At 46.5% G+C, this 247307-nt stretch overlaps 1 protein-coding gene, 4 long non-coding RNA genes and 1 other non-coding gene across 20 annotated transcripts; 3 read left to right on the forward strand and 3 right to left on the reverse strand.

The window, feature by feature from the left end:
- Positions 1 to 594: 594 nt before the first annotated feature.
- Positions 595 to 3049, reverse strand: LOC134943337 (uncharacterized). The gene is made up of 4 exons (XR_010181476.1): positions 2963 to 3049; positions 2507 to 2879; positions 2180 to 2201; positions 595 to 1179 (listed from the first exon to the last, which is right to left on the reverse strand). It is a non-coding gene; the product is annotated as an uncharacterized LOC134943337 (long non-coding RNA).
- A 29687-nt stretch (positions 3050 to 32736) lies between these two features.
- Positions 32737 to 117471, forward strand: LOC134943339 (uncharacterized). Of its 2 annotated transcripts, none has more exons than XR_010181477.1 (4): positions 32737 to 32785; positions 52385 to 52450; positions 114123 to 114283; positions 116435 to 117471. It is a non-coding gene; the product is annotated as an uncharacterized LOC134943339 (long non-coding RNA). The 2 variants fall into 2 exon arrangements; XR_010181478.1 differs by having other exon boundaries at positions 114128 to 114283.
- Positions 117472 to 117782: 311 nt separating this feature from the next.
- Positions 117783 to 117901, reverse strand: LOC134947108 (5S ribosomal RNA). Its single transcript, XR_010182536.1, has one exon. It is a non-coding gene; the product is annotated as a 5S ribosomal RNA (ribosomal RNA).
- Positions 117902 to 125409: 7508 nt separating this feature from the next.
- LOC134944503 (uncharacterized) lies at positions 125410 to 127438 on the reverse strand. Its single transcript, XM_063933133.1, has 3 exons — positions 127376 to 127438; positions 127084 to 127296; positions 125410 to 126185 (listed from the first exon to the last, which is right to left on the reverse strand). The coding sequence occupies exon 3, from the start codon at positions 126172 to 126174 to the stop codon at positions 125494 to 125496; it is 681 nt and encodes a 226-aa protein (XP_063789203.1). The 5' UTR covers positions 126175 to 126185; positions 127084 to 127296; positions 127376 to 127438; the 3' UTR covers positions 125410 to 125493.
- A 30761-nt stretch (positions 127439 to 158199) lies between these two features.
- LOC134944504 (uncharacterized) lies at positions 158200 to 195905 on the forward strand. Of its 14 annotated transcripts, none has more exons than XR_010181868.1 (4): positions 181373 to 181463; positions 193068 to 193242; positions 194270 to 194445; positions 195338 to 195905. It is a non-coding gene; the product is annotated as an uncharacterized LOC134944504 (long non-coding RNA). The 14 variants fall into 14 exon arrangements; XR_010181870.1 differs by lacking the exon at positions 181373 to 181463 and adding an exon at positions 182616 to 182742; XR_010181869.1 differs by lacking the exons at positions 181373 to 181463; positions 193068 to 193242 and adding an exon at positions 158200 to 158303.
- Positions 195906 to 208778: 12873 nt separating this feature from the next.
- LOC134943341 (uncharacterized) lies at positions 208779 to 225661 on the forward strand. Its single transcript, XR_010181479.1, has 3 exons — positions 208779 to 208861; positions 223114 to 223242; positions 224142 to 225661. It is a non-coding gene; the product is annotated as an uncharacterized LOC134943341 (long non-coding RNA).
- The last annotated feature ends 21646 nt before the right edge of the window (positions 225662 to 247307 follow it).

Genomic DNA, 247307 nt, shown 5'->3' on the forward strand with positions numbered 1-247307 from the left:
TTACATCTGGAGTGTATTTTTGTTTTTTTTTATGGGTTTGGTCCTGCATCATCACACTGCATATCAACATCTTCAGAAGGACAACAGATCCTAGCATGCCCACACTCCCTGAAAGCTGACCTTACTAAATAAGGTCAAACAGGTTTGACTTTAGCCAATAATCATTTTGTGAGTGTAACTTTCACACCACAAATCAGTGTGTCATTAGGCTGCATAACAAAGTGAAGCATGTGATTTGTAAGTGCAAATATTAAGACTACACAGGCACAAGTGTAAAAGACCAACAACATACTAAACTCCACTCAGGTCTAACTGTTTCCCTGAAAACCTAACACATATAAACCCTGTTGTCCTGGCAACCCTGTCGACCTAATGAGTGTCGACCTAGAGTGGACACACAAAACATTGCACACATAAACACTGTACATATAATGACACTCACAAAAATGTAAATACAACATGTAGACCATGAAGAATAACACAAATATTTGTCTTTGGTACAAGAATTCCAACAGTACAACACTGCATGTTTTGGCATTGTAAGTGTAAGTAGGTAATCATTTTTGGAGAACATGTTAAAACACTTACTTTCCTCTGCAACATGATGGTTGACAGTTAATTCAGCAGGGGCTTCTTCTGCCCACTCACTGGGTGGGGAATGCGGCTGGATGGGGGAAGGCGGCTGGATGGGGGAAGGAGGAGGGATTGGGGAAGGAGGAGGGATTGGGGAAGGAGGAGGGATGGGGGAAGGAGGCTGGATGGGGGAAGGAGGCTGGATTGGGGATGTAATTTCAGAGGGTGGGTCTGATTGAGAGGGCGAGGGGGGCGGAGAGAAAGTTAAGCCAATAGAGGGTGAGGGGGGCTGAGAAGGTGAGTTTGAAGTTGAAGGAGAAGGGGTATGGGAAGGAGGAGAAGGGGTCACAGAAAGAGATAGAGAGGTGGTGTGAGAAGGGGAGTGGAAAGTGGAGTGGGCCTGGGAAGCTGAGGGGGACTGGGAAGCTGAGGGGGACTGGGAAGCTGAGGGGGACTGGGTAGCTGAGGGGGACTGGGAAGCTGAGGGGGACTGGGTAGCTGAGGGGGACTGGGAAGCTGAGGAGGACTGCGAAGGGGAGGGGGAGTGAGAAGGGGAGGGGGACTGGGAAGGGGAAGGGGGCTGAGAGGTCTGCCGTTGTTCTCGTCCTATAATGATATTTTTGGAAAATTTTATTTTGCATGTTAAATTACATACTAAACAATTTGAAAAATCACTGTTCTGTTCCATGTAAAAGACTGTGGTTTGTTTTTCTTAAAAATACACATTTTAAAAACATCATCATGTTGCCCACAGCAAACAAAATGAGTCAAAACTTTTACTTTGAAGCTCATTCCTTAATCTATTCCATTGAGTCATATTGATTGGTCTAGGCAACATCACCAGATAACTATTCAAGGCACCTTATTATATAGACAGCACTGATCAAGTATTTGGGTACAGTTTCCTGCCTGGTTATTAATTCTGGAAAACATGCACTTGTTTGGTGACACTTTGCTACAGTCAGTACTGTTTGCCCTAACCACACACACTGTCCTATGTTATAAAAATGGACAATCAGCGTTGCAATTAGCCTACCACTTAGTGTAAATTTCTTACATTTTTGCTAAGAATCTTATGTAATGTAACTTACTGCGTGCATGCATAGCCCGTATTTGCTGGCGGATCTCCGCCAACAGCTCTGGCGTCCTCCTGCGGAGATCACTCCATCTCCTCTCTAGTTGGATGATTGTCCGCCTGCTGCGGACGCGAGTCCGCAGCAGGCGGCGGACCTCCGCGTAGGCCTCGCGCTTAACCCGATTTGCGATGAAGCGCCCAACGCGGCCTACGCGGCGGTCCATCACCGCAACCAGGACGCGGAGCTCCCGCCTGGTGAAAGGTGCAGCACGCATCATGGCAATGGCGTTTTCCTTATTTGGGCATATATTTATAGTGTCTGTTAGCATGTGATTGGTCAAAAATCTATGTTGTCATTTCTAATAACTTTATTGATCTTTGCAATGCTGTGAAGAGCAGAGTGTTATTTCGCACGAGCGGAAATACGCATTCGCATTAGCAAAATTTATAGGAAAAAACAAAACAAAACACAAACACAGACACAGAGACACACAGTTTTGAAAAAATTCCAACAAATATCTGTGTACTCACCACAGTTTGTGTGATCATTCAGCTGGACAGTCACAAAGTGGGCAACATTCAATTTCATTTGTTTGTGTGTTTAAATAATCAGGATTTTAGGATATAAAACAAATAAGGACACTATTTAGCATCATCACATTTTTTACATTTCAAATCTAAAATGGAAAGCTTAACGTGTTAACGGATTTTTAGTCTAAAAAATATTACACATTCCAACACACCAAAAGCATTACACAATGACCTTACAATATCAAACAAAATGTCAACATTACAAATAATACATAAGCATACTGTGATTTTAATTTGGAGAAAAAAGATAATATAAAAACACTATACCTGAAATATTCAGCAACAATGCTTGCCCTGACTTGGCTCCCCCTCCGTGTAACACTCCCCCCACCGAAGTGTCGAACAACCCCTGGCTCCTCATCAGGCAATTCCTCTGTCTGAGGAAGCTCTACGCTACTCCTTACCGCGATATTGTGTAGTATTGCGCACAGAACCACTAGTTTACTTGCCATCTCCGGCGAATACATGATGTCGCCACCAGTGCGGTGGAGCACACGAAACCGCCCTTTAAGGACCCCAATTGTGCGCTCCACCAGCTGCCTAGTGGCAGTAAGCGCGGAGTTAAATGCCGTCTGTGGTCCTGGCCTGGGATTACGGTAAGGAGTCATGAGCCAGGGGGTGCAAGGATATCCACGGTCTCCTGTTTGAGGAAAAACCAAAATTAGAAATAGTAAATTTGGAAAAATAGAAAAAATTTTGAAATAAATATGTGCAACAACTCACCCAATAACCACATGTCTGCTCGTTGACTTGATCTTAATCTGTGCCATATCCCTGATTGTCTAATGACATACGCATCATGGGAACTTCCAGTAAACTTTGCGTTCAGGGAAAGGATCTGGAGGGATGGCCCACAAACAACCATTACATTCAGAGAATGAAACAGTTTCCTGTTTCTATAAATTTCTTCATTATGTTTTGGTGTCTGAATAGCTACATGTGTGCCATCCACAACCCCAATAACATGTGGGAAGCGACTACCACCTTCCGCAAATTGCCGCTTCACCACATCTAGGGCACCAACATCCAAAGGCATAGCAATAAATTGCTTCACACGCTTGAGGAAAGCCTGGCAGACACGCCGCAGGACCTTACTGAACTGGCCCTGCGACATGCCAACCAGGTCTCCAACCACATGCTGGTAAGACCCTGTTGCCAAAAAATGTAACACAGCAAGGAATTGTGTCAATGGTGGTATTGCTGTAGGATACCGAATTTCAGACTCCAGATCACTCTCTATTATGGAGAGAGTGTCTAGGATTAGATGTGGTGGCAGCCTGTATCTACGTACAACCACATCATCTGGCATCCCAAAAAGTAGGACACGGGGTCGGAAAATTGGTGGCCTAGCACGCCTCCGTTGCCTTGGTTGATGAGGAGCCGGTTGTGGTTGTGGGGCTGGCGGTTGGGGTGGGAGTGCTGGCGTGGGTTGGGGAGGTAGGGCTTCTGCTGCGATAAATATAGACATCACACACTTTTATAAAAAAAAAAAAACAATGTTGAATAAGACAAAAACAAAGTCCAAAAAATATGCAAACAAAACATTTGTAAAAAAAGGGGGTGTCAACTTACTGCAGGAGCGTAAGACATTTTTTCTGGGTTCAATTCAGGACCAAAAAGAATATTATCACAAAAAAGAAAAACAACATTATTTTTATAATGAAAGCTACATATGTTAAATTGTAATTGTTAAAAATACTATTATTTAAAAAAACAGAACATCAAACACATCACAAACACCTACTACAAAATTATGAATAATTGGTTAAAAACATTTAAATAAAACAAACAAAAAGTTAGCCCTTTAGTAGCTAGTCCAGCCAAGAACAACACTACTTTGCTGATCAATCCAGGTAAAAAACATAACATTTATTATCAAGATGGAAAACAAACATAATCAAAACACTTTGAACAAACACAAACAGGCACCAACACAGGCCCAGGGAACTTACCTGATCCAAAATAAAGAAAGGAACTATTTGTGTTATATAGCACACAAAATAAACAAAATAGACTAGGGTTACGTCACCCAAAACAATTCTCCTACAAGAGAGCAAATATGACAGTCAAAAACAACATACAGACCAATAAACCAAACAGGCACCAACACAGGCCAAGGGAACTTACCTGATCCAAAATAAAGAAAGGAACTATTTGTGTTATATAGCACACAAAATAAACAAAATAGACTAGGGTTACGTCACCCAAAACAATTCTCCTACAAGAGAGCAAATATGACAGTCAAAAACAACATACAGACCAATAAACCAAACAGGCACCAACACAGGCCAAGGGAACTTACCTGATCCAAAATAAAGAAAGGAACTATTTGTGTTATATAGCACACAAAATAAACAAAATAGACTAGGGTTATGTCACCCAAAACAATTCTCCTACAAGAGAACAAAAATGTCAGTAAAAGCAATGAAGCACAGGTTTATTTGCAAAAATGGACTAGCAAAATATATATGTGTAAAAAAGAATAACAAACAATCAACATAAAATAAACACTTTTAAATCAAAAAATGAACAACAAGACGAATTCCAGAATACTCACAAACGAAAATACGCAGACAAAATGCTACACTGACTATATTCTAAACCAGGGGTGGCCAACCAGTCAGAAACAAAGAGCCAAAAATTTTGTTAGGCACGTCAAAGAGCCAACATCGAGCCGCAGGCGTACATGAAAAATGGGATGTGGCCTTGTGCCTGCTAGGCCACGCCTCTGGTATAAAATACAATTCAAAAACCAGATCCACATATAATACATTTTTAAAGGCAGATCCAACATAACATACATTTAAAAAGCCACTTCCACATAAAACAATTGAGAGAGATCCACATAAAATATATTGAAAAAGCCAGATTCACATAATACACTTCAGCTCCCCTATGTGTCACTCCAGCCAGTACCCTGCTGTGTCACTTGAACCAGCTACCTCATGTGTCACTCTAGCCAGTACCCTGCTGTGTCACTTCAGCCAGCTACCTCATGTGTCACTCCTGCTAGCACACTCCTATAGTATGACACTCCAGCCAGCTCCCCCATGAGTCACTCCTGCCAGCACTCTCCTGTGTCACTCCTGCCAGTACCCTTATATTTCACTACGGCTTCCCCCCCAGAAAAAAAAATCAGGATTTTGGTACTTACCGATAAATCCCTTTCTCCGATTCCACAGGGGCCACTGGAGTGCAGATACAATGGGGATATAGTAGGCAGTAACTGGGAGCTGGCACTTTAAATTAATAACCATGTGACTAGCTCCTCCCCTACTATATCCCCCCTCCAAGCCAGTCTAGTTAAAACTGTGCCAGAGGAGAGATGGAAAAGACCAACGTCAAAGTAGAGGAGGTTCGCTAAGCCAAGTAAAACAAGATAATACCCAGGAAACCTGAAAACATAGTGATAGGGTAATAGGAACAAAACACGCAGTCACACAGTGACCTGCAACCCGATAAGTGTAGAAGGAGGAAACGGCGCTGGGTGGGCGTCCAGTGGCCCCTGTGGAATCGGAGAAAGGGATTTATCGGTAAGTACCAAAATCCTGATTTCTCCTTCATCCACTAGGGGCCACTGGAGTGCAGATACAATGGGGACGTCCCAGAGCTCCCAAGACGGGAGGGAGAGCGCTGAGAGTCCTGCAAAACCGCTCGGCTAACCTGTGACACAGAGGCCGCAAAAATGTCAAATCCGTAAAATGTGATAAACGTATGATGTCCCGACTAAGCGGCATTGCAACATAAAGCATTCACAGAAACCCCGTGGGCAGCCGCCCCCGAAGGTCCCTCAGAGCGCGTGGAGTGCGCCGAAATGGAAAACGGAGGCTCTCGAGCAACCGCCAAATAAGACTGTCTGATGGTCAGATGTATACAACGACCCAACGGCTGCTGGGACCCCGGCCATTTAGGACGGGAGCATCGTACAGAACAAAGAAGAAATCAATTTGTCGAAAACCTTTGTACAGAGAGTCGGTGAGCCCTGACAACATCCAAAGGTCACGAATCCGGTGAAACCGCCGAGAGGGCCGAAAACACAAGTGTCAGATTTATATGAAAAGCGGACATCACCCCTGGAAGCAATGACAGCTGAGAATGAAGCTCAGCCGTAACCTTATGCGCAAGGTGGGATTGCCAGTAGAGTACTCCCTGCAAGAGAACCCGAACTTCCGGCAGTCAGGCTAATATCCCTTGGAAGAGAACCGAAAGAGTAGAGACCTGAACTTCAGGTTAACCTAGTCGAAGCGCAGCCGAGCAAAACACCCGGAGAAACCAAAAGCGGCGGCTGAAGGAAAAACCAAAGGGAAAAGCCCTCGTCATCCACACCAGGCCACATAAAATATCCAAAAGTGGCAAAAGCGAGAAGAGGTAACCGACTTCCGAAAACGGAGCCCAGTAGATATAACCGAACTAGGGAACTCCTTACTTCTGAGGTCTCGCGAACAGCCTCGCCGTTAAACGAAACCTGTTGAAACAGACAGTCCCGCAGAGGTAGGAGTCAAGGCTCCCCTACTGACAACAGGTGCAGGGTGGATTTTCAAGTCTTGAGCGGCCAAACTGAAGTCACCGGGAGGACTAGCACGCATTCTCCCTTTATGTGTTGCAGAAAGTGAGGTAAAAACAGAAAAGGAGGAAAGATAGACTAACCAGAAACTCCATGGAGCCGTGAGGGCATCCCCGGCTACTGCCGCCAGAGCTCACGTCCGAGTAGTAAGGGGTTGAAGAGTCAGTCGGAACGCCCTGAGGACAATTCGAATTCTTCGCCAACAGCGGACCCGCTGACAAAACTCCGGGGAATGTCCACTCCCCCGGGTGCCTGACCTGGAATGAAGACTGTCGTCCTTTGGTCAAAGTAGAATGTAGGCGACCTCTCAGCGCGGTAACTTGACTGAAGAGAGAGAGAGAGAGAAAGAGAGAGAGAGAGAGAGAGGGGAACTGGTCCAGAGGAAGGAAAAATCTTCTGACGGGCCGAGTTGAGAACCAGCCCTAAACACAGAAAAAAACAATACGAGGAGCATAAATGGGACCCGTGTCGAATCAGAAGATCCTGGATTCTCCAGATATCCAGAAGCAACCTAATCTGCAGAGTGGGTTTCCCGCAGTAGATTGTCCAGGTAGGGAAACAACCGTCACTCCCTGCCTTTGAAGTAGGGCCAGTCGGTGACCCTCATGAACACGGTGGGAGCGGAAGAGAGACCGTATGGAAAGGTCTAACAGTGGACCGATGAGGAAGCCCAATGGAAACCAGTAAACAGGCATCCCCGATGCCTGTAAAACCCCTTTTTTTCTTCTAACTAGCAATCTCAGACTGAAAGGATTCTAAGTTCAGAATAGGCCTGGCCGAGCCATCTGGTTCCAGAACAGGGAAAATAAACAAAGGCTTGAGAAAATGCCCCGATTCCAATGATGTGCAGAACCAGGAACCGCACCCCTGCGGTTAGAAGCCTCTGGAACGCCGCCTGCAGCACGACTCTCCTGTCGTCTTAAACCGGCAGACCCATGGTGAGGGACCCCTGAGGCGGTTGGACACCAAAATCGAGTATGTAACCGCCCCGTGATGCGAATCCTACACCCAAGCATCCTGCGGTGGGTGCATTGGAGGACCTACAATCAGACTGGTTCGAGGACGCCGAACCTCTGTCTTACTTTGAGATCCCTTGGTGACAGAAATACCACCCCTGTCATGGACTCGAAACCTGGAAAGGGCACAGAAAGATCTAAAGGAAAGACCGGTATAGGTCCCTCTTGGAGCTGGAGCAGCAGTAGGGGAAAGAAAAAATGGACTTACCCCCAATGGCCTGAGAGACCCAGGCAGGAAGATCCTTCCCGACCAGGCCCGTAATGAACCTGCTGCTCTTAGGATTCAATATCCGCCTGTCACTGTCGCAGCCCCAAAGGTCGTCGGGTTAAGACAGCCCAAGCGGAAATGCAGGCTCAGAGTATACAGACGACCCTGGAGATCTCAAAGGAAAATAAAGCAGAATCGAGACTCTGATCTGCCCAAAGAATCAGGTGATACTGATGCAAACCATCCGGTATCCTAGAGGACAATTGTTCCACAACCTACCTGCTCCGTACAAGGTAGAACCCCTGCTGCCGTATATTTCTATCAGATGGCTCCCTCAGCAAGGTTGCCCCAGGAAACGGCAGCTTCTTGGACCGGCGATACATCGAGGGGTATACCCTTGGAGAGGTCTGATATCGTTTCCTGCTATCTGCGGGGAAAGGATAGAAAAACAAACCTTGTTTGATACCTGAAATTGTGCATTCGGATGTCTCCAGGCCTCCGACCGGAGCATATCCAGCTCATTCGACACTGGACAAGTCGTTATTATTTCTTCATTGGAGCCGAACTGCGAGGTACGTGAATTGTCCGACTCCTTTACCTGCAGTACCAGACGAACTGCTGTAAAATGCTCCTCAATATCCTGAGATACTGGTTCAGACTCCACCGAAAACAGACATCCTCAGAATCCTGGACATCTCTTGCCTCCTATAAGAAAGGCCACTGTAACATGGAGGTTAGCAAGCTCCCTTTAGAAACCTGGAGAGGAGAAATGACGCACAAGGTCTCTGGGTAACAGTGAAATTACCTGCATAAGCTGGGCTGTTCAAACCGGAGCGTCCTGCAGCTGCGTGGAGGGCTGAGCAGATGGCTCCATCGCACCATGCCCACCTAAAAGGGATTCCTCCGACTGTCCCAGGTGATACGAACGAAAGGAGAAAAGGTGGGTTAAATAAGCGCAGCCCTATGTAATGTCTGCACTATAACGTGCAGTGACAGACACGTTTCAAGTAAACATTCTGAAGCAGCGGAGACTTGAGCCGGTAACGTTGCGCTGTGGGACAGGAGTCTTCGCCACTAGGCTATAGGAACTTAAAAGTAGGTGTTTGTCGGGATTCAAACCCTGGTCTCCCTGTTCAGATACCCGCTACTAGCGTACTGAGCCACAGCGACTGTTTGTCTGATGCCACACACATTCCCCAAATTACAACCAGTATTATTATTATTAAGTGAAACAAAGCAATAAGAAAGGGAAGGTAACACCCGCCCTGTATGTAGAATGTATGTAGTACTGCTAAATTAGGAAGACGCAATACATGTTTCTCGGAGGCTCCGCTGGTTTCCCAAAATGGCGTCCAGTCTGCGAGAAAAGCCGGGGGGGAAAGTTATGTGGCAAGGCGGAGCTAATGTGAAACCAGGTCTGTCTTATAATAAAACATTGCCACTATATATGGTATTGTAACAGTATACATATATACCTAATTATATATATATATATATATATATATATATTATATATTATATATATATATACACACACACACACCTATACACACCCATACCTAACCATATACATATATATATACCCACATATATATATACATAATGAACCTAATTGGGTAGAGGGTGAGATGTGAACCTGGGTTCCTAATGCATAATATGCTCCGCTATTATGCACACCAAGCTATAAAAGCTCTTTATAATGATGATGCATTAATGAGCCCCTAATATAGAGCAGGCTCTAATCCATAGCTACTATGTGTGTGGCTGGGGAGCGGGGAGCCCGCTGAGCAAAGCGGGATTAAGCTCCTCCCCCTCCCAATTCAAACATTAAATGAAGCGGTGAGCTCCCTGACTCTCCCTCCAGCAATGCGTGAAGTGGCCGTGGAGCAGGGAGCCCGCTGTGCAGAGCGGAATTAGGTCGGCCCCCAAATCTTAACTAACCCGCTTCAGTTGCACGAAGCGGTGAGCGCCCCGTATCCCCCTCCGGCAATGCGTGCGGGGAGCAGGGAGCCCGCTGTACAGAGCGGGAATGCAGTGGCTGGGGAGCGGGGCGCTGAGCCCGCTGTACAGCGCGGGAGCCTGCAGATTACACGGAGCAGTGAGCGCCCTGTATCCCCTGCCAGCAAAGCGTGCAGCGGCCGGGGCGTGGGGAGCGCTCGCTGTACAGAGCAGGAGTTAGCTCCACCCCCCGCTCTGGCGCCAAATTTAAACTAACCCGCTTCAGTTCCACAAAGCGGTGAGCGCCCTGCATCCCCCGCCGGCAATGTGTGCCGCTGCCGGGAAGCGCTGAGCCGCAGTACAGAGCGGGCGCTGTGCATAGCGCACTGAAGCTCCGCCTCCCCCTTAATGGCGCCGATTTTAAACCAGAAAAGGCGCCTCTGGTTATAACCCTGACCCACTCCAGACACATGAGATCATACAGTGGGCACACTGAAGGAATAAACATATTACTTAGAGCATATTGCACCAGTAAATGTGCTTGGCAATGTAATAGATAAATCATACATCAATGTGAAGGGGGGGTGTTTACTCACCACTGCTTGCAGATTATGGAGTGGCCCCGACACGCGCCTCACGCAGCGGTGTCCGGTGGCAGAGCTGCCAGTCTGTGAGTGTAAGAAAGAATAATAAAAAATAAAAAAATCTTCAGAGAAGAGCCAAGTGACCAGCTCACTAGGGCACTAAAATTAGACTGGCTTGGAGGGGGGACATAGTAGGGGAGGAGCTAGTCACATGGTTATTAATTTAAAGTGCCAGCTCCCAGTTACTGCCTACTATATCCCCATTGTATCTGCACTCCAGTGGCCCCTAGTGGATGAAGGAGAAACACCTTTTGTCATTGCAGCAGCCCCTTATGTGTCCTCTGTTTGACAGTGGGTGTATCTGGCTCTCTCAGTTCTCAGTCCCCGTAGTATCTGTCTCTCTCCATTCTCGGTCCCCGTAGTGCTGCTGTTGACTGTCTGGCTGGAGTGCAGCAGTTTCCGGATCTGTTGTGGTCACGTGACTTTGAGTGTCGGGAGCCACATTTGAATAAAGAAAGAGCCGCATGAGGCTCAAGAGCCACAGGTTGGCCACCGCTGTTCTAAACGCAAACGAAAGGACAAATGTATGCTTGACAATTACTCACTCTGAAAATTCCTATAGCACCTTCACGCACAAGCCAACAAACTCGAGTGAAAGAAACTCCAAACTACCTACACTCACAGCGTGCAAAGTAGGCCCTTAAATAAGCAGTGCAATCATTAACCAGATTAACAGTGTACACCTGTGTGAATTAACGCTACGCACGTAGGTATATAAGCACACACCTCGGCGTACACACGTCATCACAAACATGGCTTCTCGTGAGCAAATCGCAGCAGAGATGGACCGCATTGCAGAGCAGCAGATGGCATTGCAGAAAAAAACGCCTAGATTGCCAAAGGCGCATGTTGGAATACGCCTCTGCGGATGTTGAAGAGGCAGGACCTAGTACTCTGCAAATGTCTGCTTCTGAACCACAACAATTGAGTGGGGATACCCTGCCACACACACATAGTGACCAAACTGAGGGAGAATTGGCTTTAGCCACACAAACACAACAGACAGAAGCTGCTAGTGAGGAGGAAGATGGTGATGACCAACAAGAAGAAACCTCACAGGCTACCTCCAGACGGAAGAAAAGACAGCCTGCATTCACTAAGAGGGAGTTGCGTGTCTTGGTCACGCAGGCCATGTCCAAAATCCATAGAGGGCCAAAAAACATGGGGGCTGCTTCAAAAGATCGCATCTGGAGAGACATCACAAAATCTGTGAATGAAGTTGGCTCTGTCGTCAGAACATCACAGGAAGTGAGACGACGGTAAGTGCATCTTGACAGTCATTTTTCTGTGATAAGTTGACTAAAAAATGTAGTTACATGTGATGTTATGTCTAGCAAACACAAGCAGAACACGTGTCCTATATATTAGCTTAGACAAATAATAAGACTCTACTTTGTCCCTCTTTCACAATACATATGTAGGTGGGCCGACTTCAAATCCCGCCTGAAGGCAAAGAGGGCTGCGGAGTGGAATGCCTCAAGGGCTACAGGTGGAGGAGCACCTGTCGCTGTGGAGTATACTGACTTGGAGGAGATGGCGATGCCCTGTGTCAGTTATGAGGAGGGCCAAGGGGTGTCTCATATGGACACGGACCTGCCTGAGATCCTGACGGGACATGACTTGGAAGGTAAGTTTACACATTTAGTTGTCTGTAATTTTGACAGTATTTATAATAATAAACTAATTTTGTATCCATCTTTTTCCCCACACATTCTTCTATTTGCTTGCCACAAAACACAGCACAGGGGGGTGATCCGTTTGAGTCACAGGACGGTTATGTGGTTGAGGCTGAGGTGGAGGGACCTAGTGAGTCTGGCAGTGTGGGCCAACAAATCCCACCTCTGCAGGTTCCTACTGGCCCCCCCACCCAACCCTCTGCTATCCCGGAGATCCTGCTTGAAATCGCTAGGTATGGTGAGAGCCTAAATCGGTTTCAAGACGGGGTCATCCGGGAGGTAAGCCAGATAGCTGTCCGGCTCACTGAGCACCGAACCTGTGTTGAGCAAGGTGTTGCTCAACTCTGCCAACGTCTGGCAGAGATCAGGCAGGGCCAAGAACAACTTGCCTCCTCATTCCAAAGCCTTGCAAATAACATCTTGCAAGGGCTCCAGGCCACCATCGCTGTCTCCCTTGCCCACAGTGGCAGAGAGCCACCCACATCGGCTCCCTCCCCTGCCCCTGCCCAGGAAGAACAGCCCACTGGGCAGGCCCAACGAAGGTCGCTCCGCAGACCTTCCAAAGAAGAACAGCCTCAGGCGGGGAGAAAAAGAAGAAAATGATGTCTCTCCAGATGGGCAGCACCCATGTTTTTGATGTTGCCTCTATGTATTTTTGGAGTTGGCTTGTGTGGCCAGAATGGATAACTCCCTCTTAGTGAAATGTATTCTTTCTGTTTGGATGTATTGTAGCCTGTGAGTTTATGTGTATAAACACCAGAGCCATCTTCCTCTTACTAGTGTGCTATGTATTGTTGTGTTTGTGTGGTGGATCCTAATTCTTTCTCATTTGGTTTAAAATTTGTGTGTGGCATGGTGTGTCATGTTTTATTTATGCTTAAAAAATATACTTTTGTCAGAAGCAGAATTTTGCAGAGTACTGAGTTCTGCTATCTAATGATTGTCAGTGCCATCTGCTTGCTGCTTGGTCCATCTCTGCCTGTGCGACTCACGTGGAGCCATGTTGTTTAAATGTTGTGAAATATTACTATAGTAATAAAAAAGATATTTAAAAAATTTGAGCAGTTTCTTCAAGGTAATGCAGTTCCAGAAAGATTAGGTCAGCATATAGACACTTGTAGACCAATCTGCAAATTCTCCTTAAAAATTGCAAAAAAAACAAAAAAAAGGTATGCTTTGCACCACACTTTAATGTCCATATTAAGTAAACAGACACGACGCTTTTTATAAATATCTATGGTCAACAGGACATCATTTCAAACATTGTCAGATATTATAATCAAATATTATTGTGACTTTTAAGACTAAATTAAAGTGTATGCTGCATTATGTGGGTGTTGGTTTATTTGTCAAAAAAGTTGCAGATTTCAAACACTTTCACAAATATTTTCACTTGTTTGTATTTGGGAGTCTTACACACATTAAAACAAGTTTAAAAAATGCTTACACAACAACTTCAACAAAAATCACACCCTTATTTGGCAGTGTGTGAGATTTATATGTGAGTAGAATAAACATGTAATGTGTGTTCAGACAATTGCTGGTTGGTAACTTTCATCTGCTCATTAATTAACAAGTAATTGGACATCAGATGAATGTGCTATCCAATTAACTGCTAATTACTGCATACACACTTGTACCAGTACTTCGCAAATGTAGAGTAACTGCAGACCTACTCGGCTGCTGCGTGAATGTTGCTACGGTTTCCTATGTTAGTTTTAACAGCGACAATGTTTATTTGCGAAAAACACGCCCATTGCGAGTTGCATACTCCCACACTGTACGCCCACTTTCACGCCCATGTCGGAGCATTGCGAAGTCTCGCCTCCGCCACGCCCACGCCACTCCTCGTTTTCGTTTGCCAGTTACGGCTTTTTTTTTTCTGAGTAATTTTGCACAGTTGTCGTACGTATGTACTCGCGCATGCGTAATCACGCATTTGCGCATGCGCAGATACTTACATTTCGTACATTTGCGTTGCGAAGACTCTTAGCGACCAACTCGGAATGAGGGCCACTGTTTTTAAAGCCCTTATGAATATGAAGCAATGGTTTATTGAAGGGAGAGGTTCCTTACCGAGGTCAGCTAGGAACGGATCAGTCTGTGTGGTAGTCACATTCAGCGGGATCAGTCTATGTGGTAGTCACATTCAGCGGGATCAGTCTGTGTGGTAGTCACATTCAGCGTAGGCGGCCTCAAGACTTGTTGTGACCATTAGCTCTGGTTCACCTGCAGCTGGCTGAGAGAGGTCAGTGTGTGTAGCTCTACCCGGAGGGTCCACGAATCGCGGCAAAATGCAGCGAGTGGGCGGAGCCTAATGTTGCGGGTGGGCGGAGCTACACTCGTAAGCCACAATTAGCCATAAAATTGATTTGGTCCATCAGGGGGGGTTTATGGGTAATCAGAAACCCCCCTGGGTGCGCCACTGCCAGTGGTGTTCTCATTTCTTCCGTCTACCCTGCAGCCCCCTACTTATGATTTTCCTTTGAAATGGTGCTCCCAATTAATTGAATTTAACTCCCCAAATTGTGCGACTGTGAGAAAAATTGCGCGTTTGGCAAAAAAATCCCATTATCTGTTACGGGTCGGGTGAACCTTGTCAAAATGATTATTCAGCCAAAGGTCTTCTATATATTGCATAATGCCCCACTTTACATCCCCCTTTCCCAATTTCATCTGATTACTCGTCACACTACCTCTTTTATTTGGGACGGGAAGCAGGCCCATATTGCAGGCGCAGTGGGTTTGGCTTGCAGTGAAGAGACTACTGAGGGATGGCACTATTGACCCTTGCTCTCCTTTGTGGGATAATTTGGCTTTTCCAGAGATATTGGGGTTAGACAGCGACCCGGGATGGTCCTCTTTTGGCATTTCAGATATAGGTCACCTGTATCAGGGCAGTGTCCTTCATACGTTTGCCTCTCAGCCACATATGCTGTTCCTAGCCACTACCTTTATCATTACTTGCAGCTCAGACATGCCTTATCTGCACAGTGGTGGTAATGCTCCTCTGCAATTCTTAGACTCTCCTGTTCATGCGCTAGTTCGTACTATGCCTGGATGTAAGGTTGTATCGGCTCTCTACTCCTCTCTCCTCTCCTCCTCTGGGCATGATGACTTAAGATCATTAAGAGATAAATGGGTGTCTGACCTGGGTGCTCTCGGGATGAAGACTGGGATTGTATGCTTGGTTCCCCTAGAACTGCTACTGCCTATGCTAGGTTCCAACAAATCCAGCTCTATATTCTCCATAGAATTTATTGGACCCAAGTAAGCTATACCGTATAGGTGGCTTACAGTCCGATGCCTGTCCAAAATGCAGGGCTACGAATGCTGGTTTCTGTCATCTCCTCTGGCTCTGTCCACATGTTTCTACTTACTGGGAGGAGGTGACAAACTGTATCCGTGATACGGGTATTCAGTTTCCTATTCTGACTCCTCGTATATGTATATTTGGGCTGGATTTGGGGGACTCTCTCAGTGGCCCTCTTAAAATGTACCTTACTAACCTACTTACCTTGGCATGAGACTGTATTGCCCATACCTCGATGGCACGGTACCCTCCCACCTTTCCTGCTTGGAAGGCGCTTGTTAACACTACGCTATCTCATGAGCGTTTTATGTATACTAAACGTAAATATCCGGATAAATATGAAAAAATCTGGGTCCTGTGGTTGAAGTCTAGATACTCTATTGATTCCCCAACCCCATTGTAAGGAATTAGTCACTTGTGTTCTCCCTGCCTTTGACATCTGCCGAATTACCCCTCCCCATACATCAGCTTAATGTTGCTCTGCCATGGGCAGTACATGGTACTATGATCGTATTCCTTCCAGGCCAACGTTGCTGCCTTTATGTACTCCTGACTGCTGTGCTCCATTTGTGATTCGCTATGTGAGGGACATTCTGCACTATAACTTGTGATCCCGTCCCTGCACACATAGGTATAGGAGCAGTGTGGAGTAGTGTAATGTTTCTGTCCATTTTGGGTGCTGTGGTGTAGTATTGCCTGGCTCCCACACATACACATCCACACACACACTTCCAATGTTCACAATTTGGGCGGTGGTACCTGGGCGGTGACTGGTAAGTGGCCTCGATTGTGTCAGTGAAAGCAGCTACGTTCCCAGATGCAGAGCCGCTTCTACCGAGGCCTTGTTAAGATGGAAATACTACACCTGCCTTAGGACTGGTGAAAGTGATGGTGGATTGTCTAGAACCATTGGCAGTGTTACTGCATGCCCGGGCGCTGGCAGTGGCTGTATTAATGCACCCGCGTAGAAGTTAGTTTTACTTACATTGGCTTTTGTGATTCCTGTACTAAAGGTGCACAATCAGCACCCCCTCAGTGAGTGTACAACAATCAGACTGTTTTACAGTTCCAAAACGGGTCTAAAATAGAAACTCCCCCTAAAATGTGATATCGCCACAGATTGGAGGAAATCATTTAAATATCTTATTTCAATAAACTAAACATTTGAATGTGACTTAAAACAATAGATTATCGTCAATCACTATGGAACACATACAGTTTGTATCTCATGATGCTTTGTTGTTGTATGGTTTAACCACAAAATGCACCATTTTTTAAATCTTCTTTATCACTATAGTAGACGAGGCCGGCATCAGTGTATCTCTATCGGACACATTGACACTGAATAACGGGGGTACAGCTAGACCCGTCCTTTCTTTGTTGATGAACAGAGGTCCTATAAAATATAAACTTTGTCCAAACGGAGTGTTCACCTGCCAATAGGAGCAGACAGAATCCCAAGCTACGGAGTATTTTTCATTGTTAGATAGGAAGACCCAGGTTTGGAGGTCGTAGTCCCCTTTTTGAAGTCCCCAGTCCTTAGGAGGAGTATCTGAACTGTATGCATGGTTAATGCGCTCCCATATGATCTTCAGAGGCCAACATGCTTCCTGGTACTCCGGCATCATTATTATATCCATGTTCTATAGACAGTTACACATTGGTTCTTCTTTCCACGGGGTCTCTGGAAGTGTTGGCTCAAATGCTGTACTGTCCTCAGCCAGATAAGTCTGCAACAGAAGATAATTAGGGATAAATAATAGGACATTGAACACATTGGATCGGTTGAACAAATTTGTAAGTGATCACACATTTTTCTCATAAGGAGAGACCCATATGTCTTTTTGTCCCACTCATGTTTACTATAGTCTGTTGAATGGGTTAGCTGAATGTATCCTTACCTATATAATTGGTCAATGACTAATGCGGGCCATACATCTACAAGCCTATTCCCCATTTCCCAGATGACAATCAGATGAACGTTGATTTGCCAGGTAATCTGCAAAATCGAGGATAAAAATCCCCAATTCTCAGCTTCGGATCATCCAACATGTTGGATTTTGCCCATGACCCGACCTAAGCATCGACATATTAGGGAATTGCCATGATAGATGCATGGGCCCCATAAGATTAGAGAAGTAATATAACAGATCTTCCAACAGTTGGCATGTGATATCTAACCCTCAGTCAGGCACAGCTGGCCTGACTGGTGCCGCAAAGCTGTTCTCGCTCCCCTCTCGGCCGAAAGGGGGCGCAGGGGCCTGTCCCTCCTAGTACTGTACCTTCCTATCTCTAGGTGTGGTTCAAAACCACCCTAGTCAGTTTTCCTGCCACCTGCGTGGAGTGCAGTAGAGACCCTCCTGGCCTCTCAGACACACTGCGCCCAAACTCCTCCGACTTTTGAAGGTTCGTTTTTCCTTTTAATTTTATTCATTAATTGTTTATTTTGCTCATTTTATGAATGAAAATTACAAAGGTTGTGGATATTTTGCGGAAATATGTAGGTTTGTCCTGGGTGGCTTCTCAGGCACACTGAGCCCAAACTTATACTCGTGATCGTGTTTTTCTCTTTTTTGCTTCAGATTTTCTGCTGAAATGGCCCGTAAAACCTACAATTTCTCTCTTTGTACATCCTAATTTAATAGCGTTATAATTTAGTTAATTAGGTGCTAATGACGATTTTCTAACGCGCCTGAACCCGGGAGTCCCAGAGGTGCGCCTGACGGAGGGTTAATGGATAGTCTCATGTCAACCTACACCATACTTGCCTACATGATCCTCTCCATGAGGGAGAAAATGCTCTGTTCCTGGACTTTCCTGGTAATGTATGATTGCCATCACCTGTGGTGAGCTAGTTAATTGATAAGAAAGGTGTTTCCCCACAGGTGATGGCAATCATACATTACCAGGAAAGTCCAGGAACAGAGAATTTTCTCCCTCATGGACAGAGGGTCAGGTAAGCAAGTATGACCTACACCAAGTCAACATCTTTCACTGATAATATCTACTTAATATACTTGCCTACTATTCCAGAATGTCCAAGAGAAACCTGTATGTTTTCCTATAAACTATACTTTGTTATTATACACACAGGGGTATCTCTAGAGAGGAGGGAACCCGTGTTCAGACTCCCCTCCTCTCTCACAGCCATCATGCCGCTGCTAGCACTCTCAGTGCTCTAGACTCTGGCACAGTGCCAGAGTCTACAGCGCATGCGCAGGACTACGAAAAATGGTCGCGGCGCAGTTTTTCCGGAGTCCTGCACATGCACTGTGCCAGAGTCTCTAGTGGTCAGTGCGCTAGCAGCAAAATGTATTTAGGGAGCAATCCTTACTGGCGCTAAGCAGCTTAGATGTAACAGATTTCAGATAAATGTCACCACATTTAGATATACAAACAGAAACCAGAATTTTGAAAACTGCAATACATCACAAGCGCTCAAAATCGTTAATGCAATATCACCAAAACGTTCCTTTTGGGTTGAATGAGACGTTTTCTTTATCTGATTTTCTCCTTTAGTTCAGACCATTTGGATGTGGAGTCTCCAACAAAGACAATATGGAAAAAAACAGACGTAATAAAAAAACTAATGGCCCTCATTCTGAGTTGTTCGCTCGCAAGCTGATTTTAGCAGAATTACTCACGCTAAGCCACTGCCTACTGGGAGTGAATCTTAGCTTCTTAAATTTGCGAACGACGTATTCGCAATATTGCGATTACACACTTCTTAGCAGTTTCAGAGTAGCTTCAGACTTACTCGGCATCTGCGATCAGTTCAGGGCTTGTCGTTCCTGGTTTGACGTCACAAACACACCCAGCGTTCGCCCAGACACTCCCCCATTTCTCCAGCCACTCCTGCGTTTTTCCCAGAAACGGTAGCGTTTTTCCGCACACACCCACAAAACGGCCTGTTTCCGCCCAGAAACACCCACTTCCTGTCAATCACATTACGATCACCAGAACGATGAAAAAGCCGTGAGTAAAAATCCTAACTGCATAGCAAATTTACTTGGCGCAGTCGCACTGCGGACATTGCGCATGCGCACTAAGCGGAAAATCGCTGCGATGCGAAGAAAATTACCGAGCGAACGACTCGGAATGACCACCCATGTGTAGTAAATCTGTGTTAACACTTGTAATAATAAAGTAAATATTAGTGCCTTTTTAAAGACTTTTTTAAAGACTAAGCAGAATCCAAAGCGTACCCCACTCACACTTTAAGCGGGGATATTTAAGCACATCAAGGTTTCTTTTATAGGAATGGTGACTTCTACCGTTTTATACACCCAGTGTGGATCTCAAAGGGTTCAACCGAGCAGAGCTGTGACTTTTATAGTTCTTAGATGAGGGAAATTGATGCGTACCCCAACACTCACACTAGGAGGGCGGATATAAAACCTATCAAGGTATCTTTTTCTCCTTAGGGTGGAAGTGGTGGTCCTGGTGTAGTATATTCCAACTCACAAATCGAACCACGAAAACTCCAAACAAGATGACATGAAAGAAACAATAGCAAGAGACAACCAATGTGTAGTACGTTCTATTAACACTATTAGTAGTTAGTGAGTAATGTTAATAGAACGTACTACACATTGGTTGTCTCTTGCTATTGTTTCTTTCATGTCATCTTGTTTGGAGTTTTCGTGGTTCGATTTGTGAGTTGGAATATACTACACCAGGACCACCACTTCCACCCTAAGGTGAAAAAGATACCTTGATAGGTTTTACATCCGCCCTCCTAGTGTGAGTGTTGGGGTACGCATCAATTTCCCTCATCTAAGAACTATAAAAGTCACAGCTCTGCTCGGTTGAACCCTTTGAGATCCACACTGGGTGTATAAAACGGTAGAAGTCACCATTCCTATAAAAGAAACCTTGATGTGCTTAAATATCCCCGCTTAAAGTGTGAGTGGGGTACGCTTTGGATTCTGCTTAGTCTTTAAAAAAGTCTTTAAAAAGTCACTAATATTTACTTTATTATTACAAGTGTTAACACAGATTTACTACACATTGGTTTTTTTATTACGTCTGTTTTTTTCCATATTATCTTTGTTGGAGACTCCACATCCAAATGGTCTGAACTAAACGAGAAAATCAGATAAAGAAAACGTCTCATTCAACCCAAAAGGAACGTTTTGGTGATATTGCATTAACGATTTTGAGCTCTTGTGATGTATTGCAGTTTTCAAAATTCTGGTTTCTGTTCAGTGCGCTAGCAGCGGCGCAACGGCTACGGGAGAGGAGAGGGCCCACACATGTTCAGCGATGGACTCCGGAAAGGTAAGTATAGGAGAAATGGGTGCAGTGTGTGCGGTGTGAGAGCCCCCCCACCCCCCCCCACCCCCCCCCACCCCGGGACGGTGTATTTTTTATTTCTTTATTTTTACACTATGGCTATCAGCCTCCCACGGATGGGGGGGGGGGGGGGGTGCGGACAGCCTCGGGCTTCACCCCTGGCCCTTGGGTGGCTGGAGGGGGGGACGACCCCTTGATTTAAGTGGTCCCCACTCCTCCAGGGTACCCCAGCCAGGGGTGACTATTTGGGGGGTAATGCCACGGCCGCAAGGACCTATAAAAGAAAGTGTCCCCCGGCTGTGGCATTATCTCTCTGACTAATGGAGCCCGGTGCTGGTGTTAAAAATACGGGGGACCCCTAAATTTTTTGTCCTCCGTATTTTTTGCACAGGACCAGGCGCAGAGCCCGGTGCTGGTTGTTTAAATATGGGGGGACCCTACACAATTTTCCCCCTGTCTTTTTACAACCAGGACTGGCTCAAAGAGCCTGAGGCTGGTTATGCTTAAGAGGGGGGACCCCACGCAATTTTTTTTTTTAACCCTTTAAACACTTCTAATCATGCACAATGAAGCCCTGCACGGATCACACTGATCCGGCCGGGATTCATTATGTTAAGTCCGGCAGTGTTTTACTAATCACTCCCGTAAAACACTGCCCGACAATACGAATCACATCGACATCGGAAAATACGAAAATACAAAATACGACAGCATAGTAAATGACACGTGAAAAACCCCAAAAGTTGCAAATTCACACAACCGATGTCATTCATGTTTAATCTCCCACCAAAACAAAACAAATACAAATTCCAGTAAATATACCCCTATGTTGTTCTGTCATTTTGATGGGCTGGCTATTGGTATTTAATAAAATACAGTATTTAATTTGCCGTATGTCACCTGAAACCCCTTATATATGTCTACTTTATTTTTGCAACCCACTCCCCTTCTATAATATTTAGGTTGTGCCCCCCCTCCCCCTTTCACTTACCCTGTTCCTCAGCTGTTCTGCCCCCTTTGTTTATCCCCTTCTATTATCAGCAGCTTTCTCATGTCAGCAGGACTCTTGTCAGTGGAATCTCCAGGCTGTATGTGATGCAGGTCTTCCTTCTCTTCTTTCTCTTCTTCTGGGTTAGGAGATAATGGGGCAGATGTATTAACCTGGAGAAGGCATAAGGAAGTGATAAACCAGTGATATGTGCAAGGTGATAAACACACCAGCCAATCAGCTCCAATATGTAAATTAACAGTTAGGATCTGATTCATAGTTGCCTACTCTCCCTCATTCTGCAGGAGACTCCCTGAAATAGCAGCAATCTCCCTCACTCCCTGAAAAGTCCATCAATCTCCCTCATTCTTGGGGGAAAAATAAATCAGAGATACATACATTCAAATGGGATCTTTAGTGCCATTTCCCTGCATTGGTTATAAGGCACAATGGATCCCTATGGCCACTTACATTATATGGAACCTCTTGTAAGACACAATACACAAACAAATCCTGCAAAATATCAGTGTCTTTTCTGCAACATATAGAGCTTACTAACTGTGGGGCTCATTTACATTTGGATGTAAGTCATTTTCATAACACAACTCTCCGATGTAGCGGTACGCGCCCGCGCTGATAGGTGTTACTTTCACAATCTCCCTGAAATGCTTTTTCAAAAGTAGGCAAGTATGATCTGATTGGCTGCTGCCTTTATCACCTTGCACATATCACTGGTTTATCACTTCCTTATGCCTTCTCCAGGTCAATACATCTGGCCTAGTGTCCCTCATTCCGAGCTATTTGCTCGCTGGCTGCTTTTAGCAGCATTGCACACGCTAGGCCGCCGCCCTCTGGGAGTGTATCTTAGCATAGCAGAATTGCGAACGAAAGATTAGCAGAATTGCGATTAAATAATCCTTAGCAGTTTCTGAGTAGCTCGAGACTTACTCCTACACTGCGATCAGCTCAGCCCGTTTAGTTCCTGGTTTGACGTCACAAACACGCCCTGCGTTCAGGTCAGCCACTCCCCCTTTTCTACAGACCCTCCCGCGTTTTCCCCTGACACGCCTGCGTTTCTTAGCCAACGCCAGGAAAACGCTGAGTTGCCGCCCAGAAACGCCCCTTTCCTGTCAATCATTTACTGAACACCAGTGCGACTGAAAAGCGCCGCAGGCACTACAGCAAAACAGCTAAGTTTTTAGTAAAATAACTAAGCGCATGCGCAGTAAGCGACTAATCGCAGTATAGCGAAAATCAGCAACGAGCGAACAACTCGGAATGACCCCCAAGGTGCAATGATGTGTCATGTAAGCTAGCATGGCACACTGACGCAGTGGCTGAGGACAGGTGGTGAGATCCACACTGGCACTGCCCAGTTCAACCAAACAGCTGTAATGCAGGGTGTCAGGCTCCTATAAAGTAATATACTAAAGAAATATATACGGCTTCAGCGCTATTGGAACGAACCATTACTTAAATGATATAATTATTAATACAAAAATATGTACACTGAAATGAATATAAGTAACGGTGCAGCTGGTGAAAGCAAAAGTCAACCTTTATTTTAATATATACTATGCAGCAATAAAAAAGTTACACATAAAAACAGCAGTATTTTAAAAGCAAATTTTGCTCGTATTTAGGAAAGTCACAGTGTTGTGCCGATGAAAAGCAGTTAATTAAATTATGGTTTAAACCAGGGATGGGGAACCTTTCGGCTCTCCAGCTGTTGTTGAACTACACATACCAACATGCCTTGCTACAGTTTTGCTATTTGGCCATGCTAAAACTGTTGCAGGGCATACTGCGATGTGTAGTTCGACAACAGCTGGAGGGGCGAAGGTTCCCCATCCCTGGTTTAAACCCACATGAGGCTATGTAGGTAGGTGTTCTGCATTTTGGCACCTACCTACATCTATACAGAACAGAATATATCCATGAGCATAAAACAAAAAATTTGGGATGCCACTTTTTTCAGACGGCAATCAGCTAGGCTTGCCAATCCTTGTTATATTAACATTTCTGTTTGGTATATGAAAAAATAAGAATTTACTCACCGGTAATTCTATTTCTCGTAGTCCATAGTGGATGCTGGGGACTCCGTCAGGACCATGGGGAATAGCGGCTCCGCAGGAGACAGGGCACAAAATTAAAAGTTTGACCACTAGGTGGTGTGTACTGGCTCCTCCCCCTATGACCCTCCTCCAAGCCTCAGTTAGGATACTGTGCCCGGACGAGCGTACACAATAAGGAAGGATTTTGAATCCCGGGTAAGACTCATACCAGCCACACCAATCACACCGTACAACTTGTGATCTGAACCCAGTTAACAGTATGATAACCGAAAAGAGCCTCTGAAACGATGGCTCCCAACAATAATAACCCGATTTTTGTAACAATAACTATGTACAATTATTGCAGACAATCCGCACTTGGGATGGGCGCCCAGCATCCACTACGGACTACGAGAAATAGAATTACCGGTGAGTAAATTCTTATTTTCTCTGACGTCCTAAGTGGATGCTGGGGACTCCGTCAGGACCATGGGGATTATACCAAAGCTCCCAAACGGGCGGGAGAGTGCGGATGACTCTGCAGCACCGAATGAGAGAACTCCAGGTCCTCCTTAGCCAGGGTATCAAATTTGTAGAATTTTACAAACGTGTTCTCCCCTGACCACGTAGCTGCTCGGCAGAGTTGTAATGCCGAGACCCCTCGGGCAGCCGCCCAAGAAGAGCCCACCTTCCTTGTAGAGTGGGCATTGACAGATTTAGGCTGTGGCAGGCCTGCCACAGAATGCGCAAGTTGAATTGTGCTACAAATCCAACGAGCAATCGTCTGCTTAGACGCAGGAGCACCCAGCTTGTTGGGTGCATACAGTATAAACGGGTTCACTACGGCTGGCCGGCGGTCGGGCTCCCGGCGACCAGCATCCCGGCGCCGGGAGCCCGACCGCCGGCTTACCGACAGCTTGGCGAGCGCAAATGAGCCCCTTGCGGGCTCGCTGCGCTCGCCACGCTACGGGCACGGTGGCGCGCTACGCGCGCCACACTATTTTATTCTCCCTCTATGGGGGTCGTGGACCCCCACGAGGGAAAATAATTGTCGGTATGCCGGCTGTCGGGCTCCCGGCGCCGGTATACTGAGCGCCGGGAGCCCGACCGCCGGCAAACAGAAGACCACCCGTATAAACAGCGAGTCAGACTTCCTGACTCCAGCCGTCCTTGAAATATATATTTTTAATGCTCTGACAACATCCAGCAACTTGGAGTCCTCCAAATCGCTAGTAGCCGCAGGCACCACAATAGGCTGGTTCAGGTGAAACGCTGATACCACCTTAGGGAGAAACTGAGGACGCGTCCGCAGTTCTGCCCTGTCCGAATGGAAAATCAGATATGGGCTTTTGTACGATAAAGCCGCCAATTCTGACACTCTCCTGGCCGAAGCCAGGGCCAGTAGCATGGTTACTTTCCATGTAAGATATTTCAAATCCACCGATTTGAGTGGCTCAAACCAATGGGATTTGAGAAAATCCAAAACTACATTGAGATCCCACGGTGCCACTGGAGGCACAACCGGGGGCTGTATATGTAGTACTCCTTTGACAAAAGTTTGGACTTCAGGAACTGAAGCCAATTCTTTCTGGAAGAAAATCGACAGGGCCGAAATTTGAACCTTAATGGACCCCAATTTGAGGCCCATAGACAATCCTGTTTGCAGGAAATGTAGGAATCGACCCAGTTGAAATTCCTCCGTGGGGGCCTTCCTGGCCTCACACCACGCAACATATTTTCTCCAAATGCGGTGATAATGTTGTGCAGTCACTTCCTTCCTGGCTTTAATCAGGGTAGGGATGACTTCCTCTGGAATGCCTTTTTCCTTTAGTATCCGGCGTTCAACCGCCATGCCGTCAAACGCAGCCGCGGTAAGTCTTGGAATAGACAAGGTCCCTGCTGAAGCAGGTCCCTTCTTAGAGGTAGAGGCCACGGATCTTCCGTGAGCATCTCCTGAAGTTCCGGGTACCAAGTCCTTCTTGGCCAATCCGGAGCCACGAGTATCGTTCTTACTCCCCTTTGCCGTATAATTCTCAGTACCTTGGGTATGAGAGGCAGAGGAGGGAACACATACACTGACTGGTACACCCATGGTGTTACCAGAGCGTCCACAGCTATTGCCTGAGGGTCTCTTGACCTGGCGCAATACCTGTCCAGTTTTTTGATCATGTGGAAGACTTCTGGATGAAGTCCCCACTCTCCCGGGTGAAGATCGTGTCTGCTGAGGAAATCTGCTTCCCAGTTGTCCACTCCCGGGATGAACACTGCTGACAGTGCTATCACATGATTTTCCGCCCAGCGAAGAATCCTTGCAGCTTCTGCCATTGCCCTCCTGCTTCTTGTGCCGCCCTGTCTGTTTACGTGGGCGACTGCCGTGATGTTGTCCGACTGGATCAACACCGGCTGACCCTGAAGCAGAGGTTTTGCCAGGCTTAGAGCATTGTAGATTGCTCTTAGTTCCAGTATATTTATGTGAAGAGACGTCTCCAGGCTTGACCACACGCCCTGGAAGTTTCTTCCCTGTGTGACCGCTCCCCAGCCTCTCAGGCTGGCATCCGTGGTCACTAGGACCCAGTTCTGTATGCCGAATCTGCGGCCCTCTAACAGATGAGCACTCTGCAACCACCATAGCAGAGACACCCTTGTCCTTGGCGACAGGTTTATCCGCTGATGCATCTGCAGATGCGATCCGGACCACTTGTCCAGCAGATCCCACTGAAAAATTCGTGCATGGAATCTGCTGAATGGAATCGCTTCGTAAGAAGCCACCATTTTTCCCAGGACTCTTGTGCATTGATGCACAGACACTTTTCCTGGTTTTAGGAGGTTCCTGACGAGTTCGGATAACTCCCTGGCTTTCTCCTCCGGAAGAAACACCTTTTTCTGAACAGTGTCCAGAATCATCCCTAGGAACAGCAAACGTGTCGTCGGGATCAGTTGGGATTTTGGAAAATTCAGAATCCACCCGTGCTGTTGGAGCACTACTTGAGTTAGTGCTACTCCGACCTCCAGCTGTTCTCTGGACCTTGCCCTTATCAGGAGATCGTCCAAGTAAGGGATAATTAATACGCCTTTTCTTCGAAGAAGGATCATCATTTCGGCCATTACCTTGGTAAAGACCCGGGGTGCCGTGGACAATCCAAACGGCAGCGTCTGAAACTGATAATGACAGTTTTGTACCACGAACCTGAGGTACCCTTGGTGTGAAGGGCAAATTGGGACATGGAGGTAAGCATCCTTGATGTCCAAGGACACCATAAAGTCCCCTTCTTCCAGATTCGCTATCACTGCTCTGAGTGACTCCATCTTGAACTTGAATTTTTGTATGTACAGGTTCAGAGATTTCAGATTTAGAATAGGTCTTACCGAGCCGTCCGGCTTCGGTACCACAAATAGCGTGGAGTAATACCCCTTTCCCTGTTGTAAAAGGGGTACCTTGACTATCACCTGCTGAGAATACAGCTTGTGAATGGCTTCCAATACCGTCGCCCTGTCGGAGGGAGACGTTGGCAAAGCAGACTTTAGGAACCGGCGAGGGGGAGACGTCTCGAATTCCAACCTGTAACCCTGAGATACTACCTGCAGGATCCAGGGGTCCACCTGCGAGTGAGCCCACTGTGCGCTGAAATTCTTGAGGCGACCCCCCCACCGCCCCTGAGTCCGCTTGTAAGGTCCCAGCGTCATGCTGAGGCCTTTGCAGAAGCCGGGGAGGGCTTCTGCTCCTGGGAGGGAGCTGCTTGCTGCAGTCTCTTACCCTTTCCTTTGCCTCGGGGCAGATATGAATGTCCTTTTGCCCGCTTGTTCTTATAGGAACGAAAGGACTGCGGCTGAAAAGACTGCGTCTTTTTCTGCTGGGAGGTGACCTGAGGTAAAAAGGTGGATTTCCCGGCTGTTGCCGTGGCCACCAAATCCGATAAACCGACCCCAAATAATTCCTCCCCTTTATACGGCAATACTTCCATATGCCGTTTGGAATCCGCATCACCTGACCACTGTCGCGTCCATAAACTTCTTCTGGCAGATATGGACATCGCACTTACTCTTGATGCCAGAGTGCAAATATCCCTCTGTGCATCACGCATATAAAGAAATGCATCCTTTAAATGCTCTATAGTCAATAAAATATTGTCCCTATCCAGGGTATCAATATTTTCAGTCAGTGATTCCGACCAAGCCACCCCAGCACTGCACATCCAGGCTGAGGCGATTGCTGGTCGCAGTATAACACCAGTATGTGTGTATATACTTTTTAGTGTATTCTCCAGCCTCCTATCAGCTGGGTCCTTGAGGGCGGCCGTTTCTGGAGACGGTAACGCCACTTGTTTTGATAAGCGTGTGAGCGCCTTATCTACCCTAGGGGGTGTTTCCCAGCACGCCCTAACCTCTGGCGGGAAAGGGTATAACGCCAATAACTTCTTTGAAATTAGCAGTTTTCTATCGGGGGTAACCCACGCTTCATCACACACTTCATTCAATTCCTCTGATTCAGGAAAAACTACAGGTAGTTTTTTCACACCCCACATAATACCCCTTTTTGTGGTACTTGCAGTATCAGAGATATGCAAAGCCTCCTTCATTGCCGTGATCATATAACGTGTGGCCCTACTGGAAAATACGTTTGTTTCTTCACCGTCGACACTAGATTCGGTGTCCGTGTCGGTGTCTGTGTCGACCGACTGAGGTAAAGGGCGTTTTACAGCCCCTGACGGTGTTTGAGACGCCTGGACAGGTACTAACTGGTTTGCCGGCCGTCTCATGTCGTCAACCGACTTTTGCAGCGTGCTGACACTATCACGTAATTCCATAAACAAAGCCATCCATTCCGGTGTCGACTCCCTAGGGGGTGACATCACCATTACAGGCAATTGCTCCGCCTCCACGCCAACATCGTCCTCATACATGTCGACACACACGTACCGACACACAGCAGACACACAGGGAATGCTCTGATAGAAGACAGGACCCCACTAGCCCTTTGGGGAGACAGAGGGAGAGTTTGCCAGCACACACCCAAGCGCTATAAATATATAGGGACAACCTTAAATAAGTGTGTTCCCCTTATAGCAGCTTAAATATTATTAATATCGCCAAATAAGTGCCCCCCCTCTCTGTTTTTACCCTGTTTCTGTAGTGCAGTGCAGGGGAGAGCCTGGGAGCCTTCCTAGCAGCGGAGCTGTGTAGGAAAATGGCGCTGTGTGCTGAGGAGAATAGGCCCCGCCCCCTTTTCGGCGGGCTTCTTCTCCCGTTTTTCTGACAACCTGGCAGGGGTTAAATACATCCATATAGCCCCAGGGGCTATATGTGATGTATTTTTAGCCAGAATAGGTACTTTCATTGCTGCCCAGGGCGCCCCCCCCAGCGCCCTGCACCCTCAGTGACCGTTGGTGTGAAGTGTGCCGAGAGCAATGGCGCACAGCTGCAGTGCTGTGCGCTACCTCATGAAGACTGAGAAGTCTTCAGCCGCCGGTTTCTGGACCTCTTCTCTCTTCGGCATCTGCAAGGGGGTCGGCGGCGCGGCTCCGGTGACCCATCCAGGCTGTACCTGTGATCGTCCCTCTGGAGCTAGTGTCCAGTAGCCTAAGAAGCCAATCCATCCTGCACGCAGGTGAGTTCACTTCTTCTCCCCTAAGTCCCTCGTTGCAGTGAGCCTGTTGCCAGCAGGACTCACTGAAAATAAAAACCTAACAATCTTTTTCTAAGCAGCTCTTTAGGAGAGCCACCTAGATTGCACCCTGCTCGGACGGGCACAAAAACCTAACTGAGGCTTGGAGGAGGGTCATAGGGGGAGGAGCCAGTACACACCACCTAGTGGTCAAACTTTTAATTTTGTGCCCTGTCTCCTGCGGAGCCGCTATTCCCCATGGTCCTGACGGAGTCCCCAGCATCCACTTAGGACGTCAGAGAAACATGATTTTGTGCTCTCAATTGTGCCACCTTCTGGGAACCACATTCTAGTCCTGTGATATACAATATATTTAAGCATACTTGTGTATTCTCCCTAGTAAACATTGGGCCTAATTCAGAAACGCACACCTACAACCCTTTACTCTAACATGCGAGGGGGGCAGCCAGCACAGGGCGGGTCCCCGGCTGAAAACAAGCGACCTGCAAATATATGCTTGAATGATTAAGGTAGCCCCCTACCTACTCAGCCTAGCTGCATGGAAAGTCAGAGGGCTGCCATCTTTTGGGTCACAGCCACCCCGGCCCACCACAGCAACGGTCCAGACACCCCTGCATGTCTTGAATGGAGTTTTGACGCCCCGTTTCCACCCCCCTCCAAGTCTCAAATTGCATTTTGTCGAGAACGCAGTTTAAGACCTTGTGCTGATGTGCAGAAAACGCTTCATCGCGATTTATGCACATTAGCATCTGAAGTTGAACCGGGCGCACTGTTGGGAGACTCCCAAATTTCATCTTGAGGATGCAATTCATGGTGATTCATGTAAGCAAGCTCTTCCTCCACCGGACAAAGCTGCATATCACGGCATAGCACAGCGAGGAGGAGTAACTGTTTACGTCACCACGGCCTAACTCCTCCCACCAGGCACCAGGTCCCCCCTTCTTGGCATCTCACAAGCGGCCAAGGTAAAATGTTGGCAAGTATGTGAAATGTCGGAGAATGTGAATGTCGACAATCATCATGTCAACATATCATTTTTTGTCCATTTAAGCCCTAACCGCAGCCAAACCCTAACTGTATGCTAACCCATCCTGTAGAACAACCCTAATTGTAGGCTAACCCTAAATGTAGATCAACCCTAACTATAGGATATCCATAACCCTAACTCTAGAACAACCCTACCTGTAGGCGGGGCCGGTGCTAGGGTGTTCGGCGCCCCCCTGCAAATTATAAATTTGCACCCTCCCATATTTTACAAAGGGACAGCGTGAGGTAAAAAGGGGTGTAGTCTCACAAGGAAGGGGCGTGGCCACACAATAGTACCCCCATTTCAAATTGCGCCACACAGTAGCACAATCTTATTCACATTACCCTGTGCATAGTAATGCTGTTTATACACATACTGTCCCCAGTAGTGGTGCCGGTTATACACATAATAGCCCCTGTTGTAGCACCAGTTATATGTAATGCCCTCAGAAGTGTGATTTATACAAATGATGCCCCCCCCCCCCCCACCAGTGGTGCAAGTAGAACAAATGTCTCAATGGTACAGTACTATGTGCGCGTGCCAAAAAATTAGTGTGGACATATGCCACATTGGGAGTGGCCAATAAAGCACGTATGACCCCAATAGTGCTATATATGCTCCCATAGTGCCAGATACACATATGCCTCCACCGTGCCAGATATGCTTCTACAGTGCCTGATATGCCCCCACAGTGCCAGATACATGAATGCCCCACAGTGCCAGATACACAAATTCCCCCAGTAGTGCCATATATGCCCCCAGCAGTGCCATATATGCCCCCACTGTGCCAGATACACATATGCCCCCAGTGCCAGATATGCTCCACAGTGCCAGATACACATTACCCCATAGTGTCAGATACACATTGCCCCAGTGCCATATACACTGACACACACACACACACACACACACACACACACACACACACACACACACACACACACACACACTGTAGATACAGATATATATACACACACACACACACACACACACACACACACACACACACACACACTTTCTCACTCTACTTCAACATACCATCTGGTTGGCTGGATTTGTAGAAGTTTCTGTCCTCTTCAGCCTGGTTCCGTGTAGCCCCGACCAGTTTTCATCCAGAGCCCAGGTCATGGAGAGACACTGCAGGGGAGTAGGGGGAAGCTTTAAGCTGCCAGCGCCACTGCCTGTCAAACGGTGTGACAGGCACAGCAGCCGGCATCAGCAGGGGGCCCAGGAGCAGCACAGGGATACAGAGCAGGGAGAGCACCTCTCCAGCCTGGCACCTACCTGCTTTGCAACCCTTTGATGAGCGGGTAGCGCCGGGCCTGCCTGTAGGCTCTCCCTAACCCTAACTATAGAACAACCGTAACTATAGGCTATCCTTAACCCTAACTGTAGAACCACCCTAACCGTAACTGTAGGCTATCCCTATAACCCTAAGACCATACTTACCTACTTTTTGATGCGCATCTCCAGGAGATGACCATAGAGAAGATGCAGCTGTGGGGGAGTGGGGGCGGGCTCACAAGTGATTAGGCCCTGCCCCATTGCATAACAATGCTGCAAGTTGCAAATCCATGAAGAAGGGACAATTTGCATAATTTTAGACCCCTCCCCCCTCCATACGGACCCGTGATTCTGGGTATTGATGTCAATGTCAGTATTTTAACTGTCGACATTATGTCCTTATCGACATTCTTGTGTCAACATTTTACGCATTACATGCAAGTTAGCGCTATATAAATCAAGTTGCCTTTTCAAGGGCTGGTACAATTAGGAAAATCTTTTGGCATAATCATGGCTTTGCGGCAATATTAACGGTTAATGTTCTTGCAATATTAATACCAAATAAAATTCAGTTATGTCAGATCTTGTAAAAAGAAAAAAAGAAATAGAAAATGGTATTTTGGTAAATACAGAGTTCTCTTAAAAAAATACCCAAGGCATGGTGTGAGGGTCCTGCACATCAAACAACGACTAACACTGACGTTGGAACGTGTTTTGCCCCCAAAAAAGCCAAAATAGTCTGTGCACAAACGTGTAAGTAAAATAAAACAACACCATCAGCAGTGAAAGGGTTAAGCGCAGCTGTTAAGTTTCACATCCTTCTCTCAACCCCCTCCTACTGTAATGTGCCTGTATCTATACCCTGCAGGCACCACAGGAGACAGACCAGCATTGGTGAGAGGCCAAGAAAATAACTGTAAGCAATTAATGTTTTATAATATAACCTCCAGTGTAATCAGCATTGCTTCTGCCTAATGGGTGTATAAGCGTCTGTAGTAACCAAAAGCAGGTTTGTAACCTGTTGCAGATAAAACTAAAATGTGTGACTGCAGGCTTGTGTCTCTAATAGGGCAGACAAGTGCTATTGTACTGTAGTGACAGCTTGGGGTGAGGGTCCGTTATATTGGACAAAGGACTGAAGAGGTAGAGGATGGTTACATGTATTAGTAAAGCAAGGGAAATCCAGGCTGGGCAGATATAATGCACTCACATGTTCTTAATCTTTCAGAGCTAGGCTCACCATCCTACCCCTTTAGGGCTGTTAACACACGTGCCGGCTCCCGCCGCCCGGCAAAATCCCGGACGGCTTTTTCACGCTGCCGAGACACATTCAGAGCAATGTGTCCTTTCACACGGCACGGCCCCGGCATGGCTGCCGGGTTGCATCCGGAAATATCCACTGGAAGGTCCGGCTGCCATGCCGGGGCCGTGCCGTCTTTGTAGGCAGAGAACCGTGTGTGTGAAGGGGAGCTTTCACACACAACGGGTTTTTTTAGCCGCCGCTGCTGCTGCGCATGCGCACATCATTACACACGGCTCAAAGCCGTTGTGCATGAAAGACCCTGCTGGATTGCAAAAAGACGGACAAAGTTTGTCCGGCTTTTTGCCACTCGGTGTAAACCGGGTTATGTGAAACAGCCTGTGGCCGGAGAGACCAACCAGCCACACGTGTAATGGCGGCTGCAGCACTGAAGGTGTTAACCCTCGTGCCCGGCGCCATATTAAGGGACAATGGGCGCTGGGCGTCACTGTTAAACGTACTTACGGCGCTGGGCACGGACTGTTTAAAAGTTTGTTTAATGATGTGATTTAACATGTCATATGTAGTGCTCTATGCACAATTGCAGGAATGCATGTTTAACTGTATTTATTTTATATTCAAGATGTGGTCATCTGTATATTTAAAGAGGAAAATGCACTTACTCTTATAGATGTCTGAATCTTATCCTCTGGGAATAGGACAGGGCCCTTAGCATGCCACTTCCTATCAGAGAGGTGTGAAGGACAATACCTTTTGATGTGTAAGTTCCTTAGAGAGAGATGCTAATCACTGGGTCTATGGGCTTGGAACTTGTTTCATGTACCTAATTTAATTGACATACGAACGACCTATGCAGGAAGGAAGACTGTTTGTTTGTATTGTAGCCATTCCTGTTGTAATCTCACACACTGGGTTTGCCTGGAGATGTGACTGAGATAGAAACATTGTATTTTGAAGCTATGTGATAAATTTATCAATAGTGAATGTTAATCTGATACCAAACGTTGTCTGGGTGACAGGAAGGAGGATATTGTTTTATTGCACTTATATCCTTGTAAAATGTGATTTACTGGTATTTTGTAAGATAACCTGATTGGTTGGAGAAGACAGGGAGGGCTTACCCCCCTGTGATACTGTGTGGAAAATTGACATAAAAAGGAGACCTGCGTGCCTCCACAGTAGGTATTGTAACATCTTCTTCTGCTGAAAACATCTGATTGTATGCTGTTGCCCCTAGCAATAGGGAGGAGCCTTTTTAAAGGTTATTTGAGCAATAAACATCTTTGCCTCAAGAAGACTGCTTCATCTTGTGACCTACAGGGTTAGGCCAAACCTAGCCCCGTTCTCCGGCTGTCCAGGGAAGCACCTGACGTCTCCAAGCTCCGCCTTCCGCCAGCTACCGGTAGAGGCCTAGCAAGTGGCTAGTGGGGATTCGTCAGCACCACACAGCTGTGGTAAAGCAGTGCGTCGGCACATACAGAGCAGAACCGTGGTTCCAAACGCCACGGCAGGTTAGGAGTTTGGTGGTGGCAGCGAGAACCCGCCCACAGCGCATTGGGTGGAGTCAGTAACAGGCGGTTACTGACGGTAAGCGGGAATCCCCTATGTGGTCAGGCCTCGTGCGGCTTGACCTTCCATTCTGTGCGCAGTCGACGGGACGCAGCAAGCGGCGAGTGCTTCCATACGTTACCGTCCTGTCACAGAGCCCTTACACCGGGACACTCATGAATTACACAGGGTCTGTGTCTGATTAAAACCAGCTGCAGGCTTGAAGTCAGTCAGCCACAGAACCTGTGTAATTCATGCGTGTCCCGGCTTACATGAAAAGTATAGGAAGCCTAGTCAGAGCTGTATTCCTGCACAGAGACCATAAGATGTTGCTCCATACTGCACTCTACGATGTGACAGTGAAATCTCTGCAATCTGTGTTTACTAAAAGTGGGTTACAGTATATCCAGTGCTGAAAGTAGGATGGTACGGGGTGGTACGGAGTACCATTAAGAAATATGATGGTGGTACTTGGTACCACCAGCCCACCGCTAGGTCATAATTTATAAGGGGCATTTTTGTGTGTGGGACATATAATTGTGTGTGGCATAATATGTAGTAGGCATTATGGTGTGTGGTATAATATGTGAGGCATTACGGTGTGTGGCATAATGTGTAATGGGCATTACAGTGTGTGGCATAATGTGTAATGGGTGTTACGGTGTCTGTCATAATGTGTAATGGGCATTATGTTGTGTGGCATAATGTGTAATAAGCATTACCGGGTGTGGCATAATGTGTAATGGGCATTACGGTGTGTGGCATAATGTGGCCATGCCCCTATTGTCATGTAGCCACTCCCCTAGTTTTGTGGGACCCCCCCCCCACCCTCATGACACATGACCACACTTATTTTTACTTTCAGTACCATTAAGAAAAAATTTCTACTTGCACCACCGGATATATCATCCCTTTTCTGCAATTGTTATTACCAGTGTACGGCGAAGCATAGTGTATGTTATCACATACCTCCCATCATTCTAGATAGGAAAGAGGGACACCTTTGTGCACTTGAAAATGGGGCGTGGTATCAGTTTCATTAGGTCACACCCCTATAATGATGCTGTGTTGGGGGCATGACCACATGTCACACTCCTATTTTGAATCACGCTGGGGGCAAGTCCAGTACTCCAGCAGCTGCTGGGCTGCCCCCAGTTTCCTTTAAAATCAGGACGGTCGGGAGGTATGATATTATATTGGCCTGTTTTTTTACTTAGTTTTAAGTTGGTCATACATCAGAACGGTAATCGGGCAGTGTGTGGGAGTAAATAATAATCAGTTATTTGCTACCACACACTGAAAAACACCAAAAGACGTTGTTGGAACCCTGCTTGATTTTACCCAAGTAGTTACCTGATAATCAGGAGGAATGCTGGACACTTTTCCCCAAATAGAATGGTTTTACAGAAGTAGGTGGACACTCCTTCCTGCTCACCCCTAGGGGTAAATTTACTAAAGCTTCTAAAAATGAAAAGAGGTGATGTTGCCCATAGCAACCAATCAGAGTCTATAATTTATCCTTTGCATCCTAGAAAATTACAGGCATAATCGTATTGGTTGCTATGGGCAACATCGCCTCTTTTCATATTTAGAAGCTTTAGTAAATTTACCCGTTAATCTCTGCAATCCTCCCCCTCCCCCACACACACTTTGGAAGGGGCATAGGCTGTACAAGGGGATCTCTACTGCACTCTTCAGTCCTCAGGCAGATTGGTGAGAGCTCAGGAGTGTCTAGCGGTCCCTGCGCACCGAGGGTAAGTCCTACAGCCAGGTGAACATTTTCCCAACCTGTCCTGAAGCCTTGCTGAACCCTGATGGCTCACTTCTCCCAGCAGAAACCCTGGTGCTGAAGCAGCCATGACTGTCCCTGGCTAAAATGACTTCAGATATCACAGCTTCCTCTCTCGGTGGTCGCTGGAGGAATGTCTTGGAGCAGTTGTTTGAAGAGAAGAAAAATCACAGCAGCCACAAAACTGAATTCACTCCAGAGGTCCTGGCATAGTCCTTTTCCAATTTGAGTTAACATGGGGTGTCCATTGTCCTCACTCTATGCATGGACAGCCAACCATCCTCCAATGGCCATCAGACTATTACTTTACACTCTGACATAGAGCACAGGTTCTGTCTCTCTGGGAGAACTAGGAGTCTCAGAACACGCTGCTAGGACATGTAGTTAATGTTATACAACAGCCGAAGAAGCTGCAGATCTAGTAAAACTAGGTGTATCACAATGGAATGATGGATCCCTTTGTGCTGGCCTGAGGTGGGAAGAAGAATGAAGCCAGTCGAGGATAATGATCCAGAGTAATAACAAAGCAATACAGCTAGGAGTGGTAGGGGAGAATCACTAATTATTGCCCCAGTCTTGGGCAGACAACTTCATGGACTGTTATCTGACCTGCAATCACTGCAGACTCCGCTTACCTGATGTACTATGATATACTGTATCACCAGGCATGACTAGTACAGGGGTCGGTTTAAAAATGGTGTAAAATGCCTGACTGAGTGAAAATAAACTGAATTAAAAGACATTAAAGTCCCCATGCCAGTAAGGGAACTGGTTAGCCGTCTGACAATTTAGGTCGGGTATGCCGGTGATTCTACCACAACTGCAAGAAGCTCATCCACAAATTCAAAGGTGATAATTACTAACGAGGTCATGGGACAAGTATATAAGTACAAATTATACATTCCAATGAGACACTATCCCCGCACCATTACACTCTCCTTAATAACACAATTAAAAAGTAATTGACATAAATTGTGTATGGGAGATGTATGGCCCTTACTAAAGCAACTTACAGTGATAACTTATTCATTTATACAATTGTGCAGTCCGGGTCCCCAGTATATGAGAATCACACACTATCCCTGACAGAGGGCCACGTGTGCATAGTGACAGCACCTCTTCTGTCTGATATACAGTATTTGCAGGATATTTTTATCTTTCGAAAGTTGCCCTGTTATTGTGTTTATTTTAGAGATGAGCTGGTTCGGTTCCCTGAGCACCGAACCCCCCCCCCCCCCTCCCCCACACCGAACACATGCTCCGAGTCTGGCTTGGGACTGCCCTCCAGACTCGGAAACCAGAACGTGCCAAAACGTCATCATTCTGCTGTCGGATTCTCGATGGTTTGGATCTCATATAAACAGCCGCGCATCGCCGCCATTTTCACTCGGACTTGGAGAATGAGGGAGACAGACCTCTATCTTTCTGTAGATGTTGGCGTCGGGTGGGGTTAGTGTGTGCTCTGTAGGGGTGCTGCTGCAGTCACTGTGGTGTACATGTGCTGTGTTAGGGGTGCTGTCCTGGCTATCCTGCCTTTCACTGATGTTTCATGTGCTGCAGCTGTACATGGGTGTTGCTGTCCTGGCTGTCCCTGTGTTGTACAGGGGGCAGAGGCACTGTAAAATATGGGGTTGCTGATGTCTTAATAACATTACACTGGCCCTGTCAGCTATAAAAATTTGGATGCAGTTGGTAAAAATTAAAAGCACACTGCTCCTGTATGCTGTCAAATATAGGGGTGCTGATGTCTTAATAAAATTACACTGGCCCTGTCTGCTATAAAAATTCAGGGGTGCAGTTGTTAAAAATTAAAAGCACACTGCTGTAAAATATAGGGGTGTTGCTGTTCAAATAACATTGCACTGGCCAGGGGCAAATGCAGGATTTGTGAAGGGGGGGTTTCCAATGTGGGTGTGGAGCCATGCATACAGTAGGTGGGGGCAGGGGAATGACTAAAGTGACACTATATATGTACGTAAATATATAGCACACATACCCCTTTCACGTTATACGCACACAAACACCTCTTTCACTTATTACGCACACACACACACACACACACACACACACACACACACACACACACACACACACAATCTCCTTCACTTTGTATATGCACACACACCCCTTTCACTTTATACGCACACCTGTTTCTCTTATTACACACACACTTTTGACTTATTACGCGCACACATGCACATCTCTTTCACTTTATACGCACACACACCCTTTTTCACTTTATATGCACACCCCTTTCACTTTATATGCACACCGCTTTCACTTAATACGCACGCACACACACACACAGACAGACACATCTTCACTTATTACAAACACACACTTCCACCTTAATAACACACACACAGTTCACCTTATTAACACCCACACACACACACTTCACCTTAATAACACACACACTTCACCTTAATAACACACACACTTCACCTTAATAACACACACACTTCACCTTAATAACACACACACACACACACACACACACACACACACACACACACACACACACACACACACACACACTTCACCTTAACACACACACACACACACACACACACACACACACACACACACACTTCACCTTAACACACACACACACACACACACACACACACACACACACACACACACACACACACACACACACACACACACATTCACCTTAATAACACACACACACACACACACACACACACACTTCACCTTAATAACACCCACACACACACACACACACACACACACACACACTTCACCTTAATAACACACACACTTCACCTTAATAACACACACACACACACACACACACACACACACACACACACACACATTCACCTTAATCACACACACACACACACACACACACACACACACACACACACACACACACACACACACACACACACACCACCTTAATAACACACACAAACACACACACACACACACACACACACTTCAACTTAGTAACACACGCACTTTACTTTCCCCTCTCCCCTATATCTCATTGATTTGTACGCACATAAATACAGGTGGATGCGATGCCTCCCCTGCCGTCCCCCAGCACCCCTTACTTGCGCTACACATGCTTGATCCGCGGGCTTATACTTGTGCCTATCGCTAGCCGGGACGGAGGAAGAGAGTCCTTCTCCAAGCCAGCATTGTTACCATGGGCACTGCTGCTTCTGAGGAGCTGTGCTCTCCAGCGCCACCTATAGTAGAGTCAGCCCGCTGCCGGCGGCTCTATGAATATAAGGAGGCAGCTGCCGTGTCATAGACTGGCAGCTCCTCCGTCTTATTAAAAAAAACAAAAAAACGAATCGTTCAGCTGGGGCGATGGAGTGGAGATCAGGGGGGGTTTCTAGGTACTCAGAATCCCCCCTGTGTGCGCTAGTGCTGGCCCTGTATGCTATACAAATTCAGGGGAGCTGTACATGGGTGTTGCTGTCCTGGCTGTCACTCTGTTGTACAGGGGGCAGGGGCACTGTCCTCCTGTATGCTGTGAAAATACAGGGGTGCTGGCCCTGTCTTGTATGCTGTAAAAAAAATTCTGGGGTGCAGTGAAAATAAATGTACACAGGCCCTGTCTTGTATGCTGTAATTATTATAGGGTGCAGTGAAAATCAAATTACACTGGATCTGTCTTGTATGCTGTAAAATTACAGGGGTGTTGTGAAAATACACGGGTGCTGGTACTGTCTGCAGTTGCGATGTCTAGGCCTGACCTTCACAACACTGTATGGGAAAAGGAGGCTCCTACCACCATTTGCACTTTCCCTGCAAGTGCTGGGAGGAGCACCGCCAGTCCAGTTGCTGATATTGAGATTGAGGATGTCACTGTAGAAGTACACCAGGATGAGGAGGATATGGGTGTAGCTGGCGCTGCGGAGGAATTTGACGATGAGGATTCTGATGGTGATGTGGTTTGTTTGAATAAGGCTCCAGTGGAGACAGTTGTCCATGGGATGAAAAAGCTAATTGTCATGCCTGGGCAAAATATAAAAAAAGCCACCTCTTCGGTGTGGAATTACTTCTCTACAAATCCGGACAATAGGTGTCCAGCCGTCTGTTGCCTTTGTCAATCCATAATAAGTAGGTGTAAGGACGTTAACCACCTAGGAACATACTCCCTGATACGTCACCTGCAGCGCATTCATCATAAGTCATTGTCAAGTTCAGAAACTTTGGGTAATAGCATAAGCCAGGCATGTCCAAACTGCGGCCCTCCAGCTGTTGTGAAACTACACATCCCAGCATGCCCTGACACAGTTTTGCTGTCAGAGAATGCAATAGCTGTGTCAGGGCATGCTGGGATGTGTAGTTTCTCAACAGCTGGAGGGCCGCAGTTTGGACATGCCTGGCATAAGCAGTCCACTGACACCTAAATGATATGGTTTGTTTGTTTGAATATTATTTCTCCAGTGCCGTTTCTTTCGGCCTGCGAGCCGTGCAACCGCCGGGTCTCAGATTCCCCCCTCCTCCCTTTTCCCGAGTACTCCTGCTCGGGGGGCGGAGTTTCGCGGTATGACGCGGTTGCGTCATGACGTCACGACGCAACAGCGTCAATCCACGAAACTCCGCCCCCCGAGCAGGAGTACTCGGGAAAAGGGAGGAGGGGGAGCCAAGCAAGCTGTTAAGAGGAGGCGCCGGCGGCCGGCGCGAGGAGCGGGGAGATCTTCACATGTAAGATGTTCATCTCTCTCCCCCCCTCCCTCTCCCCCCCCCCACTTGACACTTACCTGCCGTACTGTGTAAAAATAGGGACACTTTCCTGCCGTACTGTGTAAAATAGGGACACTTTCCTGCCTTACTGTGTTAAATAGGGACACTTTCCTGCCGTACTGTGTAAAATAGGGACACTTTCCTGCCGAACTGTGTAAAATAGGGACACTTTCCTGCCGTACTGTGTAAAATAGGGACACTTTCCTGCCGTACTGTGTTAAATAGGGACACTTTCCTGCCTTACTGTGTTAAATAGGGACACTTTCCTGCCGTACTGTGTAAAATAGGGACACTTTCCTGCCGTACTGTGTAAAATAGGGACACTTTCCTGCCTTACTGTGTTAAATAGGGACACTTTCCTGCCGTACTGTGTAAAATAGGGACACTTTCCTGCCTTACTGTGTTAAATAGGGACACTTTCCTGCCGTACTGTGTAAAATAGGGACACTTTCCTGCCGTACTGTGTAAAATAGGGACACTTTTCTGCCTTACTGTGTTAAATAGGGACACTTTCCTGCCGTACTGTGTAAAATAGGGACACTTTCCTGCCGTACTGTGTAAAATAGGGACACTTTCCTGCCGCAATGTGTAAAATGGGGACTCTTGCCTGCTGCAATGTGTAAAATGGGGAAACGTGCCTGCCGCAATGTGTAAAATGGGGGCACGTGCCTGCCGTACTGTGTAAAATGGGGACACTTGCCTGCCGTGCTGTGTAAAATGGGGACACTTGCCTGTTGTACTGTGTAAAATGGGGGCACGTGCCTGTCGCAATGTGTAAAATGGGGGCATGTGCCTGCCGCAATGTGTAAAATGGGGGCACGTGCCTGCCGTGCTGTGTAAAATGGGGTCGCGTGCCTGCTGTAATGTGTAAAATTAGGACTTTTTTTTTTTATCCTGTGGTGGCTGTGATGATGAGATCAGATGAGGACACGCCCACCTTAACAAAGCCACGCCCATTTTAATGAGGCCACACACCCTTATCTATGGGGGGGCATTTTTTTTTTTCAAAGTGTTTTTATTGACCAGTGAATTACCAGTAAAACAGGTTTAACAGTGTGCATTATATGAGTAGTACATTACATTACATTATGAACAGATAGTAACAAGAAATACACTCATACTCCGTGTAAGCCCTAGGTAGTAATAGTATGGTAACTGTAGAGGGTATGTAGTAACCTTTGGAGTGCGGGGGAGTCAGGTGATATACATGTGTGATATAGAGTCGGTGGTTCAAAAGGGGGGAGGTGCAGAGTCCAATGTCTCCTGCAAATACCATTTGGTGTCTTTGAAGCATTTCCGCAGAGCTTCCCTTGTAACCTGGGGGAGGGTCTGGATGTAGGGTAGCCAAGTGTGGAAAAATTTCTCGGTCAGTTTGTCTTTCTGTAAGGCGGTATTTGTCCAATCTAGGTGGAATAGATGAGAGATCCTAGGATGTAGTAATGTGATGGGGATTGTGTCGGTGGATATCCATTGTGATAGGATTGTTTTTTTTGTGGCTGCTGCCAATTTAATTAAGAGAATGCGTTGTCCTTTGGCTAGTCCGGGGGGGTGTTGTTTTGGGAATATGCCCCAGAATGCCCATGTTTTGGTGATGGTAAATTGTATCTGTAACTCTGTTGTAATATATGACTGGAGTGTCTGCCAGAGTGTGTGTACCTTGGGACACGACCATAGGCAGTGTACAAGATCTGCTTCTGGAGCAGTGCATTTGAAGCAGTGAGATGATGGAGCTGCACCAATAAGGTGCCTCAGTTTGGGAGTGATATATGCTCTATGTAAAATTTTTTGGTGCATTTCTGAGTATGTGACTGAGCCTAGTGTTTTGTCCAAGTATGCGTTGGCTTCCAGGATTAGTTTCATTGTGAGGTCTGGGAATTCTAGCTTCCACTTTAGGAGGCCTGTTGAGCCGGTTTCTACATCTAGTAGAGTGCGGGAATATGTATATATGAGTGCTGTGGGAAATCTACCATCTTGGGTGCGTCGTAATGTGTTGTCCAAGGTGTGGGAGTTATCCTGTGCAATTAATGAAGATGTAACCTTTTGTACGTAACTACATGCTTGAAGGAATGGAAAAATTGGGATTGGTAAGGATGGAAAGCGTGCTATGAGTTGAGATTGTGTAAGTAAGGTTAGAGTTTCGGCATGTAAGAAATGATGAATGAATTTTAGCCCACCATTGTACCAAGTCTGAAATATAGGGGAGGTGGTGTGAGGCTTGAAGTCAGGGTTGTTCCAAAGAGGTACAAATAATGAGGTGTATCGTGATATCTTTAGTCGAGCGCGGGTCTGTCTCCATGCAGCGCAGGTGGAGGAGATGAGTATGTTATCTGATACGCAGTGTGGTATGGAGGTGGGTGTGGTGTGTAGTAAAGATACCAGGGCCTGGGATGGGACAAAAGACTGCTCCAATTGTGTGTTGGCGTATATATCACTTCCGCCAATCCAGTCCAAAGCGATTCTGTAGTTAGCTGCCAAGGCGTAGGAATAAAGGCATGGTAAATTAAGGCCTCCGAGGGAGCGAGGTTGGCGTAGTTTGAATAACGAGAATCTAGGGTGTTTATCCGCCCAAATAAATTTGGACAGTGCTTTGTCTAGTTGAGCTAGTATGTGTTTGGGTGGGATCAGTGGGAGCATCTGTAGTACATAAAGTAGGCGGGGGAAACTTATCATTTTGTATAAATGGCTCCTACCTGTGTATGTAAGGGGAAGGTGAGACCATCTGGCGAAGTCTGTATATGTCTTGGCCAATAGTGGGGGGAGATTAAGTGAGTATAGTTTAGAGGGGTGGTCAGGGAATTTGATCCCTAGGTAGGTAATGCAATTGTTTGTGGCCCAGTGGAATGGGAAAGTTTCTCCCCAGCCTGTCTTTATGGAAGGAAAGAAGGCTAATGCTTCCGTTTTGGATGGATTAATTTTGAAGCCAGAAACTAGTTCAAATGAGTCCAGGATGTCAAGTAGGTATGGCATGGCTTGTCTGGGATTGCTAAAGTAAAGTAGAATGTCATCAGCAAATGCTGAGAATTTGATTTCGTGATTGGCTAGTTTTATGCCGCGCCATCTATTTTCTCTGCAGAAATGGCGATGGAGGGGATCTAAGGCTAAGTTAAATAGTAGAGGGGATAGGGGGCAACCCTGTCTGGTGCCGCGATGTAAGGAGAATAGTCTTGAATTATGGCCATTCACCGTCAAGAAGGCTTGTGGTGTTTGATAGATGGTGTGAAACACCTTGATAAAAGCAGTACCAAAGTTTTGAAGTCTAAGCAATCTATCTATGTGGGCCCAGGACACTCGGTCAAAGGCTTTATCTGCATCACAGCTCAGTACCATATTGTCTAACTCCTGTGAATCGTGGGTTTTATACATAGCTGCTAGTAGTGAGCGAACATTGTGCACTGAGTGTTTATTATGCATGAAGCCTGTCTGGGCAGGATGTAGTAATTTTGGTAGGACTGCTTGGAGGCGGGTGGCAAGGATCTTTGTAAATATTTTAAAGTCTTGGTTCAACAGTGAAATTGGGCGGTAGGATGATACTAACGTGTGATCCTTGTTGGGTTTAGGGAGGACTATGATTCGGGCAGTGTTGAAATCTTTTGGGGCGGGATGTCCCTCTAAAAGCGCATTATATAACCGCCTGAGGTGTTCGCTTAGGTGTGGGAGAAGTAATTTGTAATAAGATGCTGACATACCGTCGGGTCCTGGGGATTTCCCATTTGGGAGAGATTTGATGGTTAGTTCCAATTCTGCTGCAGTTACGGGACTGGTAAGTAGATCTCTATCGCTTTCAGAGAGTGTGGGGAGATTTGCCTGTGTCAAGAAATCTATTCCTGCCGTGGGGTTGTCATGTGGTGCGGTGTACAATTTCTCAAAGAAAGTTAAGAAGGTGTCGCTAATCTGGTCTTGTGTTGTTGAGGGGGGTCTGTCTATGTCTCTAATTGAGGAGATGTACTTAGGCGCTGCATGTGTTTTCACCATGTTTGCTAATAGTTTCCCTGGTCGATTACCCCAGCGAAAGTATTTATTAGATTGGAAGGAGAGGAATAATTTGGCCTGTTCGGCACAGAGAGTGTCATAAATTGATTTGGTGTCTTTATATAGTTTCCTATTGGTTTCAGATGGGTCGGCTAGTAATTGGGAATAGGTCGAAGCTACTTGAAGGGACGCTTCTGCCATCTTCTCCCGGAGTTGCCTTTTCCTGGTGGCAACATAGGAAATGATCTGTCCTCTAAGGACGGGTTTGGAAGCCTGCCAGAAAAGGTTTGTGTCATTAACATGTGCTGCGTTGTCCTGTGTATAATTAAGGTATGCTTGTGTCAAGAAGAGTTTGAAGTCTTCTGAGTTGGCAAGATATTCAGGGAACCGCCAGGTATATGAGTATTGTCGGGGTGTAGTTAGTTTAATTGTTAGGGTGATAGGGGCATGGTCTGATATGAGTATGTTGGCTATGGTGGAGTCCAGGATTCTATGTATTGCGGAGGTCGGTACTAACCAATAGTCCAATCTGGAGAATACATTATGAGGGTGTGAGAAGAAGGTGTATTCTCTAGAGTCAGGGTGGAGGAATCTCCATGGGTCTAGTAGTTGTAAAGAGTCTTGTAGCAGTGACAGGGATGGTGGTGCGGATCTACTGTACTTCAATTGTCTGGGGCCACCGGATACATCTAATAATGGGTCTAATATGGTATTAAGGTCTCCCCCTATGATCAAAACTCCCTCCGTCCAGTCCTGTAATTTAACATAGATGTCTGAGAAGAAGGAAGCGTTCGGTCCAGTGGGGGCGTAAATACATGCTAGCGTGAAAAGTTCACCTTCAACCTCTATCTTTAGGAACAAAAACCTGCCCTCGGGGTCTACCCATTCATTTTTGATCTTGTAGTTCAGTGATCTGCGGAATAGGAGAAGTACTCCCCTTGTTTTAGTAACATAGGAAGCGCTTTTGAAATCTCCAACCCAGGTGTCTCTAAGTGTATTAGGATCATTGGGACGCCAGTGTGTTTCCTGTAGGAACACTATATCAGGATGGAATTTTTTAAGGTGTGTTAGTACCTTTTTCCTTTTGATTGGTGAGTTTAGGCCCTCTACGTTCCATGAGACTAACTTAAGGGACGTCTTTGAGCCATCTTTAGAGGCCACAGTGTCCCTAGGGGTTGTCATTATCCAATTCCCATTCTAGTGGAACTTAAAAGGAGAAGCCATAAACGACAGTCCTTTCCCCTGTCCCAGCTCGCTTGGGGAGGACTAGAACGATGTGTCGGGCAAACTAACGGAGTCGGAGTATATATGTGATCATTAAACAATACAATGCAAAAAGAAAATAGTAGCCGATATAATATAGGCCACCAGTCATAACATTTTTTAAATTTTCGAACCAAGGAGGACAGAAGTAATAACCGTCCATCTGTAACAGAAGCTTTAGGTTGGTTAGCAGTGGGGGGGGGGGGGGGGGGGGGTAGAAAATATGAACCATATAAAAACTATTAACCATGTGTTATCCATTGGTCAAGGGAAAAAGATGTAACCACGGAGGGAGATACTTGGGACTAAGATAGTTAGTCCGCATCGTCCATTCGAGGATTAGAATGTGATGATAGGGACTTGAGAAAGTTTCGAGCTGAATCTGTATTATCGAAGAAGTAAGGTTTGCCGTCATGGAAGATTCTCAGTTTTGCCGGGTACAAAAGGGCAAATTTGATGTTTTTGGCGTAGAGTTCTTTGCAGATTGGGGAGAACTCCCGTCGTTGTGTTGAGACTTGAAAAGAAAAGTCCTGAAACAAAAGGAGTTTGGATTCTTTGTACCGTAGGTCAGAGCATTTGCGGTAGGCTTCCATGATCTTGACTTTGTCGAGATAGTTTAGTAGCCTGAATATGACTGGCCTGGGACGTGATGAAGAGGATTGTGAGGATTGTTTGTCAGGACCGATGCGATGGACTCGTTCCACCAGGTAAGAGGTGGGGGATGAGGGTAAATTAAGAGCTGTGGGTAGCCATTGCGTGACCAAGTCCATTAGATCTGTTTGTCTGACTGTTTCTGGGAGGCCAATCAGGCGCAGGTTATTCCGACGATTCCGATTTTCTAAATCTTCGATCTTGTCTGACATGGCCGCTAAGGTGTTGTCATGTGTTTGTTGTTGGGATTGGATAGTTTGGTAGTCGTCTTCTAAGGTAGATATTCGGTCCTCGGCTTCGACCAGGCGTTGGGTGTGTTGGGTCAGTTGCGCTGCTGCTGACGTAATTGCTTCCATTAGGGGTGCTAATTTCGCATCCAACAAAGGAGATATGATGTCTGAAATTTCTCTGGCCCTTTGTATTGAGGACGGGCTAGCATGGACGTCTGTAGGTAACGTGTCGTCAGAGAGTTGTCTGTTTGGTGAATATGGGGATCCCTGCGAGATAATGCTGGGTTCTCTCTCTTTGGCCGATGGTTTATTTTTGTTTTGAGGATTTTTATTCGCACGGGATGTTTTGGCCACGTATCTTTCCATGTTGAGGAATATATATCTTCCAAGAGGGGCCTGAGGTCTCCAATGTTCTGGACTTCGGTCTTGGGAAGTAGGGGGCCTCGGTTTTTGTGATGAGGGGAGGGGGGTGTGTTTGTTATACACGGTTGTGTTGTATTAGGGTGAGTTGAGGTGGGGGGGTAACATGGGATCCTGGGGGCTAGCAGGTGAGAACAGCGGCTTGCTGTAAGATGCCAGGGATCCCTCGGGCAGCCGGGTCACCACCTCTTTCAAGACCCAAGATGGCCGCCGTCATTTATTGCACACTTTTTGTGTGCGTATCGGTGGATGTTGGAGGGGTGAGTGAATGAAATACAATTCAGCACAGTATGGGTGCAGGTGGACCAGTGGCAGGTCCCGCCCCTGTCCGAGGGCTATTAGTTATAGGGATAGGCCCTTCGGCATCTATTAGATTGCTATGCAGCGTGGTATAGTGCACGACTGTGTGGGAATTTTTATGAGCAGGTTCCCAGTAGCGGCTATGATGCCAGGACCTATTCCCCGTTCCAGGGTATCAGTGGGTCTGAGGGGGTGTAGACAAGCGGGTCCAGGGGGTCTGCTATCTCAGCAGGGTTATAATAATGGAGAGGGCCAGCTGTAGGACAGGGGTGCAGTGCGGTGTTGTTGCTGCGTGTCCCCGATAGTCCGCTTGGTGCTGCTAGCTGCGGCCGGCCGCTGGCGTGCTGGAGCGGGTGTCAGTGGAGGGAGAGTGCGGCAGGGGGTCGGCTCACCTCTGTAGCTGCACGCAGCCGTATGCAGCCGTCCCGTCGCGTCTCTGCTGTGCAGTTCCCGAGATCCAAGATGGCCGCTACCTCCGGAGCTCCGTGTCCCCGGCGTCTCTCCTCTCTCCCCTCGAGCAAGGTGTTGTATTGGTTCGGGGAGGGGGTCCGGATGGTGCAGGCGGGTGCGGTCTGAGGGATACCTCCGGGCTTCCGGGCTTGGTAGTCTGTGCTGTCCGGTCCGCTACGCTGCGTCAGCGTCTGTATTTTAATTTAGGCCCCGGCTTCAGTATGGTGGGCAGGCCGCAATCCGCGGGAGCCAGTATACCGGCTCCCCGATTCCGCAGCTTTGCTCCACCGAATTGGGGGACTCCCACAGCTTTAGGGAGGGTGAGGTTTGGCTGGGTTCTGTGGGGTATGGAGATAAATAGAGGGGTTTTGTGCTCAAATCTAGTGGAGCTTTCTGCTTGTGCTGCCTTTCACTTCAGCCTCCAGGCCACGCCCCCGGGGGGCATTTTTTTTTATGTGAATGGGGGGGCGCATTTTTAAATCTCGCACTGGGAGCCAAATTGGCTAGAAACGGCCCTGTATTTCTCTGTGAGGATGAGGATGTAAACACTGAAGGGGGGAATCTGAGGATGAGGACAACATCTTTCCACTGTAGAGCCAGTTTGTGCAAGGAGAGATTAATTGCTTCTTTTTTGGTGGGGGTCCAAACAAACCAGTCCTTTCAGCCACATTCGTGTGGCAAACCCTGTCACTGAAATGATTGGTTTGTTAAAGTGTGCATGTCTTGTTTATACAACATAAGGGTGGGTGCGAGGGCCCAAGGACAATTCCATCTTGCACCTTTTATTTTTTTCTTTGCATTATGTGCTCTTTGGGGCCCAGTTTTTAAAACATCCATTCTGTCTGCCACTGCAGTGCCACTCCTAGATGGGCCAGGTGTTTGTGCCGCACACTTGTGTCGCTTAGCTTAGTCACCCAGCGACCTCGGTGCACCTCTTTTTTGTCTTTGCATGATGTGCTCTTTGGGGCCTATTTTTTAAAACTGCCATCCTGTCTGCCACTGCAGTGCCACTCCTACATGGGCCAGGTGTTTGTGCCACACACTTGTATCGCTTAGCTTAGTCACCCAGCTACCTCGGTGCAACCTTTTGGCCTAAAAACAATGGGGGTAATTCAGAGTTCATTGCAGCAGCAAATTTGTTAGCAGTTGGGCAAAACCATAGGGGGTCATTCCAAGTTGATCGCTAGCTGCCGCACGATCAGGCAAAAAAAGGCACTTCTGCACATGCGTATGGGTCACAATGTGCACGCGCGACGTATTTTCACAAAAGCCGATGTAGTTTCACACAAGGTCTAGCGACGCTTTTCAATCGCACTGCTGGCTGCAGAGTGATTGACAGGAAGTGGGTGTTTCTGGGTGGCAACTGACCGTTTTCAGGGAGTGTGTGAAAAAACGCAGGCGTGTCGAATAAAACGCAGGAGTGGCTGGGGAAACGTAGGCGTGGTCGGCCGAACGCAGGGCATGTTTGTGATGTCAAAACAGGAACTAAATAGTCTGAAGTGATCGCTAGCTAGGAGTAAGTCTCAAGCTACTCAGAAACTGCACAATGTTTTTTTGTAGCAGCGCTGCGAACCTTTAGTTCGCACTTCTGCTAAGCTAAGATACACTCCCAGAGGGCAGCGGCATAGCGTGTGCAATGCTGCTAAAAGCAGCTAGCGAGCAAACAACTCGGAACATGTGTAGAAAGAGTTAGATTTGGGTGGGTTATTTTGTTTCTGTGCAGGGTAAATATACTGGCTGCTTTATTTTTACACTGCAATTTAGGTTTCAGTTTGAACACACCCCACCCAAATCTAACTCTCTCTGCACATGTTATATCTGCCCCCCCCTGCAGTGCACATGGTTTTGCCCAACTGCTAATACCGTAGGATCAAAATTATCCCCAAATTCTATGATTTTAGCTGTTTTTATGTTTTTTGTTTTGTTTTTCTAAAATCATCCAGATCCAAAACCAATACCCGAAAGGGTGGTTTCGGCAAAACCAATCCAGATGCAAAACACGAGTGAGGAGCCAGTTCCAAAACCAAAACACAAAACATGAAAAGTGCCCGCCGCACATCTCTAGTTTATTTTCATTCTAAATTAAATTCTTAGAATTGAATTAAATATGAGAGGAAAACGAATAAACCGAATAAAGAATGCTTGTTAATATTAAAACGTGTATCTCACAGATATGAGAGAGAGAGTTGAAGTTGGTATCCGGTCTCTAGGTCGTCAGTCATTATGTCGACGACTAATGGTCGACATACATTAGGTCAACCTAGACAAAAGGGTGACGTGGTTAATATGTCGACATGTCGACATGATTATGGCCAACGGGTACAAAGGTTCAACAGTTTAAAATGGTCGACACAGCTTTTTGTTTTTTATTAGCATTGTAATCAACTTTACCATCACGTGGACTACGATTGGGAATAGTAACCTTGCCCGAAGCGTGGCGAGCGAAGCGGTACACTAATTAGGGTTCCACGTGCTTTGACGGAGTAAACTACACCCAAAAAACTTTGAAATGTTGCTGCAACCTTTTTTGTGTCGACATTTTGACCCTGTCGACCTAATGCATGTTGACCAATAGTGGTCAACATAATGACTGTAGACCTTTTCCATGTAGATCTGCTTGTCGAACTGGGAATTGTGACCTGAGTTGACCCTTTCACACAGAAGATAACCCCATGTTGATCGGAAAATAACTGGGTAAAAATGCTTGACCCAGCAATTTGCTTTTCTGTGTGAAAGGGGCGTCAGGCTGGTACCGGCATAAAAAACAGAACTCAAATGCTGGATAAGAGCAGGGATTTTGATAATTTTCTGTGTGAAAAGTGGTATTACAGTATATACCCTTGACAGGTGGCATTGTAAGGAGATAACGTTATACACTACACATTTGTTTTGAGGCTCTCAGTGTGGATGGGGGGGAGGAGAGATAGTGAGGAGGGGAATTCTGTCACTAGCACCAGCTCACAGAGATAAGGAAACCTCCCTGAGATAACAGCTGGGCAGTCAATGGGGGTCATTCAGACCTGATCGTTCGTTAGCATTTTTTTGCAGTCCTGCGATCAGATAGTCGCTGCCCACAGGGGAGTGTATTTTAGCTGTGCAAGTGTGCGATCGCATGTGCAGCCGAGCACTACAAAAAAACTTTGTGCAGTTTCTGAGATACCCAGAACTTACTCAGCCACTGCGATCACTTCAGCCTGTCCGGGGCCGGAATGGACGTCAGACACCCGCCCTGCAAACGCCTGGACACGCCTGCGTTTTTCCAACCACTTTCAGAAAACGGTCAGTTGACACCCACAAACGCCCTCTTCCTGTCAATCTTCTTGCGATCGGCTGTGCAAATGGATTCTTCGTAAAACCCATCGCACAGCAACAATCCGCTTTGTACCCGTGCAACGCACCTGCACATTGCGCTGCATACGCATGCGCAGCTCTGACCTGATCACAGCGCTGAAAAAAAAGCTAGCGTGCGATTAGGTCTGAATGTCTCCCTATGTTTCCAGTAGCACACGGCTGTAAGTATACACTGGCTCTTACCACTACACTATAGTAATATTAGTAACATCACTTTCTGCAGTTCTAGTTTATAGTGTTTGTGAAATAATAACATTTGGTTTTAGTAGAGCAAACAAATGTATTTACTCTGTAACCAGGACAATTTGAAACCATTTTCTATATGACTACATGCAAAACATGTGTCTACTTCTTTTTTTTTTTCTATTGTCACTATTAAAGAAAACTTTTTTTTTTTTTATTGACAAAATGTTGGGAAAAATGAGCTGCAGTATTCTGATCTAGAGAATGAATATCAAATAACAGAAACTGGAGAAAATCCGCCACATAACAAGTAACAAGTCATGTGTAAAAATATCAAGTAAATGTTTAACATCTCTGTTTCCCTATCAGCGCCTTCTTCCAAGCCTCTGAATTTTTGCACCTTATTGGGAGCGGACCTGGTGACTCTCCTAACAGGTAAGTCTTCACCCACTTTGCTAAATGACAAATAGCCCCTTCATTGTACATTGTATAACAATATTTACAGCAATAAATATCACACACATGGATCAATTCTTTTTGCTGAAATAAATTAGATTATAACACTGTGCATACAAGATTATCTGGCATTACACTGCTACTATATGTATATTCTATAATCATTCCAGTTTCTGCAAACAGATCTTACTTATAGTCTAACAATTACAGGGTTTAAACAGAGTTGACAGAAATATATTTTAAGCCTCATTTGTAAGATTCCATACACCAATCCTCCCAATTTCCGTATACTCCAATGCAGGATTCTTTCATGTGTCTTTTTCCATCACTTTGGCGGCATGCCCCCAGTCCCTCTGTCTCCTGTGAATAGGCATTGTGCGCATGCGTGCAGCTTCTATTCACCAGTGCTTCAGTGAGTGACAGGAGCCTCCCAACTGCCCCCCCCCCCCCACCCACACACACACACTGCGGGCCGTGGGTGGAACAGTCCCCAAAAAATGGGACTGTCCCCCCAAAAATCGGTACAGTTGGGAGGTAAACACTGCTTTATCACCATGTGAGCTTTTTTTGGGAGCCAGATATTGTTCAATAGCTCTCCCAAGATACTGCAGGGACGTGCAGTCAGGGGAGGCAGGGAAGGCAGTGCCTCCCCTGTCATTAATGATTAAAATAACACAAAGAAGATACTTATGACATATATTTTGTGTCATGAGTATCTGCTTTAGCCTTTATATAATTTTAATCATTTTTACCTATGTAAAAAAACACTTTAATAGTGTTTCGGAGGCACCGCTCTTGGTGCCTCTCGCTGTCAATGGTAAAGGAGCGGAAGTGGGGGGCGGAGCCAAACATCGGGCAGTAAAAGCCCATTCATAAAATCACTAGTATAAGTGCCTCTTTGACAGGGGCATGCTTTAAGCCCATATGAAAGCACACCCTGTCACTGAGGAAGATGTGATTGGGCAGTGGCTGCTTGGGGGGGGGGGGGGGGGGGGCACCAAGGCAGGTGTGTAGTGTACCCTGTCATATTTACATTACTATATGTGATTATGTGGCCGCCCCCGCCCTCCAGTCCACTCCGCAGCCCGTCCCTGTCAGTGCGGTGCAGCCCCAAGTCCCAGAGCCAGCCCCAGCCACTAGGCAACAACAGCAGCAGCAGGCACAGTGGCTGAGGAGCTCTGCCTCCTTGAGCTCTACTCTGCTCGGAGGTGCGAGCGTCCTGGCTGTCAACTAGTGGCAGACTCTCTCATCGCGCAACGTGCGGTGGATGGGATGCAGGTATGCGGACCTACTGAGCCCGGACTGGTGAGCAGGGAAGGGGAGGGAGAGGAGGCTGGCTATGCATGTGCTGCTGGGAGGCAGCGCCTGTGATGGGAGGGGGAAGGAGAGAGGCTGCCTGTGCCGCTGAGATTCATCCTCTGTGACAGCGGTAGGAGAGGGGGACTGCCTGTGTAGTTTGAGGCATCCCCTGTGACTTGTGGGGGTTGGAGGCTGTCTGTGCTGCTGGGACACCCCCTGTGATGGGAGGGGGGGTGGGTTGTTTGAGGTGCCTGGCTGTACCCTGTCACCCACTACCTCCATCACCCACTATCTCCCTGTCACTCTCTATCTCCTTGTCACCTTGACCATGTCACCCAGTGTCTACCTGTCACCCTCACCATGTCACCCACTATCTCCGTCACCCTAACCATGTCACCCACTATCTCCCTGTCACCCAATGTCTTCCTGTCACCCTCACCATGTCACACACTATCTCCCTGTCACCCTCTATCTCCCTGTCACCTTGACCATGTCACCCAGTGTCTAACTGTCAACCTCCCCATGTCACCTACTATCTCCCTGTCACCCTAACTATGTCACCCACTATCTCCCTGTCATCCAGTGTCTTCCTGTCACCCTCACCATGTCACACATTATCTCCCTGTCACCCTCTATCTCCCTGTCACCTTGACCATGTCACCCAGTGTCTACCTGTCACCCTCACAATGTCACTCACTATCTCCCTGTCACCCAGTGTATTCCTGTCACCCTCACCATGTCACCCACTATCTCCCTGTCACCCTCTATCTCCCTGTCACCTTGACCATGTCACCCACTATCTCCCTGTCACCCAGTGTCTACCTGTCACCCTCACCATGTCACCCACTATCTCCCTGTCACCCAGTGTATTCCTGTCACCCTCACCATGTCACCCACTATCTCCCTGTCACCCTCTTTCTCCCTGTCACCTTGACCATGTCACCCACTATCTCCCTGTCACCCAGTGTCTACCTGTCACCCTCACCATGTCACCCACTATCTCCCTGTCACCCTCTATCTCCCTGTCACCTTGACCATGTCACCCACTATCTCCTTGTCACCCAGTGTCTACCTGTCACCCTCACCATGTCACCTACTATCTCCCTGTCACCCAATGTCTTCCTGCCACCCTCACCATGTCACCCACTATCTCCCTGTCACCCGGTGTCTACTTGTCACCCTCACCATGTCACCCACTATCTCCCTGTCACCCAGTGTCTTGCTGTCACCATCACCATGTCACCCACTATCTCCCTGTCACCCACTATCTCCCTGTTGCACAGTGTCTCCCTGTCATCCTCTCCCTGTCACCCACTATCTCTCTGTCACTGTATTCATATCACCCATTATCTTCCTGTCACACACTTTCCCCGTCACCCTCTTTCTGCACCCAATGTCTCTCTGACACCTTCTATCTCTCTGTCATCCAATGTCTCCCTGTCATCCTCTCCCTGTCATTCAATGACTCTCTGTCACCCACTATCTCCCTGTCACTCTCACCATGTCACCCACTATCGCTTGGTCACCCCTGAGTCCCCACTCACCCACTATCTCCCTGTCACCCTGTCCCAGTCACCCACTATCTCCGGAGGGGGGCACCAGCCAGAATATTGCCTAGGGCATCAAAATAGTCGAGGTTGTCATCTAGTGTAGTCGGGCCAGAGGGGGAAGGAGAGGCCACTATCCCCGCTCATCCCCGCTCCTTCCCTCTTCTCTCACTCTACCTCCGACCCTGGATTCCTGGCTGCAATTTCCACCTGCGATCCCCGGAGTTAACATCAGAGGAGGAGCCCCGCTGCAGTTCTAGGCCCTGGACCAGGTAAGTAAATAGCAATATAATTGTCACTCACTGCCTGTCCCCATCACCCTTTCCTTCTCTCTGTCAAACTCTCACCCACTGCTACTGCTGTTACGCTTTCCCTAGCATCACACACTGCTGTCACCCTCTACCTGGTGTCACCCTCTACCTGTCACCCACTGCTGTCACCCTTGTCCGGGACCTCCATTAACTTAATGCCGCACACATGGCGCTATTAAGTTAATGGAAGCCCTGTACAACAAAATTGCATTCATGTCCTCCTCCCACTCCCTCCCCAGTCCCAAAGACTAGGTTTTTATTTTATTTTATAAAAATGTACAATATATTAGCCACCTGCTCATCACAAGTACAAGTTGATGGTGGGTGATTTTCTAAGCCATTCATGGGGATGGTGGCCATTAGTGGCAGGGGTAGCGAGCATCAGGGACTGTGGCAATAGCAGACATCGGGGTAGTAGCGGGCATTGGCTTGGCGGCAGTAGGGATCATCGGCGGGACTGACCTCACCGCACGCCACTGAGATACTGTGTATATATATATAATCTGTACAGGGCAGTAAATCTCCTGCTCCAGTTTTAGGGTCTACTGTAAATACTGAGGTGCTGGTACTGATTCCACTTTCAGACTTAAGAGCCGGGAATTTGCCGGGTCTAGCAGCCGGGAAATTCCCATGTCTCAGCTCCGTGCCCTGGTCGGGAACAGGGTCAGGGACCCGGGATGTACACCCCCTATACACCAGAGATGGATTGTGGCAGTGGCATGATTCTTCCAACAGTCGATTCAGAGATATTAAATATATTTAACAATCCCGATCCCGACCATTTTCAGTCGGGATCGGGGAATCAAGCATTTTTAACATGGTTAATTTCTTCGATCCGCTGATGGATCACCAGTCAGCTGATTGGCGCTCCCTACGGGTCAGGAGATCACGCCACCTGATGTATGGGTACCTTCAGTCCTGGGTTAGTTTTCCTTTCACACATGCAGAAATAGCTGCATGTGTGAAAGGATTATCAGTCAGCTGCTATTTCAGTGGATGTGCCCTGTTATTAATTTCATCCTTAATTAGGTTTGTATTATGATATCAATATATGCTGAGTACTGGTTACCACAGATTGTACCCATAGGTGACTTTGATATATCAGACTGCTAGACTGGTGAGCACTGATTGTTCAAATAGTCTCTCCTATTTATTTATTTATTGTGTATTGCCCTCAGCGAGTTCATTAACTAACCAGTGTCTTTGTTAATGTGCTTTAGTGTTGGACTGCAGCTGATTCTAGGGGACTTTGTGCAGAGATGAGCTGGGCCGGGGTTAAATCTGCCTCCCAGGCTGGTACCTTTGGAGCTCTTTGGGAGGCAGGTAGAGATTGCTGCTTGGCTGCTCTGACTGTGTGACCAGACAGCATTTGCTACCTGCCTTCCAGCCTACAGCCAGACAGTGAATTGCTGTCAGGATTCTAATTGGTGGATGGCTGTAGCTATCCACCTGTCAGAGTGCTGACAGCCATTCACTCTATTCTATGGAGAGATGGTGCAGGTCCGTAAGAGGGGTAAACTATGACTTGCCCCAGTGCATTACCTACAATGCTGTTAAGATGACCATGCTGCGGATCACTAATCGGTGTATGGGGCTGGATGCCGTGTTTACCAATTATTATTTTTTGCAGTACCCAGGATAGTAGCCTCCTTCCCCCTGGGCTGTCAGGTGTCAGGACTTAGCTCTGTCCAGTAATGGTAGCTAGCCTATGTGGTTGCTGCGTCTACCTCCTATGACACTCAGCTTCCTGTCACTCCTTTTCAGGATACCAGCCACACCTCAGCCCGGTATTTGCACTGCCAGACCACATTCCACTGAGTGACCCCGCTACATGACCACTGGGTAAGATCAGGAAAAGGGTGCTGAGTACCTGCGTGCTCCCTTTTTATAGTCTGTGCCCACAAGCTCCCTGGACACCGTCATATTTTACAGCGCACAGAGCTTCTAGGAAGCCCTCTTCTACTATTCACTGCCACCTATGTCACTCTGTTATGCACTAATAGCTGGCCAAAATGAAACAGCATAAATTAAGAGAAATAATACATGCTAATTTGAGTAGGGGTGCAAATGCTATATAATAAAAGTCAAACACTGCTTCTCACCTCTGCTATATGCACCGGTGGCCACTAGAGGGCGCCGGACAGACCAAATCACTCCTTTGTGTGCTGCAAGCTATCACAGGTGAAAGTGATACTGCAGGGAGATGTTACAGCCTCCTAACCTGCTACTGCTAATATTAATAATACTGATCTGACTATTTCACACTTGTTGCATATGGAGAGAGTCAGATAGGGACTAGCGGGATGGAGAGTGGGGTAGGGTCATATAGGGACTGGGGGAGAAAGAGAGAGGGTGGAAGGGTTGGGGCATACTTGCCTACCTGACCCTCTCCATGAGGGAGAAAATGCTCTGTTCCTGGACTTTCCTGGTAATGTATGATTGCCATCACCTGTGGTGAGCTAGTTAATTGATAAGAAAGGTGTTTCACCACAGGTGATGGCAATCATACATTACCAGGAAAGTCCAGGAACAGAGCATTTTCTCCCTCATGGAGAGGGTCAGGTAGGCAAGTATGGGTTGGGGCAGATAGGCACTGGGGAGAGAGTGGAGTATAGGGGCAGATAGGGACAATGGAGAGAGAGAATCAGATTTTTTTTCTAAATAGTTATTCATATGTGTATACAGGTATATATATATATATATATATAATATAATATAAAGGCTAATGCTGCTCCATCGCCAGACACTGGAGGGCGCCCCATGGAGCCCTGTTCGGGGGGGACAGACACACACCCCTATGTACACTGCACCCCCATCATATACTACCTCTATGTACACTGCACCCCCATACCCCTGAAAATAGTGCCCCCTATATACAGGGCACCACCTTCCTCTATATACTGTTCTCGCCATATACTATGATGTAATCCCAGCAGGTCTGGTTCGAAACCTTGTGAATCCATGGAGTGAAAGTTTTCCCCCCCCCCCATACCACCAATACCACACAACCCACCCCTCCCAATATTAAAAATAAAAACAGTGCACGCCGAAGGCTCATGCCAAAAATATAGAGGCGTGGTTTCATGGGGAAGGGGCACAGTCACAGAATAGTGCCAATTCACATAACACCACACAGTAGTAGCCCTTATACAGGATGTGTCACACACTAGTGTCCTTATACACGTTACACCACACAGTAGAGCAAAGGCGTCACTAGTCTCAATGACACCCGGTGCAGCAGTAGGAGCTAGTAGGCATGCTGAATATGCACGCTGGCAAAAAGGGGTGTGGTCTCATCAGGAGGTGGCGTGGCATTACTACTTGTTTTTATCCCCATTTTTGTAATGCCAGGAGGTGCGGGCTGCCCAAGGTGACAATGTAGGCTGCATAGCCAGCTCCTACACTTTGGCAGCAGCCCAGTACTGCACATTTACCCCAGTATGGCACTGAACAGGGGATGGGGGAAGGGGGGGGGGAGCTGCAGAGTTACCCCAGTATGGCACTCAGCAGTGGCCAGAGAGGGCCACCTTCCCCAGATAAGGAGATGTAATCAAAATTTGTCCTCATGATAAACTGTTCTCATAATTGGTTCATATTAATTGAAGGAAGCGATAGCGGGTTACCATGCCAACAGGCGTGACTGCCCCGCTGTGTAGGCTGCATACGAGGTTGTCCTTAACAATCTGGGCTATACTACAATTCCCATAGGCATCAGGGAAACAGGGGTCACATGACCGGAGAAACGAACGATGTTCAGGTACAACATCCGGTAAACTGAATGGTGGAACGCAAAATGCGTTCCAAGGGGCGGAAATGGAACGCCGAATTAGAACATAAAAGTAAAGTGAGTTCTCCTGTCTGTTATTTATACATCCCATATGGGGGTTGTGCTGACCGAGGTAAAGACATGCGGGCAGATAGAGAACCTTTGTATCTAAGTTTTTGAAAATATATGACGAGATTGGATACTTGTGATGGGAATAGATGCCCCTGTGACCCGGAAGCGATACATTAGGTAGGGTTTGGATTTGAGAAAAGAAATCGTTTTTATATTAAAATCCCTTTGAATAATATAATTTAGTCATCTGAGTCTGTCCTAGGAACACATTTAGAACCCATAGAAGCGGTAATTTTAAATTTTTTATGTGGTATTGGACTAAATTGAAGGATTGTGTGAAACAGCTGTTCATTGTTTGGTAATCACTTAAGGTATAAATACTATGTTAGTTGTCCACCTAAGTCACCTTTGAAAAAGCTGCACTGCTCGCAGCGAAACGCGTCAGGAAGAGGCTACTTGGGTCATCAATTGTGCTATCTTTTTGCTGCCAAATCACATCCGGACCAAATACTGGACTTTGCCATCTGCAGATAAAACGGGATAAAACATCCAACAACTTGGAACACCATCACCCCATCTCTACAAAGAGGACACCGTACCAAATGAGGATCCCCGAACCTGGCTGGTTTTTGAGTATAAACATCAGAGACACTCTTAAGGGACTACACCTCTAGCGGTCTTTGGGTAAAGTGCATTGGTGTGACTGCGCTGTCAGTCTGTTTTTATCTGCTATATGTTCCAGGCATAATACTAGGAACGGATATTAATGTGATAGGCAGCTATGCATCACTGACCCTCAATTGCTGTTTTCACTGTTTTAAATTGTTATATGTGGATCTTGCATCCGATTTTTATTGAGGCCTAAAACTTATGTTTTATTAAATTTAAGAATTTTTTTCACTCAATCCTTCATATTAGAATTATTCATATTATTCCATTAGCGCTGCTATTTTTTCCCTTTGTTTTCTTTGATGTATGGTTGGGGTGTGACTACCCCCACAACGTTATAGCAGCAGCATTAGAGACACAGCACCTGAAAGCGCCCGATCTTCCATTCGTTTGGTAGATTTCTTTGCTTTTCACACATAGTTCTGATTGGGCAGCATGGGCTGTTTCTCTAATTTTAAGGACAGACACAGCAGGAGACAGAATTATCTCTCCAAATGGGATAGCCCAATGGAGAGGAAAGGAGGGGATTTTGACGACCAATTAAGGGGAGATTTTTCCAAATTAGAGGATTTATTAAAATCAGAAATAAAACACTGGTTAGATACAGTTAACATGCAGAGATATATTGAAAAAAAGATAATACCTAAGGGTTTGAGACTCTCAAAACCTTCAATCTTTCATGACAATGTGGAATACCAAAAGAGATGGGATTCCACACTGGATCGCTGCTCATTGTCTCTTATGGATATAGTAATAGACTATAGAACTGAGAAGCTTAAGAGTATCGAAGTAGAGATTGAAGCACTCAAAAATAAGCTAGAATCCCAGAGTCAAAGTAGTGAATATAAAGATAGAGACAATGTAGTCACAGAAAGGGTGAATAAATTTGAGCAAACAATTTTAGAGACAAAATGCAGAAAATTCCAACGAGACGTTGAGGACTATAGAACTGACAATGTCAGATCCTATGGAAAAAATAGAAATCCGAGACAGAAAGATCCTGTCAATAATACCTTTTCAACTAGAAAGTCTGAATATTCCTCAAGGTATAGGGGGGAGGAAAGAAGATATCCAGGAGATACTCCAAAATATGAACAGAGATTTAAAACCCATTTCTCAAAACGCCCTTTGGATCGGACTGAGTCCGAATTATTAACAAACAGAGACTCCGAAGGGGACCGCTCCCCTGTAGGGGATAGGGAACTAGGAGCTAGACCCAAGTCACATCCCGACACCTCCAACACAACAAGTAATTTTTTAGAACAGCGGAAAAGGAGGTTCCAGGATCGAGACAGGGACTGGCAGAGAGAAAGAGCGGGAAAAAGGAGAAATGTCAGCTTCGAGGAAGAAGAGGGGGGAGGAAGGAAGCATATAAGAGATTAAAATTAAAAAGGAAATTGTCCCAAAAGAGCAACATATTTAATCTTTCCTCTAGACCACTAACAGATAGTGAGATTGCAGTGCTCAACAAGGGTTTAAAATTTTCCCCATCAACATCACCCAATATATTCAATTTATTTGTGGAATTAAATAGGTTTGTCCGAACCCTATGTCGAAAGAAGTACTTTGCAAAGCAGACTCTATTAAAGAAAAGGGATGAAGCATCACCCATAGTTCTTGATGGGGAAGATTTGGGGGCCCTGGAGATACTCACAGATCTTCTTAGTGAGAACTCTGAGGATACTGCCCCAAAACCCCGAAAATTGTTTGACATCAATATGAAAAATAAGTTGAAAAATAAATCAGAGTTTTACCCAATCAAAACAAAGGGATCTATCATAGAGAGCTTTTACAAAATAACATTAGAGGAATTTAAAAATCTATGTTCAAAGACATCAGAGTCACACAAAACAGATAATCTCAATAAATGGGAGAAGCAAGCTATACGGAGGCTAACAAAGGACAGCACAATTGTAATCAAACAAGCCGATAAGGGGGGGGGGGCTTATTATACAGGACAGGACAGAGTATATCAGCGAAGCAAAAAGACAATTGGACAATCAAGATTTTTACAAAATCCTGTCAAAAGACCCTACCCCAGATTTTTTGATAGAACTTCATAACCTTTTGGGCCAGGCACTGAATAACGACCTGATCTCCAAGGAGGAATTCAACTTTTTGTTTTGTTCACACCCCACTGTCCCCATATATTATCACCTCTCCAAGAACCACAAGTCTCTCACTACACCACCTGGCCGCCCTATAATTTCAGGAGTGGGTTCCCTCACGTCCAATCTTTCACACTATGTTGATATTTTTTTACAGCCACGAGTCACTCTGCTCAAATCACATATTAAAGACACAACACACTTTTTGAATTTAGTAAAAGACATCGAGTGGAGAGACACATATGGGTTCCTCACACTCGACGTCCAAAGCTTATATACCAACATTCCACACGATCTGGGGATCAAAACCATAGCAAAGAGACTCACCAATGATGGGGATCTCACTGATCTACATCAACAATTTATTTTGGATTCTATATCATTTATTCTACGGCACAACTATTTCACGTTTCTTGACAATTTTTATTTACAGGTGATGGGAACGGCCATGGGAACCAGGTTCGCGCCGAGCTACGCTAACCTCTACTTGGGCGAGGTCGAAGACCAGCTCATGTGGGGGAGCGACCTCGGCTCGGGCCTGGTTCTCTATGGCCATTACATAGATGATTTATTCATTATTTGGGATGGGGATGCCTTGTCTGCTTCACTATTTGTTTCTCACTTAAATTCTAATTCTTTTAATTTAACTTTCACTCACACGTATCACTCTCACAACATCAATTTCTTGGATATCTCCTTGGAGATCAGGGGAAACAGAATTTTTACCACCAATCATGTGAAGGAGGTGGGGACAGATGCCTATTTACATTTTAAAAGTGGTCATTATATGCCTTGAAAGAAGAGCATTCCAAAAAGTCAATTTCTACGCCTTCGCAGGAATTGCTCTGATCTCACCTCCTTTAATATACAAGCTAAAACTATGACGGAGGCGTTCCTCAACAGAGGTTACCCAAAATCACTGATTAAATCAGCTTTGGAGGAAGTGAGACAGAGAAAAAGGGAAGATCTCTAAATACCTAAGGAAAAGAAGACAGATAAAATTAGTCCAATGGATGAGATAGCATTTATCTCAACTTATAACAACTGCCATTCGGAAATTAGAAATATAATTTCAAAAAACTATGGTATCTTGAGACAGGATCAACAATTGTCCTCGATGTTGAATCCAAAACCTAGGTTCATTTTTCGTAAAAACAAGTCACTTAAAAATTTACTAGCCCCCAGTTATCTTAAAACCATTAAAGAAAACAATGAGAATACAAGTGGGAATAATAATTGGCTGAAGAATCATAAAGCAAAAATAAAGGGCTGTCATAGATGTGGGAAAAATAAATGCATAACATGCAATCACATTTTCAACCGAACAAAAGTAATTAAGATTGAAACGTCTGAGAAACTAGTTGAAATCGGTAGTTTTATCAACTGTGATACTTCATATGTCATTTATATGTTGGTTTGTGGGTGTGACAAAAAATATATAGGGCGCACAACCCGAGCACTCAAAGTGCGGTTCCTAGAACACAGGAGGAACATCATCAATAAGATCCAGACACACAGTGGGGTAAATTTACTAACATTCGTAATTTTCGGAAAAAGGTCAAAGTTCAATCACGAATGACATCGAAAGTGTAAAACTGCAACTTTTTGAATTGATTACGACTAATTTACTAAGCTGTCGCATTCGGGTTTTTCTTTTGTTCCGATGTCGATGTCATTCGTGTTTTTTTTTCTATTTTTACGGCAGTGATTAGCAAAACACTGCCGACTTTTTAAAAATGAATCTCGGCCGGATCTGTGTGATCCGTGCTGGGGTTCATTTTTTTTTTTTTTTTAAATTAAACAGTGTAAAATTTATAAAAAAATTGCGTGGGGTCCCCCCTCCTAAGCATAACCAGCCTCGGGCTCTTTGAGCCGATCCTGGTTGCAGAAATATGGGGGAAAAAATGACAGGGGTTCCCCCATATTTAAGCAACCAGCATCGGGCTCTGCGCCTGGTCCTGGTTCCAAAAATACGGGGGACAAAAAGAGTAGGGGTCCCCCGTATTTTTAAAACCAGCACCGGGCTCCACTAGCTGGACAGATAATGCCACAGCCGGGGGTCACTTTTATATAGTGCCCTGCGGCCGTGGCATCAAAAATCCAACTAGTCACCCCTGGCCGGGGTACCCTGGGGGAGTGGGGACCCCTTCAATCAAGGGGTCCCCCCCCCAGCCACCCAAGGGCCAGGGGTGAAGCCCGAGGCTGTCCCCCCCCCATCCAATGGGCTGCGGATGGGGGGGCTGATAGCCTTTGTTGTAAATGAAAAGATATTGTTTCTAGTAGCAGTACTACAAGTCCCAGCAAGCCTCCCCCGCATGCTGGTACTTGGAGAACCACAAGTACCAGCATGCGGCGGAAAAACGGGCCCGCTGGTACCTGTAGTACTATTACTAAAAAAAATACCCAAATAAACACAAGACACACACACCTTGAAAGTAAAGATTTATTACATACATGCACACAAACATACATACATACTTACCTTATGTTCACACGCAGGTCGGTCCTCTTGTCCAGTAGAATCCATGGGGTACCTGTAGAAAAAATTATACTCACAAAATCCAGTGTAGATCGGTCCTCTTCAAATCCATTTGTAATCCAGGTACTTGATTAAAATAAAAAAACGAACACACGAGCCACGCACTGAAAGGGGCCCCATGTTTTCACATGGGACTCCTTTCCCCGAATGCCAGAAACCCACTCTGACTTCTGTCTAAGTGGGTTTCCTCAGCCAATCAGGGAGCGCCACGTTGTAGCACTCTCCTGATCGGCTGTGTGCTCCTGTACTAAGTGACAGGCGGCACACGGCAGTGTTACAATGTAGCGCCTATGCGCTCCATTGTAACCAATGGTGGGAACTTTCTGCCCTGCGGTTGACCTAAAGTGACGTCACCGCTGAGCAGAAAGTTCCCACCATTGGTTACAATGGAGCGCATAGGCGCTACATTGTAACACTGCCGTGTGCCGCCTGTCAGACAGTACAGGAGCACACAGCCGATCAGGAGAGTGCTACAACGTGGCGCTCCCTGATTGGCTGAGGAAACCCACTTAGACAGAAGTCAGAGTGGGTTTCTGGCATTCGGGGAAAGGAGTCCCATGTGAAAACATGGGGCCCCTTTCAGTTCGTGGCTCGTGTGTCCGTTTTTTTATTTTAATCAAGTACCTGGATTACAAATGGATTTGAAGAGGACCGATCTACACTGGATTTTGTGAGTATAATTTTTTCTACAGGTACCCCATGGATTCTACTGGACAAGAGGACCGACCTGCGTGTGAACATAAGGTAAGTATGTATGTATGTTTGTGTGCATGTATGTAATAAATCTTTACTTTCAAGGTGTGTGTGTCTTGTGTTTATTTGGGTATTTTTTTAGTAATAGTACTACAGGTACCAGCGGGCCCGTTTTTCCGCCGCATGCTGGTACTTGTGGTTCTCCAAGTACCAGCATGCGGGGGAGGCTTGCTGGGACTTGTAGTACTGCTACTAAAAACAATATCTTTTCATTTACAACAAAGGCTATCAGCACCCCATCTGCAGCACATTGGATGGGGGTGGGACAGCCTCGGGCTTCACCCCTGGCCCTTGGGTGGCTGGGGGGGGGGACCCCTTGATTGAAGGGGTCCCCACTCCCCCAGGGTACCCCGGCCAGGGGTGACTAGTTGGATTTTTGATGCCACGGCCGCAGGGCACTATATAAAAGTGACCCCCGGCTGTGGCATTATCTGTCCAGCTAGTGGAGCCCGGTGCTGGTTTTAAAAATACGGGGGACCCCTACTCTTTTTGTTCCCCGTATTTTTGGAACCAGGACCAGGCGCAGAGCCCGATGCTGGTTGCTTAAATATGGGGGAACCCCTGTCATTTTCCCCCCCATATTTTTGCAACCAGGATCGGCTCAAAGAGCCCGAGGCTGGTTATGCTTAGGAAGGGGGACCCCACGCATTTTTTTGTGTGAAAATAACCACTTTCCCACCCCTTCCCACTGATAGACATGCACGGATCTCATGGATCCCTGCATGCCTATGCAATCACGGCTCAAAAAAGCAGGTCTGCTTTTTTTTAGCACTTTTTTGCGATTTGTAATTTTTCACGGCAGTGTTTTCCTCTTTGGAGATTTGCACTTTTTAGTAAATGACCGAGTTCTACTAATTTGCTGGTGTATTTTGACCGATGGTGTATTCATTCGTATTTTTTTACAACTACTTCCAAAAAAATACGAATGCCCTCATCTCTGCCGTGATTTGAGTTTAGTAAATTACCGAGATGACACTTTGAAGAAAAAACGGCATCTCGGTCAAAATCGGGACCTTAGTAAATTTACCCCAGTGTCTCTAAACATTATTACGACATCCATGGTGGAGATCCAAAATGTCTAAAACTTTTAGGCTTAGAACATATACCCCACACTATACGTGGGGGGGATAGATACAAGAGACTATGTAGACAGGAGGTCTTTTGGATGTACCAGATGAACAGTATATTCCCCGAGGGCCTTAATGAGGCAGTAGAATTAAATACTGTAATCTGAGTAACATATAGATACTGGTAAATTAGGCTATAAATGGTATTGTACTGCCCCTCTTATTTGAGCCTGCTGTGGGTGGGGGTTCGTGGGGCCGTTGCATCCCTCGGGTTCGCCTGGGGTATGGTGGGATGCTGGTCGGGAAAAAAAGGGGTTGGCGGACTGGGTTGCGCATGGTGGGGGTCAGCGGTTATAGGGGGAAGGGGTGTGTGGGTGCAGTGTACTCCGCATGCAGGGGTGCTGTCGAGAAGGTCGGCGGCATCCTTGTGTGGGGGGTGCAGTGTATCCGCGCCCGTTTCGGCTGGGGGGACCACTGTCCCCGCTGTGTGCGACTTGGCCTGTCGGCGGCCTGGGCTGTTGCCTCAGCTGTGCCCGGGGCGGGCTCGGGGGATGTGCCGGCCCTGTGGACTCTTACTCACAGCGAGCTTTTTCTCCCCCACATACCTATAATAAGAAATTCCTATGCTTTAATAGGAAAAGAGGAGATAAGCTATGTGTATAACAACATTAATAGTATAAATAGAAACAAAGATATAGATGACAAATAAAATTTATATATTCTGTGGAAGTCGCAAAGGACTAATTAAGCTTTTGGAGAGAACAGCTTTTTAGTTTTTATTTTCCCCATTCTTCCTGGTTTTTTCCGTTCTCTCCCCGTTTTCTCCTTTTTTCCCCCCTTTCTTTTCCAAATACTGAAATAATGAGCCAAACAACATGATATATATTGGTTTATTAGAATTATAGACATAGCATTACAGATAGAGGAGCTAAGGAGATAAGTTAGATATATGTCCATCTATATAACTACTTTTAGATATGTCATAAGAATAAACCCTTCCCCAGATAAGGAGATGTAATCAAAATTTGTCCTCATGATAAACTGTTCTCATAATTGGTTCATATTAATTGAAGGAAGCGATAGCGGGTTACCATGCCAACAGGCGTGACTGCCCCGCTGTGTAGGCTGCATACGAGGTTGTCCTTAACAATCTGGGCTATACTACAATTCCCATAGGCATCAGGGAAACAGGGGTCACATGACCGGAGAAACGAACGATGTTCAGGTACAACATCCGGTAAACTGAATGGTGGAACGCAAAATGCGTTCCAAGGGGCGGAAATGGAACGTCGAATTAGAACATAAAAGTAAAGTGAGTTCTCCTGTCTGTTATTTATACATCCCATATGGGGGTTGTGCTGACCGAGGTAAAGACATGCGGGCAGATAGAGAACCTTTGTATCTAAGTTTTTGAAAATATATGACGAGATTGGATACTTGTGATGGGAATAGATGCCCCTGTGACCCGGAAGCGATACATTAGGTAGGGTTTGGATTTGAGAAAAGAAATCGTTTTTATATTAAAATCCCTTTGAATAATATAATTTAGTCATCTGAGTCTGTCCTAGGAACACATTTAGAACCCATAGAAGCGGTAATTTTAAAATTTTTATGTGGTATTGGACCAAATTGAAGGATTGTGTGAAACAGCTGTTCATTGTTTGGTAATCACTTAAGGTATAAATACTATGTTAGTTGTCCACCTAAGTCACCTTTGAAAAAGCTGCACTGCTCGCAGCGAAACGCGTCAGGAAGAGGCTACTTGGGTCATCAATTGTGCTATCTTTTTGCTGCCAAATCACATCCGGACCAAATACTGGACTTTGCCATCTGCAGATAAAACGGGATAAAACATCCAACAACTTGGAACACCATCACCCCATCTCTACAAAGAGGACACCGTACCAAATGAGGATCCCCGAACCTGGCTGGTTTTTGAGTATAAACATCAGAGACACTCTTAAGGGACTACACCTCTAGCGGTCTTTGGGTAAAGTGCATTGGTGTGACTGCGCTGTCAGTCTGTTTTTATCTGCTATATGTTCCAGGCATAATACTAGGAACGGATATTAATGTGATAGGCAGCTATGCATCACTGACCCTCAATTGCTGTTTTCACTGTTTTAAATTGTTATATGTGGATCTTGCATCCGATTTTTATTGAGGCCTAAAACTTATGTTTTATTAAATTTAAGAATTTTTTTCACTCAATCCTTCATATTAGAATTATTCATATTATTCCATTAGCGCTGCTATTTTTTCCCTTTGTTTTCTTTGATGTATGGTTGGGGTGTGACTACCCCCACAACGTTATAGCAGCAGCATTAGAGACACAGCACCTGAAAGCGCCCGATCTTCCATTCGTTTGGTAGATTTCTTTGCTTTTCACACATAGTTCTGATTGGGCAGCATGGGCTGTTTCTCTAATTTTAAGGACAGACACAGCAGGAGACAGAATTATCTCTCCAAATGGGATAGCCCAATGGAGAGGAAAGGAGGGGATTTTGACGACCAATTAAGGGGAGATTTTTCCAAATTAGAGGATTTATTAAAATCAGAAATAAAACACTGGTTAGATACAGTTAACATGCAGAGATATATTGAAAAAAAGATAATACCTAAGGGTTTGAGACTCTCAAAACCTTCAATCTTTCATGACAATGTGGAATACCAAAAGAGATGGGATTCCACACTGGATCGCTGCTCATTGTCTCTTATGGATATAGTAATAGACTATAGAACTGAGAAGCTTAAGAGTATAGAAGTAGAGATTGAAGCACTCAAAAATAAGCTAGAATCCCAGAGTCAAAGTAGTGAATATAAAGATAGAGACAATGTAGTCACAGAAAGGGTGAATAAATTTGAGCAAACAATTTTAGAGACAAAATGCAGAAAATTCCAACGAGACGTTGAGGACTATAGAACTGACAATGTCAGATCCTATGGAAAAAATAGAAATCCGAGACAGAAAGATCCTGTCAATAATACCTTTTCAACTAGAAAGTCTGAATATTCCTCAAGGTATAGGGGGGAGGAAAGAAGATATCCAGGAGATACTCCAAAATATGAACAGAGATTTAAAACCCATTTCTCAAAACGCCCTTTGGATCGGACTGAGTCCGAATTATTAACAAACAGAGACTCCGAAGGGGACCGCTCCCCTGTAGGGGATAGGGAACTAGGAGCTAGACCCAAGTCACATCCCGACACCTCCAACACAACAAGTAATTTTTTAGAACAGCGGAAAAGGAGGTTCCAGGATCGAGACAGGGACTGGCAGAGAGAAAGAGCGGGAAAAAGGAGAAATGTCAGCTTCGAGGAAGAAGAGGGGGGAGGAAGGAAGCATATAAGAGATTAAAATTAAAAAGGAAATTGTCCCAAAAGAGCAACATATTTAATCTTTCCTCTAGACCACTAACAGATAGTGAGATTGCAGTGCTCAACAAGGGTTTAAAATTTTCCCCATCAACATCACCCAATATATTCAATTTATTTGTGGAATTAAATAGGTTTGTCCGAACCCTATGTCGAAAGAAGTACTTTGCAAAGCAGACTCTATTAAAGAAAAGGGATGAAGCATCACCCATAGTTCTTGATGGGGAAGATTTGGGGGCCCTGGAGATACTCACAGATCTTCTTAGTGAGAACTCTGAGGATACTGCCCCAAAACCCCGAAAATTGTTTGACATCAATATGAAAAATAAGTTGAAAAATAAATCAGAGTTTTACCCAATCAAAACAAAGGGATCTATCATAGAGAGCTTTTACAAAATAACATTAGAGGAATTTAAAAATCTATGTTCAAAGACATCAGAGTCACACAAAACAGATAATCTCAATAAATGGGAGAAGCAAGCTATACGGAGGCTAACAAAGGACAGCACAATTGTAATCAAACAAGCCGATAAGGGGGGGGGGGGCTTATTATACAGGACAGGACAGAGTATATCAGCGAAGCAAAAAGACAATTGGACAATCAAGATTTTTACAAAATCCTGTCAAAAGACCCTACCCCAGATTTTTTGATAGAACTTCATAACCTTTTGGGCCAGGCACTGAATAACGACCTGATCTCCAAGGAGGAATTCAACTTTTTGTTTTGTTCACACCCCACTGTCCCCATATATTATCACCTCTTCAAGAACCACAAGTCTCTCACTACACCACCTGGCCGCCCTATAATTTCAGGAGTGGGTTCCCTCACGTCCAATCTTTCACACTATGTTGATATTTTTTTACAGCCACGAGTCACTCTGCTCAAATCACATATTAAAGACACAACACACTTTTTGAATTTAGTAAAAGACATCGAGTGGAGAGACACATATGGGTTCCTCACACTCGACGTCCAAAGCTTATATACCAACATTCCACACGATCTGGGGATCAAAACCATAGCAAAGAGACTCACCAATGATGGGGATCTCACTGATCTACATCAACAATTTATTTTGGATTCTATATCATTTATTCTACGGCACAACTATTTCACGTTTCTTGACAATTTTTATTTACAGGTGATGGGAACGGCCATGGGAACCAGGTTCGCGCCGAGCTACGCTAACCTCTACTTGGGCGAGGTCGAAGACCAGCTCATGTGGGGGAGCGACCTCGGCTCGGGCCTGGTTCTCTATGGCCGTTACATAGATGATTTATTCATTATTTGGGATGGGGATGCCTTGTCTGCTTCACTATTTGTTTCTCACTTAAATTCTAATTCTTTTAATTTAACTTTCACTCACACGTATCACTCTCACAACATCAATTTCTTGGATATCTCCTTGGAGATCAGGGGAAACAGAATTTTTACCACCAACCATGTGAAGGAGGTGGGGACAGATGCCTATTTACATTTTAAAAGTGGTCATTATATGCCTTGGAAGAAGAGCATTCCAAAAAGTCAATTTCTACGCCTTCGCAGGAATTGCTCTGATCTCACCTCCTTTAATATACAAGCTAAAACTATGACGGAGGCGTTCCTCAACAGAGGTTACCCAAAATCACTGATTAAATCAGCTTTGGAGGAAGTGAGACAGAGAAAAAGGGAAGATCTCTAAATACCTAAGGAAAAGAAGACAGATAAAATTAGTCCAATGGATGAGATAGCATTTATCTCAACTTATAACAACTGCCATTCGGAAATTAGAAATATAATTTCAAAAAACTATGGTATCTTGAGACAGGATCAACAATTGTCCTCGATGTTGAATCCAAAACCTAGGTTCATTTTTCATAAAAACAAGTCACTTAAAAATTTACTAGCCCCCAGTTATCTTAAAACCATTAAAGAAAACAATGAGAATACAAGTGGGAATAATAATTGGCTGAAGAATCATAAAGCAAAAATAAAGGGCTGTCATAGATGTGGGAAAAATAAATGCATAACATGCAATCACATTTTCAACCGAACAAAAGTAATTAAGATTGAAACGTCTGAGAAACTAGTTGAAATCGGTAGTTTTATCAACTGTGATACTTCATATGTCATTTATATGTTGGTTTGTGTTAGGTTCCTGGTGCTCAGAACAAGGGAGATGTTCATGAAGTGAGTCCAGAGCACCAGGACGTAACGCTGGAAAGGGGAATGGAAAGGAAATAGCCCCTGGCGCCCTAACTCTGTTGTCTCACCCGTGCTATCGGAAATCCCTTGCGAGACTATGGTTTCTTGAGCCCTTGGCAGCCACGTTTGAAGGGCGGATTATGTCTGCCCAACTCCGGTGCCCCCCGGTCTTAGTGAGAGACAAAGGGAAATCCGAGGCAGAATGATAACAAAAGGACCTCTAACTAAGCAAACAGGCCAGGGGCTACAAGCTAACTAAAAACCTAAAGTATGTGCGGAGAAACCGCCAAAGGAAAAGAACAGCAAAGGAAATGCTGATCACACGCCGACACAATACCTTTGTGTACCGGCGGTGACAGCATAAGCAGAACCCTCTGCAAAACACCAGGGACAGAAACAATAATGGAATACCGCGGCCTAGGCCAACGGACGCGGGAGAGCCGCTACTCACGGAACCGGTACGAATACTGGCAAACGGACAGGAACTTCTAATGCTGCCGACACCGACTCTCAGAACTGGAGGACAGGCAGAATCCCAAACGACAGACCGGTGGACACCAGGAAGCCAGAAGACTTGACCAGGGACAGGCAAAGCCACTGGAACTCAGGGCAGGAACGCCTAACAGCAGGACACGGGATCAGACACAGGAATCGACACAGGAATCGACACAGGAATCGACACAGGAATCGACACAGGGACTGACAGGAACCAGCTCAAACTTCAAGCAGACTGCGAACCAAGGAATATCACCAGCATCTGTGAATTGCAAACAGCCAGCATATAACAGAGAGGCCTAATTAATAATCCCATGCAGCTGCCCTGTGCATGACTCTAAACTGACAAGATGCAATTAGCAGCCAGGTGAGGCTGAACACATGGGAACAAGCTGCAATTACACAGACTCACCAGCGGCAGCAGACAAGAGTATTCTAAAACAGAGCAACAGGAAATCCTGGCATGCAAGACAACTTTATAAACATAAAATAGGAATGAACCACTACCTGTGGTTCATAACAGTATCCCCTCCTTAAGGGTGAGCTCCGAGCACCCCATGACACCCACGGGGAACATAAACAGAAGTATAACATGAAATACAGAACAAAACTGCAAAACAGGAATGAGCCACAGCCGTGGCTCATAACAGTTTGTGGGTGTGACAAAAAATATATAGGGCGCACAACCCGAGCACTCAAAGTGCGGTTCCTAGAACACAGGAGGAACATCATCAATAAGATCCAGACACACAGTGGGGTAAATTTACTAACATTCGTAATTTTCGGAAAAAGGTCAAAGTTCAATCACGAATGACATCGAAAGTGTAAAACTGCAACTTTTTGAATTGATTACGACTAATTTACTAAGCTGTCGTAACTATTCGGGTTTTTCTTTTGTTCCGATGTCGATGTCATTCGTGTTTTTTTTTCTATTTTTACGGCAGTGATTAGCAAAACACTGCCGACTTTTTAAAAATGAATCTCGGCCGGATCTGTGTGATCCGTGCTGGGGTTCATTTTTTTTTTTTTTTTAAATTAAACAGTGTAAAATTTATAAAAAAATTGCGTGGGGTCCCCCCTCCTAAGCATAACCAGCCTCGGGCTCTTTGAGCCGATCCTGGTTGCAGAAATATGGGGGAAAAAATGACAGGGGTTCCCCCATATTTAAGCAACCAGCATCGGGCTCTGCGCCTGGTCCTGGTTCCAAAAATACGGGGGACAAAAAGAGTAGGGGTCCCCCGTATTTTTAAAACCAGCACCGGGCTCCACTAGCTGGACAGATAATGCCACAGCCGGGGGTCACTTTTATATAGTGCCCTGCGGCCGTGGCATCAAAAATCCAACTAGTCACCCCTGGCCGGGGTACCCTGGGGGAGTGGGGACCCCTTCAATCAAGGGGTCCCCCCCCCAGCCACCCAAGGGCCAGGGGTGAAGCCCGAGGCTGTCCCCCCCATCCAATGGGCTGCGGATGGGGGGGCTGATAGCCTTTGTTGTAAATGAAAAGATATTGTTTCTAGTAGCAGTACTACAAGTCCCAGCAAGCCTCCCCCGCATGCTGGTACTTGGAGAACCACAAGTACCAGCATGCGGCGGAAAAACGGGCCCGCTGGTACCTGTAGTACTATTACTAAAAAAAATACCCAAATAAACACAAGACACACACACCTTGAAAGTAAAGATTTATTACATACATGCACACAAACATACATACATACTTACCTTATGTTCACACGCAGGTCGGTCCTCTTGTCCAGTAGAATCCATGGGGTACCTGTAGAAAAAATTATACTCACAAAATCCAGTGTAGATCGGTCCTCTTCAAATCCATTTGTAATCCAGGTACTTGATTAAAATAAAAAAACGAACACACGAGCCACGCACTGAAAGGGGCCCCATGTTTTCACATGGGACTCCTTTCCCCGAATGCCAGAAACCCACTCTGACTTCTGTCTAAGTGGGTTTCCTCAGCCAATCAGGGAGCGCCACGTTGTAGCACTCTCCTGATCGGCTGTGTGCTCCTGTACTGAGTGACAGGCGGCACACGGCAGTGTTACAATGTAGCGCCTATGCGCTCCATTGTAACCAATGGTGGGAACTTTCTGCCCTGCGGTTGACCTAAAGTGACGTCACCGCTGAGCAGAAAGTTCCCACCATTGGTTACAATGGAGCGCATAGGCGCTACATTGTAACACTGCCGTGTGCCGCCTGTCAGACAGTACAGGAGCACACAGCCGATCAGGAGAGTGCTACAACGTGGCGCTCCCTGATTGGCTGAGGAAACCCACTTAGACAGAAGTCAGAGTGGGTTTCTGGCATTCGGGGAAAGGAGTCCCATGTGAAAACATGGGGCCCCTTTCAGTTCGTGGCTCGTGTGTCCGTTTTTTAATTTTAATCAAGTACCTGGATTACAAATGGATTTGAAGAGGACCGATCTACACTGGATTTTGTGAGTATAATTTTTTCTACAGGTACCCCATGGATTCTACTGGACAAGAGGACCGACCTGCGTGTGAACATAAGGTAAGTATGTATGTATGTTTGTGTGCATGTATGTAATAAATCTTTACTTTCAAGGTGTGTGTGTCTTGTGTTTATTTGGGTATTTTTTTAGTAATAGTACTACAGGTACCAGCGGGCCCGTTTTTCCGCCGCATGCTGGTACTTGTGGTTCTCCAAGTACCAGCATGCGGGGGAGGCTTGCTGGGACTTGTAGTACTGCTACTAAAACTAGAGATGAGCGGGTTCGGTTTCTCTGAATCCGAACCCGCCAGAACTTCATGTTTTTTTTCACGGGTCCGAGCGACTCGGATCTTCCCGCCTTGCTCGGTTAACCCGAGCGCGCCCGAACGTCATCATGACGCTGTCGGATTCTCGCGAGGCTCGGATTCTATCGCGAGACTCGGATTCTATATAAGGAGCCCGCGTCGCCGCTATTTTCACACGTGCATTGAGATTGATAGGGAGAGGACGTGGCTGGCGTCCTCTCCGTTTAGAATTAGAATAGATTAGAGAGACACTTGATTTACTAATTTTGGGGAGCATTAGGAGTACTCAGTAGTGTACAGTGCAGAGTTTTGCTGATAGTGACCAGTGACCACCACTTTTATTTATAATCCGTTCTCTGCCTGAAAAAAGCGATACACAGCACACAGTGACTCAGTCACATACCATATCTGTGTGCACTGCTCAGGCTCAGGCCAGTGTGCTGCATCATCTATTATCTATATATAATATTATATATATCTGTCTGACTGCTCAGCTCACACAGCTTATAATTGTGGGGGAGACTGGGGAGCACTACTGCAGTGCCAGTTATAGGTTATAGCAGGAGCCAGGAGTACATAATATATTATATAGTGAGTGACCACCAGACACACAGTGCAGTTTATTTAATATATCCGTTCTCTGCCTGAAAAAAGCGATACACACAGTGACTCAGTCAGTCACATACCATATCTGTGTGCACTGCTCAGGCTCAGGCCAGTGTGCTGCATCATCTATATATATATTATATATCTGTCTGACTGCTCAGCTCACACAGCTTATAATTGTGGGGGAGACTGGGGAGCACTACTGCAGTGCCAGTTATAGGTTATAGCAGGAGCCAGGAGTACATAATATTATATTAAAATTAAACAGTGCACACTTTTGCTGCAGGAGTGCCACTGCCAGTGTGACTAGTGACCAGTGACCTGACCACCAGTATATAATATTAGTAGTATACTATCTCTTTATCAACCAGTCTATATTAGCAGCAGACACAGTACAGTGCGGTAGTTCACGGCTGTGGCTACCTCTGTGTCGGCACTCGGCAGCCCGTCCATAATTGTATATACCACCTAACCGTGGGTTTTTTTTCTTTCTTTATACATACATACTAGTTACGAGTATACTATCTCTTTATCAACCAGTCTATATATTAGCAGCAGACACAGTACAGTGCGGTAGTTCACGGCTGTGGCTACCTCTGTGTCGGCACTCGGCAGCCCGTCCATAATTGTATATACCACCTAACCGTGGTTTTTTTTTCTTTCTTTATACATACATACTAGTTACGAGTATACTATCTCTTTATCAACCAGTCTATATATTAGCAGCAGACACAGTACAGTGCGGTAGTTCACGGCTGTGGCTACCTCTGTGTCGGCACTCGGCAGCCCGTCCATAATTGTATATACCACCTAACCGTGGTTTTTTTTTCTTTCTTTATACATACATACTAGTTACGAGTATACTATCTCTTTATCAACCAGTCTATATATTAGCAGCAGACACAGTACAGTGCGGTAGTTCACGGCTGTGGCTACCTCTGTGTCGGCACTCGGCAGCCCGTCCATAATTGTATACTAGTATCCAATCCATCCATCTCCATTGTTTACCTGAGGTGCCTTTTAGTTGTGCCTATTAAAATATGGAGAACAAAAATGTTGAGGTTCCAAAATTAGGGAAAGATCAAGATCCACTTCCACCTCGTGCTGAAGCTGCTGCCACTAGTCATGGCCGAGACGATGAAATGCCAGCAACGTCGTCTGCCAAGGCCGATGCCCAATGTCATAGTACAGAGCATGTCAAATCCAAAACACCAAATATCAGTAAAAAGCCTCTTTTTTTCTTTGCGTCATGTGCTGTTTGGGGAGGGTTTTTTGGAAGGGACATCCTGCGTGACACTGCAGTGCCACTCCTAGATGGGCCCGGTGTTTGTGTCGGCCACTAGGGTCGCTAATCTTACTCACACAGCTACCTCATTGCGCCTATTTTTTTCTTTGCGTCATGTGCTGTTTGGGGAGGGTTTTTTGGAAGGGACATCCTGCGTGACACTGCAGTGCCACTCCTAGATGGGCCCGGTGTTTGTGTCGGCCACTAGGGTCGCTTATCTTACTCACACAGCGACCTCGGTGCAAATTTTAGGACTAAAAATAATATTGTGAGGTGTGAGGTATTCAGAATAGACTGAAAATGAGTGTAAATTATGGTTTTTGAGGTTAATAATACTTTGGGATCAAAATGACCCCCAAATTCTATGATTTAAGCTGTTTTTTAGTGTTTTTTGAAAAAAACACCCGAATCCAAAACACACCCGAATCCGACAAAAAAAATTCGGTGAGGTTTTGCCAAAACGCGGTCGAACCCAAAACACGGCCGCGGAACCGAACCCAAAACCAAAACACAAAACCCGAAAAATTTCAGGCGCTCATCTCTACTAAAAACAATATCTTTTCATTTACAACAAAGGCTATCAGCACCCCATCCGCAGCACATTGGATGGGGGGGGGGACAGCCTCGGGCTTCACCCCTGGCCCTTGGGTGGCTGGGGGGGGGGGACCCCTTGATTGAAGGAGTCCCCACTCCCCCAGGGTACCCCGGCCAGGGGTGACTAGTTGGATTTTTGATGCCACGGCCGCAGGGCACTATATAAAAGTGACCCCCGGCTGTGGCATTATCTGTCCAGCTAGTGGAGCCCGGTGCTGGTTTTAAAAATACGGGGGACCCCTACTCTTTTTGTTCCCCGTATTTTTGGAACCAGGACCAGGCGCAGAGCCCGATGCTGGTTGCTTAAATATGGGGGAACCCCTGTCATTTTCCCCCCCATATTTTTGCAACCAGGATCGGCTCAAAGAGCCCGAGGCTGGTTATGCTTAGGAGGGGGGACCCCACGCATTTTTTTGTGTGAAAATAACCACTTTCCCACCCCTTCCCACTGATAGACATGCACGGATCTCATGGATCCCTGCATGCCTATGCAATCACGGCTCAAAAAAGCAGGTCTGCTTTTTTTTAGCACTTTTTTGCGATTTGTAATTTTTCACGGCAGTGTTTTCCTCTTTGGAGATTTGCACTTTTTAGTAAATGACCGAGTTCTACTAATTTGCTGGTGTATTTTGACCGATGGTGTATTCATTCGTATTTTTTTACAACTACTTCCAAAAAAATACGAATGCCCTCATCTCTGCCGTGATTTGAGTTTAGTAAATTACCGAGATGACACTTTGAAGAAAAAACGGCATCTCGGTCAAAATCGGGACCTTAGTAAATTTACCCCAGTGTCTCTAAACATTATTACGACATCCATGGTGGAGATCCAAAATGTCTAAAACTTTTAGGCTTAGAACATATACCCCACACTATACGTGGGGGGGATAGATACAAGAGACTATGTAGACAGGAGGTCTTTTGGATGTACCAGATGAACAGTATATTCCCCGAGGGCCTTAATGAGGCAGTAGAATTAAATACTGTAATCTGAGTAACATATAGATACTGGTAAATTAGGCTATAAATGGTATTGTACTGCCCCTCTTATTTGAGCCTGCTGTGGGTGGGGGTTCGTGGGGCCGTTGCATCCCTCGGGTTCGCCTGGGGTATGGTGGGATGCTGGTCGGGAAAAAAAGGGGTTGGCGGACTGGGTTGCGCATGGTGGGGGTCAGCGGTTATAGGTGGAAGGGGTGTGTGGGTGCAGTGTACTCCGCATGCAGGGGTGCTGTCGAGAAGGTCGGCGGCATCCTTGTGTGGGGGGTGCAGTGTATCCGCGCCCGTTTCGGCTGGGGGGACCACTGTCCCCGCTGTGTGCGACTTGGCCTGTCGGCGGCCTGGGCTGTTGCCTCAGCTGTGCCCGGGGCGGGCTCGGGGGATGTGCCGGCCCTGTGGACTCTTACTCACAGCGAGCTTTTTCTCCCCCACATACCTATAATAAGAAATTCCTATGCTTTAATAGGAAAAGAGGAGATAAGCTATGTGTATAACAACATTAATAGTATAAATAGAAACAAAGATATAGATGACAAATAAAATTTATATATTCTGTGGAAGTCGCAAAGGACTAATTAAGCTTTTGGAGAGAACAGCTTTTTAGTTTTTATTTTCCCCATTCTTCCTGGTTTTTTCCGCTCTCTCCCCGTTTTCTCCTTTTTTTCCCCCTTTCTTTTCCAAATACTGAAATAATGAGCCAAACAACATGATATATATTGGTTTATTAGAATTATAGACATAGCATTACAGATAGAGGAGCTAAGGAGATAAGTTAGATATATGTCCATCTATATAACTACTTTTAGATATGTCATAAGAATAAACCCTTCCCCAGATAAGGAGATGTAATCAAAATTTGTCCTCATGATAAACTGTTCTCATAATTGGTTCATATTAATTGAAGGAAGCGATAGCGGGTTACCATGCCAACAGGCGTGACTGCCCCGCTGTGTAGGCTGCATACGAGGTTGTCCTTAACAATCTGGGCTATACTACAATTCCCATAGGCATCAGGGAAACAGGGGTCACATGACCGGAGAAACGAACGATGTTCAGGTACAACATCCGGTAAACTGAATGGTGGAACGCAAAATGCGTTCCAAGGGGCGGAAATGGAACGTCGAATTAGAACATAAAAGTAAAGTGAGTTCTCCTGTCTGTTATTTATACATCCCATATGGGGGTTGTGCTGACCGAGGTAAAGACATGCGGGCAGATAGAGAACCTTTGTATCTAAGTTTTTGAAAATATATGACGAGATTGGATACTTGTGATGGGAATAGATGCCCCTGTGACCCGGAAGCGATACATTAGGTAGGGTTTGGATTTGAGAAAAGAAATCGTTTTTATATTAAAATCCCTTTGAATAATATAATTTAGTCATCTGAGTCTGTCCTAGGAACACATTTAGAACCCATAGAAGCGGTAATTTTAAATTTTTTATGTGGTATTGGACCAAATTGAAGGATTGTGTGAAACAGCTGTTCATTGTTTGGTAATCACTTAAGGTATAAATACTATGTTAGTTGTCCACCTAAGTCACCTTTGAAAAAGCTGCACTGCTCGCAGCGAAACGCGTCAGGAAGAGGCTACTTGGGTCATCAATTGTGCTATCTTTTTGCTGCCAAATCACATCCGGACCAAATACTGGACTTTGCCATCTGCAGATAAAACGGGATAAAACATCCAACAACTTGGAACACCATCACCCCATCTCTACAAAGAGGACACCGTACCAAATGAGGATCCCCGAACCTGGCTGGTTTTTGAGTATAAACATCAGAGACACTCTTAAGGGACTACACCTCTAGCGGTCTTTGGGTAAAGTGCATTGGTGTGACTGCGCTGTCAGTCTGTTTTTATCTGCTATATGTTCCAGGCATAATACTAGGAACGGATATTAATGTGATAGGCAGCTATGCATCACTGACCCTCAATTGCTGTTTTCACTGTTTTAAATTGTTATATGTGGATCTTGCATCCGATTTTTATTGAGGCCTAAAACTTATGTTTTATTAAATTTAAGAATTTTTTTCACTCAATCCTTCATATTAGAATTATTCATATTATTCCATTAGCGCTGCTATTTTTTCCCTTTGTTTTCTTTGATGTATGGTTGGGGTGTGACTACCCCCACAACGTTATAGCAGCAGCATTAGAGACACAGCACCTGAAAGAGCCCGATCTTCCATTCGTTTGGTAGATTTCTTTGCTTTACCCCAGTACAGCACTGAGCAGGGGTGGGGGCAGCAAGCACTTACCCCGGGGGAGCACTGAGCAAGGACGGGGAGTAGCAAGCACTTACCCTAGGGGCACTGAGCAGGAGGGCGGCAGCAGTAGAGGATGCAGAGACACAGGGTGAAGAATTGCAGGCAAATGGGTTTGCAGTAGAGCAGCCAGAGGGGAAAGGGCTGCAGGCCCCCAGTGTCAAAGTCGAAAAATATCATGATTCACTATTGCCTTGTACTAACCCCAATGCACGTGCCCGCTGCTCGTGCACCGACTCCCCCGTGCGTACGCATCCCCTCAGGTTGCGTAAGGGACGCTCCGACGTCACCTGCGCATGGAGATGTGTATTTACGGCGGTGTTTGTGTGCGACTAGCGAGCGACTCGATCGCTACATATTTAACCAATATAATGCGTTTTATAGGTAATGGTCCCCTTAATAATATCAGCGAGTATGTTTAGTGTAACTGGTTCATGGACATGGGGATTCCTCTTTGTATGATACGAAGGGTCAGGCAAAGGTTGCACGGTGATGTCTAGTATCCAACGGAAGAGTATTTTATTAAAAATATTCCAGTATTGGTTAGGAAGAGATCGGTCGCTGCTGCGTACAGTTATGCACAAAAGTATATTTGGAACATTAAATATATTTGCAGTTCATTATCCATGCGGCGGGAATCTTGGGGATAGCTCCCACCTGAGCAGTTTGAAATAGTCACAGCCCACCTGTTCGAACCAACCTATGACCTTTTGTTATAATACGAAGACAGGTTCCTGTGTCCAATGAACAATGAGATTGTAGGGACCATTGTATTGTTACTGTATGTTGTGTATATAAAGCAGCCAGCCTGGGCCAGCTCACTCACTTCTCTCTACAAAGGTTTTCATCATTGACTAACTGAGAGCTGGTTTCCAGGACCGCACTTGCGATCATCCCCACGTGTGTAAGTTTCTCTGTGACCATCTTGTCCTCCTTCCGTGTTAGCCATTTACTCTTTCTCTCTGTATGTTATTGTTTGCGATTGTGCCGCTATTGTATATTTATGTATAGTTATTCTGTTTAGGTATTAATGTTAGTTTTGTAGTGTATAAGCTGGACTGTTTACTCTTTACATTGAACGTATCCCTCATAAAGGTTTTGAAACCTTACAAGGTATTGTGTGTTTATCATTACATTGCTAAGGGTACTCTGAGCGTCTCAATCGCTCAAGTAGCTTTTATATTAACAAGGTTAAGAAGCGTTATATCATTACAGTATTTCAGTATTAAGGTTTACAGTATAAGTATATCCTTTCAGTGTGTTGCTAACAAGGTTTACTGTGTGTCATCCCGTGAGCGTCTGCGCCGCTCGTGTTCCTCTTGTGGGCACAGCGTCCGCTACGCCAATAGCGTAGCATTACGGTAGTCGGCCGCCTATAGCGTGCTCGATACCAAGTGTAAAGCTGTGAGCGAACGTGCCGCTCGTGCGTCTCGACCTCGGCCTAGCGTCTGCTACGCTAAGTGCGTACCTTTACGGTACCCCGTACGCCAATTGCGTACTGAGTCTCTTACCAATATATAGTGAATGTTCTAAGATAAAGAATAGGCTTTATCAATTGGGTCCTCATCCGTCCTCCTCATATCCGCAGCCTAGCGAAGCAAAGCAGACTTTATCTATCAGCAAAGGGCGGGAGTATCCCCTGGTACGGTAGTGCTGATCAGATAAGCATCTGCTTCGTTTAGTTGTAGGAGTGCTGGTGGAATCCGGAACCGGAAGGTAAGAACAGTACGCTATTGTCTTTTAAAACTGTTTATTTCTGTTTGATACACATTGCGTACGCAACACACGCACACACCTGCATTTTTAATTTGTGTATTTTCACATCTCACTTTCCTGTTTGCCATTCATCATTGATAATGTGCTGAGAAAGATTTGTTGCTATTGGTAGTTAAAAGTAAAATTAATACGTAAGGGAGTAATTTGTAAAACACGCACACGGCTTTGCCTAAGATACAAGGGAGATCTGTGTGGTGCTTGGTAAATGATTACAGTTAAATATCATTTGCATTGATAGAAACGTGTTACTTGTGTTACTGTGGACGTGTCTGGCCTGTGTACACGTGTCCCTAACAAAGGGTGGGACAATCGTACGCGACGCAAGGGTCGACGCACGTAACGTATATTACGCAACGAAGCGTACGGGTACGCCCACTTGATACAAATCACACGATAGTATTGTTTTAGTAGGCGATACGGAGGCAACGCTATAATAGCACAAGTTAATCTCATTGTCCTAAATTTTAGCGTAATAGATCCTTCTCTAGTTGCAACTCCTCCGGGACTAGCCTGTGTTACCTGAGTGAAAGGAATTTTATGTACAGAAAAGAAAGTAAAGAGTATACGAGGTGAAAGAGTGTGTGCATATATATAAGTTTCTCATTTTGGTTGGAACCTAGGAAATCGAGTTCTCGTGAGGTACATCCGTGCGAGTGATAGCACGTGGTGGCTTGGGAGGCATCCCTTGTTAGTATTGTAGTAAGAGCATTAGAGTATAGCAGATTAGGAGGTCTACTGTAGACACAGACCAGGAGGTCACAGACCAGGACAGACCAGGAGGTCTAGGTACAGCAGACTAGGAAGTCCGCTATAGATAGAGTAATAGAGGCACAACCCCGGAGGGTTGGTGCAATACCCATATAGGCCATCAAGCTCTAGCTGAAAGGAATTCGCAGCCGCAATTATCGATTCCGTTGGTCGTTCTGCGCATTTAGTTGCTTATACGCAGTATGATTGTACTGCATGTAATTGTGTGCATTAGTTTGTAACTTGACCCAGTACAATTTGCAAATGCTAGTGGGGTCATAAACACTATTTGTACATTCTAACATGATTTGTGTAAAAAAAAATATTTTAAGGGAGGTACGTTGATCACTCAGGAATTCTCCAACAACCGATACTTGCTGGGGAAGGGTAGCATACTCCCACGCGCCCCAGTAAATAAAGGTTCATAGGGGCCCTAGGTTGGGTACGCAGCTCTGGGACAGTGATTGCAGTATTGGCCAACGTGGGCGAGAGTGAGTGAACGGCACTCGGTAGAACCTTCACCGTCGGCCTACCCCGGACAGCATGGTTTTTGTAAGGGTTCGCTGAAGACCCTGATTTTGAAGGTCAGAGGTAGTGAAAGCAACACCTGCAAAGATGGGGGCCAGTTGTTCAGGTAGGGGGCGATCAACCCTGGTTCAGGTTGATTTAGTAAACCGGCCAATAGGGTCGGCAAGGTATATCATGTGTGAAAAATAACGGATCACACATAGAGGTTTTGTGCGATGAATGGGAAAGTATGACTGTAAACGATGGGGATAAGTTCCCAAGAGTAGGCAGTTTTAGTCCTGAGGTGTTACAAAATTTAAAGAAAAGGATATGTCTAATAACATCTGCAAAACAGAGGATTAGGCATTATGATTGTTTACAGTTATGGCAACGGGAAGGTGAGATACAAGGAGGATTAGCTTACACAGCTGACTCTCACTTTGGTAAGAAAAATATGGCAACAGGAAAACAAATGGCTGCAGAGAATGGCACACTGGTATATGATAATTGTGCACTTAGCAACTGTATTAATAATGATAAGAATAAATGTAATAATAATAGAAGTAAAACTGATAAATGTACAAATTTTAACCCGTGCAAGTTGCACCCCATGTTAAACTTCCCTCAGGATTACAAGCAAGAAAGTGAGCCCAGCACGATGTCGACACCTTTTCCAGCAGCCATCATACGAGACACCCAGGTGGGCACGACCCAATCGGTAAAGGCAGTAGTCAAACCCCCTAATGAAGGGTCAGGTGAGGTCGTGTCCACAGGTAAGTACGGTATTGTATATTACGCACAGACAAATGCACCTCACATTGTAGAACCAACACAAGATGATGTAGTTGAACTTAATCCTGTCAGGGTGATCAAGTCCCCAATGGGAAGACTGACGCTCAGGAAATCATTCCCGCCAGGAACAGTGCAATGCCTTGCCCCTGTCCCGGACAGAATTAAGGACAATTATGTCTGAATTTCCTGATCCCAGGAGAGATCTAACCACATGTCAGAGGTTTATTAAAGAACTAGGAAACTCCGCCGAACCCACCAACAAAGGTTGGCGGACAGTGCTGAGGGCATGTTTGCCCTCCAATATTGACCCTGCTAAATTCATTACTGATTGTAAGTTAGACGCAGAGGTACCTCCTACTGAGGAATGCAATCAGGAAAATGTTAAGCAGATCAGCATACAGTTTGGAGTATATTTCCCAGCCGTTGTCGAGTGGAACAAAATCTTCTCCACAAGACAAAGAGAAGGGGAAAGTACTTCTGATTATTTTAACCGAGCACTGCAGGTAATGGCTAGATACACTGGGATCACGAACATTGAGGAAGATGTACAGCATAGAGAGATAGCAGTTAATGTATTAATAGATGGTTTAAAGGAAGTGTTGAGAACAAGGATACTCAACCAAACTGGAGAAATATCTCGGTGGCTGCATTAAGAAAGTCTGCTGTTGGGCACGAACGGAATATCAGCAAGCACAGGGAGCCACAGGGGGGTAAGAAGCCTCAGGCTCCTGTGGGTAAGTCAAATGTGATAAGATGTTACAACTGCAAAAGGGAAGGTAATTTTGCACAAAATTGTATGATTAAAGACACACAGAAGGTATATCAACCCCCTAGACAACAACATTACCGTGGTATCCAAGGAATCAGGGAAGCACAGGGAGGGCGGTCAATGGTGATGAGCATCCAAACACTAGAGGAGGCATCAAATCGACCGAAACCCCAGGCCACTGGCACATGGAGGAAGCCAAGGATTTGTTATCTTTGTAAAAGAGAAGGGCATTATGCCACCAACTGTAACAGCACACATAAAGTCAGACCTCCTAGACAAGAACACGATCAAAGTCATGACACACGCAATTGTAATCAGGAATCACATAGGAAGAATTTTGGGCCACACTTATAAATTGCAGCCAGTAAAGTAAGTCATTAGGCCTGATAGTAAACCTGAGGTTACAATCAATGTAATTGGGAGGTCATTCCTTGTAAACACAGAGACGGCAGAGTAAACTTTGTAATTTATCTGTAAATGTTTTTCCCCATCTCTGACGTTCACCACGACAGCTCCAACGTCACATGACTACTTGGTCTTTTCAGAGGTCTACCCAACCCCAGTATGTCCTACCAGCATCGTTGTGTCCTGGCCAGGCACAAAAGGGTGGAGTGTGGAAATACTGGTGGGGGAGACTGTGCAAAGATACCAATGGATGTGTTGATGTGACAGCCTGATGGTGAACGGAAGATCTGAAATTTTTTTTTGTTGTGTCTTATGTAATATATATATTGTTCTCTCTCTCTCTCTTTAGTTTTTTTTCTCATGTTCTCATGCTTTACAGATGGTATGTCACACATCAGTTAGACAAATGGTAATGCAAGATTTTTGCTCCTTACAGAAAGATTGCTGATTTGGAAAGAATATTGTATCACCAGAATGTTCGTTTTGGGAAGACTGAGAGACAGCACCTTTGAGATGACGACAGAGCAAGAAGAACAACAAGACTAGAAGACAAGAAAAAAATCATCGTAACATTTTTCTTTCCCCTCAATTATTTTCTGTACCCCCATTACAAATTTCTCTTTCTCCTCCTGTAAGATGGACTCGCCCCAAGATACTGCAGTCCGTGTTTTCCCGTTGACCCTGTTGTTGACCAGAGCAGCCTGTTTCAGTGAGAGTACCAGTGAGGTCGAGAAAGGATCTGGAATGGGTTCTGATGATCAGGATGGATTCGTAGAATTCCAATAGCAACACAATCACCGAGCAAAGACGAGTACCAGAAAACGATCTAGTAGCCATGTTATTAATAGACATTGTGAAGGATTGTTAGCTGAAGAGAACTGCATCTGTAGGCATTGTGACAACATAGTTGAGGATGGGTGCATCAAGAAATGTCAGTCCAGTTTTAATATCAACATGGACCGGCATCCATTGGGTGACTATCACTCATTAGTGGGTAAAGTGTTAAACCAGACAGACTGTTGGGTGTGCTCTCAAGTACCTCAAGGTCATAGCAAATCAGGACTAGTACCATTCCCTTTAACGATAGGAGAGGTACTTGAGTTAAGTGGTGGGAGGCCGGTAGACAAGAGGTTTAATATCTCTAGTCCTCCTAGTTTGAAGCTCCACCAATATCATGTGGATAGGTCGTTAGTATGCTTTAACATTTCCAATCCCCGAAAGCCGGGAAATTGGGAAGTGTCATGGAGTAATCAAACCATGAAATTTTCACATAGAGCCGACAGAATGCCCATAGACACAGAACTTATACGCCAGATAGCCGACAATGGAAAATATTTCCGGTATAGGTACACTCTAGGAAATAGGACTATGCGAGTTGGAGAAGTATCACCAGGATACTGTGCATATATCATACAATCGGATGTACTAGACAGATGGGAGAATTAGGGTTAGGAGATTTCACATGGAAAATTTGTAACATGGTTATGTCATACTCCGTCCCATATGTTCTCCCCGATGATGCATATTTCATATGCGGGAGAAAGGTGTATAAGTGGCTTGCCCCAAACTCAGAGGGATTATGTTACATTGGAAAAGTACTGCCTGAAGTAATGACTTTAACGCATAACAAAATGAAAGATATTCACCGCAGTGCCCAAGCTCCTTATACTCACACTCATTACGAGCACATCGTTAAAAGGCACCTGATAGAGAGGACAGAGCACCCCGCCTCTGATCTGATCCATGAATCCACCGGGATTCAATTCCTCCTTGCGTTAGATATCACTCGTACCGCCAGAGGAGTGATAAACTTTAGGTATATAAACGCGCTTGCGAACCTGATAGATAATATCACTGAAATGTATGACGACACGTTCAGGTATACTGGGAGAGAGCTACAAGCCTACAAAACAGAGCTGGTTCAGCATAGGATGATTCTCAATTATCTCACGGCAGTGACAGACGGGTATTGTGTCACCCTAGCAACTCAGTATGGTGTAAAGTGCTGCACATATATTACAAACAGCACTGAGGACCCGATCGAGGTCATAGACCAAAAGATGGATGACATTTTACAAATGAAGTGGGAGTTCCGAAGGAGGCACAATCTCACACTTGCTGCTGTGGGTAATGAGCTGACCGGCTGGGTGTCATGGTTGAACCCACGAAATTGGTTCTCTGGTCTAGGAGAATGGGCCCAAGGCATTATTATGGATGTAGGGAAATTTCTCTTGTGTATTCTGGGAGTCGTCATATTGATCAGTCTGATATTTAGATGCGTTCGGACTTTAATGAAGTGTAAACGTAGTACCAGAGTGATGAGTCTAAGGAGCGAGGACACTGTAATCCCAATTGGTTTAATTTATGACCCAACGATTGAGACAATGCTGTGATAAAATGTGATTCCACGATCCGTTTCTTTCACCCGTTTCTCCTTTGTTTTCCTCCAAGGTACAAAGACATCCGCTTGGAAGAAGAATTTGACAACCTCTTTTATACAGACCATTGATGAACTGTGCCACAGACACCCAATACCTTTAGTGACTTTAATTATCTACGAGAAAACCCAATACTTTAGAGACTGTAATTTTATGGACACTGGAAAAGCTTTTGTTCACCGCTTACAGCAAAAGCACTGCGAGACATCAGACAACACGTACATCAGACAAGACATCAACAAGACCCCAATCGGCGACTGCATACTAAAACTCACATAGTTATATGACTGCATTTCTTATCTTCATCTCTACAACCTCCAGGTAGTATCCCACACAGTCGACAGGTGATTCTCACATATTCGCATCCACATACTCTCCCCCTTCATGTATCATCAACTAATGTGCACCCCATTTGTTGTAACCAAAAGCCGAAAAGAGCTCGGTAGAGTTTGACAGCCCATCCACAGACCCTTAATACGGGATAAGAAGGATTCAAATGTATACTTCGCAATACCTCGAAGCTTGATTTAGAACACGTACGGCACGATGATACATGACCCCTCAGACATGGATTTCATACACACATGCTTTTACTGTCTCACCAGGTCACACCTTTCCCACCTTCTCCTCTCCTCCCTTTACCCAATCATAAAAAGGTATTTACATGATGACATATATTTTTCTGTTTGAATTGTTTAGGAAGTGGCAGTTATTGGTGACTGCCAAAGGGTGGACTGTCAAAGTCGAAAAAGATCATGATTCACTATTGCCTTGTACTAACCCCAATGCACGTGCCCGCTGCTCGTGCACCGACTCCCCCGTGCATACACATCCCCTCAGGTTGCGTAAGGGACGCTTCGACGTCGCCTGCGCACGGAGATGTGTATTTACGGCGGTGTTTGTGTGCGACTAGCGAGCGACTCGATCGCTACATATTTAACCAATATAATGCGTTTTATAGGTAATGGTCCCCTTAATAATATTAGCGAGTATGTTTAGTGTAACTGGTTCATGGACATGGGGATTCCTCTTTGTATGATACGAAGGGTCAGGCAAAGGTTGCACGGTGATGTCTAGTATCCAACGGAAGAGTATTTTATTAAAAATATTCCGGTATTGGTTAGGAAGAGATCGGTCGCTGCTGCGTACAGTTATGCACAAAAGTATATTTGGAACATTAAATGTATTTGCAGTTCATTATCCATGCGGCGGGAATCTTGTGGATACCTCCCACCTGAGCAGTTTGAAATAGTCACAGCCCACCTGTTCGAACCAACCTATGACCTTTTGTTATAATACGAAGACAGGTTTCTGTGTCCAATGAACAATGAGATTGTAGGGACCATTGTATTGTTACTGTATGTTGTGTATATAAAGCAGCCAGCCTGGGCCAGCTCACTCACTTCTCTCTACAAAGGTTTTCATCATTGACTAACTGAGAGCTGGTTTCCAGGACCACGCTTGCGATCATCCCCACGTGTGTAAGTTTCTCTGTGACCATCTTGTCCTCCTTCCGTGTTAGCCATTTACTCTTTCTCTCTGTATGTTATTGTTTGCGATTGTGCCGCTATTGTATATTTATGTATAGTTATTCTGTTTAGGTATTAATGTTAGTTTTGTAGTGTATAAGCTGTACTGTTTACTCTTTACATTGAACGTATCCCTCATAAAGGTTTTGGAACCTTACAAGGTATTGTGTGTTTATCATTACATTGCTAAGGGTACTCTGAGCGTCTCAATCGCTCAAGCAGCTTTTATATTAACAAGGTTAAGAAGCGTTATATCATTACAGTATTTCAGTATTAAGGTTTACAGTATAAGTATATCCTTTCAGTGTGTTGCTAACAAGGTTTACTGTGTGTCATCCCGTGAGCGTCTGCGCCGCTCGTGTTCCTCTCGTGGGCACAGCGTCCGCTACGCCAATAGCGTAGCATTACGGTAGTCGGCCGCCTATAGCGTGCTCGATACCAAGCGTAAAGCTGTGAGCGAACGTGCCACTCGTGCGTCTCGACCACGGCCTAGCGTCTGCTACGCTAAGTGCGTACCTTTACGGTACCCCGTACGCCAATTGCGTACTGAGTCTCTTACCAATATATAGTGAATGTTATAAGATAAAGAATAGGCTTTATCACCAGCCAGGCCACTGCTAGTCAAATGGAAGGAGAAGAGGACGGTCCTGAGGACGGCCCACAGTAGGAACAGCAGCAGGCTCTGGTAGCTAAGCCTCTTCAGCTTGTCATGCAGAAGCAGCCTGAGCTACACGTACAATGCCAGGAAGGGCAGCAATCACAGCGCCGTGCAAAGCACTGTCAGCCCCAACTCCACTGGCCTGTGAATGGCAGCAGCAGGCATGGTAATTCTTTCCCCCCCCCCCTTCCAACGCTGCTGCTGGCAGGTCTCCATCACTCCAATAAGTCCCTTGGAAGACATCAGCTGAGCAACGACCATTTGAGGGGCATACCTCTCACTCTCTGCGGCCTGCTGATTGTCCCCTTATTGGGAGCAAGGCGTGTCAATCTGCCGAGCAGGAGACTGTGGCCATGCTCTCTGGCCGCATCGCCCCGGGCAATCACCCCCGCTTGCCCGCCACTAGAACCGCCTCTGAACCACAGGTTACTTGCCATCTCGGTACTCACCAACAAGTAGCAGCAGTAACCAGGAAACGGATGCAAGAACCACAGGACGGTTCTACAGTGCTCAGAGCGGAGGCACCAGGGGCACGTGTGGCCACTTAATGGCGAGGGGAGAAAGTGACTCAGTCTGGCAAGAAGTGGTGAGACCCTGTGTTGGGTGAGCAGTACGGTGATTGGGAGGAGGAGGGGTCAGTGCTGGGGCTGCAGAGATGCAGGTGAGGAGGAGGCAGATAACCTGCTCAGCTGCTTTATATATACTGCGCGTAGCTGGAGAGGCTGGGTTCTGTGCTCACCCCCCCCCCCCACAGGCCATGCCCAGCCCCCTCCTGCCAGCTGCTGGAGGCAACTGTTGTCCTCTACTTCCCAGACTGTCCGGGAGCTGTGCGGGGACCGATGAGCTTACACGTGCCTGTACTGGTGTATATAGTGCAACATCATTATAGCCTGCACATTACAGATATTCAGCATCTATATACAGAATATAAAAAGCTAACGCTGCTCCTCACCTCTAAGATGCACTGGCGACACATACACACACCTGATGAGCATGAGATAGTCCCGGCTCCCAGCAGTAGGAGTTCCAGACCCAGCAGTTCCTGTGTGAGTAGCGACCGCCCCCCTGTAATCTAGCTTTTGTGTCTGTTATTTTGACGGGCTTTTGACTAGAGATGATCAGGTTCGGTTCTAAGATAACCAAACCCTGCCTCCCCCAAACTTCAAGCTTCGTACCCGGCTTGGGACTTCCCGCCAGACTCGGAAACCAGAATGAGGCAAAACGGCATCATCACATATTCTTGCAGATTTTGGATTCCATATGAACAGCCATGCGTCGCTGCCATTTTCACTTCAGACTTAGAGAGGGAGAGAAACAGACCTCTGTCTCTCTCTGTGGGTGGTGGTGTCGGGTGGTGTTAGTGTGTGCTCTGTAGGGGTGCTGTTCCTGTCACTGTGGTGTCCCTGTGATGTTAGGGGTCCTGTCCTGGCTGTCACTGGTGGTTCATGTGCTGTTAGGGGTGCTGCAGCTGTACATTGGTGTTGCTGTCCTGGCTGTCACTGTGTTGTACAGGGGGCAGAGGCACTGTCCTACTGTATGCTGTGAAAATACAGGGGTGCTGGCCCTGTCTTGTATGCTGTCACAATTCTGGGGTGCAGTGAAAATAAATATACACTGGCCTTGTCTTGTATGCTGTAAACATTCAGGGGTGCAATGAAAATGAATGTACACTGGCCTTGTCTTGTATGCTGTAAACATTCAGGGGTGCAATGAAAATAAATGTACACTGGCCCTGTCTTGTATGCTGTAAAAATTCAGGTGTGCTGTTGTTAAAAGAAAAGTACACTGGCCCTGTATGCTGTAAAAATACAGGGGTGCTGTTGTTAACATAAAAGTACACTGGTCCTGTATGCTGTAAAAATACAGGGGTGCTGTTAATAAAATAAAAGTAATCTGGTTCTGTATGCAGTAAAAATACAGGGGTGCTGTTAAAATAAAAGTACATTGGCCCTGTATGCTGTAAAAATACAGGGGTACTGTTGTTAAAATAAAAGTACACTGGTCCTGTATGCTGTAAAAATACAGGGGTGCTGTGAAAATAAAGGGGCACTGTCCTGTATGCTGTAATAATAAAGGGGTGCTGTCCTGTGAAAAGGAGAACAAAAATTTGGAGGAAATTTATAGTGGAAGATCAGGAACCACTTCCAGTTCCTAGTACTAGTGCTGAAGTTGCTGTTGCCACCAGTCATGACATTGACTATGCAATTCCATCAACATCATCTGCTAAGGCTGATGCCCATTGTCATAGAGGGCATGTAAAATCCAAGAATCAAAAAATAATAATCAGAAAAAAAAATTATTATCTGATGAAATGTAAAATTGGCAATATGCCATTCACAACACAAAGAGGCAAGGAAAGGCTAAGGCCTTGGCCTATGTTCATGACTGGTAGTTCAGCTTCTCATGAGGATGGAAGCCCTTCTCCCTCTCAAAAAATGAAGAAAAAAAAATTTAAGCTTGTTAAAGCACAGGAAAAAAACAACTGTGCATTCAAAGATATCACAAATCCCCAAGGAGATTCCAAGTGTTTTCGCAGTAGCGATGTCTAGGCCTGACCTTCCCAAGACTGTATGGGAAGAAAAGGCTCCTACCACCATTTGCACATACCCCTGCAAGTGCTGGAAGAAACAACGCCAGTCCAGTTGCTGATATTGAGATTCATGATGTCATTGTAGAAGTACACCAGGATGAGGAAGTTGACATGAGAATTCTGATGGTGGTGTGGTTTGTTGTTGTCCATGGAATGAAAAAGCCCATTGTCATGCCTGGGCAAAATACAAAAAAATCCATCTCTTCGGTGTGTAATTATTTATCTGTGAGGATGAAGATGTAAACACTGAAGGGGGTGAGGTCTCGGAGGATGAAGATGACATCTTGCCTCTGTAGAGCCAGTTTGTGCAAGGATAAATGAATTGCTTCTTTTTTTGGTGGGGGCCCAAACAAACCAATCATTTGAGCCACAGTCGTGTGGCTGACCCCGTCGCTGAAATGATGAGTTTATTAAACTGTGCATATCCTGTTCAAACAACATAAGGGTGGGAGGTCCCAAGGACAATTCCATCTTGCGCCTCTTTTTTTTCTTCTTTGCATTATGTGCTCTTTGGGGCCTAATTTTTAAAACTGCCATCCTGTCTGACACTGCAGTGCCACTCCTAGATGGGCCAGGTGTTTGTGTCGCACACTTGTGTCACTTAGCTTAGTCATCCGGCGACCTTTTGGCCTAAAAGCAATATTGTGAGGTTGAGGTGTTCAGAATAGACTGGTAATTAGTGGAAATGAATGTTATTGAGGACAATAATATCGTAGAATCAAAATTACCCACAAATTATGTGATTTTAGCTGTTTTTAGGTTTTGTTTTGTTTTGTTTTTAAAACATCCAGATGCAAAAACAAAACCCGAAAAGGGTGGTGTTGGCAAAACCAACCCAGATCTAAAACATGAACGGATATCCAAATCCAAAACCAAAACACAAAACCCCAAGTGTCCACCGCACATCTCTACTTCTAACTAATCTAATATAAAAGATTGTTTAGAAATGTGATTATTTTTTAATTATTGCTCGAATAATATTACAGAACTGACTGTGTTAATGTTAGTGATATGTGATGCAAATAGATATCTACAGTATAAGTCTGTTAAGCGTGGAAGCCACCGGGACCCATTTTGGTGCCTTCTGCGCTGACTCTGCTCACAGCCTATGGATGTGCGAGCAGTATCAGCTGAAAATGTGCAACGTGAGATACAGTAGTGTGTAACTGAATCTGCCCCTTAAACATGTGAAATTGGGACAAATTGAACCCCACTCCTGATGCACCAGACCACGCTCTGAGCCTCTGACCAGGGTCGGACTGGCCCACAGGGGTATAGGGGAAACCAACGGCGGGCCCCACTGCCTGAGGGCCCACTCCTTCCTCTAGGGATCAGGTTCCAGACTGTGCACTTGTATTATACATGGTAGATATGTTGCATTACACTGCACTAAACTATTGTGTATTTCAAGCCTCAAAGGAGGCTGGCCACACCCCCTCTGTAGGCTGGCCACACCCCTAAGTATAGGCCCCTATAACTGCATTCTCCCGGTGGCCCTTCATGCCCCAGTCCGACACTGCCTCTGACCCACCCCAAAACTCCCAATTTTATGTGTCACTCCACCCCTTTGCAGGCCTGCAAAACTTTGGACTTACCCATTGAAATTGGGACAGTTGGGAGGTTTGCAAAAGGTTGTTAAAAGCGTTGAAAGAGCTGTATACATTGCCCACAGCGTGTTCTTAAAGCTGCCCTGTGGCATAGTGTTCTATGGGACTAATTCAGACCTGATCGCTGCTGTGCGTTTTCGCACAGCGGGCGATGAGGTCTGAACTGCGCATGCCAGAGATGCTATTGGTATCTCAGCCTAGCGATCGCCTCTACCTGATTGACAGGCAGAGGCGGTCACTTGCACACCTACGATCAGGTCTGAATTAGGCCCTATGTACTTGGGGCCTAATTCACTAAGGATTGCAGTAGAATCCTTGGAGGTGGATGCCACCTCCTGCCTGCATTTGCAATGCAATTGCATCTGAGATGACCATCGGTCACGATGTTCATCTGCGACGGCAGGCTGCGTGAGCCTAAGCTTTCTTAGCCTTGCCGTCGCAGGGCTGCTTGCGAGGCCAAGGAAACGGAGTCCTTAGTCTCACCACAGAACGCCAACTACTGCCATTGGCGTTCTGTGGTTAGATCCTTACAGAATCACCCCCCTAATGAGCAATACCCTAAAATGTTTGTTTTACATTTTTTAATAAACTGCAGACAACGTAAAAAATAAATAAATCCTTTTTTCATGGGTCTGTGTGGAAGCTAATAGTTACTGAAAGTGGGGCTTTAGGAAAACTGTAAGAGACCAGAAATGTAATTTGCAAAGCTTTCTGGTGTGTAGGGGCTTGCTGGCAAACTTAACCCGGGGCCTGGAGCAGTTTAGATCAAGCTTGCTGGGTTTATGGCTGCCCTATGTGGAAGGAGGAAGCCAGGTCGGCATTTCAGGGGGTGTGGCCTCATTGCAAAGGAGCGGTATGGGGGCATGGACGCACAATCATGTCATCATGGCCCCACTTCCCGCTATTCAATGCCCTGATTACTAGCACTGAGTAGTGGGTGCAGGAATCGCGTCATTGGCCTCCCCACACCTCCCACTGCGAATGACGGCTTCGGGGAAAGGGAGGGGGGGCTGCAGGGCTGAGGCCAGATCCAGGAGACTTGACTACCCTTCCGGTATCCGGACTCCAGGTCGACAGCACAAAGGTTGACACACCTTAGGTCAACGCCAATTGGTCGACACCTTAGGTCGACATGGAAAAAGGTTGACATGAGTTTTTCACGATTTTTTTCTTTTTTGGAACCTTTTCATACTTAACGATCCACGTGGACTACGATTGGAACGGTAAAGTGTGCCGAGCGAAGCGGTAGCGGAGCGAAGGCACCATGCCCGAAGCATGGCGAGGGGACACGGTGCACTAATTGGGGTTCCCGGTCACTCTACGAAGAAAACGACACCAAAATAACATTAAAAAACTCATGTCGACCTTTTTCCATGTCGACCTTGTTCCTGTCGACCTTTTGTCCATGTCGACCTAAGGTGTGTCGACCTTTGTGCTGTCGACCCTCAGTCCCAGACCCACCCTTCCGATGGGCCAGGAGTGCAGGTATGATTTAGATGTGTGCATGCTTGCACTAGCCTGTGGGGGGCCTGTGCTGAGGAGTGTGGGTTATAGTTATTAAAGGTCTGTTTTCAGTTTCAGTCCCTTTTGAGGTGATTGGGTGATACATTTGACAATCAGGTATTTACGAAATGCAAAACCAACTCAAAATCACCAGAAATTCACACACAAATAGAACTTCAAATAGACCATCGGTACTTCCCCATACACTTCAATAGAAAAAGCTCATTTACTAACAGTCGATTTGAATATAGAACCTCAATAGAACTGGAAATCGACCCAAAATCACTATTTTCAGTAGAACCATCAGAAACAGCTCTATTTGATTGTATATCATGTAGATTTGTGTGAAACCTCAATATGATGGGGAAAACATGGGAGAGAAGCTTTTGGGGTGCTCTGGCTGCATAAATCATTGCATTGAAAGTAGGGATGTGCACCGGAAATTTTTCGGGTTTTGTGTTTTGGTTTTGGGTTCGGTTCCGCGGCCGTGTTTTGGGTTCGAACACGTTTTGGCAAAACCTCACTGAATTTTTTTTGTCGGATTCGGGTGTGTTTTGGATTCGGGTGTTTTTTTTCAAAAAACCCTAAAAAACAGCTTAAATCGTTGAATTTGGGGGTCATTTTGATCCCATAGTATTATTAACCTCAATAACCATAATTTACACTCATTTACAGTCTATTCTGAACACCTCACAATATTATTTTTAGTCCTAAAATTTGCACCGAGGTCGCTGGATGGCTAAGCTAAGCGACCCAAGTGGCCGACACAAACACCTGGCCCATCTAGGAGTGGCACTGCAGTGTCAGGCAGGATGGCCCTTAAAAAAAATACTCCCCAAACAGCACATGACGCAAAGAAAAAAAGAGGCGCAATGAGGTAGCTGTGTGAGTAAGCTAAGCGACCCTAGTGGCCGACACAAACTCCTGGCCCATCTAAGAGTGGCACTGCAGTGTCACGCAGGATGGCCCTTCCAAAAACTACTCCCCAAACAGCACATGACGCAAAGAAGAAGAAAAAGAGGCGCAATGAGGTAGCTGTGTGAGTAAGCTAAGCGACCCTAGTGGCCGACACAAACACCTGGCCCATCTAGGAGTGGCACTGCAGTGTCACGCAGGATGGCCCTTCCAAAAAATACTCCCCAAACAGCACATGACGCAAAGAAAAATCAAAGAAAAAAGAGGTGCAAGATGGAATTGTCCTTGGGCCCTCCCACCCTCCCTTATGTTGTATAAACAGGACATGCACACTTTAACCAACCCATGATTTCAGCGACAGGGTCTGCCACACGACTGTGACTGAAATGACTGGTTGGTTTGGGCCCCCACCAAAAAAGAAGCAATCAATCTCTCCTTGCACAAACTGGCTATACAGAGGCAAGATGTCCACCTCATCATCATCCTCCGATTCATCACGCCTTTCACTGTGTACATCCCCCTCCTCACAGATTATTAATTCGTCCCCACTGGAATCCACCATCTCAGATCCCCGTGTACTTTCTGGAGGCAATTGCTGCTGGTGAATGTCTCCATGGAGTAATTGATTATAATTCATTTTAATGAACATCATCTTCTCCACATTTTCTGGAAGTAGCCTCGTACGCCGATTGCTGACAAGGTGAGCGGCGGCACTAAACACTCTTTCGGAGTACACACTGGAGGGAGGGCAACTTAGGTAGAATAAAGCCAGTTTGTGCAAGGGCCTCCAAATTGCCTCTTTTTCCTGCCAGTATACGTACGGACTGTCTGACGTGCCTACTTGGATGCGGTCACTCATATAATCCTCCACCATTCTTTCAATGGTGAGAGAATCATATGCAGTGACAGTAGACGACATGTCAGTAATCGTTGGCAGGTCCTTCAGTCCGGACCAGATGTCAGCATCAGCAGTCGCTCCAGACTGCCCTGCATCACCGCCAGTGGGTGGGCTCGGAATTCGTAGCCTTTTCCTCGCACCCCCAGTTGCGGGAGAATGTGAAGGAGGAGATGTTGACGGGTCGCGTTCCGCTTAACTTGACAATTTTCTCACCAGCAGTTCTTTGAACCCCTGCAGACTTGTGTCTGCCGGAAAGAGAGATCCAACGTAGGTTTTAAATCTAGGATCGAGCACGGTGGCCAAAATGTAGTGCTCTGATTTCAACAGATTGACCACACGTGAATCCTGGTTAAGCGAATGAAGGGCTCCATCCACAAGTCCCACATGCCTAGCGGAATCGCTCTGTTTTAGCTCCTCCTTCAATGCCTCCAGCTTCTTCTGCAAAAGCCTGATGAGGGGAATGACCTGACTCAGGCTGGCAGTGTCTGAACTGACTTCACGTGTGGCAAGTTCAAAGGGCAGCAGAACCTTGCACAACGTTGAAATCATTCTCCACTGCGCTTGAGACAGGTGCATTCCACCTCCTTTGCCTATATCGTGGGCAGATGTATAGGCTTGAATGGCCTTTTGCTGCTCCTCCATCCTCTGAAGCATATAGAAGGTTGAATTCCACCTCGTTACCACCTCTTGCTTCAGATGATGGCAGGGCAGGTTCAGGTTTTTTTGGTGGTGCTCCAGTCTTCTGTACGCGGTGCCTGCACGCCGAAAGTGGCCCGCAATTCTTCTGGCCACCGACAGCATCTCTTGCACGCCCCTGTCGTTTTTTAAATAATTCTGCACCACCAAATTCAAGGTATGTGCAAAACATGGGACGTGCTGGAATTTGCCCAGATGTAATGCGCGCACAATATTGCTGGCGTTGTCCGATGTCACAAATCCCCAGGAGAGTCCAATTGGGGTAAGCCATTCTGCGATGATCTTCCTCAGTTGCCGTAAGAGGTTTTCAGCTGTGTGCGTATTCTGGAAAGCGGTGATACAAAGCGTAGCCTGCCTAGGAACGAGTTGGCGTTTGCGAGATCCTGCTACTGGTGCCGCCGCTGCTGTTCTTGCAGCGGGAGGCAATACATCTACCCAGTGAGCTGTCACAGTCATGTAGTCCTGAGTCTGCCTTGCTCCACTTGTCCACATGTCCGTGGTTAAGTGGACATTGGGTACAACTGCATTTTTTAGGACACTGGTGAGTCTTTTTCTGACGTCCGTGTACATTCTCGGTATCGCCTGCCTAGAGAAGTGGAACCTAGATGGTATTTGGTAACGGGGGCACACTACCTCAATAAATTGTCTAGTTCCCTGTGAACTAACGGCGGATACCGGACGCACGTCTAACACCAACATAGTTGTCAAGGCCTCAGTTATCCGCTTTGCAGCAGGATGACTGCTGTGATATTTCATCTTCCTCGCAAAGGACTGTTGGACAGTCAATTGCTTACTGGAAGTAGTACAAGTGGTCTTCCGACTTCCCCTCTGGGATGACGATCGACTCCCAGCAGCAACAACAGCAGCGCCAGCAGCAGTAGGCGTTACACTCAAGGATGCATCGGAGGAATCCCAGGCAGGAGAGGACTCGTCAGACTTGCCAGTGACATGGCCTGCAGGACTATTGGCTTTCCTGGGTAAGGAGGAAATTGACACTGAGGGAGTTGGTGGTGTGGTTTGCGCGAGCTTGGTTACAAGAGGAAGGGATTTATTGTTCAGTGGACTGCTTCCGCTGTCGCCCAAAGTTTTTGAACTTGTCACTGACTTATTATGAATGCGCTGCAGGTGACGTATAAGGGAGGATGTTCCGAGGTGGTTAACGTCCTTACCCCTACTTATTACAGCTTGACAAAGGCAACACACGGCTTGACACCTGTTGTCCGCATTTCTGTTGAAATACTTCCACACTGAAGAGCTGATTTTTTTGGTATTTTCACCAGGCATGTCAATGGCCATATTCCTCCCACGGACAACAGGTGTCTCCCCGGGTGCCTGACTTAAACAAACCACCTCACCATCAGAATCCTCCTTGTCCTCCCCAGCCCAAGCAACACCCATATCCTCATCCTGGTGTACTTCAACACTGACATCTTCAATTTCACTATCAGGAACTGGACTGCGGGTGCTCCTTTCAAAACTTGCAGGGGGCGTGCAAATGGTGGAAGGCGCAAGCTCTTTCCGTCCAGTGTTGGGAAGGTCAGGCATCGCAACCGACACAATTGGACTCTCCTTTGGGATTTGGGATTTCGAAGAACGCACAGTTCTTTGCTGTGCTTTTGCCGCAAGTCTTTTCTTTTTTCTAGCGAGAGGATGAGTGCTTCCATCCTCATGTGAAGCTGAACCACTAGCCATGAACATAGGACAGGGCCTCAGCCGTTCCTTGCCACTCTGTGTCGTAAATGGCATATTGGCAAGTTTACGCTTCTCCTCAGACGCTTTTAATTTTGATTTTTGGGTAATTTTTTTACTGATCTTTTGTGTTTTGGATTTTACATGCTCTGTACTATGACATTGGGCATCGGCCTTGGCAGACGACGTTGATGGCATTTCATCGTCTCGGCCATGACTAGTGGCAGCAGCTTCAGCACGAGGTGGAAGTGGATCTTGATCTTTCCCTATTTTTTTAACCTCCACATTTTTGTTCTCCTTATTTTGCGCACAACTAAAAGCCACCACAGGTATACAATGTAGATGGATGGATAGTATAGTATTACTTATACTTATGGACGACGAGTGACGACACAGAGGTAGGTACAGCCGTGGCCTACCGTACTGCTGCTTAGTGCTTATATATATGATATACTGTATAACGGACCTGGTGGACACTGTCAGCAGACTGCTAAACAAACTAGTATGAAGAAAGAAAAAAAACCACCACAGGTTTACAATGTAGATGGATGGATAGTATAGTATTACTTATACTTATGGACGACGAGTGCACTGACAACACAGAGGTAGGTACAGCCGTGGCCTACCGTACTGCTGCTTAGTGCTTATATATAAATATAATATACTGTATAACGGACCTGGTGGACAGTGTCAGCACACTGCTAAACTAGTATGAAGAAAGAAAAAAAAAACACCACAGGTATACAATGTAGATGGATGGATAGTATAGTATTACTTATACTTATGGACGACGAGTGCACTAACGACACAGAGGTAGGTACAGCCGTGGCCTACCGTACTGCTGCTTAGTGCTTATATATAAATATAATATACTGTATAACGGACCTGGTGGACAGTGTCAGCAGACTGCTAAACAAACTAGTATGAAGAAAGAAAAAAAACCCACCACAGGTATACAATGTAGATGGATGGATAGTATAGTATTACTTATACTTATGGACGACGAGTGCACTGACGACACAGAGGTAGGTACAGCCGTGGCCTACCGTACTGCTGCTTAGTGCTTATATATATAATATACTGTATAACGGACCTGGTGGACAGTGTCAGCAGACTGCTAAACAAACTAGTATGAAGAAAGAAAAAAAAAAACACCACAGGTATACAATGTAGATGGATGGATAGTATAGTATTACTTATACTTATGGACAACGAGTGCACTGACGACACAGAGGTAGGTACAGCCGTGGCCTACCGTACTGCTGCTTAGTGCTTATATATAAATATAATATACTGTATAACGGACCTGGTGGACAGTGTCAGCAAACTGCTAAACTAGTATGAAGAAAGAAAAAAAAACACCACAGGTATACAATGTAGATGGATGGATAGTATAGTATTACTTATACTTATGGACGACGAGTGCACTGATGACACTGAGGTAGGTACAGCCGTGGCCTACCGTACTGCTGCTTAGTGCTTATATATAAATATAATATACTGTATAACGGACCTGGTGGACAGTGTCAGCAGACTGCTAAACTAGTATGAAGAAAGAAAAAAAAAACACCACAGGTATACAATGTAGATGGATGGATAGTATAGTATTACTTATACTTATGGACGACGAGTGCACTGACGACACAGAGGTAGGTACAGCCGTGGCCTACCGTACTGCTGCTTAGTGCTTATATATAAATATAATATACTGTATAACGGACCTGGTGGACAGTGTCAGCAGACTGCTAAACAAACTAGTATGAAGAAAGAAAAAAAAACCACCACAGGTATACAATGTAGATGGATGGATAGTATAGTATTACTTATACTTATGGACGACGAGTGCACTGACGACACAGAGGTAGGTACAGCCGTGGCCTACCGTGCTGCTGCTTAGTGCTTATATATATAATATACTGTATAACGGACCTGGTGGACAGTGTCAGCAGACTGCTAAACAAACTAGTATGAAGAAAGAAAAAAAAAAACACCACAGGTATACAATGTAGATGGATGGATAGTATAGTATTACTTATACTTATGGACAACGAGTGCACTGACGACACAGAGGTAGGTACAGCCGTGGCCTACCGTACTGCTGCTTAGTGCTTATATATAAATATAATATACTGTATAACGAACCTGGTGGACAGTGTCAGCAGACTGCTAAACTAGTATGAAGAAAGAAAAAAAAACACCACAGGTATACAATGTAGATGGATGGATAGTATAGTATTACTTATACTTATGGACGACGAGTGCACTGATGACACTGAGGTAGGTACAGCCGTGGCCTACCGTACTGCTGCTTAGTGCTTATATATAACTATAATATACTGTATAATGGACCTGGTGGACAGTGTCAGCAGACTGCTAAACTAGTATGAAGAAAGAAAAAAAAAACACCACAGGTATACAATGTAGATGGATGGATAGTATAGTATTACTTATACTTATGGACGACGAGTGCACTGACGACACAGAGGTAGGTACAGCCGTGGCCTACCGTACTGCTGCTTAGTGCTTATATATAAATATAATATACTGTATAACGGACCTGGTGGACAGTGTCAGCAGACTGCTAAACAAACTAGTATGAAGAAAGAAAAAAAAACACCACAGGTATACAATGTAGATGGATGGATAGTATAGTATTACTTATACTTATGGACGACGAGTGCACTGACGACACAGAGGTAGGTACAGCCGTGGCCTACCGTACTGCTGCTTAGTGCTTATGTATAAATATAATATACTGTATAACGGACCTGGTGGACAGTGTCAGCAGACTGCTAAACTAGTATGAAGAAAGAAAAAAAAACACCACAGGTATACAATGTAGATGGATGGATAGTATAGTATTACTTATACTTATGGACGACGAGTGCACTGATGACACAGAGGTAGGTACAGCCGTGGCCTACCGTACTGCTGCTTAGTGCTTATATATAAATATAATATTCTGTATAACGGACCTGGTGGACAGTGTCAGCACACTGCTAAACTAGTATGAAGAAAGAAAAAAAAACACCACAGGTATACAATGTAGATGGATGGATAGTATAGTATTACTTATACTTATGGACGACAAGTGCACTGACGACACAGAGGTAGGTACAGCCGTGGCCTACCGTACTGCTGCTTAGTGCTTAATTATATATATAATATACTGTATAACGGACCTGGTGGACACTGTCAGCAGACTGCTAAACAAACTAGCCATAGGCGTGCGCAGGGGGGGTGCCTGGTGTGCACAGGCACCCCCTAATGTCTGGCACCCCGATCTCACATGCCTGATGCAGCGATCGCCGAGCAGGCTGATTACTGTCCCCTCTGCATTGCACCCTGTCAGGACTGCATTACTGACCGGACACCTAGGTTAATCAAGGGTGCCACTACCACCGGCTTTCAAACTCCCAGCTCCACCTCCATGTACAAAAACTGCGTGATGTGAAGTGATGACGTCATGCTGCTCGCACGCCCACCCGTCATACCTGCCACACGTCCACCTCTTTCCTTCTATGCTATGCCAATGCCAGCCACTGATGAGGAGCAGCATGCAGCCAGCGTTCCTCTTAGGTAGACAAATTCAATACTGGTAGGCGGTCGGCAGCAACATTGACTCATTTTTCCAGCAGCAGCAGTACTAGTCTGCGACTGTCAATGTCAGTGAGTGACTGCTGCTTGCAGGGGAAAGAGAAGGGCAGCCAGACCAGGCTGAGGAGGAGCAGTGTAATTGCAGTGAGTCAGGGGTGTTTGTATGGTGTTCACCACAACATGTGACAATGTATCTGCATTATTAGGATTGGTACAAAGGTGGATATTTTATATGCGTTGACCCAAAAGGTCGTGCTAGACACACCCCTCCGACAGTGCACCCCCTAATAAATTGTGCTGCGCACGCCAGTGAAACTATCATGAAGAAAGAAAAAAAAAAAAAAACACCACAGTGTTTTTCAGGCAGACAAACGTATACTGGACTGGTGGTCACTGTCAGCAAAACTGTGCACTGTACTCCTGCTATAACTGCTCCCCAGTCCCCACAATTAGGCAGTGTGAGCAGTGCACTCAGCACAGATATATCATGCAGCAGTGCAGCACACTGAGTGAGCACAGATATGGTGGAGCATTTTTTTTCAGGCAGAGAAACAACGGATTAAACTCAAAACCCTGCACTGTACTCCCTAACAGCTGCTCCCCGTCCCCAATCCTCCCCACAATTAAAACTAAGTCACTCAGTTTTTTTTTTTTTCTAATACAACGGAGAGGACACCAGCCACGTCCTCTCCCTATCAATCTCAATGCACGTGTGAAAATGGCGGCGACGCGCGGCTCCTTATATAGAATCCGAGTCTCGCGAGAATCCGACAGCGGGATGATGACGTTCGGGCGCGCTCGGGTTAACCGAGCAAGGCGGGAGGATCCGAGTCGCTCGGACCCGTGTAAAAAAAAGGTGAAGTTCGGGCGGGTTCGGATTCCGAGGAACCGAACCCGCTCATCACTAATTGAAAGGCACAGCAATGATTTAAAAAAATTGTGGATGTGCAAATTAGCCCTGTTTGTGGGTAATACAGTGCATATGACCTGTTTTGGCCAATAGGAATGCTTTTGTATAATTTTGTCTATTTTGGACACATTTAGAACCTCAAATAGAAATCACCCAGCGATTTTAAAATGGAACTCATAATCGACTTTTACTTACCCCCCAGCTGTACCTTTTTAGCAGGTACAGTGCCTTTTTTTTATGGTCTGTACCGATTTTTGGCTCTCCAAACAAAGGACAGCAGTCCATACTTGTGAAAATGAAACTCCAAACAGCAATAGAGAATAAGCCATGATGGGTCACTGTGTGGCTGGCATGTGCTGACGATTCTGGTTTGGCTTGGTTGCTCATCTGAGGGGGTAGGTGGGGTGCTGTAATAGTGTATATGTGCATGATGTTAAGAGCAGGGTTACCTCCGGGAGAGGACAGCCAGCTCAGTGCAGTAGGGAGTGGGGAGGGCGGATGTGACGTGACATAGGGGGTGTGGCTGGGGCATGGCTTTGTGTTTGAATTAGCACAGGGGGTGTGCCGATATTACAGGTACTGTATAGTGGGGGGTGGGGATATGATGACGCGATTCAGCAGGAACCATGCATCAGGTCCCCTTGGACCGCCCACTTGTGCTCTGCAAGTGGGTGGCCGAGGGGGGAGGGGGGAAGGGGGGTGCGGTGGCGTTAATTCAGCTATCAGACTATTCAGTCACTGTGTTCTTTGCAGGCTGGCTGTTGCTACGGAAGCATCAAGGAGACATTTAACATTGTACTGTATATATAGTTACCTAATGCAACTCTGTGTTAAAGCCATAGTTACCGACATTCTGGCTGCTCTCTGCGGGAGAGAGCAGCCAGGTCGGCTCAGAGGGCGGGCAGGGGGGGCTGTGACGAAGAGGATGGGGCGGAGCAAGGGTGGATGGGGCGGAGCAAGGGTGGGGTCACGATGATGTCTCCTTTAAGCCATCCCCCCCGCTCTGTAATGCCGCGATCACCAGCATTACACTGCAGGGGGCGTGGCTATGATGACGCGATTCAGCAAGAATCGCGTCATCCACTGCCCGGACCGCCCACTTTACACACTAAGGGGGCGGACGGGCAGGGGGGACCCTGCGAATCGGGAGACTTGCCTGCTATTCCGGGGGGCCGGGAGGGTCACCCGATTTTCTGGAGCCTCCCGGCCATTCCGGGAGAGTAGGCAAGTATGCTTAAAGCCTTGTTATCTCGTGATGAGTTTATTATGCACAAGCATTTAACAGGCAGCAATCATTCCTGTACTAGCAGAGGTTCTCAATCGCGGTCCTCATGGCAACCCCATGGTCCAGGTTTCAGGTATATCCATGGCTCAGCACAGATGGTTAAATCAAATTGACTCACTGAGGTGCTAATTAAGTCACCGGTGGCCAAGCATGGATAAACTTAAAACCTGGACCGTTGGGGGTGCCTTGAGGACCGGGTTTGAGAACCTCTGCACTAAAGTGTTCCGCATTAAAGCTGCACATATGCAGTGTTAAACTCAGGTGGCATTGACCAATGGATTTAAAACGGCAACCAAAAATAAGAATTTACTTACCGATAATTCTATTTCTCGGAGTCCGTAGTGGATGCTGGGGTTCCTGAAAGGACCATGGGGAATAGCGGCTCCGCAGGAGACAGGGCACAAAAAGTAAAGCTTTTCCAGATCAGGTGGTGTGCACTGGCTCCTCCCCCTATGACCCTCCTCCAGACTCCAGCTAGGTACTGTGCCCGGACGAGCGTACACAATAAGGGAGGATTTTGAATCCCGGGTAAGACTCATACCAGCCACACCAATCACACCGTACAACTTGTGATCTAAACCCAGTTAACAGTATGATAACAGAGGAGCCTCTGAAAGATGGCTCCCTAAACAATAACCCGAATTAGTTAACAATAACTATGTACAAGTATTGCAGATAATCCGCACTTGGGATGGGCGCCCAGCATCCACTACGGACTCCGAGAAATAGAATTATCGGTAAGTAAATTCTTATTTTCTCTATCGTCCTAGCTAGTGGATGCTGGGGTTCCTGAAAGGACCATGGGGATTATACCAAAGCTCCCAAACGGGCGGGAGAGTGCGGATGACTCTGCAGCACCGAATGAGAGAACTCCAGGTCCTCCTTTGCCAGGGTATCAAATTTGTAGAATTTTACAAACGTGTTCTCCCCTGACCACGTAGCTGCTCGGCAGAGTTGTAATGCCGAGACCCCTCGGGCAGCCGCCCAAGATGAGCCCACCTTCCTTGTGGAATGGGCCTTAACAGATTTAGGCTGTGGCAGGCCTGCCACAGAATGTGCAAGTTGAATTGTGTTACAAATCCAACGAGCAATCGACTGCTTAGAAGCAGGCGCACCCAACTTGTTGGGTGCATACAGTATAAACAGCGAGTCAGATTTTCTGACTCCAGCCGTCCTTGAAATGTATATTTTTAAAGCTCTGACAACGTCCAACAACTTGGAGTCCTCCAAGTCGCTTGTAGCCGCAGGCACTACAATAGGCTGGTTCAGGTGAAACGCTGATACCACCTTAGGGAGAAAATGCGGACGCGTCCGCAGCTCTGCCCTATCCGAATGGAAAATTAAATAAGGGCTTTTATAAGATAAAGCCGCCAGTTCAGATACTCTCCTGGCGGACGCCAGGGCCAGTAACATAGTCACTTTCCATGTGAGATATTTCAAATCCACATTTTTTAGTGGTTCAAACCAATGGGATTTGAGGAAATCTAAAACTACATTTAGATCCCACGGTGCCACCGGAGGCACCACAGGAGGCTGTATATGCAGTACTCCTTTGACAAAAGTCTGGACCTCAGGAACTGAGGCCAATTCTTTTTGGAAGAATATTGACAGGGCCGAAATTTGAACCTTAATAGATCCCAATTTGAGACCCATAGACAATCCTGATTGCAGGAAATGTAGGAAACGACCCAGTTGAAATTCCTCCGTCGGAGCACTCCGATCCTCGCACCACGCAACATATTTCCGCCAAATGCGGTGATAATGCTTCGCGGTGACTTCCTTTCTTGCCTTAATCAAGGTAGGAATGACTTCTTCTGGAATGCCTTTTCCTTTTAGGATCTGGCGTTCAACCGCCATGCCGTCAAACGCAGCTGCGGTAAGTCTTGGAATAGACACGGTCCCTGCTGAAGCAGGTCCTGTCTTAGAGGTAGAGGCCACGGATCGTCCGTGACCATCTCTTGAAGTTCCGGGTACCAAGACCTTCTTGGCCAATCCGGAGCCACTAGTATCGTTCTTACTCCGCTTTGCCGTATGATTCTCAATACCTTTGGTATGAGAGGCAGAGGAGGAAACACATACACCGACTGGTACACCCAAGGTGTTACCAGCGCGTCCACAGCTATTGCCTGCGGATCTCTTGACCTGGCGCAATACCTGTCCAGTTTTTTGTTGAGGCGAGACGCCATCATGTCCACCATTGGTCTTTCCCAACGGTTTATTAGCATGTGGAAAACTTCTGGATGAAGTCCCCACTCTCCCGGGTGAAGATCGTGTCTGCTGAGGAAGTCTGCTTCCCAGTTGTCCACTCCCGGGATGAACACTGCTGACAGTGCTATCACGTGATTCTCCGCCCAGCGAAGGATCCTGGCAGCTTCTGCCATTGCACTCCTGCTTCTTGTGCCGCCCTGTCTGTTTACATGGGCGACTGCCGTGATGTTGTCCGACTGGATCAACACCGGTCTTCCTTGAAGCAGAGGTTCCGCCTGGCTTAGAGCATTGTAGATTGCTCTTAGTTCCAGAATGTTTATGTGAAGAGACTTTTCCAGGCTCGACCACACTCCCTGGAAGTTTCTTCCTTGTGTGACTGCTCCCCAGCCTCTCAGGCTGGCGTCCGTGGTCACCAGGATCCAATCCTGTATGCCGAATCTGCGGCCCTCCAATAGATGAGCCCTCTGCAACCACCACAGAAGAGATACCCTTGTCCTTGGAGACAGGGTTATCCGCAGGTGCATCTGAAGATGCGTGCATTGATGTACAGACACCTTTCCTGGTTTTAGGAGATTCCTGACCAGGTCGGATAACTCCTTGGCTTTTTCCTCGGGAAGAAAAACCTTTTTCTGAACCGTGTCCAGAATCATCCCTAGGAACAGCAGACGAGTTGTCGGCATTAATTGGGATTTTGGAATATTCAGAATCCATCCGTGCTGCTTTAGCACCTCTTGAGATATTGCTAATCCCATCTCTAGCTGTTCTCTGGACCTTGCCCTTATTAGGAGATCGTCCAAGTATGGGATAATTAATACGCCTTTTCTTCGAAGAAGAATCATCATCTCGGCCATTACCTTTGTAAAGACCCGAGGTGCCGTGGACAAACCAAACGGCAGCGTCTGAAACTGATAGTGACAGTTTTGTACAACGAACCTGAGGTACCCCTGGTGTGAGGGGTAAATTGGAACGTGGAGATACGCATCCTTGATGTCCAAGGATACCATAAAGTCCCCTTCTTCCAGGTTCGCTATCACTGCTCTGAGTGACTCCATCTTGAACTTGAACTTCTTTATGTACAGGTTCAAGGACTTCAGATTTAGAATAGGCCTTACCGAGCCATCCGGCTTCGGTACCACAAATAGAGTGGAATAATACCCCTTCCCTTGTTGTAGAAGAGGTACCTTGACTATCACCTGCTGAGAGTACAGCTTGTGAATGGCTTCCAAAACCGTCTCCCTTTCGGAAGGGGACGTTGGTAAAGCAGACTTCAGGAAACGGCGAGGTGGATCTGTCTCTAATTCCAAACTGTACCCCTGAGATATTATCTGCAGGATCCAGGGATCTACCTGCGAGTGAGCCCACTGCGCGCTGTAATTTTTGAGACGACCTCCCACCGTCCCCGAGTCCGCTTGAGAAGCCCCAGCGTCATGCTGAGGCTTTTGTAGAAGCCGGGGAGGGCTTCTGTTCCTGGGAAGGAGCTGCCTGTTGCTGTTTCTTCCCTCGACCTCTGCCTCGTGGCAGATATGAATAGCCCTTTGCTCTCTTATTTTTAAAGGAACGAAAGGGCTGCGGTTGAAAAGTCGGTGCCTTTTTCTGTTGGGGAGTGACTTGAGGTAGAAAGGTGGATTTCCCGGCTGTAGCCGTGGCCACCAAATCTGATAGACCGACTCCAAATAACTCCTCCCCTTTATACGGCAAAACTTCCATATGCCGTTTTGAATCCGCATCGCCTGTCCACTGTCGCGTCCATAAAGCTCTTCTGGCCGAAATGGACATAGCACTTACCCGTGATGCCAGTGTGCAGATATCCCTCTGTGCATCACGCATATAAAGAAATGCATCCTTTATTTGTTCTAACGACAGTAAAATATTGTCCCTGTCCAGGGTATCAATATTTTCAATCAGGGACTCTGACCAAACTACCCCAGCACTGCACATCCAGGCAGTCGCTATAGCTGGTCGTAGTATAACACCTGCATGTGTGTATATACTTTTTTGGATATTTTCCATCCTCCTATCTGATGGATCTTTAAGTGCGGCCGTCTCAGGAGAAGGTAACGCCACTTGTTTTGATAAGCGTGTTAGCGTCTTGTCCACCCTAGGAGGTGTTTCCCAGCGCTCCCTAACCTCTGGCGGGAAAGGGTATAATGCCAATAATTTCTTTGAAATTATCAGCTTTTTATCAGGGGCAACCCACGCTTCATCACACACGTCATTTAATTCTTCTGATTCAGGAAAAACTATAGGTAGTTTTTTCACACCCCACATAATACCCTGTTTAGTGGTACCTGTAGTATCAGCTAAATGTAACGCCTCCTTCATTGCCAAAATCATATAACGTGTGGCCCTACTGGAAAATACGGTTGATTCGTCACCGTCACCACTGGAATCAGTGCCTGTGTCTGGGTCTGTGTCGACCGACTGAGGCAAAGGGCGTTTTACAGCCCCTGACGGTGTTTGAGGCGCCTGGACAGGCACTAGTTGATTGTCCGGCCGCCTCATGTCGTCAAACGACTGCTTTATCGTGTTGACACTATCCCGTAATTCCATAAATAAAGGCATCCATTCTGGTGTCGACCCCCTAGGAGGTGACATCCCCATATTTGGCAATTGCTCCGCCTCCACACCAATATCGTCCTCATACATGTCGACACACACGTACCGACACACAGCAGACACACAGGGAATGCTCTAAACGAAGACAGGACCCACTAGCCCTTTGGGGAGACAGAGGGAGAGTCTGCCAGCACACACCAAAAAGCGCTATATATGACAGGGATAGCCTTATAATAAGTGCTCCCTTATAGCTGCTTTATATATATCAAGATATTGCCATTAAATTTGCCCCCCCTCTCTGTTTTACCCTGTTTCTGTAGTGCAGTGCAGGGGAGAGACCTGGGAGCCGTCCTAACCAGCGGAGCTGTGAGAGGAAATGGCGCCGTGTGCTGAGGAGATAGGCCCCGCCCCTTTTTCGGCGGGCTCGTCTCCCGCTATTTTGTGAATACAGGCAGGGGTTAAATATCTCCATATAGCCTCTGGGGGCTATATGTGAGGTATTTTTAGCCTTTATATAGGTTTACATTTGCCTCCCAGGGCGCCCCCCCCCAGCGCCCTGCACCCTCAGTGACTGCGTGTGAAGTGTGCTGAGAGGAAAATGGCGCACAGCTGCAGTGCTGTGCGCTACCTTTAGAAGACTGCAGGAGTCTTCAGCCGCCGATTCTGGACCTCTTCTTACTTCAGCATCTGCAAGGGGGCCGGCGGCGCGGCTCCGGTGACCATCCAGGCTGTACCTGTGATCGTCCCTCTGGAGCTGATGTCCAGTAGCCAAGAAGCCAATCCATCCTGCACGCAGGTGAGTTCACTTCTTCTCCCCTCTGTCCCTCGTTGCAGTGATCCTGTTGCCAGCAGGAATCACTGTAAAATAAAAAACCTAAGCTAAACTTTCTCTAAGCAGCTCTTTATGAGAGCCACCTAGAATTGCACCCTTCTCGGCCGGGCACAAAAATCTAACTGGAGTCTGGAGGAGGGTCATAGGGGGAGGAGCCAGTGCACACCACCTGATCTGGAAAAGCTTTACTTTTTGTGCCCTGTCTCCTGCGGAGCCGCTATTCCCCATGGTCCTTTCAGGAACCCCAGCATCCACTAGGACGATAGAGAAATAAGTGCTTTGAATTTTATTTCTGTTTGCAGTTTTAAATCCGTAGGTCCAAACCACTGGTCATCATCGGTCTGACATACCACAGCTTAGTAAATCTACCCCCTAAGGCAGTGTGGCCCCTAGACTTTCTTGAATCACGGCACCCTAGAGTATCAGCATTTTCTTCACAGCACCCCTAGTATAAAAGTTTTTTTTATTGATAAATTTAGCAAAAAATATAAATGTAAGCAAACTGTGCTTATGTGTCATCTAGGCGCACAGGGGGTCTATTTACTAAGCGTTGAACGAAGATAACGTGGACGAAGGTAAAGTCCCAACCAATCAGCTCCTAACTGCCATGTTACAAAATTTTAAAATTTGCAGTTAGGAGCCGATTGGCTTTATCTCCAGCCACTTTATCTCCATCCAAGGCTTAGTAAATAGACCCCACAGTTTGGGAACCACTCTCCTAGGGGTAAATGTAATAACCTGCGAGATACCGTTCCCGGCGAGTCTGACAAATGTTTTAAAGGGATAATAATTTATAAGGCAAAATGATGATCCCTTTAAAAGCATTACGACCTCCACACACATGGTTGAAATTGATCTGTATCTAGTTCTAGTCTTATCTGGTTTTTCTTAAAATGTCGGGTGTTTCCCTGTGGATCCCTGCTTTATGTCAGTAAAGATGTACAGTGCCAGCATTACAGAGCCAGACCCAGTGGAGAGCAGGGTTAAATAACATCCCAGGAGCCACTGCTGTTGCCTAATGGCTAGGATCCTTTTCTGCTGATATCAATGCGTCTTATCTGACTTCTTTAAAATAAGGTTCTGGCTCAATTATGTCTCTGACTAGTTCCTGTGATTTCTATCTATCTATCTATCTATCTATCTATCTATCTATCTATCTATCTATCTATCTATCTATCTATATCTAGTGTGTGTGTGTGTGTGTGTGTGTGTGTGTGTGTGCGCGTGTGCGTGTGTGTGTATATATATATATATATATATATATATATATATATATCAAAGCCTGTAGAATCCCTGGCACTCCGGTCTTACGTATACCTTGCTCCGGTGCCTTCCCCTCAGATTAGCATCTGTAAATATCTCCTTTCTTATGGGCGGCACTCAGAGACTTTCAACACATGGATAAGTGCAAAAAAAGACCCCACCGGGCCGTTTTATTCGTGACGTTTCGGGGTATAATCCCCTTCCTCAGACTGAATAAAACGGCCCGGTGGGGTCTTTTTTTTGCACTTATCCATGTGTTGAAAGTCTCTGAGTGCCGCCCATAAGAAAGGATATATATATATATATATATATATATATATATATACTGAAATTTGCCGAGTACGTTTAAATTAAACTACACAAGGGAAACAGACGTCTACTGAAGAACAAACCTGCTTTCACTGCCTTCACAATATATATATATATATATATATACTGTATAGGAAGACCCAGTGATTGTGGTTGAAATGGCTGTTGGGCTGCTGCTGCCATTACACATTTTGACTGTATGGATCATAAGGCTGCTACTGAAATGAGAGTGCTGGTTCTTTTTTCTAGCAAGGGTGTTATTTACTAATAATTCTGGACCTTGCACTGCTCTCTGTCTCAGATATTGAGTACTGTCTCACTGTATGTGTATATAAAAAAAAAAATATATTTATTTTTTTACCCCAGTGCTAGGTAAAATGACACTTGTGTACAGTGAATGCGTTGCTGTTACATTATTCTGTTATTTGTATTCTGTGTACAGTACATGACTGTCTTGTGACTCCTCTGTCTAGTGCAGCTGCGGGGAATATAACACCAGGGGGCACCAAGCAAGGATGGAGAAGGAATAAACTGACCACTGCCTTCGGATGAACCCACCAAACATCAGAACAGATCTCTTAGCAAGGCCTTCTCACAGCTACTTCTGCTGCAGTCCTGTGAGTCTCCATCATCGGTGAGTGTATCTTTGTTATGTACACATTAATGCCACAGCCACAAAGATCAGTCTCTCTGGATGTAACACCATTCCTTAGAATTATATGGATAACTCAGTGGTGCATATCGAGATGTGTATAATAATAAAAAATAATTAGAATGCAAAGGACATTTGGAGTAGCATATCTCCAATTCACATCTGGACAGTATTGCCTGCTCCCCAGAATGGTCGAGAGGCTCCAGAAAATTGGGTGGTGCTCACACCTGCCTGGAAGAGTGGGCAAGTCTCCTGGTACCGGCCGCTACCTTCCACCCAACCGTCCACTTGGCGAGTGAAGTGGGCAGTAATCTCGTCATTGTATAGCAGGGGCATGGCCACAGTGATGCAATCACATCCATCATGCCCCTTGTACCACCACCTATGCCATGTCACCCCCTCCTTTCTTCCTATGCCGCATCATGCTCCCTACACCCCCCTTCCCCGCTTTATGTGTAAAAGTAGCACTTCTGTGGGCATTGAATGTATAACTGGCACTACTGTGGGCATGGGTGGTCATTCCGAGTTGTTCGCTTGGTAAATTTTTTCGCATCGCAGCGATTTTCCGCTTAGTGCACATGCGCAATGTCCGCAGTGCGACTGCGCCAAGTAAATTTGCTATGCAGTTAGGTATTTTACTCACTGTTTTTTCTTCGTTCTGGTGATCGTAATGTGATTGACAGGAAGTGGGTGTTTCTGGGCGGAAACAGGCCGTTTTATGGGCGTGTGAGAAAAAACGCTACAGTTTCTGGGAAAAACGCGGGAGTGGCTGGAGAAACGGAGGAGTGTCTGGGCGAACGCTGGGTGTGTTTGTGACGTCAAACCAGGAACGACAAGCACTGAACTGATCGCAGATGCAGAGTAAGTCTTGAGCTACTCAGAAACTGCACAGAGATGTCTTTTCGCAATATTGCGAATCTTTCGTTCGCATTTTTGATAAGCTAAGATTCACTCCCAGTAGGCGGCGGCTTAGCATGTGTAAAGCTGCTAAAAGCAGCTTGCGAGCGAACAACTCGGAATGAGGGCCATTATGTGTAAGGGGCACTACTATTGTGGGCATTAAGTGTAAGGAGCACAACTACTGTGGGCATTGTATATAAGGAACACTACTGAGTGGAGTGATATAATGTGAATAAGGGGCACTACTGTGTGTCGTAACGTGAATAAGGGGGACTACTACATGGTGTAATATGAATCAGGGGCATACATGCTGTGAAATGTGAATAAGATCATTCTACTGTGTGGCATAATTTGAATTGAGGGTACTATTGTTTGGTCACACCCTTCTTGTGAGACAACACCCATTTTTTTGCAACCAGCAGGGTGCTGAAAACTCTAGCCCTGGCTCCGCCCAATTGGAGGGTGTGGTAGGTGGTGGGAGGAAATGAGTTCCACCACCTCCCCAGAACCACTTTAAGCCCTGCTTAGGGGAATGGAAAGATATCAGTGAGTGTTCATGTAGAATTTACATATGCAAGAAAAGACTACACACAGGAGAACTCCATGTATTTTGGAGGTTTCTCTTAGACATTTTGGGAGAGTAGGCAAGTATTAATTAGTGTAGATCTCCTAAATGCAAAATGTTGACTTATGACATGCGGTGTATGTATGACATCATGTGTATCTGAGAGTATCCATTAAATATTACCACATGACAACTGCTGGACGATATGTTATATTATTTATATAACCTTATGGGGCACATAGATCTGGCATCTATCATGGCAATACCCTATTTGGTCAATGCCTGGGTCAGGTCATTTCCAATGTGTTGGCAAAATCGAACACGTTGGAAATCCTCCATGCAACGATTCCAACCCAAAAAATGACAAGAATCGGCAGGTCAAAGATTTTTACATTGCTGGGTTTTGTCAGTTCTCCAACAAATCGATATTCATCTGATTGGCATCAAACAAACAGGGATTTGGTCTGTAGATGTATGGCCCGCATTATTCACTGACACAATTATACAGACGAGAATACATTTATCTAAAACATCAACCAGAGACTATCTGGGACAGAAAGACATACGGGTCTTTCATTATGAGAAAAATGTGACCACTAACATATTTGTCCAACAGATCCAACGTTTCCAATGTAATATTAGTTATCCCTAATTATCTTATATTGCAGATTTATCTGTCTGAGGACAGTACAGCATTTGAGCCTACACTTCCAGAGACCCCGTGGAAAGAAGAACCATTGTTTAAGTGTCCATCGAAACATGGATATACTAATGATGCCGGAGTACCAGGAAGCATGTTGGCCTCTGAAGATAATATGGGAGCGCATTAACCATGCATACAGTTCAGATACTCCTCCTATGGACTGGGGACTTCAAAAAGGGGACTACGGCTTCCAAACCTGGGTCTTCCCAAATAACAATGAAAAATACTGTGTGGTCTGGGATTCTCAGCGTTCCTATTGGAAGGTGAACACTCCGTTTGGACAGTGTTTATTTTTTCTAGGACCTCTGATCATCAACAAAGAAAGGATGGGTCTGGCTGCACCCCCGTTATTCAATGTCAATGTGTCAGATACAGATACACTGATGCCGGACTCGCCTGTAAAGGTGGCAGAGCAAATGCAAAAAATTGTGCAATTTGTGGTTAAGCCTTACAGCAACAAAGCATCCTGAGATACAACCTGTATGTGTTCCATAGTGATTGCTGATTACCCATGTTTTAAGTTACATTCAGACGCTTAGTTTATTTAAATAAGGTGTGGAGATGTCACATTTTAGTGGGGGGAGGGGTTTTCTATCGTAGTACAGTAGGTGGCCACAGACCTGTTTTGGAAATGTTAACTGTCTTGATACATACTTAGTTGGTGAGGTTGAAAAAAGTATTTTGTGGAGTTTTGCAGAGACGCAAGAAGACTGTTTAGTCTCTCTGGGGCACACTTTTCACATAGTAGTACGGTAAGTATATTGGTTTGGTTATATGGTATGATTGTAGGTACTGTAAGTAAAGATTTTTTCGTTAAAACTTAACTTTTTTAAAGGGTATACAAACGAAAATGATAAAATACACCAATGAAAAAATTAATTAATTAAAAACATATTAAATAAATTGCTCACTTCTATTCAATTTAAAAGTGTCAAAGTGTCTAGTGTCAAAGTGGGCACTGTCTATGTCAGACGTGAGTACAATAAAGAAGAGACTTATATCAGAGCGAAAGTTTCTGTTTGTCTGTTCTCTTATTCAGAGTAATGAAACTATTGTATACGTATTGGGGAGGAATAGAAATCAAGCGTTGTGATTCCAAGAACCCATAGGGTAACCAATTATCAATTAAGTGGTACCTTACCCATATTCCGAGAAACAGTAGGAAGTATTAAGAACCAGTCACTTCTGCTTTTGCCCATCTGTTGCCATCGAATGGGCAATGAGAGAGTGTATGCACCAAAAATATTCTGTTTTTAAAGGAAGTACAGTACACTTCTGCTTTCCTGGGTAAGTATATAGGTTACTTGCCCCCAATACTACAGTACCTGGTATTCCCAGAGGGTCTCCCTTTCTGGTACTGATCTGGCCCAACACTGCTTGGCTTCCAAGATCAGATGAGATCGGGCATGTCCAGTGTGGTATGACTGTAGAAAATTTTGTGGGGAAGTCATACCTCTACAGGGTTATCCAGGACTGACGTGCTCATGGATGTCCACATTATTACATTACTTCCCAACAGTCCGGAGTTTGGTGGGACTGTCAAAATTCATGGGAGCAAATTTACTAATGGGCGGTTTGTCAAAACCGCTGATGATCGGAGGCTGTCACTGATTGGTTTTAAAACAGCAACAATAAGAAATGCTAAATCAGGCTGGTTACCATTTACCATTTTTCCTGATTTAGAACCGTCAGTCAGAGCTGCCAATCAATGGCATCTTTGGCAAATTGCGTCATGGTAAATCTGCTCTTTGGACTTATGTGGTTTTATAATAATGGGTTCTCAGTTGGGGAGAGCTAGGTTTAGTACGGGCGGATTGGGGTGTACTTTGGGTGGACCATGGCAATGACAATCTGTCCCAGTTTTTGGAAGTTGGGAGATATGGTTACCACAATACAATCATGTAATGCTCTTCTGTATAGAGTTTGTAAATGAGAATAAGAAACACTTATATAATGAGCAGTGCAGTAAGCAGTGGTGTCATAGGCGTGCGCAGGGGGGGTGCCTGGTGCGCACAGGCACCCCCTAATGTCTGGCACCTCGATCTCACATGCCTGATGCAGCGATCGCCGAGCAGGCTGATTACTGTCCCCTCTGCATTGCACCCTGTCAGGACTGCATTACTGACCGGACACCTGGGTTAATCAAGGGTGCCACTACCACCGGCTTTCAAACTCCCAGCTCCACCTCCATGTACAAAAACTGCGTGATGTGAAGTGATGATGTCATGCTGCTCGCACGCCCACCCGTCATACCTGCCACACGTCCACCTCTTTCCTTCTATGCTATGCCAATGCCAGCCACTGATGAGGAGCAGCATGCAGCCAGCGTTCCTCTTAGGTAGACAAATTCAACACTGGTAGGCGGTCGGCAGCAACATTGACTCATTTTTCCAGCAGCAGCAGTACTAGTCTGCGACTGTCAATGTCAGTGAGTGACTGCTGCGTGCAGGGGAAAGAGAAGGGCAGCCAGACCAGGCTGAGGAGGAGCAGTGTAATTGCAGTGAGTCAGGGGTGTTTGTATGGTGTTCACCACAACATGTGACAATGTATCTGCATTATTAGGATTGGTACAAAGGTGGATATTTTATATGCGTTGACCCAAAAGGTCGTGCTAGACACACCCCTCCGACAGTGCACCCCCTAATAAAATGTGCTGCGCACGCCAGTGAGTGGTGTGCAAGTGTTGCCGTTGCACAGGGTTCTTGGAGTGGTGCCATCACAGCCCACCGGTCCCTGTATCTGGCTAGCAGACAACCAGTATCATCACTGCAGTGCCACCTGGATCGTCCTTTGGACACTACAGACATCCTCCCCGCAGCCTGTATAGCACCATGGTACATCTGCAGTACTTTTCTTCCCCGCAGCTTGTGGCCACACCCAGAGGCGGATTGGCCATAGGGTCCACAGGGAAGATTCCCGGTGGGCCGATGCACCCGTGGGGCCTGTTTTGTTTGAGGACAGGTGGTCCTTTTTATAGACATAATGAATAAGATGTTAAATAATTTGCATATATGAAAATGACTTTGCCACTTAGCCTGTGATTGCAGATGATCTAGTGTATGCTCTGTCTGCCTGCTTGGCTGACATATAAGATTGAGAGAATAGTGATTGGGATACGGTTGGTGTAATTAGCAAGAAAATATATCTTTCTAAAGAATGATATAGTTTCCTAAATTCAGAAGATGTATCATATAATGTGCTCATAATATTTAATTTTATTTCTTTTTAACTTCCCCCTTGATGCTGGACAAGCCCACTATCTGGAAAGTCTTGGGGGGAGGGTGCTGCTGCCATGGCCCATGGCTAGACCTTACACCTCTGGTGCTGCCCATGTGGGGCCACTAGTACAAATTTTTCCAGGGCCACTTTTTGTTCCCAATCCGCCCCTGGCCACACCTACCTCACCATGACATCATGCACTCAGGGGCGAGGAATGTGCTCAGAGGTTGTGTTGGGCACATGGCATCATAAAGCCATGTTAAGGCACTAATAATGAGGGCAAAATGACTCAAGGTAACCTCGCCATGTAGGGTTTCCTGATACCTCTCACTATCTTTTAATATGCTGTTTGTAATCCACTCCCTTTTTTTTATCTAAATGTCTGAAAGAAAACATGTTTTTTTAAATGATAATGTGTGATGTCCTCCTTATTGAATGCTTTTACTGCATAACTAAGTGTATTTAACTCTTTTCAGTTTTCTACGTGATACTTTCTAAAAATAATTGTGAAGAATGTATAATCAGCTGTGTAGAGAAGATGTCCAGAAATCCTTTTCATTTTCCTGGAATAAATGTAACATAGATATAGGCTTGGTTACAGTGTCTGTTGTGTACCCAGCGCTGCAATATACCGAACACATACCTATCAGATAGAACATCTGCAAGACCCGTTAGAATTGGACTATGGCTGAACAGTAGACAGCCAATGAATGAGCAGCATGTCAGCATCCAATGCCACATCGCATTACCAGGCACTGGTAATCTTCCAACCCAGACCATAAGCAGCCAATTAGATACCAGCATTTTTTTTTTTGTTACGTTCTATGGGGGTTCATTCCGAGTTGATCGTAAATTTAGTACAGCTACGATCATCTTCCCTGACTTGCAGGGGGACGCCCTGCACAGGGCTAGTCCGCCCCGCATATCAGACCGGCCCCCCCTGCACAAATACAAAAGCATCGCACAGCGGCGTTGCTTTTGTATTTGTGGAGTAACTCCCGGCCAGCGCAGCTCCTGCGGCTGGCCGGGAGTTGTTCGTCGCTGCAATTGGCCGCAGCGTGAGACGTTACGCAGCCGCCGCGGTGTTCCACCCCAACGGTTCAGCCACGCCTGCGTTAGCTGGACCATGCCCCCTAAATGGCGGCTTAACGCCGCCATCCAGCCCCCTCCTGCTCTACGACCGCCTCTACCTGTCAATCAGGCAGAGGCAATCGCTACTGACCCAATCGGCGTTCTGACCCAATCACTGTGCTGCGATAAACTGCAGTGAGCGATCGGGTCTGAGTGACCCCTAGGTTTCTTTCTATGCTCACTGGCTTCTGCAAAGAATTGTGTCTGACTACAGTATAATTTAGAACAAGGGGGGTAATTCCAAGTTGATCGTAGCAGGAATTTTTTTTTAGCTGTTGGGCAAAACCATGTGCACTGCAGGGGAGGCAGATATAACATGTGCAGAGAGAGTTAGATTTGGGTGGATTATTTTGTTTCTGTGCAGGGTAAATACTAGCTGCTTTATTTTTACACTGCAATTTAGATTGCAGATTGAATTTACCACACCCAAATCTAACTCTCTCTCCGCACATGTTATATCTGCCCCCCCCTGCAGTGCACATGGTTTTGCCCAACTGCTAAAAAATTTCCTGCTGCGATCAACTTGGAATTACCCCCATGATCTGAAGAGGTTGGTGGTAGGTAATTTTGGCATAAGGAGATAACAAAGTAATTTTAAATTAAATTATAAATACCAGCCCGCATCACAAGTCATGTTATCTGTTTATGGGCAACACGGTTGGCGTAGTGGCTACCATGACTGCCTCACCGCACTGAGGTTTGGAGTTTGATTCACACCAATTTTGCAAAGACAGTAGTGTCATGTAATATTGTAATTTACTGTATAATTATATTGTACACATTGATCACAAAATGTCTTTGTAAACAATATCTGCAGTTTTTCCTTCACGTAAAGCTGCCTTTAGGAGAAGCAGCTGGTCCTGGGATCTATGCCTGCAGCCCTGAGCATTTGTCCCTGTGACAGTACACCGATAAACAATAATCCACAGTTTTCTATTTTTTCATGTAAACTACAAAATCCAATTCAAGTGGCAATTAATCTCACAGTCCAGTCTAAGGGCCTCATTCAGCATCAGTTACAAATGTGATTAATTGCACAATGAGTGATTATCGGGACACTGCGCATGCGTACACAAACAAACAGAAGACAGTGCGCATACACCAAATCTGGTTTACGTGATGGTACCTACTGTAGGTATCTGCGAACACAGTAGCGACTGCATTTAGCAATGATAAAAAGGAGTGGGGGAGGCGTGTCAGTGGGATGAGTATGCAATTTCTGCAATGTGGGGCATGTAGTGGGTGTGTCATGGGCGTTGCCATCTCAAATGTATGCAAAACAGATGGCAGAAATTGCAAACGCTTCAAAAACACAGGCTGGGTAGCTAGAGAGAATTACTGATGGCAGCAGCAAAAGCTCAGATGGTTAAGCTAATAATTGCAAAATCACAGGCAGCTGATGTTCATAGTGATGCAGGGAATGCTGTTTAGTGATGTTACGGTCCCCCGGGCGGGTCGTGTCAAATGCAGGTCCCAGTTGCCAGGTGACCGGGACACTCCATCTCTTCTGGCTGCCTGAGCCTTTGGTCCCTGCCTGGTGCCTGGCAATGCTGACGCAGTGACTGCACTTACCACTAGACGCAGACAGCGTTCCTGATTGCTAGGCAATTAAGAGGCAGGTGCTGACTCTGTGAGAACGTACAGCAGCGCAACGGCACGTCTATAAGTAATTATTACTCCCTCTTGCTGTCAGTTAGCCTCTCTTTGCCACTCCCTTAGTGCTGGTTATAGTTTATGCTTGCTGTGTAAATCACTGACCCTGACACCCATCCAGATATTCCCCATGGATACTTTGATGGACCCTTTGCCTGCCTGTATTCTTACTCCTGCCCTGCCTGCTCAGTGTGGAACCTTTTGTCTGCCTTTCCAGTACTCCAGTTTCTAGCCCACTCACTTTCTACACAGTACTACATCAGCCTGGATGGAGATCCCGATCCAGCTCCTGTCTGGCTCCTCGGGCTCCTGTGTGCCTCACTCTCAGTTGCTCCCCAGTTCACTATCTGAGGTCTCCAGTCTACTGTGTAAGCCCCTACTGCTGGAGGAAAAAGTCCAGGAGGCCCCCTAAGTACCAGCATGTGCAACTAGCACTAAGGGAATGGCACGGGTTTGCTATTGGTAAATACCCTCTTGAGGGCTCTAGGGGCCTCACACTTATAGCCCTGGAGTACCTCACATTTATTTGCAAGTCCAAAGGATACCACACCAATCAAGTCCAAGGATCCCCATGCTCACCAAGGCCCTCATTCAGACCTGGTCTCAAGTAGGCGATTTTTGCACTGCTGCGACCAGGTAATCGACGCCTACAGGGGGGGGGGGGTAATTGGTGTGCAGGGGTGCGAACGGATGTGCAGAGAGCTGCACAAACAAAAGTTTGTGCAGTCTCTGCACAACCCAGGACTTACTCAGCCGCTGCCAAGATCCGGACCGATGCTGACGTCAGAAACCCTCCTTCCGAACGGCTGGGCATGCCTGCGTAATCCCGGACACTCCTTAAAAACGGTCAGTTGCCACCCACAAACGGCCTCTTCTTGTCAATCTTCTTGTGATCGCCTGTGCGATCACTTTCTTTGTAAAATCCGTCGCTGTCCGGCGATCCCCGTCGATGGCAACCGACATGCCTGTGCATTTTTGGCATGAGCAGTTCAGACGCGATCGCACAGCTGCAAAAAAAGCTAGTGTGCGTTCGGGTCTGAATGAGGCCCCAAGTCCAAGGCTCCCAACATTAATCAAGTTCAAGACCCACAATATTTAGCAAGTCCAAGAACCTCAACACTCAGCAAGTCCAAGAATCCTAACAAGTGTGCTGTATGCCTAATTAAATAAATTTGTTTTTTTACATTTACAAAATAACACTTTAGGTATGTATGTTGTCATGTGTATGCTCATTTTAGCACAGTGTTGTGCGTAACATATTACTATTGTAAGCAACATGTTGCTTTAACATTTTACATGTATGTATTGTGTTTACATCATGACCCTTAATGCCTGCCTAACATTATTCTGACAGAATAGAACAAGAAACAAACCATCCTAGTTTTGTGCCGACATCAATGTACAAGAGCTGCGTTTATTCTCGTCACTTTCAGTGAATGTACACAATGTTGCGTTTGTAGCTATGTGTGTAGTGGGCAGAGGCGTGCCGTGGAGACATGACACCCGGAGCAGGGCCATGTCACGGCGCCCCCACCGACCACCACACATACATACATACATACATAGATTCACACACATTTAGGCACAGACATAAACACACACATATACACAGATATATACACAGATATATATATATACACACACATAAATACACAAATATATACAGATATACATATACAGACACACATATACACACGCAAATATACACAGATATACACAGACATACATAAACAAACAAACAAACAAACAAACAAACAAACAAACACATACACAGATATATACACACATTCATATATACACACACAAACACAAATATACACACAGACATACATAAACACACAAAACACGGCAGTGATGAGGGCATTTGTATTTTTTTTACGGCTGTGTAGTAAAAATACGAATGAATACACCATCGGTCAAACGCGGCAGTTTAGGTATAGAGCTCGGTCATTTACTATGCATTCGTATTTGAAATCTCTTCCGTGAAAATGCATGTGCGGGCGTGAAAAAATGCAAATCGTAAAATAAGCCTAAAAAAAGTAGACCGCTTTTGAGAACTGTGTTTACATATGTTTCCAATTTTACATTACTCACACCTGATTTTTTGGACCTTTAAAAGGGACCCAAGCACATGTTTCACATCTCTCACTCTGAAATGGCTGCTACTGTGTGTAGTACTGATTTCTTGTTTGCTGGGGGATACCTGAGACTGCTCCATGAGGCTACAATAAAGCAAGGCCAGGAAACTGAACATGGTCAGCAGGTTGTACAGGTTCCGCGTAGGCTGGGCAGACCTGGTTTTTTTAGGGGGCGTTTAAACTTGAACAAATTGGCCGATGACCAGGTTATACAGATGGTCCGGCTAAATAGAATAAACATTTTCCGTCTGTATGACCTTATCAAACTGAACCTAGACCCTGACACAGCACGCTCTCGCTCTGTCTCAGGCCTGCACAAACTCCTGCCTGTGTTGCACTTTATGGCTACTGGCAGCTTCCAGCCTGTGACTGGCGATGTAATTAATATCTCACAAGCCACCATTTCTAAATATTTAATTCAGGTGAGTTAAAACATACATACACGTCTATGTCTAAGTGGTGCATCTGTAATGTAATATAACACAGTATTGTATTGATTACAGGTCATGACACTCACCTTAAATTTGGTAATGTCCACTCAGGTTTTGGATGTCTTGGATGCCCACATAGATGCCTCTCTCTGCTTCCCTACCCAGGAGTCGCAGTGGCAAGCAGCCAGGGTAGCTTTCTCTGAGCTTGCTGGCATGGCCAATGTGCTGGGTGCCATAAATTGCACACACGTTGAGCTGAGGCCACCTAGGGACAGGCAATATATTTATACCAATAGACATCTGGGCCAATCCAGTAATGTGCAGGTGGTTTGTGTTGCAAATTAAACAATACACATATTCCGTCTGAAAAATGTATTACCTTTAACACAGGCATTTTTGGTGTAACAAATCAAAAAACATTATTTGGAACAAACTATTTTCTGCAGGCGTCATTATTTTTGTGTGTGTGTGTGTGTGCTGGGTGCAGAGGCTTGCCCTGGTTCGTTGGGCCGGGTTCGGCTTGAGCGTCTAACTGGGGAGTTAACTGGGGTCTGGCTTGGTGTAGTTGTTCCCGAGCTAGAGCTTACTTGGTGTGATGCCAACACATTAAGGCTTTGGCTGAGGTTATTTAGGCTTGCAGTCATTTGTGTATTAGCGGCAGTGTTGTTTGCTATAATTCTGGACAGGTTTTCGTTAATCATTTGGTTGTGTTGAATCAGTTGAATTAGTGTTTGTTGTTGCCGCTGTTGTTCATCCATGATGCGTTGCAGATTGGCTTGCATTTGGGTGTTGTCTGCCCTCATCTGCTCCATTGAATTGACAATTCTGCCACCCTGAACTATCAGTCTGCCTGAGTTCCGATTGAGTCGCGGCAGATGATGGGGCAGACTGGCAAGGTATTGGGTGTGGGTGTTCAGGCACGCATAGTGTTGCGCCTGTTGTGTGGCCCAACTGCTCCAAAACTCGGGGGCCATTTGTTGCTGGGGTGGTGTTGGGCTCAATTGGGGGCTGTGGGATGTTTGGGGTGGTTGGGGTATGTCCTGTGGCGTGGTTGTCTGGGTAGGATCTATGGCTTGCAGGTGTAGTGTGTAGGTATCCTGCTGGTCACTTTCCTGCTGGGCATCCTTGGCCATGATGGGTGGTTCTGTATGGGGTTGAAGACAGCCACTATTTAGTCATTATTTAGCATTGGTCTAATTATAGCTTTACGTCAACATGCATTACTTCTTAATATTCATGTTGGTATTGATAAATAGATTGTTGCCTAAACTTCACAATTTAGCTCTCCTTTTTGTATAAATATGTTGCTTTTAACGTCCACTACTCAGTTGAAAAATGTTTAAGGGAATTGTTGGACTCTGAGCCATAATTAATGTTCGAACACGAAGAACTCTAACAATTACAAATTAGCACATTTACATATTGTTTATGAAGCTTCCTTTTGAAGAACACACACAATACAATAAATGTGTTGAACCATACACTCATACATTGTTCAAGGCAGTCAGTGGTCTGGGCAAAACTTAAACAAATATAGTGGAAAAAAATGTAAACATTAACAATGGGGGAAAAAGTCTTAAGGTGGCCTATGTTTCAAACTGGTGATGTTGGGCATGCAAAACAATTGGATGAAACTTAACATTTATGTAGCTGTTTCTAGCAAACATTAAAATAAAAAATATTTGTTGCTATGCCCAACATCACATCTAAAAATTATGCACAAAAAAAACCCATGAACCCCCATGTGCTTGCTGTTGATGATTATTACAAGGATGAATGTTTATTTGTGACACTTTTTTTTTTCTGTGCACAAACAGTGGGGCAGATGAATTAACCTGGAGAAGACATAAGGAAGTGATAAACCAGTGATATGTGCAAGGTGATAAAGGCACAAGCCAAACAGCTTCAATATGTAAATTAACAGGTAGGATTTGTTTGGCTGCTGCCTTTAGCACCTTGCACTTCCTTATGCCTTCTCCAGGTTAATACATCTACACCACTGTTTTTTAACTTCTTTACAAGTAATTGTTATGTTTACTCACCAGACAGCTGAGGGGATTGAGGATCCTCGCTTTCTGGGCTTGCCAAAATGGCTTGTGGTGGCAGGGCCGACACTATGGAGATGCGCCGTTGGGGTGGTGAGGATGCTGCTGGTGATTCAGCCTCAAGACGGCGTCTCTTGGTTGGCCTCCTATGTTGAGGATCTGAGCCCTGTGATGGGCGCCTTAGTGGAGGGGGGTTTGCTGAAGAAGAACCTATGTGATAAGATAAACATTAACATTCTGCTTTTCTCTGTGTTTTCAGAATATGTGTTTATTTACACTAAATACTTACCAGCATCGCCAGCATCTGCATCTCTTGGCAGTGTGGGATGTGGCCTGGCTGTGCTGCTTCTCTTTCATACTGTAAAAATATGAAGAATGTACTAATGAACATACTATTATGTTTATCTGTTTATGCAAATTCCTTATTGTGATGTAAACATACGTGGAACCCGATGAGAAGTAAACTAAACTATTCTTTTGCTTTTCTGTCTGACTTCATTGGGTGTGTATAGTTGAATTAATAAACAATTTCACCAACCAATGCATACACAAAGGTGCATAATGCACAATATTATACTACTTAAAACCCAAACTTGGGGGTAAATTTACTAAGATGGGAGTTCTATTTGAGATGGGATGTTGCCCATAGCAACCAATCAGATTCCAGGTATTATCTTCTAGAAGGTGCTAGATAAATGTGAAGTAGATTCTTATTGGTTGCTATGGGCAACATCCTATCTTAAATAGAACTTCCATCTTAGTAAATTTACCCCTTGGTAGCTTGACACAACCAGAATATAGCACGATATGTTACTAAATTTTGCTGCTAACAACAAACCACTACCCACAAATATCAACAACAAATTTGTAAGCATCAAAAAAATATGCTTGAAAAATCACATCAACCACACAAAAGAAAACCCAGATGAACACACAATAACCATAAGTCAATTGAAAAATGTTCATTTAAAATTTAAAAAAAAAACACATGAATCACACTTCATTAAAATACACCGACAACAATTTACTTTTGAATTAAAACACCAGAAAAAGGCAAAGACATCCTGCTAAATTGACAATACAAAGGAAAAAAACAATACTAATTGTGATTAAAACTACATCACCAACACATTATAAGAATGAACCAACTTACAATCACAATTAGCTAGAAGACATTTCAGACAACTAAGGACAAAGTACAGATGTTAAAATTATAAATAAAAAACAATAATAAACTCACCATCCTGCCTTGGCCGATCCGAATCCCGGACATGAGTCGCACCAACCACTTCTGGCGGAATCAGAGTACGCACAGGCTCCTCCCAATCCCAATAGGACGCTCGGAAGGGGTGTCCACCCCCTGTTTGGTGGGCTTATTTAGCCTCCTTCGGCATCTTAGCCTTGACACGGCGCTTGATGTCGTAGAATCGCTTACGACACGTGTCCTCGGTCCGCCTCACCACACCCTCACTATTCACAGCCGCAACAACCTTCCCCCACAGAACAGCCTTCCTGCGTGACGAAACCTTTGCAGCATCATGGCCAAACAGCTGCCGATGATGCCTCATCAGCTCCCGCACCAAAGCCATATTTTCAGCGTAGCTGAATTTAACATTGCGGCTCGTCTTTGTAGTGGTGCGTGGCTGCGGAGCCACAGCACCATCACTGTCACTATTACTGGAGGCCGCAGCAGCAACATCCCCCTCCTCCTCACTAACCTCCTCCCTCTCACCTCCTCCCTCTCACTCACCTCCTCCCTCTCACTCACCTCCTCCACCACACTCACCTCTGACTGGGACATAATCAGGACAAACAACAAATAACACTGATAAAAAACCCCACTAAACACACTCCTCCACTACCACTACACATCACACACCAAACACACACACACACACACACACACACACACACACACACACACACACACACACACTCACTAACAATGACAATAGACCTTAAAAAAAACAAAGACAAAAAACTAGACAGACTTTTAAATAACTACACAACAAGTATGACAAGACTACTTACACACACAGTACAGCACTCAACAATCGCAAATAACCTCCTCAAAACCACCAAAAACTCCAAACAACTCACCAACTCCTAACACACCTTCCTCTCACCTCTCCACTAGCTAAACCCACGAGGTGCGGACGGTTTGGGGCGGTTTTATAGTAATGAGCACAGACACTCCTCCATCATGAATCAAACCAATCACGGACGGGTGAGAAAAACGAAACTTAGAAAAAAACGCGTCCGGGAACGGATAAACACTGCCGTACACGAAAAATGACGCAGTCGTGAAAAAAACCTCATAACACGGCTGCAAATCCTCAAAATCGGGACGCATTCTACCTTTGAAAAACACGAAAAAGAAAAATACGACAGCTTAGTAAATGAGTCGTAATAAATTCAAAAAGTTGCAACTTTACGCATTCGATGTCATTCGTGTTGGAACTTTAATCTCATTCTGAAAATTAAGATTTTTAGTAAATATACCCCATACTGTATACACACATTTACAAACAAATACATTTACACACACAAACACAGACATATACACATAAACACACAGTATACAAAGACATAAACACATACACACACACATATACACACAGTAATTCTTACCAAGTGTGCAGCAACAGAGCAGCAGCTCCTCGTTCTAGCCTGAAGGGGCGGAGCTTCAATGTGATTGACAGGCTGGGCCTCCGTGGGTAGAAGTAAAGGACTGAGGAAAGGGCAGGGGTGGCCACTGTGAGGATACGGATTCTCTGATCACTCAGGTAAACAGTTTAGTAAAGTGGCAAATGCCCTTTATTGTAAAAATACACACACAGTACACAAAACAGTAACTATTACATGCTAGGATCGTATCTTACTTACTAAGTCCCCACAGTAGTTTAGAATTACAGTCTCCTGATGACACATGCCAGCAGTAGTTCTGTGTCCCCTGGTCTGGGATACCAGCTCACACAGTGCCCTTTGCCACTGACGGCACCGCAATGCCTAGTCAGTGTCTCCACTCCAGAGGTACATTCACTCTCACTGACCTTCAGTGCCCTTTGCCACTGACGGCACCGCAATGCCTAGTCAGTGTCTCCACTCCAGAGGTACATTCACTCTCACCCTTATCATCACAAAGCTGGTCAGTCAGGAGGTCACAGAGGAGACGAGGTGTCTGGGCTCCTGCACACAATGGGGTGTATGGGATCAGATTACCTGCAGCTCCATTTTTCTAGGGAGGGGACACAAGGTCCAAAAGACACTGCACAGGTGAACAAAGAATTAGAGGATATCAATAGTCTAACCAACCAATTAAAGAGAGATTTACAATCAGGGCCAATAAGGGGTTCTTGTAAGAGTCAATAGGGGTTGGAGGTGCGCCACTAAGATGAATTATAGTATTTTTTAGGGGGGGATTATTAGTGTGAGCCACTAGTGGGACTACCACTAAAAAGAGGCTTAGTGTGTGGCGCACTCTTTTGAAATGATTATTCTATATTAAAATTTTACATTTTTATTTCCATATTTAAAAATTGGCACCAAAAACAGGCATATTATCAGATCTGATGGCCTGAAAGTGCAGAAAGGAAGTTCTATATAAGATATGAGTGTAGGTTAAATATTATATATGGTATATTTATATCTAGGCAAGGGGGGAAGGGGGTTGTTTTGTTGGGATTAAATAAGATATGTGAAATATTAGTAAAATTAGTCAGTGCTTATTTAGCTACGAGAGACTATGCTAAGACAATAATCCCTGTGACATCACTCAATTGTATACTCTTAAATAGAGGGAGAGATATATGCACCCACATCCCTGTCCGATTGATCCGTAATTAATTCCCAAGAATAATGCTACCCGGGAAACAAGGGAGAGGGAAACAAGAGGAGCACTATAAATTTTATAAAGGTTTTGTAACATATATGCACTCTTTGCATCAGTCCACTGTTCAGGACTGCAGCAACAGTGTTAATGTAATTTGATACAAGTTTTGCATCCACCATTCCGCAACAGTGTATTGCTGACAGGACAACCAGTACCAGAGAACAGATAATAGTTACACTGTCTCGAGTATTTTGTGTCAGGAGGAAAACCCTATTGATGACTGATGTAAACAGCCTAAGGCTCCTCTTTCTGTCACTCAGGTGCCATTAATTTCATAGCATAAATCAAAAAGTGTAAACCTTCATACAGTGTACTGGTAACAAAAGGATTAATGTAATAAAAAATGTACCCATTAATCTGCTCTAGTGATATCATGTAACTCAATATTATTGAGAAGGAAGGGTAAATTCAGTTATTATACAAATTCACACAGAAACTGTGGGCAAATATCTCCCTGGGATATTAATTCGACTATGATTCAAATTCATACATAGACCGTAGGCAGATATCGCCCTGATATAAGGGATCTTGTGCAAGTATTGCTAAAAATCATTCTCAAGTTCGTGATTAGGGCTAATTTATCAGCACATTGAGTTGATAGTTTTCTTGTTCTAAGCGATGATATACTCCATTTTGTGTAGACACTATCAAATAGAAGGGAGGGGCTAGTGTAAATTATGCTTTCTAAAGATAAATATATTTGCTAAAACAGGCTGTAAGCTGATGTCATTGGCTTTGTTTACACAACAGACCTGTGTATGTTTGTTAAGATGAGTGCATTTATAACATATTATAGCATGTTTTAACCAAGGTACAGGTGAAGATGAAAAAGAGCCCCAGGTGTGTGGAAACAGATTCCCTTTCTGCTTTTGTCCCATGTGCCCTATTGGGGAGTGAATGGGAACAATGAGAGCAGGGAATAGCTGTCCACCTGGGACTGAATGGATAGAGTAGTGCGGGCTGCTTCTACTGTCCACGTTTGGTATCCGCCTCCCCTGTTACCTAGGAGCATTGCAGGGGGGCCCACAGATACCAAGCAGTGGATGAGAGGGCAGCCCCGAGTACCTGGCCAATACCCCGTGATGCACCCGTTGGAAGGCGTAGATCCGGCCAATGAATCCGGCAGAGAGGGAGATTTTTCGGGTAGAATTCCCGCACCTCTGTCTGTTATCTCTGCCCTTGTGCAATGCAGGATGAATTCTGGTGTCCCAGTGCCGCTATGGACAGTGTCTACGTGCCCATGTGCTGTTGCTGGAACCAAACGTTGGATCGGGTGTTTCCCGTACCCGGTGTCCGACGTATGCCCGTGTCATGTTCACCGCAGGGTGAGATCCTGATACCACTGCAGGTAAAGTCTCTCTATTCCTAGAGCCTCTGCTGGAGGTGGGCGCCGGGTCGGGTGATTTCCGTGCCTCTGTGTTAATTGCGCGTCCACGTCCCGCTGTTAAAAGGATGACGTACGTTTCACAACATGCTTGTACACACAGTACACAAAACAGTAACTATTACATGCTAGGATGGTATCTTACTTACTAAGTCCCCACAGTAGTTTAGAATTACAGTCTCCTGATGACACATGCCAGCAGTAGTTCTGTGTCCCCTGGTCTGGGATACCAGCTCACACAGTGCCCTTTGCCACTGACGGCACCGCAATGCCTAGTCAGTGTCTCCACTCCAGAGGTACATTCACTCTCACTGACCTTCAGTGCCCTTTGCCACTGACGGCACCGCAATGCCTAGTCAGTGTCTCTACTCCAGAGGTACATTCACTCTCACTGACCTTCTGTGTAGATCTTACCCTCATCATCACAAAGCTGGTCAGTCAGGAGGTCACAGAGGAGACGAGGTGTCTGGGCTCCTGCACACAATGGGGTGTATGGGATCAGATTACCTGCAGCTCCACACATAACCTGTTTACTACTGAACCTACTCATCCTAATCACATCTGATTGTACAGCTAGGGGACTTACATTACAACGAATTGTTTACCATGTTAAATAACACTCTGGCATAGACTTATTCCTGTTGATAATTACACACATTGAACACAGTATAACCAAATAAAATACATGTTTCAAATATAACAGATAAATATAACGGTACAATATAATAACACAATACAATATTGCCTAGCATATAATTACTAACATATCAGCAATTAGTGGAGTCCATGGGTAGGACCAGGGCTAGGAAAGTAACCGTGTGTATTTTACGACTGTGCGACACGATGCGTCGGCTGTGTCGTTACAGCCACCACACTGCCTGCATGTTCCAGATCACTGAATGCACGCAGATACCTGACAGCCAGGATGCTTCTTCTGACAAGCCTCCAAACCTCCCACTTCCCTAATGCACTGCACTGCACTCTGCACTGCAATCAGTGACATGGAACATGCAGGCAGTGTGGTGGCCACCCCTTCCCTCTCTTCTAGTCATCTTCTCCTACCCCGATATCCTGGCTGTCAGCTCTGCTACAGGGAGCCGGTGCCTTCTGTCCCCAGCGGTGCCTGGAGCTTGAATGCCACCCTCCCTACACCCCTGGTAGTGGGAGTGGGCTAGATTTGTGATAATGTGAAAAGACCATCTACCAAGGTAAAACAGGCACTTGATATGTAATTGCTACAGCAAGCAGCTACTATAAAAACACAGGTGAGTCACTCCTGTAAGTAAATCATTACTATTATCATTATTATTATTATTATTATTATGTTATTCATTTTTAAATAGCATCAATCCAATCATTTCCAACCATAGCGCTGCTTTTTCTTTGCAGATTTGTGATGAGTTTGTATTATTGAAAATTACATTGTGGGTTTAGCTACAGGTCTTCGCAGATTAGCGATAGCAATCAGTGTGCTTTCAGTCGCAATTGCCATCTGTGCCGAATGAAGCCTTAAATTAGTTTAGTTAAATAAATACCTTGTAGATTTCAAATCCGTTGCTACTTAATCTACAGTAACACTGAAAGGTTGCAAGTAACATGACCAGCGACTCTATGATATGCAGTATCTGTCTTTGTGCGCCATCTACTGGATTGACATATGTACTACAACTTCATGAGTCAAGATAGTCTGCCTGATCAGTGATTAAATATATAGTAGGTTTTTTCTGTGAAATTAATCAATTCATTCCTAGGTGACTAAGCTATACTATAGTGTAAATGCCATCCACATTTATCCCGTAGTTTTTGCATGATGCTGGAATGAACAGACAGAAAAATTTTGTCTCCATAGTTCATAGCTAAAAAAAAAAAAGATTTTACTTACCGGTAAATCTATTTCTCGTAGTTCGTAGAGGATGCTGGGACTCCGTAAGGACCATGTTGAATAATCGGGCTCCGTGGGAGATAGGGCACTTTAAGAAAGCTTTGTATTCTGGGTGTGCACTGGCATCTCACTCTATGCCCCTCCTCCAGACCTCAGTTAGGGAAACTGTGCCCAGAGGAGATGGACAGTACGAGGAAGGATTTTTGTAAACCTAAGGGCGAGATCCATACCAGCCACACCAATCACACCGTATAACTTGTGATAAACTACCCAGTTAACAGTATGAACAACAACATAGCCTCGGGTCAACCGATAAACTATAACATAACCCTTATGTAAGCAATAACTATAAACAAGTCTTGCAGAAGAAGTCCGCACATGGGACGAGCGCCCAAGCATCCTCTACGGACTACGAGAAATAGATTTACCGGTAAGTAAAATCTTATTTTCTCTAACGTCCTTGAGGTTGCTGGAACTCCGTAAGGACCATGGGGATTATACCAAAGCTCCCAAACAGGCGGGAGAGTGCTGATGACTCTGCAGAACCAATTGAGCAAACAGGAGGTCCTCCTCAGCCAGGGTATCAAACTTATAGAACTTTGCAAAGGTGTTTGACCCTAACCAAGTAGCTGCTCGGCACAACTGCAATGCCGAGACCACTCGGGCAGCCTTAACCGATTTAGGCAATGATAATCCTGCCATAGAATGCACTTGCTGAATCATGTTACAGATCCAGCAAGCAATAGTCTGCTTTGAAGCAGGAGCGCCAACCTTGTTGGCCGCATACAGAACAAACAGAGCTTCAGTCTTCCTGATCCTAGCCGTTCTGGTCACATAAATCTTCAAAGCCCTGACCACATCCAGGGACTCGGAATCCTCCAAGTCCCGTGTAGCCACAGGCACGACAATAGGTTGGTTCACATGAAAAGATGAGACCACTTTTGGCAGAAATTGAGGACGCGTCCTCAATTCTGCCCTATCCACGTGAAAAAACAAGTATGGGCTTTTATGTGATAAAGCCGCCAATTCTGAAACATGCCTTGCCGAAGCTAATGCCAACAACATGACCACTTTCCACGTGAGGTATTTCAACTCCATGTTTTGAGTGGTTCAAACCAAGGTGACTTGAGGAAACGTAACACATCGTTAAGATCCCAAGGCGCCACCGAAGGGTACAGAGGGAGACTGAATATGCAGCACTCCCTTCACAAAAGTCTGTACTTCAGGAAGAGAGGCCGATTCTCTTTGAAAGAATATGGATAAGGCCGAAATTTGGACCTTTGTGGACCCTAATTTTAGGCTCAAATTCACTCCTGTTTGAAGGAAGTGAAGTAGACGGCCCAAATGAAACTCCTCCGTAGGAGCAGTTCTGGCCTCACACCAAGAAACATATTTCCGCCATATACGGTGATAATGTTTCAATGTCACGTCTTTCCTAGCCTTGATCAGGGTAGGAATGACCTCCTTCGGAATCCTTTTTTCCTCTAGGATCCGGCGTTCAACCGCCATGCCGTCAAACGCAGCCGCAGTAAGTCTTGGAACAGACAGGGCCCCTGCTGCAGCAGGTCCTGCCTTAGAGGAAGATGCCACGGATATTCTGTGAGCAACTCTTGCAGCTTTGGATACCAAGTCCTCCGTGACCAATCTGGAACAATGAGGATTGTCCTGACCCTGCTTATTCTTATTATTCTCAACACCTTGGGTATGAGAGGAAGAGGAGGAAACACACAGACCGATCTTAACACCCAAGGTGTCACCAGAGCGTCTACCGCTACCGCCTGAGGGTCCCTTGACCTGGCGCAATACCACTTTAGCTTTTTGTTGAGACGGGATGCCATCGTGTCTATTTGAGGCAGTCCCCACCGACCCGTGATCTGTGCGAAGACTTCTTGATGAAGTCCCCACTCTCCCGGATGCAGGTCGTGCCTGCTGAGGAAGTCCACCTCCCAGTTGTCCACCCCCGGGATGAACACTGCTGATAGTGCGCTTACATTGCCTTCCGCCCAGCATAGAATCCTGATCGCTTCTGCCATGGCCACTCTGCTCCTTATTCCGCCTTGGCGGTTTATATGAGCCACTGCCGTGACATTGTCTGACTGAATCAGAACTGGTTTTCCCCCAAGCAATTCCTCCGCTTGACGCAGGGCGTTGTATATGGCCCTCAACTCCAGGACGTTGATGTGGAGACAAGTCTCTAGATTTGACCAGAGACCTTGGAAATTTCTTTCCAGTGTGACTGCTCCCCAGCCTCGGAGGCTTGCGTCCGTGGTCACCAGGACCCAGCCCTGAATGTCGAACCTGCGACCCTCTAGTAGGTGAGCACTGTGCAGCCACCAGAGGAGAGATACCCTGGTCCTGGGAGACAGGGTGATCGTTTGATGCATTTGTAAATGGGACCCAGACCACTTGTCCAAGAGGTCCCATTGAAAAGTCCTTGCATGGAACCTACCGAAGGGGATGGCCTCGTATGAAGCCACCATCTTCCCCAGAACCCGTGTACAATGATGCACTGAAACCTTTTTTGGCTTTAATAGGTTCCTGACCAGGGCTATGAGCTCCTGAACCTTTTCGATCGGAAGAAAAACCTTTTTCTGGTCTGTGTCTAGAATCAGGCCCAAAAAGGTCAGACGCGTTGTAGGGACTAGCTGGGACTTCGGTATATTGAGAATCCAGCCGTGTAACTGCAACGTCTTCATGGACAGAGACACGCTGTCCAGCAACTTCTCCCGAGATCTCGCCTTTATGAGGAATCGTCCAAGGTTGGGATAATTGTGACACCCTGCCTGCGCAGGAGCACCATCATTTCCGCCATTACCTTGGTGAAAATTCTCGGGGCCGTGGAAAGCCCAAACGGCAACGTCTGAAATTTCTAGTGACAGTCCTGCACTGCAAATCTCAGGAACGCCTGGTGAGGGGGGAATATCGGAACATGAAGGTAAGCATCCTTTATGTCCAGGGACACCATCCAATCCCCCGCTCCAAGCTGGCCCTGAGTGATTCCATTTTGAACTTGAACCTCTTCAAGTATAGGTTCAGGGATTTTAGGTTTAAAATGGGTCTGACCGAACCGTCTGGTTTCGGGACCACAAACAGGGTTGAGTAATATCCCTCTCCTTGCTGGAGATGAGAAACTGTGACAATCACCTGTTGAATATACAATTTTTGTATTGCTGCCAACACTAGCTCCCTCTCTGACGGGGAAGCCGGCAGAGCTGATTTGAAAAACCGGCGAGGAGGCAAGTCTTCGAATTCCAGCCTGTATCCATGAGAAACAACCTCTACTGCCCAGGGATCCACCTGCGAGCGAACCCAGACGTGGCTGAAAAATCGAAGACGAGCCCCCACTAGAACTGCCTCCCCCCGGGAAGCCCCAGCGTCATGCGGTGGACTTTGAAGATGCAGGGGAGGACTTCTGCTCCTGGGAACTAGCTGTGTGCAGCTTTTTTCCCTTGCCTTTTCCTCTGGCAACAAAGGACGATCCCTGTACCTTCTTGCTCTTATTGGAACTAAAGGACTGCATTTGATAATGAGGTGCCTTTTTTGTATGCTGCGGGGGGACATAAGGTAAGAAATTCGACTTACCAGCCGTAGCAGTAGAGACAAGGTCCGAGAGGCCGTCTCCAAAAACTTCTCCCCTTTGTAAGGCAAGGACTTCATATGCCGCTTTGAATCGGCGTCTCCCGTCCACTGTCCGGTCCACAAGAGTCACCTAGCAGAAATAGACATAGCGTTTATTCTGGAGCTTAATAAACAAATGTCTCTTTGAGCATCTCTCATATACAAGATAGCATCTCTGATATGCTCTATGGTCATTAAAATGGCATCCCTATCTAAGGTGTCAATCTCCGTAGATAAGGAATCTGCCCATGCCACAACATCACTACAAACCCAGGCCGACGCCATAGCCGTTCTAACAATAGCACCTGAATGAGTGTAAATGTGCTTCATAGTAATTTCCTGCTTGCGATCAGCAGGGTCCTTGAGGGAAGCCGTATCTTGAGAAGGCAGTGCCACCTTTTTGGATAAGCGCGTCAGCGCCTTGTCTACTTTAGGCGAAGATTCCCATTGTATCCTATCCATTTGTGGAAAAGGATACGCCATAAGAATACTTTTGGGAACTTGTGGTCTCCTCTCTGGAGATTCCCAAGCCTTTTCGCACAATTCGCTCAGCTCAAATGAGGACGGAAAGGGGACCTCAGGCTTTTTCCCTTTATACATGTGTACCCTTGTGTCAGGGACAGGGGGTTCCTCAGTAATATGCAAAACCTCTTTAATGGCAATAATCATGTACCGAATACCTTTTGCCACCCTCGGCTGTAATTTTGCATCTTCATAGTCGACACTAGAGTCAGTATCCGTGTCGGTATCTGTGTCATCGATCTGGGATAAGGTGCGCTTCTGAGACCCCGAAGGTCCTGGCGCCACAGGGACAGGCATGGTCTGGCTACCTGACTGATCCCTAGCTTCCGCCTTGTCTAACCTTTTATGCAATAGATTGACATTTGCATTTAAGACATTCAGCATATCCACCCATTCCGGTGTCGGCGTTGCCGACGGCGACATGACATTCAAGCACCCCCCCTCCACATTAAGCGAGCCTTCCTCGTCAAACATGTCGACACACGCGTACGACACACTTCACACACACACAGGGAAACTCTTTTCTGAAGACAGTATCCCCTTTAAGGCCCTTTGGAGAGACAGAGAGAGAGTATGCCAGCACACACCCCAGCGCTATACCCCTGGAAAAAAAAACACAGAATGCCCTTTTCCAGAAGCGCTGAGTAGTAATAAAACGCCAATTATGTGTCCCCCACCCCTCCTACAAACCCCCTTTCACCGTGTGTAAAGCAGGGGAGAGTCCGGGGAGCTTCCTCTCAGCTGTGCTGTGGAGAGAAAATGGCGCTGGTGAGTGCTGAGGGAGAATCCCCGCCTTCTCGGTGGCGGGCTTCTGTCCCGCTCAAAGTTCTTAAAAAATGGCGGGAGCTCTTTTATATACATGTACTGTCAAAGTCGAAAAATATTGTAATGCATATACCCTGTACTAACCCCATGCACATGCCCGCTGCACGTGCACTCAGTCCGCGGTGCGTGCACATATTCGCAATTTGCGTAGGATCACTCCTGAGATCATGCGCGTGGTATGGGTATTTACGGCGGAGTTTGTGAGAGCGTAGAGGGTTATTAGAACATTACATATTTAACCCAAATAGTGCATTTTGTACACATACCTCCCTTGCACCACATCAGCGAGTATCAATCGTTTAAACAGTTCCAGGACTAAGGGATTCGCCTTTGCATGATAGGAAGGGTCAGATAAAGGTTGGAAGGTGATGTCTAGTATCCAGCTGTAGGGTATTTTAAGGGTAACATTCCGGTGTTGGTTAGAGAAAGATTGCATGTTCCAGCTTATAGTTATGTGCAAAAGTAGAATATACATATTAACTGTATTTACTGTATATTATGTATGCGGTGGGAATCCAGAGGATACCACCCACCAGAGCAGTTGGGGAAAGACATCGCCCACCTTTTCAAATCAACCTATGACCTCACCTGTAATGAATTGACACATCTCTGTGTCCAATGGACAATGAGATTACAGTGACCATTGTATTGTGTATGTAAGTTGTGTACAAAAAGACCGTTGTTGCCTGGCCGGTCAGAAGACTCTGAACGCTTTCTAGCTGACAAGCGGAGGACCGGCCGGGTTGCGCTTGCGAACATTCTCACGTATGTACATTCTGTAGCCATAACTCTGTTTTAGATTTATCTTGTTAGCCTGTAGTGTATGATTTGTACTGTTTTACCTTTTGAAATAATCCACGGTGGCCTTAGAACCCTGTGGTTTCAACTACAAATCGGTGTTGTGTCCTCACTTTCCTGCAAGGGTTTAAAAGCATATTTTACTGTATAAGGTTTATAAGCATTTATAAGGTGTACGCACTGTGGGTACTTTATACCGTCAGCGCTACAATAGAGGTCAGGCCACACCTGTAGTCTGCAGCCAGTGAAATTGATTGCTAGTGTCAAAGTCAGAAAAATATCTCTATACACACTGCCATATTTGCACCTCACACTGGTCCGCGCTGCGCATGCGTGCGCTCTCCCGTGAAGGCGCATACCCGCTGTTGCGTGCACCCGCTGGTGCACGGTATGCGTATTTACGGTAAAGTTTGTGTAGTCGTAGCGTGCGACTCAATCGTTACATATTTTCACTAATAATGTATTTTGTAGATCATGGTCCCTTTGATAGATTCTGAAAGTTTGGTTAATATAGAATGTTTATGAACAGAGGAATCCCTCTTTGTATGATACGAAGGGTCAGACAGGAGTAATACAGTGGTGTTTAGTATCCATCGGAAGAATATTTAATTAGAAATGTTCCGGTGTTGGTTTGAAGCAGATCAATCGCTCGTGCGAATAGTTATGGACATAAGAAGTTTATGAACATTTACTTTATTTGCACTTTATTACCCATGCGGCGGGAAACCCAGTTTCCCTCCCACCTGAGCAGTTGGAAATAGTCACAGCCCACCTGTATGAATCAACCTATGACCTTTTGTTATAATGCGAAGCCGAATTCCTGTGTCCAATGAACAATGAGATTGTAGGGACCATTGAATTGTATTGTGTGTGGGGCATAAATAGGCAGGCCGACCATATCCAACTTCACTCTCTTCAACGGTTCTCATTGCTGATAATCGGGAGCTGGATATCGAGGCGCATGCGATCGTTTCCCCTTGTGCGTAAGTTCTCTCCGTAATCATATTGTCTTGCTGTGAGCCATTTCTCTCTCTCCCTCTCTTCTCTTTCTCTCGTATTTTCCCTTGATTAGACTTAATTGTATTGTATTGTATTTCCTGTGTAGTTATCTGGTTAGGTGGTTTATGTTATATTGTAGTGTATGCTTTGTACTGTGATTCTTTTTGCAAGTATAATAGTCATAATACATATAATAGGTTTCGGACCCTAAGCCCAGGTATCTGTGTATTCTTTTTAGTGTTAAGTATTCCCTGAGCGTCGGTGACGCTCAAGCAGTTTTGTAGTTAATCAGGTTACACAAGGTTGCACTTACACTTTGTCTCTACACTAAGGTTTGCTGTGTATTTCATTGCCAAAGGTATAGATATAAAGGTTTAACGTTGTGAGCGTCTGCATCGCTGGTGATCTCCTCGTGGTCCCGAGCGCCGCTACGCTATAGCGAATCATTACGATAGCCAACAGCCAATAGCGTGCCTGCCTGTGATCACTTGGCCGTGAGTGAACGTGACGCCTGAGCGTCTCGATCACGGCTAAGCGATCGATACGCAACTTGCGTACCCTTACGGTACTTCTTACGTAGATAGCGTACAGTGTTCTAAGACCTCATATTGGGTTATATATACGATAAATATTTAGCTTTATCACTAGCCTTGGAAGTGAACCCGAGGTCACAGTTGATGTAGCTGGTAGATCACTACCTTTCCTTGTAGATACAGGGGCGGCCAGGTCAGTGTTAAATTCAACGGTAGGTATGAAAACCACGGGTAAAACAATTTCAGCAATGGGGGTAACAGGGGTAGTGAAACACTACCCTTTAAGTAGACCAGCGGAGATTACGATAGGGCCTTTGCAGACCAAGCACTCCTTTTTGCTAGCTGCATCGGCTCCGACTAATCTACTTGGGAGAGATTTATTGTGTAAGATGAGGTGTGTCATATATTGTACTCCTGAGGGTGTCTTCTTAGATATACCCGAGAATCACGTTCAGGAAGTGCAGGATATGTTAGACACCCCACAAAGGTTGATGTCACACACTGCTGTTATAGACAAGTGTCCATCCAAGGTAGAGGAAATGATCTCCCAGATCCCGGATCCCTCTGGACCAAAGATGGACAAGACACTGGATTGATGGTAAATGTAGCTCCTGTAGTAGTGCAAGTAAAAGATGGTAGGATAGCTCCAAAAAAGTACAGTGCACCTGGATTCGCCTACCCCAAGGTTTCATTGACAGCCCAAGTATTTTCTCCCAGGCTTGCATGACTGTTTACAATCCTTTCAACCTGAGAGCGGATCAGTATTAATACAGCATGTAGATGACTTACTGCTATGTTCAGATTCACTCGAGTCGTCCTTGAAAGAAACGAAACAGCTTCTGTTTCACCTTTATAATATGGGACACAAGGTTTCAAAGGATAAGTTACAGTTGTGCCAGACCAAGGTAAAATATTTGGGACATTGCTTGACACAAGGACTTAGACATCTCACTGCTGATAGAATACAGGCGATTCGCGACATGACTTTGCCACAAACCCAGCAGCAGATCCGCACTTTCCTTGGAATGTGTGGGTACTGACGAAACTGGATCCCAGGGTTCTCCATACTGGCTTTACCTTTGCAGGAAGTGGTCTCCTCAAACAAACCAGATCGGATCTCTCACACAGATGAGTCCGAACTGGCATTTGAGAGACTTAAACAATGCCTATCACAGGCACCTGCATTAGGCATGCCAGATTATGGGAAACCCTTTGAGTTGTACGGTACGGAAAGTGCTGGGTGTGCGGCAGGTGTCCTAACCAAGAGACATGGTGATGCCAGCAGGCCTGTAGCTTACTACAGTGCACAGTTGGACACTGTAGCACGGTCTCTCCCCACATGCTTGCGAAGTGTTGCAGCGATAGCTTTGCTAGTGAGTAAAAGCAAAGACGTAGTGTTAGGACACAACCTGACCATCCATACACCTCATGCAGTGTCAGCCTTACTGAACTCTGCCCAAACCAGACATGTCTCATCAGCACGGTTTACAAGGTGTGAATTAGCACTAATGGCCCTTGTAAACATCACCATAAAGAGATGCGGCGCACTAAATCCTGCAACTTATTTACCAGGTGTGCCTGGACAGGCACAAAGGGCGGAGGATGAGAATGATGGTGAAGGAGGATTTAGTAGAGACACTGACACACATGATTGTATGGAATATCTGAACCAAAATTTCACTGCAAGACCCGACATTAGTGACAACCCCCTGGAAGGCGTAGATTTTACTTTATACACTGACGGTAGTTGCCACAGACAGACGGACTCGGGAGACTTGTGTACTGGATACGCAGTCGTAGATGACAGAGGTATCATAGAGGCTGAACCGGTGGGACCACCGCACTCAGCACAAGTTGCTGAGCTGGTCACCCTAACCAGAGCGTGTGAACTGGCTAAGGGTAAGCCAGCCAATATATATACAGATTCTAGGTATGCCTTTGGAGTAGTGCATGATTTCTGGGCCCTATAGCGCCTCAGAAATTTCATGACGGCAGCTGGCACACCTGTAGCGCATGCATCCCATATAAAAAGGCTTCTAACAGCGATACAGGAACCTGACAGAGTGGCTGTTATCAAGTGCAAAGCCCACACTTACAGTCAAGACCCAGTGTCACTTGGTAACAGCCGGGCAGACGAAGCTGCTAAATCAGCAGCAAGCACCCCCATACAGACAGATATCACACAACTGATGGTATTCAATACCGTCAACACACAAAAATTAAGTGAAATGCAAAATTTGTGTTCTCCACAGGAAAAGGCAATCTGGAGGTCAAAAGGGTATGGCCAGGAGTCCTCAGGACTCTGGACAGATGGACAGGGTAAGCCAGTTGCCCCCAGAGCATATCTTCCAAGCTTAGCAGAGGATTCTCTTCTCATGCGGGTAAGAGAGCAATGACATGTCTTATCTGCTTGAGGAAGAATATTGGAAAGTCAATACCAACAGAACCATCCCATATCCCGCCGACAGACGGCCCTTTTCAGGTAATACAGATTGATTTCATACAGTTGCCACCCTGCAGAAATTTAAAATATGTGTTAGTTTGTATTGACGTGTTTTCAAATTGAGTAGAAGCGTTCCCCGCTGCCACAAATACTGCTACGTTTACTGCAAAGAAAATTGTGCAGGAATTTGTGTGCAGATATGGTATCCCTAAGATAATTGAAAGCGATAGGGGTACCCATTTTACAGGTGAAGCCTTTCAGGTTATGTGCAAACTAATGGGAATTAATAGTAAGCTGCATACTCCGTACCGCCCACAGGCAAGTGCGAAGGTGGAAAGAGTAAACAGCACTATTAAGAACAAGCTGAGCAAAGTGATGGCTGAAACTGGATTGTTATGGCCAGAAGCTTTGCCACTTGTATTGTACAGCATCAGAACCACTCCCAGGTCCCCCCTTAACCTATCATCCTTAGAGATGGAGGAACCGCATCCCAGCATCCATAGCAGCGCCGGGTAGCCAATACAGAAGGAGAGGGGGATGCTGCAGCGGCGCTTACTACCAATCAAATATCGCTGCTGCGGCTCCCTGCTCCCCCTCCCTCCTCCTCCTACTCTCCGCTGCTCGGCGCTGGTCTCTTCCCCTCCACAGTGCGGCGCACACTGAGGCAGCATGTAATGAGTCAATTTGACTCATTACATGCCGCTGGCCGTTGCGCCCCCAGGGCAACTGCGCTGTGTGCCAAGCCCCCTTGGCACACACGTAGTTACGGCCCTGTCCCTTCCTTTCTTTTTTGACTAGACTTGTTCTATCTCCTCTATTCTTCTGACCCCTCCTATTCTCTCTCTGAGTATTATTCTCTTCTAATTTCTACTGTCAACTCTCTTTGATGGACGGCCACTCCATTGCCGAGAGTTACCCATTTCAATTGCCTTAACTTTAAAAAAAAAGAGGATCCATCCAGTTGATGTTACAACTTAATGTAGTTACATTTGTACATTGATTACCCACTTTGCCTGGTATGTTCTGTTATTGATGTAACAATTTTGTGATCCTTCTAATAAAATGTGTTTACAAAAAAAAAAAAAAAGAGATGCAGCTCACTAAATTCTGCAACTTACTGTTATGCACACCAGTGCCTGCAGGAAAGTACTGGTGTCAGGACTGTTATGCACTCCAGTGCCTGCAGGAATGTACTGCTGTTTGAACTGTTATGCAAAACAAATGGACTTACAGACAGACTGGGGAATATGACATAACGTACACAGAAGGTGATAGGGTAACAAAATACACACAAAGTGAACAGAGAAGCCCAGAGGCTAAGGAACTGGGTATCTCCTTGTATTAGAACTGCTCAGATGAGAAAAGCAAGATGTTGTGTTTTAATACGTAGAGAACCCGAAATGCTGTTGCTAAGGGCAACAGCAAAACCCTAAAGGGTTACCAACGGGTGTGGCAGTAAACTCCTTGGTCAGAGATGGAATGATAGACACAAGGAGAGTCTCCACAATCCTAATTCTCACTTGCAGTGCACAGGTTCAGCTTACTGCCACTAAACTGACCCCTGACACCTAGCAAAGTGAGACAGGATTAGACAGGCAAGTCTTAGAATACAGCCGCAAACTTGCTAAGTTCACAGAGTAGTAACAGAACCCCAGCAAGCTAAACGACTGACTCCAGTCTTACTGCTAGGTCTGGATTGGCAGAGTGTAATACCAAATCCCCAGGCCTATTTGCAGTAAGCAACAAACAAATACAAAGCTACACAGTACTGGCTAACTTTCAGAAACTGACTAACCAACAAAGATTCAGCAGCATCTGCTTACCCTGAGAAGAGGCCTTATAAAGCAGGTGCTGTCCACGCCCCACTCAGACCTCACAGACTGTGAGCACAAAAACCATCACCGGATCCCCTGCCATGCACAGAGCCTATAACCACTGCACAGCAAAAGACCCGAACCGGAGTATCAGCTGCGCTCAGGTCACTCCGCTAGCACTTGTCTCCCGGTTGCCATGACGACGTGGCAGCACAGGGCAGGAGACCCTAACAGTACCCCCCCTCTGACGAGGGGTCAAAGAACCCCTACCACCGGGTTTATCGGGGAACTGCGAGAAGAAAGAGCGTATCAGTCTGGGGGCATGAAGATCACAACTGCGCACCCACGACCGCTCCTCCGGGCCATACCCCTTCCAGTGCACCAAAAATGACAGCCGACCCCGAACCACCTTGGAGTCAAGAATCCTTTCAACAACAAACTCCCTCTGGCCACGTATCAGAAGAGGGGAAGGTCTCCCACTGGAAGAAGGATTACTAATCGCCCGTTTTAAAAGGGAACAATGAAATGTTTTATTGATACCCAAAGAACGGGGCAGATCTAACTGAAATGCCACCGGATTGATAACCCTGGTGATCTTATAAGGGCCGATGAACCGGGGGCCTAACTTATGAGATGGCTGTCTCAACTTCAAATTCTTGGTAGACAACCAGACGAAGTCTCCTAATTTGAAGCTGCAGGGTCTTTTCCGCTTATCAAAAACCCTTTTGGTCACTAATGACACAGACACAAGGGCTTTCTTCACTTTCCGCCAAATACCTCTAAGGACCGAAATCACAGAGGAACCACCAGGCGTGGAGTCCAGGGGGTCAAAAGAATTGGCCTTAGGATGATGCCCATACACACAAAGGAAGGGAGAGATCCCTGTAGCAGAGTGAGCCGCGTTGTTATAGGCAAACTCCGCCATGGACAGATGAGCAACCCAGTCAGTCTGACACTTGGAGACATAACACCTGAGGAACTGCTCCAAGGACTGGTTCACCCTTTCAGTCTGCCCATTAGACTGCGGATGGTAGCCCGACGACAAGCTGACAGAAATCTGGAGATCGGAACAAAATGCCCTCCAGAATTTGGCCACAAACTGGGATCCGCGGTCAGAGACCACATCAAGTGGCAACCCGTGGAGACGCACAACATGCAGCATAAATAATTCAGACAGGCGTCTGGCCGATGGCAGCCCAACCAGTGGAACGAAGTGCGCCATCTTCGAAAACCTGTCAACGACAACCCAGATGGCTGTCATCCCCGAGGATTTGGGCAAGTCCACCACAAAATCCATTGAAATGTGGGTCCATGGCTTAGATGGGATAGAGAGTGGATGTAATGGGCCAACAGGAACCCCTCTAGGAGTCTTATTTCGGGCACAGATGTCACATGCCCGAACCCACTGATCCACATCCTTAGCCACCGAGGGCCACCACACCACCCTAGATAGCAACTCCCGAGTTCTGGCAATACCCGGGTGACCTGCAGACTTCTTGGCATGGAATTCCAGGAACACTCGCTGTCTTAACCTAGGAGGCACAAACAAAAGACCTACCGGAAGGTCTGGAGGAGCCTGCTCCTGTGCTCTAAGGACTAATGATAAGAGGTCCTGGGTAATGCCCACTTTAATACATGATGGGGAAACAATGGGCAACGGCTCCTCGGTGGTCTCCTGGATTGGAGCAAAACTCCGCGAGAGCGCATCAGCCTTGATGTTTTTTGACCCAGGGCGATATGTTATCAAAAAATTAAAGCGAGCAAAAAACAAAGCCCATCGTGCCTGCCTGGCATTGAGACGCTTCGCTGACTCTAAATATGCCAGATTCTTATGGTCAGTGAGAATTAAGACCACAAACTTAGCCCCCTCAAGCCAGTGTCTCCACTCCTCGAGTGCATCCTTAATAGCCAACAATTCCCGGTAACCCACGTCATAATTCATCTCGGCAGGCGAAAATTTACGGGAAAAGTAAGCACAGGGATGAAGGCGATTATCAGACACTCCCATCTGAGAAAGCACTGCCCCAATACCCATCTCAGAGGCATCCACCTCCACCACAAAAGGACGCTCTGGATCTGGGTGTCGCAGCACCTTGGCCGAAACAAATGCCCTTTTGAGACGGGCAAAAGCCGCTTTAGCCTCACAAGACCAGTGAGCAACATCCGCCCCTTTCTTAGTGAGTGCCACCAAGGGCGCCACTATAGACGAAAATCCAGCGATAAATCGTCTATAAAAATTCGCAAAGCCCAGGAAACGCTGAAGCGCCTTCAAACTAGTGGGCTGCACCCAATCCAGGACTGCCTGTACCTTGGAACCCTCCATTTGGAAACCTTCTGGGGAGATAATATATCCTAGAAATGCGATTTGCTGAACTTCAAATTCGCACTTCTCCAGCTTCGCCCCAAGCCGGTGGTCTCTGAGTTTCTGGAGGACTAAGCGTACATGCTTCCGATGTTCCTCCAGGGAATGGGAGAAGATTAGGATGTCATCTAAGTATACAACTAAGAATCTATCCAAATATTCCCTGAGCACATCATTCATGAAATCCTGGAAGACTGCCGGGGCATTACAGAGCCCAAAAGGCATCACCAAATATTCATAATGCCCTGAGTGGGTATTAAAGGCAGTCTTCCATTCATCCCCCTCTCTTATTCGGATTAGATTGTACGCACCGCGTAGGTCAATCTTAGAAAAAATGGTGGCAGTACGAAGCTGGTCAAACAAGACCGAAATGAGAGGCAGTGGGTATGAGTTTTTAATCGTGATACGGTTCAATTCCCTGAAGTCGATGCAGGGTCGCAACGAACCGTCCTTTTTACCCACGAAGAATAACCCCGACCCAACTGGAGACTGTGAAGGTCTGATAAATCCCTTAGCCAAGTTCTCCTGAATGTACTCTGCCATAGCCTGAGTCTCAGGACGTGACAGGGAGTACAACCTGCTCTTGGGAAGCTTAGCATTTGGCAACAAATCAATGGCACAGTCATAGGGGCGATGGGGAGGTAGTACCTCTGCAACTTTTTTGGAGAACACGTCCGCAAAATCTGCATAACACCCTGGCAATCCTGGCAAACTTAGCTGCGAGAGCCTGACTGGAAGGCTCAAGCAACTCCTGAAACAATCAGTACCCCAACTAAGAATCTCCCCAGAGACCCAGTCAAATTGAGGATTGTGGGCCCTTAACCAGGGTAACCCCAACACCAATGGGGCAAAAGTACAGACAGTCACATAAAAGGACAATTTTTCAGAGTGTGTGGCTCCAATAAACAAAGAAATCTGGCTAGTGCAAGAGGTAATTTTACCTTGGGATAATGGTTCCCCGTTTAACCCACAAATCTCAATTTCCGATGCCAAGGGTACTAAGGGAACAGAGTGTTTCAGGGCGAATTGGCGGTCCATAAAAACCCCGTCGGCCCCACTGTCCACAAAGGCCTCAGTCTTGACAGTTTGACCGAGGATCTTCAAGGTCACCGGAATGATAAAAGTCTTCTTGGGAAATTCTGACTTCTGGCCTGACAGGATATTTCCCATCACCCTCAGGCCCTGAAGTTTTCCGGCTTTTCTGGGCATGATACTACCACATGACCTTTATTCCCACAGTACAAACACAACCCCTGCTGTCTCCTCCGCGTCTTCTCACGCGAGGAGAGGCGGGTAGCCCCAATCTGCATAGGCTCCTCGGAAAATTCCTCAGAGTCTGAGGATCCCTTGGGAAGGAAGGAAATCTCAGTCTCCCTTTCAAGCCTACGCTCTCTCAGCCGTCTATCCACCCGGATGGATAACTGCATGAGCTGATCCAAGCTATCAGGCAAGGGATATTGTACCAGTTGGTCCTTTATCTGGTTAGAAAGACCTCTTCGGTACTGGTGTCTCAGGGCTGGGTCATTCCACTGGGTATCATGGGCCAACCTCCGAAACTCCGTACAGTAAACCTCAACTGGCCTTCGCCCTTGCTTAAGGATCGAAATCTGAGCCTCAGCTGAGGCCGTCTTGTCAGGGTCATCATACAACATGCCCAGTGCCGTAAAAAAAGCATCAACACTTTTAAGCGACGGACAGTCAGGCTGCAACCCATATGCCCAGACCTGTGGGTCTCCTTGTAGCAAGGAAATCACTATGCCCACCCGCTGAATCTCCGACCCAGAAGACTGAGGCCTAAGCCGGAAGTATAGCTTGCAGCTCTCCTTGAAACAAAAGAACTGCGAGCGATCTCCAGAAAAACGATCCGGGAGATTTACTTTCGGCTCCTTAACCCCTGCAGGTGCTGCTGCTGCGGGAGCTCCGCCAGCAGCCTGGGAGGTGTGCATTTTAATGGACAAATCATTAAATTGTCGAGTCAGGACCTGCACCTGATCGACCACCTGTTGCAACGTATTTTGAGGGGTATGCTCCATATTCCCACAAAATTTCAACAGGAGTATTAGGCTGCTGAATATGTTATGCACACCAGTGCCTGCAGGAAAGTACTGGTGTCAGGACTGTTATGCACTCCAGTGCCTGCAGGAATGTACTGGTGTTTGAACTGTTATGCAAAACAAATGGACTTACAGACAGACTGGGGAATATGACATAACGTACACAGAAGGTGATAGGGTAACAAAATACACACAAAGTGAACAGAGAAGCCCAGAGGCTAAGGAACTGGGTATCTCCCTTGTATTAGAACTGCTCAGATGAGAAAAGCAAGATGTTGTGTTTTAATACGTAGAGAACCCGAAATGCTGTTGCTAAGGGCAACAGCAAAACCCTAAAGGGTTACCAACGGGTGTGGCAGTAAACTCCTTGGTCAGAGATGGAATGATAGACACAAGGAGAGTCTCCACAATCCTAATTCTCACTTGCAGTGCACAGGTTCAGCTTACTGCCACTAAACTGACCCCTGACACCTAGCAAAGTGAGACAGGATTAGACAGGCAAGTCTTAGAATACAGCCGCAAACTTGCTAAGTTCACAGAGTAGTAACAGAACCCCAGCAAGCTAAACGACTGACTCCAGTCTTACTGCTAGGTCTGGATTGGCAGAGTGTAATACCAAATCCCCAGGCCTATTTGCAGTAAGCAACAAACAAATACAAAGCTACACAGTACTGGCTAACTTTCAGAAACTGACTAACCAACAAAGATTCAGCAGCATCTGCTTACCCTGAGAAGAGGCCTTATAAAGCAGGTGCTGTCCACGCCCCACTCAGACCTCACAGACTGTGAGCACAAAAACCAGCACCGGATCCCCTGCCATGCACAGAGCCTATAACCACTGCACAGCAAAAGACCCGAACCGGAGTATCAGCTGCGCTCAGGTCACTCCGCTAGCACTTGTCTCCCGGTTGCCATGGCGACGTGGCAGCACAGGGCAGGAGACCCTAACACTTACTTGCCAAGTGTGCCTGGACAGGCACAAAGGGTGGAGGCTGAGAACGATGGTGAAGGAGGATTTAGAGCAGATACTGATATGCATGATTGTACGGAATACCTAAACCAAACTTTTACAGCGAGACCGGACATCAGTGACAACCCACTGAAAGAAGTAGACTTTACCTTCTACACTGACGGTAGTTGCCACAGACAGACGTAATCGGGAGACTTGTGCACCGGATATGCAGTTGTAGATGACGATGGTATCATAGAAGCTGAACCCCTTGGCCCACCACACTCAGCACAAGTCGCTGAGCTGGTTGCCCTGACCAGAGCATGTGAGTTGGCCAAAGGTAAGTCAGCTAATATATACACAGACTCTAGGTACGCCTTTGGAGTGGTGCATGATTTTGGGGCCCTGTGGCGCCTCAGAAATTTCATGATGGCAGCTGGCACACCTGTAGCGCATGCGTCCCACATAAAAAGACTCCTGACAGCAATACAGGAACCAGACAGAGTGGCTGTTATCAAGTATAAAGCACACACCTACGACCAAGACCCAATCTCACTTGGTAATAGCCAGGCAGACAAAGCTGATAAATCAGCAGCAAGCACAACCATACAAACTAACATCACATCACTGATGACATTTGAAACAGTTAACATGCAACAGTTAATTGAAATGCAAAATTTGTGTTCCCTACAGGAAAAGGCAGTCTGGAAGGCAAAGGGATATGGTCAGGAGTCCTCAGGACTTTGGACAGATGGACATGGTAAGCCAGTGGCCCCCAGAGCATATCTTCCAAGTCTAGCTGAAGTGGCACACGGTCTGACTCATCTGGGCAAGGAGGGTATGTGCAAGCTGGTAAGAGCCTACTGGACTGCGCCAGGATTCTCTTCTCATGTGGGTAAGAAAGCAATGACATGTCTTACTTGCTTGAGGAAGAATATTGGTAAGGCAATACCAACGCAGCCATCCCATATCCCTCCTACAGACTGAACTTTTCAGGTAATACAAATCGACTTCATACAGTTACCACCCTGTAGGAATTTGAAATATGTGTTAGTATGTACTGATGTGTTTTCCAACTGGGTATAAGTATTCCCCGCTGCCACAAATACTGCTGTGTTCACTGCAAAGAAAATCGTGCAGGAAATTGTGTGCAGATATGGTATCCCTAGAATGATTGAAAGTGATAGGGGTACCCATTTTACAGGTGAAGTCTTTCAGGTCATGTGCAAACTGATGGGAATTAATAGCAAGCTGCATACTCCGTACCGGCCACAGGCGAGTGCGAAGGTGGAGAGAATGAACAGCACTATTAAGAACAAGCTGAGCAAAGTGATGGCTGAAACTGGATTGCTGTGGCCAGAAGCTTTGCCACTAGTGTTCTACAGCATCAGAACCACTCCCAGGTCACCGCTTAACATCGCCCTTTGAAATTCTTTTTGGTCGACAACCCCATGTAATGATTGAACCCCAGGATGATTTGAAATGCAATAATGAGGTGACTGTAAAATAATTGGTTAAGATGAGCAAGCAGTTGAGGAATCAAAACAGAAATCTAAAACTGGTGATTCCTGACTTACCAAACAGTAATTGTCATGACATTGAACCTGGGGATTATGTAATGATTCGAAATTTTCTAAGCTCCGGTTGCCTCATTGACAGGTGGGAAGGACCGTACCAAGTCTTACTAACCAGCAAGACAGCATTAAAGGTTGCCGAAAGAGAGACTTGGGTCCACTCGTCCCACTGTAAGAAGGTCGCTGACCCAGAGAGAGCCTGTGATAAAGAGCAGAGTATAGAGGAAATCGTATCACTGGAGTGCCTCTTCCGGGAAGGTTGAGAGGCAGGACTGTTGTCACAGCACTTGAGCACGGAGAACTACAAGACCAGAGGCGGTTGTCGCACCAAATTTCTTTTCCCTTTTTTATTATTTTCTTCATCTCCCATTACCCTCCTTTTTCCCCCTTTCTTGCTCCCTTTTCTCTCCCCTTAACAAGATGGACTTATCCCAAGAGACTGCATTCCGGGTTTTCCTGTTGACCCTGTTGTTGACCAGAGCAGTCTGTTTCGGTGAGAGTACCAGAGAGGTCGAGAAAGGATCTGGAATGGGTTCTGATGGCAAGGACGGATTTGTAGAATTCCAAGAGCAACACATCCACCGAGCAAAGGCAAGTATCAGAAAACTAGAAACTAGGAGGCACTGTGAAGGGTTATTGGCTGTGGAAAATTGAATTTGTAGAAATTGTGAAAACATAGGTGGTCATTCCGAGTTGTTCGCTCGCAAGCTGCTTTTAGCAGCTTTGCACACGCTAAGCCGCCGCCTACTGGGAGTGAATCTTAGCTTATCAAAATTGCGAACGAAAGATTAGCAAAATTGCGAATAGACACTTCTTAGCAGTTTCTGAGTAGCTCCAGACTTACTCGCATCTGCGATCAGTTCAGTGCTTGTCGTTCCTGGTTTGACGTCACAAACACACCCAGCGTTCGCCCAGACACTCCCCCGTTTTTTCCAGCCACTCCCGCGTTTTTTCCAGCCACTCCCGCGTTTTTTCCAGAAACGGTAGCGTTTTTTCACACCCATAAAACGGCCTGTTTCCGCCCAGAAACACCCACTTCCTGTCAATCACACTCCGATCACCAGAACGAAGAAAAAAACCTTGTAATGCCGTGAGTAAAATACCTAACTGCATAGCAAATTTACTTGGCGCAGTCGCACTGCGGACATTGCGCATGCGCATTAGCGACTAATCGCTCCGTTGCGAAAGAAAAATAACGAGCGAACAACTCGGAATGACCACCATAGTTGAGGATGGGTGCATCCAGAGATGTCAGTCCAGCCTTAATATCAACATGGACCGTCATCCATTGAGTGATTATCACTCATTAGTGGGTAAGGTTTTAAACCAAACAGAATGCTGGGTGTGCTCACAAGTACCTCAAGGTCAGAGCAAGTCAGGACTAGTACCGTATCCTTTAACAATAGAGTTTGAAGCTCCACCAGTACCATGTAGATAGATCCTTTGTATGTTTCAACATTTCCAATTCCCGAAAGCCGGGAAATTGGGAAGTGACATGGAATAACCAAACCATGGCATTTTCACACAGAGCCGACAGAATACCCGTAGACTCTGAACTTATACGCCAAAATCGGTGTTGTGTCCTCACCTTCCTGCAAGGGTTTAAAAGCATATTTTACTGTATAAGGTTTATAAGCATTGATAAGGTGTACGCACTGCGGGTACTTTATACCGTCAGCACTACTTAAGGTTTAAGGTATAACATCGTTGCAGTACTTTTCTGCTAAGGGTTTAAAGTGTAATCATATCATTGCATTGTATCACGAACAAGGTTTAAAGGTTATCAATTGTGCTCAGCGCGGCGTGTGTACGCCAAGTACGTACCACGTACGGGACTCTGTACGCAAATAGCGTACAAAGTGCGTAGCACGTGTATTCTGTCTAGCGGCCATAGCGGCTCCACGGTAAAAGTGTATCTAGAGGTATAGCTTTATGGTTTCAGATAATATCGACATTTTCAGTACAGTGCCCACCTGTACATGTATATTGTCTTTTGCCATAAGAGAGGTGTTATATTGGTTCCCAGGGCGCCCCCCTTGCGCCCTGCACCCTTACAGTGACCGGAGTGTGTGAGGTGCATGGGAGCAATGACGCACAGCTGCGGTGCTGTGCGTTACCTCTGTGAAGCTCTGAAGGCTTCTGCCGCCTGAGACGTCTTCTGACTTTGTTTCTTCTGGCTCTGTGAGGAGAACGGGGGCGCGGCTCTGGGAGTGAACGCCCAGGACGAACCTGTGTTCACCCCCTCTGGAGCTAATGGTGTCCAGTAGCCGAGGAAGCAGAGCCTATCATTTAAGAAGGTCTGCCCCTCTCTCCTTAGTCCCTTGATGCAGGGAGCCTATTGCCAGCAGTGCTCCCTGTAAAAATATAGAAAAAATCCAAACAAAAATGCTTTCTAGGCAGAGAACTCAGGGGAGCTCCCTGCAGTGCACCAATTTCCCTCTGGGCACAGTGTAAAACTGAGGTCTGGGGGAGAGGCATAGATGGAGGAGCCAGTGCACACCCAGAATCCAAAGCTTTCTTAAAGTGCCCTATCTCCTGCGGAGCCCGTCTATTCCCCATGGTCCTTACGGAGTCCCAGCAACCTCAAGGACGTTAGAGAAATATATATTTACAGACACAACCATTAAAACTTTATTATAAGATTAGAGAATATATATTGGAGAGTGCCCCTCCACACCTCTGGATATATATGTGTGGACCCACTAATATTGTGGACACCCACTGGGAGCACCCCGTTGATGAACTACATATCTTAATAGATAATTGTGTAGCCATTTTAGTACTGTTGTAGTTCCTATCTATACATAATACAATACAAGACTGACTTGAATGACCCTTCAAAATGGTTATTCCTCAAATTCTAGAAAACTATAGAAAGATTTAGCAATCTAGGACAGACTTTATTTATAGAATGCATCGGTGCTGTCCTCACGTAGATGTATCCTGCTATTTTGTCCAGGTGCCAAGACACAGAATTGTGGGCCAAGGATCTGGGTCACTGCAGCTGTGCCCTGTGCTTGGTGTTATAGGCAGACAATGGTAACATACAAAGGACATGATCCAGGGATAGACACAACTGCACCCCAAATCATAGCCATATAATGCATTTACTAACAAAGTCACATTTTTATGGAAATGATGTGAAGCAAAGTGGTGCCGGTCTCATTCTACATCACCCCCGCAGGCAGGAGAGCAGTTGTCTTCCAGTGGACACTACCAACACACCCAACAATGGTGGTCATTCCGAGTTGTTCGCTCGGTAAATTTCATCGCATCAATTTTCCGCTTAGTGCGCATGCGCAATGTCCGCACTGCGACTGCGCCAAGTAAATTTGCTAAGAAGTTAGGATTTTTACTCACGGCTTTTTCTTCGCTCAGGCGATCGTAGTGTGATTGACAGGAAGTGGGTGTTTCTGGGCGGAAACAGGCCGTTTTATGGGCGTGTGGGAAAAAACGCTACCGTTTCTGGGAAAAACGCAGGAGTGGCTGGAGAAACGGAGGAGTGTCTGGGCGAACGCTGGGTGTGTTTGTGACGTCAAACCAGGAACGACAAGCACTGAACTGATCGCAGATGCCGAGTAAGTGTCGAGCTACTCAGAAACTGCACAGAGATGTCTTATCGCAATATTGCGAATCTTTCGTTCGCAATTTTAAGAAGCTAAGATTCACTCCCAGTAGGCAGCGGCTTAGCGTGTGCAATGCTGCTAAAATCGGCTTGCGAGCGAACAACTCGGAATGACCACCAATGACCCTATCAATTTTAATGGCATCATTATCAGACATTTGGCCTGGTCAGGGATGTACGCTAAACTGATTGTTATGCAGTTGAGCGATTATCAGCGGACTGCGCATGCTTCGTGATGGTCTTGTGATGATGGTCGTTTAGAGGATTTATCGCAAAAGTGATTGGCACCATGCCTAAATAATATCTGATCATACGATACAGATATAAACAAAATATATTAATAATGGTAATAATGTACAGTATGTAACTATATTCATAGACAACACATATCGATACAGTGTGCACCATAAGCCATATGGGAATATAAGTAGGGAACCATTGCTACATCTAAATAACAGATGAGAGCCATTACTTGTTACCAACATTCTGCACACTAATATTTGATCCACTGCCCCATTTTCCGCTATCGGGGTCTGGGCACAGATCTGTTGCACATACAGTATATCTGACTCTGAATAGTGATAATAATTTTTTCTGAACACAGAATTTATTTTGGGAGTAACAGCTTTATTACTTAATTACAGACGAAGGGCCTAATTCAGGCTGGATAGCTATTGAGACAGAAATTGTGATTTTCTCAATCCTGCTTCTGCTAAAAAAACTCATGTGAAGCGTCGCCAAGAAAAGAAAAAGACGCCCACTGCTGCATTCGCACAAGTGTGATCAGTGTCGGACTGGGGCATGAAGGGCTCACTGGGGGACTGCTGTGATAGGGGCCCCTTATTTAGGGGTGTGGCCAGCCTCCAAAGGGGGTGTTGCCAAACTCCATAGAGGCTTGGGTAGCCATTAGAGTGTGGCAACAAGTCGTCTCTGGCGCTAAGGTGAGTAGTGTAAATATCTGTATATCAAGTCTGGATTTCAGCAGCCACCCGGAGCTGGAGATGCCAATTCTAGACAAAGGAAAACAACACAAATAGATGTTCCAAGTGGCGTTTAATAATACATATAAAATATGTTTTAAAAAAGTTTCTGTTTTTATTTTTAGTAAAAAATTATTATACAATGATATCACAAAACTCCCAGGAGTCAATAATCATGTAACAAACAATATGCACTTCAATAAAAATGTATATACGAATAGAACTGGACAACCTTAATATCCATACCACATCAATGAGCCTAATTAGGACTCAATATATCATATACCTGCTGTGCTTTTGGTAAGAAGATGCAGTCATGCACTGAGCACCGCAACTAATGTTTGATAAGTGGTGCAGTCGTTCATCACGGATTTAAACTGAAGCACAGAAATGAAAATGAAAATTGGAGATTCTAAATGTTAAATTTACTCACATACTGTATATATGTGTGATCTTTGGTTCCCAGATGATGGTGCAGCCAGTGGCGGTTCTTGCCACGGGCAAGCGGTACTTTTGCCCAAGGCGCCGCCATCCGGAGGGCTCCGCACCAGGGCAAGATCCGCCACTGTGCCCCCCGCAGTGCCCTGCTGTGTCCTCCCGCTTTGAAGGGAACCAGACGCGTAGCGTCTAGTTTCCCTTCATTGAGAGGACCTTAGTTGTGCGGTGCGCGATGACGTCATTGCGCACCGCACAGCAAAGGTCCTCTCCATGAAGGGAAACTAGACGCTACGGTCTAGTTTTCCTTCATGTAGAGGACCTTTGCTGTGCGATGCGCGATGACGTCATCGCGCACCGCACAGCATAGTGGCACAGACACTAGGGGTCATAATTGACCTCTAGTGTCTATGCTGTTCTATGGGAGAGACGTAATAACGTCTCTCCCATAGATCCAAGAAAGGAGAGGAGAAGAGCGGCGCCGCCGGCGGAGGGGGTCTGCAGCGGTCCTAATCAGGAACGGGGATGGTAAGTATACTTTTTTTTAATTTCATCTTTTCTTTCAGCGTCGTGACCACGCCCCCATTTGAAGCCACGCCCCTATATTTTGCCCGGGGCGCCACAAGGCCAAGAACCGGCCCTGGGTGCAGCACAGCATGTATAGCACCTGGGATGGATGGTAATAGGACACTGGTGTAGGGCTTGGTGTCCAGAGCCCCGTGTTTTACAGCCAGCGGGACCGGGATGTGCAGTGCTGGTACGTCGGTCAGTAAATGTGACTTGCTGTAGGCGTCCCAGTGGTGTACCTCCGATGTGCCAGCGGAGGCAATGAGTGATCGTGGCTGCTGGGCGCGCTCAGAGATGGTGAGCCCTTATGGTGTCTGTGGCGCTGCTGTGAGCGCTGATCCCCATGTTGGAAGCGCTCAGGTGGAAAAGCCGTCTCTGTTGGTTGCAGCTTAAGCCGGGTGTTGAAGGTGGAAGCGGCTGGGTGTCCAAAAGCTGCCGCTCTCACCATGTGTTGTAGATGTTATCGGCCGTGCCAAATGAGCCCCCAGTGCTGCGCTGCTGGATGCAGTGAAAACAGACAGGCTGATGCTGGGTGTGGAAGAAGGTTCTGCCGGGGAGAATTGCAAGTAGGTCCTGTGTCCTTAACACACAACAGGGCGTCTTTATCCAAAGGCAGGTGTCAGCCATTAGCGAGTGCATGGTTTGGGACTTTTAATAAATATATATAGTAAATACTGCTTGTGCATGCATGGCAAAGTACCAGAACAGCAGTGCACTGTACAAAATACACCACAGGTCAGTGCAGTATAATGTATGTATAATTGAAGTGCACAGCTTAGTACATGATCCCTAGAGGAGTGGGTGGGCCCTCAGACAGTGGGGCCCACCGGGGGTTTCCCTGTGCCCCTGTGTGCCAGTCTGACCCCGAGTGTGATGCATATGCAGAAATCGGGAGCCAGCAGACCGACGGTCACATAACCTCCCCCTAAACAATAACCCTCCCCCTCACCATCCCGACGGTCGGCATGCCGACCAACAGAGACTTTTCCCACTCTGTATCCACGAAACCCATAGAGTGGGAATAGAAAGGTCGCCGCTGAGACCGCAGCGTGGTGAGCATAGTGCGCCCGCAAGGTGCTTGCTGCTTTCACCTCCACCCCTTGCCGGGATTCCGCTGCAGGGATCCCGGCGTCGGTATGCTGACCGGCGGTCACGCATATCACACCCACCAGCACCATCAACAATACTGGTTGACCCATGCCTACACAGGATATACGCGGATGCAGATGCAGCGGCACCATGTTTTCAATCGCACCTGACGTCAGATGCATGCCCTGAAATGGACACGCCTGCAGATTCCCAACCACCCCCCACAAACACCATGTGACCTCCCACTAACGGTCATTTCCTGCTGTGTGATCACACTTGGCTGGGCCTGCTATTGCATTTTGGCCTTCGCGCACGTCTGATGCGGTCGCAGTGCATGCACAGTCATCCAATAATCGGCAATTTAGCCAAGTTGCAACTGAAGCTGAATAAGGCCCGAATTACATTATTTGTTACTAACCTTGTACAGACTTATGTCTGATCCCACAACCCTTCCCTGTTATTGGGGTCTGTGCAGATTTACTGCCCCGATATTTGTCTCCAGACAGTGTTTAATATTTTATCTTGATACAGATGATAATTCAATTAAATGTTACTACGATACCACATCTTACCGCTGTAAATATCCTACCAATATACATTCCTCGTGTACTCTTAAATCTATTATGGTGTATAAGTTTTAAAAATACATATATTTTGATGTTATAAAATAATATACGGGCATCCTGCGTTTTGGCCATTACCTGTAAGTCAATCACTTTGCAAATAAATCCTCTTTGCAACTATCGTTGCTAGTGATTGGCCACGTGGGCGCAGTGTGGCAGGTGCAGGCGGCCAATAATCACACAACCCTGTAAATGTCTGCATTGTCTGCTACTCTGAATCAGGCTCTATATGGTCTATTATCGGCTTCCTTCCATGTTTGGAGCCATGAAAGCTGGATGACGTAGGATTGTTGCAGCGAATGGTTTAGACGAACATAAAGCCTGGGATACTTCTGGTCAGGGCCATAACTACGTGTGCACGAAGTGTGCTTTGCACATAGCACACTTTAGCTGAGAGTGCATTGTGCCCCGTGATCCTGATTACCCGCCATATTTGTGTTGCAGCGCAAATTCCTTGTCAGCGGCTGCACTCTACGGGACTTCTGGGTCAGAGGTGGGTAGTAGGAATCAGGAGGGGTTGTCTTCAGTATGCCGGCGGTCGGGCTCCCGGCGACCAGCATACCGGCGCCAGGAGCCCGATAGCCGGCATACCGACACTTATTCTCCCTTGTGGGGGTCCACGACCACCCTGGAGGGAGAATAAAATAGTGTGACGTGCGTAGCGTGGCGAGCGCAGCAAGCCCGCAAGGGGCTCATTTGCGCTCGCCACACTGTCGGTAAGCCGGCGGCCGGCCTCCCGACGCCGGGGTATCCGTTCACATGGTTGACCATGTTATGGTCGACAGTGATTAGGTCGACCACTATTGGTCGACATTGACATGTTCGACATGGACACATGGTCAACACATGAAAATGGTCGACACATGAAAGATCGACACTTGAAAAGGTCGACCTGCGTTTTTTTACTTTTTTATCTTTTGGGGAACTTTTCCATACTTTACGATCCATGTGGACTACGATTGGAACGGTAATCTGTGCCGAGCGTAGCGAAGGCACCATGCCCGAAGCATGGCGAGCGAAGCGAGCCATGCGAGGGGACGCGGTGCACTAATTGGGGTTCCCAGTCACATTACGCAAAAAACGACACTAAAAAAAGTAAAAAAAACCTCATGTCGACCTTTTCATATGTCGCCCCCCCTTTCATGTGTCGACCATTTTCATGTGTCGACCATGTGTCCATGTCGACCATGTCAATGTCGACCAATAGTGGTCGACCTAATGACTGTCGACCATAACATGGTCGACCATTCATACCGGAACCCGGCGCCGGTATGCTGGTCGCTGGGAGGCCGGCCGCCGGCAGATCGTAGTGAACCCACCAGGAGATGTGTCTGTGATCCACTGGTGGAATTAAGTACATGTGGGACACACACACACCACCCCCCATTGTGTAGGGGCTCTACCTGGTATAACATATAAGGGGCTCCTACTGTGCTGTAACATGTATAAGGGGCTCTTACTGTGCTAAATGTGTGTAAGGGACTCTTACTGTGCCGTAACTTGTATAAGCTGCTGTTACTGTGCTAAAACATGTATAAGGGGCTCTTACTGTGATGCAATGTGTATAAGGGTCTCTTACTGTGCTGCAATGTGTATAAGTGGCCTCTTACTGTGCTGCAATGTGTATAAGTGGCTCTTACTGTGCTGCAACATGTATAAGGGGGTCTTACTGTGCTGCAACATGTATAAGGGGCTCTTACTGTGCTGTAACGTGTATAAGGGGCTCTTACTGTGCTGTAACGTGTATAAGGGGCTCTTACTGTGCTGTAACGTGTATAAGGGGCTCTTACTGTGCTGTAATGTGTATAAGGGGCTCTTACTGTGCTGTAACGTGTATAAGGGGCTCTTACTGTGCTGTAACGTGTATAAGGGGCTCTTACTGTGCTGAAACATGTATAAGGAGCTCTTACTGTGCTGCAATGTGTATAAGGGTCTCTTACTGTGCTGCAATGTGTATAAGGGGCTCTTACTGTGCCGTGACGTGTATAAGGGGCTCTTACTGTGCCGTGACGTGTATAAGGAGCTCTTGCTGTGCAGTGTAATTTGAATAATGTGTAATGTGAATTGGTACTATTATGTGGCCACGCCCTATTCCCTTGAAGCTCACCCCTCTATCTTTAGCGCGCCTTTTGGCGTGCACTGTTTCTATTTTAAATATTGAGGGGGAACAATTCTCTTTCCGGTACAGGGCACCAAAATGTCTACTTACAGCTCTGCTTCTGGTGGTATCCGGTCTTTAGGTCGACCACCCTTAGGTCGACAGTCATTAGGTCGACCACTATTGGTCGCCCTACATGGTTTCTAGGTCGACATGGTCACTAGGTCGACATGACAAAAGGTCGACATGAGTTTTCACATTTTTGATCTTTTTCATACTTTACGATCCACGTGGACTACAATTGGGAACGGGCAAAGCGAGGGGACATGGTGCACTAATTGGGGTTCCCTGTCACTTTATGAAGAAAACGACCCCCCAACAAGTAAAAAAACTCATGTCGACCTTTTGCCATGTCGACCTAGTTCATGTTGACCTAATGACAACATCGACCTATTTCAGGTGCCGACTTAGTTACTGTCGACCAATAGATGTCGACCTAATGACTGTGGAACCTTGGAACCACACCCGCTTCTGGTATATGGACAATATATATTTTTTGCTGATTGTATTCACTATACAGTATGTGCACCGCTTCTTGTTTTGTGGGAACCTATGGTAAGGTTTCTAATACTCACATGAGTTTTTTTTGAGAAGCCATGTCGATCCCTATTTTCTTTTTTACCACTTCGTTCATTTGAGACGCTGGGTAATATATAATAGCTATTACAGATTGCCCCTTGTCTCATTTATATACTACACTAGAGGGCGCCATTTGTCTCTCTGTATCTGTGTATTTGTCATATTTGCCTATTCTTCCAGATCAGCCGATAGTATCCCGAAAATCGGTTGGAAAGATAGGCAAACCTCCCGGAGGCCGGTCTCACCCACCCGCAGCCTCCCTCAGTGGGTGGCCCGGGGAGGCCAATGACAAGATTTGCACTGAATCACGTCATTGTAGTCCCGCCTCCAGCTATTCAATACCGGTAATCTGTGCATTGAATAGCAAGGGGTGAGGCCACAATGACATAATAATGTGTCCACGCCCCTGTGCCGCCCACCCTGATGGGGCCACGCCCCCTATATTTCCGACATGGCTGCCTTCTCTCGCATGTGGCAGCCAGAAAGTCGGTAAGCATGGTATGTGTATGTGAAAATAAGGTGTATGTGGAGGAGTCTATTTGCACATAAGGGGTATCTGGAGAAGTCTGATAGCATATATTTAATAAAATACATTATGTAATTTACCATATGCCACCTGCTGCAACCCTGTAAATAATGTTAAATTAAAATATGCCAAGTGCCCCTTCTGTTTAATTAAATTGTGCCACCCACCTCCCTTCCTTATATAGGTTTCCTTAATTTGTGCCATATGCCCTTCCCCTTATATATTTAATTATGTTTGCCACCTAATACTGATTTTATACCTAAATGGCAAGTCGCCCCTGGGATTTGTACGTGGCTCCTTCTCAAGTGCAACTCGGCAGAGAGCCCTTTCAGACAGGTAGCCCATCCTGGCAATATGCCAATTCAGTGACGTCACCGCCAACGTTTGCGGAGGAGATGAAATGATCTCCAAACGTCGCCTCTTCCCATTCTGTGAATGGGTGCTGGGTCGCATCAACCAGGCTTATACGTTTACAGTGCATCGCGACCCAGGTCCTTCCCAGGACCAACCCTGCAAGCTAGCCGTGCCTCTGGACCCAGGTAAACCTTTTTACACCGAGCCGCAACCCGAATTAACCCAGGTCAAAAGCTTGGTGTAAAGGGGGTATGTCTCCCACACCTTTGACATTATATCAATGCTAACATTTTGATTGTTGACATAATGTCTATGTTGACATTCAGATCATGTCAACATTGTGGCGTCAACATTCAGAATGTTGACATTTTGACTATGGGGGCAATTTAGATCTGATCGTAGATGTGCTAAATTTAGCACGTCTACAACTGTGATAGCCGGGCAGCGCCAGGTCCATCCATCATTTTTAAAGCATTGAACGACAGGCTGTCTCATCACATAAGCAAGCAGTTTATTCAGACAGGGTTATCACGACAATAACATTTAACTTCTTGTTCTCTCTCCAGCACAATATTCATATGGGTTATATCAGGTTAGCATTTCCTTCCATTCGCTTCACTGGCAATAACAGCATAAACAATGATGGGACAGCTGTCATGACTGTGGTTTTTGTGAACCCGGTGTTAGTGAAGTCTGTGCTGGCGACTGGAGGACTATGTGTATATTAGGCAGGTCTGTAGGAATCAGTGAGAAGAAGGAGCAATCCCTGAGCGGGGATCGAACCCGGGCCTCGGCAGAGGGAGCCGTATCCTGACCACTGGATCACCAGGGACTCTAGGTTGATAGCAGGATGTTGAATGTACTGGATATAATGTCACAGGAGTAGGTGCTTGTGTACTCAAGGTTACTACGAAATAGGTTTCCTGCAGTTGCGCAGAACTGGGCTGATTACTGACGAGGTTGAGAACCGGTCTGGTTACTGGTGAGACTGGGAACTGCACTGTGAACCAGAATACTGGAATCAGGCCCGGCGCTACCCGCTCAGCGAAGGGATGCAGTGCAGGGAGGCGCTGGGACGGAGAGGCGCTTTCCCTGCTCTGAATCCCTTCACTGCTGTGCCGTCCTGTCCCCTCTGCTGCTGCTGTGTCTGTCACTGTATGACAGTCACTGGCAGCAACGCCTGCAGAATCAAAAACCTCCTGCCTCCCCTCCCCGTGTGACAGCGGCTGAGTACGGGACAGAAGGGGCGGAGCTAAACGGATCAAAAGGGGGCGGGGATAAATGGGATAGAAGGGGCGGAGCTACACTGACCAGGCTGCAGTACAGAGGGAGACTGGCTTAGGTAAGTGGTGTGTGTGTGTGTGTGTGTGTGTGTGTATGGTGAGTGTGTATGTGTGTATATATGTGTGAATTGTGTGTGTGAGGTATGTCTGCGTACGTGCACTTTATGGACGCTAGTGCTGGGGGGGCATTACGTATAATGACGCTACTACTGGGGGAGGCCATTACATGTAAGGACGCTACTACTACTACTGGGGGGGCATTACGTATAAGGACGCTACTACTACAGGGGGGCATTACGTGAAACTACGCTACTACTGGGGTGGCCATTATTTATAAGGACGCTACTACTACAGGGGGGCATTACGTATAAGGACGCTACTACTACAGGGGGGCATTACGTGTAAGGACGCTACTACTACAGGGGGGCATTACGTGTAAGGACTCTACTACTACAGGGGGGCATTACGTGTAAGGACGCTACTACTACAGGGGGGCATTACGTGTAAGGACGCTACTACTACAGGAGGGCATTACGTATAAGGACGCTACTACTACAGGGGGGCATTACGTATAAGGACGCTACTACTACAGGGGGGCATTACGTGTAAGGACTCTACTACTACAGGGGGGAATTACGTGTAAGGACGCTACTACTACAGGAGGGCATTACGTATAAGGACGCTACTACTACAGGGGGGCATTACGTGAAACTACGCTACTACTGGGGTGGCCATTATTTATAAGGACGATACTACTACTAGGGGGGAATTACGTATAAGGATGTTACTACTACTGTGGGTGCACTACGTATAAGAATGCTACTACTACAGGGGGGGCTTTACGCGTAACGACGCTACTACTACTGGGAGGGTGCATTACATATAAGGACGCTACTACAGGGGGGGCATTACGCGTAACAACGCTACTACTGCTGGGGGGGGGCATTACTTATAAGGACGCTACTACTACTACGGTGGAATTACATATAAGGAGGCTTCTACTGGGGGGGCATTATGTATAAGGACGCTACTACTACTGTGGGGCATTACGTATATGGACGATACTACTATTATGGGGAATTACGTATAAGGACGCTTTTACTACTGGGGGTGCACTACGTATAAGGATGCTACTACTACTGGGGGGGCATTACGTATAAGAACGCTACTACTACTTGGGGGCATTATATATAAGGACGCTACTATTACTCGGGGGGCATTACGTATAACAATGCTACCACTACTAGAGGGGCATTACGTATAAGGATGCTACTACTGGGGGGGCATTATGCATAAGGACGCTACTACTACAGGGGGGGGGGCATTACATGTAAAGATGCTACTACTGGGGGGGCCATTACGTATAAGGACGCTACTACTACTAGGGGGGAATTACGTACAAGGACGCTTCTACTACTGGGGGTGCACTACGTATAAGGACGCTACTACTACTGGGGGGGCATTACGTATATAAGGACGCGTCTACTACTGGGGGTGCACTACGTATAAGGATGCTACTACTACTCTGGGTGCATTATGTATAAGGATGCTACTACTACTGGGGGGGGGCACTACGTATAAGGATGCTACTACTACTGTGAGTGCATTATGTATAAGGGTGCTACTACTACTGGGGTGCATTACATATAAGGATGCTACTACTACGGGTGGGGCATTACGTATAAGATTAATAAGATTGTGCTACATTGTGGCGTAATTTTAAATGGGGGTACTATTGTGTGGCCATGCCCCTTACTTGTGAGACCACACCCCTTTTCCCGGCGCACGCCAACGGAATATGGGAGGGCGCAATTTTATAGTTTGCAGGGGGGCGCCGAACACCCTAGCACTGGCCCTGACTGGAATGTAACTGTAATCCGGGCTGGTACTGGATATAACTGGAAACGCAACTGTGAGTGCAACGATGACTGTGGCTATGACTTTAAGACAAGGCTGAATAACACGGCGACTGTGGCTTTAAGACCAAACTGTAGAAGACTGCGGCTGTGGGTTGTAATACGAAACTGTAGAATGCTGCAGCTGTGCCTTTAAGACTGTAGTATACTGTGACTATGGCTTCAAGAGCAGACTGTAGAAGACTGCAACTGTGGTTTTAAAACAAGGCTGGATATCAATGATAACACAACTGTACAGCAGACTGGGTAGCAAAGAGCAGAGTTTTACAGGAACCAAAGTACAAATGTTACCTTAGGGAGTTCAGCTTCTAAGCTCACACATAGCTGTGAGTGTGACACAAGGAACTGGCCCAGTTTCCAACTCAGCCTCCCAACTTATACTTCCTGGTCCTTGGTGATTGGTGAGCAGGATTAGGTGATGCAGAGAGTCTTAGGCTGGCAGAGGATTGGACAACTCTGGGATCAGGTGAACAGTCACTGTCATGTGACTACTCTAGACTAGGCTGTGATGTAGAATGAGGCCTAGTAGGCCGAGAGAACACTGAAGCCTGAACTTCAGATTACTGAATTCAGCCTCACACAGGAGATCACCACAGGTGGAGCTTATTAACTATTACCTTTCAGGCAGAGAATCAGGAAAACTCATAGTGCTGACAAGCTGTTTAACTCAGTGAGAAAAAGACACAGGATCCGGGACAGATGGCAGGGGTAAGTCACCAAATATGAAACCTACAGTCAGGATCCCCCTCTTCAAGGGTGGACTCCGGACACCCATCTTGAATCTTAGAGGAACTTGAGAAATTCATACAGAAGAATTTAGGACCTTCGTTGATGCCTCTTCTTCTTACGGGAACATTTGGTTTTGACCAGGGAGAGCGGAATTTCCTGTAAAGAAAAAACTTCCTTAGAAAACATGGGACCTCCCCTGAAAGAAGTAGCATCATAAACTGGATCAAATTCAGAGTCTGAGTCCAAGTCTATTGGAAGATACCAGTCTTCTTTGGGAGTAACTACATGCGTTTTGTAAGCTGCATTAACAAGTTCAGAACACCACAAGGAACTTGGAGTGGAATCAATGGAAACGTAACCAACTCTTAAATCATCAGGCTGTTGTCTTTGTACTGTTTTCCAATTCTTGGTATTCCTGAAATTCCTAATGTATTGGTTCATCAAGGCATTATTTGGCTCAGAAAGCAATGGGTCAGAAAACGGGAGCATCGGCTGAATGTTCTGAAGACTGAGTGGAGGATAAAATTGGATTCAAGGAAACAGATGCCACTGAATCAACATTAGACTGAGGTACACATTCAGACATTAGGTCAATAGCCTTGGTATTTTTCTTGACTTTAGATGCTACAGCAGAATTATCCCTACATCGAGGAGATGAGATATTAGAATTCCCTGCGGAAGCTGTGGACTCAGTGCTGGAAGACAAGGAAACAGAGACAGACTGAAGTCTAATTTTAGAACTAGATGGTGGAAGTCCTTTACTGGAACCAACTGACAAAAGTTCTTTACTCGGACGAATGCTTGGAATCGGTTTGAGTCCAGATGGGCTTGAATAGACTGAAACTGGAGAAATCTTTGGCTGGACGAGGAGGACTGGATTGGATCCGAGGATACTTGAATTGGCTGGAGCCAAAGGAGACTGACCAGGCTGGTCCTGGAGTATCGCTGGACCGGATGGAACGGGGATGGGCTGACCAGGCTGGGCCTGGAGTAGTGCTGGACCGGCTGGAACCGGGACGGATTGACCAGGCGGAGCCTGGAGTATTGCTGGACCGGCTGGAACCGGGACGGACTGACCAAGCGGAGCCTGGAGTATTGCTGGACCGTCTGGAACCGGGACGGACTGACCAAGCGGATCCTGGAGTATTGCTGGACCGACTGGAACCAGGACGTACTGACCAGGTGGAGCCTGGAATATTGTTGGACCGGCAGGAGCCCTTTCTTCACAGGGCTGAACTGAGGCAGGAGCCCCCTCTTCACGGGGCTGGGCTGAGGCAAGAGCCCCCTCTTCACGGGGCTGGGCTGAGGCAAGAGCCCCCACTTCACGGGGCTGGGCTGAGGCAAGAGCCCCCACTTCACGGGGCTGGGCTGAGGCAAGAGCCCCCACTTCACGGGGCTGGGCTGAGGCAAGAGCCCCCACTTCACGGGGCTGGGCTGAGGCAAGAGCCCCCACTTCACGGGGCTGGGCTGAGGCAAGAGCCCCCACTTCACGGGGCTGGGCTGAGGCAAGAGCCCCCACTTCACGGGGCTGGGCTGAGGCAAGAGCCCCCACTTCACAGGGCTGGGCAGCGCTCTGTAGACTCTCTGGCTGGGCAGCGCTCTGTAGACTCTCTGGCTGGGCAGCGCTCTGTAGACTCTCTGGCTGGGCAGCGCTCTGAACCCCTCACTGGGGCTGGACGCTCTGAACCTCTCACTGGGGCTGGACGCTCTGAACCCCTCACTAAGGCTGGACGCTCTGAACCCCTCACTGGGGCTGACGCTCTGAACCCCTCCCTGGAGCTGAAGATACGGACGCCCCTCCTTGGGCTGTAGACACGGACGCCCCTCCTTGGGCTGTAGACACGGACGCCCCTCCTTGGGCTGTAGACACGGACGCCCCTCCTTGGGCTGTAGACATGGACGCCCCTCCTTGGGCTGTAGACACGGACTCCTCTGTGACCCTTAATGGCTTGAACATTCTTCTCTGGACAGCCAACTTGGGATAAGGTCTTTTAATCACCGGACCCCAGTCATAAATTTGAGTCTCTTTCAGAGTAGCCTTCTTGATACCCCCATCAGCAGTAGCAGGATCGGGTATCGTGGATGACTTGCAGACATGAGCGCTATGAAACTGAGATTTTTCACCATTCCCTGGCTTGCGAAGAATGCAGTCTTTAACAAAATGACCGGAATTTCCACAGTAAAGACAGAGGTGTAGCTCCCTACACCACTGACGTTCAGCTTCAGAGAGCTGGGGCCGTGGATAGCTCTGATGAACAACTTTTCCTTGCACAGAGGAAGAGACTCTATTAACTGGATGGGACAAAACAGGATCAACAACGTTGGTAGTATTCCTGAAGAGATCAGGCATCACAGAAAGAATACTAGACAAAAGTTCTTGTAACTGTAATAACATCTGGTAGAAAATCTGCAGTTGGTCAGGAGTCTTAGTGGAGAAGGTCAGAGAATCTCTGGAGAACAAATTCCGCTGCAGACACTGTGCCAATTGATGCTGAGTCGACTCCAAACCCTCCAAGCGTCCTGCAATATTGCTTAGGAGGTCCTGCGTCAGACAAACACTTTCTGCCGGGTCCATGGGGCCAGTTCCTACTGTCATGACTGTGGTTTTTGTGAACCCGGTGTTAGTGAAGTCTGTGCTGGCGACTGGAGGACTATGTGTATATTAGGCAGGTCTGTAGGAATCAGTGAGAAGAAGGAGCAATCCCTGACCGGGGATCGAACCTGGGCCTCGGCAGAGGGAGCCGTATCCTGACCACTGGATCACCAGGGACTCTAGGTTGATAGCAGGATGGTGAATGTACTGGATATAATGTCACAGGAGTAGGTGCTTGTGTACTCAAGGTTACTACGAAATAGGTTTCCTGCAGTTGCGCAGAACTGGGCTGATTACTGACGAGGTTGAGAACCGGTCTGGTTACTGGTGAGACTGGGAACTGCACTGTGAACCAGAATACTGAATGCAACTGTAATCCGGGCTGGTACTGGATATAACTGGAAACGCAACTGTGAGTGCAACGATGACTGTGGCTATGACTTTAAGACAAGGCTGAATAACACGGCGACTGTGGCTTTAAGACCAGACTGTAGAAGACTGCGGCTGTGGGTTGTAATACGAAACTGTAGAATGCTGCAGCTGTGCCTTTAAAACCTACAGTCAGGATTGTGACAACAGCATTACAGTACAGTACATACCAGCCGCCAGCGCAGTCTCTGGGAATCAGTAGTGCGGTGTCCGCAAACTGAGATTCATTTTGGTGTGCTCTCCCCTATTTGCTGGGGGCTCTATCTAAATGGGATATCTCATGGACACATCAATAGGGGCCCCCTGCCACATGTGGTTTCCTACCACTCACCCAGATAGACCTCTCTCGAAGACTAACACCTCCCGTCCTACTTCCTGGGTACCATTGAAGGTGGGGATCCCCTTTGTTCCTGGTTCCATCCACTGTACTCTGCATACTGTGGTTCTCACACTGCACTCTCCATCTCTCACTGAAGCTGCTGGCTCTCCTGCATACTTGCCTACCTGACCCTCTCCATGAGGGAGAAAATACTCTGTTCCTGGACTTTCCTGGTAATGTATGATTGCCATCACCTGTGGTGAGCTAGTTAATTGATAAGAAAGGTGTTTCACCACAGGTGATGGCAATCATACATTACCAGGAAAGTCCAGGAACAGAGCATTTTCTCCCTCATGGAGAGGGTCAGGTAGGCAAGTATGCTCTCCTGTTACACTGCAGATATGGGCTCTCCCTCTCTTCATAGCAACACCCACATGCTGCTCTTCTCTCCATAATTCCAGGGACTGTGGAGTACCATGCTTGTTCCACAGTCCCCAGCCTGCGTTCCTCCTGGACACTAGCCTGTGCCCTCCATCTCTGTCCTCACCTCACACTGAACTCTACCCTGTGCTTAGTTCCTTCTACTCAAAATCCCCCTACACTTCCTGTACTAACCCCCTACATGTGGCATGGTCTGCAAGTAACTGGTTTAACTCGTTTTGGGGCTATAAACTCCCCCACTCACTGATAAGTATCAAAAGGCTTTTGGATCTTTCCAAAATCTATCATTCCAGTATGCCACACAGTCAGTTACTCTCAGTGGTGCAAGTGGGCGGGTACGGGTGGGTACGGCGTACCCGTAAGAATTTAGCCGTGGGTACGCCGTACCCACACCGACGGGCCGCCGCTCCTCTTCCTTCCCTCCCTCCCCCACGCCGCACCGCCGCACACGCCTCTGATGTGAGGGCAGGAGAGTGCAGCCTGCGCCTCTCGTTCCCCTCAGTCTCCGGTGGGTGTTTCAGTTTACTTCAGCGCCGATCCGTGAGCCAATCAGAGCCCGCACGCGCGAGCTCTGATTGGCTCACGGATCGGCGCTGAATTAAACTGAGACACCCGCCGAAGACTGAGGGGAACGAGAGGCGCAGGCTGCACTCTCCTTCCCTCACATGACAGACAGGAGGACAGCGACGGCAGCGGTGAGTAGGGGAGGGGGGCATGTTATACCTGGAACTGGGGGGGCATGTATACCTGGCACTGGGGGCATATCTGGCACAGGGGGGCATATATACCTGGCACTGGGGGCATATCTGGCACAGGGGGGCATATATACCTGGCACTGGGGGATATCTGGCACAGGGGGGCATGTATACCTGGCACTGGGGGCATATCTGGCACAGGGGGGCATATATACCTGGCACTGGGGGATATCTGGCACAGGGGGGCATGTATACCTGGCACTGGGGGCATATCTGGCACAGGGGGGCATATATACCTGGCACTGGGGGCATATCTGGCACAGGGGGGCATATATACCTGGCACTGGGGGATATCTGGCACAGGGGGGCATGTATACCTGGCACTGGGGGCATATCTGGCACAGGGAGGCATATATACCTGGCACTGGGGGATATCTGGCACAGGGGGGCATGTATACCTGGCACTGGGGGATATCTGGCACTGGGGGGGCATGTTATACCTGGCACTGGGGGATATCTGGCACTGGGGGGGCATGTTATACCTGGCACTGGGGGATATCTGGCACTGGGGGGGCATGTATACCTGGCACTGGGGGATATCTGGCACTGGGGGGGCATGTATACCTGGCACTGGGGGATATCTGGCACTGGGGGGGCATGTATACCTGGCACTGGGGGATATCTGGCACTGGGGGCATATCTAGCACAGGGGGGCATATATACCTGGCACTGGGGGATATCTGGCACAGGGGGGCATGTATACCTGGCACTGGAGGATATCTGGCACTGGGGGCATATCTGGCACTGTAGGGGCATTTCTGTATCTGGCACGGGGGGCAATGTATATCTGACACAGTGGGGGCATTTGTGTATCTAGCACTGTGGGGCAATGTGTATCTGACACTGTGAGGCAATGTATGGCACTCTGGGGGCATTTCTGTATCTGGCACTGTGGGGCAATGTGTATCTGGCACTGTGGGGCAATGTGCATCTGGCACTGTGGGGCAATGTGCATCTGGCACTGTGGGGCAATGTGTATCTGGCACTCTGGGGACATTTGTGTATCTGGCACTGTGGGGCAATGTGTATCTGGCACTGTGGGGCAATGTGTATCTGGCACTCTGGGGACATTTGTGTATCTGGCACTGTGGGGCAATGTGCATCTGGCACTGTGGGGCAATGTGTATCTGGCACTGTGAGGCAATGTGTATCTGACACTCTGGGGACATTTGTGTATCTGGCACTGTGGGGCAATGTGTATCTGGCACTGTGGGGTTATATGTATCTGGCACTGTGGGGCAATGTATATCTATCACTGTGGTGCAACGTGTATCTGACACTATTGGGGTCATACGTGTATCTGCCCCTCCCCCATATGTGTATCACGCCCCCATTTTCATTGGCCACGCCCCATGTGGCATTTGGCCACACCCATTTTTTTGCGCGCGCGCCTTCGGCGCGCGCACACAGTACCCGTAAGACATTTTTTCTACTTGCACCACTGGTTACTCTGACTTGTGGGGGTGGGGTGGGGTGGGGAGGGTGGGGGGGTCAGACACAGGGCTAATTCATCCCGCATGTCAGGTCCTACACCCCCCCCCCTCCCTTGTGAGTACTGTCTTCTGCCTATATCATTCCTACATATTGTATGCATTACATGCAAGTTACTGCTAAATAGGGAAATTGCCTTTTCAAGGGCTGATTATTAGGGCAACCTGTCGGCACAGTCCAGGCAGAGCCGGATTAAGACCAGGGGGGCCCGGGGCACTTAAGAGAGTGGGGTCCCTAATAGAGAAGGCAGAATATATATATATATATATATATATATATACACACATATATATATATATACACACACACACATATACATATATATACACACACACACACATATATATATATATATATATATGTGTGTATATATATATATATATATATATATGTGTGTGTGTATATATATATATATATATATATATATATATATATATATATATTTGCCTCCCCAAGCAGCACACCCCCTGCCACACCGCAGATCGGATCTCTCTTCCGATCCGATCTGCGGTGCTGTGCTCCCCGGCTCCCGTCCTCACTGCAGCAGCGGGCGCACAGACAGTACAGCTGAGCTGAGCGACGGCTCAGCTGTCCAATAAAGTATGAATGAAGCAGCCTGCCGCTCAGTCATTGGCTGGGCACGCAGGCTGTTTCATTGATACATTATTGGACAGCTGAGCCGTCCGCTCAGCTCAGCTGTACTGTCTGTGCGCAGCTGCTGCAGTGAGGACGGGAGCCGGGGAGCACAGCGCCGCAGATCGGATCGGAAGAGAGATCCGGTCTGCGGTGTAGCGGGGGGCCCTTTTGGAAAGGGGGGCCCGGGGTACGTATCCCCGGGCCCCCCCCCTTAATCCGGCTCTGAGTCAAGGCTTTACTGTTCAGGAAAGGTGGATAGATACTTGTAGCCAGAAAGCTTTACTTGGTGAAGAAAAAAATATGTGTGTTTACAATTAAGGATCTTGCATTATTCATTTAAAAAAAAACCCACTTAGTTATGTCAGGTGTAAAATAAAAAAAAGATGCTATTTTGGAAAAGTTTCTTAAAAAACAAATCAATGAAGAAGACAAACATTGATGTTGGAATGTGTTCCGCCTAAAAAGAGGCAAAATAGTCTCTGCACAAGGATGTGAATGAAAGAAATAGCAGCTACATCAGCAGTGAGAGGGCTAAACACAGCTCCTAAGTTTCACTTCTTTCTCTCAACCCCCCTATGAGTCTGCATCTATACCCTGCCTGCACCAGAGGAGACAGAGCAGCATTGGTGAGAGGCTACGAAAAGAACTGTAAGCAATTGATGTTCTATAAATATAACCTCTATTGTATCAGCGTTGTCTCTGCCTGATCCTAATGGACGTAAGGAAGGATTTAAGCACATGTAGAACCATATAAAACTGAAACGTGTGACTGCAGGCTTGTGTCTCTGATAGAGAAAACAATTGTGCTATTGTAGTGTCGGGATGTCAGCTTGGGGCGAGGGTTTGTTATACTGGACACAGGGCTGAGTGAAGAGGTAGAGGACGGTTATATTTATTAGTAAATAAGGGAAGTCCAGTACTGGGCTGATATAATACACTCACTGGGGGTAATTCCAAGTTGATCGCAGCAGGAAATTTTTTAGCAATTGGGCAAAACCATGTGCCCTGCAGGGGAGGCAGATATAACATGTGCAGAGAGAGTTAGATTTGGGTGTGGTATGTTCAATCTGCAATCTAATTTGCAGTGTAAAAATGAAGCAGCCAGTATTTACCCTGCACAGAAACAATATAACCCACCCAAATCTAACTCTTTCTGCACATGTTATATCTGCCTCCCCTGCAGTGCACATGGTTTTGCCCAATTGCTAACAAAGATACTGCTGCGATCAACTCAGAATTACCCCCACAGTTCCTAATCTACCAGCCATATCCCTGCACAGAGACCGTCAGTTCATGCGTGTCTTAAAATAGAGTGACCATATTATCCATAGTTGCCTACCCTCCCCCATTCTGCAGGAGACTCCCTGAATAGTCCAGCAATCTCCCTGATTGCTCTTTACCCCCATTATGCAGATGTTACATTCTTGAGGGGAAAAATAAAGAAATCAGATACATACATTCAAATGGGTTCATCAGTGCAATTTCCCTGTATTGGTTATAAGGCACAATAATCCCTATGGCTACATTCATTTTAAATAAAGTTTCTCTTGTCCACTTACGGTACATGGAACCTCTTTTAAAGCACAATACACAAACAAATTCTGCAAAATATCAGTGTCTTCTCTTCAGGGCCGGTTCTAAGACTTGTGGCGCCCCGGGCAAAATATGGGGGCGTGGCTTCAATTGGGGGCGTGGTCACGGCGCTGAAATAAAAAAATAAAAAGTATACTTACCATCCCCATTCCTGATCCAGACCGCTGGATAGACCCCCCCCTCCGCCGGCGGCGCCGCTCTTCTCCTCTTCTCTCTGCGATCTATGGGAGAGACGTTATTACGTCTCTCCCATAGAACAGCATAGACACTAGAGGTCAATTATGACCCCTAGTGTCTGTGCCACTAAGCTGTACGGTGCGCGAAATCGCGCATCGCACAGCAAAGGTCCTCTACACGAAGGGAAAATAGACCGTAGCGGCTAGTTTCCCTTCATGGAGAGGACCTTTGCTGTGCGGTGCGCGATGACGTCATCGCGCACCGCACAACTATGGTCCTCTCAATGAAGGGAAACTAGACGCTACGCGTCTGGTTCCCTTCAAAGCGGGGGGGCACAGCAGGGCACTGCGGGGGGCACAGTGGCAGATCTTGCCCTGGTGCGGCGCCCTCCGGAAGGCGGTGCCCCGGGCAAAAGTACCGCTTGCCCGTGGCAAGAACCGCCACTGCTTCTCTTCAACAAATAGATATTACTAACTTTGGGGCTCATTTACATGTGGATGTAAGTCATTTTTATGACACGCCCCTCAGATGTAGCGGTACATGTCTGCGCTGATAGGTGATACTTTCACATCTCCCTGAAATGCTTTTTCAAAAGTAGGCAAGTACGTATTATCCCTTTTACCTGGGATGCTCATGAATTACACAGGTTCTGTCTGTGGCCAGGGGCGTAGGGAGGGTGGAACAAGTGGAGCTTGAGCTCCAGGTGCCGGCTCACTGCACAGCGGAGAGCCGGGATCTCCGGCAGGGATAGGAGGCGATGATGACTAGAAGAGAGGGAAGGGGTGGCCACCACACTGCCTGCATGTTACATATCACTGATTGCACAGTGCAGAGACTCCAGTGCAGTGCAGTGTGGTGTGTTGTTAGGGAAGAGGGGAGGTTTGGAGGCTTGTCAGAAAAACTTTTCTGGCTGTCAAGGATCTGCATTCAGTGATCTGGAACATGCAGGCAGTGTGGTGGCCTCCCCTTCCCTTTCCTACTACCCACGGAGGTCCAGCCTGTCAATCACATAGAAGCTCCGCCCCTCCAGGCTGGAACGAGGAGCTGCTCTGCTGCTGCCTTCTTGGTGAGAATTAATGTGTGTATACTGTGTGTTTGTGTGTATATGTCTGTGTGCTAATGTGTATACATGTATGTTTGTGTACATATATATCTTTGTATATAGTATGTGTGTGTCTATGTCTGTGCATGTATATTTGTGTGTTTATGTTTGTATATATCTGTGTATACTGTATTTGTGTGTTTATGTATGTCTGTGCCTATGTATGTATGTATGTATGTAGTGGGTGGTGGTGCCGTGACATGACCCTGCTCCGGGTGTCATGTCTCCACGCTACGCCTCTCTCTGTGGCTGATTAAAACCAGATGCAATGTAGGCTTGAAGTCAGCCAGCCACAGAATCTGTGTAATTCATGAGCGTCCCAGGTAAAAGGGATAATATGGTCACTCTACTAAAATGATTGCAAATCTGCACATGTTGTTTAAATGTGAAGTGTTACCCAACAGTTTTAATAATCTTCATGCTTGAGCACAGATGGTTAAATAAAAATAACGGGTACTAATTAAGTCACCTGGGTTCAAGTTCAGAACACTGGCCTCCTGAGGATAAACTGCTTCAAAACATCAGTAACTTGTTCTGAACATGAAATAAATTAATTTAACACTTAGGGCCCTATTTACGAAAATCCGCAATTAGTGTGTTTATGCAGCGAAAATAGCGCATTTAATTGCAATGCGATAATTTTTAACTATCACATGCATATATTAAAATCTGCACACAGGGACAGGGCTTGCAACTAAGCTCCATCCCGGCGAATCCCTCTCTGCTCTTCACCTTGCACTATTCGCATTTGCGATAATGCAGTTGTTACTGCACGTTCACCGCTGACTAAGGCTAGATGATCCCTGTGACCGTTAAACTTCTACTTCTTACTAATGTCACAGTTTACTTAGTATTCAGAATAAGTTTAGTGATGTTTTGAAGCAGTTTAGTTATGCTAACCTCAGGGAGCCCCATGTTCTGAACTTGAGCTAGTTACCTGTGCACAAGTATGGATTTCCTTAAAACCAGGACATGTGCCTTGAGGACAAAGGTCAGGAAACACAGAAAACAGGATTTTAATACCTACCGGTAAATCCTTTTCTCTGACGTCCTAGTGGATGCTGGGAACTCCGTAAGGACCATGGGGAATAGCGGCTCCGCAGGAGACTGGGCACAACTAAAAGAAAGCTTTTAGACTACCTGGTGTGCACTGGCTCCTCCCACTATGACCCTCCTCCAAGCCTCAGTTAGTTTTTTGTGCCCGGCCGAGCTGGATGCACACTAGGGGCTCTCCTGAGCTCCTAGAAAGAAAGTATATTTTAGGTTTTTTATTTTACAGTGAGACCTGCTGGCAACAGGCTCACTGCAGCGAGGGACTAAGGGGAGAAGAAGCGAACCTACCTGCTTGCAGCTAGCTTGGGCTTCTTAGGCTACTGGACACCATTGGCTCCAGAGGGATCGACCGCAGGACCCGTCCTTGGTGTTCGTTCCCGGAGCCGCGCCGCCGTCCCCCTTACAGAGCCAGAAGCAAGAAGATGGTCCGGAAAATCGGCGGCAGAAGACATCAGTCTTCACCAAGGTAGCGCACAGCACTGCAGCTGTCGCCATTGCTCCTCATGCACACCTCACACTCCGGTCACTGAGGGTGCAGGGCGCTGGGGGGGGGCGCCCTGAGCAGCAATAAAAACACCTCGGCTGGCAAAATAATCACAATATATAGCCCCTGAGGCTATATATGTGATAAATACCCCTGCCAGAATCCATAAAAAAGCGGGAGAAAAGTCAGCGAAAAAGGGGCGGAGCTATCTCCCTCAGCACACTGGCGCCATTTTCCCTTCACAGTGCAGCTGGAAGACAGCTCCCCAGGCTCTCCCCTGTAGTTTTCAGGCTCAAAGGGTTAAAAAGAGAGAGGGGGGGCACTAAATTTAGGCGCAATATTGTATATACAAGCAGCTATTGGGGAAAATCACTCAGTTATAGTGTTAATCCCTGTGTTATATAGCGCTCTGGTGTGTGCTGGCATACTCTCTCTCTGTCTCCCCAAAGGGCTTCCTGGGGTCCTGTCCTCAGTCAGAGCATTCCCTGTGTGTGTGCGGTGTGTCGGTACGGCTGTGTCGACATGTTTGATGAGGAGGCTTATATGGAGGCGGAGCAGATGCCGATAAATGTGATGTCGCCCCCTGTGGGGCCGACACCAGAGTGGATGGATAGGTGGAAGGTATTAACCGACAGTGTCAACTCCTTACATAAAAGGCTGGATGACGTAACAGCTGTGGGACAGCCGGCTTCTCAGCCCGCGCCTGCCCAGGCGTCTCAAAGGCCATCAGGGGCTCAAAAACGCCCGCTCCCTCAGATGGCAAACACAGATGTCGACACGGAGTCTGACTCCTGTGTCGACGGGATTGAGACATATACAAAATCCACTAGGAACATCTGTTGCATGATCCCGGCAATAAAAAATGTGTTACACATTTCTGACATTAACCCAAGTACCACTAAAAAAGGGTTTTATGTTTGGGGAGAAAAAGCAGCCAGTGTTTTGTTCCCCCATCAGATGAGTGAATGCAGTGTGTGAAAATTCCCCCGATAAGAAACTGGTAATTTCTAAAAAGTTACTGATGGCGTACCCTTTCCCGCCAGAGGATAGGTTACGCTGGGAGATATCCCCTAGGGTGGATAAGGCGCTCACACGTTTGTCAAAAAAGGTGGCACTGCCGTCTTAGGATACGGCCACTTTGAAGGTACCTGTTGATAAAAAGCAGGAGGCTATCCTGAAGTATGTATTTACACACTCAGGTACTAGACTGAGACCTGCAATTGCCTCAGCATGGATAGTGCTGCTGCAGCGTGGTCTGTGACCCTGTCAGCCAGGGATACTATTTTGCTAACATAAGAGCATATTAAAGACGTCGTCTTATATATGAGGGATGCACAGAGGGATATTTTGCCGGCTGGCATCCAGAATTAATGCAATGTCCATTCTGCCAGGAGGGTATTAGAGACCCGGCACTGGACAGGTGATGCTGACTTTAAAAGGCACATAGAGATTCTGCCTTTATAAGGGTGAGGAACTGTTTGGGGATGGTCTCTGGTACCTCGTACCCACAGCAACAGCTGGGAAGAAATTTTTTTACCTCAGGTTTCCTCACAGCCTAAGAAAGCACTGTATTATCAGGTACAGTCCTTTCGGCTTCAGAAAAGCAAGCGAGTCAAAGGCGCTTCCTTTCTGCACAGAGACAAGGGAAGAGGGAAAAAGCTGCACCAGTCAGCCAGTTCCCAGAATCAAAATTCTTCCCCCGCTTCCTCTGAGTCCACCGCATGACGCGGGGGCTCCACAGGTGTAGCCAGGTACGGTGGGGGGCCGCCTCAAAAATTTCAGCGATCAGTGGGCTTGCTCACAGGTGGATCCCTGGGTCCTTCAAGTAGTATTTCAGGGGTACAAGCTGGAATTCGAGACGTCTCCCCCCCGCCGTTTCCTCAAATCTGCCTTGCCGACAACTCCCTCAAGCAGGGAGGCTGTGCTAGAGCCAATTCACAAGCTGTATTCCCAGCAGGTGATGGTCAAGGTGCCCCTACTTCATCCCGCATGTCAGGCCCTACACCCTCCCCCCCCCTTGTGAGTACTGTCTTCTGCCTATATCACAGGTTCTCAAACTTGGTCCTCAGGACCCCACACAGTGCATGTTTTGCAGGTCTCCTCACAGAATCACAAGTGAAATAATTAGCTCCACCTGTGGACCTTTTAAAACGTGTCAGTGAGTAATTAATACACCTGTGCACCTGCTGGGTTACCTGCAAAACATGCACTGTGTGGGGTCCTGAGGACCGAGTTTGAGAACCACTGGCCTATATCATTCCTACATATTGTATGCATTACATGCAAGTTATTGCTAAATAGGGAAATTGCCTTTTCAAGGGCTGATTATTAGGACAACCTGTCGGCACAGTCCAGGCTTTACTGTTCAGGAAAGGTGGATAGATACTTGTAGCCAGAAAGCGTTACTTGATGAAGAAAAAAAATGTGTTTACAATTAAGGATCTTGCATTATTCATTTAAAAAAAAAAAAAAACACTTCTTAGTTATGTCAGGTGTAAAATAAATAAAAAAAGATGCTATTTTGGAAAAGTTTCTTGAAAAACAAGTCACGGTGCAAGGTTACACAAATCAATTAAGAAGACAAACATTGATTTTGGAATGTGTTCCGCCTAAAAATAGGCAAAATAGTCTCTGCACAAGGATGTGAATGAAAGAAATAGCAGCAGTGAGAGGGTTAAACACAGCTCCTAAGTTTCACTTCTTTCTCTCAACCCCCCTATGAGTCTACATCTATACCCTGCCTGCACCAGAGGACACAGAGCAGCATCGGTGAGAGGCTACGAAAAGAACTGTAAGCAATTGATGTTCTATAATATAACCTCTATTATATCAACGTTGTCTCTGCCTGATCCGAATGGATGTAGGGAAGGATATAAGTCCATGTAGAACCATATAAAACTGAAACGTGCGACTGCAGGCTTGTGTCTCTGATAGAGAAAACAATTGTGCTATTGTAGTGTCGGGATGTCAGCTTGGGGCGAGGGTTCGTTATACTGGACACAGGGCTGAGTGAAGAGGTAGAGGACGGTTATATTTATTAGTAAATAAGGGAAATCCAGTACTGGGCTGATATAATACACTCACAGTTCCTAATCTACCAGCCATATCCCTGCACAGAGACCGTCAGTTCATGCGTGTCTTAAAATAGAGTGACCATATTATCCATAGTTGCCTACCCTCCCCCGTTCTGCAGGAGACTCCCTGAAATAGCAGCAATCTCCCTGATTGCTCTTTACCCCCATTATGCAGATGTTACATTCTTGAGGGGAAAAATAAATAAATCAGATACATACATTCAAATGGGTTCATCAGTGTCATTTCCCTGCATTGGCTATAAGGCACAATGATCCCTATGGCTACATTCATTTTAAATAAAGTTTCTCTTGTCCACTTACGGTACATGGAACCTCTTTTAAAGCACAATACACAAACAAATCCTGCAAAATATCAGCGTCTTTTCTTCAACAAATAGATATTACTAACTTTGGGGCTCATTTACATGTGGATGTAAGTCATTTTTATGACACGCCCCTCAGATGTAGCGGTACATGTCTGCGCTGATAGGTGATACTTTCACATCTCCCTGAAATGCTTTTTTTAAAGTAGGCAAGTATGTCTTATCCCTTTTACCTGGGATGCTCATGAATTACACAGGTTCTGTGGCCAGGGGCGTAGGGAGGGTGGAACAAGGGGAGCTTGAGCTCCAGGTGCCGGCTCACTGCACAGCGGAGAACCGGGATCTCCAACAGGGGTAGGAGGCGATGATGACTAGAAGAGAGGGAAGGGGTGGCCACCACACTGCCTGCATGTTACATATCACTGATTGCACAGTGCAGAGACTCCAGTGCAGTGCAGTGTGGTGTGTTGTTAGGGAAGAGGGGAGGTTTGGAGGCTTGTCAGAAAAACTTTTCTGGCTGTCAAGGATCTGCATTCAGTGATCTGGAACATGCAGGCAGTGTGGTTTCCACCCCTTCCCTTTCCTACTACCCACGGAGGTCCAGCCTGTCAATCACATAGAAGCTCTGCCCCTCCAGGCTGGAACGAGGAGCTGCTCTGTTGCTGCCTTCTTGGTGAGAATTAATGTGTGTATACTGTGTGTTTGTGTGTGTATATGTCTGTGTGCTAATGTGTATACATGTATGTTTGTGTACATATATATCTTTGTATATAGTATGTGTGAGTATACGTGTGTGTCTATGTCTGTGCATGTATAGTTGTGTGTTTATGTTTGTATATATCTGTGTATACTGTATTTGTGTGTTTATGTATGTCTGTGCCTATGTATGTATGTATGTATGTATGTATGTAGTGGGTGGTGGTGCCGTGACATGACCCTGCTCCGGGTGTCATGTCTCCACGCTACGCCTCTCTCTGTGGCTGATTAAAACCAGATGCAATGTAGGCTTGAAGTCAGCCAGCCACAGAATCTGTGTAATTCATGAGCGTCCCAGGTAAAAGGGATAATATGGTCACTCTACTAAAATGATTGCAAATCTGCACATGTTGTTTAAATGTGACAGTGTTACCCAACAGTTTTAATAATCTTCATGCTTGAGCACAGATGGTTAAATAAAAATAACGGGTACTAATTAAGTCACCTGGGTTCAAGTTCAGAACACTGGCCTCCTGAGGATAAACTGCTTCAAAACATCAGTAACTTGTTCTGAACATGAAATAAATTAATTTAACACTTAGGGCCCTATTTACGAAAATCCGCAATTAGTGTGTTTATGCAGCGAAAATAGCGCATTTAATTGCAATGCGATAATTTTTAACTATCACATGCATGTATTAAAATCTGCACACAGGGACAGGGCTTGCAACTAAGCTCCATCCCGGCGAATCCCTCTCTGCTCTTCACCTTGCACTATTCGCATTTGCGATAATGCAGTTGTTACTGCACGTTCACCGCTGACTAAGGCTAGATGATCCCTGTGACCGTTAAACTTCTACTTCTTACTAATGTCACAGTTTACTTAGTATTCAGAATAAGTTTAGTGATGTTTTGAAGCAGTTTAGTTATGCTAACCTCAGGGAGCCCCATGTTCTGAACTTGAGCTAGTTACCTGTGCGCAAGTATGGATTTCCTTAAAACCAGAACATGTGCCTTGAGGACAAAGGTCAGGAAACACAGAAAACAGGATTTTAATACCTACCGGTAAATCCTTTTCTCTTAGCCCGTAGAGGATGCTGGGGATGCTTCAAGAACCATGGGGTATAGACAGGATCCGCAGGAGACATGGGCACACTATAAGACTTTGAATGGATGTGAACTGGCTCCTCCCTCTATGCCCCTCCTCCAGACTCCAGTTATAGGAACTGTGCCCAGGGAGACGGACATTTCGAGGAAAAGGATTTGTGTAATTATTTTAAAACTAAGGTGAGATACATACCAGCTCACACCTCAAACACGCCGTACAACATGGAATTCAACAACAACGCATGCAACGGCATGACCAACAACAGTCACAGACCGACTGAACTCAACGCAACATGAGCGTAACTATAACCAAACTGCAGATACAGCCCGCACTAGTGATGAGCGGATTCGGTTTTACTCGGTTTTACTCGGTTTTACTCGGTTCTCAAAACGGCATCTTATTGGCTCACGGATGTCACGTGTTTTGGATAGCCAATAAGATGCCGTTTTGAGAACCGAGTAAAACCGAGTAAAACCGAACCTCGCTCATCACTAGCCCGCACTAGGACGGGCGCCCAGCATCCTCTACGGACTAAGAGAAAAGGATTTACCGGTAGGTATTAAAATCCTATTTTCTCATACGTCCTAGAGGATGCTGGGGATGCTTCAAGAACCATGGGGTTTATACCAAAGCTCTAGAATGGGCAGGAGAGTGCGGATGACTCTGCAGCACCCATTGACCAAACGAGGTCCTCCTCAGCCAGGGTATCAAACTTGTAAAGCTTCGCAAAGCTGTTTGATCCCAACCAAGTAGCAGCTCGGCAAAGTTGTAACGCAGAGACCCCTTGGGCAGCCGCCCAGGATGAGCCCACCTTTCTGGTAGAATGGGATTTTACCGATTTCGGTAACTGCAATCCTGCCGTAGAATGAGCCTGCTGAATCGTATTACAGATCCAGCGCGCAATAGTCTGCTTAGAAGCAGGAGCCCCAATCTTGTTGGGAGCCCACAGGACAAACAGAGCCTCTGTTTTCCTAATCTGAGCCGTTCTGGCGACATAGATTTTCAAAGCTCTGACCACATCAAGAGACTTCGATTCCGCCAAGGCGTCAGTAGCCACTGGCACCACAATAGGCTGGTTCACGTGAAATGATGAAACCACTTTTGGCAGAAATTGCTGACGAGTTCGCAACTCCGCTCTATCAGCATGGAAGATTAAATAGGGGCTTTTGTGAGACAAAGCTGCCAACTCAGACACCCGCCTTGCAGACGCCAAAGCCAACAACATGACTACTTTCCAAGTAAGGAATTTTAATTCAACCTTACGCAAAGGTTCAAACCAATGCGATTGCAGGAATTGCAATACCACATTAAGATCCCACAGGAGGCACAAATGGAGGATGGATGTGCAGCACGCCCTTCACGAAGGTCTGAACTTCTGGAAGGGAGGCCAATTCTTTCTGAAAAAAGATCGACAAGGCCGAAATCTGTACTATAATGGAGCCTAACTTTAGGCCTGCATCCACACCTGCTTGCAAAAAATGGAGCAAACGCCCCAGTTGAAATTCTTCCGTTGGAGCCTTCTTGTATTCACACCAAGACACACATTTCCTCCAAATACGGTGGTAATGCTTTGCCATTACTTCTTTTCTAGCCTGAAGAAGAGTGGGAATGACTTCACTGGGAATACCCTTCCGGGCTAGGATTTGGCGTTCAACCGCCATGCCGTCAAACGCAGCCACGGTAAGTCTTGATACACGCACGGCCCCTGTTGTAACAGGTACTCCCGAAGAGGAAGAGATCACGGATCTTCTATGAGCAACTCCTGAACATCTGGATACCAGGCCCTTTTCCGGAACAATGAGTATCGCCTGAACTCTTGTTCTTCTTATAATCTTTATCACCCTTGGAATGAGTGGAAGTGGAGGGAACACATATACCGACGGAAACACCCAAGGTGTCACTAGGGCGTCCACCGCTATCATTTGAGGGTCCCTTGACCTGGAACAATATCTCTGAAGTTTCTTGTTGAGGCGGGACGCCATCATGTCTATTTGAGGAATTCCCCAACGACTTGTCACTTCTTTAAAGACCTCTTGATGAAGACCCCACTCTCCTGGATGGAGATCGTGTCTGCTGAGGAAGTCTGCTTCCCAGTTGTCCACTCCCGGAATGAAGACTGCTGACAGAGCACTGGCCTGTCTTTCTGCCCAGCGAAAAATCTTCGTGGCCTCGGCCATCGTTGCTCTGCTCCTTGTTCCGCCCTGGCGGTTAATGTACGCCACTGCTGTTACGTTATCTGACTGAATCAAGACGGGCAGACCGCGAAGACAATGTTCTGCTTGCAGAATGCCATTGTAAATGGCCCTTAATTCCAGAATGTTTATGTGCAGACAAGATTCCTGGCTTGACCATTTTCCCTGAAAATTTCTCCCCTGTGTGACTGCTCCCCAGCCTCGGAGGCTTGCATCTGTGGTCACCAGGATCCAATCCTGAAACCAGAACCTGCGTCCCTCCAGAAGGTGAGAACTGTGCAGCCACCACAGAAGGGAGATTCTGGTCCTGGAAGATAGGATTATTTTCGGGTGCATGTCCAGGTGAGACCCGGACCACTTGTCCAACAGGTCCCACTGAAACACCCTGGAACCTGCCATATGGAATGGCCTTGTAGGCCGCCACCATCTTCCCCAGCAACCGAGTGCAGTGAAGAACTGACACCTTTGCCGGATTTAGAATCTGTTTTACCATGTTCTGTATTTCCAGAGCCTTTTCCACTGGAAGAAAAACTCTGCAATTCTGTATCCAGAATCATACCCAGGAACGACAGCCGTGCCGTCGGGACCAACTGTGATTTTGGAAAGTTTAGTAGCCAACCATGTTGTTGCAGAATCGTCAGTGAAAGGGCAACATTTTTCAGCAATTGTTCCTTGGACCTCGCCTTTATGAGGAGATCGTCCAAGTACGGGATAATTGTGATTCCCTGCTTGCGCAGGGGAACCATAATTTCCGCCATTACTTTGGTGAAAACCCTCGGAGCCGTGGACAGACCAAACGGCAACGTCTGAAATTGGTAATGACAATCCTGAACAGCAAACCTCAGGTAAGCTTGATGTGGAGGATATATGGGGACGTGTAAGTAGGCATCCTTTATGTCGACCGACACCATAAAATCCCCCTCCTCCAGACTGGAGATCACTGCTCGGAGAGATTCCATCTTGAATTTGAATTTTTTTTAGAAAGAAATTGAGGGATTTTAGGTTCAGAATCGGTCTGACTGAGCCATCCGGCTTTGGGACCACAAACAGGCTTGAATAAAAGCCTTCCCCCTGTTGTGACGAGGGTACCGTGACAATTACTTGATTTTGACACAACTTTAGTATCGCAGCACATACTACCTCCCTTTCTAGAAGAGAAGCTGGCAAGGCCGATTTGAAAAATCGGTGAGGTGGCACGTCTTGAAACTCTAATTTGTACCCTTGGGTCACTATTTCTAATACCCCACCCCACCGGTGCGGACTCTCGCAGAGGAGCCCCAGCGTCATGCGGTGGATTTGGTAAAAGCCGGAGAGGACTTCTGCTCTTGGGGACTTGCCACAGCCTGTGACATTTTTCCCCTTCCTCTTCCTCTTGCAGCAAGGAAGGAGGACCCTCGTCCTTTTTTGAATTTATTGGGCCGAAAGAACTGCATCTGATAGTGAGGCGTTTTCTTCTGTTGTGCAGGAACATAAGGTAAAAATTACGACTTACCCGTGGTAGCCGTAGACACCAGGTCAGTGAGGCCGTCACCAAACAGGACACTACCGTTAAACGGTAACGACTCAATCGCCTTCTTAAGAGTCAGCATTCCATTGATGAATCCACAATGCTCTCCTTGCTGAGACTGCCATGGCATTGGCCCTTGATCCCAAAAGGCCAATATCCCTTACAGCTTCTTTTAAATATGCTGCAGCATCCCTGATATGACCCAGAGTCAAAAGCACACACTCCCTGTCTAGGGTATCTACCTCAGATGACAAGTTATCTGCCCACTTTTCAATAGCGCTACTCACCCATGCCAAAGCAACGGCAGGCCTGAGTAGTGCACCCGTAGTGACATAAATGGATTTTAATGTATTTTCCTGCTTCCGATCTGCAGGATCCTTTAGTGCTGCCGTGTCAGGAGACGGAAGCTCCACCTTTTTGGATAGACGCGATAAAGCTTTGTCTACCGTGGAGGTTGACTCCCACTTTTCCCTGTCCCCAAATGGAAAAGGATATGCCACTGGAATTCTTTGGGAACCTGTATCTTCTTGTCAGGATTTTCCCAAGCTTTTTCGAAAAGAGCGTTCAGTTCATGAGAGGGAGGAAAGGTTACCTCAGGTTTCTTTCCTTTATACATACAGACCCTAGTATCAGGAACAGCAGGGTCCTCTGTTATATGTAACACGTCTTTTATCGCCACAATCATATACTGAATGCTCTTAGCCAGTTTTGGATTTAATCTGGCATCACTATAGTAGACACTGGAATCAGAGTCCGTGTCGGTATCTATATCTGCTATCTGGGAAAATGTACGTTTCTGTGACCCCAAAGGGGTCTGAACTTGTGACAATGCATCCTCCATGGATTTTTTCCATGTCTGGTTCTTAGACTCAGATTTATCAAATCTCTTAGTCAACCAAGCCACATTTGCATTCAAAACACTCAACATATTTACCCACTCATCCGTCGGCGGTGCCGACACGGTCACTCTCACAATATTTTCAGTCCCCACTCCAGCCTCCTCCTGGGAAGAGAACTCAGCCTCAGACATGTCGACACACACGTACCGACACCCACAACTACACTGGGGCTATAGGAGACAGACCCACAACAAAGCCTGTAAGAGAGACACAGAGGGAGTTCTGCCAGCTCACAACCCAGCGCCTATCCCGGTACTGCAGTGAGTAAAAGACTGCCCAGACCTGTTAGCGCTTTATATTTAAATAATTAGCACCAAATCACTTGTGCCCCCCCCCGTTTTGCACCCTGTTACTTGTACAGTAGTGTGAGAGGCCAGGCTCAGCGTCTCTACAGCTTCTGTGAAGAGAAAATGGCGCGGGTTAGAACTGTGAGGGCTAAGCCATGCCCCCTTCATGGTGCGCTTCAGTCCGGCTTAAATTACATATTTATACTGGCGGGGGTCCGTAATTAGTGCCTAGGCACTGTTTACACATCTGCCAGTGCTATTTGAGGGTCCTATGCTGCTGAGGGCGCCCTCCCTGTGCCCTGCACCTTGCAGTGCCGTTCTTATGTGGGAATATGGCGCGCAGCGCGGCCGCTGCGTGGTACCTCAAAAGCCGTCTTCTGCCATCACTGAAGTCTTCTGATCTTACTATCAGTGGCGGAACTAGCGAGTGGTGGGCCCATGTGCGACAAAATGGCTTGGGACCCCCCCCCCCCCCCCCATCCCATCCAAGTCCACCCCCTCACCCCTGGAGAGGATCTGGTGAGGGGGGACCTGCTCAGGGAAGTGGATACCTAGCAACAGTGCCGTAACTAGACATTTTAGCACTGTGTGCAAGAAACGGCATTGGAGCCCCACCCCTGCATGGAAAACAGGGGCAGTGCGCGCCATAGGCGCGCGCAAAAATACATAGTGGCGTGGCTTCGTGGGGAAGGGTTGTGGCCACAAAATAATACCAATTCATAAAACGGTGCACAGTAGTCTCCATTATTCAAATTACGCCGCACAGTAGCACCACTACACCAGGTAGAGACCCATTTACACCTTACGGCGGACAGATTCCTCTTTTTACACATTACAGCAGACAGCGTCCCCTTTTTACACATTACGGCAGACAGCGTCCCCCTTTTTTTACACATAACGGCAGACAGCGTGCCCTTGTTACACATAACGGCAGACAGCGTGCCCTTGTTTCACATAGCGGCAGAAAGCGTACACTTTTTTCACATAACGGCAGACAGCGTGCCCTTGTTAAACATAGCGGCAGACAGCGTGCCCTTGTTAAACATAGCGGCAGACAGCGTGCCCTTGTTAAACATAGCGGCAGACAGCGTGCCCTTGTTACACATAGCGGCAGACAGCGTGCCCTTGTTACACATAGCGGCAGACAGCGTGCCCTTGTTACACATTGCGGCAGGCAGATTCCCCATTTTTACACATTGCGGCACAGTCCCCCTTTTTTGTAGGAAAGAAAGAAAGAAAGAAGAATTATACTTACCCTCTCCGCTGGCTCCGGCTCCTCAGTGCAGCGTCAGACGATTCCCGGGCAGTAGAGAATGAGGAGGAGGGAGGTGGAGGAGGGAGCCGCAGCAGCGCTGTGTTATTGGTGGAGGCGCTGCTGCCCCTCTGCTTCACTATAGGCTGTTCTCTGAAGACAGCCTATAGTGAAGCAGAGGGGCAGCAGCAGCAGCGCCTTCACCAGTAACAAATCGCTGCTGCGGCTCCCTTCACCTCCCTCCTCCTCTCCTCTGTGGGCGGCTGTGCGCTGCGGGCAGCGGTTGCCCGCAGGGCACAGCGGCATGTAATGAGTTAATTTGACTCATTACATGCTTGGGCCCCTGGACAGAGGCGGGCCCCAGTGCAACGCACTGCTTGCACTGGCGTTAGTTCCGCCTCTGCTTCCTATACTCACCTGGCTTCTGGCTCTGCGAGGGGGGTGACGGCGCGGCTCCGGGAACGAGCAGCTAGGCGCACCAAGTGATCGAACCCTCTGGAGCTAATGGTGTCCAGTAGCCTAAGAAGCAGAGCCTTTGAACTCAGAGAAGTAGGTCTGCTTCTCTCCCCTCACTCCCACGATGCAGGGAGCCTGTAGCCAGCAGGTCTCCCTGAAAATAATAAACCTGAGGGGTCGATTCAATTCGGCAATTTAAGAATAGCGCCGGGAATTAGCTCCCGACGCTATTCAATTCAGCTAAAGTTAAGTTGGCGAAAGCCCGTTCTCGCCGACTTAACAGGTCGTTTTGTCGGGAGAACGGGCATTCTCCGACTTAACTACCCGCGGCGATGCTTATTCCCGACAGAATCAGCCTCGCGCCAGCCGTGCGGCAGCACTTTTGTCGGTCTTCTTCTCTCACCCCCCAGGGATGAGAGAAGAATTCCCGACAATTGCGAGTAACTAGCAGCTGAATTGAATAGCGTCGGGAGCTAATTCCCGGCGCTATTCTTAAGTTGCCTAATTGAATCGACCCCTAAGTCTTTTTTCTGAGAAACTCTGGAGAGCTCCTCAGTGTGCATCCAGTCTCACTGGGCACAGAATCTAACTGCAGTCTGGAGGAGGGGCATAGAGGGAGGAGCCAGTTCACACCCATTCAAAGTCTTACAGTGTGCCCATGTCTCCTGTGGATCCCGTGTAACCCCATGGTTCTTGAAGCATTCCCAGCATCCTCTAGGATGTATGAGAAAGATGATAATGCCCCTTTTTACTTTTTTATTTTTATTTTTTTGTTTTATACCTCCAGGACCTGAAAATTGTATTTATTTATCTATTAACCGTTATTTATATAGCACACACATATTCCACAGCATTTTAAAGAGAATATTTGCATATCTCCCAACTGTCCCTATTGTTGCAGAACAGTCCATTTTTTGGGGGACTGCCCCACCTGCAAGCCGCAGTGTCCCGCGGTGGTGGTGGTGGCACTTGGGAGGCTCCTGTCACTCGCTGCTCTGCACAGCATCTATTCACAAGACCGAGAAGAACTGGGGGCATGCCAGCAGCTCACAGAGTGCTGGGCATGCCCCCTCAGTGCCAAAAATGGGGGAGTGGCTTGTGTTCTCGGCAACTCCCATGAAGCCACACCCCCTCCTCTATAGGCTACACCCCCTTTCGGGAGTACGCATGCATGCCAAATATAGAGCCGGAGATAGCGACACGTGGGGCTGTGCAGCACTGGCACCCCTACACACGGAGCGATGTGTTCTTAATTTCTAAGCATCTACTTATTATTATTATTATTATTATCCTTTATTTATATGGCGCCACAAGGGTTCCGCAGCGCCCAATTACAGAGTACATATGCACATAATCAAAACAGGAAATCAGTGACTTACAGTTGAAGACAATATAGGACAAGTACAGGGTAACTAAGCATAACTACACCAGTATATGACAGAGATAAGTTCCAAGGTGGCCAAAAAACTGCGGGATTTGGGCAGGTGAGGATTATTCAAGTAAGAAAAGGATAAGCACATGAGGAAAGAGGGCCCTGCTCATCAGAGTTTACATTCTACTTACTGCAACCCTCCCAGCATTTGGAAGCTGAGGATTGGGACAGGGGCGCCACCACAGAACAATGGGGACCTGCCCGTGTTATAGTGGGAAAACAAATCAATTATTTATTTATTATTATTTTTTGTTAACAGTTTCTTATATAGCGCAGCAAATTCCGTTGTGCTTTACAACTGGACACAATTAGAAGACAAAACTGGGTAAAAACAAACAGTCGTAGAGGTTGGAGGGCTCTGCTCGCAAGCTTACAAATCAATAAAAACATTTTTTACCTTCTGTAGTTAACACAATTCAGTAGTTATGTGACACTTTGTGTATTTATCTGAATTTGGGGGGATTAAATTACATCTGGAGAGACTGAAACCTCTTGTATTGTGTCTGCTCTCCGTTATATAGGGCTTTCAGAATCTTTGTTGATCAAACTAATCAGGTGCTAAAATCTCTAAATGAAATCCACTCGGCCTAAATAATTATTTCTCAAAAATTCAGCTGCAGATTCTCTATATGTCTGTGAACACACATACACATATTGTATATATCTCAGTCTCAGACTGGTGTAGACCTAGATATAGAAATGTTGAGTATTTGCGCTTATTACTCAAGAGGCCGATATGTGAATTAGTGATACCAAACTTTTATTTTTACATTTTATTTTTATATATTCTAAGTAAACGTACATAATACTTGCAACCGTTTGCTGCTACTACATATATATATTATATAAAAAAACAACACGTTAAAAGAGGTTCATTTTAGCAACAATTCTGATAAATGCATTCCCATATATCTTTGTGAAGAGTGACTGAATAATTAAGTCAATACAGTCTCTCGTAACATCTTTATTTATATAGAGGTGGACATCTCACCTGTCCTGCAGGTATCTGGTAAGGGAGATGTTGCTTCGGGTATGGGACTCAGGGTCGACAGTGTGTAGGTCAACACATATTGGTCGAAAGTGACTTGGTCGACACGGCCATTAGGTCGACATGAAAAAAAAGGTTGACGTGAGTTTTTCATTTATTTGGTGTCGTTTTCTTCGTAAAGTGACTGGGAACCCCAATTATTGCACCGTGTCCCGTAGCATGGCTCGCTTTGCTCACCATGCTTCAGGCAAGGGAGGGGAACAACGGCGCTCCGACCAGACCAGAAGAGGACGGATGCCCTTGGAGATCTGGAGTTCCAGCCCGGGACGTGAGAAGATCTACCCAGCTATCTATTGGTACCTGTTTATTCCTCAATCTGGCGAGAGGTAGCAAAATCAAACATCGCATCATTTAAATACATGAGAGATATATCTGATCTACCTTGCATCCAATAAAGCCACACGACCATTAGATAAGTGCATGTATTGGTGTTTCATATAATGACATCCATATGAGAATGCATTTATTAGTATTGTGAAAAAGCTATACGTTTATACGAAGGCGCGGTAACGGGAGAAAATCCCCATAATATTTTGTCAAATCTACCAGTGTATTTTTGGAGTGTGAGGGGACTCTGAAGCACATGGAGGAAACGCACACAAACAAAGGAAGAACATACAAACTCCACACAGGGCTCTGGCTGAATTGGAATCCATGGCTTCGATATAAGGACCATTTGCCCATATGGTTTACCTTAACCACTTAACTGGATAATATTTAATGATTGACTTAGGTTAAGAACATCTATTTAAAACTTATCCTGCACAATTTTATATAAAAAAAATGAATAATAATTTTTACACTTTTAAAATATTTATTGTTTTTTTAGAACATCGGTAACTGATATACCGGTCTACAGATCATCTGAGCATTACGGCTTTGCATTTACCCACGCGGCTGCTCATCTCTGCAGCAGCCGGGTATACACTGCGGTGACGCGACCACCAGATGGTGGTTAAAGGGGAGGGTGTCTCCTCCTTTATGCCAATGGGGAAGGGGGGGCTCTGATACGTTTTGGCATACAGTACCAGCATTACAGAGCTGGAGCCAGTGGAGAGTAGCGTCAAATTATCCTCCAACAGCCACTGCTGTCGCCTAATGTCTATCAGCATTTTCTATTGATACCAATGGATGTACATCTTCCCTGACTCATTTAAATAATGTTCTGTCTCCAATATATGGCCAACTAGGTTCTGAGCTATACAACATTTTTTTATTTTTTTAACCCAAGCACTAGATGAAATTACACGGAATGCATTGCTGTTACACTATTCTGTTATCTGTATTCTGTGTACATGACTGTCTTGTGACTCCTCTGTCTAGTGCAGTTGCGGGGAATATAACACCAGGGGGCACCAAGCACAGAGGCAGAAGGAATAAACTGACCACTGCCTGCGGACGCACCCACCAGCCGCCGGAACAGATGTCATAGCAAGGCCTTCTCACTGCTTGTTCTGCTGCAGTCCTGTGAGTCTCCCTCATCTGTGATTACAGCTGTGGTAAGTATCTATTACAGCCACCACCACAGAGATAAGTCTCTCTGGATTTAAGAACAGGTTTTTTAGCTACAGTATACTGATAACTTCACACCCTCTAACTGTGCTGTTATAGCCGGTACATTACCATTTTTTTATGGTCTGTACCGGCTAAAACGGGGCTGTATCACTTGTACCAGGTGCTGCAGTGTCAGGCGGCTGCCTCCGTCCTTCTCTGACTGTGCCACCAGTATCATAGACAAGTCAGCATTGACTAATCTGAATCTCACACCCACTTTACCCCTGGCCTCTACCCATGACCATGCACCCTGTATCCTTTTTTCACTTGTAAATGTTGGAGGGTATGTAACTCCGTGGTGATTTTTGTGATGTGTATAATAACCAACAGATGTAAAAAGAATAAAAAAGCATGCCAATGACATAGGAAAATTACGTTCTGCAGTAAGTACAGGGGTGTTTTAACAGAGGAGGAGACCCATGTGCAGATTCCAGGTGGGCCCCATCCTCTCCATGGTGCAGTAGGATCTGGCATTGTGCCAGAGTCTACTGCGCATGTGCAGGTCACCGGAAACATGGCACCTGCCATGTTCCAGAGACTGGTTTCACTACTGCGCATGCGTGGTGGCCATTTTGGCTGTGATTTTTGCCCCGCCTGCAGCGCCTTTCGAGGGTTTACGGAAATGTAAATTATAAAAGATGGGTGCGGTGTCGGCCCCCCTGCACTCAATTATACAGACGAGAATACATTTAGCTAAACCATCAACTAGAGACTATCTGGGACAGAAAGACATATGGGTCTCTCATTATGAGTAAAATATGACCACTTACATATTTGTCCAACAGATCCAACATTTCCAATGTAATATTATTTATCCCTAATTATCTTCTGTTGCAGATTTATCTGGCTGAGGACAGTACAGCATTTGAGCCTACACTTCCAGAGACCCCGTGGAAAAAAGAACCAGTGTGTAATTGTCTATAGAAAATGGATATAATAATGATGCCGGAGTACCAGGAAGCATGTTGGCCTCTGAAGATAATATGGGAGCGCATTAACCATGCATACAGTTCAGATACTCCTCCTAAGGACTGGGGACTTCAAAAAGGGGACTACGGCCTCCAAATGTGGGTCTTCCCATCTAACAACGAAAAATACTCTGTGGTCTGGGATTCTCAGCGTTCCTATTGGAAGGTGAACACTCCGTTTGGACAGTGTTTATTTTTTCTAGGACCTCTGTTCATCAACAAAGAAAGGACGGGTCTGGCTGTACCCCCGTTATTCAGTGTCAACCAGTCAGACACAGATACACTGATACCGGCCTCGCTTCCAATGGTGGCAGAGCAAATGCATAACATTTTGAATTTTATAGTTAAGCCTTACAGCAACAAAGCATCCTGAGATACAAACTGTGGGGGTTATTCTGAGTTGATTGCAGCAGCAAGTTTGTTAGCAATTGGGCAAAACCATGTGCACTGCAGGGGGGGGCGGGCAGATATAGCATGTGCAGAGAAAGTTAGATTTGGGTGGGTTATTTTGTTTTACCCAAATCTAACTCTCTCTGCACGTGTTACATCTGCCCCCCCCCCCCCCCCCCCTGCAGTGCACATGGTTTTGCCCAACTGCTAACAAATTTGCTGCTACGATCAACTCAGAATTAGGCCCTGTTTGCGTTCCATAGCCATTGATTATAGGCCCTCATTCCGAGTTGTTCGCTCGCAAGGCGATTTTAGCAGAGTTGCTCACGCTAAGCCGCCGCCTACTGGGAGTGAATCTTAGCTTCTTAAAATTGCGACCGACGTACGCGCAATATTGCGATTACAAACGAGTTAGCAGTTTCAGAGTAGCTCCAGACTTACTCTGCCTGTGCGATCATTTCAGTGCTTGTCGTTCCTGGTTGACGTCACAAACACACCCAGCGTTCGCCCAGGCACTCCCACCGTTTCTCCGGCCACTCCTGCGTTTTTTCCGGAAACGGTAGCGTTTTCAGCCACACGCCCCTGAAACGCCGTGTTTCCGCCCAGTAACACCCATTTCCTGTCAATCACATTACGATCGCCGGAGCGAAGAAAAAGCCGTGAGTAAAAATACTTTCATCATAGTAAAGTTACTTGGCGCAGTCGCAGTGCGAACATTGCGCATGCGTACTAAGCGGATTTTCACTGCGATGCGATGAAAAATACCGAGCGAACAACTCGGAATGAGGGCCATAACCCATTGTTTTAAGTCAAATGCAAACATTTACTTTTCTGATTGGGCGCCTTTTGGAACCAGACGTGGGATGGGGATGTCTTTCACTCCACAAGTTCGTCTTTCGCACAGGAATTGCAACAGCCAATGTAATTGAACCCTAACTTCTACTGGTGGGGCTCTTCATGTCCCCTTACATATTGCCCAACATACGTGAAATGACGTACAGCTGGTGAACACATAGGCCCATGTGTAGAGAATAATTTGATCTGTGCCACTGCATTTTTTGGGGTTCTTAAATGGCCCATTGTAATTTTCAAGTATTCTAGTCTCATCATTCATGGATAGGAAATATTGGACTATGCCTCCAAGCCACATAGGGGCCTGTTTATCATGGATCACATATTTAATGCGTTCTGGGTGGGATTTTATCACATCGAGTGGATTTATTAATTAGTGCCCGCAGGAATAACTGCTCTGAAAGGAGCCCATCCCTGTGATATACAGTGAGAGCTGCCGGGAGTGCTCTGCATGTACAGTCAGCGTGCTCACACACAAGCACAGCAGCCATTTCCGGGGGAAGGGTTCCTGATATTGGTACATTTTGAGGCATCGCATCCACCATAAAAACCTATGATGGGATGCATCTGCCAGCAGGAATGGAGGGATCGCAGCAGATATCTGAGACACCTGCTTCAATACCTCATTCTGACACTGCATGGATCTGATCTCTGGGAGCAGCACTGTCCCTGCCCCATGGCATCTGGCTATCAGGAAACCAGTATCGTTACTGCATACCTCCCATCTGTCACGATCTTCGCGTCACAGTCCTGTTTTTTTTGGACTGTCCCGCTGTCCCACCCGCGGGTAGCAGTGTCCCGCAGTGGGGGGGGGGGGGGGGCTATTGGGAGGCTCCTGCACTCACTGCTCTGCTTAGTAGAGCTGCGGTAAATAGACGCTGTGCGAATGCATGTTACTGCAGTGCCTCCTGTATGCCCAGAGATGCACACAGGGATGGCCATCGACCATCAATGATTCAAAATCATCGATGGTTTATTGTTGATGTCGAATGTTTTTGCCATTGATGGGAGAGAACCAAACAAATATTTTTATTTTCTGCAAGGTGCCTGGACATGGAGCATAGCTCCGACACCCGCTAAGCCCCACCCCCTTTTTTATTGGACAGTTGCCCAGCCATAACTTTTTAGCAGGGGACATCAAGTGGTGCAAGCCATCGATGGTTTGCCATAGATGGTTTAAGAGCCATTGATGGTTATCACTGATGGCAACCATCGACATACAGCCCACTGATGGTCATCTCTCGATGCACACTGCAGCCTGTACAGCCCCCTGTAACATCCACAGGGCTATTCTTCCCGGCGGTCCCTCAGCATAACATCGTGCACTTAATGGGCGTGGCCAGCACATGGCGCAGAAAGCCCTGTTACAGCACTAATAATGAGGGTAAAATGACTCCAGGTAACCTCATTAGGTAGGGCTTCTTGATACCTCCCACTACCCTTTAATATGTTGTTTGTAATCTACTCCCTTGTTTTTTAATCTATGTGTCTGAAAAAGAAAATGTTTTAAATAATAAAGGGATTTCCTCCTTGTTTACTGCATAACTGAGCACATCCATCCATCTTTTTACAGCTTACTACATGTTGTTGTAACCGCTTAAAATAATTTTGAAGAATGTTCTGTATAAGCTGCGTTCAAAAAAGGTTCAAAAATACTTTTAATTTTCCTGGAATTATGGATAGTAACATGAATAAAGGCTCGGATGCAATGTCTATGTACCCATGGGCGAATTAAGCGGTGAGGCCACCCCTAGGCACAACTATATTGGCCACCCCATAATTTCCTGCCCCCTTCATGCTGGGGCCTCCCGACTGCCAAAGCAGCACCTACCTCACCCCCCTACCCCCATCACCACAATTTACTGACTATGGTGCCCTCCTCCATCACCAGTTAAAAAAAAAAAAAGACCTAAAGCCAAAAAAAAAAAAAAGAATCACTGGGCCTCATCTGGCCATCTCATCCATGGTATCTTGCTGTATTGTCACCCCTAGGTACATGTCTCACTTGCCTCATGGGAAATCCACCACTGTATGTACCCCAATATACTGAACGCTGCCTATCAGATAGAACATCTGCAAACCCCGTTAAGTTTGGATTATGGCGGAACAGTAGACAGCCAATCAATGAGCGGCATGTCTGCATCTGTTGACATAATCGTGGCTTTGCTGTTTGGGAGAGGTGGATAGATTCAAAATTGTAGCCAGAAAATGTTTCTTGGTGGCGTTAAGAAGGGGGGGAAAAATGTGTGCAATATTAATGAAAAAAACACATTAGTTATGTCTAGAGATGAGCGGCTTCGGTTCTCAGAGAATGAAACCCCCCCGAAATTCACGATCCAAGACGGGAACCGAGTCTGGCTTGGGACTTCCCGCCAGACTCGGATCCCAGAACGAGGCAAAACATCATCGTCCCGCTGTTGGATTGCTGGTTTTGGATTCCAAATAAAGAGCCACGCATCGCCACCATTTTCACTCTGGACTTGGAGAGGGAGACAGACCTCTGTCTCTCTCTGTGGGTGGTGGCATCAGGTGGGGTCAGTGTGTGCTCTCTAAGGGGGTTGTCCTGTCACTGTGGTGTCGTGCTGTTAGAAGTGCTGTCCTTGCTGTCACTGGTGTTTCATTTGCTGCAGCTGTACATGGGTGTTGCTGTCCTGGCTGTCAGGGGCACTGTCCTGTATGCTGTGAAAATACAGGGGTGCTGGTTAAGTCCTGTATGCTGTAACAAAAATACATGGGTGCTGGTTCTGTCCTGTATGCTGTAAAAAATACAGGAGTGCTGTGAAAATAAATGTACACTGGCCCTGTCTTGTATGCTGTAAAATTGCAGGGGTGTTGTTAAAATACAGGGGTGCTGGACCTGTCCTGTATGCTGTAAAAAAAAATAGAGGGGTGCTGTGAAAATAAATGTACACTGGCCCTGCCTTGTACGCTGTAAAAATTCATGGGTGCAGTGAAAATAAATGTGCCCTGTCTTGTATGCTGTAGAAATACAGGGGTGTTGTGAAAATACACGGGTGCTGGTTCTGTCCTGTATGCTGTAAAAATACAGGGGTGCTGTTGTTAAAATAAAGGTACACTGGCCCTGTCTTGTATGCTGTAAAAATACAGGTGTGCTGTGAAAATAAATGTACACTGGCCCTGTCTTGTATACTGTAAAATTACAGGGGTTCTATTGTTAAAATAAATGTACACGAGCCTTGTCTTATAAGCTGTAACATTACAGGGGTGCTGTGAAAATAAAGGAGCACTGTTCTGTGTGCTGTAATAATATAGGGGTGCTGTCCTGTGAAATGAAGAACAAAAATTTGGAGGAAAAAATAGTGAAAGATCAGGAACTGGAAGTGGTTGCTAGTACTAGCCCTGAAGCTGCTGCAGCCATCAGTCATGACATTGATGATGCAATTCCATAGACGTCGGCTGCTAAGGCCAATGCAAGTCCATCGACGATGTCTGCTAAGGCCAATGCCCAATGTCATAGAAGGCATGTAAAATTCAAGAAGCAAAACTTAATAACCAGAATGAAAAAAAAAAGAAATTATCTGATGAGAAACATGAAATTGGCAATATGCCATTCACAACACGAAGTGGCAAGGAAAGGCTAATGCCTTGGCTTATGTTCATGACTGGTGGTTCAGCTTATCATGAAGATGGAAGTCGTCCTCCCTCTCAAAAAAATAAAAAAATTAAGCTTGTTAAAGCACAGGAAAAAAACAAATGTGCATCCAGAGATATTACAAGTCTCCAAGGAAAGTCCAAGTGTGTCCGCGGTTGCGATGTCTAGGCCTGACCTTCCCAAGACTGTATGGAAAGAGGAGGCTACTACCACCATTTGCATGCCCCCTTGCAGTGCTAGAAGGAGCACCGCCAGTCCAGTTGCGGATATTGAGATTGAGGATGTCACTGTAGAAGTACACCAGGATGAGGAGGATATTGGTGTAGCTGGCGCTGAGGAGAAAGTTGATGATGAAGATTCTGATGGTGATGTGGTTTGTTTGAATAAGGCACCAGTGGAGACAGTTGTTGGCCATGGGATGAAAAAGCCCATTGTCATGCCTGGGCAAAATACCAAAAAAAAGCCACCTCTTCGGTGTGAAATTATTTCTCCACTAATCTGGATAACAGGTGTCAAGCCAAGTGTTGCCTTTGTCAATCCATAATAAGTAGGGGTTAGGACGTTAACCACCTAGGAACATCCTCCCTTATACGTCACCTGCAGCGTATTCATCATAAGTCATTGTCAATTTTAGAAACTTTGGGTAATAGCGTAAGCAGTCCACTGACACCTAAATCCCTTCTTCCTGTTGGATCCAAGCTCCTGCAATCCACACCACCAACTCCCTCAACGTCAATTTCCTCCTCAGTCAGGCACGTTAGTAATCCTGCTGGCCATGTCACTGGTTCTCTCCTATCCGGGATTCCTCCGGATGATCCTTGAGTGGTACGCCTACTGCTGCTGCCTTTGTTGCTGTTGGGAGTCGATCGTCATCCCAGAGAGGAAGTTGGAAGACCACTTGTTCTACTTTAACTAAGCAATTGACTGTCCAACAGTCCTTTGCGAGGAAGATTAAATATGAAAGCAGTCACCCTGTTGCAAAGGAGATTACTGAGGCCATAACAACTATGCTGGTGTTAGACGTGCGTTCGGTATCCGCCATTAGACAGTTGATGGACGTACTGTGTCCCCGGTACCAAAGCTCATCTAGATTCCACTTCACTAAGCAAGCGATTCCTGGACTGTACAGGGACAAAAGTGTCCTCAAAAATGTGGTTGTACCCACTGTCAACTTAACTACGGATATGTGGCAAGTGGAGCAGGGTGAACTAAGGACTACATGATTGTGAAAGCCCACTGGGTAGATATATTGCCTTCCGCAGCAGCAACCGCAGCGGCATTAGCAGCAGCATCTCACCAACTCGTTCCTAGGCAGGCTATGCTGTGTATCACCGGTTTCCGTAAGAGGCACACCACTGACAACATCTCACGGAAACTGAGGGACATCATCGCACAATGGCTTATCACACTTAGACTTTTCTGGGGATTTGTGACATCTGACAACTAGAGATGAGCGGCTTCGGTTCTCAGAGAACCGAACCCCCCCGAACTTTGCCTTCCAAGTCCGGATCCGAGCCAGGCTTGGATTTTCAATCTTGACTCTGAAGCCCAAACTCAGCAAAACTTCATCCCGCTGTCGTATTCTCGCGGGATTTGGATTCCATATAAGGAGCCGCGCGTCATGGCCATTTTCACTCCAGTCTCGGAGAATGAGAGGATGTGTCCTCAGTGTGTTCAGTGTCTGTGTGTTGGGGCGGGAAAGTGGGGTGGCAAGTGTTGTGCTGCTCAGTCCAGTCCAGTGTAGTCACTCAGTGTATTGTGTTGCATCAGTTCAGGCAGTCACAGTGTTGGTGTTCTCTGCTGCCATATATCCAGTGTAGCTGTAAAGTGGTGCTGTTGTGCAAACCAGTCCAGTGTAGTCAGTGTATTGTGCTGTATCAGTCCAGGCAGATATATCCAGTGTAGCTGTAAAGTGGTGCTGTGTTGTGCAGACCAGTCCAGTGTAGCCAGTGTATTGTGTTGCATCAGTTCAGGCAGTCACAGTGTTGGTGTTCTCTGCTGCCATATATCCAGTGTAGCTGTAAAGTGGTGCTGTTGTGCAAACCAGTCCAGTGTAGTCAGTGTATTGTGCTGTATCAGTCCAGGCAGATATATCCAGTGTAGCTGTAAAGTGGTGCTGTGTTGTGCAGACCAGTCCAGTGTAGCCAGTGTATTGTGCTGTATCAGTCCAGCCATTCACAGTGTTGGTGTTCTCTGTTGCCATATATCCAGTGTAACTGTATAAAGTGGTTCTGTGTTGTGCAGACCAGTGGTAGTGTCCTGTGTCATCAGTAATTCCAGTGACGGTATACGCTGCTGCTATATATATATCCACTGCTGCAGTATAACAATTATAACAACCTGTTGGGCTGCATCAGACCATTGGTAGTGTCCTGTGTCATCAGTAACTCCCAAAAAATAATGGAGAACAAAAATTTTGAGGAGAAAATAGGGAAAGATCAAGAAGAACCACTGCCTCCTAGTGCTGAAGCTGCTGCCACTAGCCATGACATAGACGATGAAATGCCATCAACGTCGTCTGCAAAGGCCGATGCCCAATGTGATAGTAGAGAGCGTGTAAAATCCAAAAAGCCAAAGTTCAGTAAAAAGACAGAAAAAAAGAAATTGAAATGGTCTGAGGAGAAACGTAAACTTGCCAATATGCTATTTATGACACAGAGTGGCAAGGTACGGCTGAGGCCCTGGCCTATGTTCATGACTAGTGGTTCAGCTTCATATGACGATGGAAGCCCTCATAACTGAGGCCTTGACACTTATGTTGGTGTTAGATGTGCGCCCGTTATCCGCCATTAGTGCAGTGATATTTAGACAATTGATGGCGGTATTGTGTCCCCGGTACCAAATCCCATCTAGATTCCACTTCACTAGGCAGGCGATAGCGAGATTTTGCCTTTCACATGACGATGGAAGCCCTCATCCCTCCGCTAGAAAAATTAAAAGAGTTGAGCTGGAAAGAGCACAGAAAAGAACTGTGCGCTCTGAGTTGGTATCACAAATCCCCAAGGAGAGTCCAAGTGTGTCAGCGGTTGTGATGCCTGACCTTCCCAACACTGGATGGGAAGAGGTGGCTTCTTCCACCATTTGCACGCCCCCTGCAAGTGCTGGAAGGAACACCCACAGTCCAGTTCCTGATATTCAAATTGAAGATGTCACTGTTGAAGTACACCAGGATGAGGATATGGGTGTTGCTGGCGCTGAGGAGGAAGTTAACGATGAGGATTCTGATGGTGATGTGGTTTGTGTAAGTCAGGCACCGGGGGAGACACCTGTTGTCCTTGGGATGAAGAAGCCCATTGTGATGCCTGGGCAAACTACCAAAAAAGCCACCTCTTCGGTGTGGAATTATTTCTCCTCAAATCCGGACAACAGGTGTCAAGTCATCTGTTGCCTCTGTCAGTCTGTAATAAGTAGGGGTAAGAATGTTAACCACCTAGGAACATCCTCCCTTACACGTCACCTGCTGCACATTCATCAGAAGTCACTGTCAAGTTGTGAAACTTTGGGTAAAAGCGTAAGCAGTCCACTGACACCTAAATCCCTTCTTCCTCATGTACCCAAGCTCCTGCAAGCCACACCACCAACTCCCTCAACATCAACTTCCTCCTCAGTGAGGAACATCCATAGTCATGCAGGTCATGTCACTGTCAAGACTGAGGAGTCCTCTCCTAACCGGGATACCTCCGTAGGATCCTTGAGTGGTACGCCTGCTGTTGCTGCCGCCAGAGCCATAACAAGGTGTGTGCCAGCGGGGCATTGCACACAGCACATTTGCGCTGAGGGCACACCCGCTGGCACAACCACAGGGCTGCCAGTGCCAGTATCTTATTTAGCGCCAGGCGCTGCTGTTTGCTACTGCCTGCGCCTAAGTGCTGCAATCATTGTCCCTGCAACCCTTTCCCCTCCCCAGTCTGAGTCAGATACCTGCGTGGATTGCCACTTGGAAAACCCGCTGACCATAATGACGGCGGGCCAGACGCACTATACCCCCTGCAGCTCAGCGCTATCTCACAGCTAGGGCCAGATTTACCACTTAGCTGGCCCTGCTCAGGAGGTCACCTGGCTCCTAGCGGCTGTAGAGGATCGAGAGATCTCCAGACTGCTAACTGCAGGGGAGATTCGTGTGATCACTGGGACAGGAACATGATGGTCAGCCCTGGTAGGAGAGAAGTCTGCACAGGATCACTTAGCTGGGGGTGAAGTGAATTGTGGACTGCAGCAACTCTCAGCCGCGTCTCCTTTCTACACTGAGCCAGAAGTGTGATGTTGGAGCTCCCGACCACAGTAACATACACTACACTACAGAGCAGCAGAGTATATGCTGGAGGAAGCAAAGAGTGCTAAAACCACCATGATCAGTCAGCAGTGGCCAGGGACTGGGAGATGTAGTCCAGAAAGTGCTGTGGCAGCCAGGCTACAATCCAGTCAGCGCAGGAAGTGGGGGGAGCTGCAACAAAGAGCACCCAGCCTGGTAAGTATGAGGCTGCCATGTCTCTCAACATTCCGTCTGCCGTAATGTGTCAAAAGGGGACGCTGTCTGCCGTAATGTGTAAAAAGGGGACGCTGTCTGCCATAATGTGTAAAAAAGGTGGACGCTGTCTGCCGTAATGTGTAAAAAAAGGGGACGCTGTCTGCCATAATGTGTAAAAAGGGGATGCTGTCTGCCGTAATGTGTAAAGAAGGGGACTCTGTCTGCCGTAATGTGTAAAAAAAAAAAAAGGACGCTGTCTGCCGTAATGTGTAAAAAAGGGGACGCTGTCTGCCGTAATGTGTAAAAAGAGGACGCTGTGTGCCGTAAGGTGTAAAAAAGGGCTCTACCTGGTGTAGTGGCGCTACTGTGTGGCATAATTTGAATAATGAAGACTACTGTGCACCATTATATGAATTGGTATTATTTTGTGGCCACACCCCTTTCCCATGAAGGCACGCCCCTATATTTTTTGTGCGTGCCTACGCGCGCACTGCCGTTGGTTTTACATTAGGGGGGCGCCGATGCCGTTTCCTGCACACAGCGCTAAAATGTCTAGTTACGGCACTGGCTGCCATTGCTGTTGTTGCTGCTGCTGGGAGTCGATCGTCATCCCAGAGGGGAAGTCGTAAGACCACTTGTACTACTTCCAGTAAGCAATTTACTGTCCAACAGTCCTTTGTGAGGAAGATGAAATATGACAGCAGTCATGCTTTTGCAAAGCAGATAACTGAGGCCTTGACAGCTATGTTGGTGTTAGAGGTGCGTCCGGTATCCACCATTAGTTCAGAGTCACTTAAAGATTTGTTTGAGGTACTGTGTCCCCGATATCAAATCCCATCTAGGTTCCACTTCTCTAGGCAGGCGATACCGAGAATGTACAAAGACGTCAGAAAAAGAGTCACCAGTGTCCTAAAAAATGCGGTTGTATCCAGTGTCTACTTAACCACGGACATGTGGACAAGTGGAGCAGGGCAGACTCAGGACTGTATGACTGTGACAGCCCACTGGGTAGATGTATTACCTCCCGCAGCAATATCAGCAGCGGTGGCACCAGTAGCAGCATCTTGCAAACGCCAACTCATTCCTTTAGAGCAGTGGTTCTCAAACTCGGTCCTCAGGACCCCACACAGTGCATGTTTTGCAGGTAACCCAGCAAGTGCACAGGTGTATTAATTACTCACTGACACATTTCAAAAGGTCCACAGGTGGAGCTAATTATTTCACTTGCGATTTGTGAGGAGACCTGCAAAACATGCACTGTGTGGGGTCCTGAGGACCGAGTTTGAGAACCTGTGCTTTAGAGGATGGAGGAGCAGCAAAAGGCCATTCAAGCCTATACATCCATTCATTCTTATATATATATACAGTTGTTGGAAGAGACCAACAAAAAGAAATAGACTGCTTTTTTGGAGCACACTTTTATATACGTTAGTAAACTAATTGGACATGATTATATTAATTTAAAACTTAACTTTTAATATACTTCCTAAAATAACATGAGGTAATTGAACCCCACTTACCATAATTAAGCACATTGAATTTGATACCGATTTGTTATACAAAAATAAATAAAAGCAATAAACTTTTGCATTTGTGGTGAATTTATTGTAACTTTATTACTAATACAAATAAATTGTTATAGAAATAACTGAGAGTTAATTAATGAGAGCCAATGTTCCATCAATTATTATTTTATAGAAATGTCTATATTTTTGTTCCGCCATCTGCAACCACTGCAGCGCAATTTATTGTGAAATGATGCCACTTCTGGAATCAGAATGAATCACTCGGTTAATAGTAAAAAAACCCGATAATATTACCTATGTAGAGATATCGGCCCTCATTCCGAGTTGTTCGCTCGCAAGCTGCTTTTAGCAGCATTGCACACGCTAAGCCGCTGCCTACTGGGAGTGAATCTTAGCTTATCAAAATTGTGAACGAAAGATTAGCAAAATTGCGAATAGACACTTCTTAGCAGTTTCTGAGTAGCTCCACACTTACTCGGCATCTGCGATCAGTTCAGTGCTTGTCGTTCCTGGTTTGACGTCACAAACACACCCAGCGTTCGCCCAGACACTCCTCCGTTTCTCCGGCCACTCCCGCGTTTTTCACAGAAACGGTAGCATTTTTTCGCACACACCCATAAAACGGCCAGTTTCCACCCAGAAACACCCACTTCCTGTCAATCACATTACGATCACCAGAACGAAGAAAAGTCCTCGTAATGCCGTGAGTAAATTACCTAACTGCATAGCAAATTTACTTGGCGCAGTCGCACTGCGGACATTGCGCATGCGCATTAGCGACTAATCGCTCCATTGCGAAAGAAAAATAACGAGCGAACAACTCGGAATGAGGGCCAGTATTCAAAAATCCCCACCAGGCATTAAAGTGCAGACAGTACCTCAGTCACCGTATATATATTATATTATTATCATATTATCCACTTATATATTTTTTTTTAGTTCAGTAGAGAAATATTGTTTTTATATTATTTGGGTGTGGTACACAATGATTTATAATACAATCTGATAAGAAACTATATAAATATAAGTGCTATATAACAATGATAATATTAAGTATTTATATTTGCTGCACGCATAACAGGTGAAAAATGCCACTCTGAAATCCTTATGGCACATCCCACTGAGAGTACTTAGATAAATAGCAATCTGCAGGTATTATAGTATGTCTCCCTGATTACACTTCGAATTATATCTAATACCGGTATCAGTCGTGATAATCAATTAAGCACTACACATGTGGCATTTTCTATGTACAGCATATGCCACTTTAGGCTATGTCTAATTATGGCATCAATCGTGGTAATCAATTATATGCTGCACATAAAGCATTTCCCAGGAATAGCGCATCAATCATGGTAATCAGTTACGAGCTGCAGTTCATGTGTCCAAAGGGTGCTTGGGGCACTGGGCCACGGCAGTGCCCAAAGCGCCCTTTGGACGCATGAAGTCATTTAACATTGACGTAAAAAAGATGCCTTTGCAGTAAACCTATTAGTTCAATAAACAACTTTGCACCGTTTACACTTATTTGTACAGTCATTCCAGCACGCATAGCATATCATTCATATTTATATTTATTTTCTGATAACTGAATACACACACACTACCAACATCAGAGGCTGAGCGCGGTTCCCTGTGGATTCATCCACATTGTGTGCATATTGTGCAAGGAGAGATTAATTGCTTCTTTTTTGGTTGGGGCCCAAACGAATTAATCATTTCAGCTGCAGTCATGTGGCAGACCCTGTCGCTGAAATGATTGGTTTGTTAAAGTGTGCATGTCCTGTTTATACAACATAAAGGTGGGTGGGAGGGCCCAAGGACAATTCCATCTTGCACCTCTTTTTTTTCTTTGCATTATGTTCTATTTGGGGCCTAGTTTTTAAAAGTGCCATTCTGTCTGACACTGCAGTGCCACTCCTAGATGGGCCAGGTGTTTGTGCCGCCCACTTGTGTCGCTTATCTTAGTCATCCTGCGACCTCGGTGCAACCTTTTGGCCTAAAAACAATATTGTGAGGTGTTCAGAATAGACTGGAAATGAGTGGAAATGAATGTTATTGAGGTTAATAATACTATAGGAACAAAAATAAATAAATAAAATAATTCTGTGATTTTAGCTGTTTTTATAAAAATAAAAAAAAAGCAAAACCAAAACCTGAAAGGGTGGTTTTGGTAAAATCAATCCAGATCCAAAACCAAAACACAAAACCCGAAAAGTGTCCGCCGCACATCTCTAATTATGTCAGATGCAAAAATAAAAAAATGCAAAGTCTTCTTGAAAAACAAGGCATGGTGTGAGGGTCCTGCACACAAAAAGTGACTAACATTGACGCTGGAATGTGTTCAGTTTAAAAAGAGCCAAAATAGTCTGTGCACAGGAATGGGAAGAGAAAATCCAACCCCATCAGCAGTGAAAGGGTTAAGCACCCTGCTGATTGTCACTTCCTGCTCACATCTCATCCAAACAGTATGTTGCCTGTCTCTGCCTCACACCCCACAGGAAACCAGGAAACCAGCGCTGGTAGGAGCCTGAGAAAATTACGGTAAGCATTATCTATGTCTTCTAATATATGTCTCTAATAGAGATAACAGATGGGTCAGGATATCACCTTGGGGTGAGGGTCCGCTATAGAGGACAAAGGACTGAAGAAGTAGAGGACGGTTACATTTCTTAGTAAAACACTTTTTTTTTCTCTCAGAAACCATTTAACCTAAAGAATGTATTTGGGATGTGGTAGGACACCGGAGCTATGTGAGTAAGGCTGTGTACACAAGATGCGCCATACAGCCTGACATTGACTATTCAATGTGTCCGGAGCCTGGCCCCGCCATTATAGTCAATGTTGGGCTGCCTGCACAGTCTATTTTTCCTTGCGATGCCGATCCCGCAGACTATACATATGGTGCAATATGCACTATATTTTCTTACGATTTTGATTTAAAATCGATAGAAATATCGCACTGTGTGTACAAAGCCTAAATGGTAGACACTGTCCAGTTAGACAGTCAATATGGGCGACCCCATATGGTCGACATGCAATAGGTGGACATGGTCAAAAGGCCGACATGTAAATAGTCGACAAGTTCAATAGGTCGACACAAGTTTTTTTTTTGTTTTACATATTTGTCAACTTTTGCTTGATTTGCCATCTACGTGGAATATGATTGGAAAAAGTAGCCTGCCCGTGTGAGGGTACACGTTTGCACTAATTGTGGTCACGGGTGATGAAACATACAAAATGACATCCCAAAAAACGTAAAAAACTTGTGTCGACCTTTTCTGTACTTCACATTTTCATGTCAAACTATTGTACCCGTTGACCTTTTCTGCTGTCTACCTTTTTCATGTCAATCTTATGACCTGGTCGACCTTGTGTATGTTGACTATATGGGGTCGACCAATTGACTGTCTGTAGATCTATTACTGTATGTGAGTAAAGGACCTGTTTCCAGGGGCAGATTGGGATGGAAGACCAGCCTGGGAAATATCAGGAAGCAGCCCTAATGGGAAGCGGGGTCTGTAGAGTGGTGGTATACTCCCTCCTCATAGGGCCTGATTCTGAATCAGACGCAGTTGCGGCCATCCTTGTGTCTTTTGCTGTAGTTGCGTCCACTGGCGTGCGCAGCACATTTTATTAGGGGTGCACCGTCGGAGGGGTGTGTCTAGCATCGCCTTTTGGGCGTGTCTAGCACCATCTATTGATGGTCAACGCATATAAAATATCCACCTTTCTACCAAAACTAATAAAGCAGATGCATTGACAGATGTTGTGGGGTGCTCCAAACAAACACCCCTGATCGCACTCACTGCAATTACACTGCTCCTCCTCAGCCTGGTCTGGCTCTCCCTCTCTTTCCCCTGCAAGCTGCAGCAGCTTACTTACAAGTCAGTAACTAAACTGACACTGACAGTCACAGACTCGTACTGACGCTGCTGGAAAAACGAGTGATGTGTCCATGCTGCTGCCGGCCGTCTGCCTGTATTGAATTTGTCTTCCTAAGTGGAACGCTGGCTGCATGCTGCTCCTCATCAGTGGCTGGCATTGGCATAGCATAGAAGGAATGAGGTGAGCGTGTGGCGGGTGTGATGGGTGGGCGTGCGAGTAGCATGACATAATCACGTCACATCGCACTGTTTTTGTACATGGAGGTGGAGCTGGGAATTTGAAAGCCGGTGTCAGTGGCACCCTTGATTAACCCAGGCGTCCCGTCAGTATTGCAGTCCTGACAGGGTACAGGGTGCAGTGCAGAGGGTACAGTAACCAGCCTGCTCGGCTATCGCTGCATCAGGCATGTGAGATCGGGGTGCCAGATATTAGGGGGTGCCTGTGCGCACCAGGCACCCCCCCTGCGCACACCTATGGTTGCGTCTGTGATTTCCCTGGTGTACAGCCGTGCATCCAAATGTGCAATAATGAGACGCTCACTTTCAGTGTGTACAGACGCTACAATCATGCTTTGTGTACTCTTAAGCCCCACACACACTAGGTGATATTGTGAACAATGTCGCTCAGAAAGGGCTTTCTGAGCGACATTGTTCACAATATCGCCTAGTGTGTACACTCATTATTGTTAACGATGCGCGTTTCCGCACGTTGTTAATGACCCCCTCCCTCGTCTGAACATGTACAGACGAGGGAGGTCCTCATTAATGACAGACGTGCTGCAGATGCAGCATGAGTGTTGTTCCCCCGCCGTTGCTCCCCTCCTCGCTGACATTGGCAAGTGTGTATGCACTTACCGATGCTGGCACACTGCCGGATCCCCGCCGATGCCGATATCGGCATCGGCGGGGACTCGGCTAGTGTATACTAGGCTTAAGGCGCCACCATTGTAACTTTTACCAGCCCTATGCTATGTGCAGATCACCCGTCTGAGGGCCTAATTCAGACTGGATCACTGCAGCGGCAGTGATCGCAGTCTAAAGCCCTTTGCAGAGTGCACACGTGCACCCCGGGAGCCCGGTGAGATGCTAAAAGCATTTCAGGGTTGCGATCACCTGTGCCTGATTGACAGGCAGAAGTGGTCGCGGGAGGTGGCGTGCCAACTTCATTAGAACGCCGTTGGTCAGTGTCCCGCGGTGGGAGGGGGCAGTTGGGAGACTCCTGTCACTCGCTGACCTGCTTAGCAGAGCAGCAGTGAATACGCACAGTGTCTATTTACGGGGCACGAAAGTATTGGGGGCATGCCAGCAGCTCACAGAGCACTTGGCATGACCTCTAAGTGACGGGGGCGTGGCTAAAAAAATGGGGAGTGCCTCAGAAACGGGGGCATGGCTCACGATCGTGGTACTCCCACAAAAGCCACACCCCTTCTCATCTGGTCACACACCCTTTTTAGTTGCGCGTGGCTTAGCCACGCGAGAGACTCCCGCATTGCCTGCTTAAGATGTTGGAAGGTTATGTCAGTGATATATCTTGCGGTATTGTACAGGTTACACTGCATTTGTTGTATAGCCAAAATTAAACCTGTAGAAACAAATGCCCCCAGTAGTTGTGACCCGTCGCTGTGCCCCGTATTGCTTTGCCCCCAGTAGTTGTGCCCTCTGTTGCTGTGCTTCCTGTTGCTTTGTCCCCAGTAGATTTTGTTAGTAGCCGCTTACAAACACACACAAAAATAATAAAGAATACTTACCACTGCCCCGCTCCTGCTTCCCGACCAACCGCTGCTGCTGCTCCGTTTGGCCTCCCACAGCTCCTCTCTATGGGAGAAACGTCATGACATCTCTCCCATAGCAGCGCCGCACAGACACTAGAGGTCAATAATGACCTCTAGTGTCTGTCACTGGAGCCGGCTGCAGTGGACGCCCACACAGCCCACGACGTCTGCTGCAGCCGGGGAGCGGGGTGCGGGTAGGCGGCAGTGCCTGCGGGGTGACTGCGGCCATGCCCCCAGGCCGCCGCACCCCCAGGCCGCTGCGCCCCGGGCACAGGCACTGCTTACCCGCACCAAGAACCGCTCATGGTTAGAAGGGCGCTATTGGGGTGTGTTTCCAAACTGATAAAAGCAGCTGCCTGAATTAGGTTAGTCACGCCTAAAAATAGATACATACAAAAAACAATGGAAGCAGCGCTAAAACAGATGTATTGTCTATTAACTACACATTTCATTAAATTTAATTTAATTTGTGTCAAATACAGCAGGTTAAACATTAATTCAGGCATAATACACTGTAAACATGAAGCTTCTGGTCACCATATATATGCATACCATATCTCGCCTGTTCCAAATATTTCTCATAGGACAATGCAAATTAAGCATATGGACAATAGTAGTTTCTTAGGGCTGACGGCACAGTCTTCCAAAAATAAATCATATAGTAAACATAAAGATCCTGATAATGATGTATGTTTCATCTCAATATACAATAGTTGTCACTCGGATATTAGAGAAATGGTATAAAAAACTATAATATTATAAAACAGGATAGTTTGTTGGTTATTATTAATCCCAAAGAACCCTCTTTTTTTCTGTAGAAACAAGTCTCTTAAAAATGTATTTAACACCGAGTCATCTTAAAAGTATTGAAGAATATCCGGTCAATATATCTCCCAAAAAACTAAATTGGCTCACACAACAAAGTGCCAAAATAAAATGATTCTATAAGTGTGGAAAGAATGGTATCCGGACTCCAGGTCAACAGCAAAAAGGTCGACACACCTTAGGTCGATGCCAATTGGTCGACACACATTAGGTCGACATGGACAAAAGGTCGACATGAACAAGGTCGACATGGAAAAAGGTCAACATCAGTTTTTCAGGATTTTTTTCTTTTTTTGGAACCTTTTCATACTTAACGATCCACGTGGACTACGATTGGAACGGTAATCTGTGCCGAGCGAAGCGAAGGCACCATGCCCAAAGCATGGCGAGCGAAGCGAGCCATGCGAGGGGACGCGGTGCACTAATTAGGGTTCCCGGTCACTCTACGAAGAAAACGACACCAAAAAAACATAAAAAACTCATGTCGACCTTTTTCCATGTCGACCTTGTTCCTGTCGACCTTCTGTCCATGTCGACCTAAGGTGTGTCGACCAATTGGTGGCGACCTAAGGTGTGTCGACCTTTTTGCTGTCGACCCTGAGTCCCAGAGCCGGAAAGAATAGATGTTTTCTGCTGCACCAGGGGACTAGGTAACAAAGTGCCGCTGCTGCAGCTGGGACAATTTTCCTGGCCTGTAGGGCTGTAAGGGATAGCAGAGCCGACCGGTACAGCCGGCACACAGTGCGGCTATTTGGGCAGTTAACCACCAGTGTGCTACACCGGGAAGCTTCTCGCTTGGGGGAGGCAGGACCTCTGGCACCCAGTGCAGTGCCAGTTAACCCCTGGTATGCTAATCTGGGGGACTGTGTAAAATGAGCCGCTGGGGGCCGGTAGTTTTGCTCCTGCTGCCCCAGCATTACAGGGCTGAGTGGCCGCACACTGGGAGATGAGAAGAGCCAGCTTCCCATACCACCATAGGTGTGCGCAGGAGGGAGTTTCTGGTGCGCACAGGCACCCCCTAATGTCTGGCACCTCGATCTCACATGCCTGATGCAACGATCACCGAGCAGACAGATTACTGTCCCCTCTGCGCGGCACCCTGTCAGCGTCCTGCATTACTGACCAGACGACTGGGTTATTAAAGGATGCCACCACCCACCCGTCACACCCGCCACATGCCCACATCTCTCCTTCTATGCTATGCCAACGTCAGCCATTGATGAGGAGCAGCATGCAGCCAGTATTCCTCTTAGGAAGACAAATTCAATACTGGCAGGCGGCCGGCAGCAGCATTGACACGTCACTCGTTTTTCCAGCAGCAGCAGTAAGTAGTCTGCTACTGTCAGTGTCAGTGAGTGATTGACTTGTAAGTAAGCTGCTGCAGCTTGCAGGGGAAAGAGAGGGGGAGCCAGACCTGGCTGCGGAGGAGTAGTGTAATTGCAGTGCCTGCCATCAGGGGTGTTTGTTTGGTGCACACCACAACATCTGACAATACATCTGCTTTATTAGGATTGGCACAAGGGTGGATATTTTATATTGTGTTGATGTCAATAAATGATGCTAGACACGCCCAAAAGGCTTTGTTAGACACACCCCTCCGACGGTGCACCCCCTAATAAAATGTGCTGCGCACGCCTATGCATACCACTAGTGCAGAGACTGGAAAGCAAGGAGCACTCACAGCCCGGACTGTGGCTGTGCTGCTCAGGTTGCAATGGGATAAGTTAAACCCAGGTGTGCTGCACCTGGGGAAGTGCAAATGGAGAGCTCCAGCACTCCCAGGCTGCAGGGTTATGTAAGTGAATCCCAGTGCTAAGCCCTGAATAAATGCAAATATATAATTTGTTTTAAATATGTGGCAATAAAATAAAATACATCTGCATTGTTTCCTGGTGGGCTAGGGGTAATCCAGAGCTCTCTGGGCTGCTGGGCCCTCCCAGGGAAATGGAATGCCTTCCCATGCAGCCTCCTCCGTGCAAGGGGCATGGGAAGGTAGCTTCTCCTTTATGGCCAGAAAACTCTGCCAGCGGAACTTAGATGCGCACCTTGGAGCTCGGATTCAGGTTAGAAATGGTGAGCTGGGTCCCTTAGCAGCATCCTGGAAGTCAATTTTGGAAGGACCTTTTCCCTCACTCCAGACATGCTGGCACATGTGTTGTGACTATTATCCCAGGTGGGCTTAAGCACAGAGGAGTGACTACTGCCTACTGTCCATTCAGGACAATGATAAATGTGTACATGCACAAGGCATGCATGCAACATGCACTTAAGTTGATTGGGTAACAACCACAGGGAGGACCTACCCCATGTGGTATTGTGTATTGAATTAGGATAAAAAGGAGGCCTGCGAGCCTGGTTTTATGTATACCTTCTATGACATCAAGAAGAGTTGTACTGCTGTGAACATCTGTATGCTAATATACCCCCCAAGCAATACCTACAAAGGGAATGGGTGTTTGTTAAGATTTTTTGAGCAATAAACATCTTGCCTATAGTGCATCTATATCCTGCAACCAGCAGAATTGTGCAAAATACTATTCCATTCTCCGACTGTCCTGGAGTGAGTCCCAGCATCTCCGCCTTCTGCCAGCTACCATGCAGGACCTGGTCCATGGTGACTGACCAGTGGGGACCAGTCGACACCAGTGCATATGCATCAGGAGCAGTTCCAAGTGCCAATCGAAGGAACCTGGTGGTGGCAGGAATGTGCAGTGGGTGGAGTCAGTAACAGGTGGTTACTGATGGTAAAAGGCAATGCCCTATTGGCCCAGATCCTGTGGGATCAAACAAGTCTGTGATTGCTTGGCGCAGGCAGCAAGGCGCACCTGCTCACATGTAGTAAGGAGTATATCTGCAGGAACACATCTCCAATACACATATGGGACCCCTTAGGGCAGCGTTTTTCAACCGCTGTGCCGCGGCACACTAGTGTGCCGCCAGCGGTTGTCAGGTGTGCCGCAGCCCGCCGCCTGCCACCCACCAGACATGGTTTACACAGTGCTATGCCGCCCGCCCGCTTACAGCCAACAGTGCTCCGCTGCCGCCCTCGTCCTCCCAGAGATACCTAGGTCCGTCTGCCGTCGGGCTCAGGCAGCGTATTCAGCACTTCCGCGACTTGGCTATGACCTATGGTGACGTGCTGTGACACATAGGTCACACACGCCACACCTCATTCCCGCCCGCCTGCTGGTGTGTGCTGCCTGCGGACCAAGAATAAACAGGACTGCAGGTTACCATTACCTTGGGGGCAGTGTGTTCTATTACAGGGGAGGGGGGCAGTGTGTACTATTACAGGGGAGCGGAGGCAGTTTGTACTATTACAGGGGAGGGGGGGCAGTGTGTACTATTACAGGGGAGGGGGGGCAGTGTGTACTATTACAGGGGAGGGGGGCAGTGTGTACTATTACAGGGGAGCGGAGGCAGTGTGTACTATTACAGGGGAGGGGGAGCAGTGTGTACTATTACAGGGGAGGGGGGGGCAGTGTGTACTATTACAGGGGAGGGGGGCAGTGTGTACTATTACAGGGGAGGGGGGGGAGTGTTTACTATTACAGGGGAGGGGGGGCAGTGTGTTTGATTTATATCTGTGGGGGGCAATGTATTTGATAATGGGGGCCAATGTGTTCAATAACTGGGGGCCAATGTGTTTGTTAACTGTGGGGGCCACCGATCTTGAAATCTGTGGGGGCCAGTGTGTATGTTTTTTGTTTTTTTTCCCGTTGGAGGCAGAAAGCGTGCCTTGGCAACGTCTTGTTAAGTGTGCCGCGAGTCAAAAAAGGTTGAAAATCACTGCCTTAGGGGGACGGAACAATTTAATGTTTGACATATACATGAAAAGACTGCATATGGGAGAGGGGTCTGGGACTGTGGGTCGACAGCACAAAGGTCGACACACTTTAGGTTGACACCAATTGGTCGACACACCGTAGGTCGACATGGACAAAAGGTCAACATGGACAAAAGGTCGACAGGAACAAGGTCGACATGAGTTTTTTATGTTTTTTGGGTGTCGTTTCCTTCGTAGAGTTACCGGGAACCCCAATTAGTGCACAGCGTCCCCTCACATGGCTCGCTTGCCATGCTTCGGGCATGGTGCCTTCGCTCCGCTACCGCTTCGCTCGGCACACTTTACCGTTCCAATCGTAGTCCACGTGGATCGTTAAGTATGAAAAGATTCAAAAAAAGAAAAAAATCGTGAAAAACTCATGTCGACCTTTTGTCCATGTCGACCTTGTCCATGTCGACCTTTTGTCCATGTCGACCTTTTGTCCATGTCGACCTAAGGCGTGTCGACCAATTGGCGTTGACCTAAAGTGTGTCGACCTTTGTGCTGTCGACCTGGAGTCCGGATACCATGGGAGAGCACCATGAAATTCTGAGGTTTCTCTTTCAGGAAAGTTTTTACTACATCTCCTCACTGCAAGATGTTAACTTATGTGATGCAGGTGACATCTTGTGTATCTGAGATTATCCATTAACTATCACCTAACAACTGTTGGATGATCTGTTATACAGTATTACTTCTGTAACCTTAGTCATTGACCAATTATGCAGATGAGGATACATTCAGCTAACCCATCAACCAGAGACTATAACCATGAGTGGGACAGAAAGACAGACACGACCCTACTTATGACAGAAATGTGACCACTTACATTTCTCTGACGTCCTAGTGGATGCTGGGGACTCCGTAAGGACCATGGGGAATAGCGGCTCCGCAGGAGACTGGGCACAAATAGAAAGCTTTAGGACTACCTGGTGTGCACTGGCTCCTCCCCCTATGACCCTCCTCCAAGCCTCAGTTAGATTTTTGTGCCCGGCCGAGAAGGGTGCAAACTACGGGGCTCTCCTGAGCTTCTTAGAAAGAAAGTTAGTTTAGGTTTTTTATTTTCAGTGAGACCTGCTGGCAACAGGCTCACTGCTACGAGGGACTAAGGGGAGAAGAAGCGAACCTGCCTGCTTGCAGCCAGCTTGGGCTTCTTAGGCTACTGGACACCATTAGCTCCAGAGGGATCGAACACAGGCCCAGCCTCGGAGTCCGGTCCCGGAGCCGCGCCGCCGGCCCCCTTACAGAGCCAGAAGCAAGAAGTGGTCCAGAAAATCGGCGGCAGAAGACATCAGTCTTCACCAAGGTAGCGCACAGCACTGCAGCTGTGCGCCATTGCTCCTCATGCACACCTCACACTGCGGTCACTGATGGGTGCAGGGCGCTGGGGGGGGGGGGCGCCCTGAGCAGCAATACTGACACCTTGGCTGGCAAACTGGCACCACATATAGCCCCAGAGGCTATATAGGTGCTTTTTAACCCCTGCCAGAATCCATAAAAATGCGGGAGAAAAGTCAATGAAAAAGGGGCGGAGCTATCTCCCTCAGCACACTGGCGCCATTTTTCCCTCACAGCTCCGTTGGAGGGAAGCTCCCTGGCTCTCCCCTGCAGTTAATACACTACAGAAAGGGTTAAAAAGAGAGTGGGGGCACTTTTTAGGCGCAGTATACAATATATATATGCAGCTATAAGGGAAAACACTTTTTATAGGTGATATCCCTGTGACATATAGCGCCCTGGTGTGTGCTGGCATACTCTCACTCTGTCTCCCCAAAGGGCTTTGTGGGGTCCTGTCCTCTGTCAGAGCATTCCCTGTGTGTGTGCTGTGTGTCAGTACGGCTGTGTCGACATGTATGTGGAGGATAATGATTTGGAGGCGGAGCGAATGCCTGTAAATATGTTGTCACCCCCTGCGGGGTCGACACCGGTGTGGTTGGACTTATGGAAGGATTACGTGAAAGTGTCAACTCCTTACACAAAAGGTCGACGACACAGAACAGCCGGCCACTCAGCTTGGGCCTGTTCCAGCGTCTCAAATGTCATAGGGGGCTCTAAAAACGCCCGCTACCTCAGATGGCAGACACAGATGTCGACACGGATACCGACTCCAGTGTCGACGACGATGAGACTAGCGTACCCTCCAAATAGGTCCACCCGTTACATGATTGAGGCAATGAAAAATGTATTACACATTTATGATAATACCCCAGGTACCACATAAAAGGGTATTGTGTTTGGTGAGAGAAAACTATTAGTAGTTTTTCCTGCATCTGAGGAATTAAATGAGGTGTGTGAGGAAGCGTGGTCTTCCCCCGGTAGGAAATTGATCATTTCTAAACGGTTATTGGCAGCGTACCCTTTCCCGCCAGAGGATAGGTCACGTGGGGAAACACCCCATAGGGTAGATACAGCGCTTACACGCTTATCAGAAAAGGTGGCACTACCGTCTCCGGATACGGCCGCCCTGAAGGAACCTGCTGATAGAAAGCAGGAGGTTACCCTAAAAGATATAGTCACACACTCGGGCATTATATTGCGACAAGCCATTGCTTCGGCATGGTTGTGCAGTGCTCCCGCTGCGTGGTCAGATTCCCTGTCGGAAAATAACTATGGATAGGGACAATATTTTGCTGACAATAGAGCATATAAAAGACGTGGTCTTATACATGCGTGATGCACATAGGGATATTGGCCGGCTGGCATCAAAAATAAGCGCTGGGTCCATTGCCGCCAGACGGGTGTTATGGACTCGGCAATGGTCAGGCGATGCCAACTTGAATCGGCACATGGAAGTTTGCCCTATAAGGGGGTAAAACTGTTTGGGGATGGTTTTTTCAGACCTCCTTTCCACAGCTACTGCTGGGAAATCGACTTTGTTGCCACAGGTTATCCCACAACAAAAGAAAGCACCGTATCATCAAGTACAGTCCTTTCGACCCCAGAAAAGCAAGAGGGCTCATCCTTTTTGCCGAGAGGCAAAGGTAGAGGAAAAAGCTGCAGCACACAGCTAGTTCCCAAGAGCAGAAGTCCTCCCTGCCTCCGGTGAGCCCACAGCATGACGCTGGGGCTGCTCAGGCGGACCAGGGTACGGTGGGGGCCCGTCTCAGAAATTTCAGCGCCCAGTGGGCTCTCTCACATTGATCCCTGGGTCCTTCAAGTAGTATCTCAGGGGTACAGGCTGGAGTTCGAGACGTTCTTCCCCCCGCTGTTTCCTAAAATCTGCCTTACCGGCACCTCCCTCTGCCAGGGAGGCGGTGTTGATGGCTATTCAACACTATAATCACAACAAGTGATTGTCAAGGTGCCCCTCCTTCAGCAAGGAAGGGGTTACTATTCCACAATGGTTGTGGTACCGAAACAGAACGGTTCGGTGAGACCCATCTTAAAATTAAAATACTTGAATTTTTTATATCAGAAGATTCAAGTTCAAGATGGAATCACTCAGGGCGGTTATTACGAGCCTGGACGAGGGGGATTACAGGGTCTCCCTGGACATCAGGAATGCGTACCTGCATGTCCCCATTTACCCTCCTCACCAGGAGTACCTCAGAGGTGTGGTACAGGACTGTCACTATCAGTTCCAGACGCTGCCGTTGGAGTTGTCCACGGCACCGAAGGTCTTTACCAAGGTAATGACCAAAATGATGATACTCCTTCGCAAGAAGGAAGTTTTTGTTATCCCGTACTTAAATGATCTCCTGATAAAGGCGAGGTCCAAAGAACAGTAGGTAGTGGGGGTAGCACTCTCTCGGGAAGTGCTACAACAGCACGGCTGGATTCTCAATATTCCAAAGTCACAGCTGGTCCCGACGACGCGTCTTCTGTTCCTGGGAATGATTCTGGACACAGACCAGAAAAGAGTGTTTCTTCCAGTGGAAAAAGCCGAGGAGTTGTCATCTCTAGTCAGAGACATCCTAAAACCAGGACAGGTGTCGGTACATCAATGCACACGAGTCCTGGGAAAAATGGTAGCTTCGTACGAAGCATAATTCCATTCGGAAGGTTCCACGCAAGGACGTTCCAGTGGGACCTGTGGGACAAATGGTCCGGGTCCCATCTACAGATACAACAGCGGATAACCCTGTCAGCAAGAAACAGGGTGTCGCTGCTGTGGTGGCTGCAGAGGGCTCATCTACTAGCGGGCCGCAGATTCGGAATACAGGACTGGGTCCTGGTGTTCACGGATGCCAGCCTTCGGGGCTGGGGTGCAGTCACACAGGGAAGAAATTTCCAAGGAAATTTCGCTTCACATAAATATTCTGGAGCTAAGGGCCATTTACAATGCCCTAAGTCAAGCAAGGCCCCTGCTTCAGAACCAGCCGGTACTGATCCAATCAGACAACATCACGGTGGTCGCCCACGTAAACAGACAGGGCGGCACAAGAAGCAGGAGGGCGATGGCAGAAGCTGCAAGGATTCTCCGATGGGCGGAAAATCATGTGATAGCACTGTCAGCAGTGTTTATTCCGGGAGTGGACAACTGGGAAGCAGACTTCCTCAGCAGGCACGACCTCCACCCGGGAGAGTGGGGACTTCACCCCGAAGTCTTCCACATGATTGTAAACCGTTGGGAACAACCAAAGGTGGACATGATGGCGTCCCGCCTCAACAAAAAACTAAAAAGATATTGCGCCAGGTCAAGGGACCCTCAGGCGATAGCCGTGGACGCTCTGGTGACGCCGTGGGTGTACCAGTCGGTTTATGTGTTCCCTCCTTTGCCTCTCATACCCAAGGTACTGAGAATTATAAGACGGAGAGGAGTAAGAACTATACTCGTGGCTCCGGATTGGCCATGAAGGGCTTGGTACCCGGAACTTCAAGAGATGCTCAAAGAGGACCCATGGCCTCTACCTCTAAGACGGGACCTGCTCCAGCAGGGACCCTGTCTGTTCCAAGACTTACCATGGCTGCATTTGACGGCATGGCGGTTGAACGCCGGATCCTGAAGGAAAAAGGCATTCCGGAGGAAGTCATCCCTACCCTGATCAAAGCCAGGAAGGATGTAACCGCAAAGCATTATCACCGCATTTGGCGAAAATATGTTGCGTGCTGTGAGGCCAGGAAGGCCCCGACGGAGGAATTTCAACTGGGTCGATTCCTGCATTTCCTGCAAACAGGAGTGTCTATGGGCCTCATATTGGGATCCATTAAGGTTCAGATTTCGGCCCTGTCGATTTTCTTCCAGAAAGAACTGGCTTCAGTTCCTGAAGTTCAGACGTTTGTCAAGGGAGTGCTGCATATACAGCCTCCTTTTGTGCCTCCAGTGGCACCTTGGGATCTCAATGTAGTTTTGGGGTTCCTCAAATCACATTGGTTTGAACCACTTAAAACTGTGGATTTAAAATATCTCACGTGGAAAGTGGTCATGCTGTTGGCCCTGGCTTCGGCCAGGCGTGTGTCAGAATTGGCGGCTTTATCCTGTAAAAGCCCTTATCTGATTTTTCATACGGACAGGGCAGAATTGAGGACTCGTCCTCAGTTTCTCCTTAAGGTGGTTTCAGCGTTTCACCTGAACAAACCTATTGTGGTGCCTGCGGCTACGAAGGACTTGGAGAACTCCAAGTTGCTGGACGTTGTCAGGGCCCTAAAAATATATGTTTCCAGGACGGCTGGAGTCAGAAAATCTGACTCGCTGTTTATCCTGTATGCACCCAACAAGCTGGGTTCTCCTGCTTCTAAGCAGACTATTGCTCGCTGGATTTGTAGTACAATTCAGCTTGCGCATTCTGTGGCAGGACTGCCACATCCAAAATCTGTAAAAGCCCACTCCACAAGGAAGGTGGGCTCATCTTGGGCGGCTGCCCGAGGGGTCTCGGCTTTACAACTTTGCCGAGCTGCAACTTGGTCAGGGTCAAATACCTTTGTAAAATTTTACAAATTTGACACCCTGGCTGAGGAGGACCTTGAGTTTTCTCATTCGGTGCTGCAGAATCATCCGCACTCTCCCGCCCGTTTGGGAGCTTTGGTATAATCCCCATGGTCCTTACGGAGTCCCCAGCATCCACTAGGACGTCAGAGAAAATAAGAATTTACTCACCGGTAATTCTATTTCTCGTAGTCCGTAGTGGATGCTGGGCGCCCATCCCAAGTGCGGATTGTCTGCAATACTTGTACATAATTATCGTTAACTAATCGGGTTATTGTTGTGAGCCATCTATTCAGAGGCTCCTCTGTGTCATGCTGTTAACTGGGTTTCATATCACCAGTTGTACGGTGTGATTGGTGTGGCTGGTATGAGTCTTACCCGGGATTCAAAATCCTTCCTTATTGTGTCAGCTCTTCCGGGCACAGTGTCCTAACTGAGGCTTGGAGGAGGGTCATAGGGGGAGGAGCCAGTGCACACCAGGTAGTCCTAAAGCTTTCTATTTGTGCCCAGTCTCCTGCGGAGCCGCTTTTCCCCATGGTACTTACGGAGTCCCCAGCATCCACTACGGACTACGAGAAATAGAATTACCGGTGAGTAAATTCTTATTATTTGTCCCACAGATCAAATGAGGCTGATTCTGATTGGCACACAGCTGCATCTATTGGCGCTACAAACTATTTCCCTGCTGTACATCCGTGCTCCCAAATGTGCAAGAACTGAGACGGCCACTGTTAGTGCCCGTGCATGAGGTAATACCGATTGGTGTGTCCTTGTACACCATCATCGAAACCTACACCAGCCCTATGGCAAATGACGTCTCGCAGCCTCCTATGGCTGCGGCTGTGCGTCGGGGAATGCAGCCGGTTGCATTAGCATGCTACCATCACTTCCATAACACAACCACTGATATTACCATTTTTTCCTGCATTACTAGCCCCCTCCCAGTCACCACCCATCACTTTACTGCAACATTCCTGATCCCACCTTTCCTGATAGCAGCAGCACTTTATGTGCACACTCAGGATGACACATGTGCCGTAGGGGTTCTAACACATTTTCACGTATACACACACTTTAAAAAAATCACTCATTGGGGGTAATTCAGCGGCAGCAATCGCAGTCTGAATTCCTTTGTGGAGTGCGCCTGCACTGCACGTGCACACATCCTGGGAGCCCAGTGAGATGCTTAAAGTATCTCAGGGCTGCGATCGCCTCTGCCTGATTGACAGGCAGAGGCGGTCGCGTGGTAGGAGGGGGCGTACCAATGGCGATAGAATGCTGTTGGCAGGGCGCGGTCCAGACATGGTACGGACATGCCTGCATTGTCCGGACTGCGCCCCGCCAACGGCGTTCTAGGGGTAGGCTGCGGCGGCTGCATGGCTAAGCGGGTGCAAAGGCCACTCTGCGATGCTTTTGTATGCTTGCATGGGGGGGGGGGGGGATAAGGGCCTGACATGCAAGGCGGACCAGCCCTGTGCTGGGTGTCCCCCCGCATGTCAGACAAACTGATCGTAGATGTGCTAAATTTAGCACGTCTACGATCAGATCTGAATTAGGCCCAATATGTGTACATCCGTGTCAGCTGCTCTTATCCAGGCCCAGTGTGTTCAATGTAATATTATGTATCCATAATTATCTTCTGTTGCAGATTTATCTGGCTGAGGACAGCACAGCATTTGAGCCTACACTTCCAGTGACCCCGTGGAAAGAAGAACCGGTGTGTAATTAATTGTCCATAGAAACATGGATGTAATAATGATGCCAGAGTTCTGGGAAGCATGTTGGCCTCTGAAGATCATATGGGAGCGCATTAACCATGCATACAGTTCAGATACTCCTCCTAAGGACTGGGGACTTCAAAAAGGGGACTCTGGCATCCAAACCTGGGTTTTCCCATCTAACAATGAAAAATACACCGTCGCTTGGGATTCTGTCTGCTCCTATTGGCAGGTGAACACTCCGTTTGGACAAAGTTTATATTTTGCAGGACCTCTGTTCATCAACAAAGAAAGGACTGGTCTAGCTGTACCCCCGTTATTTAATGTCAATGTGTCAGATACATTGATACCGGCCTTGTCTTCAATGGTGATAGAGCAAATGCATAACATTAAGCGTTTTGTGGTTAAGCCATACAACAGCAACACATCATGAGGCACAAACTATGGACCTGGTTCTGATTTGGGAGTAAAGCAAAAAAATAGCAAGTAACGATGTATTTGGAACAAAGCCACATAATATCTATCCAAGCCTTTGAGTTCTGAAAACTGGAGACCTGCTGGCGGTAGTAGACCTACAGTGTACGCTGCTGCCAGGTATCTGGCCCTAGGAAGATCACCACCTGACCCCGGTCCACCCCACAACAGCAGAAGACCATTAGAAGAATAGTGTTACATTATATGATGCATGGATAGGACACATAGGTGTAAATTTACTAAGATGGGAGTTCTATTTAAGATGGGATGTTGTCCATAGCAACCAATCAGATTCCAGGTATTATCTTCTAGACGGTGCTAGATAAATGAGAGGTAGAATCTTAACTAGAACTCCCATCTTATTAAATTTACCCCACAGATGTTAATGGGAGGTAAGCAATAATCTTTATATTGACTACGATACTGAAGGCACTGAGGGTAGAGCTGTTAATGCAATAATAATATAAAGTGTGATAATGGTGACAATGGGGGTCATTCCGAGTTGATCGTAGCCCTGCCAAATTTTGCAGGGCTCCGATCATGTCCATAGACATGCGGGGAGACGGTGCTTTTGCACTTTAGGAGTAGCTCCCGGCCCCGTCATTCCCAGGCCCGAAGTGGCTGTGTGTGATGTCACACAGCCACTGCAGCCCGCCCCTCCCCCCCCCCCCCCACCCCACGCACGGTCCAGCCACGCCTGCGTTGGCCGGACCGGTCCCACGAAATTCCGCCGTTTCGTCCCCCCCCCTTAACGACCACCTCTGACTGGCAATCAGGCAGAGGCGATTGTACCGCAGCTACGGCCTTTGGCTGTCTGGCATGCGCCGGCGCACTGTGGCACCGACGCATGTGCAGTTCTGACCCAATCGCACCGCTGCGATAAACTGCAGCATGCAATCGGGTCAGAATGACCCCCAATGTCATTCAACCAATATATGTTTTTGAAATAAGATGAAGAATATACTGTATGCATCGATATTCCTATTAAGTTATTCTTTGTGTAATATAGAAATAGGTTATTTGAGTCAGCTTGATGCGTTTATATTTACTGCCATCTCCTGAGCTACTGCAGAACCTTATCTCCTGTGCAGCAGATGGCTGCTATCTGATCCTGGATGACAAGCAGTGTTGGACTGGGTCTCGAAAGGCCCACCAGGGAATGCAGCAGTAGGGGCTAAGCTTAAGGGGTGTAGTCAGTCACCAAAGGGGGTGTGGCCAGCCACTACAGAGGGACTTGGACAACTACTAGAGAGGACATGCAAAGAACAGGGCCCCTTTATAAAGGAGGGAGCAGGGGTGTTTCAGGACCACCCACTTTGATTGGCAAGAGGGCAAATCTTTTTGTAATTTCCATGTAAACAAAGCAAGCACCCAAGTTCATCTGTGTTCCTGCTCCCCCACGTTACTGATCACTAGAGGAGGGAGTGGGACCCTCAGGCAGGGGTGCCCACCAGGGATTGCGCTTGTGGCCCATTCTGGCCCTGATGGCAATTGTAGAAATATTTAATAAGAAAGACGAAGCTGAGAGACACCAGAGACCCAACAGACTCAAAGCTCCTGCTTCTTTTTGGTAATGCCGCATACCGGGAAAAGAGCGAGGTTGGGACCAATCACACACTTACAAGTTTGGCAGACGTTTCTCAGGGCAAATAACAACTGTATCCTTTCACTTTCATTGCTTAACTCTTGTTTGCCTATGAATACTTTAACTGTTATTGAATTGCAAATGTGTGAGCTTTAGGATTGCACTCAGAGGTTTTGGCCTGAAGCTTATGTGCATGTAGTTGGCCATGCTGCGTCATATATAGGATGGTTGCTAATACTGTATGCTTTTTTTTAAGAATTAAACTTCTTCAAAACTTTTTTTTGTGGGGGGGATTAGACAATAAGTTATTATGCTTTACTCGCTGCTATTGCCCTTGTTTTGCCCTCAATAGATCGGAGCAGATACTTTTTCTGAGCATGCAATGTACTTATCGCCAAATGCCCCCTGTACAATACCATGCCTGGTGTCATAATGGGGGTCATTCCGAGTTGTTCGCTCGTTATTTTTTTGTCGCAACGGAGCGATTAGTCACTAATGCGCATGCGCAATGTCCGCAGTGCGACTGCGCCAAGTAAATTTGCTATGCAGTTAGGTATTTTACTCACGGCATTACGAGGTTTTTTCTTCGTTCTGGTGATCGTAATGTGATTGACAGGAAGTGGGTGTTTCTGGGCGGAAACAGGCCGTTTTATGGGTGTGTGCGAAAAAACGCTGCAGTTTCTGGGAAAAACGCGGGAGTGGCTGAAGAAACGGAGGAGTGTCTGGGCGAACGCTGGGTGTGTTTGTGACGTCAAACCAGGAACGACAAGCACTGAACTGATCGCAGATGCCGAGTAAGTGTGGAGCTACTCAGAAACTGCTAAGCAGTGTCTATTCGCAATTTTGCTAATCTTTTGTTCGCAATTTTACTATGCTAAGATTCACTCCCAGTAGGCGGCGGCTTAGCGTGTGCAAAGCTGCTAAAAGCAGCTTGCGAGCGAACAACTCGGAATGAGGGCCAATGTTCCCACAGCACCCAAATGAGCAGTTCATTACACTATTGTACACTACTTTCCTACCTATGGGGGTCATTCCGAGTTGTTCGCTCTGTATTTTTTATCGCATCGCAGCGATTTTCCACTTAATGCGCATGCGCAATGTCCGCACTGCGACTGCGCCAAGTAAATTTGCTATGCAGTTAGGAATTTTATTCACGGCTTTTTCATCGTTCTGGTGATCGTAATGTGATTGACAGGAAGTGGGTGTTTCTGGGCGGAAACTGGCCGTTTTATGGGTGTGTGTGAAAAAACGCTACCGTTTCTGGGAAAAATGCGGGAGTGGCTGGAGAAACGGGGGAGTGTCTGGGCGAACGCTGGGTGTGTTTGTGACGTCAAACCAGGAACGACAAGCACTGAACTGATCGCACTGGAAGAGTAAGTCTCGAGCTACTCAGAATCTTTCGTTCGCAATTTTAAAAAGCTAAGATTCACTCCCAGTAGGCGGCGGCTTAGCGTGAGCAAATCTGCTAAAAGCAGCTAGCGAGCGAACAACTCGAAATGAGGGCCAATGTTCCCACAGCACCCAAATGAGCAGTTCATTACACTATTGTACACTACTTTCCTACCTATGGGGGTCATTCCGAGTTATTCGCTCGTTGCCGATTTTCGCAACGGAGCGATTAAGGCGAAAATGCGCATGCGCATGGTACGCAGTGCACATGCGATAAGTATTTTAGCTCAAAACTTAGTAGATTTACTCACGGCAGAACAAAGAATTTCCATCGTTGAAGTGATCGGAGTGTGATTGACAGGAAGTGGGTGTTTCTGGGTGAAAACTGACCGTTTTCAGGGAGTGTGCGGAAAAACTCAGGCGTGCCAGGATAAAACGCGGGAGTGTCTGGAGAAACGGGGGAGTGTCTGGCCGAACGCTGGGTGTGTTTGTGACGTCAAACCAGGAACGAAACCGGCTGAGCTGATCGCAGTGTAGGAGTAAGTCTCGAGCTACTCAGAAACTGCTAAGAATTTTCTATTCACAATTCTGCTAATCTTTCGTTGCCAATTCTGCTAAGCGAAGATCCACTCCCAGTAGGCGGCGGCTTAGCGTGTGCAATGCTGCTAAAATCAGCTAGCGAGCGAACAACTCGGAATCACCCCCTATGTGTGCGGGAGCAGGACTACAAATTCTAGTGCAGAATTTCCCTCACATAGCTGGAAGGCAGCAACATTTGCCTGGAAGGAGTACTATCATATTACCAGGATGTAGTCAGGATCCCGGTGGTCAGAATCCTGGCAGTCAGAATACCGAAGCGGGATTCCAACCGCCAGAGTGCCGGTAGTGCCGCCACAGTTATTCCCACTCCAGGGTGTCCACGACACCCATGGATTGGGAATAGAACCTATGGCGAGCGTAGCTTCGTTGCGCTCGCCCCCCCCTGCCGGCATTCTGGTGGTCAGGATCCTGGTGTAGGTATTCAGATCACCAAGATTCCGAACGCCGGAATCCTGTCCCAACCCCATATTACCATGTACGGCCCATGGCAGGGCAATATTAATTTATATTGATTGTGGCCATTATACATGTGCTAATGTCACTTGTGTGTTCTTATATAATATACTGGATGTATATTTGTATGGAGCAGGTGTGCTGGACATGCTGTTAGTTCATAGTACGATTATATGGACATTTTCTTCAATGAAAGTAGCTCTCTTTAAATGATACACAATGGGGGTCATTCCGAGTTGTTCGCTCGTTGCAGATTTTCGCTATACAGCGATCAGGCAAAAATCGGCATTTCTGCGCATGCGCATGGGCCGCAGTGCGCATGCGCAAAGTACTTTTACTCAAAACTATGCAGTTTTACACAAGGCAGAGCGGCGCTTTTCAGTCGCACTGCTGATCGGTGAGTGATTGACAGGAAAGGGGCATTTCTGAGAGGTAACTGCCCGTTTTCCGGGAGTGTTCTTAAAAATGCAGGCGTGTCAGGTAAAAACGCAGGCGTGCCTGGGGAAACGGGGGAGTGGCTGGCCGAACGCAGGGCGTGTTTGTGACGTTAAACCAGGAACCAAACAGTCTACAATCAGGGATGGTTCTAGCCCTTGTGGCGCCCGGGCGAAAATAGGGGCGTGGCTTCATAAAGGGGTGTGGTCAGTGTGCCCCCAGTAGTATTGCCCCCCGTTTGTGCCCCGATAGTATTGCCCCCGTTTGTGCCCCAGTAGTATTGCCCCCGTTTGTGCCCCAGTAGTATTGCCCCCGTTTGTGCCCCAGTAGTGTTTGTGCCGCTTTAAAAAATAAAAATAAAAATTAATACTTACCATCCCCGCTCCTGATTCCCGACCGCTGCTGCCCTCCGTCTCTGGCCGCTGGCGCCGCTGCTCTGATCCGCATAGACACTAGAGGTCAATCATGACCCCTAGTGTCTAAATGGCGCTCCCACAATGCAGTGCGGCAGTACCGGTACCGGGGGGCACCACCAGTAGCATGGCGACGGCGCCCCCTGGAATGCGGCGCCCCGGGCAAAAGTACCGTGTGCCTGTAGCAAGATCCGCTACTGTCTGCAGTGATCGCAATCTAGGAGTAGGTCTTGAGCTACTCAGAAACTGCAGGAAAAGATATTACAGCAATTCTGCTAATCTTTCGTTAGCAATTCTGCTAAGCTAAGATACACTCCCAGAGGGCGGCGGCCTAGCGTGTGCAATGCTGCTAAAAGCAGCTAGCGAGCGATCAACTCGGAATGATGGCCAATGTGTGACTCTCAGAAGGACCATTGGGCCTAATTCAGATCTAATCACAGCAGCAAATTTGTTAGCTAATGGGCAAAACCATGGGGGTTATTCATACCTGATCGCATGCTAGCTTTTTGTGCAGTGCTCCGATAAGGTCAGAACTGCGCATGAGTATGCACGGCAATGCATAGGTGCGTTGCACGGGTACAAAGCGTATCGTTGCTGTGCGATGGTTTTAATGAAGAATCCATTCGCATAGCCGAGCGCAAGGTGATTGACAGGAAGAAGGCGTTTGTGGGTGGCAACTGACCGTTTCTGGGAGTGGTTGGAAAAATATGATTTTTCTCGTAGTCCGTAGAGGATGCTGGTGTCCACATTAGTACCATGGGGTATAGACGGGTCCACCAGGAGCTATTAGCACTTAAAGAGTTTGAGATTGTGGGCTGGCCCCTTCCTCTATGCCCCTCCCACCAGACTCAGACTAGAAACTGTGCCCGAGGAGACGCACATCTTCGAGATAGTGGCAAGATTCGCACCAGCTCACACATACAAGGCACATCAAGCTAACTTAGCTTGAAAACTCAGCAACCGCTGAAACATTACTCACCAAGTAACAATGCAGTACTCAACTAAAAAACTAAGTTGTACTGAACCAAATAATGAAAGCAGGAGAACAAAGCGCTGGGTGGGCACCCAGCATCCTCTACGGACTACGAGAAAAGGATTTACCGGTAGGTATTTTCTCTTACGTCCTAGAGGATGCTGGGGTCCACATTAGTACCATGGGGATGTACCAAAGCTCCCAGAACAGGAGGGAGAGCACGGAGGCTCCTGCGGAACTGATTGACTGAACTTCAGATCATCAGAGGCCAAAGTATCAAACTTGTAGAACTTTGCAAACGTGTTCGACCCAGACCAAGTTGCAGCTCGGCAAAGTTGTAATGCCGAGACACCCCGGGCAGCCGCCTAGGAAGACCCCACCTTACGAGTAGAGTGGGCCTTGACATACATACGACATGGCAAGCCTGCTGTAGAATACGCATGCTGGATAGTGAACCTAATCCAGTGAGAGATTGTCTGCTTAGAAGCAGGGCACCCAATTTTCTTGGGATCATATGGGACAAACAGGGAGTCTGATTTTCTGTGACGAGCAGTCCTCTTCACATAGATTTTCAGAGCCCTTACAACATCCAAGGACTTTGACAAAATTGAGGAGTCAGTAGCCCCTGGCACCACAATAGGATGGTTGATATGAAATGCCGACACAATCTTTGGAAGAAACTGCTGACATGTCTGGAGCTCAGCTCTATCTTCATGGAAGATCAAGTATGGTTTTTACAGGACAAAGCCCCCAACTCAGACACACGTCTAGCAGAAGCTAAGGCCTACAACGTGACAGCCTTCCATGTAAGAAATTTGACCTCAGCCTCCTGTAGAGGCTCGAACCAGTCCGATTGGAGGAACTGCAACACCACGTTAAGGTCCCAAGGCGCCGTAGGTGGTACAAAGGGAGGTTGTATGTTTAGAACTCCCTACAAAAAGGTCGGAACCTCAGTGAGCATGTCGGGCAGCCAATTGTTTCTGGAAGAAAATGGATAGGGCCGAAATCTGGACCTTCACAGATCCCAACCTCAGGCCCATATCCACACCGGCTTGTAGGAAGAGGAGAAATCATCCCAGTTGAAACTCCACCGCAGGAAATTTCTTGGACTCACACCAAGATACATATTTTTTCCATATTCGATGGTAATGTTTAGACGCTACTCGTTTCCTAGCCTATATCAGGGTAGGAATGACCTTGTTTGGAATGCCCTTTTGAGCTAGTATCAGGTGTTCAACCTCCATGCCATCAAACGTAGCCGCGGTAAGTCTTGATATACGATACCCGAAGAGGAAGAGGCCATGGCTCTTCTTGAGGTAGATCCAGAAGATCCGAGCAATACTTGGCCAGTCTGTAGCAATGCGAATTGCATGAACTCTTGTTTTCCTTATGAGCTTTAGAACTCTTGGAATGAGTGGAAGTGGAGCAAACACGTACACCAACTGGAACACCCATGGAGTCACTAGGGCATCCACCACCACTGCTTGCGGGTCCCTCGACCTGGAACAATACCACCGAAGCTTCTTGTTGAGACGAGAGGCCATCATGTCGATCTGGGGTACTCCCCAAAGATCTGGTACCTCCATGAACACCTCCGGATGGAGACCCCACTCCTCTGGATGGAGATTGTGTCTGCTGAGGAAGTCTGCTTTCCAGTTGTCTACTCCCAGAATGAAGATTGCTGACAGCGTCAACGCTTGTTTTTCTGCCCAGAGGATGATTCTTGTTACCTGTGACATTGCAGCTCTGCTCTTCGTTCCGCCCTGTTGGTTTATGTAAGCCACTGTTGTCACATTGTCTGACTGTACTTGAACGGCCCAATTTCTCAGAAGATGGGCCACTTGGAGAAGACCATTGTAGATGGCTCTTAGTTCCAGAATGTTTATTGGCAGGCCGGCTTCCAGACTTGACCACCTTCCTTGGAAGGTTTCCCTTGAGTGACTGCACCACAGCCCCGGAGACTTGCATCCATGGTTAGAAGGAACTAGTCCTGGATCCCGAACCTGTGGCCCTCCAGTAGGTGAGGTAATTGCAGCCACCAGAGGAGTGAACTCCTGGCCTTTGGCGACAGGCGTATTCTCTGGTGCATAGGTAGATGGGATCTCGACCACTTGTCCATAAGATCCAGTTGCAAGGACCAAGCGTGAAACCTCCCATACTGTAGAGCCTTGTAAGAGGCCACCATCTTCCCCAGAAGGCGAATGCACTGATGAACCGACACCCGGGTTGGCTTCAGGACATCCCGGACCGCTGTTTCTATCACCAACGTTTTTTCCTCTGGAAGAAACACCCTCTGCACTTCCGTGTCGAGGATCATTCCCAGAAAAGACAACCTCCTGGTTGGTTCCAAATGTGATTTTGGAAGATTCAGGATCCAACCATGTTCCCTTAGAAGCTTTGTCGTGAGAGCTATGGACCGTAACCGCTTCACCTTGGATGATGCCTTTATCAGCAGATCGTCCAGATATGGAATCATGTTCACCCCCTGTCTGCGGTGGAGAACCATCATTTCCACCATCACCTTGGTGAATACACTCAGTGCTGTGGAGAGGCCGAATGGTAGGGCCTGGAACTGAAAATGACAGTCCAACAGTGCGAATCGAGGATAAGCTTGATGTGGCAGCCAAATTGGAACATGGAGGTACGCATCCTTGATATACAGGGATACCAGTAATTCCCCCTCCTCCAGACCTGATATCACTGCCCTTAGAGACTCCTTTTTGAACTTGAACTCTCTCAGAAAGGGGTTAAGTGATTTTAAGTTCAGAATTGGCCTGACCGAACCATCCGGTTTCGGTACCACAAAAAGGTTCGAATAGTAACCTTTGTTTTGCATATGAGGCGGTACCGGCACAATGACCTGTGCCTCCACTAACTTCTGGATAGCTTCATGCAGGACAGTCCTGTCTGCCAGCAGAGCTGGAAAGCCTGATCTGAAAAATCGGTGAGGAGGGAGATTTTGAAATTCCAGCCTGTACCCTAGGGACACAATATCTTGCACCCAGGGTTCCAAGCCGGAGGACACCCAGACATGACTGAGAGGTCTGAGTCTCACTCCCACCGGCCCTACCTCTGGGGCGTGTAGTCCACCATCATGCGGAGGACTTTAGTGTACCTGAAGCAGGTTTATGTTCCTATGAACCTGCAGCCGCAGGTCTCTTGGACTTGGGCCGACCTCCCTGAAAGAAGGTGTTGGACGGCTTGGCCTTTCTGGGCTTGGTAGACCGAAAGGGCTGTGATGTAACTGAAGAAAAGGGTTTCTTCGGAGCAGGTGTAGCTGAGGGAAGGAAGGGTGACTTACCAGCCGTAGCCGTGGAGATCCACGCATCTATCGCTTCCTCAAAGAGAGCCTGACCTGTGTAGGGTAGGGTCTCCACACTTCTCCTGGATTCCACGTCGGCAGACCACTGGCGCAACTACAGTCCTCGACATGCTGATACTGACATGGAAGAAATTCCTATAGCCATGGAACCAAGGTCTTTCATGGATTCTACCAGAAATCCTGCCGAATCCTGAATGTTATGTAAAAACAATTCAACATCACATTTCTCCATAATATCCAAGTCCTAAAGTAACGTGCCTGACCACTTTACTATAGCTTTGGCAATCCAAGCACTGGCAATTGCCCCAGAAGCTGTGTACATGGATTTGAGAGTATTATCAATTTTACGATCAGCCGACTCTTTTAAGGCGGTAGATCCTGGAATACACTAGGTAAAACCACCTTTTTTGAGAGTCTGGATACTGACGCGTCAACAATAGGCGGGTTTTCACATTTTTTCCTATCCTATACCAGGAAAGGAGATGCTACCAGAACCCTTTTAGGTATCTGGAATTTTTTATCCGGGTTTTCAAAAATAGCATTTAATTCCTTTGACGCAGGGAAGGTTAGCGAGACTTTCTTATTTTCAGTGAAGTAAGTCTCCTCAACCTGCTCGGGTGTTGTACCAGCAATATTCAACACATCCCTAATAGCCTCTTTTATCAATTGCACCCCTTTTGCAAGAGATGCTGTCCCCCGCAACACATCCCCGTCACCGTCTGCAGTATCAGAATCGGTATCGGTATCATCCTGCATGATCTGTGTAAGACCACGTTTATGTGAATATACAGCGGTGATGTACCAGAACTGGGCCAGACTGCCATAGAGTTCTGTAAAACCTGAGTTGCAGATTCATTTTGTGCAACCCTATTTGACATCTGAGAAATCATAGATTTGATAGAGGATAACCACTCAGGCTCCCTTGCTGGAATCTGTGCTAAATCAGTGCAATCCTGATTACGTGGAATGGGATCTTCCTGAGAGGACATATCTTCTGCAGCATATGACACAGAGTCCCTGGACATTGCTTAATGACACACACACACACACACACACACACACACACACACACACACGGACAGACAGAGTTTCACCCCCAAGAATGGCAAGAGAGACACAGAGATTGGAGCCATCCCACACACAGCGCTTTCAATATAAAGGGAGACCCCCTATCAGCGCTGACTGTGCACCTTAATAAGTTACACAGTAGTTTTGCAGCCTCTCCCCTTCTACAACCCCCTGGTACCGTGAGAGATAGCTGGAGTTGCTGTGGAAGGACTTGCTTTTCCTGGACAGCTCTGTGCAGGCAGGAAAATGGTGCTGAACGCTGCTGGGTCCGCTCAGTGGAGAAGCTCCGCTCCCAAAATGGCACTGTCTACCCGCTCTTCATAGGATTATACTGGCCTGAGGATTTGTGCTGGCTGAGATCCCGGGACACCGACAGGCTGTGTGACCAGTGTAGGCAATTGTAAAGCGCAACGGAATTTGCTGCGCTATATAAGAAACTTAATAAATAAATAAATAAAAATAGGCGCTGGCTCAGGGCGCCCCTAACAGAGCCGCACTATGTACCACTGAGCCTCCGGAGCGCAGTGAATACTGCGCTCTTACCCTGAAGCCGCCATCTTCACACCGGCCCCCTGCTTGCTAGTGGGGTTGGTGACTCACTCACCACTGATCTTCAGCTCTGTAAGGGGGTGGCGGCATGCTGCTGGGGTGAGCGATCCCCTGTGGCGGGGAACGATCTTTCCCCTCAGGAGCTCGGTGTCCTGTCAGCGGAGATAGTGGCTCAGACCCCGCAGTGCGGACACTACTCCCCCCCTTAGTCCCACGAAGCAGGGAGGCTGTTGCCAGCAGCCTCCCTGTAAAATAATAAACTCTAAAATAAACTTTACTAGAGAAACTCTGTAGAGCTCCCCTAGCTGTGACCGGCTCCTCCGGGCACATTTTCTAAACTGAGTCTGTGGGAGGGGCATAGAGGGAGGAGGCAGCCCACACTCTCAAACTCTTAAAGTGCCAATGGCTCTGAGTGGACCCGTCTATACCCCATGGTACTAATGTGGACCCCAGCATCATCTAGGAAGTAAGCAAAAATGGAGGTGTGTCCAAGCGTTTGCAGGGCAGGTGTCTGACCTCAATTCCGGGCTCAGACAGGCTGAAGTGATCGCAGTGGCTGAGTAAATACTAGGCAACTCAGAAACTGCACAAATATTTTTTTGTAGCGCCCGACTGCACATGCGATCGCACACTTGCACAGCTAAAATACACTCCCATGTAGGTGGCAACTATCTGCTCACAGCGCTGCAAAAAATAACTAGCGAGCAATCAGGTCTGAATGACCCCCCATGTGCTCTGCGGGGGGGGGGCAGATGTAACATGTGCAGAGAGAGTTAGATTTGGGTGGCGTGTGTTCAATCCGAAATCCAATTTTCAGTGTAAAAATAAAGCAGCCAGTATTTACCCTGCACAGAAACAAAATAACCCACCCAAATCTAACTCTCTCTGCACATGTTATATCTGCCCCCCTGCAGTGCATATGGGGGGTAATTCAGACCTGATCGTAGATGGGCTAAATTTAGCACAGCTACCATCATCTACACTGACATGCGGGGGGATGCCCAGCACAGGGCTAGCCTGCTCCGCATGTCAGGCCCGGCCCGAACCGTACAAGTACGAAAGCATCACACAGCGGTGATGCTTTTGTACTTGAAGTGTAACTCCCAGCCAGCGCAGCTCCTACATGCTGGCCGGGAGTTACTCATCATTGTGATGGTCGCAGCGGCTGTGTGTGACATCACACAGCCGCTGCGGCCCACCCCTGCACGGTCCAGCCATGCCTGCGTTGGCCAGACCGCGCCCACAAAACGGCGGCCAAACACCGCAGTGCCACCCCCTCCCACCCAGCGAACGCCTCTGCCTGTCAATCAGGCACAGGCGATCGCTGAGCTACATCAGCAGTTGGCTGTCTGGCATGCGCCTGTGCACTGCGGCGCCAGCGCATGCGCACTTCTGACCTGGTCGCTGCACTGCGATGAATGGCAGCGTGCGATCAGGTCAGAATGACCCCGATGGTTTTGCCCATTAGCTAACAAATTTACTTCTGCGATCAGATCTGAATTAGGCCCATTGTTACTAAGCTGTATAGGTTTTTAAGGAGGGGTTCATAGATGCCGGATCAAAGGAAGATCGTTTATGGATTAATTGATATTTTGGCTCCGCTTCAAATGTTGATGTTTGATGCTGAAAAAAGTTTTTAACGTTCGGTAATGTCCATAGAGATCAATTTTCCAATTGAGATCATTGTGGTATGTAGTAGGAACGAATGATAATCCTTTGTTCAGGACTGCTGATTGCGCTGCAGTTAAAGAGTGAGAGGATAGGTTAAACACTATTTCTTCTTTTTTATGTTTGTTGGCGGTTTGGTAGATTCTTTCGTTTTGACCGCCTCTCCTGGTTCTTCTGTTGAACGATGATCTGCCCTGGTTCTTGAAGCTCGATCTAAAGGGATTGAAGCTTGATATTTATTTTTACACTTCAGGTTCTCCCGGCGCAACGGGTCCCGAGGCTTAATCGGGTTGCCCAGCATCTATGAACCCGGCATCTATGAACCCCTCCTTAAAAACCTATAACAGACTCTTAGACGAATCGGTGATTAAATACCAGGGAGCAAAACCCAAAATTTGCTCCAATCTCACTAAACAAGAACATCAAGCTCTTAAGGAATTATCGTCTTTAAATAACATCATAATCCGTCCATCGGATAAAGAAGGAGGCATAGTGCTGCAGGACACGGACATATACATAAAAAATATTGACATGCTGTTGTCAGACACATCCACCTACAGTAAATTACCAATTAACCCTACGGATAAGTACAAAACACAATTGGCTAGCATTCTAAAACACGCCCATAATACACAACAAATCAACAACAGGATATTTAAAGCATTAAGCACAGAACATCCCATCACTCCTGTAATATATACTGTACCAAAATTACATAAAGATATTTGTAATCCACCACCTCGCCCCATTATCTCAGCAAGAGGGTCATTGTTGCAACCAGTGTCCAAATTTTTGGATGGCCTTATTCAACCATTCATTTCAAAACAACCTACCTTTTTAAAAGACACCACACAACTTTTACTTAAATTACAGTCTTTACCTCAACTTCCCGAAAATACTATACTGTGTACATTAGATGTAAAAAAAAATGTATACACAGTGATCCCTCATAAAGGAGGGCTCAAAACTATGGAATTGTTTTTGTATAAACACAATTTTTCAGACATTCCCATTCCGTTATTTTTACAGCTGTTAAAAAGCACTTTGGTTAACAATTACTTTATACATAATGGTCAGTATTATGTTCAAACTAAGGGCTGTGCCATGGGGTCCAACGTGGCACCTTCTTTTGCCAATGTGTATATGTTTCAACAAGAACAAACTTTTTTCTTTTCGGATCCAGATGTTACACAATTCATTTTAATGTACACAAGATACATCGACGATCTTCTAATAGTGTGGACGGGTCCATTGCCAACTCTAACCTCATTGATCTCCAACATCAACAATATGGATAACCCTATAAAATTTACTCATCAAATCAGCACTTCCAGCATCAATTATCTAGATGTCACCATAAGTATCCATCAAGGTAAACTCAGAACATCTTTATATACTAAAAACACAGATCGGAATACCATGTTACTACACAGCAGTTGTCATCCACCTGCCTTAATCAAAGGGCTACCACGATCACAAATGATCAGGGCAGCACGCATCTCAAGTAATCTAGAAGATCTAGAACAAGCACTGTCACACATGGTGGACAAATTTGCCTCCAGAGGATATCATTACAGAGAACTGTTAGAAATGAAAAACACAGTATTACATATGCCACGTTGACAATGCTAAATTCCTTGTCGTATAAACAACCCTTTATGAAGCTAAGAACACTGTACGCTGTTTACTTAAGAAGTACCGTAATGGTACGCTAGTTGCGTAACGATCGCTCAGCCGTAGGCGAGACGCTCAAGCGTCACGTTCGCTCACGGCCCAGCGATCACAGGACACGTTATTGGTTATGTCTAGGGTAATGATTCGCTAGGGCGTAGCTTACGCTCGAGACCACGAGGAGGTCACCAGCGATGCAGACGCTCACAACACTATACCTTTATGATAAAACCTTATACCAATGAAATACTCTGAATACCTTAATGTGAGTACAGGGTGTAAGTGCAACCTTGTGTAACCTGACTAACTACAAAGCTGCTTGAGCGTCACCGACGCTCAAGTGAACACTTAACACTATAGAAAATACACAGATACTGGTTTAGGTTCCAAAGCCTATTAACTGTATTATATCTAATATACTTGTAAAAGGGGATAACAGTACAAATGATACACTACAATATAACAGAGACTACCTAACCAGATAACTACACAAGAAATACAATACAATACAATTACTATTTATGGGAAAATGGAAGGGGAAGAGAAGAAGAGAGAGATAGAGAGAAATGGCTCATGATAACATTAAATAAGAGACAACATGGTTGCAGATAAAACTACACATGTGAGAGACAATCGCTGCGCAGTTAGTCAATGCTGAATACAGCATGGGATGGAAGCTAGACTCCATTTTGAGAAACCTCCACTTGATTCCAAAGACCACACCACATGGCTGAAAGGGGGAGGGGAAGACATCCAGCAGCAGCCATTTTAGATTTGCAGGTCCAAACACATGGCACTCTATACTAAACCACAATCACATAGCAGAAAACACAAGACTCCATTTTCTTCCAAAATGTCCAAGCCTCAAAACAATGCATATGTTCTGATTTTACAATTCCAAACCATCTAAAACACCTTTCACAATGTAATCCAACTTCCTAGAACCATCTCATAATTTCACATCCCAAACAACTTCAGTATCTCAATAACCAGAGCATATTCATCACAAGACCAGATCACAATGTAATTAACACAAACGTAACTGCATGGTGGTATTTATGATTAACAGGATATATATTATAACTAACCAGCACAATCTATTTTAAATCTCCATTGGCAAACAAATACCACAAATATTATGCTACAGATTGTATACTGTTCCAATTTATCACAGACTTCACAGAGTATCCACAAACACCCAACAATCACACAACCAAGTTACAATATCCTATTTAAACCAGAAAGCAATCTGTCTGTTTCCTTATCTAGCCATGTGAAGTTCAATACTTAGCCTTTAGTTTGGAAGATGTCCTGGGGATTCAGCCGCCATGCTGCTTGGTGCCAGGTAGCTGTGTGTGTGTCTGTGAGTGTAGCTACATTACATCTGTTCTCTGAGGCCACACCTGACCACTACCTTCCTGTTTGACCAGTACCTGGGGGAGGGGTCTTTCTTTCTCCTTTGTATTGAGTCACCATTCTCTTTGTATATGCTAATCAGGTTCAGCCCTGAAAACTTAGTAAAAGGTTGTCTTGAGCATCATATTGTTCTAACAATATGATCTTAGCTTTTATACATATAATCATATCTATCCGCTGCAATGTCCCACAACAACACAACAGGCCTCAAACTAACCCACACCTGATTCTGCTTGCTTCAATACCAAACATGATGTGTTTATCTGGTTCGGTTCGAATGATACACATCCATGACATTAATTCATTAGCCAATTCTAAATCTCCATGATGTCTGGTGCTGTTCATTATTATAACCATGTACTGTATGAAACAAGTGCCGAATCCATCTCTGTGCCATGTCCGAGCAAATGCGTGTGTTTCCATATATTGCTGTGCTCGCTGCGCATATTTGCAAGTATAGCGACTTATATGTGTGCAGTTTATATGGTCTCTCTATGTAATATTTTTGACTTTGACAGTCCACCCTTTGGCAGTCACCAATAACTGCCACTTCCTAAAACATTTCAAAAGGAGAAAAATATATGTCAGGGGTTAATACATTTCAATGGTTGGGTAAGGGAGGAGAGAGGAGAAGGTGTGAAGAGGGTATGACCTAGTGAGATAGCAGAAGCATGTGTGTATGAATCCATGTTTGGGGGGTCATGTATCATCGTGCCGTACGTGTTGTACATCAAGCTTCGAGGTATTGCGAAGTATACATTTGAATTCCTTCTTATCCCGTACTAAGGGTCTGTGGATGGGCTGTCAAACTTTACCGAGCTCATTTCGGCTGTGGTTGTAACAAAATGGGGGAGCACATTTTAGTTGATGATACATGAATGGGGGAGGTATGTGGTTGCTGATATCTGTGCCTGTATTCCCTATCGTCTATGTGTGTCATTACCTGAGGGTTGTAGAGATGAAGATAAAGAACACTTATGGAAAATGCAATGATATTCTATGTCAGGGAAATGTACATCTGTCGTCGAAGTTGTTTTCGGTATCTGTTGAGAGTCGTCTTCTTTGCGCTGTATTGCTCCTTAGGCATGAGCAAATAGCTTTGTCTGAGCCATCAGATTTACAAAAATGTTGGGCTAGCGTGAGTTTAAAGATACTAGGGAAACTGGGGATCTATGGCAAAGTTCATCAAGTGTCCATATTTAAAGTTGTCAAATCTTCTTCTTTGGTCAATCCGTTGTCTGTATACATCTCGTCTCGTCAGCTTCCTCGTCCAAGGGGGTCTTTGTATCTTGGAGAAAAGCAGAAAAACAGGTGAAAGAAACGGACCGTATAATCGCATTTTCATCACATTCTGGTTTCTATCATTGGGTCATAAATCAAATCCAGGTTAATTACAGTTTCCTCACTCCTCAAGCTCATCACTTTTGTACTTTGTTTGCACCTCATTAAAGCCTGCCCGCATCTAAATATCAATCCAATCGATATAACGACACCTAAGATACATAGTAGAAACTTTCCAACATCCATTATGACTCCTTGAGCCCACTCTCCTAAACCGGAGAACCAATTTCGCGGGTTCAACCATGACACCCAACCAGTCAGCTCATTACCTACAGCAGCAAGGGTGAGATTGTGTTTTCGACGAAATTCCCACTTCAATTGGAGAATATCGTCCATCTTTTGGTCTATGACCTCTACCGGATCCTCGGTGCTATTTGTGATATACGTGCAACACTTTATGCCGTACTGTGTTGCCAATGTAACACAATATCCGCCTGTTACTGCTGTAAGATAATTAAGAACCATCCTATGCTGAACTAGTTCTGTTTTATAAGCTTGAAGTTCTCTTCCAGTGTATCTAAACGTGTCATCATACATTTCAGTGATATTATCTAACAAATTGGCGAGTGCGGAAATGTATCTATAATTCATCACTCCCCGAGCGGTACGAGTGAAATCTAACGCTACCAGAACCTGAATCCCGGTGGATTCATGGATAAGATCAGAGGCCGGATGCTCTAACCTTTCTGACAGTTGTCTTTTAACTCGGTGCTCGTAATGAGTGTGAGTATAAGGAGCTTGGGCACCACGGTGTATGTCCTTCATTTTGTCATGTGTAACAGTCATCACTTCAGGCAATACTTTTCCAATATAACACAATCCTTCAGAGTTTGGGGCAAGCCATTTGTACGCCTTTCTCCCGCATATGAAATATGCATCATCGGGGAGAACATAAGGGACGGAGAAGGACATGACCATGTTACAAACCTTCCAGGTGAAATCTCCTGACCCTAATTCTTCCAACTGCTTAATGCACGTATCGGTTTGTACGATATGTGCACAGTATCCTGGTGATACCTCTCCAACTCTAGTAATCCTATTCCCTAAGGTATATCGATACCGGAAAGATTTTCCTCTACTGGCTATGTGGCGTACGAGCTCTGTATCTGTAGGCATTCTATCTGCTCTGTGTGAAAAGGTCATGGTAAGGTTGCTCCATGACACTTCCCAATTTCCCGGTTTTCTGGGATTGGAGATGTTAAAACATAAGAGGGACCTATCCACATGGTATTGGTGGAGCTTCAAACTAGGAGGGCTGGAGATGTTAAACCTCCGGTCCACCGGTCTCCCACCACTTAGCTCAAGTACCTCCCCTAACGTTAAAGGAAATGGTACTAGCCCTGATTTGCTGTGTCCCTGAGGTACTTGAGAGCATACCCAACAATCGGTCTTATTTAACACATTACCCACTAAGGAGTGATAGTCACTCAATGGATGCCGGTCCATATGGATATTAAAACTGGATTGGCATTACTTTGTTACAGAGCCTACAGATACAACTTTCTTTTTGAACTAACATTCCTTCACAGTTGTTTACAAATAACATGGTTGTTAGATCGTGCCCGGTACTCGCCTTTGCTTGGTGATTGGGTTGCTATTGGAAATTTACACCTCCGTCTCAGTCATCAGGACCTTTCTGGATCCTTTCTCGACCTCACTGGTACTCTCACCGAAACAGACTGCTCTGGTCAACATCATGGTTAGCGGGAAAATCCATGTCACAGTCTCTTGGGGCAAGTCCATCTTACAGGAGGAGAAAAGAAGAAATTTGTAAAGGGGGTATAAGAAAATCAGTTTGAGGGGGAGAGAACTCGTTACGATAATAAGTTCTCTCGTTTTGTTGTTCTTTTTGTTCTGCTGTCCTCTCAAAAGGTGCTGTCTCTTCAGTCTTCCGAATGAACCTTCTGGTGATGTAATCTTTCTTCCTAACTAGCGATCTTTCTGTGTGGAGCAAAATCTGGCATTACCATTGGTTAACACTTAGGGGTGACATACCATCTTTAAATCATGGAAACATGAGTGAGGAGAGAGAGAAAATAAAAAACAAAAGAGATAGAGAACAATTCATGTGCATATATACATTACATAACCCGACAATAACCACCAATAAGAGAAGAGAAACAAAGCATTTTTAAACGTTGTCAACATTAAGAAAACATTGTCAGACTATTAGGCTGTCGTATCTACGTGTCTAATGGTTTCCTTGAGCAGTCCCTCCCCACCAGCACTTGCATTATTCCACTGTCTGTATCTGGCCAGAATACATTGTGGTGGATAGGTCATGCTGGGGTTTGGTAGACTTCTGCAAGGACCAAGCGAATATGCAATGTTTGAATTCTTACCAATAATCGTCAGAGATGGGGATAGAGAGAGAAAGAAAAAACATTTTTCACAAATACATTTACAACGTTTAACCTGGTCATTCCTGTGTCTTCAGTGAATGACCTCCCAATTTATTAACCGTTACCTCAGGCTTGCCTCCATTCCTAATAATCACCTTTCCTGCCTATGTGATCCTTGATTATAATGGTGTGTCATAACTTTTGAAGTTCCTCCATGTGCCAATGGCCTGGGGTTTTGGTTGATTTGATGCCTCCTCAAACGCTTGGATGCTCATCACCATCAACCGCTTTCCCTGTACCTACCTGATTCCTTGGATACCATGATTATGTCGTTGTCTAGGGAGTTGATATGCCTTCTGTGAATCTTTGATCATACAGTTAGATCTTTCCTAGGATCTGGGTAATCAGACATGATTGATCTCAATTCTGTCCGGGACCAGGGATGGCGCATTGCACTGTCCTTGACGGGAATGGTTCCCTGATCATCAGTCTTCCCATTGGGGACTGTGATCACCCTGACAGGACTAAACTCAATCACATCACCTTGTTTTGGTCTTACAATATGGGGTACATTTGTTTGTGCGTGATATAAAACATTGTACGTACCTGTGGACACGACCTCACCTGACCCTCCGTTAGGGGGTTTGATTATTGCCTTTACCAATTTGGTCGTGTCCACCTGGATGTCTTGTAGGATGGCTTCTGGAAGAGGCGCCGACATCGTTCTGGGCTCACTTTCTTGTTTGTATTCCTGAGGGAGGTTTGACATGGGGTGCAGCTTGCACAGGTTAATAGTTGTACATTCAACAGTATTACAATAATCATTGTTACATTTATTACACTTATTCTTATAATCTATATTACAGTTGCTAAGAGCGTTTTTATTGTTCCACCTTTGTGCTTTTCTCTCCGCAATCAACTCCTCTCCTGCTGCCATATCTCTCCTCTCAAGATAAGAGTCAGAAAAGTCAATAGACTCTTTTTGTAATTCACTTTCCTGTTGCCATAACTGTAAATATTCATAATGTTTATTTTGTCTCTTCGTTGGTTCAACGAGACTTATCCTCCTCCTTAAATTTTGTAACACTACTGGACTGAAGCTACCTATTCTTGGGAATTTGTCCCTGTCTTGTACAGTCATTCTCTCCCATTCATCACATAAAACTTCAGCGTGATTTCCATATTTCTTACACATCACATATCGTGCCGACCCGATGGATCGGTTCTCTGAATCAACCCGAACCGAGGTTGATCGCCCCCTACCTGAACAAATGGCCCCCATAATCTGCAGGCGTTGCCTATTCCTCCTTGAATATCAAGGCTTTCAGCGAACCCTTACAAACAAACCAAGATGTCCTTGGGCAGGCCGGCGGTGGTGGTTTATCAAGTACTCCACTTACTTCTCGCCCACGTTGGCCTGTGCTGCAATCACTGTAGCCAGAGCTGCTGGACCCAACCTAGGGCCCCTGTGAACCTTTAGTTTACTGGAACATATGAGGGTTACCCGCAGGACACTTACTCTTTCCAGTAAAGTTGGGGTTGTTAGATAGTTCCTGAGTGACCAGCGAACTTCCCTTCCAAAAATAAAAAATTACACAAATCACGTCAGAATGTACAGATAGCGTTTGTGACCACTTTACTCTAATGGTATTAGGTCAGATTACTAACTACTGCACACAATAACGTGCGGTCCAATCGTTCAGTATACGAGCACTACTTGTCATGTACTGAAAGATCAATGGAATCTATGTTTCCGGCTGCGATTCCTTCAGCCAGAGCTTGTATGGCCTATATGGGTTCTGCACCAACACCCCAGGCGTTGTGCCACTGGACTTTTATAGCGGACCTTTTACCTTACGACCTCCTGGTCTTGCTACCTTATGGTCCGCTATACTCTAATGCTCAAATATTATTTAACCAGGGATGCCTCCCTGGCCACCGTATATGTCACTTACACGTATGTCCCTTGACGAGTACCCGGCTTTCCTTTTGGTTCCACCTTAAAGTTATATAAACTTTTGTATACAAAACACACTCACTCAACACATGTACACTTTTGTTTCTATATCTATTTCTGCGCAGAAATTTGTCTTTAGCCCAACAGTGTTACCAATTAGGAGCAGGATCTGTTAAACTAAATTTCAGATTTTCTAAAAATAGATTTGCGTTATTTACCGCTTCGCGTTATCTACCGCTGTGCGTTACTTATCGCCTTTGCGTTACTTCACTTTATCACAACTTGAGCTACGTGGGCGTAACCGGACGCTACGTTGCGTAATGAACGCTGCGTGCGTCTGCCTTTTGGATTGCGTACGCTAGTCTTTGTTAGCGACACGTGTACGCAATGCAAAGGATCCACCGTAACACAATATATACTTTTATCAATGTAAATGATCCCTGATCATCTACCGCAATCCACACTGACTGCCTTATCTCCTAGACAAATCGTGTGTTGTTCTATACTTTAACTATTACCTCTACTATTAAATAACAGCAAATCTCTTTTTAGCACTTTCTATCAACTATAAAATTGGCAAACAGGAATAGTGATATGTGAAACTTACACAGATGAAAATGCAATTCTAAATTTAATCTAATAACATACATTGATGTAAGCACACGCATATGAAATTACATATAAGTACCAATCACTATTACTTATGATTGACTATGATATAGATTAAATAAATGCATAAAAAAAAACCTCATTAAATGATGATTTCTTTTTGACAGTGGATGGCTGATTGTTTCCTGAGTCAACTGAAAACCAGCCGCTCAGAAAAAAAATTTTTTTTTTTTGACCTTCCCAAAATGGCCGCTGCTCCTCCCCCTTCCACCTCCATGAGGGTCACACAAAATGGTGGACAGACCATGCGGCCTCTTGTCACAAAGAAAGTCATCATTCAAAACTCCTAAAGTTATTCTAGGCCTGAGTGTGTAGTTGGCACCAAATTGAAATAAAAACCAGATTTTCAAAGACAATAGCGTACTGTTCTTACCTCCGGTTACCGGGTTCCTTCAGCACTCTTTATCTAAGCGAAGCAGACGCTTATCCCGTCAGCACTGTGAGACAACCTCCCACCCTTTGCTGGAGGGATAATGTCTGCTGATCTACCTAGTGCAGATATGAGAAGTATAGGACGAGCCCGCAATTGACAATGCTAAATTCCTTGTCGTATAAACAACCCTTTATGAAGCTAAGAACACTGTACGCTGTTTACTTAAGAAGTACCGTAATGGTACGCTAGTTGCGTAACGATCGCTCAGCCGTAGGCGAGACGCTCAAGCGTCACGTTCGCTCACGGCCCAGCGATCACAGGACACGTTATTGGTTATGTCTAGGGTAATGATTCGCTATGGCGTAGCTTACGCTCGAGACCACGAGGAGGTCACCAGC

This window comes from Pseudophryne corroboree, chromosome 7, assembly GCF_028390025.1.
Source record: "Pseudophryne corroboree isolate aPseCor3 chromosome 7, aPseCor3.hap2, whole genome shotgun sequence".
NCBI classification, from domain to species: Eukaryota; Metazoa; Chordata; class Amphibia; order Anura; family Myobatrachidae; genus Pseudophryne; species Pseudophryne corroboree.

Bases quoted from the DNA above. Each gene is read 5' to 3' on its own strand.
- LOC134944503 (XM_063933133.1), bottom strand. From the start codon at position 126,174: ATGGCCAAGGATGCCCAGCAGGAAAGTGACCAGCAGGATACCTACACA.